Here is a 288,358-nt window from a genome sequence, read left to right on the forward strand (position 1 = left end):
CATCATAAAAACCACCTATTTTTGAAAATAGTGATTAGCTTTTGCACAGACAGTACGGCTAACAGCAGCACACAAACACTCCTGGAATTTTATAAGAGCAGAGAGCATTTTGGACTAATCTACCATAAAATACAGTAGTGTGATCCAAATCAAGAAGATTAAAGGTTTTGTCACACACCTTCATATCTCTAGTTCCTGATTATCTTATGATAATTGCATTTGGCTGTGATTTTACTTTATAATAACAAGTTGGTGTATTAATTTTTACATTCTATCCCTGTCACTTTAAAATCAAACAAAAGAACTCTCTCCGACCTCCAGCTACAAGATGACAGAGGTAATATGAACTGACTATGGTGAGGCACGCTCAGATATGGTCAATGTAATACTTGAAAACAGCTTCTTGACTATCTGAGAAGCAAGAAGGAGGGAAACGAGTCTGTTGATGCAGAAACATCTACCTGAAACTAGGACTGGCAAAATGTCTCTTGTAATCCTATTAGATCATCCTGGGTTGCAACTTGGGATAGCCCTGAGGAACACTTCACACATTAGGCTAGTCCATAGAAAAATATGGGCTCTCCAAAAACTAAGAGTGATTTAATAAAAATGACACTGTCAAGAGTTTAAAGCCCAACAATATATGGTCTTTAAGACACGTATTATTTTTCTTTATGTTTAAATCATACCTCATAAATGGAGGCCCATATCCTCCAAGTCAATGGGACTCCGTTGTAGTAGTCTTCTCTTACAGAGTCACTTGCAGGATCAGTGCCCTAAGTAGAATTTCAAACTGATCCTTCATGCCATGAGAGTGAAAACAAAATTAAACCCTCCACCCCAAAACAATCTGCTCTTCAATCATTAACAACAACCTATTTAAAGTGTTGTCACACTTTACATATATTACACACTTTACAATATATTACATATATTACAATATATGTATATTTTTAATATATATATAACAATATAAAATATAATTACAATTGTAATATTATAAAATGGTCCTTTCTCATTGCATCTCTCTCTTTTTGATCTGTTTGCTTCAGCGCTGACAGAAAAAAAGACTTTCATATGATTAGGCTTGCAAGCCAATAGGTGAGAACAAGCTGCATTCTATTCTCATCTTGGCATAATTAGCAAGGTGGTCTGTAAAAATTCCAGAATCTTTACTACTAGGATGACTATATTTCCCAAAGAGAAAACGGGACACTCCTGATGTCCCCTCACCCCCCCCCCCCCCGTGAGGCTGTTGCCTGTGGCTATAACTCTGCCCCCTCAGGAGGCTGTCAGCTGTTGCTGGAATTCTGCCCCCCCCCGCAATGCTGGAACACTGCCTCCCCCCTGCAGGGGGCTGGAATCTCCACTCCTCCGCCCCCCAGTCATCCACACTGCACCCCGCTTTTTTTTTTTTTTTACAAAAGTGGGCATTTGTCCCATTTGCTCTTGCCAATTGATCAAGTCAGCAAAAGCAAATGGGACAAATGCTTCCTTTTGAAATAAAGTCATGATGGTCGGGACAGGGCTTTAAAAAGGGACTGTCCCAGCCAAAACGGGACTCTATGTATTGGTGTTGAAGAGGCAAAAGGCAGGAAGAACCCAGCTTGATTTTCAGATCCCAGGATGAGTTTGCATGGCTGACAGTGGGAGAAAATAAAATAAACATGTTTTCACTTGTAAACTGAGAAAATGTGTTGTGGAATCCATTGGGAGAATATATAGTGGAGCCCACAATGTCATTTGTATAGTTACTTTTCAGACCACAAACACTCCTCAAGAACTCTAGTCAGAGCTTGAAGATCTAATAAAACATATACTCTGTAGGTTCATCATGCTATGGAATGAGCTACCACAATTAAAATGACCCCAAGACATTTCAAAATAAGATTTCTGAGACATATGGTGGAATCGCTTAAGAATGGAAGGCTGCTTTCCCCTCTGTAAGATGATGAGCTTCCTCCAGAGAAATGAAATAAGACCAAAGTGTGCCCTTATTTCAGAAAAGGATTAACAGAAGACACAGCGCTGGTTGAGATACCAGAAATCTATGGAACTTACAATGCAGAAGCTTTAAAAAATGTATTATTTTTGGGAGCTGTTTTTCTACTAAATGCTAATACCAAAATTTAAGGAAATAATTATACTGCCTGATTAATATTTATGAAGATGATAGACAATACGAAGTATTGTACTTTATACAAAGTATATATTTGGATTAATATATGCAGTTAGTTAATATGAGTTCTGCTGAGATGATGCAAATATTGCATCATTCATATATATATGAATGTATGAATGATGCACTATTTAATAAAGGTAATATATATTTATAAATGATGCAATATATACATTATATATACTGGGTATTGGTATAATATAGGCATATAGTGTATAATATATATAAACCCTGTATATTAAAGATAAAAATGCCATAGCTAAAATTTATTCTTTGATATTTTATCAGCTATTTATCTGGAAAGATAAAACAAATAATTGTAACAGTTACCCTTATTAATTGTATAATAAGTTATCCTTATTAAATATACAATATTATATATATAGCTTTTGGGAGCTGTGAAAAGTTAATGTAAAACAGTCTTCTCTAGCGAAATACATAGTGGAGCAGTAATAAATCAGTTTACTGAAACTCATTCCACTTACACTTTAGTCTTTCAGCAAGATAGCAGCACTCTTTGCACTTAATATGTTAATAAGGGAACAATGCTTTTAGTACAGTTGTGTTCCAAAAATGTGTGTGCAAAAGAATAGTTACCTAACACAGCCCATCCAAGTGACGTTGGGTTTGCATTCTAGTTCTAATGGCTGCAATCTCAGCTTTTCTACTTTTGTGCTGATATTATACCTATGGCCATTATGTTCAGACAGATGTACCACACTTGGAAGGAAACACAGAGGAAGAAAGAAAGGAAGAATGTGTATGTGTATGTATGTGTGCATGTGCGTGTGTGTGTGTCAGAGAGAAAGAGAGAGAGAGAGAGAGAATAGAGGGTATTGGAGTGAGAAAAATATATATCGGAGAGAGTAGACATTTCTCAAAATCCTGTTTAACAACATTCGTTTCATTGATCTTTAGCTATATTTAAATTCACTTTGTAGCCAGAAAATATGGGGTTCTTTTAATTTTCATGTCACTTTAATGATCATAAAAATGGCTGCCCTTCAAGCCCCTGGAGTGTGAAATGACATTGCTCCATAGAACATTTAGAGCAAGGCAAGGGAGCGCAGAATTCCCCATGCTGCCCCGTTAATGTGATTCAACATGGCCTTTGAAGACGTGGCCTTTATGGGAGACAATAGGTCATGTCAACCCTTGAGTGCTGAGACTGGCACCAAGAGCACCAAGAGCATTGGTAGTGGTAGTAGTGATTACTGTGAGGTAGTGTCCCTATTTACTGGGAAGGGAACTACAAAACTTGTTTCACATATGCTACCAAGTGGCCAACAGACAGTAACTGTTGGATCGTATTAAAGAATTTCTGTATTAAAATCACAAATGAGTTTGATTCCCCATAGTTTTAATTCCAGGGTATTACTAATTAAGAGGTTTCTTGGTTTTTGGTACTGTTTCTCTCCCTCTATGTGTGAAACTTGCAAGCTGTTAATTGCGTTAGTACATTCTAAAAAGAAAAGGAGTACCCGTGGCACCTTAGAGACTAACAAATTTATTAGAGCATAAGCTTTCGTGAGCTACAGCTCACTTCAAGACAGAGTCTGTTCTCAAAGCAATTCTTTGTAACAACAACTACTCACACAGAGAGAGACTCAAAGCAATACTCTGTAACAACAGAAACAGCACTGAGAGACTCCCTGCCCTTTTGTTGTATTCATCTCGCTTTGTTAACAATAGTGATTAAAATAGAGACAGAGGATGTATGTGGATGGATGCTTGATGTTGATAATAACTGAATGATCAGGGAGGTGCCAGCCTAAGAATCCAGTGTCCAGCGGCTGAAGAAGGCGTCAAGTGGAAATAACAAGAGGACCCCCAGAACGCAGACTGGAATCCACCCAACAGCCTCAAGAATGGGAGAACCAAAGAACAAGATAACATCTGGCAGCACAGAGCCATCAGGAATGTGCCATCTGCTGATTGATTCAGTAACAGCATGATGAAGCAATTCCCATAGACTGGCATAGGAAGAAATTCCTATAAAAATGGACTCTAGAAAGTGAGAACTTTGGGGTCTGATTCTGCAAACCAACTTCCAGGAGCGTCAGATGAGCATCTGACAAGGCCCTGCTCCCTCCTCATGTCCAGGCCACGTGGCCAGTGGCTTGGCATGAGCAACTCTAAGGCTGGTAACTATGATAACAACCTTGCAGAACCTGTGTGTGTGTGTGTATGAATGAATGTGTGAATAAATATGAAATTGAATGGAATGTTATAGCTATAACTAACTGCTTACTATGATTCTTTCTGTATTCACAATAAATGTGGCATTTTGCCTTTTCCCCTTTAATAAGATCCTGCTGGTTTTTATTTTATTGGTATAACATAACAACTTTTGACCCGGGCTGGATTTTAGGCCTATCATGTTCCATTATCTACTCCCAGAGGTACCCAATTCCTCTCCACTTTGCACAAATGTGGTATTTGAATTGTGGTATTTATGAGTGAATTTAGATTCAAACACACATTAATTATACAACAGAAAGAACCTGTTCTCATAGACTTATGGACCAGAAAGGCCAGAAAGGGCCATCATGATCAGCTAGTTTGACCTCCTGAACATTGCAAGCCACATAATCTCACCCATCCACTATTGTAGTAGGCTCATATCCTCTGATTTACTGAAGTCCTTAAATCTTGATTGAAAGACTTTAAGTTACAGAGAATGCACAATTTACTCTAGTTCAAACCAGTAAGTGACCCAGCCCCATGCTTCAGAGGAAGGCAAATCATGCCCCACAGGATCTCTGCCATTCTGATCTGGGGAAAAACTCCTTCCTGATTCCAAATATGATAATCAGTTAGACACTGGGCAGGTGGGTGAGACCCACCAGCCAGATACATGGGGAAGATCTCTGTGTAATAACTCAGAGCCCTTCCCATCTAATGTCCCATCTCCAGTCATTGGAAATATTTGCTAATAGCAGTTGCTGATGGGTCTTATGCTATTGCAGGCAATGTCATCATACCATCCTTGCCATAAATTTATCAAGTTACGTTTTTTGCTCCCACTCGTCCCCTTAGAAGACTGTACCAGAACTTCACTGTTCTGATGGTTAGAAACTTTCATCTAATTTAAAGCCTAAACTTATCGATGATCAGTTTATATCCATTTGTTCTTGTACCAACACTGGCTCTTGAATTCAATAACTCCTCTTCTTCCCTGGTGTTTATCTCTCTGATGTATTTATAGAGAGCGGTCATATCTCCCCTCAGCCTTCATTTTGTTAGGCTAAACAAGCATATCTCAATAAGTCTCCATTTGTAAGGTAGGTTCTCCATTCCTCTGATCATCCTAGTAGCCCTTCTCCGCACCTGTTCCAGTTTGAATTAATCTTTCTTAAACATGGAGATCAGAATTGCACACACTATTCAAGATAATGATAATAACACTTCCCTGTCTCTACTGGAAATACCCTGTCTCATGCATCCTAGGATTGCATTGATCTTTTTTGCTGCTGCATCACACTGGTAGTTCATAGTCATCTTGTGATCAATCAATAGTCTTTCTCCTTCTCTGTCACTTCAAACTGATACATCCTCAGCTTATTGCAAAAATTCTGGTTATTAGTCCCTAAGTGCTTGATCTTGCACTTTGCATTATTAAATTTCATCCCATTTTTATTACTCCAGTTTTCAAGTTGTCCAAATCTTCTTGAATGACATTCTGGTCCTCCTCTGTATTGGCAATACCTCCCAACTTTGTGTCATCTGCACATTTTATTAGCACACTCCCACTTTTTGTGCCAAGGTCAAATATTAAATAAGACTGGTCCAAAATCTGATTCTTGAGGAACTCCACTCTCCTTCTCTCCTCCTTATTGAAAAGGAGAAAGTTATGTCCTTACATCCATGTAATGTAAACTGCAGGGAGAATTATACTAGAGGACATGTACATCTTCGCAGTTCTTCTGCCTGTCTTTCTGTGGCACCTGCCATAGGTAGCCAGCAAATGTCCAAGAATACCCACAAGAATGTCCATCTGGCCTGAGGGTCCATCTGCCTTCACTGGAAATATATTACCTGACTATTATGGAGATCTGTTTTAGTCACTAATGACAACTATTATGGAGATGTCTTGCCAGCGCCATAATTTCACTTGTTATACTATTTGTGTTAGAGTAGCTCCTAGAGATGCCACCTGAGATTGGGGCCTCATTGTGCTAGGTACTGTACAAACATACAGTAAGTGATGCTCTCTGACCTGAAGATCTTATACTATAAGTAGACAAAACTGACAAAATGTGGGAAAAAGGAAAAGAAAGGATAATAATACTTTATCCCCAGTTTGCAGATGGCAAACCAAGGGACAGAGATTATGGCAGATCTGAGTATTGAATCTGGACCTTCTGAGTCCCAGACCAGCTCCTTAATAACCACAAAATCAAAACCATCATAAAACAACTTGTAAGGTACCTCTAATGGTTGTGGGAGGGAGGTAAATATACATTTTGAGAAGGGTTGAGCTCGTGAAACTCCGATTGTATTGTGAGGTAGGAGAAAGTCTATTCATTTTCATACAAATCTTCTTTTTCACCTCTATATAAACATTTTCCCCCTGTTTTCTTGTCTTCCCCTTTACATCTCAATCTTCCTTCATTGCAGAGTCTTCCGTTTTAACAATCTTAGGGTTTTCCAAACACAGTGGTGGTGAGAAAACATCTTTCTATGTCTTTTGTAATAAATATCACAGCAGTGTCCACTGACATTGCAATGACTTCAGGACCAGCAAAATTGCCAGTGCTTTGTTGATTGGAGTCACTCTTCTCTGCATTTATCCTGATTCTCAGGCCACTAAGGGCTTTATGTGTTTCTTTGGAAACATAAACAGGCCTTGCAATGGACAGAGAAAGCCCCTAGGAACAGCCTCTTGCAGGTCTTCCTCAGCTGCTGTATGTCCTGCTCCCTACCTCAAGTACAGGAAGTGGTTTGGAAGAGTGTACTAAACTACAACTATTACCTGCTTCCCAGGGCCCACCAGGAGCAGAGAAGTAAGTTAGAACAACCTTGATGGTACTCTAACAGTGGGGACTAGGCAGGCCTCACCTTATAGCTCCAGATCAGAATACAGTTCACAGGTCGCTTAATGCCACCTTCTGCCCCTGCCATCTTGTTCATGTCCCAAATCATAGCAACTGAGAATGAGACCCCAGGGTTCTACAGATGTGTGTCTGCCTCAGTACTCAAGACCCAGAAATGCTACATGGTGGCATGGTTCCTGACCTCACTGGTGCGCAAATGTACCCAAATGTATCTTAGAAGTTCTTTTCCTCTGTATTTTTATGAGATGCATCTACTGTCTCGATCACAGATAAACTAGTACAAATCAATGAAAAAGATTTTTATCTTAATTGCCTCTAATTCGTAATGCAATAATTACATGAACATACTGTACCCTGCAAAGCATCTATCCTTTGTTCTGCAATTTTTACTGTGCCGTGTTTAACTGATTCTGTTAGTAGCTTATAATGGACTCTAAGAACCCTCTTCATAAAATAATAATAACAAAAAAAAACCCCTTTCTGTAATGGAAGTAGAAAGAGACATGTTTTCAGTGCTTGGCAGGAGCAGAATTGTATAGTTTACCTGGTCTTATAAAGGAAACATCTCTCAAAATAATCCTTTTACCAGATTTTGGGTGGCAAAAACCAGCACAGAGAATTTTTTGGGAGGGATTTATTCGGATCTAAAAAGTGAGTCAAAATTAAAAAGTAAACAAAAGGAATATTGTTAGCAACAGTAAACAGAATAATACCACAGCACCAGATGCATGTACAGCTGTTAAAATCAAAGTTTAAGAGTCTGCCATGTAACCAGGTGCTGTTGTTACACAAGTACATCTGGAATAACTTGGTTCTGTGAGTGCTATATAGCTAGAAGGAAAAGAAAAAGAATGATAGTTTTGTGGTTAAGGCACTGGGCTATGACTTAGGACATCTGGGTGCTGAGTCCAGCTCTTCCATGGACTCTCTCAAAGATTTTGGTCAGGTCATTTAATTTCCCTGGTCCTGATTCAGCAAAGCCTGTGCTTATGTTGATCCTCATTCAGGAAAGCACTTGGTCTACAGGTTCACTTGGTCAATACAGGCATAAAAGAGGAATAGTAGTTACTAGAGGCACAATTTGCTGTCACTATCATTGTACAAATCATACAGTAGCCAGGTTTAAAAGCACAGAGGAGAGAACCAAGAGGATGAAGATGCTAAAATGCAGACATCAGTGGTTGCTTCCTGGAATGGTTTGTTGCTTCCTATCAAACCACACTTTGGACCCATAGTAGCACATGACTTTTTTGGCAGGTGAGGCACAAATCACAATATAGTTATTTCCACCCCTGTCCAATGTATAATTTAACAGCTTTAAAGCTTACCTTATTTATAGCAGTGGTTCTCAAATGGGGGTACATGTACCTTTGGGGGTACACAGAGATCAACTCATCTAGATATTTGCATAGTTTTACAATGTGCTACATAAAAAGGATTAGCGAAGTCAGTACATGCTAAAATTTCATACACACAATGACTTATTTATAATACTCTATATACTATACACCAGTGGTTTTCAAACTGTGGGTCACGACCGTGAGGCACTAGGTCATGGCGGTTCTGGTCAAGACCATCGACAGGCCATTAAAAGTCCCATCGGCAGTGTGGCCTGGCTAAGGCAGGCTAGTCCCTACCTCTTCTGATGCTGCGCTGCGCCCCGGAAGCAGCCAGCAGCAGGTCTGGCTCCTAGGTGGGGGGTGGGCATTGGGCTCTGCATGCTGCCCACGCCCCGAGCACCGGCTCTGCACTCCCCTTGGCTGGTTCCCAGCCAATGGGGGCTGGGAGGGGGCACTGCCTGGGAGCAAGAGCTGTGTGAAGCCGCTTGCACACCTTTGCCTAGAAGCCGGACCTGCTGTTGGCCGCTTCTGGGGCACAGCGTGGTCTGCGGTGGCAGGACAGGCAGGAAGCCTGCCTTGCACCTCTGCTGCACAGCTGACCGGGAGCCGCTTGATGTAAGCCCAAACCCCAGTCCCATACCCCAATCCCCTCCCCAGCCCTGGGCCCCTGCAAACCTGGAGCCCCTTCCTGCACCCCAACCTCTGGCCCCAGCCCTGAGCCACCCCAAACTCAGAGCCCCCTCCTGCACCCCAAATCCCTCATTCCCGCAGCCCTCACCCCCACACCCCAACCCTCTGCTTCAGCCCTGAGCCCTTCCCACACCCCAACCCCCTCATCCCCAGCTCCATTGTGTCATGGGCACCAACAATTTTCTTCAACTGGGTCGCCAGAAAAAAAGTTTGAAAACCACTGCTATACACTGAACTTAAGTACAATATTTTTATTCCACTTGATTCATTTTATAATGATATGGTAAAAATGAGAAAGTAAGCACTTTTTTGATAATAATATGCTTTGACACTTTTGCATTTTTATGCCTGATTGTGTAAGCAAGTAGTTTTAAAGTGAGGTGAAACTTGGGGGTACGCAAGACAAATCAGACAACTGAAAGGGGTAAGGAGTCTGGAAAGGTTGAGAGCCACTGATTTAAAGTGAAGAAGCAGCAGCTGGACCCAGAAACTGAAGCCCCCACTGCTGCTACGTCTACCCAGTTCGGTGCAGGGGGAGGAGCATGAGGCAGTTCCAGCCCTTGGCAGTGGCTCCTTGCACACACACACAGGGCCCATTTCATGGGATCGGGAGGCCACAGAGCAGAGGGAGCAGTCCCCATCACTGCCCTCTGCAAACCCCTGCAGCCAGGGCTTAACTGTTATAATCCTGCTGCAGCCTCACCAAGCAGTGGTTACCAGAGCAATGCCCTGATAAAGTGACTGGTGGATGTGGTAAATTGCCATGGTAATAAGGCAGCTTCTTGAGGCACTATTAGCTATACCAAGATTTGAGCCTCACACAGCACTTTGAACTTTCAGGCGTTGCATTTCACTTGTGGAGGCAGTGAGTTGTGACATTTAAATCAGATCACAATTTGTCCTAAAATCTGCAGACATGTGTCAGTTAAATATGAGAATATGCAAAACATATTTTCATAGCTTTGGGGAATTCTCGCTTAGGTTGGGCCTTATTTGCCTGTGCTGATGAACACCCCTACTCTGGACCTGCGCATTGTGTGGTCATTTACACATTCCGATTTGGTAGCTTTTTACACTCTGCACAGATGTAAATAACTGCAAAAGGTGCAAGACAATGGTGAGCTGGAATCTGTATATCCAGCTCTATGCTAAGACTGTTCACCATTCTTTTTCAATGTGCCTTTTACCTGGTCATATTCTGCTCACACGTCATTTGGCTGTAACAAGTCACGTTAGATTAATCATATAATGTGGCAGTGAGGCAGATGACAATTTGAGGGCTCTGGCTAAGAAGTCATAAAACAAGAAGGATTTAAGTATAGACCTGCTAGTAAAGAAGAACACAGAACACAAAAAGTGGTGTTTGCCACTCTCTCTGTTTGTGATTATTAGCAGATAAACCGGAGGGATAGTTCTGTACATGCACGAACTGGTTTTGCTGCACTTTTTCAACTCCCACCCCTTTCATCTCAGCCTGGCAATCTCATTAATTTTGAATGTATGACGCTTGAAATATGCTTTTCCCACACACATTTCTCTTGTAGATCTGTTCTCTAAGAATTTTGCAAACAGGATGTCAGGAGGGACAATGAAAGGGATTGTATTTGAGCAGAGCTCTGCAATATATGCATAGCCCTCCAAATGGCCACAAAAAGAGGAAACTGGCCTTGCCTACAAAACCATGTTCTCTTAGATATTTCAAATTAGCCTATCACCAACAGGCCCTGATTCAGCAAAGCACTTAAGCATATTCTTTATCACACTCGGAATCCCAATGAAGTCAATGGGATTCTTCATATGAATAAACTTCAGCATGTGAGTAAGTGGTCTGCTCAGTCAGGTGCAGTATATCCGTACTAACAGCAGCCAAACTTTAGCTAACCCAGCTTTAAATTTTCCTGATTTCCATAGAGCACCTTAAAGCCAAAAATAGTTCTTTCTTTTCTTACTATGTTTGTCTATTGTACATTTAAAAACATATTGATGGGCACTTCTTGGGAGTAAGTGTTTGGAATTATTATTGTATTTCTGTTTTCTTTTTCTCTTTGCTATTTTATTGTTTCTTCCCCTTTTGCAGATTTCTGTCTGTCATTCTCCTTCCTTGGGTTTATCCTAGACTTCTCCATTTTAAGTGTCCTGCTCCTTCTTGCATTTTTGCTTAGTTTAATTCTGCTCTTTTCCTTTGTACATTTTCAGCATATTAACTTTCTTCTTTTGCATTCTGATTTTCTTTCCTTTGTTTGTTGGTGTCAGTTTGCTTCTTATTATCTCCTAGCTAGCAGTTTTCTACTTTTTTGGCCTTCAGTCCTCCTTTTCCTTTTTGTTTCTCTCTCTAAACTCTCTTTCCATCTCTATTTCTCTCAAACCATTCTGCCATACAGCAACAGTGATAGTGAATGGACAAGCTTTGCCTATGATATTTCCTTTGCTCCAGACTACAAGAAGGAACTCTATTCCCATTGTATTTCTGACACAGTGTGCTTAGAATAGAGGATGCAAAAGTACAACATAGTTGAAGGATACAGTTCAGTGTCAGCCCTGTAAGCATCTGCCTGTGGAAAGGGGTAAAGATTTTGATTCCTTAGCAGAATCTTTGTCCATCAATAGCAAGCACAGATCATTTGCAAGTAGCATACTTATTTCCCAGGGGAGGCTTTGGGAGCATTTCAAAAACCATACCCATGGACCTGGCTCTCCACTACCTTTGAACTGCAACCACTGCATGTCTAAAGTATTACAGTAACAAATGATTCCAAAGGGACAGGCAAGGAACCATGTGATCATACTCTGAAGTTTCTGGCATGTCTTAATCAAGGTTCCAACAATTGAAGTTCTGTGTGGTAAGGACTTTGGGGAAGGCCCAGCGCAGTACTTGCAACTCAAGCAAACAAAGGGCTAAGGTGGCTTTAAGCTACTTTTGTGCCCAGGTTGCTTCCCTGGTATGACTTATACACCTCTGAGGGGCTGACAGCTCCTTGGGCTGCCTTATTGAACACCGCGCTACCCAGAATCTCTGCAGTGCTGCATACTATGCCCCCCCTTTGACACATCTCTCTCACCCCCAGCCTCAACCACTACAGACCACCTATACCAGGGCTTGTGAGGGGCCCTTGTAAGGCAGCTTTATGGCTATCCTCTACAGTACCTGTGCTGGCGGAATCCTTCAACCTTGCAGGGCCAGCCCACAACATTTTGGCACCTGAGGCGGGGAGCTCAAATGACGCCCCCATGCCTCCTCACTTGGGTCAAAACTTTGAAAGGTCTCAATTCCGCCTTCTTCCTGTTCTACTCCTCTCATGGTACTGCTCTGCTACCTACCCCAATAAAGGAGAACTAACAACTTAAAATGCCTTGTTCAAAAATTTTAAGTAACACTTAACTTTCAAACGCCTGAACACCAAATGTAACTTCTCTTGTCTGCATAGTAAACACTGGCATTTGTATCTGTTTGAATAATGAAAGGTGCTTTCCGTGCTTTCTTGGTTGCAAAGATTTGAATTGCTTCCTGAAGGTCCACAGTCTGGGCCAGCTCATGCTCTATTGAGATGATTGCAAGGCCGACCAGGCTCTCCTGTGTCATTGTGGAGCATAGATGTGTTTTTATTAACTTCAGTTTGGAGAAGCTGCGTTCTCTACTGGCAACTGTTACAGGAAGTGTTAGAAGTATGCGCAGAGCAACAAAAGCATTTGGAAAGAGGGTGGCCATCTTATTTGTGCACATATATTCCAGAACAAACTTTGGAGCTGATCCTGTGGAAATGTATCTTGAAACGGCTTTCAGTTCATCACCTAAATCGCTTGCATCAATATTGTGCAGTCATCATGTGTCAACACTGTCTCTAGTGCCCTGCATTGCTGCTGTAGGACTTCTTCAGGTATAGTGAGGAGTTTTGGAATATCATACAACATCCCAGATATACTGCTGTGTTGAGCTGCATGAAATGTTCTTCAACTGTCTGTATTGCACAATCTAGCACCTGGTTAATTAATTCAACTTTGAATTGTTGTTTGGGGTCTCTTATGGGACTATCCCATGCCTCATAATCAAAATGTCTTCTTCTTCGGGGACTCTTGTATTCTTGAATGGGTGGGAAAATAGCTTCGGTGTGAAGTTCCTCTGCCAACTTCTGTGCACTCTTCAGAACATTTTGAAATCCCTCATCTGACTGATAAGACTGTAGGTATGACTATGCTTTGTCCATTTGTTCCATTGCTCCAGATATATCAAGGTCAACACCTTGGAGTCTCTTACTTACAACATTTATTTCAAACAGTATGTCATGCCACAACACTAAGCCACATAGAAATTTGAAGTTATGTATGTTTCTGGTGATTCCATTTCCCTCTGCTACTGTTCTCCCATGAACAGTTCCTGTCATAGCATTATCCTCCATAATGACAACTATGGCATCATCTATCTTCCCAATTTGGTGTTTGATAGGCTTTATCGCCTCCACTTGACTTTTCCATTGTGTGGCACTCAGTGGATTCAGTGTCAGAGAGGATGATCCCAGATGTTGCTTCAAAATTTGCCATTGATGAGTTGATGCAGAGAAAAATACATAGATGCTTTGAATTACATTAAAAAATTCAGCAGCCTCACTAGAAGCTGATGCTGCATCACTGACCACGAAGTTCAATGAATGAGAACTGCATGGGACAAAAAAATCTCGAGGGTTTAACTCTTGGATCCGTGTCTGCACTCCTTTGTTCTTCCCTCTCATGTTGGCACCTTTATCGTAGCCCTGACGTCTCCTGTCAGCTATCGCAATTCCCGTATCTTCCGGCTTTTTAAAAAGCACATTTGTCATACCAGCTCCTGTAGTATCATCAATGTCAATAAATTCTAGAAAATGCTCTCTGACAGTCACCATTGCAGGGACATTTTCAATAGGTTCTGTTGTTGTTACAAAATGTACCATTAAAGTCATTTGTTCCGTATGGCTGATGTCAGGTGTGTAGTCCAGAATAGAGTAATATCTTGCTGACTTCAGATCTGCTGTTTGGCTTTTGTTGTCAGTAACTGTATGATCTCATTTTGAATTGTTTTCCCAAGGTATTGGTGTGTGTACATTTCTTAGGTGGTGACTCTTCTTAGGTGCTCCTGGAGGACATCATCAAACTCAGCCATCAGTTCCACAATTTTAAGGAAGTTTCCATTGTTTGGCACATACAGATGATCTGAAGTGCCACATGTGCTAGGTTTTGGGTAGCAAGCATTCTCACAATGGCAATGAGCCTTTTCAGAACCTTTTGCCAGTAAAGAGACTCTGATGCAATCTTCTCTTGATGCTGATCATCTATGGTGGCCTTTAACCTGAGTCTCATCTCAAGCTCTTTCCACCTATGGAGTGTTCTCTGGTGATTTGCTGCCTTCTCATGGCCTGCCAGATTTTTCCAGTCCTTTGTTCCTGAAGAACCCAATGTGACTGGAACATTAGACTGGAAGAGTTTGCTACAAAAACAGTATGCAGCATTCTGGGTTTTTGAGTACATAAGCCATGGCCTCTCCACTTTGTCACCATTGGGGATTTCATGGCAGTAATGTGTTGGATGGAAACTTCTATTTTCATTGTCTTTGGGGAACATGAAGTTTTTCACTTGCTGTGGCCCATGCTGTACAAAGAAGTCCCTCAGGCTACTGCTCAAGTGGGTCCACAGTCCTGGTCATCTAGACTTAAGGAACTAAACTCAGCAGTGGCTGTTTCTTGCACCTCTATCACAGTCTTCTCTGATCTACACTTTTCTTCAGGAAAGTGCTTTGTTACATCCATTTGAGATGGAGATATGGATGCTGCAGTAGCTGCCTGGTCACCTACACTCTGACCACCTAGAAGATCAGGCATCTCATCACCACTCACATCCTCACTGGGGCCGGAAGGCTCACCATGAACATTTGTGTCTATGTGTCTCAGGAGAGCTCCTTCCTGATTAGATAGAAAAGCTTCCTTTGCCTTTTTTCTTTTTCTGAATGCTGCCCCAGGGGACGTTTTCTTCTTTCACTCATGACTGCTGTTCTGTGCCAGCTATAGTGGCTCTCAACACTCAATTGAAGGGGACAAATAAGCAGGCTGGTAGCAGGGCCTGAGTGAGGGAAGATATCAACCTCTTAAGGGCCTAACTGGCTCCTTCTACTTTAGTTGACTGCCTGTTCTCAAGTGGGTTCAGGGAAGCAGCGGGAAACAGGAAGCTCCCCGAGAAGCTGGGGTTAATCAGTCCAAGCTCCTGGGGGTGCTAGAGAGGTCCATAAGAGGCTCCTCCTCCTCTATCTCCCTGCAGCTCCTGCTGCTTTCTGTTATCCCCTCTCACCTTTTCTCCTGCCTGCCTGTTATGTCCCTTGTGCCCTTCTTACTCCAGCACAGCACTCCATCCTCTCTGTGCATCGAGAGCAGAGAGAATCCATATGCACCTGCAGCAGACACAATTTTCTACACTCTGGGTCCTAGTGGCGCCTCCCCACAGTCTGGCACCTGAGGCGGCCGCCTCAGTTCGCCTCATGGTAAGGCCAGCCCTGCAACCTTGATTTCATTGACCTTCCAGACAATTTGCACTCTTGCTAAGTTTACAATAGGGAACATTTCAAAACCCCCCATCCCTCCCCAAATAAACCACTTCCTCCCTGTGAAATTCCTGTGAATTACACATGACAATGCAGATTTCAAAATACAGGAGAGCTGGATCCAAAGCATTCTCAGTTGAGGAGATATGACTGTGCAACAAACTTCCTGACATGACAGATGCCTGTGTTTTTGGAGAAGATCCCAAATTCTATCTCTGGTTCTGCAGATGTCCAGCTCAGCTGATGACTGTTGTTTTTGATCATGGATTCATTATGGATTGGTGCCCGGTGTGGAACCTATGTGTAACATGTGATAGTATCCAGGGTGTAGTTTTGCCCAGACTAATGCTGAACTAAGTCAGTATCTGGGGATAAACAAAGCATTATTCTGATAATGCCCCCCCAAACTGTGCATTTTTGTCACTGATTCCTCAGTGCAAACAAGGGACAGAGACAGGGGTGCTATGTTGTCTTTTCATTTCAAAAGGTATGCATTAGATTTGTCCGACAAATTTCTTGTCCTTTCACATCCATTCACTAATATAGCATTCTCTGCCAAACACTGCACATTTGTTTCTATGCTAATGTATCTGAATAATTTCTCTACCAAGGTTTAACTAGTATCCCATTGAAACTGGCAATTTCAGTGACTGGAAGACTCTTCCAAATGAATTCTCTTTTCAAGCCTCATACAACCAAACAAAATAATCAGCGTCAGAGATAAAGGCAATTGCTTTATCTAAAGCCACCCACTCTCTTTTGTTTTCCTACGAAGGCTTTGTGCTTTATATTTCACATCCTCCTCTTCAGATCTGCAGATGTGAAACTTTAAATGAATAGTATTACAAAAAATATAAATGAAAATTACAGATATTTGCAGTCAAGCACCATGAGTATATCTCCAATTTCACAAAATGAAGAAGAGAGAGATAATTTTACGTGTTGTTAGCTACAGATGTCCATGTGCCAAAGAGGAAAAGAACAACCATCACCATCCAAAAATAATGCAAAGATCAAAACCTATGTTTAATAGTAAATGCTAGAAAATGAAAACTGCATAAATTTTTGTACAGTAGGTATATCTTTAAACTGAAGCTCTGAAGGGGCACTACTAAGAATAAAGGAAGTGGAAAGCTTCTATCAGGACACATTTCCTAATAATTAAGGATACTGGACTGTAGACATGGTCAACAAAGAGGTAAAAGTACCATGCACCGCCACAGGCTAGGGACTGACTGGGTAAGCAGCAGTTCTGCAGAAAAGGACGCAAGGATTAGAGTGAATGAGAAGCTGGATATGAGTCAGCAGTATGCCCTTGTTGCCAAGAAGGCTAACAGCATATTGGGCTGTATTAGTAGGAGCATTGCCAGCAGATCGAGAAAAGTGATTATTCTCCTCTATTTCGCACTGGTGAGGTCACATCTGGAGTATTGTGTCCAGTTTTGGCCCCCCATTACAGAAAGGATGTGGACAAATTGGAGAGAGTCCAGCGGAGGCAACAAAAATGATCAGGGGGTTGGGGCACATGATTTACAAGGAGAGGCTGAGGGAACTGAGCTTGTTTAGTCTGCAGAAGAGAAGAGTGAGGGAGGATTTGATAGCAGCCTTCAACTACCTGATGGAGGGTTTCAAAGAGGATGGAGCTCAGCTGTTCTCAGTGGTGGTAGATGACAGAACAAGAAGCAATGGTCTCAAGTTGCAGTGGGGGAGGGCTAGGTTGGATATTAGGAAACACTGTTTCACTAGGAGGGTGGTGAAGCACTGGAATGGGTTACCTAGGGAGGTGGTGGACTCTGCATCCTTAGAGGTTCTTAAGGCCCGGCTTGACAAAGCTCTGGCTGGGATGATTTAGTTGGTGTTGGTCCTGCTTTGAGCAGGGGGTTGGACTAGATGACCTCCTGAGTTCTCTTGCAACCCTAATCTTCTATGATTCTATGATAAATACAATGAGAATGGACATTGTACTAGTAAATGTGCCAAAAGGAACAATGCAGAGGAATACACTATGACCTAAGAGCTGTTATCCATCTCTAAGTTTGCAATTAGCTTATCAGACATTTACTGTGTTACTTCCTTCTTTTTCTTAATTTAGTGATAGATTATGCGTGAAATCTTGGTCCAAAAAACAACAATGGTGAAACTGCTATTGACATCAATGGGCCTAGATTTCACCCTATGGGACAAAATTCCCAAACCTGAGCCATTCTTTTTAGGTGACAAATCTGAGAAACTGTCCCAGTTTGAGGTGTCACTAGAGGAGGTTTTGGAACAAATTGATAAACTAAACATTAATAAGTCACCAGGAGCAGATGGTATTTACCCAAGAGTTCTGAAGGAATTCAAATATGAAATTGCTGAACTACTAACTGTAGTTTGTAATCTATCATTTAAATCAGTTTCTGTACCAAATGACTGGAGGATAGCTAATGTGACCCCAATTTTTAAAAAGGGCTCCAGCGGTGATTCCAGCAATTACAGGCCAGTAAACCTGATTTCAGTACCAGGCAAACTGGTTGAAACTATAGCGAAGAACAAAATTGTCAGACACATAGATGAACATAATTGGTTGGGGAAAAGTCAACATGGTTTTTGTAAAGGGAAATCATGCCTCACCAATCTACTAGAATTCTTTGAGGGGGTCAACAAGCATGTGAACAAGGGGAATCCAGTGGATAAAGTGTACTTAGGTTTTCAGAAAGTCTTTGACAAAGTCCCTCACCAAAGACTCTTAAGCAAAGTAAGCTGTCATTGGATAAGAAGGAAGGTGCTCTCATGGACTGCTAACTGGTTAAAAGATAGGAAACAAAGGGTTGGAATAATTGGTCAGTTTTCAGAATGGTGAGAGGTAAATAATAGTGTCCCCCAAGGATATTCATAAATGATCTGGAAAAAGGAGTAAACAGTGAGGTGGCAAAATTTGCAGATGATAGAAAACTACTCAAGATAATTAAGTCCCAAGAAGATTGAGAAGAGCTACAAAAGGCTCTCACAAAACTGGGTGACAAAATGGCAGATGAAGTTCAATGTTGATAAGTGCAAAGTTATGCACATTGCAAAACATAATCTCAACTATACATACAAAATGATGGGGTCTAAATTAGGTGTTACCACTCAAAAAAGATTTTGGGGTCATTGTGGATAAGTTCTCTGAAAACATCCACTCAATGTGCAGCGGCAGTCAAAAAAGCAAACAGAATGTTGGGAATCATTAAGAAAAGGATAGATAATAGGACAGAAAATATCATATTGCCTCTATATAAATCCATGGTATGCCCACATCTTGAATACTGTGGACGGATGTGGTCGCCCCATCTGAAAAAAGATATAGTGGAATTGGAAAGGTTCAGAAAAGGGCAACAAAAATGATTAGGTGTATGGAACAGCTTCCAAATGAGGAGAGATTAATAAGACTGTGATTTTTCAGCTTGGGAAAGAGATGACTAAGGGGGGATATGATAGAGGTCTATAAAATCATGACTGGTGTGGAGAAAGTAAATAAGAAAATGTTATTTACTCCTTCTCATAACACAAGAACTAGGGGTTACCACATGAAATTAATAGGCAGCAAGTTTAAAACAAACAAAAGGAAGTATTTTTTCACACAATGCACAGTCAACCTGTGGAGCTCCTTGCCAGAGGATGTTATCTATAACAGGGTTAAAAAAAGAACTAAATAAGCTCATAGAGGCTAGGTCCATCAATGGCTATTATCCAGGATGGGCAGGGATGGTGTCCCTTAGCCTCTGTTTGCCAGAAGCTGGGAATGGGCAACCAGGGATGGATCACTTGATGATTACCTGTCTGTTCATTCCCTCTAGTGCACCTGGCATTGGCCACTGTCAGAAGACAGGATACAGAGCTAGATGGACCTTTGGTCTGACCCAGTATGGTTGTTCTTATGTTCTTAAAATGGTTCATGGTATAAATACAATTAAATCAATGGCATTACACCAGGATGTAATTGGCCCTATATCTATTATTTTTTTTAATGAAATGGTATTAGCTTCCACCATTATCAAGTTCCGGTTCAGTATGGTTTTGATAAATTATATTATTATTATTACTATTATTATTATTTATTTTACATTCACACCTAGAAGCCCCAGTTGAGATTGGATTCTAATGTGCTAGGCATTATTAACACATAGGAAGAGACTGCTCCTGTCCCAAGGAATATACAATATAATCAGACAAATATAGGAAGGGAAACAGAGGCACGCTGATTTGCCCAAGGCCACACAGCTGGTCAGTGACAGAACCAGGAATAGAATTCAGGCCTTTGTCCTGACTCAAAGTCAGTGTCCTACCCACTGGAACGTGCTGCCTCTTCACACACGTCTGCTTTACTTTGGTAGCTTGATTGTCACAGACATTAGGAATCAGAATACAGACTTGTTCTTTGAAAAATTCCTAAAATTTAAGCTCAACAGAACTGTTCATTTTTTACCTTTGCAGAGTAGCTGAAATAAACAGTAACTCTAAGTCTAATCTGCAAACCTCAGAAGGCTAGAAAAGCTACCAGTCCACAATTGGTAATACTGTAAAATATGTAAAATCAGATTTGCAAAAATGCTCAGCATCCAGGGCCAGATTTTCCGAAGTGCTTTGTGCCGAACAGATGACATTGTTCTCAGTGGGAACTGAGCCCTTTTGAGAGCCTGGCAAATTCACCTACATTTCTAAATAGGAACTGAGCTCTTCTGAAAATCTGATCACATATTTAGGTATCTAAGTGGAGCTGCTGAGTACTGAAAATCTGGCCTTTAGAACTCTCCGTGGTTGTTGTACACTCAACTCCCACTGGCTTGAATGAGGCTTATGTGTGCACAAGAATTATAGGATCAGATTAGTGAATTTTGGTCCAGTGATGATTTGCCATGCCCTATTGTTATCAATTAGTATCAATAATAATGCTTAGCACTTGTTGGGTCAGATGCCAATTGTGTCACAATGGTGTAAATTCAGAGTAACTTCAATGAAGTCAGAGGGGGTCAAAATCTGCATCTTCATCTTCAAAGTTTTTTACAAGCTTTAAATAATCTTCAAATCCCCCAGATGGGGCAACAGAGGCAGAATAATAGTAATAGAAATGACAAACGTGTCGACACCATGTCTATCAATTTTAGTTTCATTCACCTTGTTCTTGACTTGGGAGTAACCTAATTGGCAGTATGTGTTGGATCATTGGCCATACACAATCCATTACTGTGGCCCAGACAACATTTGATTCATTTTACTATGATTAGTTTTATTGCTTGGTCTACTTTCAGCATAGTCAGTGTAGCAGTTACAGGGATGATCTAACCAGATGCCCAGGCATTAGGAGTACAGACATCTTGAAATACCCTCCCCCCAACACACATACAAAATAATCCATCCCTGCTACAAGCAACAATTCAATTATCCAAAATGGGAGCGTGCAGTTGAACGGAAAGAGTGCTGAATACAATGAACAGGAGCCAGATTAAAAGCATTTGTTTTAAAAAGGTTAAACTGTTGATGAATAATTTATTCAAGATGCTCCATATAATTAGCAATACAGAAATTATTTGGCAATAACTGGAATATTACCATGCACTTTGCAAGTTAGCATAACATCCACTACACAGCAATCTTTAAGAATGGTATCAGTATCCAGTGGCAGCTTCTCAGATAACTGCTACTGGATATGCAGTCCCAGCACTTTTGAAACTATTTGGACTGGATTAGCAGCACTAGGTGTCTTAGATATGAATAATTTTTTAAGTGCTTGTCATATTTCCTTCATTCATTGTTATCAGTGTCATCCTCTCTCCTGAGGGTTTTTAAGCACAAAGCATGTTCTCCAAACCCTCCTTCACTGTTACCTTCTTGAAATGCAGCCAAAATAATACATCTCCTCTGCTGACTTATTCTCATTTTTCTCAATGCTTTAATCATTGAGATGGTCTTAGTACAATATATTCTTAATTTAAAGGCTCCTTCTGTCTCTGCCAGTCTAGACACCTGAGCTGTTACTTATTTGGCTCCTATATGGAAAATTGGTTCTAGGATCATGCTTACCACTTTCTCCACACGTCCCTGTAGCATTTGTGTGTGTGCGTGTGATTACGTGAACATAAACCTTTTATATATTTTGATGTGCCAATTTATGCCTTGAGGTGCATCTAGAAGATAGGTAGGTTGGATGGACAAAGGGGGAAGGTGCAGAACAAGGATTCTAAGTGACTTGGGTTCAAGTCCTCTGGTCACAAGCTTCCTTTGTGACCAGAGGCAAGATGCTTAATCTGCACTCTGCCTCAGTTCCCATCTCTCAATGAGGCTAAAAGTTCTTGCTGGGGTGTTTTAAATTCCATTAATGACTATGAGATGCTTAGCTACTATGGTCCTGGTACCTAGACAGATATACATAATTTATGAAAGAAACCCATAGGAAACACAAACTGGACCCAGGACCAAAACTAAAAGCCCTCCCTTAACCATTGCTAAGGCCCTAGTCCTACACCTTTAGTCCAGCATGGAGTTCCACTGAAGTCAAGTAGGCTCTGAACCAAAGTAAGGTTCTGTATCTGCAGGGAATGTCTTGCCACAGCTCACTCTTCTAGGTTCCAATCCTGCAAACATGTACACTGAGCATAGTCCCAATGAATTCAGTGTATAAAGTTACCTGTACTGTATAAAGAAAAGGAGTACTTGTGGCACCTAAGAGACTAACAAATTTATTAGAGCATAAGCTTTCGTGAGCTACAGCTCAGCATCCGATGAAGTGAGCTGTAGCTCACGAAAGCTTATGCTCTAATAAATTTGTTAGTCTCTAAGGTGCCACAAGTACTCCTTTTCTTTTTGCGAATACAGACTAACATGGCTGCTACTCTGAAACCTGTACTGTATAAGTATTCGCAGGATAAAGGCTTTATATACCTAGGGAGCTCCAGCTCAATCACCTCCATGGATCTAAGTGGCAGTTTGGCACCAGGATAGAGGAGGACTCAATGAGAGTTATGCATTAGTATACATGAAAGGAGAGTTGGATTTAGGGGTTTAAACCTGGGTAGTGGAGAAACTTCTGAGCCTAAGCTCCTGCCCAAGTCACAGTGTCAAAGCGTTGTCTATACAGGTATTTTTAGAGCATTGGCGCAAGCGACGTTAGCCAAAGTCTGTTGATCTGGGCTGGGAGGTTCACTCCAAAATGCTGTGTAGACATACCCTTAGGTGCTTTTGAAAATCCTACAGGGGCACTGGAAAAAGTTTTACAGTGGGGGTGCTGAAAGCCATTGAACAAAACTGCATATCAGAGAAGACATGCACTCAGAGACTATTATTACTTCAAGCCAAGGGGTGCTGCCACACCCCTAGTTCCAGTGCCTATCCTTTTTATACTTTAGAAGGGAATATGAGGGGCTAGTCATTCTTAGGGAGAATTTTAATGGAGGTATTGGACAGCACCATGCTCCTGTCACTCTCTTTAATGGCTTGATAAGGCTAGTTTATCATCTGAAATAGCGGTGCTTCTTGCTAACATTGCCTGCACATATTCATTATTTCATTCCTTATACTGTAGGGTTTTTGTCTTTCCTGGAGGGAACATATCTTATCTTTTCTTCCAGACCTTGTTCTGTGTCCAGCACATCTTATTCTTTCCTCTTCCCTTTTCCAGTCTTCAGAAAAGAGTGGTGACTGAGAGAGACCCGCGCTAAAAGTCTCCCAGAGAGCAAAGACGAGACGGGCCTGGGAACATTTAAAATGGCTGATGAAGGGTCATCAGTTCATTCCAATAGCTTGTTAACCCACCTGCAGGAGCCCGATTCCCCAGTGGAAAGGTTGTTCAATGTGTTGGTTAACACTGTGGAGATCAGAATGATCTGGTAAAGAGAGAGAAGTAGGGTAAAACTCCCTGTTAAAAAAAGAAAACTTTTGATAAAAGGGGAGCTTCAGATTGATCCCCACAACAGAACAAACTCCCCAGCATGAAGCTGACTGCTGCCTGAGGTTGTTAAAAGCAGGAACAGGATGTTTTCCTTAAGTGAGCGGCAGAACTGACCTAAAGGGCAACCATCCACTGAGCTCACTTGGAACTTTCCGAAGATGGCTTAGGCTAAAAAATAAAAATGACATACAATGATACAGAGATCTATAAGATGGTCTGTGGTTTGGGATCTATTGTGTGTGCTTGATATGTTTATTTGGTAGTGAGGGGCATGTGTAGAGATGGTTCACCTAATGCCCCTGTAAGAAGGAAAGTTGTGAAACTTAGTCACAAGCTGTGACACTTTATTTGGACCGTGACTAACACTGGACCGTGAAACTTTTCAGAATAGGAGATGCTCCAGCATGGTGCTATGAATTTGAGATAAGCACACTTTAGGAGACTTTAAAAAGCCAAGCAGCTCTCAAATTCTTAGTTTTAATGTAAAGTCAAGATTGTTCCCTGTAGGGTGTATTTTTCCCAGGGGGAGATGGCCCAATATGTGTAGAATAATAAATGAGTGGGATTCATCTGGCATACAAGCTAGAGAGGTGTATATAAGTGTTTTGACCTGGAAGCTGGTATGAGACAGAGAACCAGCACAGTCCTTAGGACTGCTAGACTCCAGGAACTCCTGAGGTTTAATCTTCATGTCACTGACAACTGCATGGCTTTGAGTGAGTCACCGTGTCCTAAATCTTCAAAAGTGCCCCCAAATTTGGGTGAGGCAGTTTTTGGATGCTCAACAGAGAAGCCATCGAACTGATCTTCTGAGCGGCTGAATACCTGCAGCTCCCATTGACTTCAGCGGGAGTAGGAAGCATCAGCATCTCATGGTATCTCAGCTGAACATCCAAACTCAAGGCACCAAAAATCAGTGAACATGTCTGAAAATATAGGGTGTACTCTCCCTGAATCCCTTTCCTTAGCTGTAAAATTGGGACAAGGATATTTATCTAGTTCAGAAGGGTGTACCATTATTTAAATTTGTACCATCCTTTGAAAATGAAAAGATCTGTAGAATTGCTGAGATCAAAGGTGCAGAAGGAAGGAGAAGGAGCCCAACTGGATGATGGGATGGATTGCACCCTCAGCAAATTTTTGGATGACACTAAGCTGGGGGGAGAGTTAGATATGCTGGAGGGTAGGGATAGGGTCCAGAGTGACCTAGACAAATTGGACGATTGGGCTAAAAGAAATCTGATGAGGTTCAACAAGGACAAGTGCAGAGTCCTGCACTTAGGATGGAAGAATCCCATGCACACCTACAGGCTGGGGACCGACTGGCTAAACGGCAGTTCTGCAGAAAAGGACCTGGGGATTACAGTGAATGAGAAGCTGGATAGGAATCAAGAAGGCTAATGGCATATTGGGCTGCATTAGTAGGAGCACTGCGAGCAGGTAGAGGGAAGTAATTATTGCCCTCTATTCAGCACTGGTGAGGCCACATCTGGAGTATTGCGTCCCACTTTTGTCCCCCCATCAAAGAAAGGATGTGAACAAATTGGAGACAGTCCAGCGGATGGTAACGAAAATGATTGGACAACTGGGGCGCATGACTTATGAGGAGAGGCTGAGGGAACTGGGCTTGTTTAGTCTGCAGAAAAAAAGAGTGAGGGGGGATTTGGTAGCAGCCTTCAATTACCTGAAGTGGGGTTCCAAAGAGGATGGAGCTCGGCTGTTCTCAGTGGTGGCAGATGACAGAACAAGGAGCAATGGTCTCAAGTTGCAGTGGGGAAGATCTAGGTTGGATATTAGGAAACACTATTTCACTCAGAGGGTGGTGAAGCACTGGAATGGGTTTCCTAGGGAGGTGGTGGAATCTCCATCCTGAGAGGTTTTTAAGGCCTGGCTTGACAAAGCCCTGGCTGGGATAATTTAGTTGGTGTTGGTCCTGCTTTGAGCAGGGGGTTGGACTAGACTTCCTGCGGTCTCTTCCAACCCTAATTTTCTATGAGTCTATGATTCTAACATCAGCCCAGCTCCCTCTTCAGTTACGTAGAGTAGCTTGATTTTTTTGTTGTAACCGTCAGCTGTGCATCTCAGACTATAATCTGACACCACAGAGCATATCTGATAACCAAATGCAATTAAGAATTCATATTGGAGTAATTCTGTCACCAGAAAACGTCCATTAACAATGTCCAAATTTTGCTCCACCGTACATAACAGATGCTCGACCTTGTTGCATTCTGGATCAATTTCTCTGTGAGTTTGAGTGCAGAGTAAGATTTATAGTATGTAAATGTTTGATTGATGCTGCTTTTTAGAAGAAATATGTGTGGAACCAATAAATGTGAATAAAAATGTCTTTCATAAGGCATGAATGGAAACTTCTGTTTACAATGCATTGTGTATAAAGGAGACACTGATAATGAGATAAAGATTTCCTTCAAAAAAAAAGTAAAATTTTCCACTACTATTTCCAGTATCAGTGAAAGGTGTTTTTCATTTTATAAACAGGAAATTCACCAAAGGGCTAAGTGATCTAAGCACCGGGTTTCAAAGGCTCAGGGCCTAATTCTCATTTAAACTCAAACCCTTTTACACACTCACAGTAGCATAATGAGAATTAGCAAAGATTGTAAATGAGTCCCACATACTCTCTGCAACTACATTTTCAAATTCCATCTGGATCAGCTTAGCCTTTAACCCTGCTGAAGTACATACATTAAGTATGAGGCAGTTTACAGGATGTGAGCGAGACCTTTAAAAACTGTGGTCCTGTCTGCTCTGCCTGGACACTAATGATCTCACGAATCCTTTCCTAAGAGATAGGGGTTTCACCATGAAAGGTTTTCCTCCTTTCCCCCCCCCTGCTGCTGGTGATGGCTTATCTTAAGTGATCACTCTCCTTACAGTGTGTATGATAAACCCATTGTTTCATGTTCTCTGTGTGTGTGTGTATATAAATCTCTCCTCTGTTTTTTCCACCAAATGCATCCGATGAAGTGAGCTGTAGCTCACGAAAGCTTATGCTCTAATAAATTTGTTAGTCTCTAAGGTGCCACAAGTACTCCTTTTCTTTTTGCGAATACAGACTAACACGGCTGCTACTCTGAAACCTGGGTTTGCCCTTGTGTCCTAAGCCCTCACCCACTCCGCAGTATGGAGATGATCCTGTAAGGTGCTAATCAGCCTGTCGAAGCTAGTGGGAGCTGAAGAGGATTCAGCATCTTACATGTTCAAACCTTAGCTGTGCACTGGTTGTTGCCATCCAGTTCAGAGGTTCATTTCAGAGGTACAGTATTTATATACCCACGTGGGCAGTTTGAGTGAATTTCTCCCTTCTCTGTTCATTAAAGTCATTCTTCTGATGATTCAAACATGTTGTTAATAAATGCAACAACAACTATAAGAACAGGCTGTGACAAGTTGTCACCATCTGTAGACAGTAATTAAAATATTAGTACGTGCTAATTTAGGAGTCCAGAAAGAAAAGGGTCAGATGGCAGAAGAACATGTCAAACTGTCTCAATATACCTCACAATTTTGGGGTGCTCTTAGAGGTTGCCTACATGGGGAAGTTGACCAGCACAGCTTTGTTGGTATAATTATCCCATGTGGACTTTTATTCCAGAATAAAAGTGATTTTTATAGACAAGCCTTCAGTTCAGTGAGACAATTTCTACCATATCTCTTTCTCCAGAAAGAAATCCAGGCATCTGTTCTCTTCTATTCTATGCTATCCATGCTATCTAAGGCATATTTGTTTCTATAGCCTTCAATTATATCAGAAGGTTATGGAGCCATAGTAAGAATGTTTTCCTTTTAATTAGCTGCACATGGTTATAGTAAACATTAATTTATGGATCAAAACTCAACAAAGGATACCCAAGTGTGACTTTGACAGCTAATTGTATGATATATAGAGTTTAAGATTCCAGATTTGAGCAGCAATAGATCATTCTCTAACAAGTATGACATTGTTCTCAGTATTACATTTTACACACAATTACAGAAACCCCCCCCACCACCTTTATCATGAGAGAGCATGTCACTCTTTGCTTATAACTTCCACTTGTACAGTTAGGTTTCCAACTGTTCAAATAAAAGCACTGTTTTGGCAACAGCTTGTTGAGAGAACTCCATGTTTTCCCAGTATGTACTTGAAGAAGATTAATGAGTCCAACTAACATGCCAAGTCAATCTGTTCCTTCCTGTCAATCAATCTCCATAGAAATAGAATCTCTGTCTCACTTGCTATGTTTTTAAGGAGATGCATAGCAAAAAGTTTAATTAAAACATTCCTTCAAATGACCATTAAATATATTCCAAAATCTCTGTAAGTAATATTATAGCAGGTAATGGGTAAGGCCATAGGTGGCGGATATAATAGGCCAGGGGAGACTCAGCCTCCCCTAGCGCTGCTGTGACCGGCGGACCCCCAGTTGTGGCATTTAGGAGAGAAAATACCCCATGCAGATTCCAGGGCAGCTGAGGAGATGGCATGTGTTATTCAGCTTCCCGGGTTCATCAGTACTGGACTCCAGGGAGATTATTGATGAACCCAGGAAGCTGAGTAGCAATTACCCCCTCCTCAGCTGCCCTGGAAGCTCCATGGGGCATATTAAAAGCTTTTGCTGGAGAAGAGTCTGAGATACACTTTTCTCTGGGCAAGTTGGGGCCTGGGGAGGGGAGGCATAGCCTGGCGTGGCCGCAGTTGGCCCTGGATTTCTCCAGGAAGGAGGAGGGGCGGGGAGCTCGGGGCTACAGCTGGCCTGGGGCTCCTCCAGCCCGGGTGTGTGTAAGTGTGTGTCTCGGGGCTCCTCTGGGTGAGGAGGGTCTGGGGTTCCACTGTAGTGTGAGAAAATGCTACATGTAGGAATTTACTACTTGTGGCAATTACTCATAGGTAAGGGATTGTAATAAACTGCTACCTGATGTAGCAAATTCCTACAGATAGCAGTTTTTCGCACTACATCTGCCATGGGGGGGGACGAGAGGGGGATGAAAGGGAGTCTTGGGGCTTCAGCCGCGGAGGAGGGGGGTTTATGTGTCTTGGGGCTCAGGGCTTCTCTGGATGATTGGGGGAAGGGGGTCTTGGGGCTCTGGCCGTGGGGGGGCGGGTAGGGGAGCGGACAGGGTGGACCCGGGGCTAGTGTGCCTCCCATTGGTAAGGCCTTCTTACTAAGATATTTTCCTTTTATGGGGCAGGAAAAATCATAGAATCGTAGGACTGGAAGGGACCTTGAGAGGTGTTCTAGTTCAGTCACCTGCACTCATGGCAGGACTAGGTGTTATCTAGTCCTTCCCTGACAGGTGTTTGTGTAACTTGCTTTTAAAAATCTCCAATGACGGATACTGTACTCCACAACCTTCCTAGGCAATTTATTCCAGTGCTTAATCACCCTGACAGTTAGGAAGTTTTTCCTAATGTCCAACCTAAACCTCCCTTGCTGCAATTTAAGCCCATTGCTTCTTGTCCTGTCCTCAGAGATTAACTAGAACAATTTACCTCCCTCCTCCATGTAATAACCTTTTATGTAGTTGAAAATTGTTAGCCTGTCCCCCCTCATTCTTCTCTTCTCCAGACTAAACAAACCCATTTTTTTCAATCTTCCCTCACAGGTCATGTTTTCTGACCTTTAATCATTTTTGTTGCTCTTCTCTGGGCTTTTTCCAGTTCGTCCACATCTTTCCTGAAATGTGGCGCCCAGAAGAAGGAAAGAAAGACTCCACAATATGAGGAATTTGGAGAGTGTACTATTTATGATCTAATTATGCTTCCAGGTAATATAAAAGTATTTTTAAGAATAATATGCACTTCCACCATTCTACTTGTCTATTGTCCTGGGGACAAGTAACTCTCTTCGAAATGGAGAACAGAATGACGAGTGTTTTCATCATCCCGGAAAGGGTGGAAAATGCATTTTGTGATTAGTAAATTTCGAGGACAATTTTGCAAGGCTGACTTTTACACAGCCCTTGGAATATCGGCCCGTTCTGTTATATCCATTTTCAGATGGAGAAACTGAGGCACAAAGGGCCTGAATTTTCCACTGCCTAGAATTTTGTAAAAAGAAAAGGAGTACCGGTGGCACCTTAGAGACTAACAAATTTATTAGAGCATAAGCTTTCGTGAGCTACAGCTCACTTCATCGGATGCCTCCGATGGCATCCGATGAAGTGAGCTGTAGCTCACGAAAGCTTATGCTCTAATAAATTTGTTAGTCTCTAAGGTGCCACCGGTACTCCTTTTCTTTTTGCGAATACAGACTAACACGGCTGCTACTCTGAAACCTAGAATTTTGTGTGGACTTTTATAATTTTGAGTGCAATATGGGTGTAAAGGGGTTTCACTAGTGTGAATGATGAAATGTGGTTTGTTAGTGCGGTCATGCCCACTTTGCATTAGACAGATACAGGGCTGTAGGCATAAGACCCAGAAAGTTTGAGGGCCATTTCTGCTTTCCATGTTGATTCAAAGTACCTTATTCTGCAAATAGTCCCACTGAAATCAATGGGACTGTTGGCTGAGGTCCTAAGTCTGAAAAGTGTCTTTATTCAGGACAGCACTTAATGGCAATGGATTTAAGCATGTGCCTAAGTGCTTTCCTGAATTGAGAATAGAGTAAAGTACTACGGTGATATGTACAGTTGTCAAATATGCCTTGAATACATTGTTAATAACTGTAGTTCCTTTCAGGCCTTAAACCAGGAAATCTCTCCATCTGTTCCCCTCTCAATGATGACCAAAGCCACAGGTAATCACCTCTGTGACTATTTCAAATTCTTGTCTAGCCTGAAATCAGAGATATGATTGCAGCACTGTAGGCATACCTGAGCAAGTTTAGGTCTAGACAGCTTGAATAACAATAGCAATGAAGCTGTGATAGCATGGGCAGTAGCTTGGACCCTGGGTATGTACTCGAGTGTCTTGCCCAGGCTGCCATGGCTTCACTGCTACTGTTCTTAGAGCTAGCTAGATCAAAGCTGCAGTCGCTGCAGTATGCTTGCTGCTGTCGCACCTTTGATTGCTGTGTAGGCATACCGTGAGGAAGCAGAAATTGGAGAGCCCATTGGCAAGTGGTCAATAGGAAAATAAGACGTTTGCCTCTTCCAGTGATCCCTGGAACATGGCAGAAAACATGAGGCCACCATGTGGAACTTGAGGGTTTTGCTGACTCCATCGAAGAAGGGGCAGAACCCTTAAAGTGCAATCAGAACCTTAGACCAGCCACATGGATAATCTCTCCCCTCCCTCAGGGTTACCAGGACTAAGAAGAAGTGATGAGACTTCATTTCTGAGGTTGTATTTCTCTTTGTTTCTATTTAATATATTTCTATTTAATAGAAAGTTGCGGTGTTGAGTCTGCACTCTTTCTAGTGAGATCTCAGGAACTACATTTCAGCATCTTACTATGTAATAGTTTATGCACAGTTCTCCTTTGAAAGTCCAAGTAGCTTGGCCTAAGAGAACCCTAATGCACTAACTTTAAACAATTGCTTTTGATGCTTTAAACTTGTCCCTTTCAAACCAAACACTAGAAATAAGAAAGACCACATTCATAACAGTCTTAAAACAATGCACAACTTTACTCCATGGAGAATGACTAGGAGTGTATTAAATGTATTAGAAATAGTGAAGAAATTAATAACTGATTATTGTAAATGTCCTAAGAAATCCTGATTTTATTGTTCTGTGGGATAACTGCTTGGTCCCAGTGCTGGTGTATGTAAATTCCTTGCAAAAATGCACATTGTTTTTAGTGCATGCCTAGACCATCTAGTTTCCAAACTTAATCTATGAGCCTTCATTACACGGTTGATTATATACATAGGTGATTCTTGGTGAATTAAAACTTTATGACGGTTTAAAAATAATGAAGTGTCCTGTGTTGAGAGGAATATTGTCCAAGATAAAAGTTGACCAGAGAAGAATCTAGCATTAAAATTAATAAGCTAATGCTTCCTGGACTCAAGAACATGTGTTATCCATATTAAATTTCATATAAATATTAGCTACAATATTTACCAGACTGGCCAATCTAATTTTTTAGATTTCAGCTTTACAATCTAACTGGCACCTCTGCCAATTCATACATTTTACCTTCATTCATACTTACACTACATAATGTAAGGGTGGTCTGATGTGGCCCAAGTTATTCAGCAAATCTTTGCAGACCAAAGAACAGAACCCAAAATTCTGACTCCCACTCCTGTGCTCTGACCCTAAGAAGACCCTTCCCTTATAGTAAAAGAGTACCGATTTCTTGATCTCTGAGGGTGGAACTTTTATTTTTTTCCCGCAAAGTACAAATCTCTAAGTTGGAAGTTAATGAAGACAGACTGCCATGGAGATTGTTAACAATTGTTTTTTCTTTAAGGAGGGAAGGGTAAGGGCTTGCAATTAAAATTCTTTTTTTCTTTTTTGCTTCTCTGTCTTATAACAGACAAGGTATAGGAAAGAGACTTATATTTACCTGTTTTACTAAAAAAAATAAAAAGCAAAAAATAAAAAACCAACAGCCACCAAACCAGATAGCTTCTTAATTACCATTTTGCACATAAACAAGATAAGCATTCAGATGCTGCATGTACAACTTTATCTTCCGCTTTTCTTCTACGTAATAGGAGACAAGACTTTAGAAAAGGCCACTCAATATGTGTCTGCCAAACTAATAGGTACAAGCTTATTGCTTAAAATAGCTTTGAATATCTACCCATACCCCATATCTACCACTTGGTTATAGTACATAGGAGTCTGTGCCACTCTGGCTCTAAAAGATCGTGACTGAATTGAAATGCTTCATGAACTGTAACTTGAATGATTCTAAGTCCAGAATCTCTTTTCTTTCTAATTTTTTTCTTAATATTTATTAAGTCAGACCCAATTCACATGCTCTAACAGAAAATGCTGCTGCTCAGAAATAAATTGCATGTCTGCTTAAGACTGTTCCTCAACAGTATTAGAATCTGTCCAGTAAAGTGATATGAACTGAATTTGCCATAATGCTAATTTACATTGCCATTAATGAGAATACAAGTTTTAAATCACAGACATAGAAGTGCTATTGTGCGTGCAGCTTATTTCTGTCCTACTCAGGTTGATAAGACATTCTCCAGACAATTGTAATTATGAGTAATTTGTAAAAGTAATAAGAGCTGCTTTTTATTACAGGCAATAAAAATCAATTCTTCATTCAATTATCTTTCCTGGCTATGATATGATAGCTGCCCCTGGGTGAATGCAACAGGGAAAAAGCCAAGATAATTTCTAAAGACAAAGTCCTTCTTAAAAAACAAAACAAGACAAAACAAACCAACAGGATACAGGAATAATTACTGAACTTCTTGTGCCCCCATTCTGCCCTTTTGGTGATCTTGTGTGAATTTATTGTCGTGAAGTTGGAAGGACTTATAACACTGGCTAGATACAGTTAGAATTCATTCATGGGGTTGGTCTACACTACAGTGGGGATTGATGCTCTGAGATCGATCCACCGGCAGTCGATTTAGCGGGTCTAGTAAAGACCCACCAAATCAACTGCAGATGGCTCTGCAGTCGCCCGTACTCTACCCCCAACGAGAAGATCAAGGTAAGTCGATAGGAGATTTTCTCCCATCAATCCCCACAGTGTAGACCCCACGGTAACTTGACCTAAGTTACGTCAACTCCAGCCACATTATTCACGTAGCTGGAGTTGCGTAGTGTAGGTTGACTTACTGAGGTAGTGTAGACATAACCATAGATTAATAGATTCCAAGGCCAGAATAGGCCATTATGATCACCTAATTTGACCTCCTGTATAATACAAGCTGTAGAACTTCCCCAAAATAATTCCTAGAGCAAATCTTTTGGAAAAACATCCAATTTGATTTAAAAATTGCCAGTGATGGAGACTCCACTACAACCTTGGGTAAATTGTTCCAATGGTTAATTACCCTCACATTTCTTAAATCAGGCAGGTGTTATATAACCTCCCCCTCCATCACAGTCCCTCAATCTTGAACTACAACATCCTTGTCATTGCACTCCTGAAACTCTCCTAAATAGAGAACTTGGTATTTGCAGAAATTCCCTGAGGATCTAGGAAGCAAATGTTCCAAGGCCCTCAGGGGCTGAGTGTGCATGGTGAAGTATATGAATAAACCTGTCAGTTTTTTACTCATTAGGAATGGTAGCTTTAGGCTTGATTTTAAATGGGTGCTAGTGTATCTCAGGGTTTTGCTCGAATTAGAGGATGGCTAGGATTAGTTTATATTATTTTTCTTGTTTGCCCAGGGTTAATAGGAGTGTTACCATGGACTGTGTGGGAGTTAATTATGTTAATAAGGAAGGATAGAATGGCAGAAGCCGTCTGTTGACAGTCATTTTTTCTCATCTTATTGCAAGTACTCTAGGTGGCATAAATCAGTCAGGACTCTGTTTAAATTTATAAAATGCCTAGCAACTGACTCATAAGATTATTTTTTCCTGTGAATTGAAGGCAAAACATACAGGTGTGTAAAAGCCAGCCCTTCAAATTATTAAGTTTAGATGTATATTACTGTCTGATACATGGGTGTAACTCTCATAAATGCTCATACTTACAACTCATGCCTGCAAGTCAGAGAAAAATATACCAACCACATTAGAATGTGTCTTAGGCACTCAATCTTTAGGGCTTTATTCAAAATGACTATGGGCAAAATAGTTTCCAAGTCCTGAAAAAAAGGATGGAAGGTCTGGTGGTGAAGGCTTTGGACTGGGTCTCAGGAGACATGGCTCTTCCACAGACTTTATGTGTGACTTGCAGTTCACCCATGCCAAGATTTTCAAAAGTGTCAACTAATTTTGGGCGCCCAGCTTGAAACACCTTTACCTTGATTGTCAGAGATGCTAAACATCTGTAGCTCCCAAAGATTGTGACTGAAGCTGGTGTGATCATTATCTCTGAAAATCAGGCCTTTGGTGGCTGATTTGCAGCTCCCAAAACCAAGGTACAAATACAGAACAAAAAGACAGTCCCTGCCCCAAACAACTTAAAATCTAATTACCTCAGAGTGGTGCTGTGTGGCTACATGCCTTAATGTTGTGAGTTACACAGACACTATGGTAACAAGCACGAGTGGAAAGTGAATACATTGATGAAGGAACCTGGTCTGGAAGAGAGGGGCATCATTCTTCTCTCTATATGCTGAGTTTTCATGCACCTAGATGAGTGTAAAGTGCACCAAAGATCTCACCCTAGCATATATGGGCAAGAACCATCCTTTTGTCTGTTGGGGCAGGAGGAGGAAGGCATTAGGAGGTACTGAAGGGTTTTCAGTAACTCCAACAAATAATTGAAGGGATGGTATGGAATAGTGAGGGTTGAGTCCTGAGCAGGTAAAGGAATCGAGAGGCATGTCACACCAATGCTCAGAGATGGACGTGCTTATGGGAGTATGATGGAAAATAGGTAGGGAGTGGAACTGGCAGCTAATGTGGAGGATTGAACACTGATTCTGAGACTGTGGGAAAAGACACTGGAGTATTAGCAGCCAAACAGGGATGCAGTCTCAGGGAAACAGCAAATGGGTGGGTGGGTAATTATGAGCCAGGAGTGAGTGGCAACAGAGAGTGGCACTGCTGAATCTGATGAGATGCCATCTTAGGAGGAATCGGAATAGTGACCCAGTCAAAGGTGAAGTTTGGAGGTTATAAATAGCCATACTCAGTAGAAGTTGAGTAGATCCAGGGAGTCCCACACTTGCCACCACCCTCATTTGACTTCCACAGATATCCTGGTGTGAGACCAAAGAAAGTCTCTGCTCCCAGTCAGTCTAAGAGAGAGTCAATTCTTCTAGTTCTGATCCAGCAGCAATCACCTTTCTTGTGTGGAGAGCAGCATTTTAATGAGCAGGTCAGGCAGATCTCCCTACTGGCCAGGGCCACTTCCACATATTTGCCCTGATAACAGATTCGTCTGCTAGGGATGAGATCCATAGGAAGCAGCATTACAGACAGTGGCCTCTATAGACTATTCACAGTTGCACTGCACAGCACTGCAGCTTATCTCTAGAAACGAAAGAGACGAGCTCATTAAAAAGGCTCCAAGGCACTAATCTAGCACAGGCATTTTGCCCTGTGGCATTTGTTCAGCAGAAAAAAAAATCTTTCCTTGCTAACATCACACCTTTGCTTAGATCAGATATTCTTCCCTCCCCCACTTATTTAAAACCCCATTTGTTTTAGAGATGCCTGAGCAGGAGCAATGGTCTTGCTTTGAACTATGTTTCAACCAATTCCCCTTACCTCACTGATAACACAGCAAACTGTGATATTTATTTATTTATTTTTAGTTACTCCGGGAAGTGGTACAAGTAGAACGGGTGGAAAAGCTAATAGTGGTGCCTCCAGTAGCATAAAGGAATGCTGAGATTGCCCGATCTGGGATATTTGGTTTTGGGGCACAAATAGAAGCAGCTGCACTGAGGATTTTCTACAGTTGGCTTTCATGCAGATTCTGGAAGCTGCCTATTAGGTCTATTACTTTCAATAGAGCTGTGGCTATTTTAATGGAAACGTAGCAAGTTGCTGCTGTGATTTTCCAGCTCTGCAATGACTGGAGACTTCTAGTTGCCTACTGGACTGTTAATTATGCTATGACATTTTGACCTCATTTACTCTTCTGCTATTACTATGCTTCCTGAAGTGAGTTTAAGCTAGGTGCAAACAGTCTAGTGGCCAAATCTGGCAGATTTTGACACCATGGGGTCTGATTCTCCAGTTTTACACATATGTGACTCAATGCGAGTGGGAAACCAGGCCCATATCTTGATTTTGGCCACTGCCTAGTTTTGTACAGGTCTTTTACAAACAAAAACGGATGGATATGTGGTCCCTCCAGCTTATCAGTCCTATTCCTTGCATTCACCCAAGAGAATCCATGGAGGCTGAGGCCTTGCCAACGCTAGAGAACTGAGGTGGTGAATCTGAACCAACTGAACACCACACTAACCACACAACTTATCCCTCATCCATGCTAGTACTGTCCTAAACCATTCAGCTATAATCCATCCTGGGCACCTATCCTTCAGTTACTGGTTCAGCTCCCAGAAGTAGAGCATTCTGGGAGATTTTGCAAGGCCAAGAAACACGTGGTGGGACATCAGTGAAAGGGCTAGTTGAACCATTTCAGCTAGTCTGTGCCCAGACTCACACTAAAACAAGAGGCACAAGTGATATTTAGTCCTCCTGAAGCTTCATTATGTTCCCGCAAATCATTTTAAGCACTATTAAGTGTGGACTCAAGGTGTTCTGAAATCATCTGAGCAGGGTCAATCCCTCTTGTGCAGATAAGGCCAGAGAGCCAAGACTTTAATGGCAAATATTTTAACCTCCTCCCACAAGAAAAGGGCTAAACACCGATGGGGAAATTTTCAGAAGTGCCTAAATGACTTAAGGGCCTAAATCACATATTCAAAAGTGACTTGGACACTTAGGAGTCCATGTTCTTAGTTGAATTTGACAGAGACTTAGGGCTTGTCTACACATTGAGTTAGTGTGCAGCAAGCCAGGGTGTGAGTCTGCAGAGCCCTAGCTGTGCACTAATTTGCCATGTGGGCCCTGCTACTGTGCACTAAAAGTACCATAGTGCACTTTGACATGCTCCTGTTTCAAACAGCAACATGTCAAAGTGCACTATGGAACTGTCAGCGTGTGGTAGCAGAGTCCACCCAGGTAGTTAGCACAAAGGTTAGGTGGTGTAGATTGTCACCCTGGCTTTCCATGCACCAACTCACCATGTAGACAAGCCCTCAAGATTCAAAATGCCCAAATCATTTTTGAAAATTTGACCTTCTGTGCCAGACTCCAAGTCTGCTGAAGTTAATGTAAAGGCTTTGACTAACATCAATGGGCTTTGTATCGTCCTCTGCCATTTAGTGCACCCTAGCATCAGATCCCTATGTAGCAGTGAAAATAGGCTAAGATGCCATATTCAGGTGCCTACATTTGGATTCAGTTATCTATAGGTTGACCAGATGTCCTGATTTTAAAAGGGACAGTCCGATTTTTGGGTCTTTTTCTTACATAGGCTCCTATTGCCCCCCACCCCCGTCCTGATTTTTCACATTTGCTGTCTGGTCACCCTAGTTACCTACATTTAAGCATACATTTTTGAAAATTTTGATCATCAATTTTTTAGACCCTTTCCCCCTCTCTCTTTTAACTGTAATTGATTTCCCTTTTGACACTTGATTAGCAGAATATTTTATTACATATCACAAAATTTGCAGGAACAGGAAATCCAGGAACACTGGATTTTTAACAACCAAACTGATAACTAAAATGTTGTCACAGCAGGATTGGGTGATTGATGGAAGAAATTTATACAGCTGTTTATTCTCTTTCAATTCACCAACTGCACAAACGAACCACAGAGTATATGATGCACGACTCACTTCACTGAGCAGTTTCCGCATGTTTCTTATGAGGGAAAAATATATTTTAAATGCAGTCATAGGTTGAAAACCTTCAAAGTATTGTTACTCAAGTGCATTGTTTTAACTTTTTTTCCCTCTCTGATTTCCAATTAATATATTTCTGGTCTTTAGACTGATGGTTGTGTCTAGTGTCCCTGGAATTAGCATTTCACATATGTTTCTTTAAGGCTACTTTGTTACCTGCAACAAAGGAACATGGCTGTGGGTAGCAGTGTGTTCTGCTGAATTTGACTGACAAGGTATGTAACAGCAAGGATAAGTTTTCTTTAAAAAAATATTTATCTTTATGGCAAGGACCTTGAAACCTCTTGGGGAGAACATTTTAAATGAAGAATCAAAACATTTCATGCTTCTCACCATAACTGTGAATTGAAAAATAAGCACTCACAGACCATGTTCAGTCACCTAGCTGAAAAGCGACTTTCTGCAGATTGTGTTTAATGACAAGATGTAACAAGTATTTGTACAATAGGTGACAGCATGAATTGCATGGAACTGAGCTACTACAACTAGTCATGGACAATCCAACTTGGAAAGGTTAAAAAACAACAACCCCACCTCACCGCACAGATACACAAAACTTTTCCTTCTGCAATTTCCAGACCTTTGTCCCCCTCTCACCTCCCCCAGGCCCCAGATTCTTCACTGCCCAACTTAGGAGATGTCGCAGACTATAGAGGAGGAGGAAATGTTGACACTAGTGGGCTTCCTTCCTTGGCCTGGAAAAGGCTGGTAGGCAGAGAAGAGCAGTTTAAAGCTTCCTCGTGTGCTATTTCTCTCTCCATGGAAGGGGAAAGAGTGAGACCTGGAAAAGGGGGTGTGTGTGTATATGTGTGTGTGTGTGGGGGGGGGAAGTTGGGGGTACAATAATTCTGGCTCCAAGGTGCACAAGGAGTCATGGAGTGCACTCCAAGATGCACAAGGAGTCATATGGAGTCATGCAATTTGTGCACTGTTACAGGAGCACTCAGTGTCTCTCTCTATGTAAATAGTTAATAGATAAGGTGCCATAGTAGATGGCCTGTCACATATTTCCTGAATTTTATAGGACCAATAAAATGTGGTGTTGTGTATTGCAAATGGCTTCCTCTCATGGCTCTTCACCTGGACCTCTCATCAGGAACAAATATGGAGCCTGATTTTACTCTGGCCACTGATGTGAGGCATTCTAATTTGCTGTGCCAGAGTATTCAAAAACAAAAATGTAGCATTACAGCTGCCCTATGGGTTGAAATACATTGTTCCTCCAGAGACCTTCAAGCAGTGCAGGTAGGAATGTTTGGCATGCTTCTCATTGGCAATAAAGATGTGTTTGCAGTGGTTAAATTTGTGGGGGTTTGTCTGGGGGGAGGACTGGTGTCAGGAACTAAGTTGGGGAATTTTTTTCTGCCATTACAGAACCTTCCAACCCCAACAAAAACAACAGCTGGCTTGCCTCAAACAACAGCACCTTTGCAGGTGCCAAGAAAGAGCATCCATGCCAAGATGGAGGATTCAGAATCCCACACTGCAGTCCATAGTGCTGTCACTAGACCACCCAGTTGCTTGCACCACACCTTTACCCCTGTCCAGAAGTGGGATGTAAACATGAGACCCAGCTTAAAAGAGCCACAGATCTCACACAGAGAAACCAAGCAGAGCCAGTAGCAGAAGCCATCCTTGGAAATGATTAGTAGGCAAGGTCTAACTACTTCTACGTGTAGTGTCTTGCATCAGAGAACAGATAGGACTCCATAAGGGAACTGTGCCAACTTGCGCTATTTTAGTATAAGCCTCATGATAGATGGTGCTTTTTTACTTGAAGACCCCACTCCTGGAGTCATGTGATTATGTGACAATTTTAAATTTCATTAAAAAACGTCTATAGCCATCATGTTTATAAAGAAAAGCTTGTAAACCCTAAAGACTCAGAAACCAAAAAACAAATAGTAAACCCCCAAATTTATTTTTTTTAAAAAATCTTACAATTTTAAAGTTTTTGGGGACTCATTCATGATTTTGGAATGCCTGGGGTTGGTGATACTGTTTCTCTTTTGAAACTGCTGGACACAGACAGTATCTATAGTTCTCTCTGGCTCATCAGCTCCCAGGCTGTTATTAAACACAGCTTGTGTTGTCACATAAGGTGTCCCTAAGTCCTAGCTCAGACCAAGCAGTCATGGAATGGACAGCTGACGATATTACATTGGCCACACAGTATGCATGACAAATGTGGTTCCCAACATTGAATGTAAAAGCATCTAAGTCAGTGGTGGGGAACCTGCGGCTCACATGCGGCCCGTCAGGATAATTGACTTGTGGGCCGCGAGACAGTTGGTTTACATTGACCGTCCACAGGCATGGCTGAACTACAGTTCCCATTGGCCGGGAACGGCAAACCACAGCCACTGGGAGCTCCAGGCAGCCGTGCCTGAGGACAGTCAATGTAAACAAACTGCTTTCGTGGCCCGCCAGTGGATTACCCTCACGGGCCACATGTGGCCCGCGGGCTGCAGGTTGCCCACCACTGATCTAAGTCTTGCAATTACTCAGTGAACTCATCAGCATCTGGTCCAGCAGTGCAGTAGATTATGCATTTATTTTCTTTGGGGCTGTGCAGAAGCCCCACATGTTATAAAGATATCAAATGTAAAAAGCTGTAAAGGAGCATTACAATGATCGGGCTACAGTCTCTGCTGACATAACTCAACATATTTCTGAGCAAGATTTTCCAGCATAGTTTGTCCAGAGTTAATTTTTTGTGTTCACTGTTTAATAGGCAACTTTCAGAGCAATGAAGATTTTTAGCTGCATGACTCCTATTAAAGTTAATAGAAGTCATGTCGTTAAAAATTCTCAAGTATTACATAAGATTATTAGAAATTGACATCTGATGCTGAAAGTGCTGTTTATTGTTTGGTCTTCCTAGCCAATCAGCTCTCTATCTGTTCATCTAGGGTCTTATGTCACAATAGTATCTTGGCCTGTAATGTCTGTTTCTTCCCAAATATGCTTTCAAACCAAAACTAAGAGGGCTACCCCTCCTAGTGGGATCATAATTACCTGTATGCCTTGTGCCTTTGGTTATATTTTATGTACGCTGTTGTCTTGTTTAGCTCCAGCTGTTGCTCAACTTGAGCGATCAGTTCAATGAATCTCTGTATTGTTTGTATCATGTTACGTTTGCCAAGTACTTTGGGATCAGTTTACACTGAAGGTGCAATACAAACAAGATCGTTGTTATACAGTTCACTTCAATTTATGTAATACTGAAATACTAGGGGGGTAAAATAGTATAAAATGTATCAGATGTTTTTACATTATATAAAACTGCAGAGGTGTACGTATACAGAGGTGTAATTTCAAAGGGGCTAGATCAGCAGCTCTCAAACTGTGGGTCGGGACCCCAAAGTGGATCACAACCCCATTTTAATGGGGTTGCCAGGGCTGGCGTTAGACTGGCTTGGGGCTGGGGCCAAAGCCAAAACCTGAGCCTCGCTGCCTGGGGCCAAAGCCCCGAGCCCCACAGACCGGCGTCAAAGCCAAAGCCTGAGGACTTCAGTCCTGCGCGGCGGGGCTCAGAGTTACGGGCTCCCTGCCTGGGCTGAAGCCTTTGGGCTTTGGCTTTGGCCCCCCACGCCTGGGGTGGCAGGGCTTGGGCAGGCTCAGGCTTCGGTCTCCATTCCTGGGCTCATGTAGTAATTTTTGTTGTCAGAAGGAGGTCGCGGTTCAATGAAGTTTGAGAACCCCTGGGCTAGATCACGCGATCCTGACTCACATGTAGTTCCATTGGAACTATTTGTGGGGCTGATCCTGCTCCCATTAAAGTCAGCAGCAAAATTCCCATTGAGTTCAATGGTATAGGATCAAGTTCCAGATGCATACATGTTAAACAGTGTGAAGTCTAACCTGAGGAGCACAGTTATAGGAATTACCTTTTAAAAACAAAACAACAAACCCACAACCTGTATGCTGATGTTAATACCAGAGCAAAATTCTGATTTGTTCCATATGCAGATTTGTACCAGCAGTCAATCTGGGGTTATTTAGCTTCAATTTGTTTGTGATGTATAAATACGAAGAGTGATCTGCAAAATATATGGATATCTATTTTAACTAGTTCCAGATTATTTTTAGCTTTCACTTTTCTCGGGGGCAATGGAACTATTTGCCATTTATGTATGAATGAAACAGAACACTGAATGAACATAAAGAGAGCAAGGATTCCAAATGAACTGAGAGAGTCCCACCCAAGTGGAAGAGGCAAGATTGTCTCCAGTGGAGATATCTTTTTCTCCCAAAGCTCACTCAGGCCACATGATGAACACCTGAGTTTGAAAAGAGAGTTTATTAAATGGCAAAGAGTTGAAATTAACATAAGAGTTTCTCGAACAGTGTCCTGGAAGGCTAGTAATGTGGAAAGACCAAGGATCTAGTTTGAGTATAGTAAAGCCCAGTAATGAAGTATACAGGCTTTGCAGCAACATGGGAAGAAAGTTAAACTCAGTTTCCTTCAAAAAGTAATCCCAGGATTGAAAATCAAATCCAGCAGGCACCAGTAGTCAAGTAATTTGGGACTGTGCCAGCAAGCCTATTTTGAAGTATATTTAAAGTAGTCTAAGAGATTGTCTTCCAGAAAGGTATTGAAGAGTAAAAGCAACAGAACACTGAATGAATATAAAACTGTTTCTAGAACAGAAGTTGTTGAAAACCTCATTAAGTCCTATTTTAGCATGGACATGTTAAAAAAAGCAGTGTTTCTGCAAACTAAATGTTGCATTTATTCAATCTGTCAAAGATTTTTTTTTAATTTTATTGAGTGACTTTAGTGCTCATGTCAAAAGTGCCAGATCTTCAAACTCTTTGTTAATCAATAGGACAGGTATGACAGTAGCATTACAAGCTTTCTCACCATTGTGTCTAGACCCTGAGCTAGAGAGATCACCTTTAGAACTAAGTTGGTTGTTCTTCCTCTATAACTATTCAACCTTTGGCCATTTTCCTACTATGCCGAGAAGAGTGCAAGTTAGTGCCTATTTTGGGGATAGTCTTACAATGTGAACCCTTGTCCTCTAGGAACTGGACTGAGATCACCACAATATTTCACAATAACCAATGAAGAAGCATCATCCACCTACGGTTCATCTATCATTCATCTTCTGGTTACTGCTAGAGCTGGTTGAAAACAATTTTGTAAAAGATTTTGAAATTTCAAACTTGTTTTCATTTTGTCCCATTCAAAATGGACCCATGTTACATAAGCTTTTCTGTCGTGTCTACCACCCACATTTTTATTCAAATAATTTTGGATTTTTTTCATTTTCCAAAGAAACAGGTTTCACTAAGGAAAATTAGTTTTTGTAAATGAAAAATTTCTATCACTAATTCAAAGATAATGTCAATAAAACTTTCTGTAAATAAAGTTGCAAAAAATGGAAAAAAAATAATATCAACAATGGGGCGAGGGAGACTTATTTTCGAAGAAGCCATTTTTTGAAGAAATTTTTTGGGCAAAATTTTTTGGACTAGCTCCAGCCAACTGCTGACCTGGGCTGGAATTGAACTGGCAATCCTGAAGGCAAAAGACTGTTTCACTTTAACAAACTTCAGAGGTAGGCGAAAGAGGTTGAATGCAGGGAGTTAGTTTTAAACTAACATAGACCAGCACTTTAATCTTTTTGCTTGATTTTCCTTTCAAACAGAATCATCTATTTACTTCCCTGCTGTCCTCATGAAGAATTTCCTTACGATGAAATCAGGGTTCACAGATTTAAAATGCAATGAGCAGAGCAGGTTCAAGCTGATAAAGGCTTCCTAGGTGAGTGAAGGATGTTTAATGTCAGGTGAAATACTCTTTTAATGTAGGGTTCTTGACCATTTATTACATAAAAATGGCAATCTGATAGGGTTTTTAATCTCCTAGTTATCAACAGTTGCTGCTTGGCATTAAAGGTGAGATAGAAGCAAGAGCTAAAGATGTGGATTTTAGGAGCGTTCACTCAGTTAACATGCTGGATACAACACCTACTTCCCCCTTTATCTGCTCTTGCAGAACAAGGAGAAGGAAAGGGCTTTATGGAATTGATAACATAGCAGCTCTATGGTCTGACGGTGTGGGGCAAGCAAGTACTGAAAGGACAGTGTGAGAGATGAGGACTGGATAGCAAACGCGACAGTAATTCACAAATTAACTCTATATGCCATTCCTGGTAGTTTCCCAAACACAAATATATTTTTATTCCTGCTCCCCAAACCTCCCCCAAAATTAACTCCTCTGTCCAAAACACAAAGTTACATAAACTCAGTTAGCAGTCTTGACAAAGAGAACTCAGTATGGAATGGGTTGAGAAGCAGGGGGTCATTTACTGGTGAGGACTAGAGCAAGGTAGGAAATAGTTTTTTGAGATTTCAAAATAATTCCCATTCCACAGTACGATGAACCCAAGACCTTTGGAAACTTCCCCCCCCCCCAAAACAAAGAGACCCATCCCAAAAGAGGGAACAACACGGGTTCAAGTCCCAGATCTTCCTAATTCAGAGCAGGGATTTGAGCCTGGCTTTCCCACATCGCAGGTGAGTGTGCCCTAACCACTGGGGTATTGGCTATTCTAATGTGGGTTTTTCCTCTCTGATTTTGACCAGAAATTCCATCCTGGACCTGAGAAACCTTTCCAATAAAAGTTTTGCCATAATAGACCCTTTACCATGAAAAATTTGTTTTGACAAATCCGCATTTTCTGATGAAAAACTACTGTATCAAAAAATTCTCACTCTGCTCTGGTCAGGACTCAGTAGCATGGGCAGATCTGTGTAGGGACTGCTACGGAGATTGGTATTGCCTGTCCCTTGCTAGCCAGTGCAATTAGTACTTTAGAAGACGTCTGAACACACACCTAACAGGCCCACAGCTGCTCACAGTTCATGGCCACATGGGCTCTTCAGGGAAACCACAGCTATAATGAACAAGCTCTCAAAGGCAAAGCAAGATAATGAAACATCAAGTGTATGTCACTTAGTCAAACATTCAGCTACTGACCCTCTAGCTTTATTTAGAATTGTGTGTGTTTACGAGGCACTTGACTGACAGAACAGAAAGCTTCTGAATTTCTTGTTCCCCCCCCAAAACAGAGACAAAATTGACAGAAGTAATGCAAGTTTCCCCAAAGTGCTCTGCCAATATATTACTACCCTGACTGTTTGAGTGAAGACAAAAGTCTTCTTGTTGCATTCAAACATTGGCCATTCCACTTAGACTGCCAATTTGTACCAATTGTGAAGGTGGTTTTGTGATGAGAACTTAACTCAGTGCACCAAATCATTTCACTTAGTCCCATGAAGAACCGTTCCACTGGTAACAACTGGTCACTGCTAACCTGAGCTGAACCTGCGATAGCAACCGAAAAGGTGAAAGGTCCTGTCAGATTCATTTTGTGTAGGAAAAAAACCAGCCATGGTACAAACTTCTGAGCACATACAGAGGATACACAGCCACAATTCCAAACGAAGTGGCAAATGTCAGGAAATGAACTTTTCTAGTTATGGTTTCTACCCAGCTCACACTCACCCCTCAGGCAAAAGTCTGAATCAATAGACAAGCCTTGCATTGTGCTCTAAATGACTGGAGGTGTCAGGCCAACAGAGGTACATTCTGTAGCTGAGGGCCTGCAGTCTCTCAGCATTCAGCAGGGCTCCTTAGTAGAAGGGACCCAGTTGATTCCTTTGGCAGGGCATAGGAAGAGAAGCACTCTAAGCACTCAAACCATTATATGGCTTTATGAATCAAAACTAGCACCTTGAATTACACCCAAAAACAAATTGGGAGCCAGTGCAGCCTGCAGAGAATAGGTTAGACATTCTCTACATGCTAGTTCAAGCAAGCAAGTGATTAATATATTTATTCCTTGGAATATGATTTTACTGTTGTGACAGTACTTCAACTTCTACCCAGTGAAGAAAAATGATTCCACTGAGTCTGAGCCCTATCGGCTTAGGAGTCTATACTCTTTTAAAATAACTGAATATCATAAAATCACAATATAGCGAATATTTGCAACCCACCAAAGCAAGGAAACTCCGAAGTGAACTGAAACGTAATGGCTCAGTGTGTTTTACTGAGGTGTTGCCAGGCTGTTTGGACAGTACATAAGCTTCAGCCTTAAGCAGCACTTGCTGCAATTCTTTACTTGCAGCCTGTGGAGTTCAAGTTGCAGTTTAAGTTCTAATACTGAGTTTCTTTTTTTGAGGGAATTCAAGTCAAAACCTTATCTTTTCAGTGGGGTTTTTTGGTACACTTTCAGCTACAGAATCCACTTCTATTTCTGCACTGCCAATACAAATTCTCACACACACACACACACACACACACACACACACACACAGAGCCTCTAGCTAGGCAGCATACAACTTACCTAAGTGATCTCTGTTAGCTAACTCCCTTTAGTCGGGGGAGGGGGGTGTCAGTCCATGAGAAACGGACATGTTCACACAGAGGCAGAAGTGAGATGGAATTAGGTTGACTAGCCAGGTAGCTACAACCAAGCGATTTGACCAGGGATACGTGGTGTCTGATCCATGCTAGTACAGTGAGCGGAGACAAGTGGAAGCAAGGGAAAGAGCCCCTTTAACGTGAAGCAACTGGAGGACTTAGAAAAATGATAGCAAAATGGAGTTTATTCCTGGGAGATTAATGATTAGGGTTGGAAGAGACTTCAGGAGCTCATCTAATCCAACCCCCTGCTCAAAGCAGGACCAACACCAACTAAATCATCCCAGCCAGGGATTTGTCAAACTGGGCCTTAAAAACCTCTAAGGATGCAGAGTCCACCACCTCCCTAGGTAATCCATTCCAGTGCTTCACCACCCTCCTACTGAAATAGTGTTTCCTAATACCCAACCTAGACCTCCCCAGCTGCAACTTGAGACCATTGCTCCTTGTTCTGTCATCTGCCACCACTGAGAACAGCTAACTCCATCCTCTTTGGAACTCCCCTTCGGGAGTTGAAGGCTGCTATCAAATCCCAGCTCACTTTTCTCTTCTGCAGACTAAATAACCCCAGTGCCTTCAGCCTCTCCTCGTAAGTCATGTACCCCAGCCCCCTAATCATTTTTGTTGCCCTCCAATGGACTCTCTCTAATTTGTCCACATCCCTTCTGTAGCGCGGTGCCCAAAACTGGATACAATTATCCAGATGTGGCCTCACCAGTGCCGAACAGAGGGGAATAATCACTTGCACACTGAGCAATGGTGCTGCCTTGGCTTTTGGAATTTCACTCGCCTTGAGGTGCGACTCCATCACTGGATCTCCTTCTCAACTGCTGCTATCTGCTCTCGGCCTTCCCCGCTCTGAAAAATCACCAATTTTAATACTTTAAGATACTCTAAAATCAACATAAGACAAGAAAGTACAAAAATCCACTGGCACTATCCCTCCTTAGCCTGAATTCCAGTCTCACAATGCATATGGATAAATGCAACTGAGTTACTCCAAAATTAATCTGGCATAATTGAAATCAGAATTTGGTCACTTATTTCTCCATTTCAGATGGTATTTAATACTTTTTGTAGATTGCTCTCTCTCTCTAACTTTCTATTAACCCAGGTTAATATTCAAAGAACCTCGCTAAAAATTCTGACTTGTTGGCTGGGGAATCCTCCTCCTCCTCTGAGTATGCTAGAAAGGGTGGCCAAATTTCTAAATACTATCCTCTTTTTGGCTCTTCTCTTGTTTATGTATCTGGTGTAGAAAGCTTTTCCACTGCAAGGCTAGTCCATATTTTACTATACCACAATTTTTTCAATCATGTGCAACAGAAAGTTGAGTTGCTAACAATAAAAAGGAAATTAATTGGTCATTCTGTTTAAAATAGAGATCCTTTACTGGATCAAGTAAGCAGGTCAGGGGATCTTTAGGAAGCCAGCATTTCATTCATTTGTGTCTCAAATAACAGACAACTCCTCCCTTTATGCTGTGCTTTTTATTATAAAACACACTGAGCCAAGGTTGCTGTTTTACAAGAAAGTTGATAAAATAACACCAGCAGTACCACTGTAATTTTGGGTGTTCCCACAGATTGAACCCAAGACCTCTATCCTCTGCAGCTAATAGCCTTAGCTTGGAGCAGACTCATCTCTTCTGTAGTTTAAGTATGGGCAACATGTAACACAGAATGATACGCCCTCATCCCCATAGATAGCATCTGAGCAACTCACAGCCATTAATGATTTTTACCTTTACAACAGCCCAATGCAATAGGGAAGAATTAGCCCCATTTTAGAGATGTGGAGCTGAAACACAAGATAGATTAAGTCAGTGGTGGGCAACCTGCGGCTTGCTGGCGGGTCGCCAGACAGTTTGTTTACATTTGCACAGCCGCCTGGAACTCCCAGTGGCAACAGTTCACCATTCCTGGCCAATGGGAGCTCCGGGATGTGGCGCAGGCTGCAGGGACGTGCAGGTTGCCATTTCCCACAGCTCCAATTTGCTGGGAACGGCAAACCATAGCCACTGGGAGTTGCGGGTGGCCGTGCAAATGTAAGCAAACTGTTTGGCGGCTCGCCAGCGGATTACCCTGATGGACTGCAGGTTGCCCACCATTGGATTAAGTGATTTACCCTGGTTCACACAGGAAGTCTGTATGTGAATCAGGAATTAAACTGAGGTCTCTGGAGTACCAGTACAGTGCCCTTTCCAGTAATGTTGACCATCCTTCCTACTCTACATAAGACTACATTGGCACCCCTGTAGAAGGGTCAGGCACAATTTTGGTGGAGAACTTTAGCACAATGCAGTGTTTGGTACAGTCAGTACTATTGTCACCCCAGGCAAGAGTGCAGCATGTTAATTTATACTGAATATATATTTCTGCATGCACAGCAGTTAGAATAATGACCACTCAGTCCAGTTTTAAAGTACTCGTGTATAAATCAGTGGGGTGCAAAATAAAAATAAAACGAAGAGAGAAAGCTGTTCTTGAAAGTTTTACTATTATGCAAACCCACAGTCCAAGGATTTTTCCAGGGAACTGTAGAGTTAACTAGCCACAGTTGTAAGTAGTAAATTCATAAATAAATATAAATATGTAGCTGTCATAATTGGCAGATGACACTTCCTGAAGGATAAGCATGTACTCCTCCCCAGCGAAGGCAATGTGCAAAAGCTGCGTCTCCTGAGACTTCTAATGTACAAATTCTTTGGCAATTCTTCCTAAGGCGGAATTGTTTTTAATTTAGAAGACAGCAACCTATTTGTGCTAGCGGGAGAAATGTCTCCATTAATTGCAAGATTGTTTATACTCTCTCAAAAGCTCTTTAGACTCAGAGCTTGATCCTGCAGACTTTCCTTAGACAAAATTCCCCTTATGAGATACTAGACTCTTTTTTTTTTTTGCAGGTGACCCCCTAAGTATGGATTGGCAGATGGGACAACTACTCCATATCCATTAGAGCCATGTCCTGGCACAGAGGTTACTGTCTCTTCTTGTCTCTCTCTGTTGTCTTCTTCTCAGTATGGGTTTTGCTCCCTCTTCTCAGTTTTTCCTTAATTCTCCCTATCTATATATTATTATTACATGGCACCCTTACTTTAATGTATTTATTTTTACAACTCTTCTGTGAGGCAGAGAAGTTTTGTGATCCCCATTTTACAGATAACTTGCCTAAGGTTACAGCGGAAATCTGTGGTGGAGCAGTGACTTGAACCCAAGTCTCTCAAGTCATAGGCGATAGCCCTGCCCTTCCTTTCTTTGACAAGCCTTCCCCTTCGCCTCCTACCCCTTTACCAGAAGACTATATGCTCCTGGAGATGGGAGGCATCCACAGGTGCCACCCAAGACCTATCCGAGTGCAAGGTAGGGAATAAAACCTTGGTCTAGCAAGCTAGATATGTTGTCTCAGCCTGCAGATGTCGCAGCACATTTCCAATTGTTCTTCCTCACCACACCCCAAATTTCGAAACATTACCCTAGATCAGCGTTTCTCAAACTGGGGTCCGCAGACCCCTGGGGCTCCACGAGGGTACTCCAGGGGGCCCGCCGGGCCAGCTGATCAACTTCTCCCCCTCCCTCCCTCAACACCTACCCCTCCCTCCCAGTGCCTTCTGCCCGCCAGGGAACAGCTGTTCAGCGGCATGCAGGAGGCACTGAGAGGGAAGGGGAGGAGTGGGAATGGGGTGCACTTGGGGGAGGGGGCAGAAAGAGGCAGGGAAGAGGAGGGACAGGGTGGAGCAGGAGGAGGAAGAGGTGGGATGGGGCTTTGGGGAAAGGGGTTGAGTGGGGGCAGGGCCTGGGGCTGAGCAGGGTGTTGGGGTCCATGAAAAAAATTAAATCAAAATGGGGGTCCTTAGATTGCTAAAGTTTGAGAACCGCTGCCCTAGATATTACAATGAATGGTGCTGTCTAAATAACTGATAGGGAAGAGCTCCATGTGGCTCGAAATTGGTCCAATAACAGATATTACCTTATCCACCTTGTCTCTCTATAGATAATGTAGAGATCAGACATACAACATCTACTGTAAGGTGGTGGCATAGTTTAAAAATATGATCAGAATTAATAACTTTAAACAAGGAGTTGTCTTGTACCTATGCCACCACTGTCAGTGTTTCTAAGTGAGAACCCTTTTCAGTTGTTGGTAAAATTCATTTATGAGTAAACATCAGCACAAGACTATGCAATCACTTGGGTCGTGCATAGGCATTGTGCTGTCTTTCTGAGTAGTGAAAAGAAAAGGAGTACTTGTGGCACCTTAGAGACTAACAAATTTATTTGAGCATAAGCTTTCGTGAGCTACAGTGGTGTTCATTCTCTTGTGCACTTGCTCTCCCACTTATTAAAGCCTTGCTGGTATTCATAGTTTCAGCACAAGCCATCAAAGCGGCATTAGCATCAGAGATACACCATCAAATTTCCACCAGAGCTAAAGTTTTCCAAAGTTTTTGGGTGTGGTCAGCATTTTGATTTAGACCCATCTCTCGTGAGTTTGCATCACACACCTTCCTAAAAACAGTTTAAGCAAGTAGAGTAAATGCTACATTTACTGTACCTTTTTCAGATAAACTACTGTAATTTTATTTCTGAATGTGCTTTCACTGAGATTGTGAAAAGTTTTCAGGACAGATACTGGGTCTTCGGTTGTCCCAGTATGTGGAATCAGTGGAATTACTCTAGATATATACTGTATAACTAATAGGGTGACCAGATCGCAAGAGTAAAATATCGTGGCACATCGGGGGTGGGCACACCGTCCTAGGAAGATGCGAGGGGAGCGCACGGCCCCGGCTCCAGCCTTTGCCACAAGCCGCAGGTCGGGGGTGCACAGCCCCGGCTGCAGTTCCGCCACAAGCCGCGGGTCGGGGATGCATGGCCCTGGCTTCAGGCCCCAGCAGAAGCCGCAGGGCAGGGGTGCATGGCCCCGGCTGCAGTCCTGCCGCAAGCCACAGGTCGGGGACATACGGCTCTGGCTCTGGCTCCAGGCTCTGCCGCATGTCACAGGACAGCGGTGCATAGCCCCAGCCTCTGCTGCAAGGGCGGGAGGGTCTCAGAGCTGGGGCAGGGGTTGGGGTGCAGGATGGAGGGTTCAGGGTGCTGACTCTGGGAGGGAGTTTGGGTGTGGGAGGGGGCTCAGGGCTGCAGCAGAGGGTTGGAGTGCAGGAGGGGGGTCTGGGGTGTGGGCTCCAGATGACACTTCTCTCAGGCGGCTCCACAGAAGTGGTGACATCTCCCTCCAGCAGAGGCATAGGTAGGTGGCTCCGCATGCTGCCTTGCCCACAGGCATTGCCCCTGCAACTCCCATTGGCTGCAGTTCCCAGCAGATGTGGCAGTTCCCACATCAGTTCCAAGCCAACGGGAGCTGTGGAGATGGTGCTCATGGTGGGGGCAGCTTGCAGAGCCTCCCTGGTTGTCCTTACACCTAGGACCCAAAGGGCGATGTCGCCACTTTCGGGGAGCTGTGCAGAGCCGGCCAGGTAGGGACCCTGGTTTGTCAAATGGTGTCCTGATCTTACATCAGTCGGGGCACGGGACAGAGAGTTAAATATCAGGACAGTTCTGATTTTATCAGGACATCTGGTCACTCTAATAACTAAGATCAGAATCTGACCTTTCATGTACTATAGTTAAGGAAGTTGTGTATAAATAGTTTAATGTTTTTAGGACTCATGTTAATGTTATAGCAAGTAGCTTATTACAAATAAAAGGCTTGGTCTTAGAACTCTGTTCTTCTTGCTTATATTGTAACCTCTTTTGGCCTGAGCAGCTAGTCAAATTTTGGGGCCCTGAGGATGTTCCAGCTGGAAGTAGAGATTGAGGGAGTCTGGTATTTTCTCTGCTGCAGTTTTGTTTGTTTACAAAGACCGTGCAAAATCCTGGGTCCAAATTCCACCCAGGGTCAGGCACCAGGCTTGCCTCTGATCCTTTAGACTATCTCTGTCTCTCAGTTTTTCTGTTCTGCCTTCCCACAAACACCACACAGAACACCACTCAGTCAAAAGCTCCTGGCTGGGTTCACACACTCTTTTTATCTTAGGTGGTGGGTTTAACTCAACCCATAACAAGGTTCCACCTAGCTCAGACTATACCGTGACCTCTTTGAAGTAGGAGCTGTCTGTATTTTGCATTTTGAACAGCACTGAGCACGTTACCAGGATGTAACTAGTACTAATAAAGGCTTCCATGCATGAAGCTACTGTTAACTACAATGAGCATTTCACACTCCCAGTAGTTGCAGGATTGAGTCCTGAGCATAGAAGCCTTGATCCTGCAACAATGAAATCAGTGGGAATGTTTCTGTTGACTAAATGTAGGCTCAAGCTCAGAGGGTAGTGTAGTCTAGTGGATACATCACTAAACTGGAGAGCTGCCACTGACTTACTGTGTGAATTAGGAAATTCCTTTCGTCTCTCCATGTTTCTGTTTTCCCTCCCATCTTCTGTCTCTTTTGACTATTTAGATAAGGGATTGGCAACCTTTGGCAGGAGGCCCAACAGAGAAATCCGCTGGTGGCCCAGGACAGTTTGTTTACCTGCAGCGTCTGCAGGTTCAGCCAATCGCAGCTCCCACTGGCCGCAATTTGCTGTTCCAGGCCAATGGGGGCTGCGGGAAGCGACGGCCAGCAAATCCCTCGGCCCACGGCACGCAGTGATTGGCCGAACCTGTGGAGGCTGCAGGTAAATAAACCAGCCTGGCCCGCCAGCAGATTTCTCTGTTGGGCCTCCTGCCAAAGGTTGCCGATCCCTGATTTAGATTGTAAACTCATTGAGGCAAGGGTTGTTTCTGATTATAATCTGTATAGCACCCAATTCTCTGCATCCTAATCTCAACTGGAGACTACACATCATCATAATACAAACAATAAACAACCACCACCACAGAATACAATTGGCTGAGAAAATGGTATATAGAAAAAGTGTGGAAACAATTTAATTTTGGATATTTTAGATTCAGAAAATTTGACAACTCAATCAAAGTAAACATATTAAACAAATTACACTCCAGGGATATATAAAAGCCCTTTTTTTCTTTTTTAAATGAGAAATCCATTTTAATTAAATTTCCTTACTAAACAACATGTGCTTACAACAGTTGAAAATGACAGATGTCTTTCAAAAAATTAGTCAAATCATGGTAATTCTCCCCATCCCACTACACATTGTGTGTTTGAGGAATTATGGACATTTTTTTTCTGATGTGTTAGAAAGCTATCTAATTTTTTTTAAAATCAATAGTCTGATAAAAGAGTTCTTCCACACAAACTGTTAAATAAAGTTGGAAACTCTTTGGTACAACAGACAGATTTTCTCAATGCAACTTTCTTCTGTGGGACTGTTAGTGTTCATGGAATACTGCATAATTTTAAAGGCTTATGCTTATAAAGGCCAATCATGTATTAATTCATTTGGTATTCATTGTGAGATCTTTAATCATGATGGATTAATTTGTTATAAATGTGGATATAATATGTTATTTCTCCACTGTCATTTAGTAATTAAAGAGCCTGTTATTATTTCAATCACTGCCCAGATGTGTATCAAGTTACAATGTTTTGCTCCATGGTGAATTATGTTACACTGTGTATAGGACAATGACATTTCCTTCATTTTTTGAAGAGTAAACCTTTGGGGTAGCAGGAATATATAACATAATAATACTTTGCTCTGATGTTGTCCTTTGAAATTGTCTTTTTGAGATTATTCATTTCAAATATTAAGAGACAGACAGATGGTTGCTTTAAATCACGTCCCTCATTGTGGGCCCGGAAAGGCTCCAGAGATCTCGCCCTGTGTCACAGATACTAGGGCAAATGAATGTGGTGTCAGTGTTTAGCTAGAAGCAGGTACAGAGGGGCTACACTTTGAATAGGGGCATATACAATGACGTGGCAGCTTTGTTATGTTTTAAATGCATGCAGTACACACTGACCAGCGGAGAGGCGGGTAGGGGCATGGAATCACTCTACTCCTGCCAGTTTTTGGGACACTACTGCCTCTTGCAGTGCTTTTGTTCCCCACTGAGATGGATCAAGAGGCTGGGGGAGGGATGGGACGGGAAAAGTTCATTTTGCCCTCATCCCTGTATCTTGTCCACAGCTGGGCACAAATCACACCCTGGTTTATGACTCTCCAAGCTCCTGTAAACTGGGTAAAGTAAGTGAGCCAGATTGTCTCCTGATTCAACTCTGTTGAAGGATCTGGGGTCTGAGCATTGTAGTAACCTCAAGAGAGTTACCCCAGCAAAGAATATAGCCCTGTAATACCATCCCCATATTACAGATGGACAAAGTCAAGTATGTCAAAGGCAAGATGTCTTGCCCATGTTCCCACAGCAAGTCAGTAGGAAGACTAGGAATATGATTCATGAAAGCTGAGCCCCCAGTTCCTCACCTTGGGTCTAATCACTGGACATCACTCCTTCCGTAAATATACCGTGCAACAGTTGGGTTGATATTAGATTAGCACATCACCATGCAGTTTGCCTTAGAGGCTGAAAGTTGCATTTCATATGTGGGAAAGGTGGTAAAATTACCAAGTCTGTATCTCAAACTGGACACTTGAGAACAAATTGGTCTGTTACTTTGAGCTCATTTTTTAGACTCCCCCTATTGACATTTAAGTAACTGATTCTTCTCCATCATTGTTAGTCGTCTCTTTTTCTTTCCTGTCTGTCAACAGCTTGCTAAATTAAGATTAACAGCCCAGGATAGTTTTCATATGAAGCTGAAAGCAATCAATATGTTTACTTAGATAAATGGTTATTTTACAAGATAGCATAAAATGCATAATTTTCAGTGCTATATAGAGCCATGAAGCACAATTTATCATAAGTCACTCATTTAATCTCTGACACATCAGCAGATTTCTTCTTCAAAGAGAAACCTGGAATAAGCGATCCACACTATATGGGATTCTGAAGAAGTCTGTACTGAGAGAAGCTGAAGAGGTCACTATCAAAATGCTACAAATTTATACTTGTACTTGATCACAGAAGATGAAGATGGAAAATTCCTGTTAGATACTATAAAGTATTACCCGGCCAATGCAAGATTGTCCCATGATGAGTGTTTCTACTGCTTTTTCAGCTCTAGTTTGGCTTGAGTGCCAAGTCAAGTTGATTGGGAATTTTTTGATAGAACAATTTTTTCCATCAGGAAATGCCAATTCATTGAAACTGAAAATTGTCATGAGAAAGGTTTCAGAGTAGCAGCCGTGTTAGTCTGTATTCGCAAAAAAGAAAAGGAGTACTTGTGGCACCTTAGAGACTAACAAATTTATTTGAGCATAAGCTTTCGTGAGCTACAGCTTATGCTCAAATAAATTTGTTAGTCTCTAAGGTGCCACAAGTACTCCTTTTCTTTTTTGTCATGAGAAAGGCTCAGTTTTGACAACATTGTCTTAGGGAAAGTTTCTCGGGGGAAAGAGGAGAGAGGAGAGGCAGTCAGACAGACAGTGAGCCATCCACTTCAGAAAAGCCATTAATATTGTGATTAGGGGCACTCACCTTGTGAGGGGGAGACCCAGGTTTAATTCCCTGTTTTACCTGATTCAGATGAGTGCCTGAGCAGCACGCTACATGATGTTCTTGGGTGGGTCTCTCCTGTTGAAGTTGTTCCACTTTCTATAAATAATTATGTGTTAATTGGGCCAGAGAGTCTGACTCTATAGTCCACTGATTAGAACACTTACCAGGGATGTGGGAGACTTGGGCTCAAGTCCTTTCTCTAAATCAGATAGAGCAGTGATTTGAAGCTGCGTGTCCCACATCCCAGGTGAAGACCCTAAGCACCAGTCTGTCAGTTATCTGGGGGTGGGGAGTTCTCTCTTTTTCATGAATTTTTTTGGTAAATCTTGGTTTCATCACAATGTGGAACAGAAAACTTTTTGAAATCTCAAACATTTTCACAAGAAAAAGGGGAAACCATTTCCCACACAGCTCTCGTGATAAGGCTATCCTCCATAGGAGATGAAGAGTGTTTTACAGTCTAACAGATGCACTGGAACCAACACTGAATGATTTTAAACTGCATGAGGCCTGGTATAGAATCATAGAGGCAAATTCTCTACAGGTGTAAATGGGATCCACTCCATTGACTTCAATGGAGTTTTACCCATTTACACTAGGAGCACATTTGTCCCTTAGGAGGGAAAAAAGTAAAGGGTACAGCTGGCAGAAGGGACTTTCAAGAAAGAATCTGTCTGGAGAACAGTGCTGAGAGGAAACATCAACTTCGAAAGAGCAAAGAAGGAAGAGCCAAAAGGGGATATGGAGGAAGTTACTGAGGGCCCAATGTTTTCATCAATGCATCACTTATTGGTAAGTCTGCAATGTTCATTTGCTAAAATAATGTGGGAACATGAACTGCCATATCTGCTCAGAAAAACAAAAAATAAAGCAGCATTATTAGCCAATGTGCATTCATGATTCTGACTACTGCATTGCCAGAAATAACTTTCCCCTAAATTGGACCTCCTGCATATGCAATGAGACCTGAGCCACTATTACTTCAGATAAGTAGATCTATTGACTAGTTAATCAGTTTTGAGGGATTCTGAAAATATGAAGACTCACAATGTTTTTTAAAAAAAAGGCTGAATCAAGCTGTCAAGATGGCAGATCCAACAGTTTTTAAAGTAAACTGGGCTGAGTTTTCAAAAGTCATACGTTCATATTTTTTGCGTAAGCACAGACTGATGAATGCGTTCCAAACCCAAATTGCTCATGCATATGAGGATTTACTTGAAAAAAGCATGGGTTCATGCACATATATTGGAGTTTCTGTTCGTTTAGGTCAGGCATGAACAAATTGGGACATTCACGTTTGAAAATTTAATCCACTATCTTTGCTCTCATAAATTTCTAACTATGTCCCCTGTCCTCTTTTAAACTTCCAAGTGTACTAGGACTGGCAAGGGATGAAAGTAATGGCTAAGAGCTCACATAAGAACTTCAGCAGGCTTATTTCAAACTCTCTTTAGAGTTAAACAACAGTGAAGGCCCCAATCCCACATGCTGTTCTGTGTGGGAGTAGCCAGGCACCCATGTGAAACCCACTGGGGTTTGTCAACACAGAAAAGCTTGCAGGATAATGGACACAATAACTGCCCACAGCTATTAGAAGAATGCAACCATCGAGGTTGATTAATAATTGCTTATGATGGCATATTAACAATACTTTGTGGGTACACCATGTTTTTCATCTTCAAAACCCTTTACAAACATTAATTAGAATTCGGATCCTGGACTTTGACTCCATCAGGGAACTGATGGGTAGGATCCCCGGGAGGCTAATATGAGGGGGAAAGGAGTCCAGGAGAGCTGGCTGTATTGTAAAGAAGCCTTATCGAGAGCGCAGGAATAAACTGTCCCAATGTGCAGAAAGAACAGCAAATATGGCAGGCAACCAGCTTGGCTTGACAGAGAACTATTTGGTGAGTTTAAACACAAAAAGGAAGCTTACAAGAAGTGGAAACTTGGACAGAAGACTAGGGAGGAGTATAAAAATATTGCTTGAGCATGCAGGGGTGTGATCAGGAAGGCCAAAGCACAACTGGAGTTGCAGCTAGCAAGGGATGTGAAGGGTAACAAGAAGGGTTTCTACGGGTATGTTAGCAACAAGAAGGTGGTCAGGGAAAGTGTGGGCCCCTTACTGAATGGGGGGAGGCAACCTAGTGACAGAGGATGTGGAAAAAGCTGAAGTACTCAGTGCTTTTTTTATTTTTTTTGCCTCTGTCTTCACAGACAAGGTCAGCTCCCAGACTGCTGCACTGGGCAGCGCAGTGTGGGGAGGAGGTGAGCAGCTCTCAGTGGTGGAAGAACAGGGTAAGGACTATTTGGAAAAGCTGAACATGCACAAGTCCCTGGGGCCGGATGCGCTGCACCTAAAGGTGCTGAGGAAGTTGGCGGATGTGATTGCAGAGCCATTGGCCATTATCTTTGAAAACTTGTGGTGACTGGGGGATGTCCCGGATGATTGGAAAAAGGCAAATATAGCACCCATCTTTAAGAAAGGGAAGAAGGAGAATCCAGGGAATTACAGCCACACCTCAGTCCCTGGAAAAATCATGGAGCAGGTTATCAAAGAATCCATTTTGAAGCACTTGGAGCAGAGGAAGGTGATCAGGAACAATCAACATGGATTCACCAAGGGCAAGTCATGCGTGACTAACCTGATTGCCTTCTATGATGAGATAATTGGCTCTGTGGATATGGGGAATGCAGTGGACATGATATATCTTGACTTTAGCAAAGCTTTTGATATGGTTTCCCACAGTATTCTTGCCAGCAAGTTAAAGAAGTGTGGATTGGATGAATGGATTATAAGGTGGACAGAAACCTGGCTAGATCTTTGGGCTCAATGGATAGTGATCAATGGCTCAATGTCTAGATGGCAGCTGCTATCAATCGGAGTGCCCCAAGGGTAGGTCGGGGCTGGTTTTGTTCAACATCTTTATTAATGATCTGGATGATGGGATGGATTGCACCCTTAGCAAGTTTTCAGATGTTACTAAACTCAGGGCAGAGGTAGATATGCTGGAGAGTAGGGATAGAGTCCAGAGTGACCTAGACAAATTGGAGGATCGGGCCAAAAGACATCTGATGAGGTTCAACAAGGACAAGTGCAGAGTCCTGCACTTAGAATGGAAGAATCCCATGCACTGCTACAGGCTGGGGACCAACTGGCTAAGTGGCAGTTCTGCAGAAAAGGACCTGGGGATTACAGTGGAAGAGAAGCTGGATATGAGTCAACAGTGTGCCCTTCTTGCCAAGAAGGCTAACGGCGTATTGGGCTCCATTAGTAGGAGTGTTGACAGCAGATCGAGGGAAGTGATTATTCCCCTCTATTCGGCACTGGTGAGGCCACATCTGGAGTACTGCATCCAGTTTTGGGCCCTCCCACTACAGAAAGGATGTGGACAAATTGGAGAGAGTCCAGCAGAGGTCAATGAAAATGATTAGGGGGCTGGGATACATGACTTACGAGGAGAGGCTGAAGTAACTGGGCTTGTTTAGTCTGCAGAAGAAAAGAGTGAGGAGGGATTTGATAGCAGCCTTCAACTACCTGAAGGGGGAGTCCACAGAGGATGGAGCTAGGCTGCTCTCAGCAGTGGCAGATGACAGAACAAGGAGAAAAACACTATTTCACTAGGAGGGTAGTGAAGCACTGGAATGGGTTACCTAGGGTGGTGGTGGAATCTCCTTCCTTAGAGGTTTTTAAGGTCAGGCTTGACAAAACCCTGACTGGGATGAATTAGTTGGGGATTGGTCCTGCTTTGAGCAGGGTTTGGCGCAGATGACCTCCTGAGGTCTCTTCCGAGCCTAATCTTCTATGATTCTATGATTATTTCTCATGTCCCTGGGAGGTAGATAAGTAGGCATTCTCATTCACATTTTAGAGAGGAGAAAACTGACGTAGAAAGGGTAAGTGTGTTATCCAAATACACAGAAGGACTCAGTGTGAGAGCCTGGATCCTAGCTCCCAGCCTTCTGCTCAAGAGACCATGCTTGACTATAAATTAGAAGTCAGTGAATCAATCATTTTTTTAAAATTCTGATGAGCTCCCAGGCTTGAGTCCCACAGATTAAATATGAATTGTGTGAAAATTATTTGCTTTAATCAATTTTAAATTTGCTGACTTTCAATGCCATTGAATGTCCCCCATTCTTGTATTATGAGAAACACATGTATAAATGCAAACATAGACCAAATAAGCCATTAGTAGCCATTACCAGGGTTGTTACAGTATGGATGGATGATGGGCTACAGTAGCTAACCTCAGAGATTTTTTTCCATCTCTACTTTCTACGATTCTGTGAAACCAGAAGTGTTGAGAGAGACTTATAAGAGGTTTTTAGTACTTTGCGGTTTGAACCTGGTTGGATGTACAGTGAGAATAGCTTCTGTATTTTCACTGTTATGCCCAGACAAACTCAGGAAGTACAGAACAAAAGCATGTTATCCCACCATTAAAAAAATGAGAAAATTTGGTTCAAGTTTGGGATAGTGTTCAGGTGATCTTTATGTATGAGAGAGCTCTATTGCCTTACCTCGTCCATCACCTTGCCAATGAAAGATATGAGCAGTACTGAATATTTGCCTGAATAAACGTCTCAAGCAACGGGGCTTCTATGACTTCCTAAGGGAAGACATTTTATGGGTTAATACACCAGAAGCCTGCAGAAATTATGATATTATCCAAAGAAAGGGGGAGTTAGTAATGTTAAAATATTTCCTACTTTCTAGGAAACCGATTTATTAGGGCCACTTGCCTGCAAAGTTGTGATTTTCTGATATAGAGACAATGTCCGGATCACTCTGGGTCACTAATTAGATCTGAGAGAATCACTAAAATACCATCAATCTGAGATATTTGTCCAGCCCTGATTCTGATCTCTCACTCACATTTTCTAGTGCCTCACTCCACAAGACTACTTGTGGAATAAGGTGCCACTTTATGTGAGTAAAGGATGTGGTGGACTCTCCATCATTTGAAGTCTTTAAATGAAGACTGGATGTCTTTCTAAAATATATGTTTTAGCTCGGCCATAAGTTATGGGCTGCATGCAGGAATTACTGGGTGAAATTCTATGGTGTGTGTTATGCAGAAAGTCAGACTAAATTATCATAATAGTCCCTTAAAATCTATTAATCTGGCCCTCAATGAATACTATTCAGCCAAGTCTAATATTAACCAGCCATTCAAATATAAAACCTAGTCCAGATTCTCAGCTGATGATCACTGAGCTCAATAAAGCAATGCTGATTTACAGCAGCTGAAGATCTGGCCACTCCTAGGGCCTGAGTCCAACCCACAGTGAAGTGGGGTTGGGCCCTTAGGTAAGGCTCCCATTGATTTGAATGAGACTTGGATCATGCCCCCATGTAACCAAGATGGAATGCAGACTAATAATACATACTTACCATTTGACTAATTGTTATTGGACATGGGGTAATAATTTATTTTTAGACAAATTTACTGCTTGGTTTAATACATTGTGCATCTGTGTTTTTATTCACTTGCTAATAGAGATCTCCACTGATCCTTTAAACACCAGCCTATGTTTGCAGCTCAGTGCCCTGGCCCTAGCTCTGAAGGATATAACTTCACTGGAGTCACATGAATGATGACTATGGGCACAATAGGCCAAATTCTTCCAGGTGCTGCACATAAGTGCCTGTCAGAAAAATTGTAACCAGCTGGAGGAGTGTAAGGTGGAACTTAGCCACCTCTATTTTGGCTCCCCGCAAAAATTCATGGAAAGGCCATTTCACAGGTCCTCTATTGTAGGAGCTGCAGAAGGGAATTCTGGAACTGGATGTGGGGCTTGGGGACATTATAGGTTGCCTATTTATGAGCTACATTCTCTGATCCAGCTATAGGCATAATGCACAGGTCTAATGCACCTCATACACACTCCTGGCAGGAATAAACCTCACGGTGAGCAACACATTCAGCTGCTGTTGGCCAGAATAGGAATTAGTGCTACTGTTGCAGAGTATGAGCATATCAGCTTTGGGGGCAGTTCTAGGATTTGGCCTTATGCTGGACATCATTACTATCATGCACCTACTCTGAACAAAGTCTGCACTGAAAAGATTACACACTCACAAACACCAGTATTTTCAATTTGGCCCTCATACTTCTGACAGCATGAAAATTGGGGAAACAACAGGTGCAGTGTGATGGGAACAGAAAAACCTCCAAATCATCACAAGGGTAAGTTTCAAGAAAGCAGGATAGTTCAGAAGATCACAGCCCAATTCAGCAAGGCACGTAAGCACATGCTTCACTTTAAGCAAATTTTCTAATTAAGGATGCATTGTGTGTTTTGCTGACTAGGGCTGCAATTACGTACTTTTGATTACAAATGGAAATATTTTCCTATTTGCATTGGGATCATTATATTGATTTTTTTAAAAATCAGATTCCAACCAGAAGTGGGACTGATCAGAGAAGTGTAGCACCAGATCCTAACTTCACCAGAATTTATGGGGGTGGTGGAATCCTTGGATGTTTTTGGCCCCAGTCTAGGAAAGTACATGCTTAATTTTACATATGTGAGTAATTCTCCTGATGTCAAAGTTAAAGTTTTAAGCATGGATATGAGCGTTTTGCTGAAATTGGGGCTTACAGAATTATGTCAGCCACAAAACCTGGACATAAGTCCAAACTTCACCAAAATTTATGGCTGCTCAGGGCTTATGTTTGGGCCATCTCTGGATTCCACCAGTTATTTTGCTTAACAGAGGATATGGAATGAGAAGCTATGGATCCAGCAAAACACTTACGTGCTTGTTTAACTTTAAGCATGTGTGTACTCCCATTCATGCCAATGGGACTATACACGTGCTATAATGTTAAGCATATGACTACCCTGCCATCTAGTTCTGCTTTGCTGGATCACAGCCTGTGCAATTATTGCTGCTTTTTACTAGAATGACCATTGAAATCAGCTGAATGGCTCCTATTGATCTGAATCAAGCCCTAAGTCAGGACTTAAATCAGAGGGAGGAAAAGTTATGTCGTCACTGTGTCTAAGCTTTAATAGCTTGATTAGGTTCCTGAACTTTGAACAGTTGGTCCAATCCTAATACCACTGAAGCCAATAGAGTTTTGTCAATGACTTCAATGGAAGCAGCACCCAGCAGAATCCAGTACAATTTGTGGCATAAAAATAAAACAGTAGAATAGAACATTTATTGCATAAGTATACATCTATAGAATAGCCTACATTTGAAAGTTGTGCGTTGCATGCAGCATGTGGAATAATATATGTATTTCTTTAGAATGCCATGCATGATTTTTTTTTAAATCTGCAGACTAGCAAATGTCCCTAAATGCTTCACATTTGTCTCACCTGCAGTTAGAACAAGGCTATGCACAATAGCGTTAACATCTGGCATCTGATCTGGAATGGCCATTCTTCTGGGGTGAGAAGAGGCAGAATATGTTCATTGTTCATTCATTCGTGAGCACTAGTTAAGTAAGGCTGTCAGCTGTGTCCAATTACGGGTAAGAATTTTATAGAACACTCTTCCCTCTAAAGCTAAGCCGATACAACCAAACCCCATTTTGCAGGCATTCTTAAATTCTTCTTAGCCGTATGTAAAATCCCTGAGCTAAGAGATGGCAGGCGCAATGTATTTTCACAGCTACATTAACAAATACAATTTTGTGGCAACGTGAATCTGCCCACGAAGTAGTGCATGTTTGTAATCTCTATGGTTAAAAAATGCCATGCAGGACTTTGCTGTGAATGTGTGATGCCAGTTAGTACAGTAGTGTGATGGAAGAGATAACATTAAAATAGACTTATTGGAAAAGTCAGCAGATTTTAAAGTCTGGGATGTTTTTCTCTGCATATGCCGTACAGTGGAGGGTGCTGAAGAAAAACCTTGAGACAGAAATAAACACTTGCTTGTTTCACACAAGCCATGACTCTTTTGAAGTGACTGCAAAGAATTTAGGTGAGAATCAGTAGTTTGGTTTACACAAAAACATCACCACTGGACTTACCCTGCCATCTGTTTCTGGTGTAAGACATGTAAGGGTAAAGTCCTTTGGAAAACTTTTGTTCCTTTACATTTTTTTCCAATCACAGTTTACTTAAAAATTCAGTGAGTGGGACTGGTTCCCACTCATCCACTGCACATGGAGGGGATCTCAATGTATGAACTCTTCCTCTGAGTATGCAAAATATCTGGTCTACACTTCAAGGTTATACTTTTCAGAGTGGTAGCAGTGTTAGTCTGTATCAGCAAAAACAACGAGGAGTCCTTGTGGCACCTTAGAGACTAACAAATTTATTTGGGCATAAGCTTTTGTGAGCTAGAACACACGTCATCAGATGCATGGAGTGGAAAATTCAGTAGCACTTATATATATACATAGTACATTAAAAGATGGGAGTTGCCTTACCAAGTGGGGGCTCAGTCTAACAAGACAATTCAATTAATAATAGAATACCAAGGGAGGAAAAATCACTTTTGTAGTGGTAATGAGAGTGCCCCAGTTCAAACAGTTGACAAGAAAGTGTGAGTAACAGTAGGGGGAAATTAATTTTTGTAATGACCCACCCACTCTCAGTCTTTATTCAGGCCTAATTTGATGGTGTCCAGTTTGCAAATTAATTCCAGTTCTGCAATTTCACTTTGTTTTTGAAGATTTTTGGTGAAGAATTGCCACTTTTAAGTCTGTTATTGAGTAACCAGGGAGATTGAAGTGTTCTCCTACTGGTTTTTGAATGTTATAATTCCTGATGTCAGGTTATACTGCTATAGCTATATTGGGTAGGGGTGTGAATTTTTTTACCGACATAGCTATGCCAGCAAAATCATCATAGAATCATAGAATCATAGAATATCAGGGTTGGAAGGGACCCCAGAAGGTCATCTAGTCCAACCCCCTGCTCAAAGCAGGACCAAGTCCCAGTTAAATCATCCTAGCCAGGGCTTTGTCAAGCCTGACCTTAAAAACCTCTAAGGAAGGAGATTCTACCACCTCCCTAGGTAACGCATTCCAGTGTTTCACCACCCTCTTAGTGAAAAAGTTTTTCCTAATATCCAATCTAAACCTCCCCCATTGCAACTTGAGACCATTACTCCTCGTTCTGTCATCTGCTACCATTGAGAACAGTCTAGAGCCATCCTCTTTGAAACCCCCTTTCAGGTAGTTGAAAGCAGCTATCAAATCCCCCCTCATTCTTCTCTTCTGCAGACTAAACAATCCCAGCTCCCTCAGCCTCTCCTCATAAGTCATGTGCTCTAGACCCCTAATCATTTTTGTTGCCCTTCGCTGTACTCTTTCCAATTTATCCACATCCTTCTTGTAGTGTGGGGCCCAAAACTGGACACAGTACTCCAGATGAGGCCTCACCAGTGTCGAATAGAGGGGAACGATCACGTCCCTCGATCTGCTCGCTATGCCCCTACTTATACATCCCAAAATGCCATTGGCCTTCTTGGCAACAAGGGCACACTGCTGACTCATATCCAGCTTCTCGTCCACTGTCACCCCTAGGTCCTTTTCCGCAGAACTGCTGCCGAGCCATTCGGTCCCTAGTCTGTAGCGGTGCATTGGATTCTTCCATCCTAAGTGCAGGACCCTGCACTTATCCTTATTGAACCTCATTAGATTTCTTTTGGCCCAATCCTCCAATTTGTCTAGGTCCTTCTGTATCCTATCCCTCCCCTCCAGCGTATCTACCACTCCTCCCAGTTTAGTATCATCCGCAAATTTGCTGAGAGTGCAATCCACACCATCCTCCAGATCATTTATGAAGATATTGAACAAAACGGGCCCCAGGACCGACCCCTGGGGCACTCCACTTGACACCGGCTGCCAACTAGACATGGAGCCATTGATCACTACTCGTTGAGCCCGACAATCTAGCCAGCTTTCTACCCACCTTAAAAGCCCTAGTGTGGACAAGTAAACTGTACTTATACCAGCAGAGCTTATGCTGGTTCCCTGAACCAGCATAAGTACAGTTTTAGTGATATACCTGCATCTAGACCAGGAGATTTCTGCTGGTTTACCAACACCACTATGCCTATACTGGGTCAACTCTCCTAATATGAACAAGGCCTGATGCTGGCCCCTTGAGTGAATTGTCAGCAGCAGGAATTACATCTGGATGAGCTTCTACTGCCTGAGCTAAAAGACCTAGCTCCATTAGCCAAGGCTGCAGGAGGCTCATGAACCTCTCTATATGGCTCAGCTACTGCTAGACAGGGACTGAGAGACAAGAGGTTGTAGGTTACCTACCGAGCTCTGTGGTGCTTCCCCCTACCAAAGAATGCTCCACAGTCCATGGTCTGAATAGGTGGAGAAATTGTGACTTGGAAGGCCATGGGGAAGAATGGGTGGGCAGGACACACTGTGTTCTCCACCTTCTAGTTCTGTGAAGACCTAGGGTCTTACTTAGAGGCCCCTCTTGAGTTTTTGGGGGCAACTACCACTAGGGACAGGGGAAGAGAAGGCATGGCAAAAATGGGACCAGAAGCAATATAGAGGCTCTAAATTCCCACAAATCCATAGGCATCCAGCAGGTTGGGGGCAGGTCTTCAATACTTCCAAGCCGAAGCACACAAGGATTATGAGCCAGGTCCCCAAAAAGTAATCAGAATGGAACAAAACTCATGGCTACCAGCAGGCCAGCAATGCTAGAGATACTGGCATGATTCCAAACCAGCAAGCACTTAAGCCCATACACAGATTTAAATGCTTTGCCAGATCAGATCCCAAGTGAAGTCATGGTCATATATACGGAGAGCTGCAAAACTGAGCAGGCAATCCTACATCAATTTAATTCATGGTGAATTTGGGATTTGGCTACAGCAGGCCTGATTCTAAATTTCTTGAGAACCTCTAACTTCCATTGATTTCACTGGGAGTTGGAGGTGTGGGAAGAGTGCAGGATTAAGCTTGTTTTTTCCTGCAAGCTAATTGATAATTAGCTTGTTTGATAACATCACTGTGAGCTGTCCTTTATATTTTATTAATGAGGGGAAAGTATAATACTTCCTGGGATCTAAATGAGCAGGATTATGGACTGATTACTGGTATGGATGACCAGGCTCTATAGTGAAACCTATAAATTTACAATTTTAAAACTTTTATTAAAGCTCTAATGATAACAGTTCTTCACATAGAACAGCAATGTTTCTCTTCTACAATCTTAAAAATTGTCGCCTCACAGATTGCTTTTTCATAGCCTGGTGTTTTCTTATTTCAATGGTATTGATAGGAAGGACTATGGCTTATGTTAGGCAAGAGGTCAAACTAGACTATCGAAAAGGTCCTTTAACACCTAGGAATCTGTGAAATTTTTTTTTATAGAGATCAGTTTTAATTCAACTAGATATTTCCTAAAGCTGTATGAGTTTGTATAGGGAAGTATTAAAATAATTTGCAGCATTATACAATTTGTTTTATTTAGATGAGCACATTTAAAGAGAAAGTTCATGTTTTCATCAAGAGCTTTTTTTAAAAAAGTACAGTGATCTGGATCACTTTTAGAAATTATGGCCCAAACTCTGCCATGCTCTGTTCCTGTGTTGGACAAGGAAGGAGATAGTGTAGACCCTTGATAGTTCCATGCCACCAGGAGAATCCATCTATAACAGGGGTATGTTATGAAGATCGTTTAATCGCCTTTACACCACTGAAATAGTGTAAAGGAACTATTTTATCAGACAGAATCGGGGCCTATAACTGTATTGTGTAATGTCAACAGACTACAATTTACTCATATTATATCATATAAGCTTCTAACTGGAAGTTTATATTCAGTGAACACAAATTTATTTTCATAGCAAGAATATTGAATTCAATACTTTTCTCCTCTAATGGACGGGAAGTTAGGATTACAGGGGACAAAGTGAGACTTTTGGGGCCCTTGCGGACCTTAGCACTTTGGGGACAGGGCTATTGGATGCAGAAATAAGACACAGGAGTGACAGCGATCTAATTTCATACAAAATAGCACAATTCTCCACACTAGTAGTGTAAATTTTCTACAGCAAAATATTCTAAAGGAAGAAAGTTTTAAAGTGTGATTGAAATAGACACAGTAACAAAGTGTCTGTCGTAGAATTGCTAACACCAACCAATGCACCTTAACCTATCACCTGCACAAGTAAAATTCCTTAGACCACAAAGTAATGTAAATTAGCATATGGCACAGCCACCATCACCTCCTCTCCTCCTCTACCCAGGTTTTCTAAAGAGACTTCGTGCTTAACGTCTCTGATCACTGCTTAGCCTCACTTGGTCTCCAGATACTTTGGTTATAATGCAGACTTGGCAAAGTAGATTAAAAACTGGGGAGCTCTGATGTATCACTATGGAGCTGATTAATTTCAAAGCAAATAATGGATGGCTCCAATACTTTATTGATTAAGGATGTGGTTTTCAAAGGAGCCCAATAGAGTTAGGGGCTTAAATCTCATTGAAGTTCAATGGGATTTGGGAGCCTAACTCCCTTTTACTCCTCTGAAATTCTCAGCCTATGTAAACATAAGACAGCATTCTTCCAGGTGGCCAACCTCAATTCTTTAAATATTTAGTCACGTGAGTAATTCTGACTCATTCAGTGAGCCCCATTGACTTCAGTGTGGTTACTCACGTGAATAAGAGTTGGCAGTATCAGGTCCTAAAGGCATAAACAGCTAATATATATCATTATTAATAATATTAATTTGAAAATGAAACAACCATTTGATCAAGTTTAGGCGTGTGTAGGCCACTTTGTGGGGGAGGGGCAGTTTGCTCATCATCCCCTGTTTGAGATGGTACTGAAACCGAATAGTGATGCAACTGGTTGCACTGGTTTGCAGCTCCACTCAGGTTTGGCCCACCCGCACCTCAGTCATGACAAAATTTGAGTGAGTGGCATTGTGACCATAAACCTGAGTGTTGCCGTGACCCCATGCACCAGGTCACAATGCCTGGAACGGGGAACTGGGCCCAGGCCCAGCCCCAGGGTTAAGAGCTGTCCCTGTGGGGCAAGTGCTGTGCGGGCTCATTCTCCAATCCCACCCTGGGCCTCCCTCATGGTAGTTTTTTTGGAAGGGGGCCTTAGTTTCAGATTTTGTACTGCCTCCCCCTGCCCCCACCAAAAAACCTCTGTGAGGCAGTGTTAAACAGCCTTCTGTAAGACAATCCACAAGCTCAGCTTCCTTATTGACTTTAGTAGGGGTTGCAGGTACTCAGAACTTGGCAGAATCAGGCTCTGAAAGTCATACAAAAATGTGATATGACAAGCAATTGATCTTTTTTTTTTAATGCTTCTTATGTTCACTGATTGATGAGGTCGGAAAGACATTAGAAAGCAGGATGACAGGTTTAGTGAGCTGTAGCTCACGAAAGCTTATGCTCAAATAAATTTGTTAGTCTCTAAGGTGCCACAAGTACTCCTTTTCTTTTTGTTAGAAAGCAGGAGTATTTGAAGGTGCACAATACAAATCTAATAATTGTCATTGACACATTCTGCAACTCTTGACAGAATCAAACTCATTCTTTAACAAAGGCAACCTAGGCATTCTGTGTAAAAGTTTTTAGCTTCACTAATATCAGCTACTGCTAAGAAATGACAGCTGAGCTTTCCTCCTCCCCTCACATAACAGATGAGCAACCTAATGCCTAGAAAGAACTTTCCATAGCACTTAACAGCCTACTCCATATATTCTGACCCCAATAAAACCAAGCTGAAGAATATATATATATTTAGAAAGTTTCACTGTGGCACTTCATGTCTGCCTAGTAAACAGCAGAACAGCCAGACTGATACCCAAGCCTTATCAGACTCCCCCTTAATATCAATGCTTCAGGCAATTAAAAAACCCCAAACAAATCAAGTATTCTTTCTGACAGGAGTGTGGAATGGTAACCAAAAAACAATCTAGTCCCCATTATCATAGTGCGACAGTCACAGCACTGCTTCTGTGAATTGACTATTTGCCCAGCAGAGAAAGCTTCATGAGGACAGGCACGAATACGGTTATTACCCATTTTAAGTAATATGATAAGGTCAGATATCAAACAATTACACCTTTTCATTACATTCTAACTCCCCACAGCAGGGGAGCCTCACTTATGACTGCATTAGATATACAAAAGCTTTCAGCTCCAAAAAAGGAAAAGACAAGACAGGGAAAGGGAAAAAAATTAAATTTGTCTCACCAGCACGTTGCAGTACCAACTCGCTTGAAGGAATGTTGCCTTTACAGGTTTCTCTTTTAATTATCCTGGAAGCAGAAAGGAGGAAAAAAATAGAAGAAGCAGGGTTGTTAAATTATCATGTGCTAGAATCTTTTCAGTTTGTCGCAGAGTAGAAAAAATAATAATAAAAAAAACCAAAGGAGAAAAAAACAGAAGGCTCAGTAATTTAAATTTGCTGTCAGTTCAGGCTGCATCATTCTGTCCCGCCCCTCTTCCCACTGGGTTCTACTACCTGCAGGGCTGCAACTGACAGCTAATGTGCAAACAAAAAAAAAAGGCAAAAAGCATGCTGGGACCATGCTGTCTGCTGTCTGAGTCTCTCTCCGTCCTGATGACTAAAAATCAGGAGTTGAAAAGGTTGTTTGTTGTTGTTTTTTGCTGGTGGAGGGAGGGTTGAATATGGTTTTTTGCATGACATTTAGTTTCATTTTAACTGATACAACACAGCACACTACAGAAACTGCTGTTCAATCAGTTGATTTTTCCCCATCAATTTAAAAATGTATCAGACCTGATTTATTTTAATAGCATATTCTGTGAAGAAGCACAAATGCATACACATAATATAAGTGTGTGGGTGTGTACACAGACACACACACACGTGTGTGTATGTATTTTCTATCTTTCACAGACAGTCGTTTGGATGCAAAGTAGACAAGAATAATTAATGTATATAAAACTTTCAACATAACAGTGAGAACTCCTCTTTGGCACAAAGAAATGTTCCCTATTTTGTTTGTTGTCTGTTTTCTAATCATTTTAAATGTTTTTAAAATCCTCATGTGTGACAATGAAAAATAACAGAAATTGGAAGCATAACAAGAAAATGGCAAAATGCATATGTACAATGGACAAATGTAACAATGTATGTGGATAAAAAGCTAATATTTATTTAACTGGCTGTATAAAATCCACTTACCAAGGTCTCTATGTTAGTAAGTATTAGAAAACATGCACAAAATCATACTACCAGAACACACACCCACCCACCCCGCACAAAGTGTATATCACTGAAATCTGGTTCCTACCTAATTATAAAGTAAAATTAAAAGAGTGAAATGATACTTTTCCTTAATACTTTAATACTAATTCCTTGGATCATGCTGCAGTAAATATGTCAAATTTGTATTCAATGATTACCCTACTTATATGTGTAACCATATAATAAAAAGCTAAAATGTAACTTAATTAAAGTAATCTCCACTTACATTCCAAGTTTGCTATTTAGACAAGAACGGACACAGACATACTGAATGGAACATAAGCAATTTGGTTCTAAATAGATTTTCAGAAGCACTGCAGTAACAATATGGATTATATAATTTCTTTGTACTGTATGCGGACCTAATGCTGCAGCATGCAGCCCTTACACATCAGAGAAGTTCAATTGGTTTCAATGGGACTACTTACATGAGTAAAGGTTGCAGGGTTGGGTCCAATATTTTGTGTGAATTATTGACTTTTTGCATTAGAATAGCCTGTAGATTTACGTTTGCTTTGCTTTGTAGCCACATTTTGGAGGATACTAAAATAATGCAGTATACATTTGTAATGATGCTGGTTCTGGCGGGACCCAACTGAGAGTGCCAATTCAGGACACATTGCTTAAAGCAGGGCAGTTACAGCCCAAGACTGGGGTTTCTATGCACACCAAGACAAACCAAACCAGCCAAACAGAGAAGACTTTGGTTTTACCCCACTGGCTAACCACAAGTCACACAAGCAATTCCCTTAGACACTCCAGTTTCCCAATATCACCACCAGTGCCACTCGTTATATGGACAAATGGTTATGAAAACCAATACCCCAGTAAAAGAAAAAAGGTTCTCTCGATCCCAAAGGACCAAGCCCTAGACCCTGGTCAATATACAAATCAGATCTTACCCACAAATCACGCTGTTGCCAATCCTTTAGAATCTAAAATCTAAAGATTTATTCATAAAAGGAAAAAGATATAGATGAGAGCTAGAATTGGTTAAATTGAATCAATTACATACAGTAATGGAAAAGTTCTTGGTTCAGGCTTGCAGCAGCGATAGAATAAACTGCAGGTTCAAATCAAGTCTCTGAAAAACATCCACAGCTGGGATGGGTCTTTCAGTCCTCCAGAGGTAAGAAGCAGGATTGAAGACAAGATGGAGGAGCTGCACCAGCTTTTTATATTCTCTTGTCATGTGGTCTTTCTTTCTTTGTTCCAAAGACAAGCTGTCCATCACATGGCATGGAAACACCTCAGAGTTCTGTCCATAGGCATGTCCCTGCATACCTTGCTGAATCCCAAGGCATGTCTGCCTTCTCTCAATGGGTCAATTATATAGCTGATGGTCCTTAATGGGCTATCAAGCAGGTTAGGCAGAGCTGACACCAAGTTATCTGGGGTGTCACCCAGAAGCATAGCACAAGTTTGAACTACAGACAGTATAGAGCCAATATTCATAACTTCAACTAAAAAAATGATACACATATAGACAGCATAATCATAATCAGCAAACCATAACCTTGTCTTAGACACCTTATTTGACCGCTTTTATATAAGATTTGGTGCCACTACTGGAGTTTGGTTGCAACAATGATCTATACGGTCCCAGATTATGTCAATAACGTCACAACATTGTTCTCTAACTTTACATCACCTGACTTCCAATCCTCTCTCTTATCCACAAGACCTTGCTTCCTCGCTGCTCATCATTTAGGTGAGGCATGTAAAATGTAAAAACTGTTATTCTTGATGACCTGGCAGAATAAGATACATGTTTGCTTGATACCTGTATTATACACACACACACACACACACACACACACACACACACACACACACACAGAGATGAAATATACATATTTTAAGGATCATATAGTGAAATTAGTTGATTTTAAAGGGATTTTAAAATTATATATATTATATATATTATAAATATAATAAAATCATATTTCTCTATATGACCCTTGAAAATATTTAAAATTTTAAGTTTATTAAACACAGGTCACCCTTGACAAGGCATTCAGACTTTCTAAAGAGAAATAATTGAATGATGTCCTCTCTAAAAATAAAAAAACATAGCACACGAAATAGCAAACACTTAAAGAAACCTGACTTAGTAACCAGATATAGTCAAGAAGAGCTATTAGATCTACAATTATTTGACTAAAATGGACAAGCCCTAGGAAAATCAGACACCAGGAGGAAACATTTTACTCATGATATTCAATACAGGTAAAGTCCTAAATGTAAATACAAAAAGGCTACTAATGTTCTAGAGTTAAGAGAGAATATATCAATTATTTCTCTATATTATCCAATACTGTAAAATATCAGAATGTAAGGCCAAATGCTGTTCTTATATTGATGCACATCATTATTAGTATCTCAGAGTCTCTGTGGTATCTAAGCCTGATTAAGGGTCATAGAATTTGGCCTATAGGTATTAGATAAGTCAGGTACTAAAGAAAAGGCAGGTTTCAGAGTAGCAGCCATGTTAGTCTGTATCCGCAAAAAGAAAAGGAGTACTTGTGGCACCTTAGAGACTAACAAATTTATGTGAGCATAAGTTTTCATGAGCTACAGCTCACTTCATCGGATGCAAGTAGTGGAAAATACAGTGGGGGAGATTTTACATAAACAGAGAACATGAAACAATGGGTGTTACCATACACGCTGTAACAAGAGTGATCAAGTAAGGTGAGCTATTACCAGCAGGAGAGGGAAAAAAAACCTTTTGTAGTGATAATCAAGGTGGGCCATTTCCAGCAGTTGACAAGAATATGTGAGGAACAGCGGGGGGGGGGGGGAGGGGGAATAAACATGCGGAAATAGTTTTACTTTGTGTAATGACACATCCACTCCAGTCTTTATTCAAGCCTAAGTTAATGGTGTCCAGTTTGCAAATTAATGCCAATTCAGCAGTCTCTTGTTGGAGTCTGTTTTTGAAGTTTTTTTGTTGAAGAATTGCCACTTTTAAGTCAGTAATCAAGTGATCAGAGAGATTGAAGTGTTCTCCGACTGGTTTTTGAATGTTATAATTCTTTACGTCTGATTTGTGTCCATTTATTCTTTTACGTAGAGACTGTCCAATTTGGCCAATGTATTTTTCCCCTCTCCTGCTGGTAATAGCTCACCTTACCTGATCACTCTCGTTACAGTGTGTATGCAATTTTGGGGGGCTGTCTGTTAGTAAAGACTGGCCTGTCTCCCAAGACCTGTGAGAGTGATGGGTCGTCCTTCAGGATAGGTTGTAGATCCTTGATGATGCGTTGGAGAGGTTTTAGGTGGGTGCTGAAGGTGATGGCTAGTGGCGTTCTGTTATTTTCTTTGTTGGGCCTCTCCTGTAGTAGGTAACTTCTGGGTACTCTTCTGGCTCTGTCAGTCTGGTTCTTCACTTCAGCAGGTGGATATTGTAGTTGTAAGAATGCTTGATAGAGATCTTGTAGGTGTTTGTCTCTGTCTGAGGGGTTGGAGCAAATGCGGTTGTATCGTAGAGCTTGGCTGTAGACAATGGATCAAGTGGTGTGGTCTGGATGAAAGCTGAAGGCATGTAGGTAAGTATAGCGGTCAGTAGGTTTCCAGTGTAGGATGGTGTTTATGTGACCATCGCTTATTAGCACCGTAGTGTCCAAGAAGTGGATCTCTTGTGTGGACTGGTCCAGGCTGAGGTTGATGGTGGGATGGAAATTGTTGAAATCATGGTGGAATCCCTCAAGGACTTCTTTTCCATGGGTCCAGATGATGAAGAGGTCATCAATGTAGCGCAAGTAGAGTAGGGACATTAGGGGACAAGAGCTGAGGAAGCATTGTTCTAAATCAGCCATAAAAATGTTGGCATACTGTGGGGCCATGCAGGTACCCACAGCAGTGCCACTGATTTGAAGGTATACATTGTCCCCAAATGTGAAATAGTTATGGGTGAGGACAAAGTCACAAAGTTCAGTCACCAGGTTTGCCGTGAAATTATCAGGGATACTGCTCCTGACGGCTTGTAGTTCATCTTTGTGTGGAATGTTGGTGTAGAGGGTTTCTACATAAAAATTGCATACACACTGTAACGAGAGTGATCAGGTAAGGTGAGCTATTACCAGCAGGAGAGGGGAAAAAATACATCGGCTAAATTGGACAGTCTCTACGTAAAAGAATAAATGGACACAAATCAGATGTAAAGAATTATAACATTCAAAAACCAGTCGGAGAACACTTCAATCTCTCTGGTCACTTGATTACTGACTTAAAAGTAGCAATTCTTCAACAAAAAAACTTCAAAAACAGACTCCAACGGGAGACTGCTGAATGGAATTAATTTGCAAACTGGACACCATTAACTTAGGCTTGAATAAAGACTGGGAGTGGATGTGTCATTACACAAAGTAAAACTATTTCCCCATGTTTATTTCCCCCCTCCCCCTACTATTCCTCACAGATTCTTGTCAACTGCTAGAAATGGTCCACCTTGATTATCAAAAGGGGTTTGTTTTTTGTTTTTTTCCCCTCTCCTGCTGGAAATAGCTCACCTTACCTGATCACTCTTGTTACAGTGTGTATGGTAGCACCCACTGTTTCATGTTCTCTGAGTATATAAAATCTCCCCACTGTATTTTCCACTGCATGCATCTGATGAAGTGAGCTGTAGCTCACGAAAGCTTATGCTCAAATAACTTTGTTAGTCTCTAAGGTGCCACAAATACTCTTTTTTTTTAAAGAAAAGACATTACCTTCTTTGTAGTTATACCATCAGCTTTAATGTAAAAGTGATAAATTATTATATAAATATTATTAGTGGAGGTTGCTCCATCATAAAATACAATAAAAAGTGTCTCAGAAAAAGATGCACACAGGTTAATTAATTATCCTTGGTTGATGCTAGCATGTGCTGGCCCCATTGAAGTCAATGGGAGTTTTGCTGTGAGGAATAAGCATCTTCTAGCATCTGGCCCTGATTGGAAGGAAAGAGGATTTCATTTTATCTGTTTTCTGCTGATGCAGATGCCCCACTCTTAACATGTACATGCTACTGGGAGGAGAAGTCAAGGCATTTCTGAAACATCTAAAAGGCATGTCAAAATCTATTTCTGTGCCACATCTAAGGCAACTCTTGTACTGTTTGGGAGTGGGGGGAAGAATGGGGTCCCTTTTAATATTGACTCAATGTTTGTAAATTCAGCATATACTGCAACACCACCAAAAATCTGTGCCTGATTTTCATTTTCACAAAGGCCACTTTATACCACTCTTGCATGTAACTTAAACCTACTCTAATTCCCTGTTCAGCTAAAGAAGGGTGAGGGGCCTTAGTAGAAATTACAATCAGCCTCTTTGCTGTTAAGGCACTCAGGAATAAATACAGGCTATACAACTTGTTATGACTTTCAACTTTCAGCAGCCACATATTTTGAGATTTACAATCTACTTTAACTAGGTCTGAGTAGTATACAGTCTCCAGAAACTCCATATACCGTATATCTTTGTTTAGAAGCCACAGATTCTATTACTCTTAATTGCTTCCTCCTGCAGCTCTACATTGAGGGAGGCTTTCTCATACATTTAATTGCTTCCCTCTGGAGCTCACATGGTAAAGGTAATTGAGGGTGGCTTCTAAACAATGATATACAATAATTAAAAGCTCTTTTAAGGGGAGCTTTTTGTGTGGCACCTGCACTAAACTGAATACTTTTTATGCAGCTCTGCAGAGCTGCAAAAAACCATGCATTATTTCACAAGTGTTACATTGTCACAGAAATTCTGCATCAGAAGAGCCAACCTATATATCTCTAGCCATTCTATGGGGAAGGTGGGGGAAGAACCCACAGATCTTATGGAAATGGTTTGATGGTGTGAAAGATAAGCTGGTAAATTTCTAATGGTAGCTCTATTTTTAATGACTATCTGCATTTATTTCTCAGTAGAAAAAGCAGCTAATTACAACTGCTTTTAAAGGCCTATGCTTTTCTACTGTATAGCTTTACTTAGCTACCTCTCTTATTGAGGAAGAAAATATCCCTGTCGATTGAACGGTTCAATAACTGACCGTTACACATTTTTGTCTTTCTCCATTGCCTGGTCTGTGGTTGAATTCATTTTTCATACATATGTAACTGTCCCCTAGATACATCTTGCTCTTTTTTACAGTCAAAGGATCTGGCACAAAAGTTCTCTACATGATTTGGCGCTTTGATAAATTAATCCATATTTGCATATTAGCCTTTCAAATACTCCCATCTTAAGGTTTACTTGAACTCCACAAACTACTCATAAAGAGAAGAAAGGCACATGATGCTGGCAACCTCCCTGTCTACGCAGTTGGAAAACAAAGTGAAAGTAAAAGGAGGCAACTTCAGTTTATCACACAATATTTTTCAAGGTTTGGGCTAGTGCAGCTAATGTTCAATAAAATGCTTGCTGGTGGTCTGCAGAGAACTGGCTGATCACATGGTTATGGCTCTTCTCTTTATTTCCAGCTGCTAAATCACATCCAAAGACAGCTTAAAAATGCACTCAGCAATTCCCTAATGTGGCAGCAATAGTGTGTGCTCACAGATGAAAGGGTAGGTTGTCCATGCCATCGCGAATGGGAGGGGGACGTGGTGCCACAGGAATCTCTCTATTAAGGTGCGGTCAACTCTATGACACAAGTGAGAACCTCTCACCTAATGGTTAGAGCACAGGACTAGCACTCAAGAGCCTGGCATGCTATTGCTACCTCTGCTGCAGTCTCACTGCATTATCTCGAGCCTCAGTTTCCCCATGTGTTACATGGAGACATTATTTCTCTAACTCACATAGATGTTTTGAGGCTGACTTTTTTATTACTTATAAAGTGCTTGGATGAAGTGATGGACAGGGTACAGAGGTGCTATTTATTGTCTTAAATTGAAAGAAAATAAATACAACTTCTAATATGATCATCATGAGATAACTATTACCACAGTAATAAGAAACAACAATAGTGGTCCCCACTTACAAGTTGATATTTACTGTGGGTTTTCCTATTTTAAATATAGGAAATACCATGGTAAATTGAGCACCTGTTGACTATATATTTCAATGGTAACTACTGTATGTGTGCTCTATTTTCTGTGATATAGCTCCTCCCTAGTACATCCAGCCAACCATCAGTTCACTGCATAGCTTACAAATACATTCAAATATATGTTCACACTACACCTTCATATATAATTCATCCTTGCATTAGCACTGATTTCATCTGCTATCTAACTGATGGACCGAGAATCCCTAAAATGGTACTCCATGGCAAAAGTTAAGTGGCTAATTACCTTGTGTTAAAATAATGATGCCTCTGTAACTTCTGACAGGCAAAAAGCCAGTCAGTTTGCCAAAGCACACCTTGCCTAAATGACTTGACTGTACTCATGAAGTTCAAGTGCCTAGTTAGTGAAGCAACTGCTTTAACACACCTTCCTAGCCAGCGATATCTGAGCCACGAACCCTTTAGGATTATGAAGCTTATCCCCAGGCAGGCATCACTTCATTCTCTCAATCTAATTTAATGCCCAAGAATGTGATCACTTTGATGGGACCAGCTGTTTCTTCTTCTGCCAACTGCACTCCAAATTCTTTGGCAGCCTCCCTGAATGTGCCCGATACATCCTGACACATATGACAGGACCCACAGACAAAATGGCCTCCTGGCAACGCAGCACTGATCTTGAAACTTGATTTTCGCAATAGCTTGTGGTAACCCCAGGACAAACAGCTACAAAAGGGGGGTAGTAATTTGTCCCAGGGGATTAAAAGGCCTCTCCCTATCCACTGAGGAAAGAGAACCATGGGGCAATAAGGTTCAGCTGGAAAAGGGGTTGCTGGGAACCAATTAGGTTAGGCTGACTCCAACTACTTGAGACCTTTTTAAACCCTCCCCTGCATGGAAGGAGGGGGAGAGTGAGGGAGTGAGAGGAGCAGGGAAGCTGCCAGTAGGCTGTTTGCAGCAAGACACCAGACCTTCCCAGTAGGGAAGCTGTACTTGCTCTCCAGAAGGGAAGGAAAACAAGCACAAGGGTTGACTGAGGAGAGGAGTAGCAGGACCCTGTGCCACCTATAAGGATTCACCTTGCCCCAAACCTGAGTCTCCAAGGCTAAAAAGGACTGAGCCTACTGAGGCGAACAAGGTATTTTGCCACACTTGGTGTGAGCAGTGGGATGTGATGAGTGAGTAAGGCTCTGTGGCAAGCCATCTCAGGGCAGGGTAAATCCCCCCCAAAAATGGAGGATGTAGTGAAGGTGTTGGTACAGGCCACTGTGGCCCAACAAGAGGCTACCAGGGTGCAGATGGTTGCCCAGCAAGAGTCAGTACGCGTCCAACAGGAGACAAACCAATTACTGATGAACCAGGTGGCCCAAGATCAAGCCACCCTGAATGAAGTAGTGAACCAGTTAAAAGCCCTGACCACGCTGACATATGGGCCCCAGGGGACCCGGCCACTCTGGGCAAGCAACTATTTACAGAAGATGACGACGGATGATGATATAGAGGCATATCTCCTCGCCTTCGAGAGGACGGCACTGCGGGAGGCCTGGCCCAAGACCAGTGGACAGGTATCCTGGCTCCATTTCTGTGTGGGGAGCCCCAGAAGGCCTATTTCAACATGACCACAGAGACAGCTGTGGATTACCCCCAGCTGAAGGTGGAAATCCTGGCAAGATCAGGTGTGACATCAGCCATATGGGCCCAGCACTTCCATGAGTGGAAATACCAGGACAGCAAACCACCGAGGTCCCAGCTATTTGATTTAATCCACCTCGCTCGGAAGTGGCTCCACCCCAAGACCCATGGGTTGGAGAAGATAGTGGAAATCCTCGTGTTGGACAGGTACATGAGGGGGTTGCTGCAGGACATACGGTGGGTCTGCCAAAATTATCCCTCCTCCTATGATGAACTAGTTGCTCTCGTAGAGAAACACCTAGCAGCCCAAGAACTTTCGTGGACCACCGGGGAAGGAAGGTGCCAGAATCGGAGATAAGTCTCTGTGCCAAGGCCCCGGTTAGCCCTAGCATCAGGCCAGATTATGGAGACGAGGAAGGACTATGGAGGAGGCTGAAGAGCAGCCAGAGGTCCCAGAGAGACTTGAGGACTGGGGGAGAAAGGCTCAGGAGATAAAGCCCAGTAGCCCGAAAAATCCGGGGCTGCCCCGAGCAGAGTACCGATGTTATGCATGTGGCGAATTGGGGCATATCACAATGCCGAAATCTAGAAGAGCCCATGCAATGTGAACTGAGAGATATAAGGGGACCATGTGATCTAATAAGTCTATTAGGGGTTGCAATGGTCCCTCATAGATACACTGGACCTGTTAAAATGAATGGTATAGAGACCACCGCGTTAGTAGACTCGGGAAGTGCAATCACTCTGGTCTCGGGAAAGCTGATCGGGCAGGACCAACTATCCAGGGCCAAATGCTCAGAAATATCCTATGTGCATGGGGATGTCAGTTACTACCCGACCAACCCCATAAAAATAGAAGTTCTCGGAAACTCCACTAAGGTGACGGTGGGAGTAGTTCCAAAACTCCCCTACCCAGTCCTTATTGGACGAGACTTCCCAGGATTTGATAGCCTACTCCCTGGGGAGAAGGTGGAAGAAAATAATGAACCTGGGGCCCAAGGGGTGGCTCAGATAGATAACCCCCTGTCCCGGCCTTCCACAAATTTGGCCAGGATTTGTTCTCCCCGCCGGGAAAGCCCCGGAAGACGCAGGGGGAACCGAGGATGGATAAAAGGAGGAGAACGAGGATCTTGACCCAGTACCAGAAATCTACGCTTGTAGGGGAAAGAGGTGACTCAACGGACAGCGGGGCAGGGCAGGAGATCAACGACCCAATAGCCGGACCTTGTTCCCTGGGGGTTTTCCCCAAGGGGGAGACAGAGGTAGATCCCCCCGAGTTTGCACAAATGGGGACCTCACTCAGGAATTTTAGTCAGGATCAGGCCAATGATCCAATATACACAATATTCATAAAGAAGTAGTCGAGGTAAATGGGGTCCCCGTGGAGGGGAGAGTCAAGGGCCCAGGGCCATATTATGTGATTAAGGGTGATCTGCTATACAGAGTAGTCCAGGTCCAAGAGCAAGTCATAGAACAACTCTTGGTACCACAGATGCATCAGATGGGCATGATGGATCTGGCCCACAGCCATCTGTTTGGGGGGCCATCTAGGGGTAGATAAGACCATTGATCGGATTCAGCAGTGGTTTTTTTGGCCCAGCATTTATGTGGCTGTCCAGCGATATTGAACCTCCTGTCCAGAATGTCAGTTACATGCGCCCCGACCATATGTTAGGGCCCCTTTGGTACCTCTACCAATTACTGAAATCCCATTCGAGCAAATAGCTATGGATCTAGTAGGGCCACTGGAGAAGTCAGCCTGGGGTCATCAGTACATTCTGGTAGTACTAGATTATGCCACCCGATATCCCGAGGCCGTACCCCTATGGAACACCATGTCCAAGACCATAGCCAAAGAATTAGTCCGGATTTTTTCCAGAGTAGGGATACCTAAAGAGATCCTGATGGACCAAGGGACCCCCTTTGTGTCTAACTTAATGAAGGACCTATGTATAATGCTCTATATATGGACCCTCAGAACATCAGTCTATCATCCCCAGACTGATGGTCTTGTCGAACGCTTCAGTAGAACATTGAAGAACATGCTACGGAAAGTGGTTAGTCGCGACGGGAAAGACTGGGACACCCTGCTGCCTTACTTGCTCTTTGCTGTATGGGAGGTTCCCCAGGCTTCCACTATATTCTCCCCATTCGAGCTGTTATATGGTCGCCACCCCAGGGGCATATTGGACATGTCCAAAGAGGGCTGGGAAGAACAGCCAAAAACCAGGAGAAACATCGTTGAACATGTATTGCAAATGAAAGACAGGATAGCCCAAGTCGCCCCCCTTGTGCACGAACATCTGGAGAAGGCCCAAGGGGCCCAACAGACATATTACAATCGTCAAGCAACGACCTGGAAGTTCCAGGTGGGAGACCGGGTAATGGTGCTCATACTTACGGCAGAGAGCAAGCTCCTGGCCAGGTGGCAAGGGCCATATGAGATAATAGAAGCCATAGGAGAAGTCGACTATAAGGTCTGACAGCCAGGTCACCGGAAGCTGGAGCAGATCTACCATATAAACCAGCTGAAACCATAGTAGGATAGAGAAGCGCATGTGGTTGCGCTAGGGGCACCATCTCCTAAAAGCAACCAGCCCGACCAAGTGGGAATATCCCCGGAGTTGACTCCAGAGCAACCATCTGAAGTGATCCGCCTGATTAAACGCAACCAGGATGTGTTCTCAGAAAAGCCAGGCAGGACTACTGAGGTTCACCATCATATCCTCACAGAGCCTGGAGTGAAGGTGAACGTCAAGCCATACCAGATCCCGGAGGCCAAAAGAGAGGAGATCAGGACAGAGGTCAGGAAAATGCTGGCCTTAGGAATCACTGAAGAATCTCATAGCCAATGGTCAAGTCCAGTGGTTTTAGTGCCTAAGCCGGATGGCAGCGTGAGGTTCTGCAACGACTTCCGAAAGCCGAATGAGGTGTCCCAGTTTGATGTGTACCCTATACCCCAGACAGATAAGCTAATTGACAGATTGGGAAAAGCACGGTTTATGTCTACCGTTGACCTGACCAAGAGCTATTGGCAGATCCCCCTGGCCAAGGCTAATAAAGAGAAGACGGCCTTTGCAACTCCAGAGGGACTATATCAGTACACCGTCCTCGCCTTTGGGTTGCATGGGGTGCCCGCTAGTTTCCAAAGGCTCATGGACAAACTGTTGCGACCACATGGCAAGTACGCGGCAGCCTATCATATATAGCCCCGACTGGGAGACACACTTGGAGAAGGTGGAGGCAGTGCTGGATACCCTGAGGAAGGCAGGACTGACGGCAAACCCCTCCAAGTGTTCACTCGAGCTAGCTGAAGCCAAATACCTCGGGTATATAGTGGGGAGGGGCGTGGGGAGGCCCCAACTCAACAATTTAGAAGCTATACAGACGTGGCCCCGACCACTCTGAAAAAAACAGGTCAGGGCATTCCTGGGAATAGTGGGGGACTATAGACGGTTCATTCCTCACTTTGCCACCAGGGCATGCCCATTAATGAACCTAACGAAAGCTCGGGGTCCAGACATAGTAAGACAGACGACCGCGGCTGAAGATGCTTTTTCAGATCTACGGACGGCCCTCTGCACTGACCCCATACTCATGGCCCCAGACTGGGGGAAGGAGTTTATCCTACAAACCGACGCCTCTGATGTAGGGTTGGGGGCAGTATTTTCACAAATGGTGGGGGATGACGAACACCCCATCCTCTTCCTCAGTAGGAAGCTCCTGCCTAGGGAACGGAAATATGCTGTTGTCGAAAAAGAATGCCTGGTGGTAAAATGGGCCGTAGAAAGCCTCCTCTACTATCTACTGGGATGGAGGTTTACCCTTGTCACGGACCATGCCCCTCTGCAGCGGATGCACCAAATAAAGACAAAAATGCCAGAGTGATGAGATGGTTCCTGTTGCTTCAATCCTTCCACTTCAGAGTACAACATAGGTCTGGAATCCAACATGGCAATGCGGATGGCCTGTCGAGAGTGCACAGTTTCCCGACCCAAGTAACCCAACCCCATAGTGTTGAGTGGTGGGGGAGGGGAGAGGATATATGGTAAACCCAGGACAAACATTTACAAAGGGGGGGTAGTAATTAGTCCCAGGGATTAAAAGGCCCCTCCCATCCACTGAGGAGAGAGAAGCATGGGGCAATAAGGTTCAGCTGGAAAAGGGGTTGCTAGGGAACCAATTAGGTTCAGCTGACTCCAACTACTTGAGACCTTTTTAAACCTTCCCCTGCATGGAGGAGGGGGAGAGTGAGGGAGTGAGAGGAGCAGGGAAGCTGCCAGTAAGCTGTTTGCAGCAAGACACCAGACCTTCCCAGTAGGGAGGCTGCACTTGCTCTCCAGAAGGGAAGGAAAACAAGCACAAGGGACTGACTGAGGAGAGGAGTAGCAGGACCCTGGGCCACCTATAAGGATTTGCCTTGCTCCAAACTTGAGTCTCCAAGGCTAAAAAGGACTGAGCCTACTGAGGCGAACAAGGTATTTTGCCACAAGTTCCTTATTGTGACACATCCTGGAGGGAACAAACAGGAATCCAAAAGGCACAGATTGTAGACAGGACCTGAACAAAAATAAATGTTGCCCTCAAACTTTAAACATAGCAGAGAAGGAATAGCTGGGTGTAGAGACAAGTTGATGATTCAGTATTTAATGAGCCCTCCTATATGCCTGCATTTTCTTTTGGAATCTTTATCGGAGGATCAAAGAATAATATCAAACCTATAGAAATACTTATATAAAAACAGAAAGCATTGTAAGGTCTCTGGTGTGGGACTGTCTTTTTATTATGTAATTGTCCAGCACCTAGCACGATGGGGGTCCCGGTCTATGATTGGGGCTCCTGGGCGCTATTGTAATACAAATCCATAAATAATAATAACGAAAGGAATTAAAGTAACTGGGTGAATCCAGTTCAGCTGTAGAATTAGCCACTGTGCCTATCAATAACTCATTCATTGGTCTCTGTGTGTGCTTCCCTTCCCAGAGTGCGGAATATCCTCAAGTGGTTAGAACATCCAATTTGCTGAACTGTGTATGATCATGTAATTTTTCACACAACCTCCAGTACTGACTGAAGCATGTGCTGCCATGTTGCTCTAGCCTACAGAGACCATCAGTTCAGTACTACCGAACTAGGGTTAATTAGTCTGCAGAAGAGAAGAGTGAGGGGGGATTTGATAGCAGCCTTCAGCTACCTGAAGGGGGGTTCCAAAGAGGATGGAGCTCGGCTGTTCTCAGTGGTGGCAGATGACAGAACAAGGAGCAATGGTCTCACGTCGCAGTGGGGGAGGTCTAGGTTGGATATTAGGAAACACTATTTCACTAGGATGGTGGTGAAGCACTGGAATGGGTTACCTAGGGAGGTGGTGTAATCTCCATCCTTAGAGGTTTTTAAAGCCCGGCTTGACAAAGCCCTGGCAGGGATGATTTAGTTGGTGTTGGTCCTGCTTTGAGCAGGGGGTTGGACTAGATGACCTCCTGAGGTCTCTTCCAACGCTAATCTTCTATGATTTTATGAACAGACATTAAGGACTTGTGGGTTATTCCAGATTCTGGGGCCTGCTTTACACCTAAACCTTAGGTCAACCTTGCTACATAGCTCAAGGATTTGAATAGTTGCATGCCCTGTGCAACAGAGTTAAGCTGTCCTAAGCCCCATGGTAGACAAAGCTAGACTGATGGGGGACAGGGGGGAATCTTCTGTTGACTTTGCTACTGCCTCTTAGAGAAGTGAATTAAAACCAATAGTAAAAGGTTCTATAGCCATATAAATAAGAAGAAAACTAAAAAGGAAGAAGTGGGGCCTCTTAACACTGAGGATGGAGTGGAGGTTAAAGATAATCTAGGCATGGCCCAATATCTAAACAACTTTGCCTCAGTCTTTAATAAGGCTAAAGAGGATCTTGGGGATAATGGTAGCATGACAAATGGGAAGGAGGATATAGAGGTAGATATTACCATATCAGAGGTAGAAGCGAAACTGAAACAGCTTAATGGGACTAAATCAGGGGGCCCAGATAATCTTCATCCAAGAATATTAAAGGAATTGGCACCTGAAATTGCAAGCCCATTAGCAAGAATTTTTAATGAATCTGTAAACTCAGGAATAGTACCGAATGATTGGAGAATTGCTAATATAGTTCCTATTTTTAAGAAAGGAAAAAAAAGTGATCCGGGTAACTACAGGCCAGTTAGTTTGACATCTGTAGTATGCAAGGTCCTGGAAAAAATTTTGAAGGAGAAATTAGTTAAGGACATTGAAGTCAATGGTAAATGGGACAAAATACAACATGGTTTTAAAAAGGTAGATCGTGCCAAACCACCTAATCTCCTTTTTTGAAAAAGTAACAGATTTTTTAGATAAAGGAAATGCAGTGGATCTAATTTACCTAGATTTCAGTAAGGCATTTGATACCGTGCCACATGGGGAATTATTAGTTAAATTGGAGAAGATGGGGATCAATATGAACATCAAAAGGTGGATAAGGAATTGGTTAAAGGGGAGACTGCACCGGGTCCTACTGAAAGGCGAACTGTCAGGTTGGAGGGAGGTTACCAGTGGAGTTCCTCAGGGATCGGTTTTGGGACCAATCTTATTTAATCTTTTTATTACTGACCTTGGCACAAAAAGTGGGAGTGTGCTAATAAAGTTTGCAGATGATACAAAGCTGGGAGGTATTGCCAATTCGGAGAAGTATCGGGATATTATACAGGAGGATCTGGATGACCTTGTAAACTGGAGTAATAGTAATAGGATGAAATTTAATAGTGAGAAGTGTAAGGTTATGCATTTAGGGATTAATAACAAGAATTTTAGCTATAAGTTCGGGACGCATCAATTAGAAGTAACGGAAGAGGAGAAGGACCTTGGAGTATTGGTTGATCATAGGATGACTATGAGCTGCCAATGTGATATGGCTGTGAAAAAAGCTAATGCGGTTTTGGGATGCATCAGGAGAGGCATTTCCAGTAGGGATAAGGAGGTTTTAGTACCGTTATACAAGGCACTGGTGAGACCTCACCTAGAATACTGTGTGCAGTTCTGGTCTCCCATGTTTAAAAAGGATGAATTCAAACTGGAGCAGGTACAGAGAAGGGCTACTAGGATGATCTGAGGAATGGAAAACTTGTCTTATGAAAGGAGACTTAAGGAGCTTGGCTTGTTTAGCCTAACTAAAAGAAGGTTGAGGGGAGATATGATTGCTCTCTATAAATATATCAGAGGGATAAATACAGGAGAGGGAGAGGAATTATTTCAGCTCAGCACCAATGTGGACACAAGAACAAATGGGTATAAACTGGCCACCAGGAAGTTTAGACTTGAAATCAGACGAAGGTTTTTAACCATCAGAGGAGTGAAGTTTTGGAATAGCCTTCCAAGGGAAGCAGTGGGGGCAAAAGATCTATCTGGCTTTAAGATTCTACTCGATAAGTTTATGGAGGAGATGGTATGATGGGATAATGGGATTTGGTAAGTAATTGATCTTTAAATATTCAGGGTAAATAGGCCAAATCCCCTGAGATGGGATATTAGATGGATGGGATCTGAGTTACTATAGAAAATTCTTTCCTGGGTATCTGGCTGGTGAATCTTGCCCATATGCTCAGGGTTTAGCTGATTGCCATATTTGGGGTCAGGAAGGAATTTTCCTCCAGGGCAGATTGGAGAGGCCCTGGAGGTTTTTCGCCTTCCTCTGTAGCATGGGGCATGGTTGACTTGAGGGAGGCTTCTCTGCTCCTTGAAGTCTTTGAACCATGATTTAAGGACTTCAATAGCTCAGACATGGGTGAGGTTTTTCATAGGAGTGGGTGGGTGAGATTCTGTGGCCTGCGCTGTGCAGGAGGTCGGACTAGATGATCAGAATGGTCCCTTCTGACCTTAGTATCTATGAATCTATGAATCTAAGTGGATTACCTACATCAACTGGAAAAAATCCCTTCTGTCATTGTAGCTGATATAGTGTAGACATACACCAGGATTCACTAGGGGCCATAGCAGTCCCTGGTATAAATTAGAGCAGCTCCCAGCTGCTCTAAATTATGGCAGTGCTTCCTGGTCTATCTATGGGCTGCAGTGCAGCCCAGAATCTCCACATTGATATGCACTACAAGCACACACACCCTATGTCAGGGCTTGCAAGGGGGTCACTGTATGGCTGCTTATGGAGGTGCTATGCTATGCATGCACTGGGGGAATTCTCCTGTAGCCCTTTACAGTACCTTTAAAGCCTCAGTATGCTGCTAGACATACTGGGGCCAGAACATGGGATAGAGTCTGTCTGCTATATCTAGCTTCCTGTGCCTTTCTTGATCCTTCTAAAATTTCAGCTGAACTCCCACAAAAATTGTATTCCCACTTTATTAGACAGCAAAACATCCTGAAGAAAGGTATGTCAAACCGCGTGCTGTCAACACTCATATTTACAGTTGCAACTTTTAAATCACCCATAGTGACCCTTTCCTTTGTTGTTAGAAAAAGACTTCTGGATTTGATTTAAGATTAGAAAACCACTTACCATGAGGTAAAAAAAGCAACAGTCTTAAGAGCGTGCATCCTCAGCTAGAGAGGAACTGTAGATCTACAATAATTCATTTGAGTTTTGGTATAAACTAATTACATATTGTATATTGCTCATATCATATTTAATGAACTAGGAAGTGATTTTTTCACTATATTCCTTCAATTCAATTGATTTTAGACAATTCACTTTAGACAATGATTGGTTATTACAGCACGTAGGGTAGATTTAATTAAAGTTTTGGTCTTAACAATGAAAGTCATTAATCATTGTAAAGTATTGTACATAAAAAAGAAAACCACTCTCCATGAAATGATAGGTGCTAAATATGCCAGCTGTAAAAAGACATGTAATTTATGCCTAAACTTTGATCCATCTACTGAATATCTTCTGGATTATAAAATATTGAATTAAAGATAAAATCTATCAGTCCATGACTAAGAGCTTTTGGAAACAAAAGAATCAATAATTTAGTGGGACTGGCAACAGTTGGGACTGCTTTGCTGCAATGAAAAATGCATCAGGAGATGGAGGCTGCATAGCATGCACGGAGCCAGATGCAAAGTTTGAGCCAAGAAATATAGCACACTTTCTTTTGCTTTCCAACTTGTGTATCTTCAGGAACATAGTGATCCAAGAAGCTGAGATACTATGTGGATGCACTAAACTGGGTAGACTAGACTCTCATGAAGAATGGTAGTGGAACAAGGAGGTGCAGAAATCAGTAAGAAATAAGAGAAAAGCCAGAAAGATGATGGAAAAACTCTGGAAGAAATGGTTGTGGCCTACCCTCCAAGTGAGCAGCCAAAGCCAGCAGTCAGAAAGGTAAGAAACCTAACTATAGATGAGCTGTATAATGATTTGAACAATTGCTCTCAACTTGCCCCCCAAAAATATGGAATTACGTCAACAAGAGGCAAAAAGGAAGGAAGATAGAGTGAACATGACATTCATAAAGGAAGCAGGGGACAGACTGGTTTTAACAGGACACATTGTACATAACCAATGGTGAGAATACTATGAGGGGCTACTTAGTGAGGAGAACCCTTTGTATCCCATACTACCCTCAGGTGAACTGGTAATCATGGATGTAGATGAGCTGTCAGAGGCAGACATTAAGGCTGCACAGCTGAAGATGGCCCCTGGAAAAGCAGCAGATTCAGATGAAGTCACGGTGGAAATGACAAAAGCCTTGAGAGAAGTTGGTGTATGCTGGCTCATGGAAATCCTGCACACAGTTCAAAAAGAGAAGACTATCCCAAAAGACTGGAGGAAGGCCATACTGGTACTGATATACACGCACAAATTGAACATACAAGACTGTTCAAAGTTCCTGAGGAACTGTCCTACTGCATAAAACTGTGAGAGAATCAAAGTCACATTTGTCGAATAGTGGAGCCCATTTTAGGAAAGGAGTGGTTTGGTTTTAGAAAAGGAACGACGGATAGCATGTTCATCATTAGAATAAGTGGAAAGGAAGCTGGAGGAGAACGCTGAGCACAGATGGCTTTCCTTGATTTGGAAAAAGCATTCAGCAGAGGACCTCTCTGACTGCTGGTGCCTGTGTTACAATTCTTTGGGGTACCAGAGGACTTGTCCAGAGGATGGTGGGGTTTGCACGATGGTTCCATTACAAAGGTGTGGATGGTGTGACAGCTGGGCTTCACTGGAGATCAGCACTTAGTCCATTACTATTCGTAATTGTGATGGTCTTCATAAGTAAGCAAATCTAAATCAAAGATGGTACGATCCTGATCTGTGCAAATGATATTGCACTAATGCCACCTGAGAAGACTTGAAACCATTGAAATGAAAGTGTTTGAAGGAAGCAAGGGGATGACATTGCTGGACTATGTATGGAATGATGTCATCAGGAGTGACACCAAGATCTGGGCTATCAGAGAAAAGCTGCAAGAGAGGAGGCTGAGGTGGTATGGGCACATATGAAGGAGATCCTATTAGGAAGGCATTTGAGATTAGAGTTAATGGGCCGACAACAAAAGGATGACCAAGAAAACAGGTGACAGACTATGTATGGGAGGATGGAGAGGATATGGTGCAAACTTTGGACCAGCAAGCCTGGAAAAGACCTCAACTAGCTGGGGAAAAGGGGAAGTAGTAGGTTAGTGGGACTGCCAGAAAATGCAGTAAATACCCCTGATACTACAAAGCATGTATAGATGGAGCTTTTTAAGAAGGAGTGCATTGTTATTTCCATTTAATTAATATGAAAGCAAGGTACAGAAGATATTAAATGCCTTGCCCAGGATCACACAGCAGGTCAGTGATTAGGCCAGGAATAGAACCTAGATCACCTGACTGGTATTGGATCAAACTGGTACCAACATAATCCTATAGCTCTCAATGCAGTAGCAGTTAACTAAAAAATATCAAGCCCAATCTCCAGCTCATACTTAGTCAATCCCCTATTTATTGGACTAGACTGATGCTAGTGGGGGGCTGACCTGGGGAAGAAATGCACAATATAAACACGCTTACCAGAGCTTTGGAATTACTTTTTAGCTATAGTGGTAAAAGCTAATGCTCCAGGTCAGACTAGATGATTGTAACGGTCCTTTCTGACCTTAAAATTTATGAATCTTAATAAGGCTGTTGCACAAGCAATGAAAATTCAACTTCTTCAAGTGCCCGTGACCCAGTTTGAAATACTCAATCCTGCAAATATTTTACCAAACCAAAAGGATAAAGTCAGTATGGAATTGCAGAAAATACAAACAGGGAAGACCTATTAGGTCACCTAGTCCGTTCCTAAAGGTCATTATTGTAAACTTTCTAGAGTTTTGTCCAGTCTATTTTTAAATATCTTAAGGAATGAGGCTTCCTACCCCCATCTTGGGTAACTATTTTATAGACTATTAGATCTTAATTTTGCTCCTTTTAATTTCACTCCTTACTACTTGTACCACCCCCAGACAATCCTGTCTTGGCAGCATATTGCAAATATGTATAGATCGATATATCCACACATCTCCCACCCACAGAACAAATGTAGCTTTTTAACTTTGTCCTCATAAGTCAAACTCTCCAGGAACAATGTGCTACTCTTCTCTTCATTCCTGGTAGCTTGTCAATATCTTTCTAGTAATGAGATGTCTAGATTTAGACATAATATGCCAGGTGTGGTTGCACAGGGAGAAGTTGCTACCTCTCTTGTCCTGTGTCCTGATGCATCTGCATTTTGTGAGCATCCCCAAACTGACAATCTTTTTTGCTGATACTTCACTCTGTACACTCATGTCTAATCTGCTGTTTACTTTTACCCCAGTATAACTGCGTTTCAAATTTCTGCCTCCTACTGAGTACTAATTATTTTTCTCTAGCTGGATTATCTTGTAATTTTCCAAGTTGAATATAATTGTTTTACGTTCATGATCCTTTTCTGCCCAGGTCTTCTTGAATTATTTCATTGGTGATCATAACCTTTTCCAATTTAGTACCATCTGTGAATGTCATTAGTGTCCTATTTACTCCTTTCCTTTAGGCCAAAATGAAGATATTAAACAAGACCTGACCTGACACATATCCCTGTGATACTTGCTAGACACCTCCCAGTAACTCTCTACTTTGAAGTTTATATTACCCTTTGTTTAGGGTCCTTTAGAGAAAGTTTTCAAAGAAGGTGACAATGGAAAGATTTATTTCTAATCTCTATAGTAGGTGTCACAAACAATAGAAAGTAGAATCCCACAAGCCTATTTTTTTTTAAAAAAGTCAATGATAGTTTTTTTAGCATGCCACATTATCAAACCTAATTTTCTAATTGGAAAATCAATATAACCCAACTTCTGATCAAATTCTGAAAACAGTCTCCTTTAAAGACACCATTTGGCAAAAGTGTCAAGTTCTTATTTATTGATAAAGCCAGTAAATGTAGCTTTTTTTACAGCAATCTGGTAAATTCATGCTTTCCATATGTTTAATAGCTATTAGCCATTTACACTTTCCTGTTACAGAACTTCAGCTATGGAAGCACTTGGCATTTCTGCAACCATCAGGTAATTCATTTAGGGCTTGATCCTACTCTCATTTGATTCAATAGAAAAAACCTCACATCCACCTCAGTGGTGCAGTGTCAAGACCATACAGCACAATCCAAAGCCAAATGAGAGGACTCTTATTGACTTCAAAGGGCTTTGGATCAGGGCTATAAAGGAAACAACATTGGCTTATGGTGAAGACATGGCACTGCAAATCAAGAGATGATGTTCCATTCTATTCCAAATCCTGATACCAATTTAAAGTGCAACCTTCAGCAAGTCACTTAATCTCTCTCTGCCTCAGTTTCCTGAACTCCAAAATGGAGATCAGGATACTTACTAACTCAGGCATATTAATTCTGATTTGAAAATGTTTTGAGATCCTTGGGTGAAAGATGCTATAAAAGCATTACTCTTTCTTTGTCCTTACTGCTATTTATTTCTTTTTAAACAACTCAGATTTCTGAGAGAGATTACCTAGGTGAAGATGGTTTTTACTGTACTGTATGTTAACAGCAAGAGTCTGCTTAACATATGATACAGTAAAATGAGGGCTGCACTCAAGAGGTCTCATCATCCTCCCTATTTATCCTGTTTTTAAGTAAGTGAAAACACTTGCAACATTTTCCATTTTTAGATGCCTGATTTGCAAACACTTTTTGCCCTATTTCTAGAGCTGTGAATAACACTTCCTACTGAAGAGTTAAAGCATCTGAAGAGAAAACTTATCTAACATCATACAGGGCTAAATCCTAACTTCCCATCACAACTTAAAGTAGGTGGGCTTGGTGCATAGGTGTGGGGTATTGGGATGATGAGGAAGGAAATTTTCCCTTTCCTTTCTTCCCACACTTGAGCTCCATACGGGACAAAGGCTGATATAACTGTGTACGCCTATGGTCTCTACCCTTGGCTTTGTTGCTTCCTCCCTGCTAACCAAATCTAGCTGTACAAAATACATGGGGAACACCTGTATTGTTGCTATAACATACTGGAGGTATGTGCCCGATCCTGTGTATGGGCTTCCTTTACCCTACCAAACCCTTGCATATTGGAACCCCAGCAGTTCTGCTTCACTGGTGGTTCTCCCTGGACATAGGGGTGGAGTGTGGAGGAGGAGTTGCCCTACAGAGTATTGTATCATCTAGCACACCAAGGCGGGGAAGGCTTAATAGTCACCTTACATTTCCCTCTTTTTGCTTTTAAAAATTGAATTCATAGTGAATACATCAGATATTAGGATTTATACATCATCCAATAACTTTTTAAATGATTCTATTGTAGTTTATAGCATGTTGTGCATTTTTAGTGCAATACTGTACATAACATTGGGGCCAAATTCATTCCTGGTGGAATTCCAGTGTAGTCAGTGGCATTTCCTCAGAGATGGAATAGGCCACTGTATCAACAGAGCACTCTAGAGAGAAAGTACCATATCTTTTCTATCTTGTCTCCTCTTTGCCTTGTTGAAATGCTAAGCTAATTGCTTCTACAGTATTATGCAAAACCTTGTTTGTCAATCTATTCAAAAAATCAGGAAACATTCCAGAAACCCAGGAGGAAGTTCATACCAGCTTTAGGTAATCTGCAGAAAATCCAGCCTACATGAGTCTCCTGTCACTGCTGCTCCTTTCATCTATTCTTTATAAGGAATCCATTGAACTTTAATTAATATGAAAAATTCAGGTTTTCATCTGATTTAAATGTGACTGACATCATGCTGCTACTAAAAATGGAACAAAAGTGTGTTGAAAACAATGCTGGATTTGAGAGGGATTCTGAGAGCCCACAGAAAGCATAATCTTCCAGGTCAGTAATACTGCATAACAAATAAGCAGGGGAGTGCCAGGAGCTCATTGATATAGATGTCTGATGAGGATAAGGGTGACACATGCGCAGCATCTACACATTTCTTCAGACTGGATGGCTCTTAGGTTGGGAAAGAGACGTTCACTTTATATCAGCTGGTTCAAATCCAGCCCAGGCAGGAAGAGTGAAAGTTGCTGCTAGATAGTGGCCGACTCAGAGCTTGAGCCTGACACCATCACTGTAGTATCTAAGAACCTTCCATGTCATGTCAATAGAATAGCAAAATCCCTAGTGGATTTTATGTAGGATTAAATCCATACAGAGCTGGTGGTCTGCATCCAAGGGTATGGAAAATAATTTAATAGAAAGTAACTTTTCTACAGGATTTCTGAACTATCCTATTGAATTTAAAAGCATTATGGACAAAAACCCATTGAAGTCAGTGGAAAGACTCCTGTGGGCTTGAGTGGAATTAGGATGAGGCCTCTACACCTAAAGAATTCTGCTTTGAAGCTCAACACAAAAAAAAACAAACAAAAAAAAACCTGGTAAAAATGTAAAAAAAAAAGAAACCCTATAGAATTTAAAAGTAAAAGTTATTTCTGTAGACAACTATTGGTTTCATTCCTATGAAATGATATGGGTCTTTTCCTTAAGGGCAAATGCTGTGATTGCAGGAGTCTAAAGTTAGTAGATTAAATCTATATTTAGGCTCCTAAATAATTGTCTGACTTTCAGACTTTTTGAACATTTGCCAGTTTCCATCAGCTGATAATTTAGCCCAGAATAAAGTAGAAATCTGCTCTCAACACATAAGCATCAATAGCAAGTCTGTGTTCTAATAAGAGGTCACCTCACTCTACTACATTCAAATGGTCCACTTTACAGTTGCCTTAATTCTTTACTCACAAACGTAAAGACATTTTAGCAGTCTTTATACTAGCATATTTAAAGCTCTTCTAATAAAGAGAGCTAAACCATGATCTAAATCTTAAGACTGGCTATTAATATTTTCTAGGCAAATCTCATTATTTCACTATGATCTCAGAATATTCTGAAGTAATTTATGACATATATAGAGTGCTTACCTACAGCCATAGTGTTTCAGACCTGGCTAGAGCCCCCTCCCAGAGCTCCAAAAATGTAAAGATAGGGGAAAATGTACTAACACTTACTGACCTCTCATTCTTCACACTTTTTTTATTTCAGTTTTAGCACTAAAGCTGACAGGAAGCCTTTTATAATAAGTGAGAACAGCCAATGTCAGAACAGAAAATGATAAAACCAAACATTCTACTAACACACCACACTATGAGAACTTGAAGAACTCTGATGTACCCTGGAATTGAATCTGTACTGCACATTTATGGGAAATTTTCAAAAGTGCTGTTGTATTAATTTAAATGGAATATATTAGCCAAAGGTGTTAACATAACCCAGTCACTATCCCACATTAGAGACCTGAAAACAAGGTTTGGGGTTTGGGAGAGAGACACCTCAGCCTCTGTAGTACCATGGCAAACACATCATTAAGAATCCTTTTAACCTTTTATTAAAGAAGGGGAAATAGTTAAAACACTTGAAATGTAGAGTATTAAGTAAGGCTTTCATTTTAATACTATTTCTTGTTCCTCTTTCCTTTAGCTAGAGAGAGCGCTTCAGAAGGAGAAACCCCATTGCATGATAGTCTCACTTAGATGGTATTAAAGATGGTAATAACTGTCCTTTTGGGGGGGGGATAGGCTGGAGCTGTTGCTGCTGGTGTCAAAATCTGATCCCATTTCATTATTGGTGGTGTGTGGGATACATCTGGTAGGGGTGGCAATGTCCTCTGGATCCCCTTCTCTGGCCTGATCTGGTCAGGCCAGCTAGATTTGGCTGAAGAAGGTCTGGGACCCAGGAGACAGTTGTGGCGAGAGGGTGAGTTGTCAGCCATGATGGTGACACTTGCTCCAGTAGACTGTGTCTGTTCTTCCATATTTTTCCCCCTAAGTCTCTTTCTTTAAGGCCCCCAAAAGGGAGTGAGGGGTCAAATAGCCCATCCCTTTTCTATTTTGTCCACCAATTAGGTTAATTGATTTCCACATCCACATTTTCCTGTTTACCAGGCATGATCTTAACATAGTCCTTGAGTTATATTAGTAGGCCTTTTTCTTTAGACTAATTCAGTTTCTGTCTTATTCATACTTTGTCCCATCAACAGTTGTTATTCCAGGTTACTGTGACATCTTATGAACTTTCACTTTGTTGAGCCCCCAGGTAGAGTAAATCAGTAGGCGTGATTATCACAACAGTGCTCCGTGTTACCCTAACGGCTCCCACTCAAATGTATGGTAAAGCAGCCACTCACTTCAGGGGGAATAGAGTTAGACTAATGCTTTTGAAAATCCCACTCCTAATAAGCAGAATATAAAAACAGTATTCATCCAGAAACATATTCCCATTACAGGACACAAAGAAAGGGCAAATTCAAGTCTTGATCCTTCAATGAGCAATGTATGGGCACATGTTCAGATCCCAAAATGTGTGGGCGGAGGGGCAGGGGGCAGCTTCCATGCCTTACCCTGTGCCACATGGCTCAGCCCATCAGTTGTGGCAGCCTGGAATCAGTAGCAGATCAATTAACATTTATATTGTATATGTTACATGTCAGCAGGAGTGTTTGTTGCAAGCAAGACACAAAAAGTAATTCTTCAACTCTACTCAGCATTGATAAGGCTTCTACAGTACTGTGTGTCCAGTTCTGGGTATCACACTTCAGGAAAGATGTGGACAATTTGGAGAAAGTCCAGAGGAGAACAAAAAGAAATCATTAAAGTTCTAGAAACCATGACCTATGATGAAAGATTTAAAATAATCTTAGTCTGGAGAAGAGAAGACTGCAGGGGGACATGATAGCAGTCTTCAAGTATGTAAAAGCTTGTTATAAAGAGAAGAGTGATAAACTGTTCTCCTTAACCACTGAGGATAGGACAAGTAGTAATGTGTTTAAATTGCAGCAAGGGAGAGTTAGGTAAGACTTTAGGGAAAAAACTTTTTAACTGTAAGGTAGTTAAGCACTGGAACACATTACCTAGGGAGGCTGTGGAATCTCTGTCAGTGAAGGCTTTTAAGAACAGGTTAGACAAACCTGTCAGGGATGATCTAGATAATACTTAATCCTCCTAAATGTAGGGGACTGAACTAGATAACCTATTAAGGTCCCTTCCAGTCCTACATTTCTATGATTTTGTGTGGCATTTTACATACAATTTATGTATGTAGACCTCATTGACTTCTGTAGTTTTCCCACTAAACCCCCTAACCATGCCCCCAAAGTCCGTTCCCCCCCCTCAAAAAAACAGTAAGACGTCCTATTCTCTCCAACAAAAACAAACGTGAAGATAGGCAGTCATATGTACATAAATAAATAAGGAATACAGCAGACTGGAGTTTTTCCACAGAAATTTTTTCCCTGCCAAGAAATTGGCAATTTAAAAATGGAAATCAAGTAAAACTTTTCACTGAAAAGTGCATGTCCCTAGCCTCTGTTTGGCAGAAGCTGGGAATGGGCGACAGGGGATGGATCACGTGAAGATTACCTGTTCTGTTCATTCCCTTTGGGGCACCTGACACTGGCCACTGTCAGAAGACAGGATACTAGGCTAGATGAACCTTTGGTCTGACCCACTATGGCCATTCTTATGAAATTTAGTTTTTAATATTTTTTAATGGGAAATTTTTTGTTTTAGGAACCAAAATGAAAGTTTGATTAAAATTAAATGAAAAAAATTTGAATCAAGACAAATTTTGCAAAATTTTTAAAAAATTTTTCTACAAGAGATTTTTTCCAAGTCAACTCTAGTTACAAGTATTCTGGAAAAGTGAATCAGATAACATAGTTTTAAAAAGTACACGCACACACACTAAGGCCAAATTTTACTTTCAGCTACACTGTTGCAAATGCAAATTAATTCTCAAAGTAAATGGAGCTCCTCTGGATTTATTCTGGAATCAATTAGGTCAGATTGTGACTCCAAAACTTACTTTCCTCAGTTTCATTCCTAAACTTCCCATAAATCCTCCCCAAAAATAAGATGTGGCATATGAAATTTTAGTGAGACCAATTTGTTTTTTGGGGAAGTTAAGGTCCATAATAAATATTCACTGCTGCTGGCTATTACAGAGGCAAGTCCTGTAACTTATGTCTCAAATATTAGAATTTTATTATTAAGAATTACATTTGCAAATAAGTTGGAATAAGATATGAAATAATTTTACATATTATGTCTGACTGAATGTCCATTGAATCAATGAGTCTTTCCATTGATTTCAAATAGGTCCTATTTTTAAAAAAACTGGCTTCCCATTTTGGAACCATAAACTACTGAGGCCTCAATTATTCAAGTTTAATTGCAGGTGGAGATTTAGAACTAATTCACTTGCAGCTATTAGGTAATTGGACATCTAGTTGCAATACATTGTACCTTCTATAATTTACAGGTTAGAAATGAGACCCCTGTTTTCAAAATCAGTTTAATGTAACTCTTCAGCTTTCAGGGCATTATTTAAATTATGTCTGAGGGACAGGAGATGTGTACCTGAGTCCTTAGAGCATCATACACATTGAAAATAGCCAGTCAGGCTTCATTCATTTCCCTACTTCCCCTGAACCACCTCTTACGTCCTTGGTCCATGAGTGTCTAGAGAAGTATGGTAGAGAAGAGGTTATAGAGGCTGCAAATCTTCACAGAGAAGTGTATGGAGTGTTTGCCATAGCCTGTGGGGAGGGATAATAGGCAGGAGTCAAATGTGTCTGAGTTAGGGTCAGTGGACAAAGGGAGGCCACTTATAGATGGAGACTAACCTGGGTAGAAGCCCCTGAAAATTTTAGAGCCAGTCCTGTATGGCCTAGCAATCAAACACACAGCGGGCAGTCCAATAGCTCCTCCAGATATTTTATCCAGAAAAAGGAACAACGGAAACAATATAAAATATTTGGCATTAAAGATCATTGTTATTTTTATCACATTAGCTCTTACAGGCTCCATTTTACTAGACACAGTGGTAACAGAATTTTAATCTATATAGATAAGACAGAGTGGAAAAGGGAAAACAGGCACAGAGGTCACCCAGCAGGACAGAGGCAGAGGTAGGATTCGCAAAAAGAAAAGGAGTACTTGTGGCACCTTAGAGACTAACAAATTTATTAGAGCATAGAGGTAGGATTAAAATCCATATGTACTAGTTTCCAGCCCACTGTCCTATCCACTAGGACTTGTTACTTCCCCTAAGTAGGGGTGGGCAACCTGAGCCTGAGAAGGAGCCAGAATTTATCAATGTACATTGCCAAAGAGCCACAGTAATACATCAGCAGCCCCCCATCAGCTCCCCGCCCCACGCGCCTCCCACCTGCTGGCAGCCCACAACAATCAGCGCCTACTCCCCGCTCCCACTGCAATCAGCTGTTTCACTTGCGCAAGAGTCTATGGTGGGGGAGGAGGAGCGAGGGCATGGCAGGCTCAGGGGAAGGAGCAGAAGCCTTGGCGGAAGGGGTGGAGTGAGGGCAGGGCTTGGGGCAGAGCAGGGGGTTGAGCAGTGAGCACCCCGCAGTACACTGGAAAGTTGGCATCTATAGCTCCAGCCCCGGAATCCGTGACTAGGTAAGGATCCGCATATTAACCTCCTAAGAGCCGCATGCGGCTCCGAAGCCACGGGTTGACCACCTCTGCCCTAAGGTTTTAGAAATGTGTATCTAGACCAGCATAGGACTAGAATATAGTCTACCCTACAGAGCTCTTTGATTGTTTCTCTTGTCTGATAACCATGCCAACATAATTCTCAAGCAATGATGGATGCACATGCATAAAGTGTTTTGTGGCTTTATTTAACTACTCTTACCATGATTCCTGAAAACATATTAGGGTTACAGCAAAAAGAAAAGATTGTGGTCTTTGACAAGGGGACTAAAGAAGTGGGGAGGGGGGGAAGCAAGCTTTGAGGGCATAAAACTGAACAAAATCAACTGAAGCAGGTGGTTGCAGCTAAGTGGAACCCTTTGTACTGCATAAACTCAAGCATTTGATGGAACAGTAGAAAGCTTTACAGTACTGTAGCACTAAGGCATGCTTCAGAGAAAAAGCAAACATGATACTGACTAGGTCACATCTAAAATCTGGGAGCCAGGTTATCCTTCTATGCCTATGTTTGAGTTGGGCACTCTGTCAGAGCCTTTTCTCATGGCATTTCAGGCTTTCTAGAACTGGGGTGGGCAAACTATGGCCCAAGGGCCAGATCCAGTCCACCAGCCCTTTTAAGCTGGTCCTCGAGCTCCTGCTTGGGAGTGGGGTTTGGGGCTTGCCCTGCTCTGGCACTCCATCCGGGGAGCAGGGTTGGGGGCTGCTCCATGCCGCTCCTGGAAGCAGCCACATGCCCCTACTACAGCTCCTATGTGCTCCAATGGCCCCATTCCAATGGCTCCCTCCAGCTCTCCAATCGGAGCTGCAGGGACGGTGCCTGTGGACGGATAGCATGTAGAGCCGCCTTGCTGAGCCTCCACGTAGGAGCTGGAGAAGGGTCATGCCGCTGCTTCTGGGAGCCACTTGAGGTAAGTGCCGCTCGGACCCTGCACCCCTGAGCTTCTCCCCTTGCTCCAACCCCCTGTCCTGGCCCTGATCCCCCTCCTGCCCTCCGAATCCCTCGATTCCAACCTGGAGCACCCTCCTGCACCCCAAACCCCTCATCCCCAGCCCCACCCCAGAGCCCACATCCCCAGCTGGAGCCCTCTCCCCCCCACACCCCTGCCCCAGCCCAGAGCCCCCTCCCGCACCCTGAACTCCTCATTTCTGGCAGGATCCTGGAGCCCGCACCCCCAACCAGCACCCTCACCCCCTCCCACACCCCAACCCCAATTTTGTGAGCATTCTATTCCCAGATGTGGCTCTTGGGCCAAAAGGTTTGCCTACCCCTGGTCTAGAAGCTAGGACTACAAGCTCTCTCCCCCTCCATTCCATAATTATAACCACTTATGGTCTACTTAAGCTTCTGTTGCTCTGCTAGTGAATCCAGACTCTCCTCATTCACTGTAGTACCTGAAGAGTTAAAATGTTTGCCTGCTCTCAGGCCACTCCAACAACAGAGATGCTTTGTTACTGGTTGCGATTTTTGCCTCTTATCATAGTCTTTAATTCTGAGCTTTGTGATACAGGCTAAAAGATGTTTGCTGCCATTCAGCTATACAGACATACTGTACATGACTATCTGCAGCAATGTACTATTGCACTCCATCAAGCTGTGTGTAGAGCAACATTTCTATTCATTTTGATTCAGCATGTGCTGAGACACCGAATGGCACATTTACACTTAAAAGGACACATTAATAAATAATCATTTTACAGACTCATTTATTGTAACTTGTTTAATGTGGATTTCAAAGCACCTGCCAGGATTTTCAAGAGTAATGGTGATTGTTTTATGGGTGTCTCAATTGTTGTATGTCCAACTCGAGACACCTTTAAAAGGGCCTGATTTATAGAGAGATTGCTGAGCATCCATTCTCTGTAAACTTCTTGTCAGTATCACAAGTTGAGCACCCAACAACTGAGGCTCAGTTTATATTTGAAATCTCTTTTCACCTATCCTAAGCTCTAGGTGCCCTTGACAATTACTTAAAAATACAACCAAGCAAAGACAACTAGTGGCAGCCTTACCCATATCCTGCAACAACTAACTGAACCCTAGACAATGACAGTAAAGAGGAAAAATACCCCAGCATATTACATCTTACTGCTCTAACAACCTTCCCTAACCGGAAAACCCCCATATAAAGATGAGCCTGGCAACATGCCTTGAAATTTAACAAATTCAGGCTATTCCGATCAAAGGAGCGTCTCAGAGATGAGTTGTCTCTGGGAAAATACCCTGCCAGTCACTTGCTCTCACTCCTAGTGAAGGAAATCCAGTTTGAGCACTCTTCTGATCTCTCATGTGGCAGTGTAGCACCTGGGACTAGACATTACAAATCAAGTCCAGCATCACACATTAAGTCCAGATTCTTTCAGCCAATCCCTGAAACAAAAGCCTGTATAAGTAAATAGGACTTGAGTGTGACCTAGAACAGTGCTACTCAAAGTGGTGGTCCATGGACTGGTGCCGGTTCACTAGCCATCAGCTGCCGGTCTGCACGCACATTGGAAAAAAAATTGCCAGTCCCCAACATCAGATAGCTTAAGAAGCACTGCCCTGAAGGCCAGTTCTTCAGTTAGTGTAAGTGTACCTAGCTGCATTCACTTCAGTAGAGCTATGCCAGCTTGCATCTGATGAGGATCTGTCCCCAAAAGTCAACAAACTTGAGGTCCGTTGGACCAGAAAAGGGAAGGCATTCGAGATTAAAGGGATACTCACTGAAAATGCCCTACCATCAATCCTGTCCCATTTAAATCTAGAGAATCTTAGCTCAAGCACGCAACCTGATCTCAGGTTAAAACCCAACAAAAGAGGAAGCATAGAGCAGGTAGCCAGAACCCAAACCAGGAAATGACTTGTCCTGACAGGGAAAACTAACAACTTGAATTGTACCCAGAAATGAACTGGAAGCCACTGCAAACTCTAGAGCAGGGAGTACAATATGATTCCTGCATGGAAAACTAAAGGGAGCAACCAGCAGCACTCTGCAGTAGCTGGAGGTATGCAAGGCAATCCAATATTACAGTGATTAGTGGACTTGGAGCCAGAGGGCCCATGTTCCCTGGAGGGACTCTTATTGAGGGGACATCAGAAAAAACAGGGAAGGGAATTAGTTAGGCTGGAAGCAACTCAGCCACATGGACCAAGTAGTGCACAGGGTTTAGCTGTATTCAGCTTTGCTCTTTGCTAATGAAACATGATGGTAGCAGCAGGGCTGTGAGTTCTCTAAAGTGCAGCTGGCGGGCGTGAGACATGGAACTCAGTCTGAAGCTCCTGGAACCCTGGATCTTGCAGACACAAACTTAGCCCAGCGATAGACCCGGTGGAAGGAGAAGTTTGAACTGTACAGAGACCTGATCATGCAGGAGGACAGCCACAACAGCAGGAAAGTAAAACTGTTATTTGACCTTAGTGGGGAACAAGGCAGAGGGGCCTCAACTCACCATTGCCTGAAACTTTAGAGCAGTCCAAGGAGACCTGTTGCTCCCCAAAGCAGAACAAAACTGTGGAGCAAAATCGGTTTTTCACTGGCGACAAAGCTGAAGGTGAGGGAATGGCCATCTATGTTACTGCCTAATGCACACTTGCTGCTACATGCAATTTGGCGACTTGACAGACTCCCTAATTTGGGATAAGATTGTCCCTAGAGTGTGAGATCAACACCTGCAGGAGGAGCTGCTCTGGGAAGGCAATCTCATTTTAGCAGATGATTAGAGACGAGAAGTGCAACAGCAGGCTCAAGAGACAGGATGAGAGTGTAGGAGGCACAAGAACCCTGAAGTTCATGCAGTGAGACAACAGCAGAGGCAAGCAGATAGCCAGGGGTCTATACCCACAGTGAGATGAATTTTCCCTGTGAGACAGCATAAGCAGGTAAAGGAGAAGTTCCATGCACTAGGACAACATTGTTAGGGATGTGGCAAGATAAACTATTTTAGCAGTGTGTGCAAGAGCAGAAGAAGGTCTCAAAGATTTAAGCAGACTGTACCAAAGGGGATGGCATATCAGACAGCAGTAATGACATTGTGACACTTTTGAGTCACAGAGCATATCAGGTTCAGGTTGTTGGGACAGGAAAGCAACAAGGAGCAATACCAACCCAACAATGTTATTAGGGAAACGCCCTGTGCAGTGTCAGCTGAATAGTGGATCTCCTGCAATGTGCTTCCTTGGATTGAGCTGGACTCAATGGTATCAACTGAAGTTTGTGGTGGTGATGGTAAACACACACACACCCCTTGGTGAACACAGCCACACAAGCTATGGATCGGATGAGGGTGTAGCATCAAAATTTCATAACTGCAGTGCAAGAAGCAAAAAGGGAAATCCTATGAACAATGGAGACAATTTTAAAAGTAAGGAGATATTTTCAAAGGTGTCTCAAAGGAAAGCTGTGACTGGAAGTAGACCCTACAATGGAAACAGCTTATTACAGAGGAAGATTCCTGTGGTACTACATAGTCCAGTAAGAAAGGAGCTCGAAAGTCTACACAACACTGGTATCAGAGTGCCCGTAGAGGCCAGTACAATCTGTCAAAATCAACATGGTGGTAAGAAAACCATCAAGCAAATTACACATCCGCATAGACTCAAAGCCACTAAAACAGGCACTGAAAAGATGCCACTATCCACTGCCCACAATTGATGACATCTTGCCGGAACTTTCCAAAGTCAGAATCTTTATGGTCTGATGTGAGGAATGGGTTTTGGCACTTAAACCTGGATTAAATTGTCCAGCATATGATGATCTGTGCAACACCATTTGGGTGCTACAGATGTGTGTGTGCCAATGTGCATAAGCCCAGCACCAGAGGGTTCTAATGAAGACTCATCCCAACACTGGACTATCTGCCTGAGGAGAACTGTTTTACTCTCCCACCATGATTGAAATAATCATCTACCTTTTGCCCTCCCCTTGTCCTCCATTATCATCCAATCTCCATTTATCTCTCAGCTCACAGGTATTCTCATTGATGGTGAAGTGAACAGTCATACAGAAGCTGAACAAGATGACAAGCTACAAGCTTTTCTACACCAACACAAGAACATAAAAACCTAGAAAAACTGTAACTCAAACAATGTGAGATAACACACATTGGACTGCGGTTCACAGCAGAAGGACTGAAAGCAGATTCCAACAAGATCAAGTCAGTCAGACACGCCAGCTCCAGTGACTTTGAAAGGGGTACTTCATAGGAATGATAAATTTTCTGTCCAAGTTCTGTCCATACCTTGCTGAAGTAGCATACATCCTCATACATCCATTCACAAGGCAAGATGCTGAGTAGGACTGGGCAGGTCCCCAACAGCAAGCATTTGACACGCTGAAACAAATTAGATGCCGCTGCCCTGAAGCACTACCACCCAGAAGAGCCACTGACACTCCAGTATGATGCATCAGAGAAATAATTAGGCATCACTTTTTTACGGGAGCAGCCAGTTGCTTATGCCAGCAGACATCTGTCAAACTGAACCAGAGTACATCGATATGGAAAGGGAGTTTCTGGCCATGGTATTTGGAGTGGTGCGATTCCATCAGTACACTTATGGCCAATCAGTAATAGTGCAATCAGATCACAAGCCCCTGAAGACAATGGCAAAGCCCCTTCTTAGTGCTCCAAAGAGATTGCAGTACATGTTGATGCACCACCAGGTAGAGATCAGCTACTGTCCAGGGCGACTATTGATACTAGCTGACATCCTGAGCAGGACATATATACCCAGCATCCGCAAGTTAGAGAAGGGAATCAGGATGCTGAATCTATTAACATGCTACACTATCTCCCAGTTTCAATAGTGAAGTTGATGGAAATCAAAGAGGGTATGGAAAAGACCATCCAACTACAGGCAGTCAAGAGAGTGATACTAGGAGGTTGGCCAGAAGACTAAAGCCAATTACAGTAGAAGCAGAAACATTTTCAAATGAAAGATGAGCTGAGAGTGCAGGATGGAATCATATTTCGAGGCCACAGGGCTGTGGCCCCTACCTCATACTGTATGGAAGCTGTGCAAAAATATATATGCCTCTTACCTGGGGTTTGACACCTGTCTTAGATGGGTTCAAGAGTGTTTAACTGGTCATGAATGAGTACATAACTCTGTTCCTTGATAGAGGATTTGACACATGCTGGTCATGTGATAACAGCCAGCAGAAAGAGACTTACCACATGAGCTGCCCACCCAACTATGAGAAAAGATGGGAGTGGACATATTTACCTTTTAAGGAAAAGCAATACTTGATCACAGAGGACTACTATTCAAACTTTTGGGAGGTCAAAGCTCTACCTGATACAAGAAGCAAGTCAGTGATTGGAAAACTAAAGATCCACCTTGGAAGAGATGGCATTCTGGACTCTGTAGTCACCAAAAACAGTCCCTAAATGGTGTGACAGGGCAAGGCCAGATGGCTATGGAAGAGTAGTGGGACATAGATATATTAGCTCCAGGCTAAACAAATCCCTGGTACCAGGATAAGTGAAATGGCAGCTGCTCCAGGTCAATTAAGACACCTGGGGCCAATTAAGAACTTTCCAGAAGGCAGGGAGAAGGCTAGGTTAATTGGGACACCTGAAGCCTATCAGGGGCTGGCTGAAACTAGTTAGTCCCAGTTAGTCAGGTGGGGGTGCATGTCAGGAGCTGTGGGAAGAAGTTGCGTGGTTGGAGAGGCTGAGTAGTACACACCATATCAGGCACAAGGAAGGAGGCCCCGAGTAAGGGTGAAGTGGAGCTTGAGGAAGTGAGGGCTGCTGTGGGGGAAGTAGCCCAGGGAATTGTACATGTCATGTTTCTAAAAGGTCAGCTACCATAGCTGATACTATTAGAGTCCCTGGGCTGGAGCCCGGAGTAGAGGGTAGGCCCGGGCTCCCCCCCACACACCTTTGCTCCCTGCTTAATCACTGAGACTGGGAGACAACAGAGACTGTGCAAGGAAGGATAACTTCTCTTCACCTCCCTCACTGGCTTATGATGAAAATGGCTCAGTAGACTGTGACTCTTGTCTCTAGAGAAAGAAGGGTTATGTGGAGGGTCACAGTGAGCCTCTGAGGCTAGCGAAATCCGCCAGGAAACGTGGGACCCACAGAGGCAAAGACAGAGCTTTGTCACAGTGGTTATCATTTTTGGTAGACAAGAATACTCATCACTGGGTGCCATAGCAGTCCAGCACAGGCACTTATGGGATGAAGGACCAAAGCCCTCCTACCAATGAGGGATACCTGTTGCAGCCAGAAGGCCAGAGACACTGCTGAGAGGAGATTAGTGACTGCCAACCAGAGAAAGCAGAATGCGACAAGTTGGCTGGGGACCCACTGGCCCTGGAGACAGGCACTCTTGTGAGGATGCTGCCATTAGAGAGACACCTGAAGGCATGGACTAAAGGAGTAGTGAGGGGTGCAATGGCACATTGGTTGTATGAGGTGGCCATGCAAGAGGGACAAGTGATTTGAAGGAACAGGAGACACTTATGAGCCAGCAGACACAACACCCAGATACCACCTTCAGAGATTATCACAGAATGGAGAGACAAAGAACCATGCAGAGACCAATCCTCGCCCTCCTCCCCAGGAAGGGAGAAGATTCCTTAGAGATATAGTTTGCTAGACTTGGAACAGGTGACAGGGAGACAGAGAGATCATTCCCAATGTGGCCACCTGTTAAGGAGACTGAACAATTCAGGCTATTTAAGCAACTGAGTCTGATAAAGACAAGACCCCAACTTAGCTATGTACTAGCAACCTCTGGTCAAAGACACATGGGATAGGATCTGGGCATCAACTGTTTTTAATGTTAAAGTGTTTGTAAAATATGGAGGATGTAGAATGATCCATGGAGCTGAGTCAGTGGGCCCATGTTCCCTGAAAGACTTATTTAGGGGACACCAGAAAAAATGGGGACTGTATGGAGGTAGGTTGGAAGCAACTTGGCCAAATGGACAGACCAGTGCACAGGGTGTAAAGTTCCCCTTTGCTAATGAAACCATCAGTACCATATAAATACCAAAGGTAACTATATATGGATGTTCAGATGAGGCAAAAGTAGAGCACATTTTAGTAACCCAGAATGAAGTGACCAACGACATGTAAAAGAGTAAAAAAGTCCAAACCCAAGAGGAAAGATCAATGTCCCTCACTACTGCTACAATGATCATCATGGAAAAGTCAGTGCTTGCCAAGAGTAACCTCAATGTGATATCTGAGATTACCACAATTCTTCCTTTACTTAGAATAGGAGATACCTATGACAAATATGGGGCCAGATCTTTGTACATTAGCATAACTTCAATTACTTTGATGAAGTTCCACCAAGTTACTTCAGAGTATCTTGATCATTGACTGTGGGCCTCTACTGTACTTCATGTTCTCAGAGCAGTGGAGGATTCAAGAAGCCCCCCAGACTGTTGAAAGTTGGACAGGCTCCATCTACCAAGGGGGTAGATTTAAACACCTTCTCCTTTTGGATGTTTTCACTAGCCAATCAGTATCATTTATGAGAAAAGTTATGGAATCATGTAATTAAAGACAGAGCTAAACTCTGTTTGTGTAAGTTGGTGCTGCTTCATTAGTCTCAGAGCTATGCCACTATACACCCACAGAAAATGTGTCCTGGAATCACAATGCATACACTCTGTAACAGAGGCTCATTGGTGGTTCACCACTCTGTCTCGGCAGCTCTGGTCAGACCTGACATACATCACATAATGATTTGCGAGACCAATCTGTTACCGGTTTGTATATGATAGTTCACATGACACATTTTTAGATACAGATGATGACCAGTGTATTAGTGTAGTGAGTAGCTATGGTAAGCCCACAATGGACTTTATAGATATGTGCTGCAAATACATTCTTAAAAAGTGTATTTGGCAAGCAGTGCTTAAGCCATACCTGTTTCAGACAGAGCAATGTGAATGGGTCTCCAGTGTAAGTTAGGCAAGATGTGACCAAAGCACAAAGCAAAGCACATTTACATGAAAGGTAAACAAAACCATCAGGAGAGCAGTGGGGAAAGATGAACACTTAATCTCGACAGGGGAGGGGGAGAATGCACCCCCAGGAAACCTTACTGCCTCTGGAAGGATCAATGAACTTTGGGAAGACCTCATAGCATCTAAAGTCCAGCGGAAGACAAGCATTGGCTGGGCTTCCTTTTCAAAGAATACATTTCTAAGGTTTACTGGGCTGCAAAAAGAAAGGGGAGCAAACCCCATAGTTATTCATTACTGGACAGATACAAGAGGCCAAAGCTCTTGTACATCTGAGAGAACTGGATCCTACAACCAACAGGGTCGAAGTCTCTGGGAATGGAGTATAGGTGAGAAACCTACTTAGGCAAAGATTGTAACTTTCTGAAATTAAGTTTTAGTCTTAGTGTATCTTCACTTTTGTTTGCTTCTGTCACTTGACCAGGATGAGGGCGCTCTAGCCTAGTGGTCAGAGTGGGCATCAGACCTACTGATTGGAGGAGGCATCGAGAATCAAGGCCTACAGTCAGAGTCGGTAGTCAGAAGCCAAAGCCACGGGTCAAGCCGGAGGTCAGGAACTGGAGCAAGCAGGGAAGCAGGCAAGGAAGGGTTCAAGGCAAGGGTGGGTACAAGGTAAGGGCAGCAGGAACAAGGTAACACAGGAGCAGTCACACTAGTGGGCATCTGACTGAGAAGCCAACAAGAGGCTTCTGCTGCAGTCTTAAGAGCTGGCCTACTGGCCATTATACAGGATGATATATAGAGGAAAAGATGATCTGTGCCCATGGGGCCTGGCATCTAAATAGTGATGTTATTTAATCTATCACTTAAAGTAACAAAACATGATACTGATCTTCTGGTCAATAATTTGTGCAAATCCATGTAATATAAGGAGTTACATAATAGGCATTTTCAAAGAAAATGCCAAGTTCAATTGAATGTGACCTTTTAGTGATACCAAGATGTACTTGTGCAGTATGTACATTTTACTTTGATCTTTACTGAGGAGTTGGCTAACTTAAAGGCATCTTTATTAGATGGCCTGAAAATGCAATAGTTTCACTTCACAATTTGCCAACCTAGCTAAATTCCAGCCTTAGCACTGAAATGAGTAAAGGCAAATTAATCTAGAGAGAAGCCTGTATGTGATTCGGCTCTGTATTTTTTTCTCTCTTAAGCTATTTCAGGGACAACCGCCAAACTCATAAGGAAATACTCAGGGTGCCATATTACAAAATATGTCAGCTTTATAATTGAACAATGTAAAATGTATTAATCATGTCTGTGTACCTGGAGACACCTAGCAAAAGCATCTGCTGCTTAGGTGCCTAACAGAAATACATTTTTTAAACAAAGATTGGCATTAAAACTTAATATCATCTTTTGTTGTGCCAAATCTGCATTGTGTACTGTTGGACCCTGCAGCTATAAAGATGTAAGCTGGAGCCAGAATTGTGTTCAATCGCTCTAGCTGATGGTGTTCTGCCAGGAATACTACAGTTCAAGGACCAAGATGTGCATTATGAAATTTTCTTTTGTCATTTTAATAAATGACATTCATGTTCAGCTTTGAAGAGATGTTCCTATCAGTGACCTCTGCCCATTAAAAAGTTAACTTCTTTAAAATAAATTTGAAAAAAAGAAGCACTACCCAGAGTACTCACCAACAGTAAGGTCTGATTCACCTCTAATTAAAACACTAGAAGTCTTTCCACCGATTTCGATCAAGGTTGGATCAGGCCTCACATCTCACGATCTCTCACTGTTATAATTTGTCTTGCTCATATTCATCCAAACCTTCCTTTGTTTATTGGCATACCTTGCTGGATAAGTCTAATTTAGGGCCAAGTTTTGCAAAGTGCTGAGCACCCTCAATGCCAACTTATTTTGTAAAAATTTTCAGATGCAAAAAACAAGCCTGTGTTCGAGTCTGGATGATTTTTTTAAAATCTCAGATTAAAGAAAACAAAAGAAAGACAGGGGTGACTGGGTGACATTTAATGGCCTACAAGATACAGTAGGTCAGACCAAGGGATCTAATGGGCCTTTCTAGCAATCAACGATGAATCTGTGAACAAACATGTTTCCACGACAGTATGATGTGCCCCTGAAAACCCTCAATGTGGCCAACTCATGAGTTTTCTGAGTGCCCATCTGGTGACAGGAGAAGCTCCAGCCTGCTAGTGAATTTCAGCCCTGCCTCTGATTGGAAGGCTGCTCTTTTCCAAGAGGTAGGGCAGTAGGGCAGGCAACCCATCAGAGCCACTGAAGGAAGCAGGTAGAGCTCTCTTTCCACTTCATTTCAGTCGACAGTTCTCACAGGAGGGAAAGGAAGACAGAGCAGAAAAAGCCCAGCAGCTCTGCTCCCTCCTCTCCTCTTGCGAACAGCTCCTCTCTGCCTTCTGCTGCCTTTCCTGTCGTACCCAACCTGGGAAGGAGCAGAGAGGGTCAAAAAGCCCCCAGAGCTGCCCCCCCAGCCTGGAAAAAGACACAGCTGCATCTTGCATAGGCCTGGGGAGGGAGAGTGGGTGAAGAACCCCAGGAGCAGCAGAGTTGAGTCTGGTGGTGCAGAACGGATGCAGGGGCTGGGGAAACTGGATTGCTTTGGAGTCTTGGGAAGAGGGGCAGAACTAATTGCTGGGCAGGGGAGAGGCAGATGTAGGAATGAGAGCTCCTGCAGTGGGACCAAAAATCACTCACCCACTAAATGAGAGAGTGGGCGACACTCATTGCGACAACACACACAGGATGGGCAGGGAGAATTAAAAAAAAAAACAAAAAACAAAAAAACCAACCCAGACCAAACCGCACAATCGCATCTTCCTTTTAAAAATTTCAGATTTATTTTTTTTACAGTCTGACTCATGATTTTCGAACCTGGGGTTTGACACTACTCCATCTCAGTCTGTAGCAGCCTGCTTGAACCACCTTAGCACTGCCTGTTGAGGGTAGACTCTTTAGAATTAAAGTGCAGTATGCACACACTTCCCTTAGATATACATAGCTACATACATGACAGATTTCAAGGGCGGTAGAAGGTGTTGAGTACCTTGAAATGCCAAGCTTCTAGTGTAAAGCTCCTCAGGGTAGGAACATCTCATGCTTGTCTATACAGCAATAGGCACACAGATGGTTATAAGATAATGATAAAATCTCTTCTGTGTCTTAAATCTATAGAAAATAGTGGTAAGGAAATCCATGAGTCTAGCTGCAAAACATCACAGGTATAAATTAATTCCACCTGTTACATGTCCCTCCATAATACATAGACACTATCACGGACTGTTTTCTTACCCCAGATATGCCTAGCACTTCCAATGACAAAGATGGAATCCTTGCCCTGAAGAGTTCACAGTCGAAGTGCCTTGTTCTTAAAACCCTATTTCACCCCTAAATCAATGAGAATTGTGGGTTCTCAGTGCCTGCTGAAAAAACACACCAAAATAAGTGGCCTAAATGCAGGTCCTTATTCCTAATACTGGACCTACATTTGAAAATGTTGGAGATAGCCTTTTTGTCTGTTTAACCACCTATTTAATACTGGATGCTCCTAGGTCAAAGAAGTGTTGAGCCTTAATTAATTTTTAAAGCTCTTTGAGCTCTTCATGTATGAGGTACTATGCTATATAAGTGCAAGTATTTTATTATTGAAGAGACATCACAGGAAAGGTTAAGGTCAATTAACATTTTCTTGCCATTTATGCGTACATTTTGAGATCACAAAAAGAAAACCGATAGTTTAATTTCATTTGTATCCATTTTCAAATGACTTATTTATAATTGATTTAAGTTGAAGTCTTGCAGCTCATCAAAATGGCAATAATTTATACCCCTTTTACAAGCTTCTAACACCCTATGGTTTTAGGCTGCTTTGTTTTTAATTGAAGTGTAAGCATTTCAATTACATGTTATAATTAAAAAGTTCCTGGATCAAGTTATCAATCTTTTTAAAGACTTAGGAAGAGTACAAAAAAAAATCTCCATGAGTTCTTGAAAATGCCTGTGTAGATAATGATAAGCTATCCTTGTTTTTGAACATCAAATCTACAATTGAACTGAAGTAGCAAGAAAAGGTGTTTTGAACACGACAGCTATTTTGCTAGGTACCACTAAAAATAAGTTTCCTAATGGATATCTAAAAATAATCATGTTTGCCAAAAATCACCTCTAGCTATTTTAAGTAAACAGATATATTAATAGACAATGTGCAGACCTAAATGAACAGAGGCTACCCAAAGCACCCAAAGATTTAGTCCCCATATCTCTCAGAATTTTAATGGGAATTTGGTATTTTGGAAAATCCCAGCCACAAGGTTCAAGTTAAAAGATACTTACATTGAGATAACCACACTGTAAGTCACTCCAACTACACTGGCATATTATCCCTTCTCTCATTAAAACAATCATACCATGACACCATGTTTTAATTAAATTCTTGTTTTACGTTCTGTTAGAATTGTTTGAATTAAAAAAAAAGAGGTTGAGAATATTTTCACAAACCAACACATGGTCCATATTGTTGATGTTTTGAGTATTCAGCTCACATGTTGGTTTACAAAAATGCTTGCGCACCATGAAAATGTCAAGAGTGAGTATCTGAATATGTACTTGCTATTCATTGTTATTTGCTGTTTGTTATTCTCCTTTTCAAAAAAAGTTTCAGGAAACTTTGCCATACTAATTAGGTGGCCAATCACACCTCTGGATCTTCACCTAGTGATTCTATTTTCTAATTGCCAGATCTTAGTCCCAATGGGTGTAAATGTTAGTTTTTCCATTGATTAAATGGGAGAAGGTGCTAATGTGGTACTTAGATTTGATAAATAGCAGAGCACCTCCCACTGATTTAACCCTGATGTGTACAGCCCTTAGGTCGTAACTTGGGTTGCTCAGGGGATTGGCTTTTTCACACCCCAGAGCAACGTAAGGTACATTGACTTAAACTGTAGTGTAGACAAGCCCTTAGAGGAAAAAGTCATTTTAGGGTTGTGTCCTGTAAAGTGCTGAGCTCCCTGTACTTTCATTAACTCCAGTGGCAACCGCAAGAGCTTGGCATCTCACAGGACTGGGCCTCTAATTTAGAAGACAAATTGTAGATGCTCTAGAATCATCAAAAGGCTACTTAGCCTTATGCCAAACTACCTGCTATTTTCTCCCTGTGAAAGTACTTAAATACTGTAATCAAGTCATTTCTCAGTCTTCTTTTAGACTGAGTCTTATTCTCACTCCGAGGCATTTTTTCTAGCCCTTCAATCATTTTTGTGGCTCTTTTCTGAACCTTCTTCAATGTTTCAACATCCCCTTTAAAAATGTGGCGATCAGAACAGGATGTAGTAACCAAGAATTGGTCTTAGCAATGCCAGATACAGAAGTTTAAAAAAAAATCCTCTGCTCCTAGTCACTAGTTTATACATCCAAGCATCACGTTAGCCTTTTCATCCAAAGCATCACTTAAGTTCAGTTGCTTGTCCACGATAACCCTCTAATCCTCTTCAGAGAGCTTTTCAAAACACAATCCCCAACTCTGTAGGCATGCCCTGTGTTCCTTGTCCCTAGATGTATAACTTTGCATTTGGTGGTATTAAAATACAATTTGTTTGAATGGGTCTAGCTTACTGAATGATCTAAATCACTCTGTTTGACTACCCAGGCCTCAGTTACTTACTATTCCATAGTCACAAACACTGTGTTCACAAACACTATGAGCAGTAATTTTATATTACTTCCAGATCATCGATGAACATATTGAATAGCATTAAGCCTGCAGAACCATAGTAGAAATATACCCTTTTGATGACTATTCCCCATCGAACTATACTTAGAGGTCAGTTAGCCAGTTAATGACAAGTGCCTCTGATATTGTATAAAAATTATCATTAATCTGAATGCGATGTGGTGCTATTTTGTCAAGAAGAAGTCATGCCAAACCAACCCGACTTACTACTTTGACAGTGTTACTGGCATAGTGAATGGTGGTCCGGAGGTGTGTGTGTATGAGGCTGTAGAAATGCTATTGTGATTTTAGAAAAAGAAAAGGAGTACTTGTGGCACCTTAGAGACTAACAAATTTATTTGAGCATAAGCTTTCGTGAGCTACAGCTCACTTCATCGGATGCATTTGGTGGAAAATACAGTGGGGAAATAACTGCTGGAAATAGCCTACCTTGCTTGTCACCATGAAAGGTTTTCCTCCTTTCCCCCCCGGCTGCTGGTGATGGCTCATCTTAAGTGATCATTCTCCTTACAGTGTGCATGATAAAACCCATTGTTTCATGTTCTCTGTGTGTGTATATAAATCTCCCCACTGTATTTTCCACCAAATGCATCCGATGAAGTGAGCTGTAGCTCATGAAAACTTATGCTCAAATAAATTTGTTAGTCTCTAAGATGACACAAGTACTCCTTTTCTTTTTGCGAATACAGACTAACACGGCTGCTACTCTGAAACCTATTGTGATTTTAGTAAGGCTTTTGACACAATCTTACATGACATTCTCATGAGCAAACTAGGGAAATGTGATCTGCATGGATTTACTATAACAGGGGTGGTCAAACTTACTGACCTTCTGAGCTGCATATGATAATCTTCAGAAATTTGAGAGCTGAGTGTGCCTACCAGGGCTCAGGGCTTCAGCCCTGCGTGGAGGGTGGGTCTCGGGGCTGTAGCCTCCATGGGGGAGTCCTGCCAGGGCTCAGGGCTTCAGCCCCAAGGAGAGGGAGTTCTCTGGGCTTCACTCCCTGTGGGGCATGCCAACTGGGGCTTGGGGTTTCAGCCCCACAGGGAGGGGGATCTCAGTGCTTCAGCGCTGGCAGAGTTGCCTGCCAGTGCTGAAGCCCCGAGCCCTGGTAGCAGGGCTGTCCCTAAGGGGGTGCGGGGCCCAGAACAAATCAGCCTCCCTGCTAGTCTCCTCGCCGTCCATCCACCCACCTGCCTCCTCACCCCTTTCCCGCCTGCCCCTCGCCTCCCCATTCGCCTTCTCACACCACTCGCCCGCCCGCCTCCTCCCCTGAATATCAGGACAAATGATGTCCCGATCGTACATCAAAGTGGCGGGGGGGGAGGCAAAGTGCAAGGCCCGAGCGATTGCCCCTATTTGCCCTACCCAAGAGATAGCTCTACCTGGCAGGCATGCCCCACAGTTCTGAAGCTCCCCCCATCTACCACTGGGCACAAGCTCTGAGCTCCCCCCCTTCCCCTGTCTGGTCGGTGTCGAATGGGGGGAGAAGTGTGGGGGGCTCTGTAAGCTGCATTTTAACTGTAAAAGAGCTGCATGCAGCTCATGAGCTGTGGACTGGCCACCCCGTACTATAAGGTCGATGGCACAACTGCTTGGAAAAACCATAATCAAAGAATAGTTATTAATGATTCTCTGTGAGAGGAAGTATCTACTGTGTCCCACGGGGTCCCCTGGTTCTAGAATTATTCACTGTTTTCATTAATGACTTGGATAATGGAATGAAGTTTATGTTTATAAATTTGAGGATGCACTTAAATGGATGGACTCACAAGTACTTTGGAGGCAAGATTTAGAGTTCAAAATAAACTTGAAAATTAGAGAATTGGTCTAAAACTCAACAAGATAAAATGCAACACAGACAAGTGCCAAGTACCGTACTTAAGAAGAAAAATGAAATGCAACACTGCAAAATGGGCCATAAGTGGCTAGGCAATAGACTGCTGGAAAGGATCCAGGGGTTATGGTGGATTACAAATTGAATATGAACTAACTATGTGATACAGTTGCAAAAAAAAGTAATATAATTCTGGGGTGCATTAACAGGAGTGTCATATAAAAGACACAGGAGGTAACTGTCCTGCTCTATTCAGCATTGGTAAGGCCTCGGCTGAAGTAGTGTATCCACTTCTGGGTGCTACACTATAAAAAAGATGTGCATAAATTGGAGAGAGTCCAGAGTAGAGCAACAAAAATGATAAAGAAGTTTTAAAAAACTTGATCTATGAGGAAACATTACAGGGGCATGTTTAGTCAGGGGCGTGGGGGAAGGGGCGGTGAAGAGGAGCTGATAGCCTTCAAATATGTTAAGTCCTGTTATAAAAAGGAGGATGACTGACTTTTCTCCATGTCCACTGAAGATAGGACAAGTAATTGGTGTAATCCTCAGCTAGAAAGAGTTAGAAAGCTCTTCCTACTATCTAACATAACTATAAGCTCTGGAAAAGGCTTTGAAGGAAATCTATGGAATCTCCATCATTGAATGCTTTTAAGAACAAGTTAGACAAACACCCATCAGGGATTGTTTAGGTATATTCGGTCCTGCCTCAGTGTTGAGGGCTAGACTAGATGACCTCTTGAAGTCCCTTCCAGATCTACATTTCTGCATATACTTGATCTTGTTCTTTGAGTTTATTTGACAAGACCTATTTTCCATAAAACCATGGCATTAATTATGTTTCTATTCTTTAATTCTTATCAACTGAATCCCACATCAGCTTTTCCATTATTTTGCCCAAGATTAATATAAGGCTAATTGGCCTATTGTTATTTGGCTCATCCAGATTATCTTTTTGAGCATTTGCACAACATTAGCATTCTTCCAGTCTTCTGGAATTTTTCCAGTATTCCAAGATTTATTAAAATCTAACACCAGCAGGCTAGACATCTCCTCAGGCAACTCTTTTAGAAACCTGGGCGCAAGTTATCTGGGTCTGGTGATATAAACATGTACATTTTTAGCAGATCTTTAAAATCTTCCTTAGTTTCTAATGGGCTAGAATGTGCTTCATCATCCTTATAAGGGTATGGTATCCTGCTTCTTTCTAAATACGGAACAGAGAGCCATTTATTGAGCACTTCTGCTTTTTTCCTGTATTAACAATTGTACCATTTCCCCCCAGTAATGGGGCTAGACCATTGATAGAATTTCTTTTGTTCCTAATATACTTTAAAACTCTTTTTTGTCCATAGCTCTACCATCCAAGGATTTTTCCTTATGTCTTTAGCTTCCCTTATCAGGTTTATACAATTCTAAACTATTGTGTAGTTTCTCATTAATTTCACTCTGAATTTGAGAGCCTGAGAACTTTATTTGTAGGAGAGGGGATGGCTGAAGGGGGTGGGGGGAGAAAGCATTTCCCACCTTTCAAGTTGTCTTTAAGAAACAAAGATCTGAGATCACGATACCTCTTGGAATCATTCTGTGCTTCACAGAAATGACTTTACTTTAAAAGAAAACATACATTATATCAGGACTAGAAAGCATTAAGTGGGATTGTAACAACAAGAAACAAAACTGGTAAGATTACATCCTTAGTAATACCATTTTGCACTACATTTCCAAGTCAAGTCATATTACACTGCATTGAACTTTTCAGATCATTGATTTTCTGTACATTCTTGTTAGGAGAGTAGTATGGGCTCAAAATAGAAAAAACTAAAGCAACAGAAAGTAACTTTAAAAATTTGTAGTAATTAAAGCAGCCAGTCCCATGAGTTGCTGCACATCCTCATCAATGCTCAGTTACTCCTCTGATCAGATCATTGCTCGGAGAATGGTACAAACTGTAGCTGAGTTTCTTGGAAAGGTAACGTGGGCAGAATTTTGCATACAAAGATGATGGTGAATCAACTATCGCAATATTCAAGTCATAATTCTTTACATAACTGGACAAATGGGAATCAGGTGTCCCATTTCCTTTTATTGGGGCACCTAACTCCCATTCATACCTTTCAAAATTTCCTCCTAAATAGATATTTAATAGTAATGAAATGTGTCCTATGACCAAGCCATTTTGTATACAGTCCCACTTGAGTTTTTTGATGTGATGTCAACGCAAATGGCATTCTGCAGTTGCGGAGAGATTAGCTGGATGATTTCATATCTGTTCCAATTCTAGCTTCTATGATACACAGACAAGGTTGTTGAATGTGAATCTGGTACTTTAAACAGACAATTCCCTCCTTCAATCTGCCCTGTTTTACAAATGTATAGTTTAGAAAGGACACAAAATAAGCCATCTGGCAGGACTTGCAGTGATATTGAAGAAAAGATCTAGAACAGGAAAACTACGATCAGTTAACCAGCCATCTAGGGTAGACTTTAGAAAAATAAAATACAAGGTGTACTAGGTGCGTAACATTTAAGGCACATTGTGACACTGGCAGACCATGTGCCAGCTCATGCCAAAGCCCCAGGCCAAGCAAAGTGAGTGTTAAACGTATAAGAGTATATTTGGTGTTTAAACTTCATTAAAACTAATGGAATGTTCCTTTCATTGTTGTCACTTATCTGTATCCCGTTATAATGTGGTAGCTAACATTTACATTGTGAATACCTCTGAAACTAAATAACCCATCAAAGGAGAAAGAAGCCTTATAGAATGCAACAGAAAAGAGCTAATTTCAAAGCAAGTTGTCATTGTGTGTGATGATCGGAGGTCAAAGACTCAAAATGCATTCCTCACTTTCTGTCATCAAAGGAAAAGGCCACATGGGTAGTGACCCTGTCAGCTTGTTTTCTGCGAGAAGAAGCTGTAGGTATGATTAAAGGAAAGTTCCTGCATCTCTGGACTGTTTGGATTCTTACAGGGAAGTGTACCAAATGCAAAGCAGTGAGCCCCAGAGACAACCTGAGTACCCTGGAAGGACTTCTGGGAAACTGACATTACTACATCACTGCCACCATTTGGAATTACAACTGTGACTCACCTGTACATATATTGTGACTGCTTTAATCTCTCAATAACTCTCACTTCCTCTTCTTAGCTAATAAACCAGAATTGGCTGCCAGTATCATCTTTGGTATAAAATCTAGGTTACCAATTGATATGCGGTAAGTGACTGATCTCTTTGGACTGGAAGCAACCTAAATGTGATGTAATTTTTGGTTTAAGTGACCTTTTATCACAAAGTCCAGTTTGTCTGGGTTAGGGTTGCCAGGTGTCCAGTTTTCAACCAGAATGCCCGGTTGAAAAGGGACTCTGGCAGCTCCACTCTGCACCGCTGATCGGGCCATTAAAAGTCTGGTTGGCATGGGGCTGGCAGGCTCCCCACCTGGCTCCGCGAAGTGGTGACATGTCCCTAGGCTCCTATATGGAGGGACAGCCAGAGGGGCTCTGCGCACTGCCACTGCCCCGAGCACCAGCTCCACAGCTCCCATTGGCCAGGAACCATAGCCAATGGGAGCTGCGGGGGCAGTGTTTGTGGGTGGAGGCAGCACACACTGTGCAGAGCCGCCTGGCTGCTCTTCTGCCTAGGAGACAAGGGACATGTTGCCACTTCTGGGAGCCACCTGAGGTAAGCGCCACCCGGGACCAGTACTCTGCATGTCCTCCCACACTCTGAACTCCTCAGCCCCAGCCTGGAGCCACCTCCTGCACCCCAAACCCCTCATCCACACCCTCACCACAGAGCCTGCACCCACAGCCAGAGCCCTTACCCATGCCCTGCCCCAGAGTGGAGCCCTCTCCTACACCCTGAACCCCTCATTTCTGGCCCCACCCTGGAATTGCTAGCCCAGAGCCCATACTCTTTTTCACACCCCAATCTTTTACCTCAGCCCAGGGGCCTTCTCCCACACTCCGAACCCCTCAGTCCCACCCCCCTACCCAGAGTCCCCTCCTGCACCCCAAATCCCTCATCCCCGGCTCCTCCCCAGAGCCGCGCCCCCAGCTGGAGCCCTCATCCCCTCCCCAATCCCCTGTCCCAGCCCAGAACCCTCGCCTGCACCCAAACTCCCTCCTGGAGCCTGCACCCTGAACCTCCTCCTACACCTGAATCCCCTTCCCCCGCCCAGTGAAAATGAGCAAAGTGAGGGTGGGGGAGAGCGAGCGGGGATGGAGTGAGTGGATCCTCAGAGAAGGGGCGGGTGGGGGAGAGGTCAACTTCTGCCTAGCCCCTCAGTCCCTAGTCTGTAGTGGTGCATGGGATTCTTCCGTCCTAAGTGCAGGACTCTGCACTTGTCCTTGTTGAACTTCGTCACATTTTTTTTGGCCCAATCCTCTAATTTGTCTAGGTCCCTCTGTATCCCTCCAGCGTATCTACCTCTCCTCCCAGTTTAGTGTTATCTGCAAACTTGCTGAGGGTGCAATCCACACCATCCTCCAGATCATTACAGCTTTGGCTATAACATAAACAGCAAATATTGGAGCTCGCAATACCGGGATGCTGAAGTGCCAGGTAAATGAGTCAGGGAGTGGACATACAAAAAGGTGGAAGAAGCTGGGAAAGTGAAAGGAAGTATTAATGGAGCTGACCTAGCTTGGCAGGAGCCAAGGCTGTGCACTTGTATAGCAGGGGAGTGGGTCAGAAATTTCTCTGCTGTGTAGCAATTAATTGCTAGCCTTGTACTCTGGGCTTCCTCTTTCCAGCCTCTTTTCTCTGCCTCATTCTAAACAAATAGGGATGCTACTGGCTGTGGAAACAACCCCTAGCAATTTAGAGATACCTCTATTTAAGAGGTACCAAATGGCAAAGACCAGAGCTTTTGATAAACAACAACTTGGAGCAGTGCTCCCATTTTCTGGTCAATGAGCATCTAGCTCCTGGTTCGTGGGCCTGAAAACAGGGAGGGTCCACAGTGGGAGAGGAAGTAAAATTAACTGCAACAGGCATCTAAACAAGTGGACTGGTTTCCAAAAGTGCACCATCAGCCATAGGTTTTCTAGGTGTGCAGCTCTGCTAAATCCATAGGTAGGCATCTAAACATGAGTCAACATTGTGATGCATTTGAAAAAAAAAAGGCTAATGACATCCTGTATTAACAGGAGAGTTGTAAGTCAGAGAACGCAATCATCCTGTTCCACTCAGCACTGGTGAGGCCTCAGTTGGAGTATTGTGTTCAATTCTGGGGCTACACTCTAGGAAAGACATGAATAAATTGGGGACAGTCCAAGAGGGGAGCAAGAAAAATGATGAAAAAAAAGTTGAGAACCTGACTTATGAGGAAACGTTAAAAAATGGGCATGTTTAGTCTTAACAAAAGAAGACCGAGGGGGGACCTGATACGTCTTCAATAATGTGAAAGGCTGTCATAAAGAGGATGGTGATGGATTTTTTTCCATGTCCACTAAAAATGGGAGAAGAAGGAATCAGCTTAGTCTGCAACAAGAGAGATTCAGGTTAGATATTAGGGGGAAAAATAACTATAAAGATAATTAGCATTGGAATAGGCTTTCAAGGGAGCTGTGGAATCCCTGTCACTGGAGGTTTTTTAAGAACAGGTTGACCAAAACCTGCCAATAATTACTGAGAGATGTTAGGTGCTTAGAACTTTTGAAAAATCAGGTCATTTATTTATATGCCTACCAATAGGTTTAAGGGTCTAATTTTAGGAATCTATTTTTTTAAAATCTTGACTAACATATTTAAACCTTTTAAAAAAATAGACAAATGTGTTTATTTTGCTGCCCAGGAGCCTCCTGCATTTGAAAAAGAGGGTAGAGAACCAATTTTCATATGTCCTACTAATCCTTTTGTACTGACTAAAAACCCAGTGGAGTGTAGAAACTAGCTTGAATTCAGCGAAAAGCCAGCAGCAAGAACAAAACAAGAGATCAAGTTGCAAAAGGTCTAAAGTCCAGAACACCAGGGAATAAACCGTTAGACCCAGCATTCTATTTTAAAAGGAGGAAAAATGTTAACAAAAATCTCCTAAAAGCCAATTTGAAATCAGTAAGTATGTTAGGCAAAGGAACCAAAGATGTTATGGTGTTTCATATATTAAATGAAAACAACAAAAATATCCCACTCTTAATCCTTTTAACAGACAGTATAGAAATCAATTTTTTTTAAAGACGAAAACACAGATAGCACCAGCTGTTTCTTGGTCATGAAAACGATGGGAGGTCTTACTCTGTAGTACAGTAAATGGCCAACTTCCCATGGTAGGTTAAGTCCCCTGCAGCCTGCGATGTCAGCACAGTTGGTCATTTATGAACCAGTGGGGTTTTGTTACAAGTTTGTTTATCTTTCAATGGAACCACCTGCCTTGCTGTTGAATTGTCTGGGCTATAAATAGAGGAATAGTGCATCAAATTATTTCAGCATCAACCAAGAGGGTGTTGGAGGAGAGGGAGGGAGAATGGGGGAAGAGGCAGGCCTCCATTTGTTGCTTTATCAAAAACAGTTGATGAAGCAGGCGTCAATATTTTCCTGCCTTATGTTCTGCAAAGGAAAGATATTGCTCTTTATGAACAAACATCCACCTCCACCCTCCATGTAAAACAGTCTGGTATTTACCATTGGTGGTCAAAATAGCAACACAGGAATTGACATACTTGATGAAACCTATGGTCCATATCCTCTGACAGAGGTCAGTACCAGATGTTCAGAGGAAAGTTCAAGAAACCCCATATTGAACAATTATATGCCCTAAGGGAATTATCTTCGTTACCCTTATTTATGGGTTGGCTTAGGCTATCAAGTATGAATGTTTACAGCCCGTCTGTAAATATTTATCCCAGATAATTGTGTATATTGTCATTATGTATAAAAAAATCCCTCCCTATCTTAAATTCTATTAATCTGTTGGTTTTAAAAAACAAGGGAATGAATTCCACTGTACAGCTATCTTCTGTGGGGTTTGTTTTTGTTTTGTTTCTAAACCCAGACATTTCTTTCCATCAGTTTTAAATGTGTTGCCTTTCACAGAGTGCTTCCTACTTGCGTTTGCAAAGTTGCCACTGCAGAGCACTGCCCTCAACTACTCTGCCATTTAAAGTCCAAAGGAATGCACACAGACCTTGTACATTTTTTCTCTAGCAGCATATCCTGGCAGATGTTAGTTACCATAGCAACAATTAAAGACTAGCTTATTCCTTTTTTATAATAAGAACAATCAGCAGCAGCTAAAACATTTTCAAATAAACTTTTCACACTTAAATTATGCAGGGTAAGATCTTCCTTACGACGTGTGCGCTCTAATATACAAAATGATATGAAATCGGGAATGATGATTTATATAATATAATTCATCTGTACTTTCTCATTTTCTCTCAGAGGGCTAGGCTCTGAAGCCTGATCCGGACTCTATTGATGTTAATGGGACGGTTGCCATTGTCCTTAATAGGAGAGGCTCAGTTCAATATACAAAAATAAGAGTGTCATGCCATTTTCAGTAACATGCAGTATCAACATGTTAAACTGAAAGTGAAGAGGCATTTTTTGTTTGGAAACATGGGGACTATAAGTGTGTATGAAAGAGTCAGGTACAGAAAAGTAATAGACAGCGTTACTGAAAACTACATCTGTACCCCCATGGCACATGAAATAAATCCTATTTCTATAAAACCATTTGGCCCCATTATGCTGATATTTACATGGATGTAAATCTGGAGTCACTGGATTTACACTGGTAAAAGTGGGAGAAGAATTAAGATCATCTTAACAGGAATAGCAATCCTGAAGAGAGACTTAATTTTAAACAACAATTAAAGAAATCAGGAAGATAAGAGCTCAATCAGTAATGCAAATGGGCAAACAGGGCTGAATTCCTCACCATTACACCAGGTGTAAAGAAAGAAACTCCACTCAAGTCAGAGCACTGAGCCAAGTGTAGAGCTCATTTTAATTTCTTCAATATGCTACTTTTTATATAGAACAGAGGATAGCAACTGGTTGAATCTGTTCTGTCTTGTTCCACAACTCCTGAGAAAAATTACATGATAATTGTATATAAGTAATCCTGAGTGGGCATGCAGTAATGACAATGTGAATCTGTAGAGGGATTGTGATAATAGAATATCAGGGTTGAAAGGGACCTCAGGAGGTCATCTAGTCCAACCCTCTGCTCAAAGCAGGATCAATCCCCAAGTGAAGTGTAGTCCCCCTAGTGTAATCCCCCTAGTGAAGTGTAGTCATTAATCAGGTGCCACAGTTCCCCAGCACCAGGGAGAACAACCCATTAATGAATATGAAGTGGTACCAGTATTATGTGGTTAACATTGTGGGGGTGAAGTATTGTGCTTGTACTCAACTAATGGCCTTCAAAAGAGAAAACCTCCTCTTTTTTAACCTTTCCAAAACACACATACAAACATACTCCAATACCTCGAAGTATATAAGATCTTCTGCAACACCAGCCGTTACGTTTCAAACAGTTGTGGCTACTTACAGCAGTTAAGGAATCCTCTAGTAGTTAATATTTTACTTACCAAGCACCAGTGCATTCCAGTTGCACCTTTGACACTTATCACTTCAGAATATTATTTGATTATGGTTAAGGCTACAATTTAGTCATGGATATTTTTAGTAATAGTCATGGACAGGTCACGTGCAATAAACAAAACTTCACGGCCCGTGACCTATCCATTATTTGTACTATAAACACCCCAGATAAAATCTTAGCTGGGGGGGAGGGGTGCTGCTTGGCTGGGGTGGGAGACAGCGGCACCAGCTGCCAGGGGCCGCCGAGCAGCAGCTGATCCAGCCGCACCTGGGGCTGCCTACCCACCGCTGCTTTGGCAGCCCCTGGGACCACTGCCAGGGGCTACCCACCTGCCACTGCTGCGACCACCCCCAGGACTGCTGCCTGGGTGGTCTCCGGAGCCAGCCGCACTAACCACTGCAGGAGTCAGGGAGATCGTGGCAAGGCTCAGAATCCGTGACCTCTGTGACAGACACGGATCCCTAATTCGGGTCAGTGTGGCAAGACCTGCTTGCTCCTGCCTCTGCTCAAGCCCACAGACAGCTCAGAGACCTTTTTTGCTGGTAGAACACCTCCGTGCAGTTTATTTACAATATTAGTTTCCACCACCCTTATACGCTATCTAGCAGGGGTGGCCAAACTCACTGACCCTCCGAACCACATCTGACAATCTTCAGAAGTTGGAGAGCCCAGGCATACCTGCGGAGCTTGGGAGTTCAGCCCCGCGGGAGTCGCATGCTGCGGCTCGGGTCTTCAGCTGCTTTTTCTGCTGCCTCTCCCCAAGGAGCTAAAGCAGAGACTCCCACCCCAACCCTGCAGCTCCCAGCTGTTTGCTACTGCCTCTCCAGGCAGAGCTAACACCTGGGTGCTGAAGTGAGAGGCTGCTGAGGGAAACAGGGAGGAGTGTGCTTGGTTGTATGTGATTCAAGCTGTTGGGAGGGACAAACCTTTAAGTTGTGTGTGTGTCCCCCCGACCCTTACAGGCAATAGTCATCTCTGGCAGGAGCCCCTAGCCCTACCATCCGGCTGCAGAGCAGAAGCCCTGATCTCTGCCCCCAGTCCTGTAGGCGGAGAATGGTGGGTGTGGAGGGCTCCGGGAGCCGAGAAGAGGAGGAGCAGAGGGAGAGCCACGGAGGGGGGTGGGGCTCCTACATGTGTATATTTTGAACAACTGCAAAAGAGCCGCAGATAGCTCAAAAGCTACAGTTTGGCCACCCCTGCTATATAGCCTCACCCCTACTGTCCTAGGCAGCCCGCAGCGAAGCTGACCATCCGTCCCTAATTGGGCGGGACAGTCCTGAAATGTACATTTCAAGTCCCAGTCCCGGGCTGAATGACTCCAGGACAGCATTTGTCCCAGATTCCCTGCAGCGCCGCTCCACACCTGCCTGAGGCTCGGGGCGGCACCAGCCGCTTCCCGATTTGGGGATGGCTGAGGTAGGCCTTAGCTCCACCTCGCCAGAAGGCTCTGCCCCCCTACTCCTCTTCTTACCCCCAAGGCCCCACCCCGGCCAGGCCAGAGGCTGGAGCCGGACAGTGGTTAAGAGCTGCCCAAGGAGCCCAGGCTGCTCTGGGGAGCCCCGGACCCTCCTCCTGGTCCTTGTGGCACATCCCAGGGGGGCAGAGACGTGGGCCAGGGGCAGCTCTTGGGCACCTCAGCCTCAAGAGCCCAGGACAGATGCAGGGTCCAGGGCTCCCCACAGCAGCCTGTGCTCCCTGGGCAGCTTTTACTACTGCCCAGTTTTGGCTTCCAGCCTGACCAAGGGGCAGGGCCTCAGGGGGAAGAGGAGGAGCGGGGGTGGAGCCACAGAGGGAGATGGGGCTCCTGCATGGGTCCTGTTTTTACATTTTGAACACCCTACCCTCAGCTCCTGAGGCAAGCAGGGAAGAGTAATCTCTCTCTTCCTTTTTTTCTCACTTCCTTCCTGTGCCTTTTGTATCATCTGCCTAATGGCCTAATTAGCCTCTTAGTTCTTCTCAGATCAGTTAGGCACAGCTCTTCTTAAGGACGTCTGCTCTGGTATAATTAATTAGAGTTGCAGTGACCTGAGTGCTAGCTCAGCTGCTGTTGCCCAGCACTCTGTCACAGTCAGCTATTTAGTATAGGTTTTTAAAGGAATCTTACTTGACTTTAGGTACAGCCCCGGGCAGAGGCAGGCACCTATCACCACCTTGCTTCACAGACCCACATCCTGCTGGGCTTCCCCTTCCTATTTGCACCAAGAGTAGGGGATAATAATTTGTTGTGAGACTGACAGTTGTAAATCACTACCCCACTCATTGGCTCAGATGCAGAGATGATTTGTGCCTGCCAATAGCAGGGGGGATAGAGTGAGGACAGACAGCTTCAGCAGTGCTACTGAGTGTGCTCACTCTGTGTGAGCATTCTCAGCACAAGCCAAGCAGAAAATTTGGGGGGGGGTTAACCCCCATGCCCTCCATGTGTTACTTCTGCTCAGCTGTGCTGGTCAGTGAGGGAGCGGAGCCATGTCTCTGTCCATTTTCCATCCCTTCTTCAACTCCCTGCTCCAGTGGAGTTGGGGTAAGCAGACAAACAGCCCCACTTGTTGCAGCATATCTAGATGCAACATCTCAGTAGCCCGCAGAAGAGTAAAGCAGAGTAGGTTCTTACTCCACATAAGACTTACACATGTACAGTCCAAGTCACAATTCAGGCCCTTAACTCATAAGAATTGTAACTTTTAGGCTATTTAGATTTCTAGAATCTCAGGGCAGGGACATTTGTTTTCCCATATGTTTGAACACCCACAGTGGAATGACCATTTATTTAATTTAATTGATGACTGTAAGGGTGGGATCCACAAAGGTACCTAGGGGCCTAAATCTCTCAGTTTGTGCTCTACTGTGAATCCCAAAACTCCAACTGAACCCTGCACACACCTACATTTTTGCCTGTAAAAGTTTTGTAGGTGCCTGCGTTCCTTCCTCTGGGCACATGCACTGCTACCTCACTTCTAGGCCCATAGACACCTATCTCCCAGATAAGCCCCAGAGCAACTCACGTATCAGGAAAAGACATGTGTTGGCTGCCTAAATCATGCGTGGGGCCCAATCCAGTAGGTGTGCTCAGAGGACACCTACTGAATTAGGCCCCATTCAAAACCCAACTAGAAGAGGTGGGTGTCATGCTGCCCACCTTATAATTTTTAGCCCAATGGTCACAGCATTCTCCTGATATGGGAGACCCAGGTTCAACTCTCCCCATTCATTGTATAAGGAGCCAAGGTGCCTATCTTTCCATATTCATTGTATATGTAAGCGGGGGAATAGTCCCGCTCTTGTGGGGAACTTTCCTGGCTTCTGCACGTACCCCAGTGAAGTGGGCTAGCGAAAGAATCTGAGTCCTCGCTCCCACTTCCTTTACCCAGTGGCCTCCCTGCCCTTGAGGACTCCCCTTCCACTCTCCTCTCTGGCAGAGTCCTCGTAACCCCAACAAGGCTGGGTCCAGGATTTCTGGGGGGCTCGACTCCCAACCCTGCTGTAGTCACCTAGGACAGGGGCTAGGGTGTCCCCACTCCAGGGTACTCTCTCTGCACTGGGCACTTCTCTGACCCACTGACCATTATATACACAAGTTAAAGCAAATGCAAGTTATTTAATCAACAATTAATTTTAAAAAGAATAAGGAAAAATGGGAAAGGTTAAAGGAAACACATCAACCCGCTCTGTGGCAGGGAACATCACAAACAGTGTCTCTGCAATGTCAGGGCAGTTCACAGTCTGTTCCTTGTAAGTCCCAGGCCTTCTTCTCAGGCCCTGGCTGTGCTGCAGGGATGCTGTGGGTTGGACACTTGTTCTGGTGGTGGCTTCACACTCTCAGGCTCTAAGTGGTAGGACCCTTCTTCCCAGTGTCTCCCCCGCCCTGTCGGGGTTACGATCCAAGCCTGGCCTGCAGAGGCTCTTGGCTGAGGCGTCTCCCTGTACTGGGCCTGCTATCCAGGGTCCCCCTTGGTCTTCCCAGCTGCTCACTGCATCCAGCTCCAGACTGCTCCGGCCCCAGCTCCACCACTCGGTCTCAGCACTGCTGCTGCTGCTCTGCCTCCAGCTCCCTGGGCTGCTTCTCTGGCCCCTCTGGCTCTAGTTGCTACAGCTCTGCTCCCAGGACAGGTCTGCTCTGCAGGCTGCTTCTGTGACTCTGCTCCCAGCACTGACCTGCTTCCTGGGCTGTTTTTCTAGCCCCTCTGGCTCTGGTTGCTGCAGCTCTGCTCCCAGGGCAAGTCTGCTTTCTCTGGGCAGTGCCTCTAGCTTTGGGACTGCAGCTCTGCTACCAGGACAGGGTCTGCGCTCTCTGGGCTGCTTTTCTGGTCCCTCTGGAGCTGGCACAGCTCTGCTCCCCAGCTCAGCTTGGGCCCCTACTTTCTCCTTAGCTCAGCACCACTCTGTCTGACCCAGGCAAGTCCAGCTCACGGGGGGGATGGGACCTCCCTGGCCTCTTAACTCTCCAATTTGCCTGCTCGCCCTGTCATTCAGGCTGACTTGGAGCATTGGCCTCTCCCCATTGTTCCTTGGGACTATCAGTCTCAGGGTCCTGGTTTCCCATAAACCCTTCCCCTTTTACTACTGGGAGCTAGCCAACCAAAATACCCACACTGAATGTTAACAAGGGGGCTACAGTCCCCTTATATATAGGGAGCCAAGGTGCCTAACTCAGCTTTGTGGATCCCAGTGTTATTCCTGGGATTTTCTTGTGCCTGGAAGTTAAGCGAGGCTATGCCTACGTCCCTTTGTGGATACCACCGAAGAGGCCCTAACCTTCAATACTACAGCATGACCCCAGCAGCATCAAAATATCAGTCAAACAGGAACATTGCCTGCCAGGCAGTAACTTACAAAAAATGCTTTGGGCTGGTCCCTGCCTTTAAGGCTGTCTAAGTTATAACCAATACCTTAAACCCAAAGACCAATAGACAGCTGATGCAAATCCAAGCACTAGTGTCATAAGCTCCCAGTGTCATGCCCTGCTCAGTAAGTGAGCTGCTCCATTTCTGCACCAACTGCAGTAGAAACAGTTCCTAATACCTATTATCTAGGAGGGGCTGTATGAGGCGTTGGGCACCCAGCTCCCTTTCATGCTTCTGAAAATACCAGCTCAACTCGTCATTGCTGTGCCCATCCCTGAGGTATCTGAGTGCTTTCCAGATCACCCAGCTCTTTGTGGATATACATTGGTTCCTGCCAGCAATTCTGTAGCATGGAAAGGGAGGAAAGTCAATGCTGACTCAGTGCCTGGGATATTCAACCCACGCCATTATGGATCGCTGGCCCTACCTCCACCAAGGTCAGTCCCCCCCGCCCCACACACACACTCTCTCTCTCTCTTTCTCTCTCCATCTTAGCCTGTTAGTGACAGCTCAAGCTTTTAATATCAAGACTCGGCTCAGATTGTCCTACTGACCTGCTTTGGGCCACTCATGTTTAACAGTAAGCAAATATGTAGCAGGGTGCTGCAGGGCCTAGATTATAAAAAAGGAAGATAAGCACTGAATAACAGGATAAAGAAATATTAAATATATATTGGAAAGGCGAGGGTGCAAATGAAATAAAGTGAATTTCCAAAACGGGTGTTGTCTATATTACAGCTTTTCAAGGAAAGGTCACTGGAAATCCTACCAATATAAAAAGTAAGGGGTGAAGTGGGGGTTGTGCATTTCTTTCTCCATGTGTGCCAGGAGGACTGAAAGAATAAAAGGAAGGAGCCAGACCAGGGCTATGCTGATTTCTGTCTAAGGTACTTTTCTGACCCCCTTCACCATAGCAATTCACAATCTGTAATGTGTTTATCACAACACACACACACCCACCCTGGGAGTTTGGGAAGCACTATCTCCATTTCACAGATGGAGAACTGGGGCACAGATAGTAGAGGAGATCCTCAGCTGGTGTAAATTGCTGTAGCTCTACTGACTTCAGTGGTCCTATGATCATTTACTTGAGTTTAGGATATGCCCTGAAGTAACTTTTGCAGGATCACACAGACAGCCTGTAGCAGAGCAAGGGACTCAGACTTTAAGGCCAGAAGGGATCATTGTGATCATCTAGGCTCATCTTCTGCACATCGCAGGCCACAGAAACTCAGCCACCCATTCCTGCAGTAGATCTATAACCGCTGGCTAAATTACCGAAGTCCTCAAATCATGATTTAAAGATTTCAAGTTACAGAGACTGCACCATTTACTTTAGTTTAAACCAGCAAGTGACCTGTGCCACATGCTGCAGAGGAAGGCAAAACCCTACCAGGGTCTCTGCCAATCTGACCTGGAGGAAAATTCCTTCCTGATCTGAAATATGGCAATCGGTTGGAATCAGTGGCATTGGAACAATTTTTATAGTGGGGGGTGCTGAAAGCCACTGAACAAAACTGTAAACCCTGTACATGATGGAAACTATTTTAAGTCAGGTTTCAGAGTAGCAGCCGTGTTAGACTGTATTCGCAAAAAGAAAAGGAGTACTTTGTCTCTAAAGTACCACAAGTACTCCTTTTATTTTAAGTCTGGGGACGCTGCTGCACCCCATCACCCCTAGTTCCAGCTCTACTGGTTGGATCCTGAGCCTTGTGGCAAGGCCAACCAGACAGACACCTGGGAAAGAATTCTCTGTAGCAATTCAGAACTCTCCCCATCTAGTGTTCCATCTCTGGCTGCTGGGGATATTTGCTACTAGTTACTACTGGTTACAGATGGGCCACGTGCCACTGTAGGCAAACTTACCAAGCTCAGTCTCAAAGCCAGTTTCTCTTCCCCCCAGCCCCACTGCTGCCCTTGGTAGGCTGTTCCAAAACTTCCAGAATTGAACCAGGGCTTCAAAGTTCCAGACTACTGCACTAAGCAGTACACCATTCTTCTGCCATTTATACTATCTGAGGATCTGGCCCTCACATTTGCATTCTTTGGCCCAAATCCCACTGGCCTTATTCACATGAGGAATGTCAGTGAAAACTACATAGCATGGTTATATTATTTTGGGAGGCACAGATTCTGCATTACAAAAAGACCATCAACATATTATGTATCCAATGTTAGAGAATTAAAAGAAAGAACCCTACATAGAGCTGTCAAGCTACAGTCAGTGTGGGACAGAAACTATAAGGAGCACAAAGAAATCCACATGCACACACAGATTCTGATGTGAAAATTAAGATGTGTTCTCAGAAGTTTCAACAATAACATGCAAGTTATTTACTTTCCAAGCAAATCAGCAAGACATGGGAAATGAGCGGAGAAAAGGTTGTAAGCTGTGTTTCTTTCAGTACAGGTGTCTCAGCCCTAATGAGTCTCCAGGATTCTAGCTGGCATCATGAATACCACCAGGGGTGATTATAGCTCATAAGAGCAGACCAGAAAAAGACATGCCTATGGGCGTTTTGAGCTGTAATTAAAGCCATACGCCAACAGATAGCGAAGAGGCCAGCTGCAGCTTTCAAACCTTTCCATTAAAAATAGATTGTGGCACAATAATTTTAAAATAAGGGTTTACCCAGAAATAATCCCAATAAAAAAATTCACATTTGATTACAATAATTGATTTCCTTTATAGATATGAATAAATGACCCAGGCTAAATGCCAGTTCCTTGCAAAGAATTTCATTTAAGCTTCAGTGAACTGAAAGACTCAACCAGACTCAACATTTCCAACTTCCTAGCAAGTAGCAGAAAATCTACCTGACAGTTACCATGGAAACACGAACAGGAAGAGCTAACCACCAGCCTATAAATCCACAGAGAAACCTTTCTTAATTGGAAGGCCTTTAACCCACACATTTTTCTCATAGCTGCAGAGCTTATTTCTAAAGAGATTATTAAATTCCTCAATTGACTTATGAAGGATGCTTCCCACTATATTACTGTGCTCTGGGTGGCTCATTCTTTATATCTGTTTCCAAAATTACAAAGCAGAGCAAGGATGATAAAAGCTAACATAGATGTTTCAATGAAAAATCCATATGATCTGAAAATAACTTCAGTGGCAATGCTGTACTTAAAAAAAAAAAAAAAAAGACCCCAGTACAAGTCCTGAAATGTCATTAAAGAGATCAGATACAAATGTTGGAGTATCTAAGGATACTATGAAACTTTGTTTTAAAAAAAAAAACCTAACACTGGGGACAAAACAAAAAACAAGTATTCACTGAAAATATCTACATCTGTGTGTACTGTATATGTAGGCTTGGCAGAATTCAATTTTATTTTTTATAATTTTGATGGATAATATTGGTGTTTATTTTAAGCTTTTCCGATTTTTAATCAATTTCAGTGTTCACAGTTTGGGGAAATTGGAGGCGTCAGACAATAATTATTTAATGACGGTAGCCACTGAGATTCAAAGAGTTAAAGCTCGATAACTACTAAAATACACATTGTCAGTGTCACATGTCAAAATACACAAAGTAAATAGCCTTACCTCAAACTCTAATAAGTTCTCAAACAGCATTTTTCTAACTTCAGCTACCTGTAAATGTTGATTATTATCTATGGAAGTATATTTATGTCAGCGTGTGCATGCTGAAATCAATGTTTATCTACTCCTTCCAAGCCTAGATAGATACAGAAAATGAATAAACCTCTGGGGTATGTTGATGTTTGTATTTACTTTGACAGCATACAATTATGATGACAATGTAAGCAAAGAGGCCAGCTGATTAAAGGAAATACTTCTTCACACTAAGCTATAGGCCTTGGCTCATACTTCAGCGTAGCTCTGTTTCCCCTCTCACGTTTGTCATTTTGGATTTCAAGCACTTGGGGCTAGGGCTGGGACTGTCTCTCAATAGGTTTGTACAGCACCTAGTATAATGGGGACCCAATCTTAGCTAAGGCCTCAAGGTGCTGCTATAATATAAACAAACATTAAACCAATAGGTCTCTACAGAAATGACTCTAAAAGCCGCCTGCTGTTGGTTCTCTCTTCTGGGCACTCACCCTCCTCCGTCCCCTCACTCCGTCTTCTGTGGTCGCTGCAAAGAAGTGGGAAAGGGGATTCTGGGAGCGTACACAGCACCTCCTGCCGGGGAAGCGGAAGTGCTGCAGTCTTAATGCGGTACATGCATCCTCCGCTCCTGCCGGCAACGTGAAGGAATTGGGAGATGCAGGCCGAGTAGGGAGAAGGTTAGGGCTAAAAGAAGTGTTTATTTTGGGAGGGGGCATTCCCATCTACCTTGGGCAAATGGGCAAGCTCCTTCTGCCTGTGCCTGGAATACGCTGCACCTCGGCTACCTAAAAAACAATTCCAACTCCTCCTCAAAATACAAGGTGAGTGGCTGAAAGCTGAATGTGGGGGCCTAATTTTCCTACTGCAGTCCATTGACTCACAATGAGCCAGATTCTGGATATCCCCTGCATGGATGCACAAGGGAAGAGGGAAGGTCAGGAGGAGCATCTCTGTCCGGGGCTGTCTGGAATTTCGATAGGATTTGTAGTCCTTGTGCCCTCCTTGAAAGGGGGTGGGAGAGCAAGGACAGGCCTGCACTATTGCACTATCCTTCCTTCCAGAGAGTTGGCCAGGCATGGAGGGGGGAAATTTGGTGGATGGGGTAGCTACCACACTGATATGCCTAGCCTGAGAACATGTAGCAAGGTCTTATCCAAGTACTGCTACCTTGGTTTTCCCACTTCTGCAGCCAAACATAATCACCACAACTGGTGCACTGTAGCTAGTCCCTAGAGGAGGGAAGTAGTTTATTTGTATTAAACAATTCAACTTAAAACTAGCCTCTCCTGGCCTTCTTCTCCAGACTCACCAGTTCATTATGCTCCTCCTGGGCTCAGCAGTCCAGCATGTCCCTCTTGGGCTGCAGGTGACCTCAGGTAGGTCTCTCCCTTTGACTGGTAGGGAGAGCTTCTTCCCCAACTCTTCTGACCCTGGTTTCACATCCCCGATGTCTCTGGCAGTTCTGCTCCTGTGGATCCCCTGCAGGATTCTAACTGAACTCAGGCTGCCCTTTGTATCTTCCCAGCCCACATGGTTTCAGTCACATGTTCCCATTATGTGACAACCCTCATCTTTCCCACCCCCATTCCCTGCACTTGTGGAGGCAGGCTACCCCGTCAGAGGTGCAGCTGAGTTCCAGCCTTCTTAGAGGGCCAGCTCACTCTGTGACATATCCCTAGGCAGAATTCTGGCTGAGTTAATCAAAAATCCTCTTGGGAAAGTGAGGTAGCGCATGGCACCTCTATACCCTCTTGAATGCTCCTAGCTGCCCATAGAGCAGATTATAGCCCAGTGAAAGTAAGAACACAGATGCACAAGCACTCATCAACCATAGGGCAAACCACCACCATGCAAGCATCTCCACCCATCTCTGTCAAAGTGTAACCCACACACCTCCTGGGTGTGGTCCTCTGCCCCATCTAGTGGCACCGAGACCACTTAGAGAGAGAGATTAATGAGTCTGCTCTGCAGCCTTAGCTAATAGCTATATGGCTTTTAACTGATGCAGTAGAGGCTCACACACTAAGCTCCAAAGGCCCCATATTCAATCCCGCCCTCTGACAACCTGGCTCTGTCGGCATTACAAAAGCACCTCACTGTTAACTTGCCTCATCATCCTACCCCTTGCTATTTCCAACCCGGGATCACTCTTGAACATAACCTGCCAACCATCACGAATTGCGTAAGATTGTTCCAGTGGGTTTGTGAAGTACATAAATACATAAATAACCACGAGGGACCAAAGGATGAAACGACAACACTCATTTTCACTTGTGAATCTGAGCTAGGTTCTGAACCTAGCTATCAAGCAGCATAGGGTGAAAGCACCAGCCCATCTCTCTGCCTGCCCCTATATGGGAGAAATTCTAAACCCTATAATGGTTTAGCACATGAGTTAGGGCTAGCTGGAAATGCAGCCTGACCAGTGGAATTTTGCCTGCTAATGCCAAACAATACTGTAAATTCTTGGGATTGGTTTAGCAATGAATGCTATATTCCACGGCCCAAATAATTGTTGTCCCCCCTCCCTGTACCAGGGTTATTATTAGACTTAACTGACTGCAAGAGAACCTCTCGAGGGAACAAGTTCACTTTATTTAACAAATGCATCTCCTAGTTCATCCAGCTGGCAACTGCAAACCTAAGATTAGTTTAATATAAGCTAAAGGACAACGATAAAGTGAGTGGAAAGTATTAAGGCGCCGAGAAACAAAAATATCGTCGGTTAGCTATGACTCATCCATGACAGCTAGAAAGCATCCATTTCCTGCAGAATCCTCAAGCGGTTACAAAGTCTGCAGAATCCCACGGTCAAAATCTTTGACAAGGTATTGTCCACGTCTTTAGGGACTTGCAATATTCTGGGGGATTTCTAAGGGAACCGCAGGATTTACTTTGTGAGTTTATTTTCCTCCCATTGTCTTTATATCTAACAGTTGCCTTCTCCTGCACAACTCCAAAGCAACGGGCATATTCTGCAGATTATTATTATTTGTACAGTCCCATTAGCATGCACGGGACTTTACAGACATTAAGGAAGACAAGGTCATTGTCCCAAACATGTTACAGTTTAAGAGCCAAATCCTTGTGTTATTCATACCTACAGGAGTGGAAACTCCATGAGGTTCAGCTAGGGAGTTTCCTGGCAATTTTCCCCAGCCTCTTAAACCCTATAGCTCTCTATTCTCCAGGAGCAACTGAACACAAGGGATTTCCATGCACAGATCCCTTGTCTACCAGTTGCTGCATGGCTTCCATTGGCCCCTACAGGAACCATCCTATTAAAGGCTTCCCCAACTATGATTGTCCCAGAACTCCCTCTAGGGGGAAGGTTTGAGTCAGCAGTATAGGTTGCTGCAGCAACCTCTGCTGGCTTTCCCCATGAGGGGTAGGGAAAATCAGGGTCCTGCACTTGCTTCCTCAAAATCCAAGGAACTGGGACCTTGTTTTCGGGCATGAAGGTGAGTAGGGTAGATGTGTCAGGGGCAGCACCCCCTCGCCCCCGCCACACACACACACACACACACACACACACTCTCTCTTCCTGTCTTAATTTGCTGGCAGAAACTCACTTGGTGCAGGGGAACTAAGGAGACAGAGTTCAACAAGAAGGCTACATTTACAAACGCAGAAGACTAAAGTGATTCCTCCATCTTAGATGTTTCTGTAAGGCCTCTTCCCAGAGTATTTAAGAGCCGCATCTCTCTGATTTCTCAGGATCGGACAATTCTTGTTTAGGTACATGACTTTAGGCAAACACTTTGGAAAACATTGACCTTAAGTTCCTTCGCAAAGGCTGAGGAGGAGAGTAGAGAAGTGTGTACTGATTCAGATGTAGGGCTGGATTTTCAAGCCTGTGCAAGCTCTGCTCAGGAACAGGGTAAGTGGGAGGGATGCAAGGAGCTGGTTCCGACTCTGATCTATCACTAGCCAGCCCTGCTTGCAGTTAGAGCAGCTCAGAGCCTGCTCTAACTTACACCACAAGTTTAAATCCTTAAGAGACCTTACACCACTGCAGTATTGGTAGAGTGTGGATCTACTCTGATATGCCTCCTCTTCTTCCTCCACCCTCTCCCATACCTCCTCTTTGTTGAGAAAGAGGGACAACTTGTGGCAGCCTGACACCAACGGAGAATTGCCCTATTAAAGGGGAACTCTCCACTGACCATTTCCAGCCAGAATAGTTCTACTCAGTGATATTTCAGCAGCACAAAGGGGATGTGATAGACCAGAAAATCTGGTCCACAAACCTGTGAAAAAGATTTCAAAGATGAAACTAGTGAAATAAATGATGGCTTTGAAAGGTAGCGGGAGTCAGCAGATGGAACTGCCATGGTGACATACAAAGAGCCAGTGATATCCAATACCCTGCTCTTTGATTGCCCACTACTTACCTGAATGTTTGGGTGGATCTCCCTCAGTTGTTCCATGGAAAGACAGAGAGAGTTATTCACAGGCACTAACTATAATTTCTCCAAGTTTTTTTCTCTACTGTCTGAGATACAGCCACTGCTATTCTCATTCGTCACCTGACTGTTAAACAGAAATTCAATGTCAGACTTCTTTCTCTCCTCCTCCATGGCAATACAGGTTGTGTGATATTAGGTGGGTGCAGGTAATCGCCCTTCTGTAAGTGTTAGTTAACTGTACAAAAAGCTTTTTGTCTTTGTCCTTTAAACAACCCCCTGCCCCCAGGGAAGTTAGAGATGAGGTACATGGAAAAGAGGGTGATCAGAAGTTATGGGTAATTATATTTTTAGGTTCTTAATGGGATAATTTAAAAGACATGCTAGTGTGCAGAAACATTAAATTTAATGGGAAAATAGACACATTTGAAAAAAGGTAGATGGGCCTATGGAGATAGAGTTATTGAAGATTAGCAGTCACTGTGTGTTACTTAAAATAGTTGGATTTTTTTAGGTCAAAGTTCGATAAAATAATGATTGCAACAACATCAGCCCATAAAAAAAGACACAAGAAACGTGGAATTTCTTCTCTTTTAAAGAAACAAAAAAACGCTTCTGAGGAAAGCTCCATCTCATGACTACGTGACTCGGAGGGGTTCCTCATGGTGCCCCAGTTTCAATCCACATACCATTCCTCCATTTTACTTTCCTAGGTTGCAGAATGCTTTTAAATGATCTAAGAAAATCAATGTATATTGACAAGCTCTGTAATTACATTTACAAGCCAACACTCCTAACCCTCTGCCACTTATTTAAGTGATTACATGCCTTCTAACCTGTTTTGCTAATGATCACCAATGTGTGGATCTAAACAAAAAAACAAACAAAAAACCGCCCTCCAATCATGTTTGCTAAACACTTGTTTGCATAGCTGCAAAGAGACGAGTCCTTCTAGTACTGATACATAGTGATACCTGGAAGGAAAACCTCATGAGTTTTAGGGCAAGATTTTCAATGGTGCAAATGGGAATTAGGTGCCTAATTCCTATTGATGTCCAGTGGGAGATGGGCTTCCCTCCCCTTGTATGCCTTTGAAAATCATCCATCTAGACTAATTAACCATTGTGATTGTTCATCTACTGCTATGATATGGGCCAGATTCTGCTCTCAATTACACCACTATACATCCGGAGTATCTGCTCCAATGTACCTAAAGTCTCTATTTTTCTGTCTTTCTAATGTACTCAGTATAACTCAGGATCAGATAGGAGAAATTGATGAGGACAAAGAAGGCAGAGAAAAACAAAAGGAAAATCCAAGACAGATCAAGTCCAGTTTTGCCCCAGGGACAATTTTAGTGCTACCCTGAATTTGGATACTTGAGGCTTGGATACCATAGTGACGAGAGCATTGGGAATACCCATAGGCAGACAGAGAAAGCCACTGATGGGTAAATTAGTTTAGATAAAATAAGAACCTGCTTCTTCCTTTCTGTCTTTGAATGTTGACCCATTTTTAGCATGAAACTAAAAATCTCTCTCTCTCTCTCTTTTTATTTTAGGTTCATAACTGTTTCAAAGTCTACCGCCATCCCCAGTTTCCATTTTCCAGCTGTGATTAGAACTGGAAATGCTTAAAAGGAACAAAGGAGATGTTTTTTTCTGTTGAATTTCTAGACATAAGTGATGGGTGGAAATGCTGGAAATCTCACAAGACAGCTTTTTCTCATGAGATTTCCAGCTCACTTTTACAGGCTCAAGAGGTCTGTGTAGTTTGGATAAACACCCAAATCTTTGGCTGCTATTTGTACTTTTCAGTGGCATTAAATCCACATACTAACACCACACAGGGTTAATGCTCATTTATTAGCAAAGCTCCAACAATGTGCTCCACAGCTTCTGAACTGTACCAAGTTCCAGTAGGCCAGGGTTCTCTGATTACTATTAAGTAACCTTAAAAGGACACATCACTGCCCCTTTCTGAGCTGAGCTCAAACTCCAAACCTTATGAGTTTCTCCTATAACAGAAATGCACTTAGGGCCTTTTCTGACACGTTGCTGAGTGCTTGCAACTTGCAGTGAGTGGAAGGATTGGGACCTTACAACAACTGATCAAAGCAGCACAAATGTACTTATAGCTAGTAACATCAGCTACCTAGTAACAACTTCTGTACTACCTAGCAACACTTTCAAGCACACTTATTACCTCCTGAATCCTACCACCTAACAACATCTATTTAGTTCACACACTGCCTATTTAACATACTACAAGTGAAGCTGTTATCCTGGAAGAAAAACAAATGATTATATGCATCTGTGATTGCTAGGTTTTTCTTGGCTTTTTGGATTTATGAGTTGCACATTTTAAAAGGAGGGGGGAAACAGATTTTTTATGCTTGTTGGTTACATCCATACAGGATTCCACATAACTTTGAGGGTTTGTGGGGGGGCTCCCGAAAGCATTCATGAAGAAATAATTATAAAAGGTTAATAATTATGGCTCAAAGTTTCCCCAGTGCAATCGGGTTGCATTGGCAGTAGCCCACAAGTGAACGCATTATATGAGCAGGTGAAAGAAACAAAATGTGAAGTGTTTTGTGTTTCTGAGTTCCGCAAGCATGATTCTGTGTATCTTTATATATGTAGCACTAGTCATTTCAGGGATATTCCAGCAGGGAGAGGAAACCACCCCTGCAGTAAAAATCCATAAAGGAAAAGGTTATAAAAAGGTAAGGATTTTGCAGTTGAGCTCCCACTGTCTCAAAAATAAGTGATTTCTCCATAGCCAAGTTCAAATAGCTGGATGGGACAAGGGGAACATTGGAGATACAGATGGCCCTGATGTTTCAATGCATGGAAGATAGGTCCATCAATGGCTATTAGCCAGGATGGGCAGAAATGGTGTCCCTAGCCTCTGTTTGCCAGAAGCTGGGATTGGGTGACAGGGCACGGATCACTTTATGATAACCTGTCTGTTTATTCCCTTTGGGGCACCTGCGATTGGCCACTGTCAGAGGACAGGATTCTGGGCTTCATGGACCTTTGGTCTGACCCAGTATGGCCGTTCTTATATTCTTATGCATTACAGTCAAGAACAACTGGGAATGATGAGGAGAGACAAGAAAAGACTCAGTTCAGAGAATTTTGCCATTCACTTCAATGGAAGCAGGATTTAACCCCAAATATATTGGGCCAATTACAGCCCTCCACTAAAGTAATTCACCAGGTGTGAATTTTGTCCATTGCTTTTAAGTACTATAGTATTGCCCTGGGCCAAATCTATCCTTCTTCTGCTTTTCTTGTTTTTCTCTGCTTCACAGTATGCCCCTCCCACCCCCCCACCCCCCCCAAATGAGGGCTTGCTGAAAAACAAGAATTCTGATTCATGGGAAATTGAGATTTTGAAATTTGTTTTCATTCTGCATTGGGATGAAATCAACAGCTTTCAAAGTTTTTGAGACCAAGGCTCCCCAAAACAGCCAATATCCCAGTAATCAATCCCTGGGTTCAACTCCTGCCTGAATCTGCATTTTCACATCCCTGATGAGTGCCCTAACCACTGGGCTGGTGGCTGTTCTGGGAGGCTCTCTGTCAACATATTTTCATAAGAAGTTTTTGTATCAACAAATCAACATTTTCTGACAAAAAAATTGTTTTGCCAAAAAAATTCCCAATCAGATTCCAACCTGCCTCGGTCTCTCAGTCAGGCTGAAGATGTGACTGATAGTTGACTTAACTGGCCAGTCTTCCAGAAGGACTTTTTTTCCTCCAGGTAGGGAGCTGGAAGACACAGAATACCAGATCCTCCATTGTCCTACACTGTTGATAGCAGTGCAAAGTTGGGTTGATTTATATTTTTTAGTTTTTTAAAAAAACCCAAATTCTATTTGGTGGGAGAAATCCCACCTCAGAAATGTAAGTGAAAATGTTCATTTAAGTATTTTTGTCCAGTTTCTGACCAGCTCTAGAACTGGCTGATTTTTGTTAATTAAAAAAAAATCAACAATTTGAAAAAGCCAATTAAAAAAATCAATAACAAATTCTCAAAATGTTACTTGCAAAGTAAGTTCAAAATTGGGTGTCAGAGTTAGTCTTTAAGGTGCCACCAGACTCCTTGTTGTTTTTGTGGATACAGACTAACACGGCTACCCCCTGATACTTAACAGTAGCATAGAATCATAGAACTGGAAGGGACCTCGAGAGGCCATCTAGTCTAGTACCCTGCACTCATGGCAGGACTAAATATTATCTAGACCATCCCTGACAGGTGTTTGTCTAACCTGTTCTTAAAAATCTCCAATAATGGCATTTTAGACCTACTTTGTACTGATATAGACGATTGCATAGAGTGCAGGACAGCAGTGAGTCACGGCTAAAGTCTTCACCTCTATGATCTTCCTTGGGTGGGGTATAGGGTGACCAGACGTCCCAATAAAATCGGGACTGTCCCGATATTTAGTTGTTTGTCCCACATCCTGACCGATGTACGGTTGTGATGCCATTTGTCCCAATATTTTGCTTCGGCGGCACTCCAGCTTTTTTTTATTTTTTGATTCAGTGGTAAAAAACCTAGGGCCGTCCCTGGTGGGGGGTGAGCCTGTGGCTGCCCCCCCATGTGTCCCGATATTTTGTTTTTGTCATCTGGTCACCCTACTGGGGTGATGGGATAGGAGTCTTCTCCAGTACAATCTTGAGGCCTGGAGGGATCTACTAGCTACTTTCCAAGGTAGAAAGCACTCATCCTCCTCTGGTCCCTCTGCTGCACCGTCTTGCTGGATCCCTGCTTGGGAGCAGATGACTTGGAGGTTGGGGGGGGGGGAATATGGTGTAGCAGGCCTTACAATGTAGAGTTTTCTGAGACATTATCACATCCCATCAGTCTGAACTGTACCACTATCCTATCCTCTGAGACTCTGCACTGGGTCTTCCCCCACATCCCACCATCCATCTGAGCTCTATTGCCTATCCCCCTAGACTCTATCCTCACACCTATCACGTCCTGCTGGCTGAGTCTCCATCCTACTGTACCCCACCACCACCCTTCTGTTTGAGCTCCCTTCAAGTCTCTTCTTCCTCTGAATGTAATCTGTATGTGTGTGCCCACACATGGAAAACATTGCTTCAGGGTGTGTGTGTTTGGGGGGTGAGGTATCTACCCACTTTCATTGTCTGCAGCATGCATTGCCCACCCATTTCCGAATCACTTTGGCTCATTCAGCCCCTTATTTGCATAGATTAAAGGAGGGACTGAGCTGAAATATTGGATATTCCCTGTATTTTGGGAAAGTTCTGATACAGATCTGAACATATTTTATTTTTCCCTGTCTATAGAGGGGATATTTGGAGGTAATTCTGGATCCAAACACCCCAGTCAGGGTTCCCGTCTATTAAAGGGAACCAGTCATGTCATAATGCACTAGCACAAACCTGGAATAACATAGTGGTGAATCAGGCCCATCGCTTGCTAAGAACAATTGATTTCCCAAACTGGATTCCCCATTTTGTTATATCTTATATTGTGCCTATCACAAAAGGGTACCTGTGCACTTAACCAACCTATTGGACCCAGGGAAAAAATGGCATGGCTTTTATTAAACTTCAAAGTCAGATCAGCAAAGAACTTCCTTTTTCACAGACAGTAAATATTCTTGCCTCCTTTGGTATGGAAATCATCTTCACAAACTATGCCATCAATATTCATTGCATATCACACCAATTAACAATCTGTGAATAATCAGGAACTAAACATGAATGCATGAAGGACCACAAGCATCTAGGTAGCTGTTAATAAGGATATGTTTGAAGTAATCACACACAAGTTTAATTTTAAATGTGCTTTCCTTCCAGAGAGGTATCTCAATGCTAACTAAACAATTTAATACATATTAGATTTATTTTTTTAAAAGCTGAAATTGTTTTAAAACTTGTCTTTCAATAATTGCGCTCATGACTTAAGTTATCAGTAAGAGCTGGCTTGATTTTATTAGCATTATGCTCTCCATTTAAAATAATGCTTTAAGCACCCATGAAAACACTCTATTTAATAAAATTAAAAAATGATGCTTTTGATATTAAAGAGTTTCTCTTTTGCTTAGATAGCATTGTGAAAGGCAAAAAGCATTAGAATTTCTAAACAAATCTTAAATCCTTCCAAAAATTGCTTACCTGTGCTATTTCTTTGTATTTTCATTTCACAATAGAATATTCTTTGGCATTCGAAAGTAAAAGCACTGAAATAGCATGGAAAGCAATTTATTGCAGTGTCTCTTCAGATCCTTAAGGAAAGTTCTGATCTAGGCTGGAGACCTTTAAGAATTATCATTTTTTGTTATGAGAAGGTCAGCCAGCCTAAATTGAGGTCACAATATTCCAGAGTCCTAACTGATCGCCACCAATGTTCACATTTTTACCGGTGCCAAAGCTGGATGTGCTGCCGTTTCTCTTCAATTCTTTCATGTAGCATTGCCTTCCAAGAAGGAGATCTTATATAATGTGACCTTCAGTACACAAACATGTATATGTAGCAATGCTTTACCACAGAGATTAAGCTAATAAGTAAAGTAAGTCATACTTAATTTAATTCACATTTAAGAAAAAATATGGGCCTGATTCTGACTTTGTTTACACTGCCAGTGTTTTCAACACGTGTGGTCTTTGACTTTTTTTGTAAAGGGCCAGCTCCTTGAATCAAGGGATTGCGTGATAGTTTCAGCTTTTTTTTTTTTTTTTTAAGAAAAAGACCATTTCAAGTTGTCACGAGGAAAAGAAAACTTGAAAACATGGAGCAAGTTCACCTAAAGCCACAGAAACCAGAAGGCATCCCCCACCCCAAAAACCCCCAAACCTCTTAAAAAAACAACCCCCCAACCAACCCCCCACACCTTTAAAGGAAAAGATTTTGAAGCCAATCAGGTGTTTTTGGGGGGATCTGACTCATGATTTCTGAATGCTTAGGCTTAGCCATATTGCTGACTGGTTTGCACCATTGACTTCACTGATGTCTGATTTGTGTCCATTCATTCTTTTACGTAGAGACTGTCTGGTTTGGTCAATGTACATGGCAGAGGGGCATTGCTGGCACATGATGGCATATATCACATTAGTAGATGTGCAGGTGAATGAGCCCTTGATGGTGTGGCTGATGTGGTTGGGTCTATGATCGTGTTGCTTGAGTAGATACGGGGACAGAGGAGGCAACAGGGTTTGTATCTGGCCATGGCACTCTTAACTGAAGGAATAATGGGACTCATGGAAACCATCCTCAAACCAATCACCACACAAAGGTCCAGCTTCCTCCAGGACACAACCAACTTCCTCCACAAACTCCACAACATTAACAACCTCCCTCAAAACACCGTGGATGTTACCTCCCCATATACTAACATCCCTCACAATGATGGCATAGCTGCCTGCCTCAAATATTTACAGGATAATGGACAACTCTCAGATATCTACCCCAAACATATAGCCAAACTCATCCATTTCATCCTCACATATAACAATTTTACATTCATCAACACTTTGTCCAAACTATCGGAACAGCCATGGGTACTAGGATGGCTCTCCAAGGCACTAGCCTCTTCATGGGCTACCTTGAAGAAGAATTTATGGCAAATACATCATGAAATCAATGATATACCTGAGATCCATCAATGATATTTTCATAAACTGGAAGAGGATCCTAATTCCCTCATAGATTTCCACCACAACATCAGCCAACACACTCATTCATTAAACTCTCCCTGGAACACTCCCACACCAGCATCAGCCTCCTGGACACCACGATCAGTTTTAACAATGGACCCCTGCAGACAACCATATACAGGAAACCCACAGATCACCGCACCTACCTTTACAGATACAGTAACAAAGACCAAACACACCAAGAAATCTGTTACCTACAACCAGGCACTAAAGTACCACAGAGTATGCTCGGTGGAGAAAGTACAGGATATACACCTTTGCACGCACAAAACCGCCTTCAGCAAACAAAGACACTCTACCAGAGAAGAAGATTGCATCATGGAATGGCCATTCAAATACCCCGAGAGAGCCTGCTTCAATACAGAAATAAAATCCCCGCTGACTGCACAACCCTAGCTAGTTGCCACCTACTACCCCACACTGGAACCCATACATAGTATCATCAAACCATTACAACCCATATTCAGTGGGGACCCCATCCTGAAATAAATTTTCCTGAACCCCCTCTTCTGGCCTTCAAACACCTCCCAACCTCCCCAAGCTCACCATCAGAAGCAAGCTCCTCACAGACCAGAACACATCAACCCAAAGTGGCACCAGAACCTGCTAGAACAACAGATGCAAAACCTGAAGACATATCTCCACTGCTACAATGATCAACACCCCCACAATATACCTTTCAAGATCTATGGGTCCTACACATGGCTATCACAACATGTGGTGTACCTCATCCGGCGCGTAAGTGCCCCAATAGCTATTATGTGGGTGAACCAGGATAATCACTATGCTCTCAAATGAACACACACAGGAAAATGATAAAAGACAAACTCCACATCACTTCTCACAAAGTGATCGCTCCATATCTGATCTCTCATTCCCCATCCTCAAAGGAAACCTGCACAATACTTTCCAAAGACAGCCTGGGAGCTTAAATTCATAACTTTGCTAGACTCCAAAAAATCTTGGACATTGGATTTAAGACTTATTACAGTACAACAATCCTATTAACAGCCCATTAACAACCTCTCCCAGCTGCTCCCCCCCGCCCTCCCCCCCATTCCTTTCTGTCCTATGATGGAGGGATGTTAATATTTCACTTCACCTAGAATGGTCTCTTGAAATGTGTGTTAACTACTTATTCTAAACAATCTGTTCAACATTGTATTTAGTAGTGACACCTTGAGTTAGTTTCCCTGAAAAAAGCTCTGTGTAAGCTTGAAAGCTTGTCTCTGTCACCAACAGAAGTTGGTCCAGTAAAAGATATTACCTCACTCACCTTATCTCTCTAATATCCTGGGACCAACATGGCTACAACAACGCTGTACATTATAGGTCTCTTCTAGAAAGTCTGGCTCTTTAGCTCAAGTTATATGGATTCAGGTTTTTAACTCTGGAGGTTCCTCATGTTGACCAAGATGGTGGCCATCATTCTAATGCCTTTGCAAAATGGTAATAGTCTTTGTGGGCTATGCTGACTGGATACTGCACCTAGTATCCTAGAGGAAGTCCAACAAGCACAGTATCAAGTATGTATTTGAGTCTCTATGGCTGTCCCCAAAACAAACACGACATGCCCAACGTATACAATTCAAACACACTGAAGGTATGCATATAAAGGCTGATGGATAAAACCCCTGTGCCTGAGCCTTCCCCCTGAGCCATCTTCCTGTCCACTCACCAAGGGATAAGGGTTGGAATGAAGGCCATTCCCCAAGGCATCATTCCACCCATCAGATCCACAGGAATAGGGCAGATCCACCTGTTCAGGCTTCTTTCACATAGAGAAGTAGAGAGGGGATAATCAGATCCCTAATCCAGAAAAATAGCTCCTTCATATAACTATGAATCCATGATACAGCTACAGTATCAGCACACAAAAAGAACACAGACAGCACTTGGCCATCATGGCTGTGTGATATGATGAAGGACTAGCTCAGATGCAGGCAGAGAAAACCACCAAGCGTTTATTTTCATTATTTTCATTCTTTTTGTCCTCTTCTGGAGCCTATCCCCCCCTGCAGGCTAAATGCATCATTGTTATGTAGCGGAGATTAACTACGTGCAAACCATCCACTCCCCTTTCCTGCCACAAATTTGACCTCTGCAGAGGATTGGATTAAAGCAAACCTACATCCAAACCACAGCTGGGTTTGAGCTTGCAAAAGAAACCCACAAAGGATGAGGTTTTGCCAGACCAAAAGCACCCTAGTTTCACCATCTCTATCCTAGCCTACACATTAACTTTAACCCATTCTTCCTTGTTTCTCCTCTGCATTCCACCCCAACTCCCATCCCTTCTAAGAAAATTTAATAAAAGGGTAGTGGAGCACATCATTTCTGGAGCAGATGGCAGAAATATCATGGGGAGGGGACCCTGCCAATTCCTGTTTCACCCACTCCCATCCCACCCACTCCTATGTCTCTCTCCCAGCTTGTCAGAATTGCAGCAGGAAAAAAAAAACACCCGTACACATATACACACACACACAAAAGGATTTCTCCATCCTTCACAACTCCTTCCCTGTCATCCTTGCAAGAAGGGATTATTAGAGCAAGAAGTCATGCAAACAAAAATCTGCAAAATAAAGCTATAAAAAGACAACACTAAACAAAGCAAAAAAGGAAAAAGAAGCGAAAAAAAAAGGCTAAATAACCCATTATCCAAAAGAGAAAAGAAAATGGATAAAATCACAACACAGGCAAAGAATAAAATCCTCGGGCAGGGAGGTGGTTACAATCTAAGACAATAGTCTATAAATACATATATAATTTCACCATTTACTCTTAGCTCTTTTCTCTTTCAAATTGTTCTTGTGATTCTGTACAAGATAGAACCATACTGAGTCTCTCTGGCAGGTGCTAATACCTTAAAAAATCTGTTGGTTTTTTTGTGTGTGGCAACTTAGGAATTATTTAAACTTTGTTTAAATTTCCACAAACACCATGGCTGCACCTTGCATTAAGAAAATGCATTTCCTCTTGCTGAGATACCACAGTGAGTGTGGTATAAATGCCTAGATAGATCAGACAGACCACAATTTGTTTTTCACAAGGTGAGCATGCAGTGTGGCCTAGTAGATGGCACATGGGAGAGGGACTTCTGGGTTCTGCTCCTGACTGTGTCTGTGACTTTAGGCAACTGGCTTTAACTTTCTCAGGATTTTAGTTGCCTCGTCTGTAAAATTGGGATAATGATTCTTATCTCCTTTGTAAAGTGATTTGAGAGCTATGGATTAAAAGTGCTAGGAATTATTATTTGACTCTGCTAGTTCTAGTTATCATAGGGCATGTCTACACTGCCCTGCAGTTGAGAGTAAGAGGGTGTTAACAGCATGCACCAAAGTGCTGTGCTGTAACTCACTCGTTTGGATGGTACGGATGCAAACTTAAAGGTCCCCTGTTCACACTATGCTTAAGTATAGGAAGGATGGCCCAGTGGGCAGGACACTAGCCAGGAACTTAGGGCGCCTGTGTTCAATTCCTGGTTAGCCATTGCTCTTGCTCTTCTTGTTTGCTCCTACAATCCATGCTGTGCCTCAGTTTCCCTAAAACAAGGCTAATACTTCCATCCCTCATAGGGTTGTTGTGAAGTTATAATTCATTAATAATTGTGTGCTACTCAGATACTACAGTGATGAGGGCCTAATTATCTGGATAGAAAGCCATTTTATAATTTCCATGCTTAGAGTGTCACTAAAGTGGCAGCATGACATACATAGACACACCTACAAAAAAGAATTTGAAGTTTGAAAAATGTATGTGAGATCCTGGTTGTTGGTTGGTATATTTTTTTTTTTGTGGGAGGAGGGGAGCTTGGAATGGTGTGGATAGCTTTTGACTGTAGGCCTCAGGCAAGATGTTACCTGCCTAATTACCAGAGAAGGTGAAACAGTTGCTGTTAGAACCTCAAAATTATGGCGTGGGGAAGGGAGGGAAGCAAATGGTGAACTGGGGAGAAGTTAAGTGATTTGCCTGAGGTCACAGTGGGAAGATGACCCAGGATTAAAAATCACAAGCTTCTCTCACATGGTCTTGTGCTCAAAACACTACATCATACCATATGGACAAGTTTAGACATACCCAAATATTTATTCATAATTTTCTTCCATCTATAATAAACTCTTAACCCCTTACTGTTTCACCTCGTCTCCAGGCAGTTGCTGTTCCATTTAGATATAATTTGTTACAGATTTAGTCTTTCAGAAGAATAATTTAGGTGTGACGTGGTGTCAGACCAACTGGAAATATCAGTTATTTTCTGACTGTAAGTAAAAGGTTTTTTTCCTCTCTCTCTCTCATATATCACTAAGACTGAGGATATTTATGGATATTATATAACCAGTCTGACGTGACCAAGCAACAGGCAAGGGACAATCCAACAAACTCTATTCAGTAGCCTACAAGTGTGTTTTGAAAAAAGAGGAAAAAATCCCCACTGCAGTCTAGTGATTTAGAACTGAATGGCTAGAAGTAATCCTGCTAATCCAACACAAAACAGAACCAAAGTTATGAACTGGAGGTTGCATTCTCTAGCTGCTGCTCACGTACTGTAGTATGGTATCAGATCCCCATCAGTCATGGGGATTATCAGATCCCCAATAAGCCTGGTATTACAAAGCAAACAGAGAAGACGTGACTACTAGTGATGGGAAAACCACCTCAAAAGTGTTTGAAAGTTCCTAGGAACATTGTCAGCATATTCTCTTCAATCCTCAGATTTACCTTTTCAGAATGTCCCCCTGTGGGAACCTACATGAAGTCCAGTGGGAGGAAACTGATTTCTTAGTATCTGGCAAAATTCTTTTCGCCAGCAGATGGAAATCTAACACATTGTACACGCCCAGCAGCTGAGTGTTACCACAAATGCAGAACACAGCAGCATTACACATTAACAAAAACATATGATAGTTCCATATGCATTATATAGAGGACTAGGAAAGACATGGCAGTTCTATGCCTCCTTCTTCTTATTCATTGCTACTTCCCTATTTGGGGTTGGCAACTTTTATAGCCTTCTTCCAAAACTCATGATTGTATAGCTGAATGTTGTGCAAACTGGTCTCTCTAAGGTCTGCTGATATCTGGTCCATGCACCAAGTCTTTGGCCTCCCCCTTGTTCATCTTCCATCCACAGTCATTGCAAGAGCCATGCTACCAATATAACTACCGTGTCTCCATTGGAGATGTCCACACCAGTATAGCCTATCCTTCCTCAACTTGTCTTCAACTGGGCAACCCGCATTAGGCCCCTCACAACCCCTCACAAGCTCAGAGCTCCGGTACGAAACTGTGGAAAAACCTGAGTGTCTCTGGATTAAGTTTAGAAGTGTGTGCAACAAGAGTGATGTCATGGTGGGAGTCTGCTATAGACCACCGGACCAGGGGGATGAGGTGGATGAGGCTTTCTTCCGGCAACTCACGGAAGCTACTAGATCGCATGCCCTGATTCTCATGGGTGACTTTAATTTTCCTGATATCTGCTGGGAGAGCAATACAGCGGTGCATAGACAATCCAGGCAGTTTTTGGAAAGCGTAGGGGACAATTTCCTGGTGCAAGTGCTAGGGGAGCCAACTAGGGGGAGCGCTTTTCTTGACCTGCTGCTCACAAACCGGGTAGAATTAGTGGGGGAAGCAAAAGTGGATGGGAATCTGGGAGGCAGTGACCATGAGTTGGTTGAGTTCAGGATCCTGACGCAGGGAAGAAAGGTAAGCAGCAGGATACGGACCCTGGACTTCAGGAAAGCAGACTTTGACTCCCTCAGGGAACAGATGGCCAGGATCCCCTGGGGGACTAACATGAAAGGGAAGGGAGTCCAGGAGAGCTGGCTGTATTTCAAGGAATCCCTGTTGAGGTTACAGGGACAAACCATCCCGATGAGTCGAAAGAATAGTAAATATGGCAGGCGACCAGCTTGGCTTAATGGTGAAATCCTAGCGGATCTTAAACATAAAAAAGAAGCTTACAAGAAGTGGAAGGTTGGACATATGACCAGGGAAGAGTATAAAAATATTGCTCGGGCATGTAGGAAAGATATCAGGAGGGCCAAATCGCACCTGGAGCTGCAGCTAGCAAGAGATGTCAAGAGTAACAAGAAGGGTTTCTTCAGGTATGTTGGCAACAAGAAGAAAGCCAAGGAAAGTGTGGGCCCCTTACTGAATGAGGGAGGCAAGCTAGTGACAGAGGATGTGGAAAAAGCTAATGTACTCAATGCTTTTTTTGCCTCTGTTTTCACTAACAAGGTCAGCTCCCAGACTGCTGTGCTGGGCAACACAAAATGGGGAAGAGATGGCCAGCCCTCTGTAGAGATAGAGGTGGTTAGGGACTATTTAGAAAAGCTGGACGTGCACAAGTCCATGGGGCCGGACGAATTGCATCCGAGAGTGCTGAAGGAATTGGCGGCTGTGATTGCAGAGCCCTTGGCCATTATCTTTGAAAACTCGTGGCGAACGGGGGAAGTCCCGGATGACTGGAAAAAGGCTAATGTAGTGCCCATCTTTAAAAAAGGGAAGAAGGAGGATCCTGGGAACTACAGGCCGGTCAGCCTCACCTCAGTCCCTGGAAAAATCATGGAGCAGGTCCTCAAAGAATCAATCCTGAAGCACTTAGAGGAGAGGAAAGTGATCAGGAACAGTCAGCATGGATTCACCAAGGGAAGGTCATGCCTGACTAATCTAATCGCCTTTTATGATGAGATTACTGGTTCTGTGGATGAAGGGAAAGCAGTGGATGTATTGTTTCTTGACTTTAGCAAAGCTTTTGACACGGTCTCCCACAGCATTCTTGTCAGCAAGTTAAGGAAGTATGGGCTGGATGAATGCACTATAAGGTGGGTAGAAAGCTGGCTAGATTGTCGGGCTCAACGGGTAGTGATCAATGGCTCCATGTCTAGTTGGCAGCCGGTGTCAAGTGGAGTGCCCCAGGGGTCGGTCCTGGGGCCCGTTTTGTTCAATATCTTCATAAATGATCTGGAGGATGGTGTGGATTGCACTCTCAGCAAATTTGCGGATGATACCAAACTGGGAGGAGTGGTAGATACGCTGGAGGGGAGGGATAGGATACAGAAGGACCTAGACAAATTGGAGGATTGGGCCAAAAGAAATCTAATGAGGTTCAATAAGGATAAATGCAGGGTCCTGCACTTAGGATGGAAGAATCCAATGCACCGCTACAGACTAGGGACCGAATGGCTCGGCAGCAGTTCTGCGGAAAAGGACCTAGGGGTGACAGTGGACGAGAAGCTGGATATGAGTCAGCAGTGTGCCCTTGTTGCCAAGAAGGCCAATGGCATTTTGGGTTGTATAAGTAGGGGCATAGCGAGCAGATCGAGGGACGTGATCGTTCCCCTCTATTCGACACTGGTGAGGCCTCATCTGGAGTACTGTGTCCAGTTTTGGGCCCCACACTACAGGAAGGATGTGGATAAATTGGAAAGAGTACAACGAAGGGCAACGAAAATGATTAGGGGTCTAGAGCACATGACTTATGAGGAGAGGCTGAGGGAGCTGGGATTGTTTAGTCTGCAGAAGAGAAGAATGAGGGGGGATTTGATAGCTGCTTTCAACTACCTGAAAGGGGGTTTCAAAGAGGATGGCTCTAGACTGTTCTCAATGGTAGCAGATGACAGAACGAGGAGTAATGGTCTCAAGTTGCAATGGGGGAGGTTTAGATTGGATATTAGGAAAAACTTTTTCACTAAGAGGGTGGTGAAACACTGGAATGCGTTACCTAGGGAGGTGGTAGAATCTCCTTCCTTAGAGGTTTTTAAGGTCAGGCTTGACAAAGCCCTAGCTGGGATGATTTAACTGGGACTTGGTCCTGCTTTGAGCAGGGGGTTGGACTAGATGACCTTCTGGGGTCCCTTCCAACCCTGATATTCTATGATTCTATGATTCTATGATTTTGTTTCCCCACCATGCTGTGTTCAACTATTTGACCTTCTCAACATTTCATTTCTGTAAAAAGGAGCATACTGGTTTATTTTCCTGTGGCTGTCTCTGTTCTGTACATTAGGGTGGGCTGAATTACTATTTTAATACAGGTTTCAGAGTAGCAGCCGTGTTAGTCTGTATTCGCAAAAAGAAAAGGAGTACTTGTGGCACCTTAGAGACTAACAAATTTATTAGAGCATAAGCTTTCGTGAGCTACAGCTCACTTCATCGGATGCATTTGGTGGAAAAAACAGAGGAGCAAACAGGAGCTCCTCTGTTTTTTCCACCAAATGCATCCGATGAAGTGAGCTGTAGCTCACGAAAGCTTATGCTCTAATAAATTTGTTAGTCTCTAAGGTGCCACAAGTACTCCTTTTCTTTTTGCGAATACAGACTAACACGGCTGCTACTCTGAAACCTGTGATTATGCAAGGCACTGAATTTAGCCGTATAGAGTGGAAATCTGTCAACTTCATGAAAAAACTCGCACAGATACAGACAGACATCATCTTCCTCTCCAAATGCAAACAGATGGACATCATACCGAAAGGACTGAAGGTAAAAAATCCATTAGCTCCTCTGTTTTTTCCACCAAATGCATCCGATGAAGTGAGCTGTAGCTCACGAAAGCTTATGCTCTAATAAATTTGTTAGTCTCTAAGGTGCCACAAGTACTCCTTTTCTTTTTATTTTAATACAGTCTACCTTTTTTGAGGGGGAGGAGGGAGGTCAGCTCCAGCCATTTGCAGCAACCAGCTTTGATACAATGCTGGTTCCATATGGTGTCCTTTTATTGATGTCTACAGGACAGTAGCTCACAACAACAGAGAAGCTACTGGTGATGGGCCAGAAGTGGTTGCAATGATAGCAACACAACAACAGATACAAGGAGGATTATAGGGAAGGGTTCAACTGGGGAAATCAGAGATAGTGTTAAGGTAGCGTACATATACTTCTCTATGTTTTAAATTGACGGCTGCTGTCTATTCACTTGGCTAGCTTGGTGCAGTGCCAAACACCCACCCACACTCACACATGGAAGTAGTCAAGACCTAATAGGCCCAAGTCACGAAATAATCCCAATTCAGGAAAGTACTGAAGCACATACTTGAAGTCAAACATATGCTCGAGTGCTTTCCAAAATTGCAGCCATGTGGTACAATCCTCTATTCACTGTGTCCAGTGGAAGGCTTTCCAATGACTTCAATATGCTTTGGATTGGTCCCATACTGTATGTATGCTGGAGTCACCTCCAGAAGTGACACTGGGAAAATGAGTCAAATAGTTTCCTCTCTCTCCTGACCACATGTAATAAGCTCACCCAATCAGGGAACCAGAAACAATACCACATGACTTCACATGATTAATCCCAATGAACCAAAGCAGCTGGAAATTTAGAAAAGCAATGTTATCAATTTATAAGAATTTTTTCAGCCATCCTACAATATGAAAATTTTCATTTGGTCAAAACATTTTATGAAATTGCTCCTATTGTTCAAACATTTGCAACCTCAAAAACAGCCACATTCTCATGGTACAAAACTTTGTTTTGCCCAGCTCTGTTTAAAATGTTTGGATTTGCATTGCACCTGCCCTGAGCAGTCAAAATACTTGTAATGCTGTTTAGATCTTCAGTGAAAGAATTCATATGCAGCTGGATACAACAGATGACTACTGATAGGTAGTTTATCTAGTTCTTGCTGTGCTTTTTTTATGCTGTATACCACAGCAGTAATACCATTGGACACTTACAAAGTGTCTTCGTGCTAAAACACTTTGAAAATATCACTGAACTGCAGCTGCCATTTGGAGTGGTGAGAGAAAAAGTTTGCCATAACATTGGGATAAAGCTCTAATCTTAGTGCCATGGGTATTTTAATTCTTTAATGATCATACAGAGCTCTTAGGACCCTCTGTTTTTAAGGAAGCACTTGAAAGATAAGCCCCTCCCTCTCCAATCCAAATAAGTGCAATTTATCTCATAGTATCTGCTTCAGAAATACAAAGAGCTGAGTTGATGCAGCCTGGATTTCATTTGAACCTGTGGCTGCAGAATGTATACAGCCAGTTTAATGTAAAGTTTCATCTTTCTCTCCAGATAAAGTTTACCCATCCTGTTGTCTACCAATGTGTACTGATACATTTTAAATGGACAGAGCCCAATTTTTGTTAGGAAGGAACATCGTATATAAACTCATGAGGCAAACACTGGTTCCCATCCCCTGCCCCAGTAGCTTTCTGTTATATTTAGTGAGTGATTATCTGAGTTCCCATTTGCTAAAAGATTCAAACAGACTGGATTCACAGCACATCAGAATTGACACATTTTCATTAATATACATTTCAAGACTGGAAACTCTTTTCAAACATACTGGAAGGCACTATCCCTGTTCCACAGTATTTAGCACAAATATGTACAAATAATAGTTAAAATACACATGTAATACAGAGAAAATACTATACACCGTGAATCTGAATGTCGATTAGTTGCATTTCAGTAGTGTCTAGAGGCCTCAATTGAGATAGGGGTCCCATTGTGCTAAGCATTCTACATACATGGGGTAGAGACAGTCCTTGCCCCAAAGGCCTAAGAACTAAGGCACCAGTCCTGCAAGTACACATGTGCTTAACTTTCAATGGAGCAACTCAGATTTGTAAAGTAAAACATGAGTATAACAAGTGTTTGCAGCATCATGGTAAAAATAGGCAAGACAGACAGAAGGTGGGATAAAAGAAGTAAACATAGTTCAGATCGACAGGGATATCCATAACTCATCTACTGATAAAAGAATTACATGATGAAGGGGAAAAAAACCCAGATATCCTACTGAATGAAAAGCATCATCATTTGCATTAGATAACACATTACTAAAACAGGTACATCCCTCCTTAAATCAGATATCATCAACAACTGAAACACAGTCTATAATACACTAAATGACATTTATCACCTTCTGATTGAAACACATCACTTGGCAAAACAACAATCAATCTGCGCATATGAAATGTATCACCTCTCTTTATAAATTAAATGCAGAGTGTGCTAAAGCTGATGCAGCATTTGCTGAATTATGCACAATGGGGACAGAACGCATTTTAAAAGCGACTGAATCTGAAACGTGAACTACTGAAACAGACATAGTCCACCAGATACATCAGTGTTCTGGGAAACGCCAATCATAGCAGTAGGGTGAAGCCGCTGTCAGGAAATGTTTAGGTCAAGAACAGTTACACAGTAACTGCCGTTTGCTGAAGCTGATGACAAAGGTTCTGGCTGCCAAGACCTCAAACATCTACAGTTTGATATTCATCAGTAACAGTGTATGTGTGTGTGAATCGGGGGGAGGGGTATTGGAGGATCAATTTAAACATTCTTCAGCTTACAGGAGCGGGGTAAAGGAGCCTGCCATTTTTTAGCCCTCTGCACAGTAAAAGTGGGGTGAAAAACTGGAGGATTTTACTTTTCTCAAAATAGAGTCATCTTGTTTTTTCTTAATGTAATAACTGTTTCCTATAGGCCTCTTGTAACACATTCACATACATTCACAAAGGCCCTGCCTCTGTCCATGAGCGATGACTGCATCTTTGGCAATGGACACAAATATCTTTTTAATAGGGTTTTAACAAGCTGGAAAAAATCTATTCAGTTATGCCTTGCCCAAATATGGAAAATTCTGACTTTTCACTCCATTATGTTCAGTGCAAAACAGCTTTCTGCTCTGGCAAGCAAAGAAGCCGTCAACTGTGTAACCATTTCCAAGTGGGAAGGCACATCCCTATCCTCACCAGCAGTAATGACCGCTAGCTAGGTCAGCCTCCTTCTGTGCAATATGCAGCTAAGAGACAGAAAAAGAATACTGGGGCCAAATTCATACCTGATGTAACTTGATTATTTTTATAGCACCATTGATTTACATAGTACTTTACAGACATGTGGGTCATTGTCAAGAATATACTCTGGTTGCTTTGAACCACTCCAGCCTCAAGCCATGCTTCACTGGCCAGTTAAGCATTGTTGCTCGAATCTATCAGGAAATCTATGTCCTGTAAAGCCAGTATCTGTTTAATTGACCAGTTCAACTGCATTGTCGGCATATACCAGTGACACTGTGCTGTGCAAGACAAGTTCCTGGCCCCAAATAATTTACAATGGAAGTGGAGAAAGGTCCAACACAAGGGCCAAGAGATCATGCCAGACACTTTGGTAAAGGTCTGTTTATTCCAAGACTTTAATTTAATGTGGATATTGCACCTTTCTGCCAGAGTAAATCAGAAATAATTCCAATGAAGTGAAGGGTGATGAGGTGAGGGATGCTAGTGAAGTCAGATAATCAATGTCTGAAAGCTGGCAATGAATGAATAATTGAGATTTAGGAAGGACCTGAAGGAGGAAAACAAAGTTGATTGGTTCAGTTGAGGATGGAGGGCAGGCTTTAGAGCATTGGTTTGAAAAGCACTCAGACATCTTGCTCTCTACCCTGACACCTGGACCTCTCTGGTCTGCACATCTCAGGAATACAGGCTTTCTTGTGATATTTTCTCTGAAGTACAGAAATATGGTGAAAATTAAAAACAATGTGGGTGGGGGATAAGTTATACAAATATTTCCCAAGTACAAAGATGGTTCCCTTTGGGTTCCCAGTCTGAGGTCTAGCTAATGGTGCAGTTCATCCACCTTCCCACAATGTCAACTTCCAATGTGGGAATTCAAAGGAAGGAAAATATATTTTCTTAATGTAAAACAGAATATAATATTGGGCCAAATCTTCAGAGGTATTCAGCACTCTCAAGCACTTGGCAAATAAGAAATAAGGTCTCTTCTCTTCCTGGATCATTGCTCTTCTTTGCAGGAGAATTTCTTCTTTTGCCCGTCAGGGGACCAAGTCCTGCCAAGCAATGGCAGGTGTGGGTTGCTTTCAACTCTTAGGAACCATTTGAGGCTTTGCCACAGGCTCTGTCACTAGGGCTGCACATTGTTGCCCTGCCCCAGCAACAGCCTGGGAAGCAGACTGTGATTTTTGAGAGTCCCAATCTGCTTCCTGTTCCCCAGTTTACTCAAGGGAGAGGTACCTTGCAGCATGCATCCTGGTGTAGCATGCTTCCTTCTATATCCTGGCTCAGCTGTGCATCTCAGTGCAGGGGGTGGGAAGGATGAAGCCTTGCCTTTGCATACTCCTTGCCCACCTAGATGTTTTCATAGAATCATAGAATCATAGAATATCAGGGTTGGAAGGGACCCCAGAAGGTCATCTAGTCCAACCCCCTGCTCAAAGCAGGACCAAGTCCCAGTTAAATCATCCCAGCCAGGGCTTTGTCAAGCCTGACCTTAAAAACCTCTAAGGAAGGAGATTCTACCACCTCCCTAGGTAACGCATTCCAGTGTTTCACCACCCTCTTAGTGAAAAAGTTTTTCCTAATATCCAATCTAAACCTCCCCCATTGCAACTTGAGACCATTACTCCTCGTTCTGTCATCTGCTACCATTGAGAACAGTCTAGAGCCATCCTCTTTGAAACCCCCTTTCAGGTAGTTGAAAGCAGCTATCAAATCCCCCCTCATTCTTCTCTTCTGCAGACTAAACAATCCCAGCTCCCTCAGCCTCTCCTCATAAGTCATGTGCTCTAGACCCCTAATCATTTTTGTTGCCCTTCGCTGTACTCTTTCCAATTTATCCACATCCTTCCTGTAGTGTGGGGCCCAAAACTGGACACAGTACTCCAGATGAGGCCTCACCAGTGTCGAATAGAGGGGAACGATCACGTCCCTCGATTTGCTCGCTATGCCCCTACTTATACATCCCAAAATGCCATTGGCCTTCTTGGCAACAAGGGCACACTGCTGACTCATATCCAGCTTCTCGTCCACTGTCACCCCTAGGTCCTTTTCCGCAGAACTGCTGCCGAGCCATTCGGTCCCTAGTCTGTAGCGGTGCATTGGATTCTTCCATCCTAAGTGCAGGACCCTGCATTTATCCTTATTGAACCTCATTAGATTTCTTTTGGCCCAATCCTCCAATTTGTCTAGGTCCTTCTGTATCCTATCCCTCCCCTCCAGCGTATCTACCACTCCTCCCAGTTTAGTATCATCCGCAAATTTGCTGAGAGTGCAATCCACACCATCCTCCAGGTCATTTATGAAGATATTGAACAAAGTTTTGTGGAAGCTGCTTCTCTCTCTTCCCTTTGACATGTCCCAGGAGTTGGGAGGCACCTCACCACCACCTGCCCTTAACGTGAGGATGTTTTGTCAGTGCTTGCTGTGGATCAGCTCCCTGAAACCACCAGTCTCTGGCAACACAAGCATTGCTTTCAGGGCTTCACAAGCCTCTCTCTGTACCAATAGCAATAGGAAGACACCAACCTCTGAGTCCTAGGAGCATTCCCTGTCATGTCCAGCTCCTTATCTAATGAACACTTACAGAATTATCAGGCCTGCTGTTCCCAAAGGATCATTACACACCAACTTGTAAGAATCAATTCAGGATCATCATTTGCTTAATACCATAGCACTAAGATATATTTATAATGAAAACAAGAATAAGGCTTTGTCTACACTCCTGCTTTTGTCGGTAAAACTTTTGTTGGTCAGGGGTCTGAAAAAAACACACACCCCTGACCGACAAAAGTTTCATCAACAAAAGTGCCAGCGTTGACAGTGCTATGTTGGTGGGAGAGCACCTCCAGTGACATAGCTACCACCACTCATTAGGGGTGGTTTAATTATGCCAGAAGGAGAGCCTCTCCCACCAGCATAGAGTGGCTACATGGAAGACCTTACAACGGTACAGCTTGTGGTGGAAAATTAACTATGCGTTGTGTTTGGTTCAGAACAAGCCTGAGGCCAGCTTTATTCAAGCATGCGCATACAGGGAGAGTCAGCCGGAGCTGCTCTGGCATAAACAGAGATACAGGAGCTTATATAGCTGAAAACCACAATTTGTCAAGCCCACTTCCCTCAACAGCATTTTCCTTATTTGGCATATAATTCAAGCTTCAACAGTAGCTTTGTCTTACTTGGAGTTTAGCATAACAAGCTTTACCTGTTATTGACAGGTGTTTCCTTTGCGGTTAATGTCTTTTCTAACTTCTAGTGGTTCTTAAGCTGTGCTGTTGCAATTGCCCTTCAATGGAATTTTCCTCACTCTCTTCTTATGCTTCACATACACAGTTAGCTTGACCAAAGTTTTAGGCCTATTAGTTTAGGCCTACTAGATTTTTCCTTCACATTCCTCACTTTGGTGCCTTTTTGGCACCACTAATTGGGCCTAAACTTATATAGCCATGAGCCTGTTAATTTTCTCCTTTTTGTCCTCCTGTTCTTCTGCCCAAACTGTGTCACACATTTCATTTACAATCATTAAATGTCACCTGTGTCACCTGCTTCCTTGCACCGAGGTTGGCAGGTCTAGGGCTGGATAGGCAATGATATATACATTTCTTACAGCAACAATAACATAACCCTATGCTAAACAGCAGTAAAAGCAACAGCATTCCCGTGGAGATAATATGACGTAGTTGGGATTGTTGAATAGTTTTATTCACAAAACACAATACATCAGTTTTGGTACCTAAAGTAGATATTCCATAGGCAGTATAAAAGGCACTCTTTTTGGCTTGGTATATATTTTGGAGCATGTGAATTTGTCCCTGTAATTCGGAAGTTTTTTGAACCTTCAATAGGAGTGAAAACAAATTTTGGAATCGTTCAGGTACTAAAGCAGTCCAGTTAAAGAGTATCTGGAACCTAAGGGCTAATTGTAGAGTTTTATCCACAGGCCAATAAATGATATGATTGCCTGTGGTGTGGTGAGATTAAAATGTACGTCATTCGAGATGGTTGTCTCAACATGCACACAGCTATTATTAGCTTGTAAAAGTAGGTGTCCTGTCAGGGTAGCCCCATGTCCCATACCCTCCCAACAAATGTTGTCATGAACAGTGACAACCTCTCCTGGTTTTAGTTTATGTACACACTGAAATTGAGGGGGTTCTAACGGCCAGAGTGTCCATTGACTTCCAATCCATACCCAAGTGTCGGGCATTACTCTAGGAGCACTGACTACGAATCAGTTGGGCATACCAGGTGGTTTAAGTTCCCAAATGTCTTGGTGAATTATCCAATCCCACATGCATCCTCCCCACAGACCTGGCAGGATTCAGTAGGTGGGAGTCCATACCCCTCCAACCGGCCCGTATGCTTGGAAGGAGCACTGTGAACATCTGCATCTCCATTCAGAAAATCTCCAAGTATGTCTCCAAGGCCACAAATTAGATGGAACTCCTGAGGTATTTGTAAGGGCAGTAGGCCATGCCTGATGTTCAAGATCCCTCAGAATGGCCGTGAGCTGGTCATTCAGAAAATCCTGAACCTCCGAACAAGCCTGATCCCACTGCAATGTCTTTGCAGCATTGGTGTTACCTTGTACCATCTCTGTTAACAGCTTTTGGATCATTGAACTAAGGGCGGAGATAACATAATTCATCAACACCAGCCTGAACCTGGGCTAGCTGTGCTCCAGTAATAAGGCCCAGGGCTTTTTCCAACTGTCCCAATTTTTCCTCATGCTGTTGACCTTTATGGATATTCCAGATTGCAGCCACGCTATTTGCACCATCCAATAGGTGTCCAGCCAAGTCCCTTTTTTTTCTATTGGAAACCCAGCTCTGTTGCTGTGCCAACCGAATGGCAGCTCCTTTTGAACAATTAGGATATATGGAGATAATCTGAAAACTAGATAAGGGAGGTGTAAATTTTATAGTCCCTAAGGTAGCATTAATTACAGTCCATTGAAACTCCAACCCATCTTTCTCTGATGAAGTATTGTACCACATTTGATGGCTAACACCCTTATATACTCTTGAGAGGCCTCAGCATCGATAGCATGAGATGGGATGTACTGCAATATGGTACAGTTGAAATTATTAGTTATTGGGACATTTTCAATACAGGTAATTTTTTCAGCAGCGGAACAAACTTTTGGGGCATTTATTTGATTATTTACTAGTTGGGTGACCAAATAACAATAAGGGCCTTTTTTATTTATCATTCTACAAACTCCAGGAATAGCCATCATATCTGTCCCGCTATGGCCTCCATCAATTTTATTCTCTGACTTTTGAGGCTCGGTTGCAGGGATGTGATATATATTTCTATTTCCACCAACCCATCAGTTCTCCACTCAATCATTCACTCATATGAACAGTCCTGAACCTTAAAAAATAATTTCGCCAAGCAAAATTTCCATAAATCTCTTAAATGTGAAGGTTTTGGCCATTGGGCTTCATTTGAATATACTGTATCATCTACATTTGGGTAGGTTGTGGGGATGGAGGTGAGGTTAATGGAGGAAGGGATGTTGGGGGATGGTTGTGATAGCAAGGTGTTTTTGATATTCATTGTCTGGAAGCCAATTAGGGAGGACAGTGCATGGTGCCACTTTCCAAAAACACAGGGTGCAGCCTGTGGAATAAACCCCAATACCCAAATAATGCCACATTCCCAAGAATAGGATCCACAAGTTCCTCCCTGCCAATGTACAATGTTCCATCTTCTGTACCAGGGCAAATTCTTAATGTCTTTGGTAGTCGGGAATTCTTGTGCCTTGGCTTGAGCAGAGTGGATGTTCGTCTTCTTATCTTGGAATGTCCATGGTTTAGCATCATATAAGGGAGAGGTAACAGGAACTTTATTCAGTCCTTCGGAGGGGTTATTTATTAATAAATGGTTGGTGGTTTTGTGCACCCAAAAGAACATAACCGTATCATGAAAATTCAGCAATAGTAGCAAGAACATAGTTACACATACGAACCGAATGGAAGGCATCAGCCATTTTCACACCATGGCTGACTCCTTTATTCTGACCGCTGGGTCAGTCATGGCAGTCGGGTACCAGCAGGCACTAGGCTCTCCACTGGACTTTTATAGGCTTTATTCTGGCCTTTGATCTCTGGTATCCCCTTTACCAGCAGGCCTGAAGCCTTAGCTTGCTATAAAGGCGAATCACTGGAGGTATCACTGTCTGTTCCTGAGGTTGTACCTAGGTTCTCTTTCGGGGCCTGAAGCGGCATTTTCATCACGACCACTCTGGTTGCTTTCGGGAACTGGATCTTCTGGTTGAAAATCCCCAGCATCTGGGTCGAAGGGTGGCGTTGTTTTCTTGCAGTGGGAGGCGTGGATCCAGCTGACGAGTCCCTTGCACTTGACCGCTGTATGGGTGGTCAGTAGGACCTGGTAGGGACCTTTCCAGTGAGGTTCCAAAGAAGTCTTCCTCTGATATACCTTAATATAAACCCAGTCTCCAGGCTGAAGTGGGTGGCATGGTGTGTCAGCTGGTTCCATCCGGGCACTTTGGACCTGTGAGTGGATAGACCTAATGCAATGAATTAGCATCTGACAGTATGTTATAACGGTATCATCGTTTAGTTGCAGGTCCAATTGGCAAGGGAGTCGGGGAGGGAATGCTGACATATGCATGGGTCTGGCCACAAGAATTTCATATGGGGCAGGCCATGTTTGTGTGTAGGTGTGCTCCCCATATACATGAGAGCAAGGGGTAAGACATCAGGCCATTTAAGGTTGGTTTCAGCATAGGTCTTAGAGATTTTGTTCTTTAGTTCCCCATTTTTGTGCTCAACTGCCCCTGCACTTTGAGGGTGATGGGCACAATACAAGTGTTGGGTGATGTTAAAAGCCTTGCAAATTTGTTGCATGATTTGGCCTATGAAATGGGTGCCACAGTCACTGTTAATAGAGAGAGGTAGACCAAACCGAGGAATAAAATCCCTTAACATTCTTTTTGCAGTAGTGAGAGAATCGGCCTTGGCACAAGGGTAGGCCTCTACCCACCCAGAATAGATACAAACACAAACAAGAACATATTCATAAGAACAACACTTCAGCATATTGATAAAATCAATTTGGATATTTACAAAAGGTCCCCACGGGGTGAGATGCACGGCTGGTTTTGTCCGAACTGGTCTGCCATTATTGTGGGCTAGGCAGATCGGGCAAGAATTGCAGTACTGCTGTGCCATAATGGAGAAATTTGGGGCATACCAATGAGGCAGTATTGAGGCGATCATCCCCCCTTTGCTTACATGTGCCAATTCATGGGACGCACGAGTGAGATAGGGGAGCACAGCCTTGGGCACCACCAAGCGGCCATCTGGGGAGTGCCACAAGGCATCTGGATGCAAAGTACATCCATCCTGCCTCCATCTGTCCTTCTCTGGTTCTGGGGACGAATCTTGCATAAGAGCTAAATTGTGAAGAGAGGTATGCATGAAGGAGAACTGTGAACTGAAGAAAATAAAATCAAATGGAGCCGGAGACATGGAAATGGCCGCCTGTCTGGCAGTAGCATCTGTCAGTGCATTTCCTCTGGTAACATCATCATAAGGTTTCTGGTGAGCAGTACATTTTACAATGGCAATGGCAGAAGGGAGTTGAAGGGCAGAGAGAAGAGCATCAATAAAGGGCCCATTACTTATCTTTGCCCCACCCCGAAGTAAGAAATCCTCTGTGCTTCCATAGTTGCTCATAATCATGAACCTTCCCGAAGGCATATCGAGAGTCTGTGTAGATGGTAACAGACTTGTCCTTGGCTAAAGTACAAGCACAGGTAAGGGCAACAAGTTCTGCGACTTGGGCTGAATGTGCTCCTGGGAGGGAGTGGGCCTCCACAGGCTCGTGTTGGGAACAAACAGCATAGCCAGCCACAAGCAGGCCCGCAGGATTTCTGAGGCAGGACCCATCTACATAGAATAGTAGATCAGGATTATGAAGTGGGGTATCCTTTAGATCAATTCTAGGAGTGGAGAGTTCTGTAGTCTCAGCTAAACAGTCATGGAGTTCTCCCTCAGTTGCCGGGGGAAGTAGGGAAGTGGGGTTAAGGACAAGGCAGCAAGTAAGGGTTACATTTGAAGCATTTAAAAGCAGCATTTCATACTTAGTTAGTCTAGTGTTAGAGAGATGCTGAGTTTTGCTTTTCAGAAGCAGGGTAGTCACAGCATGCGGGACGGCAACACATAAGGGGGAACTGAAAATGAGGGGAGCAGAAGACTCCACAAGGGAAGCAGCTGCAGCTACTGCCCGAAGGCAAGGAGGGAGTCCAGCTACTACAGGGTCTAAAGGTGAGCATAATATAATATGCTACGAGACATCGTTTGTCACCATGAGTTTGAGTAAGGACCCCCAAGGCTATTCCCTCCTTCTCATGGCAGTAGAGGCTGAAGGGCTTCTGGTAGTCAGGTAAGCCCAATGCAGGGGACTTGGTAAGAGCCTCCTTAATCTTAGTAAATGCTTCCTCAGTTTTTGGGGTCCATGGAAGGGGTTCAGGAACCCTGTCAAGGGTTAATTCTTGCAGGGGCCTAACAATAGCTGTATACCCAAGGATCCACTGTCGGCAATACCCGGCCCTACCTAGGAAGCTGCTCATTTGTTTCTTAGTGGTTGGTTTAGGGACCTGGAGGATGGCTTGTATTCGTGCAGAGGACAAGCGTCTCTCTTCAGCTGAAATATCATGTCCCAAATAATGGACCTTGGGGAGACAGAGCTGCAGTTTAGACTTGGAGGCTTTATGATCCTTCTCGGCTAGAGCTTGCAATAGTGTAAGGGAATCAGTTTTAGATGCCTCTAAAGACGGCGATGCCAACAACAGGTCGTCTACGTACTGGACTAGAGTGGACCCCATTTTGAATTAATTGTCATCCAGATCCCTTTTGAGGATCTGTGAGAACAAGGTGAACGATTCGGTGTAACCCTGGGGTAACCTGGTCCAAGTGTATTGACACCCTTGGTAGATAAAAGCAAACAGATATTGACTATTTCTGTGGATAGGGATAGAGAAGAAAGCTGAGCAGAGGTCAACAATCGTGAAATAAATGGCAGAGGAAGGAATATAGGAGAGAATAATAGCAGGGTTCGGGACAACTGGGTAGGTAGGGAGAACAGCGGCATTGACAGCACGGAGATCTTGGACAAAGCGCCAAGTCTGCTTGCCAGGTTTCCTTACAGGTAAAATGGGGGTGTTACATTTACTGACTGTAGGAATAAATAACTCCTTGTCGAATTAGAGAGGTGATCACTTGGCAGATTCCCTCCTTGGCCTCCCTTGAGAGAGGGTATTGCTGAATTCTAGGAAGGGGCTTTGTCTGATCTAGGTGAATTTGAACTGGTCAGGCAGTCCTGATGCACCCTACCTGGTTGGCATGCTCAGTCCACAAACAGGGAGGAATCTTGGCCAGCAATCCCTGTTGCGACAAGGAAGGGCTGGGGTCGGTCTCTGAAGCGCCCAATTGCAGGACTGCCAGGTCTTCATTGTGACTGGGATCAGGGACATCCAAATACACACCTTCTGGGGTGCAATAAATTGTACAATTTAATTTGCACAGCAAGTCTCTTCCCAAAACTTTAACAGATGGGAAAGGGGCTAAGGAGGAAAGCATGGTGCTTAGACAGCAGACCGATGGAAATGGTCAGAGGTGAGGAAACGAGATGGGGAATAGTAGTGTTGCTCACTCCTGCTGCATTTACTACTTCTGAGGTGACCGGGAGAGAAGGGAAGTAGCCCACACGGAGGGTAGACCGTGAGGCACCGGTACCTAGCAGGCAAGAGGTAGGAGTGCCATTATTTATATAGTTTACATATGGTCCCATCTGGTTCAAAGGGACAAGCGAGGTGATGATGTTACCTGTCTCCTGGCTATCCTAATGGCTTTGAGGGCACAAGGCAACAGGGGAAGAATATTATGATGCAAGGGCAGAGTCGATTGACCGGTCTGGGTGATTGGGACAATTTTTTTCCAATGGCCCATCTGTAGGGACCTCTGTTGGGTCTCCCGCCTCTTCCCTTTAATGGGTGGTTGCTGTGGGGTTTCTGTATATTCTGAATCTGGAGGGTCATTAATTTAGTTTTGATGTCATCCTTTTTCTTTTCTAACTGATAGTAGTAATGTTGGGCGGCTGCTAGAATTTTGTCTGGGTTTTTTCCTTCCCAATCCACGATACCAATTTTTAATTGGACTCCTAATCGTGGGTTGATTCCTTGGACAAAGGCAAACACCACGGCCTGTTTAGCATCTCGCTCTGCATTATCTATGCCAGAATATCTCTCAAAAACCTGCTTAAGGTGCTGCATATAATAAGCAGGGTTTTCTCCTTTAATTTGTCTACAAGCACTAATTTTAGTTCAATCTGCCTTTCTTGGGCAGATTTTAAGAACCGCGTCCAACAGTTTGTTCCTATTTGAGTTTAAGTCCCGATTACGGCCTCGGTCATCATCAGGCCAATTCGCCTCATGTAAGAGGCGATTTAATGTTTTCCTGGGCAGGACTCCTCTCAGGAGTTGATTAAATCTGCCCAGTTAGGGTTGTAACAGCATATGACTGGCCTTAATTCTTCTTGGAATTTAACAGGGTCTTCCCTTATTTTAGGGAATTTTTCAACCAAGTTATACAATTCCATGGGAGATCATGGTGCAAGTATAGTCACCAGGGTCGCCTGGCCTGACTCATCTAAACCTGGGCCTGGAAGTTGGCACAAGGGGAATGCTACCTCATGATTGGGAAACCAGGGCCGAGGATTGGGCACAGGCAGTTCCCGGGATCGTAAGGCTCTTTGTAGTCTAGTATGCCATGCCAGTGGTTCGGGTGAATTCTCTGTCAGTCCGTCTAGTTGGCCAAATAGGTATCGAGGAGCAGTGATTGGGTTTTCTGTGGGATCCGAGGGTGACTCAAGGGAAGGGGTTAAGTAGGTGCTGGTATTGGTGTTCCCGCTTGGAGTGGGGTCCCTGGATAGTGGACTCAGCTTCAAGGTCGTAGGCTGGTGGAGGTGTGGGGGGGGTCTACTGACCTCTCTATTTGTTCTGCCCTGGGCGGATGGTCATGCACCAGACTGTCTAGGTGATGTAGGGGCAGGCGGCTGTCTACATTCTATGTATAAATCTATAAGATCTGCAGATGGGTCTGAGGGTTTTTTTTGAAGAGGCCTTGAAGGGTAAAGGGGATTTGCTGGGGTTTGGGGAAGAGTTAATTTCTCCTTTGCCTCTTTTAATAGTGTTTTACGTTTTTCCTGGGAGTCCTTGAGACTCCTCATTTGAGATTCACGGCGCCGTTTTTCTGATTCCCCATACCAATCAAAATGTGCATCAAACTGACTTTGCCCTACCGCCTTGGCCTGAAGTGCGCCTCTGAGGTGCCCAATCTTGTCAAGGTCGAAGCTTCCTCTAAGTGAAACTGTAATTTCGGATCATCCCTGGTATACCAATTCCATTTCTTTAAAAACTTGCAAGCAAAAGGACTATAATTTGCGTACATGTAATATGCCGGTGTGCCTTTTGGTGGGACGGTGATCCTTTTTGACTCACCGGCCCCCATCTTTTGCTGGCGAGTGCGGGAATCCCTTTTGGACCCCCTGGCTCCCAGAATCCCTATAGATCTTTCACTCATCACACTCACACAGGGGAGGTTTTGTTTAGGGCCTCCACGACTGTCTTACAGCCTCCCTTCAGCAAAGAGCATTGTCTGGCACTGCCTACTCTGTCACTTCAGGTGAAGTGATCTGACCAGTCAGTGGCTCATCATAACCACCTTCAGGTGGGAACCAGAGATAGGGGAGGAAAGAGGGTACAAAAACAGACCGTCCGAGGACGGAAGGGTTGGGATCACACATTCCTAGACCCAGACAGGCCCCTCGCCGGTCATGCCATACAGAGGGAAACTGCTGAGGTCAGGGCATTTATCGCGATGCCCACTAGATGGAGTCACAGGGCTTGCATTAGAGGCACCTCTGGTCATGGGCCCACGGCTTCGCAGGGCGCTCTGGGCATCTTCCTGTGACTCACACTCACACCGGTCTACCAACCGTCACTTTCACACTTTCACACTTTCCGTTCCTGGCACACGGAACTAGGTCTATCCACGACCTGCCCAGGTCTATCCATGACCTGCCCAGCCACACTCAGTGGCTCTTTCCGGGGAAGATGGGGAAGACTGATGAGACTCTAACCCACGCCAAGGGCATCAGGCATGTCTGGCAGCAGAAGTCCGGATAGAGCGTACAACTCACCCAAGCCCAGAGCCTACGGGCGGTCCCCCACCAGAAACTCAATATAGAGATTTCAAAAAGTCTCTTACCTTTCTTATGGGCCCGGGGTCTGGTGAGGAGCAGCTCGTGGTCCTCTGGCTCTCGGGGGTTGCCATCTATCCGAGTCATGGCACCAAGATTGTGGTGGAAAATTAACCACGTGTTGTGTTTGGTTCAGAACAAGCCTAAGGCCAGCTTTATTCAAGCATGCGCATACAGGGAGAGTCAGCTGGAGCTGCACTGGCGTAAACAGAAATACAGGAGCTTATATAGCTGAAAACCACAATTTGTCAATCACACTTCCTTCAACAGCATTTTCCTTATTTGGCATACAATTGCAAGCTTCAACAGTAGCTTTGCCTTACTTGGAGTTTAGCAAAACAAGCTTTACCCGTTATTGACAGGTGTTTCCTTTGCAGTTAATGGTCTAACTTCTAGCAGTTATGGTTACATTTCTGAAGCTGTGCTGTTCCAATTGCCCCTCAATGGAATTTTCCTCACTCTTTTCTTATGCTTCATATACACAGTTAGATTGACCAAAGTTTTAGACCTATTAGTTTAGGCCTACTAGATTTTTCCTTCACAAGCTGCAGCGGTACAGTTATGCCGCTATAAGGTCTGTAGTATAGACAAAGCCTCAGTTTATTATCAAAGAACAGCGATTCAAGGGAAAGTGAGTAAGAGTACTGGAAACAAATGGTTACATGCAAAACAAAACCATAACAAGCTTTCTAGAGACTAAGCTTAACTAATTAGTTACCCTCCTGTCTCATGAAGCTTATTTAACCCAAAGTTATCTCCAATGCTTTCAGCCAAGCTTGGTTGAGACCTCTTTTTCATTAAGCAAATACACTGTCCATTTATTTCCTTAGTGAAGGATGGCAGGCTGTCTTCTTTATCCCCCAAAATATACTAGAGCAAATCTTTGATGTGCACCTCTCTCTCATTCCTCTCTCTTTGAAGAAGTTTTCACAATCCTTCATTAGCATTTGGTTCAGACTGGTGAGATGAGACTCATTGTGATCCACACAATCCTTAATTTACATGCAAACAGCCAGATAGAAAACTTGTTTCTCACCTTTGCTGGGGTCCGGTCCCTTAGACACAGACATTAAGAACATAATTTTCAGTGTATATACATAACTCCTTATAAAACATCTGTACAAGTGGTTCACAATGATATTGATGACTGCTGTGACACTGGCTTGTATTTAAGACCGCACATGACAATCTTTGGTGATCTGGAATGTACACACTACACCCAGGAGATCCCTGTAATCCTTATGCACCCCTTCTATGCTCCTGGCCAGTTGGCACTAAGAGGTTCCTGGGTCACATTCTCCCACTGCTAGTATCCACAATGTTGGTAGTCACTACAGGGGAGCAAGTGGGCATCTCAGACTTTTATTCCCCTTCACAGGCTTGCAGAATGGGTTGGGATCTGGTCCTCTGTATAGTCAATGGTAGCTGAGGAGCACTCAATGCCTTACAGGACTGTGCCTGAAGGGATCATCATTAGCTCAAACAAGGCAAACATAGGAATGGGATTACACATTTCAATTTAACTGACAGCTCAGCAACACAACAAGGATTTACAGCTTTTAACGAGCACTCTATTGAAATAAAATGACTTCAGACACAGCATTAAAGCTTTCCTCTGAAAAGCTCAAATGTACATTTTATACAGAACACACTGCTGTACTTGCACTTGTTATCTGCATTTGTTAAAAATGGAACTTAACAAGCATTGCCCACTTCTGTGGAAAAGGGAACAGGATTAAGTATAATGGAACAGTTGGTTCAAACCCAGACTCATTCAAGAAGTCTCTCAAATTTTCTGCCATCGTCTAAAGGTTCATGCCTTGAAAGTATTTGCCCCATAAAAACCACTTAGTATTAGTGCTTGTTTGGAAAACTTTGACAAAACCATTTTTCATTGAAAAATGCAGTTCTGTTGAAGTCAAAACATGTCATGAAATCTTGTGGATTTTGCCAAAATTTAATTTTGGGGGAAAAGAGTTCCAATAATATAGATATAGCCCATTCCAACATTTTCAGAACTAAAAGTTTATATTTTTCATTTTGAAACTACGGTGTTGATTTTTTGTATTATATTATAATATTCGTGTCTTAAAAGTCTAAATCAAAACATTTCAATTTTGCTGAAACTGAGTGATCTGAAATTATGTTCTAAAAGCCTTGAAGTTAAGGTAAGTCACCCAGAGGTGATGTACCTTAAGATGGGAGAATACCAGACAGGAGGTAGGACATACTTATCTCCCTGGCTGACCATTGTGGACGGTGTGTCTTGCCATGGAAGTCTATTTGCATACTGAGTCAAAAGCTAATGAAGAGATTGTGGCTGGATGCACTGCTCTTGAGGGTGCTAAAGGAGTTGGCGGATGTGATTGCAGAGCCATTGGCCATTATTTTTGAAAACTCATGGCGATCGGGCGAGGTCCCGGATGACTGGAAAAAGGCTAATGTAGTGCCCATCTTTAAAAAGGGGAAGGAGGATGATCCGGGGAACTACAGGTCTCACCTTAGTCCCTGGAAAAATCATGGAGCAGGTCCTTAAGGAATCAATTCTGAAGCACTTAAGGAGAGGAAAGTGATCAGGAACAGCCAGCATGGATTAACCAAGGGCAAGTCATGCCTGACAAATCTAATTGCCTTCTATGATGAGATAACTGGCTCTGTGGATGAGGGGAAAGCAGTAGATGTGTTATTCCTTGACTTTAGCAAAGCTTTTGATACGGTCTCCGACAGTATTCTTGCCAGCAAGTTAAAGACATATGGGCTGGATGAATGGACTATAAGCTGGATAGAAAGCTGGCTTGATTGTCGGGCTCAACAGGTAGTGATCAATGGCTCCATGTCTAGTTGGCAGCTGGTATCAAGTGGAGTGCCCCAAGGGTCGGTCCTGGGGCCGGTTTTGTTCAATATCTCTATTAATGATCTGGAGGCTGTCATAGATTGCACCCTCAGCAAGTCTGCAGATGACACTAAACTGGGAGGAGGGTAGATATTCTGGAGGGTAGGGATAGGATACAGAGGGACATAGACAAATTAGAGGATTGGGCCAAAAGAAATCTGATGAGGTTCAACAAGGACAAGTGCAGAGTCCTGCACTTAGGAAGGAAGAATCCCATGCACTGCTACAGACTAGGGACTGAGTGACTAGGCAGCAGTTCTGCAGAAAAGGACCTAGAAGTAACAGTGGAGGAGAAGCTGGATATGAATCAACAGTGTGCCATTGTTGCCATGAAGGCTAACGGCATTTTGGGCTGTATAAGTAGGAGCATTGCCAGCAGATCGAGGGACGTGATCATTTCCCTCTATTCGGCATTAGTGAGGCCTCATCTGGAGTACTGTGACCGGTTTTGGGCCCCACACTACAAGAAGGATGTGGAAAAACTGGAAACAGTCCAGTGGAGGGCAACAAAAATGATTAGGGGACAGGAGCACATGATTTATGAGGAGAGGCTGAGAGAACTGGGATTATTTAGTCTGCAGAAGAGAAGAATGGGGGGGAGGGATTTGATAGCTCCTTTCAAGTACCTGAAAGGGGGTTCCAAAGAGGATGAATCTAGACTGTTGTCAGTGGTACCAGATGATAGAACAAGGAGTAATGGTCTCAAGTTGTAGTGGGGGAAATTTAGGTTGTATATTAGAAAAAAATTTTCACTAGGAGGGTGAAAGCACTGGAATGGGTTATCTAGGAAGGTGGTGGAATCTCCTTCCTTAGAATTTTTTAAGGTCAGGCTTGACAAACCCCTGTCTGGGATGATTTATTTTGGGATTAGGTCCTGCCTTGAGCAGGAGGTTGGACCAGATGACCTCCTGAGGTCCCTTCCAACCCTGATATTCTATGATTCTTTGAAATCTTAAAAGAGCAACATCTGATGCAGAAACTACAGAACCTGAACCACCAAAAAAGAAAATCAACATTCTGCAGTTAGCATGTGACTCATATGATGAAAATGAACATGCATTGGTCTGCACTGCGTCAAAATGGACGCATGTCCTCTGGAATGGTGGTTGAAGCATGAAGAGACATATGAATCTTTAGTGCATCTGACACGTAAATATTTGCAACGCTGACTACAACAGTGCCAGGTGAATGACTGTTCTCATTTTCAGGTGACATTGTAAACAAGAAGTGGGAAGCATTATCTCCTGCAAATTGTAACCAAACTTGTTTGTCTGAGTGATTGGCTGCTCAAGAAGTAGGACTGAGTGGACTTGGAGGCTCTAAAGTTTTACATTTTTATTTTTAATACAGGTTTTTTGTACATAATTCTACATTTGTAAGTTCAACTTTCATGGTAAAGAGATTGCACTACAGTACTTGTATTAGGTGAATTGAAAAATACTATTTCTTTTGCTTTTTACAGTGCAAATATTTGTAATAAAATAAATATAAAGTAAGTGACACAGTAATCCTTTTCTTTTTATGTTGTAATTGAAATCAATATATTTGAAAATGTAGAAAACATCCAAAACTATTTAAATAAATTGTATTATATTATTGTTTAATATCATGATTAATCGCAATAAATTTTTTTAATCGATTGACAGCCCTACTATAAACAAATCTAGGTGCTCTGTGTTAAGTGGACCTGAGGTCCACAGTGGAGATGGTAACCTGAGATGTAGTGTTACTTTGGGATAAAAGGACCTTGGAACTCTGTGATTGTCTGGTGGATCAGGGGCTGGGCACTCTATGGGGATACCTGGAGACTTTGGATTGGAGTTTATCTATCACAAACCTGCAAAAGGGTGGCTGAACATATGTAGGCCAAGAGGGGAGCACTTGTGTTGCCTATGGCCAGTGGAGTTGGGGAGCTGACCCCTGGTAGGCATAAAAATGATTTCCTCAAGCAAAGGGCAGGTGGTGTTGAGGTGCCTCAGAGCTCTGGGTAGCCCATGGCAGTGTCACACCATGGTTTAGGTTTCACATGTTTAAAAAAATATAATAGTCATTTTGTACTGAGACTAGATTTCACTATTGTGCCACCCATTTCTCTAAAATGTGAATTTTATTCTTTGATATATCAAATCAAGATCCGGTATAGAGTCACATTTTATGCCCAGAAAGGGCCATTTTGATCACTTACTCTGACCTGCTACACAGCACAGAATTTTTTGGTTGACCTAGAGCATATTTATCAGAAAGATAACTAGTTTTGATTTAAAGTCCTCAAATGATGGGGAATCCACTCTGGGTAAATTGTTCCCATGGTTAATTGTCCTCACTATTAAAAGTTTGAACCTTATTTCTAGTTGGATTTGTCTAGCTTCAGCTTCCAACTCTTGAATTTTGTTAGGCCTTTGAGTGTTAAATTAAAAACCCCATACTATTAGAAATCCCTCCCACTCAGGTAGTCAATGCTCTAAAACTTTTGGCAGTTATGACTTAAGCAAAATTGCCTTGCCACTTTTGTCTCAACTCTGCTGCTGCAACCAAGACTCTTACCTACATAGCTGATAATAGCAAGCCTAGAAAAATGGGGTGTTTGGTTGAAAGACAGGTAGTCTCTGAAAAGGGACCTAATCCACACTACACAGATGGCAGTCTCAAACCCAGGTGGCCCAGCAGGAAGAGCAAGTGCATGCAAATAAACTAAATTCAGGGTTGAGAATTTGAAATGTGATATATCATAATAGGGGAAAAAGCAAAATTATTATGAGTGACTAAAAATAATCTTAAATAATGCCCTGGAGGTGCACCAACACAGCATGTAGCACTTGGGTATTAAGTAAATTTCCTCTTCTCTGGCCAACCAAAAGCAAGATTTGGAAAAATATGGTGGGCTTGGAGGATTAACTCCAAGAAAGTCAATGGGCTACATTCTACTAATTTGGTCTGGTAGAAATACAGAATTTGATCCACTATAAATCAACTGAGATACTTTGGATTTATACTGGAGTAAATGAAAATAGAATTTGGTTCACTTGAGTAACACCAATGTAAAGGGGGCTTAGGTTGAAGCCCAGTGTGCTTAGCACTTGATCCAAATCCCAGTGATGTCAAAGAACAGACTCCCATTGACTTCAATGGACTTTGGATCAACCCGTTAATATCTAATGATATGGAGAACGTGAACCATAATTCCTCAAGAACCTCTTATCTGAAGAATTCCATACATACTCTGAGAGCATCTGGAGGTCACTATAATGGTCTGATATTGATCGGTATAAACCTATTGCTTCATACATAAACACTGGGTGCTAGCTGGGCCATGCACTAGTGACAACAAGGTCTAAGAGTATCTTCAGCTCCAAAGTGGCCACTTCACTGGAAGTGAAGGAGAACTTCAGTTAATTATAGTAATCATAATCATAAGTAAGGATATCGTTTCAGGCCTCCAGCCACTAGATACAACCACAAGTACACAATCAGTTCTTGTGGTGAAGGCATTGTACTGAGACTTAAGAGTTATGGCTTTAATTTCCAGTTCTGTCACTGACCGCTCTAACTTTGGCAAGCAATTTAATTACTCTGTGCCTCAGTTCTCCATCTGTGAAATAAGACTAATAATTTCCTTCCACATGTGGTTGTTGGATGGATATATTTGGTGATGTTTATATTACAGTGACAGTGGCCAAGTACCTAGTAAAACAGACAGATTTGGTGCCATTTAGCAGAATTCAATCTGTCAAAATGTAAGATTATTTAATGCAAATTTGGCTTTGTTCTGAGTCATATGTAAATAGATGCATATAATTTATACAGCAGTAATGTCTAGAGACTTAATCAGATCAAAGTTCCAGTGGTCTCTCATCATATACTAACCCTGCAAGTTTTTTTGGGACAGGGACTCTACTTTAGACATTGTACACACTCCCCAAAAGCTTGCAATCTAAGTACATGGTGAGAGACAACAGGTGGATAGAGACAGAAAGATGGGGGAATACAAGGCAACAGTGAGATAATTAGGATTAGCTTGTTAAACGGTTGCCAGCTGCCTCATCATTGTCAAGAGTTCAGTTGGCATCTTGCCTACAAAGTTTTAACTCAGCTTTCCCCCCCACCCTAAAAGTGAATAGTTTCGTTTTTGTGGGAAGAAACCTTTCTAATAGAAGTGTCCCTTGATGCTCCAAAAGTGTATTAATAGTCCCTTCTGCACCAGATTTATGGTTCATTATGAAAGGAAGGCTACCACATGAAAAACAAACATACATACACAAGAGGGTTAATCATATCCAAACTGAGAACAAGGCTGAACATATCAAGCTACTAGGAAGCAAAAATTGCTGTACAGTGTCTTATGGGGAAGAAATGTAAATTCCAATTATGATTTTCTTCCAGGTGAAAAAATGTTGCTTGAATTATTTCCCTTTATTACTTGTCTGAAACCATAGCAAGTCATAATAAAATGGCAAAGCAATGCTAATAACAAGTAAGACTTCCTTTCCTGTGATTTTTCAAGTGTACTCTGTTTTACATTTATTTGAGTTATAGAACCAGATGGCATCCAACTGAAATGCATAAGACACAATGCAATAAGATTAAAGGATCTTTCCTATCAAATAGAGTTTTCAGGAGCCTTTCAGCCACTGCTTGTGTTACACTTACTCTATAATACACCTTCTCCTGTTATCACTTACTGCATATTCTCCTTGACCTTCATGTACTATCACTGCTTTCTGTGGCAAACCTTTAATGCAGTTTTGATGAATAAACCTAAAGAATTTACACAGTCTGAAAGAGTGAGAGTGGGATGACAAACTACTGAGTAATTGAGATAGGTGTATTAAGGACTGGTAATATGTGGTGCTTTGGGCTTCAGAAATGAGGGTTCACCAAGACACTGAAGAGACACCCATAAATGGAAAGTGTGGCCCGCTAATCTGCTTGAATAGCTATGGAAGCATGATGTAAAAAGGTATCTTTCTAAAAGATATGCTTTAGCTCAATCAGAAGTTATGGGATTGATGCAGGAATCACTAGGTGAAATTCTACAGAATGCATTGTACAGATCAGCTTCAGAATAGTCCCTTCTGGCTTTAATCTATGAACCATGGGTATCCTTATGGGAAAAAAGAAGCCTATGGAACTGAATAGAGAATGCTAACCTTTCTATAGAATTTTAAAAATAATTTACTAACTTAAAACTGCAACTTATATAGCAGAAATATTATTCTCTGTTAAATTCTGTTGACTAAATTGGCCTAACTCTATTGACTTCAGCGGCTCTATAGGTTTTTAGGTTCCTGTAGAGCGCTCCCAGTTTCATAGCTGGTGCATTCTGTAGAATTCATCCATAAGGATAGGTAAAACGGAACAGCCCAAATAAGAATCAGCCTATAGTTTCACTTATTTCCAAATCTTTGCTCAGGTCCAGATTTATTTGGATAAGTTCATCTCTCCTATCTTCAGCTACACCCACAAAAAGAAGATAGAAATATTAGGGGAAGAGATGATGATATGTAAACTGTTTCTTTTAATGTGTGGCAGGAAAGCAGCTTGGGCAGGTAGACGATCAGAGTGGAGTGGAGCAGAGAACTAATTTAGCTTTAGGGAAAAAGACTATTTCCTTTATTCTAATAAAGACCCTTGTTTTGGTGTTTGTAGACAATAACTTGCTACTGTCCTTCACCATTGCTACATGACAGAAGTTAATGAATTTATGGAGATGGTAGAACCTGCTGGATGAGGTCCTCAAAAGGTTTGAAGACATAGATAAGGTTTGAAATCTCTAAATGTTTGTATGCTCACCTGTACAGAACTGAGCAGCTTTTGAATGCCTTCATTAACAGGGATGTACAAGACTGTAATTAAATGGGTATATTGATAATATTCTGTATGATTATTTGGGAAATTGGGATTTGAATAATGTTTTAGGGATTATACTGCCAAAATCACCATACGATCTGAGCACCTTCCACATAAAAAAAATCAATAGCAATAGTGCAATCCCCAGTGGATTTCATAAAATCTCTTTCCTCTGGAATGGGCAGGCCTGAGACTCAATTCCCATGGCTAAGGGAATGTCTCATTATTCTTATTTATTAAGCACTATCAATGTGAGCAGCAGATGTGTCCTTGCTGTAAAGCCCTTAAAAACTAAGGGCCCAAGTCCTGCAAGGTTTTGAACATGCACAGTGGAAACTGAGGGCACACTGCTCTGCACAGAATTTATCTGACCCCTATGACTGTAATATCTGGGCATTTTGCAGTCTTTAATGTATTTACCTTGACAACACCCCTGTGAGGTAGGGAAGTAATATTATCTAGGGCTGGGAGGAAAATAGGTTTCCTCTCCCACAAAGATTTTTTAGAAGCATTTCCATCCCGAATCGGGCCAAAAAAGTCAAAAATAAAAGTTTGTTCAGATCAATCAAAACTTTGTGTTTTGATAATTTCAAAACGTTCCATTTTGATTTTGCTCTTTCACCTTTTGTTGTACAAATTTATTAAAGATTTCAAAATGAAAAGTTGTTTTGACTCAAAAAAAAGAAACTTTTAAAAATGTTGAAAGAGGATGTTTTGACAATTTCAAAACTTTATTTTCCAAACCATATTTTGAGTCAGGAGATTCGTTGGAATGGACTCGGTTTCTCAATGTTTTAGTTTTGATAAATTGGCATTTTTGGTGAAAAAAATGTTTAGTAAAAAAAAAAATCCCAACCAGTTCTGTTACCCCATTTTACTGGGCACAGAAAGACTAAGGGTTAGACTCACATCGGGAACTTAACCTGTGATAGTTGCAACACCTAGCTCAACCTGCCACCTAATGGAATTCAAACCCCTGAGTGATGCTCCTAATTCACAGAAGTGGAGAGCTACCCATGCTAGCCAATAGGAAATGCTGAAGAGAGAGGCTGGAAAGGACTTAGGCTCCTAACGCTGCTCAGTATTTACAGCCATAAACCCACTCGTGAAGTTAAGTGCCCCGACCAGGTCAGTCTTTCTTTGGGGGGCAAGGAGGGGAAGGAGGGAACTAACCAAACAACGCCCCCCCCATCCCCCAGCCTGGTTTAGAGCAGGGACTTAAATCCAGCTCTCATCTCCGAGGTGAGTGCCCCAACCACAGCGCTATTGGGTACAAGGCGGGCACCATATTTTGTGGGGGGCACACATACTGGATTGGGTCGCACAGGTGAGATAGGGAGGAACACCTATTTGAGAATCCCACTGGGACTTAGGTCTAAACTAGGCGCCAAGCAGCTTGGCAATGGCAGCATCAGAATGTAAGTGGCTTTGTGCACGCCCACGGGCAGAAACGCTGGTGCCTGGGGAATGTAGGTGCCTACAGGGTTAGGCAGTAGCTAACCCCAACCTGGAGTCCCCTCCCACACCCAAACTCCCTCCCGGACCCGCCCTAACAATGGGACCCAGCCCAGAGCCCCCTCCTGCACTCCAAACCCCTCATCCCGGCCCCACCCCAGAGTCCATACTCCCAGCCAGAGCCCGCCCTGCACCCCAAGCCCCTGCCACAGCCATGAGCCTTCTCCCACGCCCCAAACTTCTCATCCCATTAGATATTAACGGGTTGATCCGAAGTCCATTGAAGTCAATGGGAGTCAATATCAGTCAAGCCAGTGCGGCTTTTGTCCCTCATTTAAGAGAAACAGGATTGGGTCCTGAGTTTGTTTATACTTGTAACCTCTGGTCTATTTGGAGGGGGGAGAGGCAGACTGATTGACAGGTCAACATGGGCTCTACTACCTTCTCCACCTATCTCTAAACAAGTTAGCTCTTACTTACTAATTCCACAAATATTTCTTCTTATTTAAAAAGTTGCTAAGGGGCAGTAATGTAGATATACATAAAAGTGTAGAGTCAGATAGGTATAACTCAGGGTGAGTAAGGGTTACCCCTCAGCGGGCCCCATTGTTTTTAGTCATATCGAATCTGGCTGAAAACCAAAAACCAACCAACCAACAAAACTGTAGACTAAAGTATCAACACATCCGCCAGCTGACTTGGTAACAACAGTTACTGTACTTGAGAAAGCGCCTGCTACAGTCAGACAGATGGAACTCCTAAGGGGTGTCAGTTTTCCTTCTAAAGCTAGCTGGATTCTCCTATGTTCATCGTTTTGGCAAGTGAGCAGGAAAATGATGAAGAAACTAGACACACTTACTAAAATATTTAAGGTGGGGCAGAGAGGCAGAGGAGGGAAAAGAACAAACTTGAATTTATCTTCACAGCAACCTGAATCCTTTAAAACAGATGGAATGCAACCAAGAGAAGGGAAACACATTAGCATCTTTGGGGCTCTGACAGTTATGCAGATAGGGCAATGCTGGCAGCACCTCACGGTAAAGAGAAAAACCACACACCAGTGCTTCTACTGTTTTGATTCTCTCTCACACACACACACCCTAACAGCTCTCAAACTGCAGTCCCGGTCCTGCAAAGGGAACTACTCGGGCAGACCCCTATACCTACGCTGAGGCCCCTTAAAATCAATGAGGTGCATGGTCCAGCTGCATGGCTCCCTCTCAATGATCAAGTTCTGTGTTTGTAGGAATCAAGATGAACAGTGGGTCTTTTCGAGAAGAGAGAAAGAAAGTCAAAGAGAAAGAGGGACTGACAGGCAAGTGCAATATGGAATAAAAATACCAAGGGAAATGGTGGATTCTCCATCTCCTGAAATCTTCAAATCAAGGCTGGATTCTTTCTGGAAAAAAATATACTTTCCTCAAACACAAGTTACTGGGTTCAATACAGGGGTAACTGGGTGAAATTTAATGTGGACTTTGATATACTTGAGATCAGTCTAGACTCTAGATCTGTGGTGGGCAATCTGCGGCCCATACGCAGCCTGTCAGGCTAATCCGCTGGTGAGCAGCGAGACAGCCTGTGTCACTTCCCGCAGCTGCCGTTGGCCGGGAACAGTGAACCGCGGCCACTGGGAGCTGCAGGCAGCCATGCCTGCGGATGGTCAATGTAAATAAACTGTCTCGCGGCCCGCCAGCGGATTACCCTGACGGACCATGTGTGGCCTGCGGGCTGTAGGTTGCCCACCACTGATCTAGATGATCTAATGGCCCTTTCTGGCCTTAAACTCTATTAAAAGGGATACGTTTAATCAACTGTATCAAATACTCCATGAAAATGAATGATTCCCAAAGAAAGTATTGTGATATTGTCATGACAGGCCTCACCCTCCAAAGAATCCTCTTGTGGTAAAATCCCATTATTATAGGCATTCCACCTCACTCTTCTCCTTGGAGTTTCTCTGGTGTGGTGACAAAGTCTACAGCCAGGTTACACTGAAATCATGAGTCTGGACTTTGGGTACCCCTGGAGGTGCAAAACACAGAGGACCATCAGTTCTTCCACCCTTCCTGGGCTCAACCCTTGATAGTCTCTCCGCCCCCTTCCTGGTCTCTGAAGAGTTTTTCCCCACTCTTATACATTGGAAAACATAATCCCAACTATACATATAAAATGATGGGGTCTACATTAGCTGTTACCACTCAAGAAAGAGATCTTGGAATCATTCTGGATAGTTCTATGAAAACATCCACTCAATATGCAGCTGCAGTCAAAAAAGTGAACAGAATGTTGGGGATTATTAAGAAAGAGACAGATAATAAGACAGAAAATATCTTATTGCCTCTATATAAATCCATGATACGCCCACATCTTGAATACTGCTTGCAGATGTGGTCACCCCATCTCAAAAAATATATATTGGAATTGGGAAAGGTTCAGAAAAGGGCAACAAAAATGATGAGGGTTATGGAACGGCTTCTGTATGAAGAGAGATTAATAAGATTGGGACGTTTCATCTTGAAAAAGAGATGACTAAGGGGAGATATGATTGAGGTCTATAAAATCATGACTGGTATGGAGGAAGTAAATATGGAAATGTTATTTACTCCTTCTCATAACAGAAGAACTAGGGGTCACCAAATGAAATCAATAGGCAGCAGGTTTAAAACAAACAAAAGGAAGTATTTCTTCTCACAACACACAGTCAACCTGTGGAGCTCTTTGACAGAGGATGTTGTGAAGGCCAAGACTATAAAAGGGTTCAAAAAAAGAACTAGATAAATTCATGGAGGATAAATTCATGACCATCAATGGCTATTAGCCAGCATGGGCAGGGATGGTGTCCCTAGCCTCAGTTTGCCAGAAGCTGGGAATGGGCAATAGGACATGGATCACTTGATTATTACCTGTTCTGTTCTGTTCATTCCCTCTGGGGCACCGACATTGCCACTGTCGGAAGACAGGATACTGGGCTAGATGGACCTTTGTTCTGACTCAGTATGGTCGTTCTTGTGTAGATCACTGCCTTTCAGGACATTTCTTCCTGGCAGCCCAGCTCTTTCCAATCCATAGACCCTCTGGGATTCTTTCCTGGAATCCTTCTTCTCCCATGCATACTTTAGGAGCGTCCTTCACCTCTGCTACCTTCTCCCTTCGGTGCCAGCTCCTTCCTACTTACTAGCTGTGGTTCCTTTCCCCACAGAGAAGAAACTCAAAACTACTTTTTCCCTGGGTCTCCTTCCCAGCCCTTTAAGGAAAACATAACTCCTTTCCCAGCTGAACCTGATAGCTGAATTATCTCCAGGTCCCCTGAGGGGCATTAATTGTATTCTTAGGCTCTTGTTAACCCTTTTCTGCCTGTGTGGGGTTTATACACCTTAACAATTATCAGTAAACTGTTTGCTAGTGTTATTCCTTTTTGACCTCAGCAGCTAGTCAAAGTTTGTGGCCTTATAGGTTGTTTCTGTTGGTATTTTAATGTGATGTAGTTTTGTTTATTTACAAGGAACGTACAAAGTCCTACTTCTCTGAACAAAGAATCATCCAAAAATAAAAGGAGCAGTTTCTTAACTTACTGCCTAAGCCTCTTTAGCTAGCACCAGACAGCAGACGTCTCTCTAGCTTTTCCCAGGGTGACACCCCATACTCCCAGACTGCTCCTTGGCTGTCTTGCTTTTTGCCTCTGGTTTGTATTTCCCCTTCCCTCACACACACACACACACACACACACACACCTTACCCATAACAATATGCTGCAAAAGCCTTCTGCCCATTTAGTCCAAAACTCCTATGTGGGTTCACAACCCCTTTTATCTTAGCTAGGGGCTTGTGATTAACCTGTCCTGCCAGTTATGTTCATTTAAGGGTATGTTCACACTCATTCTCAAAGAGGTTTGATAGTCATGCAGGATCAGTACCTCTCAGGCATAAGGTTATTATTCAATTCAATAATTATTAGAACTGGTTGAAAACTTTTTAATGAAAACGATGCCAATGAAAAATGGCTTTTTTTAGCTAAATAAAAATTTGTGGGAGGATTTCTTTTTCTGTTAAAATTTTCTGTTAAAAATGAAATTATTTTGTTTCCCCCTTTCTCAGAGGCAAAAATGAAAAAAGGAAAGGGCTACATGAAAGGAAAGAGAAAGAAGGGGAAAAATACCCACCCAAATTTCAGATTTTAGTTAAAAACTGGAGGGAGGGGGAAACAGCATAAAATTGTTAAATAATTTAGAAAAAATCATGCAAAATACTTAATTGTGTTTCAACCAGATCTATTAATTATTATTCCTAGATTTACTTGTACAGCACCTCTGGAATTTTGGCAGCTGTCTCTTCCTATTAAAACTATGGTAGAGAGTATCATTTTATGTTTAATGTTAATAGGGCACGGTATAAGTCCTCAGTTTGTTCAGTTTGTGACCAGATCTTCAGCTGATATAAATCAGCCAAGCTTCATCAATGCAGATAGGCCAATTTGCACACAGCTGAGTATTTCGCCCAATGTTATATATATAAAAAATATCAACAGTATTTCCTTGATTTAAACTTTATACAGAAATTTGGGGTTTGATTTCCCTTACCCCCCAAAATAAAACAACCCTCAGTGAACATGGCAGAATATCAATTACCTCAATGTTGTGGTGGGGACATTGAATAAATTGCAACTCAGCATGATCAAGGGAATTTGCAGTGTAATTAATAGACATAGAGGACATGGCCTGTTTCGGATCAGAGGGACTTGCAGATAACAAGAGATTCAGATAAATGAGGTTGAACATTATTGCTTCTAAATAAAGCAAACATTAAGCATTTTTAATACAATATCATAAGAACATAAGAACGGCCATACTGGATCAGACCATCTAGCCCAGTATCCTGTCTTCCGACAGTGGCCAATGCCAGGTGCCCCAGAGGAAATGAACAGAATAGGTAAACGGAGGCTAGGGACACCATCCCCACACATGGTTTTCTTAATTGTATTTTGCTGGTTGTGTAGAGACAGGGCATGTCGGTATCAATGCATCAAATTTTCAGAAGTGCATAGATCCAATTGTGTCACTCTCAGCCAGATTTCCAGAGATCTCAGCACACAGTATGTGGAGTTGTTTTGAAAATATGGCCCCTATGGGAGCTGCGGAGTTAAAATTTCTGGCCATGTCATCCAAAACAGGGAAGTAAATGCCAGTATCCTACAACTGGATCCACACGGGTGGGTTTTTGACCAGGCCAGCTGCAGTAAGGGGACCTTTGTCAGAAGACTACTGCTACATGCTTTTTGTCAGTAGAAGTAATTCATCACTGCATGAATCAATTAACTGTTTCCCAACCTTCCCCTCCCAGTCACTTATTTATCACAATCATGAACAGAAAACATTTACCTCTGTCCCTGAAAAATCACATTGCATTAAAAATGTTAAGAGTAAGATATTCATAGAGACATTTGTTCACTGGAAAAAAAAGGTGCATTTATACTTAGGGCCTGTCCCTGCATCTCTAATTTGTAAGTAATCCTTACTCCCTGGAGTTAGAGGATCCAGGGTTATAATAGGTGTGCTTTAAACAGTGAATCAGGATAAAAAAAATAAAAACTATGGCTTGTGGGCGATAAAAATTACTGAAACACAAAGGGCATGTTCCAAAGCACATTAAAGTCAATGGGAGACTTTCCACTGACTTTGGGAAGGCCTTAATAATCTAATGCATAGGTATACAAATTATTATCATTTATATTCAACAATTAAGAAAGAATGTAAAAAATCATTTAATGCACTATAAATTTCAAATGGAGGACAATTTTTCAAGATTTTAGTTATCGTAAAGGTAATTTTATCTGAGGGATAGCTCAGTGGTTTGAGCATTGGCCTGTTAAACCCAGGGTTGTGAGTTCAATCCTTGTGGGGGCCATTTAGGGATCTGGGGCAAAAATTGGGGATTGGTCCTGCTTTGAGCAGGGGGTTGGACTAGATGAGCTCCTGAGGTCCCTTCCAACCCTGATATTCTATGATTCTATGACATAATTCCCCCAAGAGAAGCTAAACATTTCCACATCCATATATTTTTAACTACAATTGAATTAGTTCCTCCACCCCAACACACACAGAAATTGGCAATTTGCAACAATGCATTTCAAATGCAAGCTTTGTGGCTGTACAAATTGAGAATTCCACTGTCAAAATCGAGAGAGTTAGCAAACAAAATAGAAAAGGAGTACTTGTGGCACCTTAGAGACTAACAAATTCATTAGAGCTGAAACAAAATAGATAAATTTTAAAACAAAACACACAAACACACACACACTTGAGCCCTATGATTGGCTACTAGTTAACCAACGTGGTTTTATATACACATCCATGTTCCACATGGCAGTTTGTTAATCCTAGATGATAGCCATACATAAGAATAGAGGCAGAGAAACAACTTTAGACCACTCCAGGAAGTGAAATACAACACATTCTAAAGTGTAAAATACAACAGTGAAGACCTAAGACAGAATGGAACATTCACATCCATTCATATTTGCATGCTAACAATCACAGAAGAGTGGTAGATTAGTTATGTATTAGAAAAAAAACCACAGTCACTTTCAGCAATAGACACAGCAAGAACATCTTGAACTTTACAAAACAGGCTGACTGATCTAAGAGCCACCTAAACTATATTACTGTGGCCTCACACAACCCCCCTCAAAAAGAATATGGTACTTAGGTCTTACCTCTTAAAATTAGGTGTTTTGCAAACAGTGATTTACTGTATCAGAAGAGCTTAAAGCTCTGTTCTGCCCAGTTTTCTATCTGCAGTCTGAGAAGCTACCTTCCTAAGAGTTTATTCACTATTTTTTAATATAGTGGAAGTTGCATGTCAGTTTGAGTCAGTCACACATCAGGTGCACAACAGGGAGGAAACTTGTGTGGCTGCAGAAACACTAGGGACCATGTCTTGCTAAATGCTTAGTGCACTGCATTCCCACTGAGCCAGAGAGGAAAGGGTCCTCTGTGCCTTGAAAGAGGTGCTCAGCATGATGCAGGATTGGGCTCTAGCCCAATGCAGAGAATTTGAGTACTGATAAAAAATTAGGTGTTTGACTGACTCATTTTGGCAGCACTGTGACAAAGAGATACAGGCAAGGGAGATACATTACTAGATTAAAAAAATACAAAAAAAACTTTTTCAACTCTTTCATTTAGAAAACTTTATTACAGTAATGGGCTAAAAATAAACCCATAGTTGAGTCTTTAGGCATTTAACACACATGGATCAAATCTGGGCTGCTTCTGGGGAGACTGCTCCACCAAAAAGATAGCGTTTCAGGAATCAAGGTCACTTGCACGTTAAGCATCAAGCCTTAACTGCAAGGGGTTGTTAAGCAAGCATGGCCAGTAGGAGGTCTAGCCATTTTCATGTTGCAAGTTCCACACTATCTCTGTTCTGCTGATGCTGGAAGGCTGCTCCCCGCACAGCAGTAAACCCAATTCATATTTTAGCAGGGAAAGGGCAGAAAGAAATGAAAAGGCAGTGGTGGCACAGCACATTTTCATACCGCCAGGCATCCTGGCACGTAAGAAAGGGTTTGTGCTATGCTGAGGATCAGCCAGTTATCTCTGGGAAGGAGGGACAACGATCTGCTGCAAGTGAATAGATTTTAAAAAAATGTGACCTTATATAGTTTCATCTTTGGAACACCCTCTGCATATCAGACTGTCTGAATTCAGCGAGGCTGTTTTCATGATCAGGAAGAATAAAATGCAACTAGCTTGTACCAACGAAAAACATATGGGCTAGCAGAGGATTTTTCCCCTCCATGTCCTTCCCCTCTTCTCTTGATGTAGTATAGATTATCAGAATATATATGGGTCTAGGAGTTGGGAACTACTGGCTTCTATACCAAGCTCTGCCACTGACCAATTCTGTGGCCTTGTGCAAGTAACTTAACATCTCCAGAAGGGGAGTATACTTAACCAATTGCATAAAACTACTGAAAAGTAGAATTAGCTAATACTTGTTAGGTGCTTTGATGGAGCACTAAGCATTCACTTCTCCATCTACCCCATTTTATTCTTGTATTTCACGACTCATGTCCTACAAATAGCATATTTCACTGAAGAGTGGTAGGATCATGACATGAGGAGTAAATATCTGCTTCCTCAGGGGTAGCAGGGAGGGGATGGGGGAATCCAATCATGTACAGAGACAAACTAGAAGAAATATCAGAATGTAAAATAAAACCTTAAGTTTTTTTTTAATTTGAGAAAGAAATCCTTTAAAATAAATGAAAACAGAGGGAAAAAAACACAAAAAGAGTATTGGTGATTAACAATACAAAAAAATGGAGAAAATAAAATACTGCCATGAGACGAAACATAATGGGCCAGATCCTCAGCTCATGTAGCCTTTCATAGATTTTTTCCAGTTTACACTTGAGGATCTGACCTGTTCATCTGCACTGAACAGTGATGTGAATGACTGAAAAACAACAACACAAAGTTAAAAATCTAAGGTTCCCAATCAACAACAGAACAAATGCATAATCCGAAGTTACAATTGCATTTTAAAACCAAGTATTGGAAAATCATTCCCTTCTTTACTTACCTTACAGGACCTGATACAGTTTATGACATTGCTAGCCCCTAATTATTATAAATGGAACCAGTTCTGGATGCTCTTAAGATTTTAGTGTCAAAGCAGCAGAAACACAGAGTCTGATTTGACTTGAATGTTATTCCAATCAAATTGTTTTGGATCTGCTAAAAATGCCCCAGAATACATCACTCTGATATGTCAGAGAGACCTGGTCAGTTGTAGTGTTGACCAGTCCATAGAGGCTCAGGCAAGATGAGATATATTTTCCTGTCTTTGATGTGTGTTTCAGGCTTCCCTTTTTTATTATTGCATGCCCAGGATACAAACAGAAGCCCATTGACACTTGCTAACTGTTCTGACCGACCACCATGGCTGAACACTTCGTGCCAGGACATCCCATAGTGTTATGTTTCTCCGGACATAAAGAACAAACAGTTTGAATAGGATTTAGGCTCCTATGTCACATTGATAAAATATTTTATAAAGCAACAAAGGCCAGGATTCCACAGGTCACGTGAGGGGGGAGAGATGTGGGGTCACATGCCTCCCTCCTCCCCAGATTTGCTGCTTGGCATGCTACATGGACTGAGCATGCTCAGAAACACTGCTGAAGCTGACTGCCCTCACTCTGTCCCCCCCACTGTCGGCAGGCACAGATTGTCTCAGCCGGATTCACAAAGGGAAGAGATAGGCACGTAAGAATGTGATCCACAAAAGGCCATGTGCTAGCTTGGGGAGCCACCTAAGCTAGTCAAAAAAGGGAACAGAATGTTGGGAATTATTAAAAAGGGGATAGATAATAAGACAGAAAATATTATATTACATCTATATAAATCCATAGAACCTCCATGTCTTGAATACTGCATGCAAATGTGATCGCCCCATCTCAAAAAAAGATATATTAGAATTGGAAAAGGTTCAGAAAAGGGCAACAAAAATGATTAGGGGTATGGAATGGCTTCCGTATGAGGAGAGATTAATAAGACTGGGTCTTTTCAGCTTGGAAAAGAAACAACTAACAGGAGATATGATTGAGGTCTATAAAATCTTGACTGGTGTGGAGAAAGTAAATAAGGAAGTGTTGTTTACTCCTTCTCATAACACAAGGACTAGGGTTCACCGAATGAAATTAATAGGCAGCAGGTTTAAAACAAACAAAAGGAAGTATTTCTTCACACAACGCACAGTCAACCTATGGAACTCTTTGCCAGGGGATGTTGTGAAGGCAAGTGTAACACAGGGTTAAAAAAAAAACTAGATAAATTCATGGAGGATAGGTCCATTAATAGCTACTATCCATGATGGGCAGGGATGGTATCCCTAGCCTCTGTTTGCCAGAAGCTGGGAATGGGCGACAGGGGATAGATCACTTGATGATAACCTGTTCTGTTCATTCCCTCTGTGGCACCTATCATTGGCCACTGTCGGAAGACAGGATACTGGGCTAGATGGACCTTTGGTCTGACCCAATATGGCCATTCTTATGTAGTCAAAGGGAGAGGCCATTGAGAGGGGTGTGTTATAACCCGCACCTCTTGGATGGAAATAGCTGTCTAAATTTGTTCTAAGAAAAGGAGTACTTGTGGCACCTTAGAGACTAACAAATTTATTAGAGCATAAGCTTTCGTGAGCTACAGCTCACTTCATCGAAAGCTTATGCTCTAATAAATTTGTTAGTCTCTAAGGTGCCACAAGTACTCCTTTTCTTTTTGCGAATACAGACTAACACGGCTGCTACTCTGAAACCTGTAAATTTGTTCTGCAACTCTACTAATGATCCACAGCCAGGAACCCCTCCCTCTGGAATCAGGGAACTTTTTTTCATCTAAGTTTTTTTTTTTTTTTTGGTGAGAATGAGTTAGGTGTGCCTGCCTCACTCCACACAAACATCCGATGAAGTGAGCTGTAGCTCACGAAAGCTTATGCTCTAATAAATTTGTTAGTCTCTAAGGTGCCACAAGTACTCCTTTTCTTTTTGCGAATACAGACTAACACGGCTGCTACTCTGATAGCTGAAAGGGGAGGAAGATGTGATGGTGGTGAAGCTGCCCACCTTACAACTTTAGACCACTGGTTAGAGCATTGACCTAGGCTGTGGGAAGACGAGGTTCAATTCCCCCCTTCACTTGAGGGGAAGAAAGGACTTGAATAGGGGGCCTCCCACCTTTCAGGAGTATACTCTAACGATGGAGATATGGGATATGCTGATATGGGACTCCCTCCGTCTCTCCTGTTGAAGCTACTCCACTGTATATTAAATAATTAAACAGGCAGAAGGCCAGTGAGAAGGAAAGAGAGAGAATGCCTCTGTAGCCTGGTGACTTGGGGATCCAATGTGGAAGGTGGCAGACCCCAGGTTCCTGTCCCTCTGTATCAGGGCCAAGTCATGGGTGGCTGGCCAAGTTGTGGGCAGCCAGCCTAGTGGTTGGAGCCAGGGCCAGAAGTCAGGAATCTGAGTCATTTGTTGATCTGGGGTCAGGAACCAGAACTCAGAAGTGGGAACAAAGGTGTATTCAAAAATGGGGTATTGGAGCCAGGAGACAAACACCAGGTCAGGAACCAGAAGTCAGAAGCAGAGGATGAGGCCCACTCAGAAGGTGGGTTTCAGAGCCAGGAGGTAAAGCCAAGGTCAGGATTAGGGGCACCACCAGAAAGCAGGGGCGGTAGCAGCAGCTAGCTGGGTCTCTGCTTGGTTACACAAACTTCCTGGGTCCTCCCCAGGTTTAAACAGGATATACAGTCCAACTGGGAATGTCCTGTCAACCAGGCCCCGCCATGGGTAGCACATCCTGTGAGCTGTGTGGACCCCTAGGACTCATGACTTACCGAGCATTTCTGCTGCTAAACCTGTTTGGTGGTGGCATGGAGGTGGTTGTTATTCAGCCACAAACTTATGAGGGGGGTGGCCAGTGATGAGCTGCCAGAAGCTGAAAAACTGGTTCCTTCAGTTGCTCTGGGTCTTCGGCGGCACTGAAGGACCCGCCGCTGAAGGCTCGGAGTGCCACTGGGTGAGTAAAAATTCACAGAGGAGCCTCCCCAGCTGAGAGCTCAGGCAGGACGGACAGGATGTTTGCCCACCCCTTTAACAACCGGTTCTAAACCAGCTTAAAAATTTAACAACCGGTTCATGCGAACCAGTGCGAACTGGCTCCAGTTCACCACTGGGGGTGGCACATTGAAGTTTTGCCTAGGGAAAGAGAATGGCTGGAGCAACCTCTCTCTTTCTCTGCTATTAATAGATTTCTGTTTCTCATGTAGGTACCTATATACTGAATCGGCCCTTAACATTCTCTTTGATGCGCTAAATAGATTGCACTCCTTGAGTCTTTCATTATCCCAGTTTTGAGCACTAAAAGAATAAATGCTGGAGCTCACTGTGACTTTTCACTCCGTATTATTTATTAAAAATATGCTTATGATATGAATATGACATAACTGAGATATGCTTTATGCAAGATGGCTCATGTAAGGTATCTTTGGAAAGGTTATGATTTACTGAATGTGATTATCCAATTTGTATGAATGTATCATTTCTGTATCTGAAGTTAGGAATATTAACTATGTATCTGTATTTCAAATGTGTTACTTTGGATGTCACCCAACCAGCCCTTCAGGTACAACAATGGAAAAATCAGACAGGGCCATTAGCAGAGACTGTGAAAGAGCTTAGTCTTCCCCTGGAGGCTCCAGACAGGCTATGAGTAATGGTTGCCACAGCCCTGCAAAGACATGGGTCGGAGTCACATGGTACTGGACCCATCCCTTGGAATGCCAGTGCTCTTCCACTGGGAGACAAAGGGTTCCCACCATACAAAAGAGCTATATAAGCAGGGGAGTGACATCATCATAGTTCTCCTCTGCCTCCCCAACCAAAGAGACACTGAAAAACACCTGGAAGCAAGAACTAAACTGAGGGGAGAAGGGTTGAACCCAGACTGTGAGGGCGTCCAGTCTGTGAGTGGAAATACCTGAAATCTCCAGCTGCAGGCCAGGATAGCTGCCTTTCAAGACTTTCTGTAATCTACGTGTGACAATATTTAGGGTGAGAAATTACATTTTGTAACCTGTTTCTTAAGTATATTGAGCTTAGCTTGCATATTTTATTTTATTTGCTCGGTAATCTGCTTTGTTCTGTTGTCTCTTATATTCACTTAAAATTCATTTTTTGCAGTTAATAAACTTATTTCTTGTTTATAATATAACCCCAGTTGTACAATTCACAACTGGAGCATAAAAGGTTGTGCATACCTTTCTCCACATTGAGGGTGGAGGTAGATTTCGTAATATATCTTTGGGTCTGCATCCCAAGGGGGGGGACATCTGAGTACTGGGGCAAGTCCCTTAAGCAGAACCTTCACAAAACTGATCTCAGTGTCTGTTTCGTTTTGCAGTTTGGTGTGGCCCTGCCTGTGTGTGTGCTGGAGGAGGCTAAATAGAATTGCTTGGCTCAGCAGGACAGGTTACAAAGGATACCCAGGCTGGCATAATAGAGAGGGTCAGTGGTATCTCAGCACATCAGGTGGCATCCTAAGGGGGGCAACCCATCACACTCATGATTTCAACAACAAGAACAATAGTAACCACCACATTCTTCATTGTCTACACAAATATATCCCAAATATGATTATATCGGTTTTCTACATATCTGCCTCTTCAGGTATCTGTTTCTGCAATTTCATGTCATCTGCTGAATGATGTCTTGCAACCTACTTCTTCATAAGTGGAGCAGGGTTGAAAGAATGCATAGGAGGTCCAAGCAAGCTAATGGACATGGACAGTGCAAGCCAAGATACTCTGAGATTGTTGTGTAAGGGGATGCAGACACTGTTCATTGTGCTGAAGCCTCTTTCTAAATCAGCTGACATCACAAGAATTTTTTCTATAGCAAAGACTATAGGTTTGAGATCCTCAGGTGCTTCTTTGCCTTCATGGTCAATATAGTCATGAAAGCTTTCCTTAATTGGTTCAAAACTCAGATGTGACTTTTCACATAATTTCTTCAGCTTCCTCTCTCTCTTGTATCAAGAACACACTGTATCTATTGGCCACTTACTTCAATCTAAGACCTGTATCTGACAGATCAACTCATTGAAGTCAGAGACATTCTGTTGATTATGCCTGCCAAGAAAGACAAAGCAATATGAGGCTACAGTGGTAAATAAAACAAGATCTAAGGTTGTCCGTTAAGCTTTGGAGAAACTGTTGCTGGTTGATTGCTGACTGTTTGTTGACAGACACACTTTTCAGCAGAAGTACTGCTTTAAAAACTATGTCAGCAGCAGCTTACTATGTTTCTGATATATGTAGCTTTCTATTTCAACTTCTCAATTTCTCCAAATAGTTCTACTGATCTCTCAGTACATTCAAGCTAAGGTGACATCATCGTGTTGTAGATGTCCTGACACTTTAGTTACCTTCATCAAAAATTTCAAATTTAAAACAAATATTTCAGAAGCCAATGGCTTAAGAAATCCCTGGAAAGTCTGTTCGGTCATGGCATCTCATGACTGATCTTCAGATGCAAATATGAAATGCATGTGAAGAACTGCATAATTTTTCCACATGACCTTTCATCTCAATCCTACAAACTGTCACTGAGAAAAAGCTGTTAACAATAAAGTTCTTTCTCTCTCTCTCTCTCTCTCTCTCTCTCTCTCACACACACACACACACAAATAAAATAACTTGTCCAAAATCAAAAGATGATTTCTTCCAAGATTGCCTGGAAAGAATCTAAAAATATCAATATTTATTTTGCATCCCTGTGGACTTTTATCACTCATAAGATCTTCTTCACCAACAGAAACAAAACATCAATTGCTCACACATGCTTGGAGATAGGGGATGGTGGCTGGCTGTGTTTCTGATTAAAGAAATTAGTCAGTGTGTGTGAGGGGGTAGTGGATGGATATGTTAATGGTGATTGTGAATGGATAAGGACATATTCAGGGATTATGGTAGGTGGGTTGCATTGTACATATAATGGTGATGGGAGACTTTGTTTGGGATGGGCATGTGGGTGAAGCAGATATGGTAGGTATGTGATGCAGTGTATAAGAAAGCTGACCATTTGTATCACTGTTGCTACCACTGTTATACAATTGCAACAAATTTTGTACAAAGTATGTCATGTAAGTATCAATGGAAAAGTTACGATTGGTTAAGTATGATTCTCCTGTTTATATGCATGTATCATGTTTGTATCTGAAGTTATGAACATTGGCTATGTTCTTGTATCTTAAACATGTGCTGTATTCCTAGGCGACACTCCCTGAGACAGAATTTACATTAAGGCTAGACAGCTATGTGTTGATGGCCTATGAAGGACACTCCTCTCTCACAATGGGCCATTGAAGAAACTCATCCTATCCAGATAGCTTTCCTGCACAAAGCAAAAAAAATATAGAAACCCCCTGAGACACCTCCATTTTGCCTCTTTCCAGCTCTAATTCTCTGGACTGTGGATTTACAGAAAAAAGGAGCATTTTAAACTTTGGACTGAGGACCTTCCAGTCTTCTGAGAGACTTTACAAGCTAGCCGTCTATTCCCTCACTGCTACAAACCAAATACTAAGACTTTGTAGTCACATATATATATGTATATAAATCATTTATAACTCTTTTTTAATTATTAAATCTTCAGTTAGTTATTAAAGATTGGCTGAAAGCTTGATATTTGGGTAAAATCTGAGATTCATATTCACTTGGGGATATGTGTCTGATCCTTTGGGATCAGAAAGAACCTCACAGATGGTGAAATGGGTTTTCAATAACCTTTCGCTCTATTACATTGGGTTCCCTGGCTAAGAGCCAAAAGCTGCAATGCTTTAAGGGGACTGGGTTTGGCTTCTGGATAACCAGTGTGGTACTGCAGTTCTTTTGTTACTGGTTTGGTGAAACTAATTATAGAGTAAACCACTAGTTTTTGGGGATTGTCTGCCCTATTTGTCGCAGTCTGCCCTGAGTGTGGCATTCTCACTGTGGCCCATCGCAGGCACCCAGTCACAAGGTATGTGGCTGGAAGAAGGAGATATTGGGGTATCTGTTAGGGGGATATAGAAGGTGTTTGTCTAAAGAGGGGATATTGGAGAGTCTCTCACTAAATGTTAGTATTCTTTTGCATATAAAGGAAATGTGAAAATATACCAGAAATTTCTATGTTTCCAGATTTCTTCATTTAGGTCATGCAACATACTATAAAGATTAAAAAGACAGGAAGAAATTGATTCTGTTAACACTTTAAATTTATGCATCACTACAAGTAAACACATGTTTCTCTTTCTCCCTTTTTCTGCACAGTAACAAATTTTTAGGTAATAAAATGTGTTGCCTGAAGATAAGAGGTATTATCTGAAACATAGTTCTGTCAATTGAATTGTCTCCGATTACTTCCATTGAAGCTCTAGCAGACTTTTTGATTTCACTGATTTTTAAGGATACTGAAGAACACAAGATACTGAAATTGGAATATACACTGCTAATTTATAATGTTTAACCGTGATGGAGGCAGAACATAATAGGGAGGAAGTGACTTTTTATTATAAATGAGTTCTTAGCATTTAATTTGTGCTTCTTTCTAATGCTATATCTGCTCCTGAACATTCCATCTTAACTTGCAATACTGGTTGTGTGTTTATTTAGTGTCTTGTCCCAGTAATTAAACAGTAAAACTTGCAATGAAATGAGACTGGAGAACTATCCTCCTGTATATTCAGACTGCTTTTATTTAAATGAACTCATTCAGGTAAAACTGAATCAGATAGTTGAATGCCAACGGAATAAGGGAAATTGTGGTTTGACACTATCACTAACTAGAACAAAGTTTTTTCCATTTAAAATCCACGCTGTGTTGAATAAACACCCCTATAAATATTTAGCCCTTACCAGGTATTTACCATAAGCCAAACTACTCTAGATTCACAATAAAAGAATGCCATTAATTATATAGAATCATTTATAGACAGTTCAAGCAACACAAAGACATTTCACTTCCAGAGTCAAGTCCTGCTCTCACGTCTTGAACTGCTGAGGGTTTTCACTAATGTAAGAGTAAAACTGGTCATCAGTCTCTGGTTCATTTGGTGCTATTTTGTGAACCATCTAAACCGGCTCCATGCTTAAGTTGGAAGACGCCAAAACATGAAGCAGCCCAGAAGTGTGTAATAGGTTAGAATTCTAGAGCGCTGATCCTCTGAAGTCACTAGAACTACTCGCAGTGTGACAAATTATGTATGGGCAGGGCTCTGCAGGATGGAGGGTGCATGTAGCACAAGTTAAGTGGTAGTGTAGACATGATCTATGTCGGCAAGACTTGTGTCACTCACACACACCCTGAGCGACAGAGTTTTGCCACCATAGAGCCTCTCCTGCTGACACAGCTACTGCCACTCATTGAGGTGGTTTTATTATGTCGACAGGAGAGCTCTGTGTCAGCATACAGCAGCTACCTGAGAGATCTTACAGCAGGGCAGCTGCATTAGTACAGCTCTGCTGCTGTCAGCTCACTAGTGTGGACATGGTCTTAGTCACTAGGGGGCTGCTCACACTGACCCAAAATACAACACAAATTCCAATGGTGCTGGGAGGCGGGGTGAGAGGCTGGAAGGACACTGAAGTCCCTTTTGTGTCCTGGATCTGACCACCATAGAGAATGGGGAGGCCAAGCTGAGGAATGGCCAGTGGGGTTGTGAACTGCGCAGACTTACTGTGAGACCCCTGTGCTGCAGCTACTACTGTAGCCCAAGTGTTATAACAAGCAGTGGGTGGGCGTTCTGTCTCTGGGGTGGCACAGTGTGGGGATTTTGTTCTTGTGCAAGCACTGATAGGAGTTTGCTTAAGGTAACCTATTTGACAGAGAGTCGGAATTTCACTAAATGCACAGAAGTGTTAAAAACAAGACTTAAAAGGCAAGTGGCCATAAATTCACCTGTTATCCTATGATAATGGTGCTGGTGTTTGTTACATGGACACATATCCCCTAACAGTGAATCTCTTGGCTAGTTTCTTTCCCCTTTTAAAAAGTGGAAAAAATGAAAAGGGTAATACTTCCATTTTCTAATTCAAACTTTCATGGTAGACACACCCAGAGCATCAGATAGAAGATTAAATTCCTTTTGGAATCTTCTTAATTATCTTTTACTAATAAATCCAAACTAAGATATGGAAGAGACAGATTTTGGACATAACTTTTTAAAAGGGATTAGTGATTTTGTGTCCCTCAATTCTTGGGTACCTGAACTGAGGCACCTTAAATAAGCCTGATTTTCAAAAAGCACTGACCACCCATTCTCTGAACGTCAGGCCTCTTAAAGCATTTTAATGTGAATCCCCCAAAATTGAGTCACCCCAAAGCACTGCCAAAATTTTGCAGAAAGTATAGAATAATCATTAGTATTAGAATTTTGCAGCCAGATTCTCAGCTTGTGGAAAACCAACATTGTTCTATTGGTTATTTGCTGATTTTCACTAGCTAAGAAATTGACCATTTATCTGTGTGTTATCCCACAACTTGAAGGTCTGGGCATATACTTGGTTGGCATCTTACAACAGCATCCTCACAGAAACATGTAGAAATTAAAGGTAAACTTTGTTTAAACAAATTAATACATTAAAGCAACCTTCTTAGATTGTAGATAATTTTAAAAAAAAAATCATTGTTCAAGAGAAGTTACCAAAACAATGTTTTTTCAAAAGTTATTATAATGGTCCTCACTTGGGTTTGGGTTGGGGAGCGTGGCTACAAGTCTGGCAACCACGGCTGCTTAAAGCTGTCCTCCCTGGGCCTCTTCTTCTTGTCCCCTCCAGGGGTCAGCTCATTCTAAGGTCTTCCCCTGGTGGGGAAATCCAAACCAAAAGAAGTAAGGGGGAGTTACCAGTGTCCAAGGTCACAGGATACTTCCCACTATGGTTGTCTCCAGGCTGCAGGTCTACTCACTTCCAGCTGTGCCACCCAAATGAGCCGATTTAATTCCTCCAGGAGCTGGAGCATTTGCTGCAGGTGTAGCAGGGCAGGGCTGTCTGACCCCAAAATAATCCTTTAACCTCCATCCAGTTTCAAGATTTTCTTAAGGCTACCTCAAGACATAAAATGGAAAGAAAAAAATAGAACTTTTTTTTTTTTGCACCCAGCGTATGTTATATAACAGATTCCATCAAATGTTATTTAGGTTCCAGAAGTTCACACAGACTCGTCCTTATGCGCTGCACCAGTGGGGCTGAGAGATAATTAGAGCCAAAGCATTCACAGCAGTCCTATCTACTTCTTCCTCACTCCCAGCTTTTTTTTTTAATATATCCTCAAGCAATTTGGCTGCTGAGGCACAGTCCCAAAAGATAAAAGTCTTTCTGTCATGGATGACTCCTAGCTGAAAATAGTGTAACGCACTTCATTCTTTCCTCTGCAAAGACTTCTTTTTTAAAGGCAGCTGCGGCTCTTGGGTAGCTGGATGGCTCAGAGGGTCGTAATAGGTGATGCATGGTAGTGACTAAGCTGTTGCCTTCTCATGGGTTTCCAGTGGCCTAAGGAAAATGAATTTGGTCTTAGTTCATACCCTCACTACTGGCATTAGTTGGAAGTCGTAGCAGAGAGAGGCCAAGGGTTGTATGATGGTGGAGAATAGATTACTAATGTACCTTCTCACATCCCTAGACATGGTCCCACCAGACAAGCATTGAGGCACTCTGGTAGGCACAGTGAGGAATCTTGAACTGCTGTTATACCTGTTGTGTGGATAAATAGAGGGAACATCAGTCTCAAGGGTTTGAGGTTGGAACCTTTCACAAGCACTATATTCACATATAAAGAATGTGTGTGTGTGTGTGTGTGTGAGAGAGAGAGAGAGAGAGAGATCACACATGCATGTTAAGTAAATGTCAGGACACCGGTTCTTTTCTCCCTGCAGTGTTGATTTTTGGGGGGAGGGGAAGGATGGAGTGGGAGAGAAATAGAATAATCCCAGTTATCCTGCCAGGTTCCATTTCTTTCTGGTTTCCACTCACATGAACTGTACACATGCTTTCAACATCTATTTTCTTTCCCATCTGTGCACAGGATATGTGAGACAAAGTTCTCAATAGAGGCAGTCAAAGAAACCTCATCTTTAATGTGCTGTCATGCAATTTTTAACACAGATCTTAGGTTACTAAATCAGAGATGCAGGGGAGGGCTATATGATATTGGGCCTCGAAAGAGGAGCGGAAGCTCTAACTAGATATATAGGGCAATGCAGAGTCAAAGAAGAGATTTTAAGAAAGGGAGTGACAAGCTTGAAAAGATAGTTGAGGAAGATGGGTTTCATAGTAGCAGCCGTGCTGTTTTTTCCACCAAATGCATCCGATGAAGTGAGCTGTAGCTCACGAAAGCTTATGCTCTAATAAATTTGTTAGTCTCTAAGGTGCCACAAGTACTCCTTTTCTTTTTGAGGAAGATGGTTATTGTAGTTACATTTGGGAAGAAGAGAGGGGAGACTGGGGTGTTTCTTGTCGGGTCCTACAAGGAGCAGTTCTTGGCCATATGCTATTTAACATTTTTATTAATGGCCTGGAAGAAAACATAAAATCACCACCGATAAACTTTGCAGATGACAAAAATTGGCAGTAATAAATAATGAAGAGGACAGGTCATTGATACCGAGTGAGCTGGGTCACTTGGAAAACTGGGTGTAAGAAAACAATATGCATTTTAATACAGCTAAATATAAATTTATACATCCAGGAACAAAGAATGTAGGCCATGTGTACAAGATGGGGGATGCTATCCTGGGAAGCAGTGAGTCTGGAAAAGGACATGGTGGATAATCAACTGAACATGACCTCCCAGTGGATGCTGTGGCCAAAAGAGATAATGAGATCCTGGGATGCATAAATAGGGGAATGCCAAATAGAAGTAAAGAGGTTCTCTTACCTCCATATTTGACACTGATGCGACCACTGCTGGAATACAGTGTCCAGTTCTGGTGCCCACAATTCCAGAAGGATGTTGATAAAATGGACAGTGTTCAAAGAAGAGCCACAAGAATGATTAAAGGATTTCAAAACCTGCCTTATAGTGGTGGTCAGAAGGAAGTCAGTCTAATTAGCTGAACAAACAGAAGGTTAAGGGGTGACAATTAGGGTCTGTAAGTACTTACATGAGGAATAAATATTTAATAATGGGGTCTTCGATCTAGCAGAGAAAGTTATAACATGATCCAATGGCCAGAAGTAGAAGCTAGACACATTTTGGACTGGAAATAAAGTGTATATTTTTAGTAGTGAGAGTAATTAACTATTGGAACAATTTACTATGGGCCTTAGTGGATTCTACATCATTAACAATTTTTAAATAATTGGATTTGGACGTTTTTTCTAAAAGATCTGTTCTAGGAATTATTTGGGGGAAGTTTTCTGGCCTGTGTTATACAGGGTGTCAGATTAGATGACAACAGCCCCTTTTGGCCTTGGAATCTACAAAATATCCAAACTCCCTGAGAGTGGACAGTATTCAAGGCAGCCTCATAGAAGATTAGGGTTGGAAGAGAACTCAGGAGGTCATCTAGTCCAATCCCCTGCTTAAAGCAGGACCAACACCAACTATATCATCCCAGCCAGGGCTTTGTCAAGCTGGGTCTTAAAAACCTCTAAGGATGGAGATTCCACCACCTCCCTAGGAAACCCATTCCAGTGCTTCACCACCCTCCTAGTGAAATAGTGTTTCCTAATATCCAATTTAGACCTCCCCAGCTGCAACTTGAGACCTTTTCTCCTTGTTCTGTCATCTGCCACTGCTGAGAGCAGCCTAGCTCCATCCTCTGTGGACTCCCCCTTCAGGTAGTAGGAGGCTGCTATCAAATCCCTTCTCATTCTTTTCTTCTGCAGACTAAACAAGCCCAGTTTCCTCAGCCTCTCCTCATAAGTCATGTGTCCCAGTTGCCTAATCATTTTCGTTGCCCTCCACTGGACTCTCTCCAATTTGTCCTCATCCTTTCTGTAGTGGGGGGACCAAAACTGAATGCAGTACTCCAGATGTGGCCTCACCAGTGCCGAATAGAGGGGAATAATCACTTGCTTCAATCTGCTGGCAATGCTCCTACTAATACAGCCCAATATGCCATTGGCCTTCTTGGCAACTAGGACACACTGCTGACTCATATCCAGCTTCTCATCCACTATAATCCCAAAGTCCTTTTCTGCAGAACTGCTGCTTAGCCAGTCGGTCCCCAGCCTGTAGCAGTGCATGGGATTCTTCCTTCCTAAGTGCAGCACTCTGCACTTGTCTTTGTTGAACCTCATCAGATTTCTTTTGGCCCAATCCCCCAATTTGTCTAGGTCACCCTATTCCTACCTTCCATCGTATCTACCTCTCCCCGCAGCTTAATGTCATCTGCGAACTTGCTGAGGGTGCAATTAATCCCATCATCCAGATAATTAATAAAGATGTTGAACAAAACCAGCCCCAAGATTAATCCCTAGGGCACTCTGATATCGGCTGACAACTAGATATTGAGCTGTTGATCACTACCCATTGAGTCCGACAATCTAGCCAGCTTTCTATCCACTTTATAGCCCATTCATCCAATCCATACTTTTTTAACTTGCTGGCAAGAATACTGTGGGAGACCATATCAAAAGCTTTGCTAAAGTCAAGATAAAGTCAAGGCAGGAGATGTTTAGAGTATGGACAAGTGATTTAGTTGTCTGATAGGAAGGGGAAGACTTTTTGTGTGTGTTTGTAGAGCAGGAAGCAAGAGGTTCCGTGTGGGTAACAGGATGACAATGTGATCAACAGCAACAGGGAGTGGTGACAGTGGAGAGGAACAGGGAGGGTCCTATTAAATGAAACACTAAAATATATGCTGTGATGGTCGGTGCTCATTGTAAGCAGCACCTAGTAGTTAGGGGGTTTGGGCCTTCCTTAATGCAGAGGAGAGCTGGTAGGGGAGCCCAGGCCATCCCACTCCACAAGGCTCTGACCCAAGGCTATGTAAGGGTTAGCAAATGTCCAGCACCCACAAATGCCTTAAAGCTGCCCTCACTAGGCTACTTTCTACCTCCCACTCTATAGTCCAAGTTATGCAGTCTGTTATAAACAGGTAATAGTAAAAAGGTCCTAACTGCACCTTCAGTCCATCTGAGCCCTGCAGGTAGGCTCCTCTTCTCTAAAGGAAGGCACCTACAACATTCCTGCTCAGGAGTTCTCAAGGCAGGCTCTTCTCCCTTCTCTGTCTGGCTTCCTTTTAAGCTCCCTCCTCCATCTGGGGCATGCTCTGCAGATGCGGCTGGGCGGGGTCATTTGGGCCCAGTGTTGGTCTTTCACTCTTTCAGTTCTAGTGCAGGGTTTATACAGCCCCTCACAGTGAGATTCTGGTACCCTAGATTGGAGTATCTATCAAATGACTAGCTGAGACAGGAAAGATGTTCAATGGAGGGGAGCTGGAACAGGGCTTTGAATTATTTAAGACTCACATAAAAGGAGGGATTCTAATTGTTTTGCTTGGATTTGGTTCAGCAAGGTCACTTTAAACAGTTTAGTAACCTGCATTTATCTAGAAATTATGGAACCACTGTTCAAAATGAAAGACTATATTGAGCTTTGCGTACAAAAGGTTCATAATAAACTGGTCAAGTGGCTAATCCTGTCTCTCTAGGATTGGACTCTATGGCTTCTAGAGATGCCTGATTCTATTTTAATTTAAATCAATGGGAAAACTCCAGTAGACTTCACTGGGAGCAGATCCTAGTGAGGAATAATTAGACCTGTAAGGTGATGAATCACACCTGTGCTAGGCCCCAGCCAATCCACAAGCCGGGCACTGGTCTTCTGACTCCCAGACCAGTTATAAAAGCCTCACAGGAGGACTCTTATGTTCTTATGTTAATCACAACTCAGTTTGCCCTGGGTCACTCCAAGGCTTGGAACTTGATCCTCCCTGTCAGTGGCAACAGATGCCCCAAGCCTGGTTCCTGCTCCAGCCTTGCTCTTGCTCCTGCCCTGGACTCCTGATTCTTGCTCCAACCACTAGGCATGACTTTTCCAGTTCCAACCACTAGGCATCCCCATCCCCATCACAATTTCTGACAAGAACTACATAGACCTGTACAGGTTTCAGTCAAGCCCAGGGTTCTCAAGCTGTTCTCAGAGGTACAGTGTTACAATAATGGTCACTAAGGTTGAGTCCACATTTAGGCTCCTAGATACATAATATCTGAGATTCTGAGTACCCACAGATCCCACTAGGTACAATAGGACTTAGGCCCATGTATTTAGGTCTGAAATGGGATAGATATATGTATATACCACAAGTGCAGAAGACTACAGTTAATATATGCACGTTCATTTGCATGCACCTCATTCATCATGGAAATCATAGAAATGTGGGATTGGAAGGGACCTTAATAAGTCATCTAGTCCATTCCCCTGCACTGGGGCAGAACTAAGTATTAGCTAGACGATCCCTGACAGATGTTGATCTAACCTGTTGCAGTCATCGAGACTGGAACAAAGCAGCTGTGAGACAACACATGGGAGCTGCTGTACACAAGAGTTTTTAGATCTGGAAGTGTGTGGGAATCCAGTTTGCAATTCATTAACTTTTGTATGAAATGGATGATTTCATATATCAACACGTATAACTAGAGTGGGAAGAAGGTCTTATGGTTTAAGTGCTGGCTTGGGGCTGAGGAAATCTCAGGGTTCAGATATCCCTTTAGTGCTCATGTGAAGTAATTTCCTGTAATGACAAGTCACTTCAATCTTAATTTTTCAGAGATGAAGAGCACCTGCCACTCATGCAACATGAGCAGTCAGAGTCCAGCAAAAATGAAAGTAGGACACAATATTAATGTGATCCTAAATATAACAGCATGATGTACCCAAATCAATGGGGGAATTCCAGGAGTGTGTAGTCCTTTACCAAAATCATAGAGATTAGGTCTCAAGAAGTGGTACAATAACAAAATTGTTATGGTAGAGAAATCTGCAAAAAAACTTCCTAACCATGCAATATAATTATTTGATCAAAAACCATAATGACAAGTCATTCCTCAGTAACTGGGAGAGTTATGAAAGTTAACAGTATACTGAAGCTCTACCTGCCAGTATCAGACACCCAGAGGACTAGGAGAAAATGGTTTTATTTGCATTTTTTCTGCTGAACCAAGATGAAACCCGCTGCCCTCTGAAAAATAAAGTGGAAATATGACTTCTGATGAGTTGGGTCCTCTTGAACATAAGGGGTAGCCTTAGCCAGTCAGGGATAAAGAAGAAGTAGATTGTGAATTCCACCATTTATATTGTCCCATTTCCGCTTGAAATAGGTAGTCTGCTCAAGTTCTTGTATATCTAGAGAAAGCAATGGAGTTCACACACTAAGCTTCTATGAACAGTTCTTGGGTCTGAATCGAGCAGAGAACTCATGCACAAGCTGGTTTTAAGTATTTGTGTATTCCATTTGCTCAGCTCCACTCCTGACTAATAGATTTAGTTCATTTTCCATACAATTCATCTGACAAATGTAGCCTCTTTTTGTGCTTGTGAATTCTCTACAAACTAGTTTATGATTTCTCTTAAAATGTAAGAGCAAATAATTTCTATGAATAATGCTTGGTAGATTATTCATGAGCCATTCGTTCTGTGTATATGATTTTCAAAATTTGAGCTGTATCACTTGGTTTGTACAGTAAATCTGATTCTAAGATTTATGCTCTTCCAATCAAAGAAAAGAAAAAAATACCATATGACCAGTCAAAACTATCTACCAATTCAACATTTACTTTCTATGAATATTTAATATTTGCTTAAATTCAGAATTTCTGAGAATACTTCTGCCAGAACACTTGTTCACTAGTATATCTTGGAAAAATAACATAAAAGTGGCAAAAAATAATAACACAGCAGAAGAGAATTCAATTTCGTATTTAAGCATATGTTCTCAGAACAATTTTTCCATTATTTTCCTGGGTCTACTAGAGATAGAGATGTTAACACCAGGTCAGACTTCTCGTGTAATTCAAGATCAGGACACCTTATTACATTTTCTGTAATTTTAAGTTTTCTTACCTGTAAGGAATGCCTTAGGCAAACCTGAAGTAATAGGGCCAGATTCTCAGGAACTATGATTTGGTGTAGCTCCAATAAATATGTTGATTTACAGCTTCTGAGAATCTGTACAATGGATTCTAAGTTAATTTCTTTAATTTTTTATACTTTTTCTCTTCATGCATCGTTATATGCAGTATCTGTGAGTTATTGTTCAGAAAAGATAAGAAGATGGCAATGACATCTTGTGGTCATTAAAAATCTCATTGCATTTTTTAAAAGAACAGTGATGTTAACTTCAGTGTCTTCACCAAATTCTGGAGCACTGATGTGTTCTCATCAGCTTGATTTACCCTAATGACAGACCTCCGTGGTGCACTGAATCAGAAGGAAAGTCCATGAGGCCTTCACTGTCAAACCATAGATGTAACCCATTGCAGTCTAGCTTTGAGATGTTCATAGGCCACATCAAAATGGTCCATTTCTGAAAGGAAAAGGCACAGACTTCTGGTTAGTTAAAGAGGAGACAAGTTATTTCTGGCTATTTACTGCTATTTGGGTGTTTTAAAACAGCAATTGGTGACAAAGCCTAAGGAAGAGTTGTCCAGTGAGATCCTGACATAGTGCTTCACCTTGACAATTAGATGCACTCCGCTGAGGGTCAGATCATAGCTCTAGCCAGTTCCTCATAAGGCTTTCCTTCCCATCCAGCATCACCTGCCTTGTCCAAGTTGAATGTGAGCCCACTGCTTTTCAGCTATTTCTTTTAGGCACTAGAGACCAACTTTTTTCATTGTTTTACTTTCCTTCTGACTTTATTGATTTATTACTATTTTTAATTTTTACTGATGTAATAAAAACAGAAAAGAAAAGTGTCTCTGGCTGATTAGATAGAGCTTGGTACCCTAGGGGACATCACACACCATACCAATGCATCCTATTGGTTTTATAGGTTATTTTAAAATCAGGCTTACAGCTCCTTTGGAGCCGTAATATTTTAATAAGTGTAGCCATGTAATTACAACATTACTTATTTAAATGTTACAGATGGGTAATCTTGAATATATTTGTAAAAACAAAACAAAAGAACCCAAAAACCTAGTCAGGCCCTGATGAAACAAAGCATCCCTGTTCAGTAAAGCATTTAAGAACATGCTTTAGGTGTTAAGTCTCACTAAATACATTAAGATGTTGAGCTGGTCCCATACTATGATAATAGGTGAGCCATACAAGTACTTTAGATGAGTAGCGAGTGAATAACTTAAAATCAATGAAAAAGCATGGACTTTAATGGACTCACTTTTTTTTCCTGAGGATGTTTCGGAAAAATGCCCCAAACAATTAATTCATACTGGGTTGATTGAAAATAAAAAATGTCAAGGTCCCCTTCTATTCACAAGTGACTCGCTACAAAAACTTGTGCTATTACTTCTGAATCTTAAGTGAAAATGATTAAGAAAGGATGGCGAGAAGAAATCATCTCTTTCCTTTCTTCTCTACCAAATTGGCATCTGCACTGTGCCCAAGACTCATCAAGAAGAGAATGGATCATTTCCAAAGGCAGAGAGCAGCTTCATGCTCTGAGAGACATTGCTCTAAGGTGCTTTTACTACATTGTTGTGACTTTCTGGATTGTCTTAGTCAGCAAATATCCCAGACCAACATCATCAGAACCAAACAGCTGAGATTTTCAAAGGCTTAACGGGTGCCTGGACCCTACTGAAAGTCAATGAAAGTTGGATGGCTAAGGCCCTTGTGCCTTCAAAAATCTCTCCCACAAACAACAGCTATGTATTGAAGTGTAAGTTGGCATAAACTGGGAGAGGCGGGGATAATGATCTTGACTTTCCTCTGCAAAACACTTTGCGATCTATGGCTATAGAAGCTTTTCATCCATAAAACTCTCAGAGCACTGTAGAGACACTATAGGGCTTCAGAGTTCTCAGTCCACTTGATTGCACTATCCAGACAGTTTCTTTTACAGATAGTTTTTTTTTAAAGATCCCCAGTGTAAGAGGTAATGAGTTTGTAATCAAGTCACCACTCAATCTTTTTGATAATATAAACAGGTTGAGCTCTTTGAGGCTCTCACTATGAGGCATTGTCTCCAGCCCTCAAATAATTTTTTGTGCATCTCCGTGGACCTTCTCCAATTTTTCAACATCCATTTAAAAATTGTGGGCATCAGAACCTTATACAGTTATTCTAGTATCAGTCTCACCAATGCTTTGTACAGAGTTAAAATCATCTCCCTAGTTCCTATTCCAACTCTCTACTTCCCCACTCACATACATCCAAGGGCAGAGTGGGGAAGAGGGGAAAAATGAATTTTGCCACATTCACTTTTAAAAATATCTACATTAGGGAGGACAATTTATATTTATTTATTTAATCTTATGTTACGGAAGGACTGGCAGACACCGTTAAGAGAAACTGAGAGCCACTGTGGAAGGATCCCAAATATAGCCCAAGATAAGCAAGTCCTTTTAAACGCAGTTTATGGTTGTGATATGTCTGAACACCGAAATATCCAGTGAGGTTCCATCTGGGTAGTTTTCTTCCCTGTGAGTTTGTAGCACTTGGGACCATATACAAATTCTGCTTCCACTAAGACTTCACATTGCATTCTTCTTTATGTGCAACATAAGAGCTGTTTTTAGCAGCATTAGTCAGTATGTGCACTTGTCAAATTAATGTCAAAAAAACACTTCTAATTGGCTAAAGAAAATATTTTCTTCCAACAGCAAACTCTAGTTAGAGCACACATGCTCTGAACTAGTCACACGTGCCTTCTGACTAGCAATTGCCAGGGCTTCGGGTGTTCTGCTTGGATGATGCACAATTCACTGCTATTTATCAACTTGGCATCAGAGCTGGCAGCTGCTGTTCCCTTTTAGCAAAGCCATCCCGGTACATTTGCAAACATGCCTCCACAGTGGAAGCAAAATCAACCAGCAACAGATCTTGAGGTTTAGACACTGATACTAATATTTCCACTTGCAATTACCATAGGTGGGTAGTTAGAAAGCAATAACTTTTCATGAGAATAAAAAGGAAAATTAAAGCATATGTATTCTTTTCAGAGGTGAACAGGAACATGGATGAAAGTGGATTTCATTTGATAAAACTGGCAGCACTTACATATTCCAGGATACTATAGAATAGTATAAAAGGTAAGTTTCTAAACAGGAGCAAAATATTCAAAGGAAACCAGTGTGCATATTGACTTCAGGGATGAATTTGGCTCAAGGCACTTACACAGGGATAACTCTGCCCCTATGAAACTAGAAAGGCAAGTGTGGTTTATTGCTAAACAACCATTGCTTCTTAACCTTTCCGCATTCAGGGATCCCTCCAATCTATCCAGGATCCTTCTCCAGCAATATGGTGGTGGGGGTTGGGTGCAACCCCCAGGTTAAAAACCCATGGTTTAGAACATAGTACTATGAACCAAGACTTATGGGTTCCAGCTCCAGCTCCTCCACTCATTCATTACCTGATTGTGGGCAAGTCAATTAACCTGGCTTGTTTGTAAAAAAATAAAAAGAGGGAAGGGGAACTATTTCCTCATCTTACTGGCTTGATAAAGTAATGTATGAGCAAGTGTTTCAATATCATGGGGTATATGGTGTGCACTCTTTGCTCTACAAGTACTCTAAGGAGGTACAGAGAATTGTCTCTCTCAGATGCTTGACTGGTGGGTCATGCTCACACACTCTGAGTCAAATTGATTGTCATTTGGGGGGAGTCAGGATGGAATTTTTCCTCAAGCCAGATTGTCAGGTACTTTAGGGGTTTTTTTGCATCTCCCTCTGCAGCACAGGGCACATGTCACTTGCTAGGTTCATCTGGGTATTTCTCACCAAGTCAATTTTCTGCTATTTGCCAGGACCTTCAGCACTGGTGCAGTTTGGGTCTCTCCTATTGTCTGCCTGTGGCACAAAATAGTTTAGCCTCCTGAGGGCTGCAATATTTTAGCCTAATCCAGGTTATTGGTCTCAACATTTTTAGCTCAAACTATTTTTTTTCAGATTCAAAAATGGCCTCTTCTGAAAAAAAGTGTTTTTTTTTATTTACAAAACAATTTTTCCTCTGACAAAATGATTTGCTTTTCAGTGCCACTTCCCCGCTTGTCAAAAAATCTGAAAAATTCACTAGAGTTAAAAAAACAAAATATGTCATTCCTTTTCAAACCTTGTGCAATGAAAACTAAGAATCTCCCACAAAAAATAGCAGCATTCTTCAAGCTGTGTAATGACCTACATAATGGCTAAGAGGTGGTACTATCCTGTTGTAAAAGCACTGTAGCTGGGTGTTGATAAATTGGCAAAGATCAGATGCTTTCAGTTCTAGCATTCTGACTAGCTATGTATTGGTTAACCACAGCTGGTAATCACTAGTTGCTCAGCAAAACCCGGGAAACCCCTCTAACATCAAATAAATAAATAAATGAAAACTATTGGCTTCTCTCTCACTAATCTGAACTCTGTATGAAAGGATGAGAAAAACAAAGTAGCACAAAAGAAAAAATCAGTTCCTCTTATGTCCCCAACATAAAGCTGTATTTCAAAGTACTTTTCAAGCTGTTTGGATACACACTGACTTTTGGGGGGAACAGGAAAGAAAAAAGAGAAGGAAAGAAACTCACCTGCTTTAAGTCCTGAGCACTAATGAATTATTTTTCCCTGTGTTGCTTTACAAGCCTGCTCTCTCTTTTCTACACACTTTTCTTAACATGGCAAAGTATTAACTCAGCAGTAAGCTAACAGCCTCATGGAGATATGGGAGGATGCATTTGACTCTTCTGCTGAAAAACCATATTCTTTATGAGGCAACAGATAATGCAGTGGAAATCATAATGATTCTTGGAAGACGCAATGTATCAGGAGTGTGGGTTGTGCAATAGGGCCTTTCAACTCTTTTACCATCACTTGAAATGGAGTGTAGGTTAGTAGTCACCTGAAACTCCTATCCCAGCTTGACTATCTGGTGCTAACATCCTCCCCTGGTAAACAGGGGCTTCCCCCATCTGGCAGCTTTGGAAGTTGTAAAGGGGGCACAGTAGATGGGCTTCTGCCCCGGATTCAGGGATGATGAGAGGCACTTCTGAAAATGCCATCTGGGCTCCTATGCTGCTGACCCCAGCTCCCTTATAGTATATATATATTAAGCTGCGGGTCATAGAAGACCCTCTTGATCCCTAGAAGAGACCCCATCTCTTGTGCCTGAGTTTCCCCATCAGGATAATAAACATTCACCTACCTACTGGGGGGTTGCAAGGCTTAATGTTTGCTAAGATGGATCATGGCGGGAGGTCGGCTGATGGCATCAAAAGATGAAGGGAAGCCATTCCTTACAACTACAAGTGCAGAGACATCTCTGGCATCAGTGGAAGTGAGACTGTGTGAAAGAGACAGAAAGGAGGCTGATGCTAAATGTGTGGAGGGAGAGGCCTGGGAATAGAGACCCAATGGACTTTGATTCCCTATTGCAGTCATCACACTCACCGAGAGTAAATGCAAACTGGTTAGAAAATGCCAAGCAATTGTGATGGTTGCAATTGGCACAGATGTGAATGCGAAAGGGAGAATCAGGTCCAAGATCTGTGATGATAGATGGAAAAAGTCAAAAAAGGAGACTTTAGAACTGAGGACAATTTTGAAAGGGACCCAGAAGTGAATGTGGAGCCAGTGGCACTATTTGTATATGGGGTGGTGGTGTACCTGCACTGTTTTAGATACAACGTAATTGGTTCACAGTGTAAAGTACATCTCATTCCCTTCTAGTGGCTAGTCCACACAGGTGATAATAGCTTACTAGTAATGCTAGTTAATGAGGTATAGCTCTGGTGGTCGAGCTGTAGCACTGGGGTTGAAGTTCCTGAGTTCAAACAGTCTGCTTCATGTCCTTAGCATTTCACAAACCTTCCAGTGATTTGGGAGGCTTACTTGCTACATGAATGTAAATCTTCAGGGTGACAGGCACATAGAGGTTCATTTTGTGATGATTCGGGGAGAGTCACAATAATATATTTCCCCTAATCTTTGCTGAACACTCAGCCTACTCTCCAGTGTCTTCCTCAAGGCTTCCGAACCACCACAACAACATTTATGCTTACAGAATTTCCTTTCATCCCCTGCACTTCTTTCTCCAGCCTTGTTATAATTTCATTTATTTATACAAAAGCTGGCTGGCAGCAGTAGCAAATGCATTTGAAAGAAGGTTGTTGAAATGGGGAGGGAGAGGAGCTGAATGGATTTAATACTATTCTGGCATCTCGTGACACCTTTCACTGTGACACCTCTCAGGAAAGGCCATGCTTTAGCCTGTGGCAGAATGTCTCCTTAACACCCAGGCTGTGTCCTCTGTTTGAAAAACAGCTGGAGAGCGGGATGAGAAAGCAGTTGAAAGCAGGCACAGCAGAGGTGGCAGCAAGCAGATTCAATTTTTCCAAGAGTGCTCAGATACCTAGTTATTATAGAGCTAAATATTATCTGTTGTAGTGTCCTGATGTGTATATTGACTTGTTTTCCTTTGTGTCAAGAACTTTCATGTTGTCTTTGTCAGCAGCACTTCCAGAACAGGGCAACACATTTTTGCAACTCCACCTGCAGTCTATGAGTTTATCAGGTAACCACTACCGGAGGGCAATATTAATTGTACAGTATTGTTATTCATTCATCAAACAACACTGGTGTATTGGACATTATACAAGGTACACAGACACCACATTTATTTATGGTGATCAGGAATCTGGGGGAGGGATAGCTCAGTGGTTTGAGCATTGGCCTGCTTAAACCCAGCATTGTGAGTTCAATCCTTGAGGGGGCCATTTAAGGATCTGGGGCAAAAATTGGGGATTGATCCTGCTTTGAACAGGGGGTTGGACTAGATGACCTCTTGAGGTCCCTTCCAACCCTGATATTCTATGATTAATTGTATTATTGTAGGGTCATGGCCCAGGACTGTGCAAGGCACTGTACAAACACAGAACAAAAAAGACAGTCCCTGCCCCAAGGAACTCACAAACTAAGACAAGCCAACAGATGAATACAGGAAGACCAAACAGGGAAGTACAAGGAAATAATATGGTCTGCATGATCTCAGCACACCAGCAGCTTAGCCATTGTTAATGTTTTTGTAGGCCTCACAGCCAAGAAGAGTTTAAGGAAGGTTTTGAAGGATAATGAGTTCATTTTGCAGACAGTGATGGGGCAAGATAGAAGAATCTGATGGAAGATATCTGGCGCGATTCTCCCTTTTTTTCTTATTATTCTATTGCGGTAGAATGCAGGAGCTCCAGTCCTAGCCCGGGCGCCACAGTGCTAGATGCAGTACAAACATGGAACAAAAAGATGGTCCCTTTCCCTAAAGAGCGCACAATCTGATTTACAGCCATTTTACACTGACACAACTCCATGGGGGTTCTGTGGAATTACTCCCCATTTACACTGCTGTAAGGGAGAGGAGAGTTGGGTCCAACATCAAAGACACAGGTTAAAACTGTCAAAAGCACCAAAGTCATTTAGGTTTCTATGTGATGTAGGTGCTTTTGTAAATGGGACTTTGATTTCTAAGTAATCCATTGAGGGTATATCTATACTTAGAGTCTGGGGTGTGATTCCCAGCTTGAGAGGACGTACTCCTGCTAGCTCTCATCAAGCTATCATGCTAAAAATAGTAGCGTAGCCTTGGTGTTATGGGCTTGACATCTTGAGTATGTACACACATGATCTGAAAGGGTTTGTAGCCCATGCCACTACTGTGGATGCTCTATTTTTTAATCATGCTAGCTTGATAAGAGCTAGCATAAGTGTGTCTACTCGAGTTGGGAATCACACCCCTCACTCCAAGTGTAGATGTCGCCTGAAAGTCATTGGGATTTGGGTTTCTAAATCACTTCTGTGCTTTACCCACCATCCACGCCTGGAGGCCCTTTTGATTCAAGGCCCAACACTACAATGAGCTCTGCTTTGGTAGATGCCAACACTCCTATACAGCCCCAGTGGTTGCAATTTCAACTGAATTTATAAGCTCTCCTTGTCCAGAGCTGTAATCAGGTGCTGTCAAAATGCTCAGTGTATTCCTGAACTGAGTGAAGTTTCCTACAGGAGGCCCAATCCTGCAACCCTTAGGCCATAGACAGGCCTGTAACTAGAGCTGATCCAGAGAATAGAAGGGTGTGCTGTCTTCCAGGTGCTAAAATATGGGATGTAGACCTGAGGTTGAAAAGGATCCTAAAGGGAGCGGGAAAGAATTCCCTAATTATCCTTCATGTGGGAACAAATGATACGGCTAGATTCTCGCTGGAAAGTATTAAGGGAGACTATGCTAGGCTGGGGAAGACGCTTAAGGAAATTGAGGCTCAGGTGATCTTTAGCGGGATCCTTCCTGTTCCTAGAGAAGGGCAACAAAGGTGTGACAAGATTATGACTGTCAACAGATGGCTTAGGCAGTGGTGCTATAAGGAGGGCTTTGGGATGTATGGCCACTGGGAGGCATTCACAGATAGAGGACAGTTCTCTCGGGATGGACTTCATCTGAATAGGGAAGGAAATAGACTTCTAGGATCAAGGCTGACACAACTGATAAAGAGAGCTTTAAACTAGGAATTAGGGGGAGATGGTTGGGAGATGTCCAGGAAATCTCCATACCAGATTTTAGCATTGAGAGGGAAGAAGACGAAGTAAGAAAGGATATAGCCGTGGGTAGGAGAATGTATATAAGGAGCGAGGGCGGTGTGGATACTACTCTAATAGGTTATACTGGCTGTAGAATGACTGTGCCTATTAGGGTACAAAATGTGAGCGAGGCCAAACAGCAAAAATTAAGATGTTTATACACCAATGCGAGGAGCCTAGGTAACAAAATGGAGGAACTAGAGCTACTGGTGCAGGAAGTGAAACCAGATATTATAGGGATAACAGAAACATGGTGGAATAGTAGTCATGACTGGACTACAAGTATTGAAAGGTATGTGCTGTTTAGGAAAGACAGAAACAAAGGTAAAGGTGGTGGAGTAGCATTGTATATCAATGATGAGTTAGAATGTAAAGAAATAAGAAGCGATGCAATGGATAAGACAGAGTCCGTCTGGGCAAAAATTACATTGGGGAAGAAAACTAGTAAAGCCTCTCCTACGATAGTGCTTGGGGTGTGCTATAGACTTCCAGGATCTAATTTGGATATGGATAGAGCCCTTTTTAATGTTTTTAATAAAGTAAATACTAATGGAAACTGCATGATCATGGGAGACTTTAACTTCCCAGATATAGACTGGAGGACCAGTGCTAGTAATAATAATAGGGCTCAGATTTTCCTAGATGCGATAGCTGATGGATTCCTTCATCAAGTAGTTGCTGAACCGACTAGAGGGGATGCCATTTTAGATTTAATTTTGGTGAGTACCGAGGACCTCATAGAAGAAATGGTTGTAGGGGACAATCTTGGTTCAAGTGATCATGAGTTAATTCAGTTCAAACTAAATGGAAGGATTAACAAAAATAAATCTGCAACTAGGGTTTTTGATTTCAAAAAGGCTGACTTTCAAAAATTAAGGTAATTAGTTAGGGAAGTGGATTGGACTGAAGAACTTATGGATCTAAAGGTAGAGGAGGACTGGGATTACTTTAAATCAAAGCTGCAGAAGCTATCGGAAGCCTGTATCCCAAGAAAGGGGAAAAAATTCATAGGAAGGAGTTGTAGACCAAGCTGGATGAGCAAGCATCTTAGAGAGGTGATTAAGAAGAAGCAGAAAGCATACAGGGAGTGGAAGATTGGAGGGATCAGCAAGGAAAGCTACCTAATTGAGGTCAGAACATGTAGGGATAAAGTGAGACAGGCTAAAAGTCAAGTAGAGTTGGACCTTGCAAAGGGAATTAAAACCAATAGTAAAAGGTTCTATAGCAATATAAATAAGAAGAAAACTAAGAAAGAAGAAGTGGGGCCGCTTAACACTGAGGATGGAGTGGAGGTTAAAGATAATCTAGGCATGGCCCAATATCTAAACAAATACTTTGCCTCAGTCTTTAATAAGGCTAAAGAGGATCTTAGGGATAATGGTAGCATGACAAATGGGAATGAGGATATGGAGGTAGATATTACCATATCTGAGGTAGAAGCAAAACTCAAACAGCTTAATGGGACTAAATCGGGGGGCCCAGATAATCTTCATCCAAGAATATTAAAGGAATTGGCACCTGAAATTGCAAGCCCATTAGCAAGAATTTTTAATGAATCAGTAAACTCAGGAGTAGTACCGAATGATTGGAGAATTGCTAATATAGTTCCTATTTTTAAGAAAGGAAAAAAAAGTGATCCAGGTAACTACAGGCCAGTTAGTTTGACATCTGTAGTATGCAAGGTCCTGGAAAAAATTTTGAAGGAGAAATTAGTTAAGGACATTGAAGTCAATGGTAAATGAGACAAAATACAACATGGTTTTACAAAAGGTAGATCATGCCAAACCAACCTAATCTCCTTTTTTGAAAAAGTAACAGATTTTTTAGATAAAGGAAATGCAGTGGATCTAATTTACCTAGATTTCAGTAAGGCATTTGATACCGTGCCACATGGGGAATTATTAGTTAAATTGGAGAAGATGGGGATCAATATGAACATCAAAAGGTGGATAAGGAATTGGTTAAAGGGGAGACTGCAATGGGTCCTACTGAAAGGAGAACTGTCAGGTTGGAGGGAGGTTACCAGTGGAGTTCCTCAGGGATCGGTTTTGGGACCAATCTTATTTAGTCTTTTTATTACTGATCTTGGCACAAAAAGTGGGAGTGTGCTAATAAAGTTTGCAGATGATACAAAGCTGGGAGGTATTGACAATTCGGAGAAGGATCGGGATATTATACAGGAGGATCTGGATGACCTTGTAAACTGGAGTAATAGTAATAGGATGAAATTTAATAGTGAGATCATAGGATGACTATGAGCTGCCAATGTGATATGACTGTGAAAAAAGCTAATGCGGTTTTGGGATGCATCAGGAGAGGCATTTCCAGTAGGGATAAGGAGATTTTAGTATCATTATACAAGGCACTGGTGAGACCTCACCTAGAATACTGTGTGCAGTTCTGGTTTCCCATGTTTAAAAAGGATGAATTCAAACTGGAGCAGGTACAGAGAAGGGCTACTAGGATGATCCGAGGAATGGAAAACTTGTCTTATGAAAGGAGACTTAAGGAGCTTGGCTTGTTTAGCCTAACTAAAAGAAGGTTGAGGGGAGATATGATTGCTCTCTATAAATATATCAGAGGGATAAATACAGGAGAGGGAGAGGAATTATTTCAGCTCAGCACCAATGTGGACATAAGAACAAATGGGTATAAACTGGCCACCAGGAAGTTTAGACTTGAAATCAGATGAAGGTTTTTAACCATCAGAGGAGTGAAGTTTTGGAATAGCCTTCCAAGGGAAGCAGTGGGGGCAAAAGATCTATCTGGTTTTAAGATTCTACTTGATAAGTTTATGGAGGAGATGGTATGATGGGATAATGGGATTTTGGTAAGTAATTGATCTTTAAATATTCAGGGTAAATAGGACTAATCCCCTGAGATGGGATATTAGATGGATGGGATCTGAGTTACCCAGGAAAGAATTTTCTGTAGTATCTGGGTGGTGAATCTTGCCCATATGCTCAGGGTTTAGCTGATTGCCATATTTGGGGTCGGGAAGGAATTTTCCTCCAGGGCAGATTGGAGAGGCCCTGGAGGTTTTTTGCCTTCCTTTGTAACATGGGGCATGGGTGACTTGAGGGAGGCTTCTCTGCTCCTTGAAGTCTTTAAACCATGATTTAAGGACTTCAATAGCTCAGACATAGGCGAAGTTTTTCATAGGAGTGGGTGGGTGAGATTCTGTGGCCTGCGCTGTGCAGGAGGTCAGACTAGATGATCAGAATGGTCCCTTCTGACCTTAGTATCTATGAATCTATGAATATTGAGCCCACAAAGCCTACGACAGCACAGTTCTGTTAGAATAGCCGTCCCCAATGCAGACACTGCATATGCTGACAGGAGACGTTCCTGTGCCAGTATAGCAACACCATCTCCCTGAACATCATTAGTTAAGCTGACAGAAGCACTTTTCCTGTTGGTTTAGTGGCATCTACACTGCCACCATAGCTAGCTGCTTTGGAGGTGTGGATTTTTCATAGCTTACATTGCTACAGAACTTTGTAGCGTAGACCAGGTTTTATTCATGTGAGTAATCGTTATTTGTGTAACTGCTATTGCTCATGTGAGCCAGGCACCAGTGTCACCTTTGGGTGGGCTAGAGTTTCCTTCACTGGCCTTCTCCTAGTTCCTAAAAACCACTCCCATAGAAAAGCAGAGGGAGATCCAGAATTCAGTCATGGAGGGTTTTCAGCAAGGATTGCATAGGATCAACCTCCCCACAATCAAGTCCAAAAAGAACAAAAGACATTAAGTTAATTCTTAAGTACCAACTTTACAAAATCTTATGATAAAGAAACATATGCTCATCAACATCACATGACTACTTTATAAGCCACATACATTATCTTCACAGGTGTACATAACACAAATAAAGAAAACAAATTACATCTAAACATGTCAGTTCCCACAGAAACATAGTAAAAGAAGAAACTCAGAGTTCCCAAAAGCTTACGCTGAGTTCGCCAGAGGCTCAGTAATAGTTTGATCACTAGATTCTATAAAGGCTGCTGAGTCAAAAGCACTGTAAGAAAATTTTCCCTCTACTTGCTTTTAGAAATCTGCATCGAGAATCCATGCAGACTCTCCCTTCTCCTCTGCTGCAATCACTCACTTATAGCTAGTCAGCTAAGCAATTCACCAACCACTCGGTTGAGTACAGAGATTTAAAAACACCCCATTGCAAGAAAAATACAAAACTGAGAACAGCAAAATATAAATGGCTCTTTCCTCATCCCCACATTTAAATAAGAGAAGAGTTGGAGAACGATAGTGGTTGAGACAATTTAACTAGAACCGTTTGGCTAAAATCAAACAACATTCCAAGTATACAATTAAAATAAAAGAAATTATTTTCCCTCCCAATGTCTCCTTTCTATAATTAACACTGCCAGGGCTTCCCTGTTGGAGGGTTAACAATATCACAAAACTGCTGCAAAATGCCTCAGAGTTAGGGGAAAAGAAGCCTACTCTCTGGGCTTGGGGCTCAACTTCTCCCAAGGGACACAGGGCACATGGCCTTTGTAAAGCAGATGCCCTGATTACTTGTCCTCATGGAGTGTGAATCCAGCTGTAGGGAACCTATTGAGCATTCCCAAAACAGCCACACCCAACTCTAGAAACTTCTGAGTGTGGTAAATTAATTGTGCATCTGCCTGACACACCTCCTTCCTTCCTACCCCCTCCCCAGAGATCTCTTAAAGAGATATCTCCCTATTAGGCATGTGGCTACACAAGCTCAGGTTCTTTGGCTTGTCGGCCAGTCTGCTATATTTGTAAAGCATCCTGTGATAGAAAAGGCCCTAGATAACTATAAGTAATTACCATAATGAAAGAAATCCGGGTTCTTGATGAATGGTCCACGAAGGGTTAAATCAATTTTAAAATTAAATTTCTTCTGTGGTATCTATGTATTACCAGAAGGAGCTGACGGGTTTGGGGCTTTCTAGGTTTGGGACAGGAAGTGGTCCTTTCACAGTGACTCATGCTCCTCAAGCATGGAAACCAACATCAATAATGTCTTATTGTTTCCTTGTACTCCCCCCATCTGACTGTATTCATCAGTTGTCTCTTATACTGCTCCTTGGGGCAAGGACCGTCCTTCTGCTCTGTGTTTGCTCAGCACCAACCACAATGGAGTCCTGAAACAGAACTAGGGGGCCTAGGCACTATGATAATGCAAATAATAAAACAACAACAGCAGCAGCAAAGATGGTCACTGTCTTCCATGGAGTCTTGGATTTTAAGCCCAGAACAGACTACAATGGCCATCTAGTCTGATTTCCTGCTTAACGCAAGCCACAGAATTAAAGCTAATAATTCTGCAGATTGAACAATGATAACTTGGCTCTTTCAGAAAGTTGTAATTTTATTCTTTCCTAAAAAAGGACGAGACTATGTCGTTTTCCCAGCATTTGAGATTTCCCCCCCACCACCTGTCATTGTTAAATCTTATCTGCCCTTCTTTGTCTCCTCCATTCTTTTTAAAGAATCATAATTGGTACGATTATCTTTGCTATGAGAATAATTAGCCATAGCTTTTTGACATGTTCAATGGGGAACACTGCATTTTAAGCGACAGGCGCTGAACCGCTAAACAATACCGCTTTGAATAGGAGCACATAGGTGAAAAAACAACTGCTAATTTTAGCAACTTGAACTTTATATCTTTATAGAAAGAAAAATAATACCACAATAGTTTTTGGCTGAGAAACAGAAGTAGCCCATTGGTCTAATTTTAAAATAGGCCTTTCAATATTCTCAGGGAGGCAAGATGGTTGCACAATGATTCACACATCAGCGCCTCCAGCTGATCCTTGAGCTTACCTCAAAGCAATATGTTTTCCACCTTCCTTCTATGACTGGGGAAAACTAGCATCCTGAGCAACAAATATTTTAATAGAGCAATAGGTATTGCTTGAATGGCAAATATCATAGCAGAGAATTGGGAGGAGGTTATGTTTTTAAATGGAAAGGTCATGCAGTTCAAGTGCTCTTGTATTGCAAAGGGTGCCCCATGCTTAGCAAAATCAATTGCAGGGAGCAGGTACCTGCAAAATATTCTCGATATCTGAGAGAAGCCATGTCAGACTTGCTAGCTGCAGAAAGAGACTACTCCCACTGAACTGTGCGGGAATGTTGCAGATGACTTTGACAAGACTAAGCCCTAAAAGTGACAGGTGGTAATTCAGCTTTCTGTCTTTAAAACCTCACAAAAATGCATCTGTAACAATTGCCATCATGGATCATCAGGGGGGACTGAACCCCAGCCTTCCGATGCTATACGCATGAGTTTCTGCCACCTGAAGAAGCAAGCAGAAACTGTGGGCAGTGTACTCAACCCTTTCTAAAAATGGGGGTGTGGGAGTGAAAAATTGTTCTCCAGTGAGCCCACAGGCAGAAGCATGACTCTCTAGAGGGAGTTGCCCATCTAACTCCTCACTGTTTCTTTAAAAGAAGTTAGAAGGAAGTGACAATAAGAAATAGGGAACAGTGGTCTTATGTTTAAGACATTGGACTGGGACTCAGGAACTACGTGTTCAATTCCTGGCATTACCACAGTGTGTGTGAACTTGGGCAAGCTATTCTGTGCCTCAGTTTTCCTTCTGTAAAATGGGAATAATATTTCATTTTGCCTACCCTTTGTTTGTTGTGCCTGTGTAGATTGTAAACTCTTTGGTGAAGGGACTAACTCTCACTGTGTATTTGTGCCTTTTACAATGAACTCTGATCTCAGCTGCTATCACAATCAAATAATCAAATCCTCAGTGTTCTGGATCTCCCAGGAAAGAATAGTAAATCAGCAAGAACTCTTGATTGCCGAATCTACTTTAGGATGTATTCTGCTAGAATATTTGATACTTTCATATAGAGATCAATAACAATAAGAATACCAGATTTTGAATATTGCAAGATATTGTCCAGGAAATAAGCTACTTCCATTTTGCTTAAATTAGATAGTTAGTCATAAACATTTTGTATGATACCTGCTTATTTTGTGCATTAAGAAATGTTTAGGTTATGCAAGATTGTGTGCAAAACTAACTGTCTTTTAAAATTAGACATCATGGAATCAGTGCCATATCTTTAAGAAGACATAATTTTAAAACAGGTCTGAAACCTTGCTTTGTTTTTTTTCTTCTCCAAAGTGTGTGTTTAGGGTCCTCTCTTGTTGAAGCTGCTTCTCACCTTCTGTCAGTATTTTGACATTTTGATACATCACCTAGGAATGCTGAAATGGTTGGTCTGACACTGGTATCACAGCGTTCCATCTTTACATGAAAGCATCTATTACAATACTTCAACAGCTGATGTAGACACTCATGACAGAGTATAATAGGTGTGCTAGCCCAAGCGAAGAGGAGAGAATTTTTTTTTCCCCCTCAGCTCACTGGCAGATCATCTTAACTCAAGGCTAACACAATCATGACACAGGCGCTGATACTTATGGTTTGCATAGAGTCTCTTGGAACTGGATGGCAGGGCCACCAGCATGGTAGCAAGACTGAAACTGATGGATAGTTTGCAGGAAGTAAACAAAGGCTGTAAGAAATGTTTTTTAAGAGAGATGGGGCTCACCCACTGGCTCTGGATCCCCAGTGTGTCCAAATTTGTCATGATGAAAAGGAGCAATCAGGGATACTAAGATTCATATCTGAGCTCTCTCTCTCTCTCTCTCTCTCTCTTTCTGTTTGGGGGGGATGTAATTCAAATGTGGGGGTTTACCTCATGCCCCATCACTAATAAAACTAGATAGTACCAATTACAACATTAACGAGACACGAGCTACACCTCACCCATGTGCAGCTCCCATTGCTTTCAATGTGGTTAACCAAGGGCAGAATTTGACTATGGAGTTTGCACTGAGAACAAGACTGTCTCTTGCCTATACGCCCGTGAAGTGGAGCAAGGCCATGTATGACATCCCCTGCATGGCTGGTTGCTGTACAGAGGAGGGGAGGGAAACCTCTACAGAGCTGCCACTCCCCATTATGTGCAGATGCATGGAAAGGAATGGGCAAATGGGTGGAACCTTGGGTTCACTTCCAACCCCTACCCCAAAAGCACCAGCTGAGCTGAGCTGATATGTAAGGGGAAAAATCTGCTACTGAACTGTATTCCTCCTGGGGCAAGGTGGGAACATGGAACAGTTATGATGCTGATGTGTCTGCTCTTAAGGTAGCACAGCTATATGACACGCCTTACTCAGGGCAGGTTATGTCACAATCTAACCCTGGCAGTGGGTGGATTTCATAGAACCATTTCAATGTGTAATACAGCCATATGTGAACATACTACCATGCACACATTTGGTGCAATGTCCTGAGTTTTGCAGTGTTCACTTAAATCACTCCCCAAAATTATAAGACATATTGGCAATACAATACAGTATCCTACAAAGTACCCCTTTACAACTCCTAAGAATTCACTTAGGCCCTGTATAAACTTAGAAAATATGTGATGCTTTGAAACGGCAGGATGATTTAGTTGGGGATTGGTCCTGCTTTGAGCGGGGGTTGGACTAGATGACCTCCTGAGGTCCCTTCTAACCCTGATATTCTATGATTCTATGAAACATGTTAATTGATGTGTGTTAACTAATGTTTTTAAACCCCACTTAGCACCAAATATAAACCGGGTTGAATACCTTAAGAATTGCTTAGCTAGTTGAGGGAGCAGTTTTAGTCATCATTTTGTCTATACTAGGTGCTAAGTAATGTTTAAAATATGTTCATTAGCACGTTAGCTAACACATTTTAAGATGCTATTAGTGTTCCCAGTCTAGACTAGCCCCAAAGGCTGCCTATAACATTTAAGCACTCTTCCAAATAGGACATTGGCTATGTCTACATTACAGAGCCTATGCGGGTATATCCTCCAGTGTAGACGCAGTGTATGCTGATAGGAGTTTTCCTACTGGTGGAGGAACACCACCTCCCTGAACTACATTACCTATGCCAACAGGAGCTCTCTTGTGCTGGCATAGCTGTGTCTACACTGAGGGTTTTGTGGCCATAGCTATGTTGCTGGGACTGGGTTTTTTTTCACATTCCTAGCTGATGTAGCTATGCCAGTATATGTTTTAAATGTGGATCGGACCACTGAGGCAAGAATATCAAAAGAAATCAGAGGAAAGGTGTTAGTATCTGAGAAGCAAAGCTGTAGCCAGACCAGGGCTGCTCATTCAGCTCCAACAGAGCCTGAAATTACTTGGCCCTCAGGCATAGTGCAGCAGCCCATCCCAGGGCTGGGCCCTGGTCAGATGACCCCAAAGCAAAGGTATTTCACTGGCTCTGCCTGAGCTGTAACTTAGTGTGTGCAGTAGCACTACTTGGCCAGGAACCGTCCTACTGCTGTGTGGTATTACAGACTTCCTTGGCTTCCAGCCTGTCCTTGATCCACTTCTGATTCCTGCCCCAGCCTCATGTGAGTCTAGTTCCAACCTGCTGCCACCTTGCCCATGTCCTACTCCAATCTTGCTCCAAACCTGCATCCGCCTACTGACCCTCCCAAACCCTCAGATTGACTCCAACTTGGCTTCAATCTGTATCCGGGCCCCAACAATAATTCTGATTTGGCTTGTTTATGAGCTCTGACCTGAGTTCTGACCTGTGGCCTGTCCCCAGAACCTGGTTTTAGTGCTGCCTTTGGCCCGCTCCTGACCCTACCACTGGCTCCAACCACCATGCTTGACTGTCTAGAACCCAGAGCCTGACAGTGAGTGATGGGCAATAAAATGGCAGATGAAATTCAATGTTGATAAATGCAAAGTAATGCACACCGAAAAACATAATCCCAACTACACGTATAAAATGATGGGGTCTAAATTACCTGTTACCACTCAAGAAAGACATCTTGGAGTCATTATGGATAGTTCTCTCAAAATAGCCAGTCAATGTGTAGCAGCAGTCAAAAAAGCCAACAGAATGTTGGGAATCATTAATAAAGACAGAAAATATCATATTGCTTCTATATAAATTCATCGTACGCCCACATCTTGAATACTGCCTGCAGATGTGGTCGCCCCATCTTTAAAAAGATTTATTGGAAGTGGAAAAGGTTCAGAAAAGGGCAACAAAAATGATTAGGGATATGGAACAGCTTCCATATGTGGAGAGATTAATAAGACTGGGACTTTTTAGCTTGGAAAAGAGACGGGGAGAAATTGATAGAGGTCTATAAAATTGACTGGTGTGGAGAAAGTAAATAAGGGAGTGTTATTTACTCCTTCTCATAACACAAGAACAAGGGTTCACCAAATGAAATTAATAGGCAGCAGGTGAAAAAAACAAACAATATGAAGTATTTTTTCACACAATGCACAGTCAACCAATGGAACTCCTTGCCAGAGGATGTTGTGAAGGCCAAGACTATAACAAGTTTCAAAAAAGAATTAGATAAATTCAGAGGATAGGTCAATCAATGACCACAAACTATTTCCCCATGTTTATTTCCCCCCTACTGTTCCTCACAGGTTCTTGTCAACTGCTGGAAATGGCCCACCTTGATTATCACTACAAAAGGTTTTTTTTCTCTCCTGATGGTACTAGCTCACCTTACCTGATCACTCTTGTTACAATATGTATGGTGACACCCATTGTTTCATGTTCTCTATGTATGTAAAATCTCCCCACTGTATTTTCCACTGCATGCATCTGATGAAGTGAGCTGTAGCTCATGAAAGCTTATGCTCAGATAAATTTGCTAGTCTCTAAGGTGCCACAAGTACTCCTTTTCTTTTTGTTAGAAGACAGGATACTGGGCTAGATGGACCTTTGTTCTGACCCAGTATGTCCATTTTTATGTGTCTTTCCCACACCCCACCACTCACAGGATAATCAGTGTTTGGAATTTTCAGCACCAGGTGGTATTGATAGAATCCATAGTGAGGGGATTCAAGTGAAAAAATGGAGGGTTATTTAGCCATCTCTTCAACTTCAGTGTATAAATACTGTGTATACTTAACTACAGTGAGCCTTGCTCCAATGAACAGGATTGCAGTTATTGCCACTTTTTGGACTGAGAAATCATTTCCCCCATGTTATGATGGCAGGGCTCTTGGGACTTCTCTTGGTGCATCAGTTAGGATCCTGAAACCTGATCAGTTTCCTGACACTTCAGAGACAGGGCATTGGTCCCTTTCATCTCCTAATTCCACATTTTTTGATGAATAGTGCCTAATTATAAAGGAAGAAATCAGTTGTGCCCTTTCAGTTGTATTATGGTATGTTGTTTAAAACAAATTTATTTGAGCATAAGCTTTCGTGAGCTACAGCTCACTGCATCTGATGAAGTGAGCTGTAGCTCACGAAAGCTTATGCTCAAATAAATTTGTTAGTCTCTAAGATGCCACAAGTACTCCTTTTCTTTTTGCGAATACAGACTAACACAGCTGCTACTCTGAAACTTGTTTAAAACAGTGGTCAGTATTAAACAGAAATGGTTAATTCATTTCTTGCTGTGTATTTCAATAGCTACTAGCCATTAAAATCCTCCTGGTAAAAATTTCCTTTGACATATTGGCTAAACCATTTGTCAGACTGACAGATATGCGTATAATGTATAGATTTCCAAGGAAGCAAACAAGGAACATACATAAATATAGATCACCACAGGAAGAGGAAGTACATGACCCAATGCGTGGATACACTTTGATGTACTCCTGCAAGGTTCCAATGTCGTCTTTGCCACATTTATTTGACAAAGGTTTTTAGCTTTTATAACTAATGTTTTTCATTTGCTATGAAAACCAACAGCAGCTTGGAAAAGGCACAGAAAGTGATAAACAGCATCTGTTTTACTGAGCAGGCTGATGGAGACAAACTTTTTCAAAAATGTAGAAGAATGAACTAAAAATGTACCCATTTAAAAAAAGAGTGCAAAGATGATTAATCACAGAAGTCTGTTCCACTAGCACCCGTACTCCGCTGGGGAAAGATTTCATATTGACTTTTGACAAGGTTAATTATAGTAACTGATAATTGATGGATCCACTTTTCTAGTCTAATCTGGTGTCTGACTCTCCTGAGCTCATCTAGCTTAACAAAATATGTTTGCTTGGTTTTGCCTGAAAACTCACTGACACACAATAAAGATATTTGCACTAATTAAGTGTTTGGGTGGGGTTTTTTTTTTGAAGTCTGATGCTCACCATGTCCTTTCGCTGTGTATAAAAATGCAAAAGGATCTGAGATGAGCAATTCTCTCAGGGTTCAGATAAGCATCCTGAAACTCGGCAGATGATCGAAAACACTTGTGTTCTAAATCAGCTGGAAGGCTCATGAGGAAGCTTTGCTGCATTTAAGACACAGTGTGGCCTAGTAGATAGTGCAACAGAGCAGGACTTTAGAGACTTGGGTTTTGTTCTCAGCTCTACCACTTATCTGCTGTGAGGACTTAGGTGTGTCACTTTACCTCTCTGTTTCAACTGCAAGTACTCTGGGGTCAAGGACTGTTTCTTACTATGCCTGTGTCATAATGGAGTCCTGATCTCACTTTGGGCATTAGTGTGATACAAACACAAACCAGCCACTGCTGGAAGATGTCCAGATCCACAGGACTATACCAGGCTGTGATGAGAACACCTATAAAATATGGATGTTAATATTATGAATAATAATGGCTTATAAATCTGAACCCACATAAATAACAGAAGGTGTTTGCTATGCTGCACAGTCGAGAAGTTCTCATGTTTAAGAAACAGTCATCCTACTAACCTCAAACTGGAGCTGTTAGAAAACACAGTTGTTTCCCCACAGAAAAAAGTGTGTGGGAAAAAAACACTTTTCAAATATTTTTACCGGAAAATGCTGGGGTTTCCACAGAAATTTTAATTTAGAAATTAAAATAGTTTTTATATTAACTCAAAATGACATTTCTAAAATGAAAAGCATTGTTTTGTTGTGACTTAAAATATTGTTTAATTTTAGTTATTGGAAACTGAATAATTTCCATCCCCCTCCTCCTCCTCTTTTTTTAAAAATATATTATTTAACCCTCGAAAAAAGTGTGTTTATTGGGGTGGAAGTGGGATAACACTTTTCACACTTTCTTCCCACAAAGTTAATTTTTCTTTATTTTTACAATTCTTTTTTTACTGCTTTATAACTTTTTCCCATAGGGAAAAGTGGGGAGGAACCCAAAATTAAAAAAATGAAAATGGAAAACTTCAATTTTTCAGATTTTAAAATCTGTAACTTAATGATATTTTTAAGTCTAAATGAAATTTAAATTTAATTTTGAAATGATTTTTTAAAAAAATGTCCAACTGGGAAATAGATTTTTTTTTAATGAAACCACATTTTCTGATAGAATTTTTTTGGAACATGCAATTTGTGTTATAAATAGCCCTACCTCAAACAGATGGTAGATTTGTGAAAGAAGAAGAATTTATTATTTTCCTTTGTGTAATCTGGTTTATGGTGAAATATAAAATGATGCTTTGAAGTTATCAGTTTATTTTATTATTGCTAAGAGACTGAGGAAATTAATGAAAACCTTTTTATAGGAAATAAGATATAAAGAAAATGATTGATTAAATTTGAGAAACTACATAGAAAAGAAACCTCTTGAATGGCGAGTGTGATTTTACAAGCAAGTTCTGTTGCTAGGAGACCATTACCAAATAGTGTCATTGTAATATGGGTTCTCATTTTAAATTAAAAAAAAGTTAATTAGGGAGCATGTTTAACAGATAAAGAACACAGGTCTCTGAGTTTATACCAAACTTAATATATACGTTGAAAAGCCAGTGTGAAGTTAGAGTCTTTAAGGTAAAGTCCACACAGTGTGTCCTAAGAAATGTGCTGTCATTTGATTAAAATGTACTTTTGTGATTCCAGCATGTAAGTCAAATATGAATAAATAACAGCTCTAGATACAGACTCTAAAGCATACTTAGAGAACGTGGCTGAGACAGCTGGAGAAGAGATATCTAAACTGAGTTATATTGCTGTATAATGGGCTGATTTTCAATACAGGTTTATGTACTGTGTTCTCATCCTAGCATCAGCAAAGAGCATAAAGACTTCAGACCAGATCCTCACGTGGTGGACCTTGGCATAGCTTTGGCTTCTGGGGAGCACATCCCAGGATTCTTAGCACCCTTGGTAGGTTGGTTCATGGTGTATTGTGGAAGGACTTTTCTGTGCATCCTGTTGCACTTGACTGGAAGGGGTCTGAGCCTGACAACACATCCAGCCTAGCCATTTTGGTGTCTGCATGCTCCCTGCAACTGGAGACAGCAACAAGAATCCAGCACCAACAGTCCTGCTTCTGCTCATGCTTTCAGTCCTATTTTGGGAATCAGGCAAAGCATCTGTGAGACACTGGTGGATATTTCGGTGGTAGTATTTTTTAGGCAGGTTGATTTAAATCAAGCCAATTTAAATCAAGATTTAAGTCACCAGGTAGAAAATTCTCAATTTAAATAATCAAGTTCAATAAACTTTTCTATTGTACTTCAGTTATTTCCTAAAGAAAGGTGCATTCTGATTGGTTGATATAACTGTTAAAACATGTTGATTTACAACTAAATAGAGCCTTTACACTAGATTTGGCACATCTTTTTGCTACCTAGGAGAGTATACTATAACTATAAATATTTATTAAAAATACATATATAGCTTATTTTCATATTCTTATCAATTGTCCTTTTCTAATATGTTAGAAAATTATGAATGAAATATAGCTTATTTACTAGATAATTAACTTTTTGCTCATGATTTGTGTCAAGCTTCATTAGGATAGTAACTGAAATTTAATCAAACACACAAAACAGCACATTTTTAAAACATTATTTTTATTAAGCACAAACACAAAACATTATTTTTATTAAGCAAAACAACCTTAGTATTTTGGATACATAAGCTTCTCTCATCAAAATCATGTTCAACTTTTTCAACTAAATGATTTATTAAAAGAATAAAGGGAGTAACAGTTGGTGAATTAAAATGATTATTTCAGGTCAGCCTGGGAAATGTTCCAAATATTCCAAAGTGAAAGTGTTTGGAGCTTAAGGTCCTAGTTACCTAAGTCTCTTGAAAATGAGACAATAGTCTCCTAAGTTACTTAGGCAGTCCTTCAAACTTTTCAAACTAGTAGATATCATCCCCTCCCTCCTCATTTAAGTCACAGACTAGGAGAAAAGTTTTCTTGCTTTTTCAACTCCCAGTTAGACTCATAATTTCTTAGTTTTCAATTAATTCGTTTAAATGAAGAAAATATTCCTTTCTTTGCCTGATGAAGAAACTACTGCTGTTAAAAGCTGGTTTAGCACTTCAACAAACTCTGGTTCCAGGTGCTTAACTAATGACTTCAACCAGTTCAGTTCTGTGACTTTCTTTAAAACCCCACTAGCAAACATGTCCTGCCTGAATGGTTTACCTCCACTCCTGAAGTTTATTATGGTTGGCATGATGGATGGATGATTATTACATGCTCATGTCATAGCAGCATCTTCTTCATCAGTTAGGCATCTATCCTGATGCTTTGTGTTGAGAATATTGGCAAGAAAATGAGATGGAGTAAGTGCTTGATCCATCTGCTTCTTTACTGCTTGCAATTTAACTTTGTTGTTGGGTATTACTTTCTTCAACATCTCTTGAAATTATTTCCAAATTTCAACTGCATCAGCAATACAGCAGCAGTCTTTCTGCACTTTGGCCTCGGCTATGGAAATAGGTGTCAGCATATCTTCTTCTACATTTCTCTTTAGTCTTATGTTGACTTTTGGCTGTGATAGTTCCACCTATTTTGGCATGATTTCCTTCACAAATGGTCACCAGAATAGGCCATCTCTTAAAAAACAGTTCAGAACAGTCAACCATTGAAATCCATCATACTCTCTTCAGTGAAGTTGAAGTAAAGTAGCTGTTATGGAAGAACTTTTGCAATTTCAAAAACATTTCCTTTATACCTGGAGTTGTACTTAAGTCTTTGGCTAAAAGGTGAATCACATGAGCATTGTACCTGTATGCTATAAGTTTCAGGTTCCCTTCATTATCTTCTTCAAGATGTCTTCTCATCTTTGCTACATTTGCAACATTGTGTGAGACAAAGCTATGTACTTGACACTTGAATTTTTGTTCAGTTTGTATTAACTTTTACTGTTACCTCTTTTAAGTATTCTGCTGTATGGGCATTTCCCGATGTATCAGTTGTTTCTGTAAAATAGACAACCCCATCTTCTGTTGTGTCACAAGGACATATTAGTGGATCAATGTGTACATAGCTCCACTCATCAAGACTCAGATTAACAAATTTCCCATCAATCTTTTAAGCACACTGTTCAATCTCCTTCTCATATACTGAATCCAACAACCTTCCAGAAATATCTGCTCTGCTGTGTAGCCTTGTCATAACACTGAACCATGTCAATGAAATGTTTGCTCTGAACAGGATGAAAGGGAGAATTTGTTGCACAAATTAACTGAGCCATCTTGTCATCTGTGGCAGGGGTGGCTAAACTTACTGACCCACCGAGCCACATACGACAATCTTCAGAAGTTTGACAGACGAGGCATGCTTGCTGGGATTCGAGGCTTCAGCCATGCGGGAGGCGCCTGCTGGGATTCAGGGCTTCAGCTCCACTCCTGATGAAGCCCCAAGCCTTGGCAGGTGTGCCCCGGGGGCTGAAGCCCCGAGATCTCCCTCCCCATGGGGCAGAAGCCCCTAGCCCCACCACCCCACCACAAGGCCGAAGTCCTGAGCTCCCCTCACCCTAGCCTGGTAGGTGGAGAATGGAGGGTGGGTTGGGCTTGAGGGCTCTGTGAGCCACACTTTAACTGTAAAAGCACCATATGTGGCTCACAAGCCGGGGTTTGGGCACACCTGATCTATAGTATCTTACTGGAAATTTGCTGGCCCTGATTACAAACTCAGCCATGGTTTTACTGGATAATGAAGTTAGGTTGTTTTTCTGTTTGTTTGTTTTTAATATAGGTGATTTGCTGTCTGATGTATGTTTGGTTGTAGCATTGCTGGTGGTGCTAGCAGATGACTCTGAAACTGAGGACACTGCAAAGTATTGCTGTTCATAACCCCTCATTCTACACTGGCACTGAAACAAAATGATAAAAAATGTCAGTCACTGAGTATTAAAAAAATGATATTGTAAATAAAAGATTCCTCCAACTGCAGTTGTTTGTACCACTGTTTAAATTATTCAACTTATTGAAAACACAGTATTATAGGGAAAATCATTACTAAATTATAAAGATTATTTAAATCAATTTAACCCCCTCTCTTTAGCAACACACCAAACAGCTTGAGGGGGGGAAAAATTCATAAATGCCAATAGAACTTTTCTTTTAAACAGGAAAACTTCACTGAGAATGTATGATTATACTGAGCAATACAAAAAAAATCATTTCAAAGTCCAGCATTGAGAGTAAAACTGTAATTGATTTAAACACAAACATTTTGAATTCATAAGTAAGTAATTCAACCCAAACATGAATTTATGACAATAATCAAAGGTATCATTTACTGACATGGTGAGACGCCCATAAGAACGGATGTTTACTAACTAGTTGATCCAGATTGTTCAGACATATCCACATCATCATCTTCAACATCATCCTCTGAGGAGCATCTTTCATAATGTTGTTTCATTCTGACAACCAGGCCTTACATCTTTTTCCTGAGTTGTTTATGTTTGGCACTTGTTCCTTTTTTACAACCTGCAGCCATGGCAGGTCCCCCACACCACCCCCAGGCGTTGAAATCAATCTGAAGGATGTTGTCCTTTCTTCCCTCAGTGTCCTGCTTTGCTTTGACCCCAGTGATGCTCTTTTCTGGTTGGAGGTTCTGCTCCTTTTCCCCTGTTACATAACTCTGCCATCCTACCCCCAGAGAAACAAAAGAACTAATAACAATTCAAGACTTCTACTCATGTATCCCACATGCCTTTTGCACTGCAGTATTTTATTTGTTTAGAGACAGAGAGGGACACTGTTTAGAAATTAATGGATTTCTGTTTGTTTGTATTTCTGTCTGTGTACATATGCGAGGAGACTGAGCAAGGCCATTAATGTGAAGTGTCCAGATCCATTCAGAAGCAAGGGTTGGTAGTTATTGGGCAGACTGGTGTTTTTCCATGAGCTGGAGAGTAAGTTTCCATAGTGGGTAGAGTCATAAATGTTCATAATTTGAGAACTGAGCCACTCAGCGCTCGGGTAGGGAGAAGCTATAAAAGGGGACCTGAGACCACCCAGATGAGCTCAGTTGATGATCGTGATGAGCTCCTTGATGGTTTCTTCTGGAATCAGAGGCTGGGGCCCAACTCCTGTGATGACTTTGCCAGTCTCTTGCACCCAGTTGCACAGCCCCCTAGTCCCCCACAGGATCAATCCTGTAATATAGTATATAACCATTTGTGCCATATTTACAAAGCTTGACCTCAAAAGTTAAAAGTTTCCCCCCTGATTTATTCTTTATATAGAAGAGCAACCTTTAACTCAAAGTTTGCTAGAGGATCTGTCATGGATTCAGCATATTTATTTTTATTTAAATGTTTAAGGAGATTATAATAAATATTTTATATTAAATTCAGCTTTCATTCTAAACAGGTTTTATTTTTAAAAAGAAAATGTAGTATAATTTACATAACAAAATAGAAAAAATCCATTTTTTTTTAAAAAAAGATCATCAAGTCTTATCCCCCTAGTTTTTTTCCTGTTGACAACATCAGAGGGGAGAAGAGACATGGCATTCAGAACCAAGCTGATGTTGCTCATGCCTGTTGCCATAACTACAAATTCCCCATATGTAGACCAGTGCTTCTGGACCATCGTCAGGAGCACAGACTGGTGTGATCAAATAATCGTGACGACCTGGGATGACCAGCTGTGGCTCCAGAACTTCCACTTGAAGACTCAAACATTCCTGATGCTGTGTGAAGAGCTTGCCCCATCCTCCAGCATCAGGACACACACAACTGCCAGCCCAGAAGCAAGTTGCTATAGCCATCTGGAAGCTGGCTATTCCAGATTGCTACGGGCCCCTGGCTGACCAGCTTAGTGTTAACAAGTCAGTTGTGGGGGTGGAGGTTTATGAGGCAATCAGGACTGTAGTTTACCCAAAAGTGATTAGCATAAAAAATGTCCCTGAAATACTTGCTGGCTTTCAGAGGGCTCCTCAAACTGTGTTGGAGGCTATCGATGGGATTCATGTATTCCTAATTTGCCCTTGGATTAGAGCACATGGAGTCATACTCTTTGATGTTTATATTCTCACCACTATGCAGGACCATGGTTGATCACAGAGGTAGGTTCATGGAACCCCCCCGCCCACAATGTGGGATGTAATGGCAAGATGTGCAATGCCAGTGTTTTCCAGATATCAGGACTTTACCTTCATAGATAAGCTGAGTTGTTATTCCCCCCAAATGACATATTTTTTATAAACGAAGTCTGTCCCCACTGTTATTCTAGGGGACCTTGCATACCACCCCCCTCTGCCAGGGATGATGAAACTATATCCTGATCTTGGAGGGCCTGGCAAAAGAAGCTTCAACTACACACTCAGCAGCTGTGGGATGGTTTTGGAATGTGTGTTTGGCAGATTGAGATCCTGATGGCATGGCCTTCAGAACTGTTGGGATGCCAATGCCATTAGTGCAGTCCACATTACTGTGGCCTGCTGTGCACTGCACAATGTCTGCAATGCCAAAGGTAAGCCATTTTGCCAGGAGTGGACTCAAGGCACTGCTGGATTGCTGGATCAGGACATGCAACTAGAAAGTGCACCTATCATTACTGGGGCAGGAGCCACATGTGCAACAGATAGCAGGGATATTTTTCAGAGTAGCAGCCGTGTTAGTCTGTATTCGCAAAAAGAAAAGGAGTACTTGTGGCACCTTAGAGACTAACAAATGCTCAGATAAATTTGTTAGTCTCTAAGGTGCCACAAGTACTCCTTTTCCTTTTTCAGGGATATTTTGTATGTCCACATAATGGGTTTGCATGGTGACATGGATGCGTGGAAATGACAAAGCAAATTAGCCCACGATTACATTGTGCCATACTCATCCCACAGTTTCTGGGGCCTGAGTACCCCAGGAAGATTATTTTAAAAGAAATTTTGTTATGCATTTTATAAAAAACTGCTCATGGACCTCAAACCCACATTCTATGGATTACTGTGATGAAGTTCCATTTTATATATGTACTAAAACCCACTTGTGAAATTTGCACATTGAACACTTTATTTTCAGCATGCATGTAAACAAAGTAAAAATCTGATCGATAGGCCAGCTGTCATCAAGCCATAAAAAACAGTAAACAAAAACTGTGTCTATTCAGAAATCAAACCAACAAAAGTGCAAAAATAGTCAAACGATATACATTTCCACTATAGCATCTTCACTCTTTCTGGAACTCTGTCCCCCTGGTCCTCCTTGGGCTTTCTGATTTGTTTTAGCACGCATGGGCCATGGTTGAATGGACATTAAGGAATGACCAGGGTACATTAGATTGTTCTATGTAGTGTTCATTGCTTGAATCATGAACAAACTAACCCCAGAATAGTCCAAAGGCTGCATAGGCTGCAGGACATAGTAGTATGGAGGGGACTCAGTACATAGAGCTGGAGCTGGGTCTAGGTGTGCATGTGGAGCTGGGGCTGGAGGTGGGAGCTGCAGCCTGGTGACCATCAGAGGGAGCAACCTCTTCAAAAGCTCGTTCTGCTGCACTTTGTCTTCTTCCATCAACCTCTGGTCATGCTCCAGGGGCTGTGCTGCCAATCTCTCCTTGCATAGGGCATTCACTCTCTCTTTTTCTAGCCCCCTGTTTTCTTTCTCTCTCTGATAACCAAGCTATTCATCGGCTCTGGGCAATTTGTCTAGCATGGTTTCAACCCTCTCTCTCTTCCTTCTTGTATGTTGCTTGAAAGTTCACTCTCCCAGGCTCCTGGTTCTCTGTCTCTTCCCAGCAGAGGTGGAAAGGCCTGCCTTAGAAAAATGAAAGAACACATTATTGTCTGACCAAGAAAAAAAATGCTATCATTTTTCAGGGGCTGTGTCACTTTAAGGTCAAAGGATGATTCTTTTTATCATTTGGTTTTATTTTATTCATACAAAGATCAGTACCCTGTTCAGAAGCTTCTGCAAGCTACACTTCAAGCCAATATACATCATGGTGAGATGCACGTACCAAGAATCCATTACAAACATTAATAAATCCCCCCAACTTTTCCCCAGGGAGGGGAAGTCCTATGAAGGACTCTGTTACTAGCTATAGTTTTATAATCTTTTCAGGCAGGGCAATCTCTGGATGAAGTTGTTTTGCTGGTGTCTGAGTAGAAGCGTGAACTTCTATTCCAGGCCAGAGTGGGAGAGCCATCCATCAACTGGAGATTTTTCAGCATTTGATTACTGAGCAACATCTACAAATGGAGGGGCTCGTGATCTACAAAGGTGGCCCTGTCCCAGCTTTTGACTGACTGTCTGGAGTTCCTACTCTGTTAGAAGTTTGCATGCATCACCACCCAGTGAAACAGGTGAAAAAATTGTGGCATAAATCAAGATAATGATTTAGGAGAGAGCGACTAATTACAGCTTCCTTACGAGCACCCTGCATTCCTACACAGACGCAACTGGCAGCTGAGGACTACATACAGCCTCTGCTACTATTTGGAATCATAATACAGACAGCCCTGGAACTAAATACATCCTCTGTTACAGGCCACCTGGAACATTTCAGCTATGCCAGGAGGTTGGACCAGCCTGTCTTGTTTATAACTGAGCTGTACTTGCAGAAAAGGGAATGTAAGTTTCATAAGCCTGATATCCCAACCTATTTTTCTAACAATATACATGTATCTAGTAAAAATTTCATGCTAACTCCTTACCACTGCCCAATTTCTTGGTATCCATTTTGAATCCCATATAGTGCTGTGGGGAGGGAAGGGAGGGCTAAGGAAATGTCATGGTTTCTGCCCACATCAGAGGCACACTACAACCTACTGCTTGCAAAAAAATAAATTTGACATAACTCGGAAATCCCTCCCATTCTTCCTATTAATAACAAAAAACCACAGCAGCCAAAACATACCGGGCTCCAGTGCGGGTGAAGTTTCTGCCATTGGCTGCTCTACTGGGCTGTCCCCAAACAGGTCCTCCAAATATGGACTCAGGATGTGCTGTAGCTGCTCCAGCAGCCAAACCTGATCCAGGACCAGCATCAGCACCAGAGTTACTTCCAGTAACCAGCTGCTGGCTTTCCTCTGGTGGTTCTTCTGATTACAGGGTTATAAGCATGCCAGGCCTATTCAACAGATTGCCACAACAGTTCACAGGGGTGTGACAGAAACTTTTGCAAAGATCACATAGCCACAGAAGTCAAAATGGGCAACCCCATGAAAAAGTTGGGAGTAGGTATTCATTAGTTGCTTATATCACTGAAATTTTAGTAGTGCAATTGGGCTGCTCCAATACATTTGTACATGAACATTTAAGGAACTGTGGTTCTGGGAACAAAACAAAATGGAATGCAGTAACAAATGTGAAACCACAAGGGACAATCAAAAACACCCACAGAGGATGAGAGAGGGAGTGTCATATCAACTAGCGAGACACAATGGATTCCTCCCGTTAGTAACAAATAGGCTTATTCCCTGATTTTATCTGTAATTCCTTATTTAATATTAAATCATTAATGAAAATATTTAAACATAATACTTCTGATGTGGAAGAATTCTCAACTCTGTATTGGTGGCTGCACAAGCAAGAATTCATGAGAAACTTGGTATGGGTAATTGATTAAACTTACCTTGTGGTTTTTTAATACCTTATCTGTTTATGGTCTCATGGTGATAGGTAATGGGAGAGAGGATGGGGGAAGAGAAAGGGAACCCAACTGTCTAAATCCAGAGACATACACTAAATTACCAAAATTACCACTGCACTCTTTCAAGAATGATGTGCTCAGGGTGTGCTCAGGAACCTCATTGCTATAAGGCAATGTGCTGAACCTGATCCAGCATATCACTTGAGCATACTATCACTTTAAGCATCTGCATAATCCCACTGAAGTCAATGAGACTACACACTTACTTAAAGTTAAACATATGCTTATGTGATTTGCTGGATCAGGTCCATAGTCCTAACCACTTTTAGGATTGAGCTGAAAATGAGGTCAATAATGGTGGAACAGGGGACAATGTCAGGATGCCATTGGAGTCATTACGGCATGATCTCTGAGTTAGATGTTTGTGTCACAATTCGAAGTTTTTGATTTCTAATGGCTGCATTGTCCATCCTTGGTCCCCCCTGGAGAGAAGTATTAGTGATCGACAATGCTGAAGTCAAGATGAAAAGTTTGCCATGACACAGAACTTCTTCACATTTTGTAATGCTGGCCAATTTTTTTATTTTTTTCAAATGTCAATGACGTTTCAAAATTTGAAAAATTATTGTGAAAGGAATTTCACAAAATACATTCCCTGTTTTTGGCCAACTACAGAGGAGATAGAAATGTTTCAAATTTGACAAAATTTTGAGTAAAAAAAAATAGGAAAAACTTGCAGACCCCACCATTCTCCACACTTATTTCATCAGCTGTAATAAATTGTAATTGAATTTATCTATCCAGAAGGGAATGAATGTGGGCTGCAACCCTATGGACCATAGGGATGGATCCTCAGGTGGTGCAGATTGGCATAGCACATTGAAGTCATTTGAGTTTTGCTGATTTACACCAGCTGAGAATCTGGTTAGTAGTTCTTCAGAAGACCTTTAGGTGCACACAGGTAGAGAATGGGCTGATGTTAATAGTGTCCCCATTGGTCCTTTGAAAGGACACAATGGCTTGATTCCAAGTTCAATGCTGAACTTAAAATGGGACAGAGAAATCTTAGGTGTAATGAATCAGCCTCTCCCAGCTAAGTAAGGACATCTTGTACTCTGAGCCTTGACTTTCCTTGCCAGATGCCTCTTTCCCTGAGTTATCTCCTGAAGTACAATCCCAGTGTGGTCAGATGTAGCTCTCCCTATTACTTTCCTCATCCCCATCCCCCCAGGGACTCTCTCCGGGAACACTGGAATGATTGTTTATTATTTGTGCTGAAGTATAACCTAGAAGTCCAAACTGAGGCCAAGGCCCACTTTTGTCCTCAAATCTTAAAGTGTGCCTGCTTCTTGCAAGTCCACATCACAGGAGCCTCATCAGATTGCAAGTCACTTCTGTAAGCCCATGTGGCAGCAATGGTCTGTGATGGGGTGCAACACTCACTGCTGGTCTGGCGCCTCCTCCTGATCACTCTGAGGATTAGCTCTTGCGGTCGATGCCCCCTGTCTGTGCTTTGCACACATCGCTCTGTCTCTCTCACAGGTCCACAGCTCCTCTGTTTTCCCAGAAACTGCAGCATCCTCTTCATGACTCAGCCCTCCAGTTGGGTCACTCAATGTTGCCCCTTTCCAGGGGAGCAAAGTCCCTTCTCCCTAACAGTTCTAGGCAGTCTTCCCTTCCACTGCCTTGGTGCCACTACCTCAGTTGCTGCTAAGGGAACCCAAGCCTGCCCTGTTTTCTGGGTTCTGGTCCAAGGAGCTCTGATCAGCAGTTCTGGGCTTTCCTCTCTTAGCCCTCACTGCTCCTTCCCTAGACTGCTTCCTGCCATACCTGGTTCCCCTTTGCACTCTGGGTGTACCAGCTCCCTCTTCCCAGGAAGTGATTGCTGCCTGCCTTCCTGCAACCTTTCCCAGCAGCCACCATCTGTTGTAAACTACTTGGCTTTATACTGGCCCTGCCTGTTCCTTCACAGCTGAACCTCCTTTCAGTTAGTTCCCGGGCTAAATATGCCACGGTCATCTGGAAACAAACTAGCACTGCGTGCAGCTGTGTTATGATACACAAGTGCTTTGAGAGTTACACTGTCGACTGACAGGTTTCCGGGTCGAATTCAAGGTATTGGTTTTAATCCATGAAGTCCACACTCAAAAATCACATCCTATAAAGCTATGCAAGGTGAAGAGGGCTAGAGGACTCTTTAAGGTAGCAGACAAAGACCTAACAGATGCCAGTGGCTGGAAGATGAAATCAGGCAATTTCAACTAAAATAAGATGCACATTTTTATTAATAAGGAAGGTAACTAACCACTGGAACAGATTACAATGGGATGTGGTGGCTTCTCCATCACTTGGAGCTTTTAAATTGAGACCTAATGTCTTTTGAAAAGATGTGCTGTAGCTCAGCAACGGAGTATTGTGTTCAGTGCAGGAACAATTGGGTGAAATTCTACTACCTGTGCTACTCAGGATAAGAGAATAGATGGCCACAACAATTCCTTAAAATCCATAAATCACCTTCTGAAATGAACGATGAGAACCAAAGAATAATGGGACATTAATCATGTAGGCGTGCCCATTTTCCATTAGGGTAGACTTCATTGTTGCGCATGGGGCCATTCACTCTGAAATTGAGGCCTTAAGTGATGCATAGACCTCAAGCTCATGGATGAATTACACTATATTCTGCCATTTTATTTTCAGCCCATTTCAATATTTCCATGTTTACACACTTGTTTCAGTGACAAAAATGTGAATTGCAATTTGTAAATGTCTTCAGATAAAATTACTTTGCACTTCATTCCTGATGTCAACCCCCACCTCCTTCTGAATATAAAATAAACTGTTCTTGGCAGGCAAATCTCGACAGGAATCAAGGAGTTTTTGTAAAAGAATTCCCAAATGTATAACATGGAAAACCACCATTTGTCTTTTTTAAATTAAAAAGCCTTTTATCAAAGAGAGCTCAGTCCTAGTACAAAATCCAAGCATGCTGTAGGACTTTGGAGAAAGCTTTCCTACTCTTTAAAATCTGCATAAAAATTAATCTTGCAAACTAATGGAAGTTTGCAATATTTGTAACAAAGATTTCTGTCAAAAAAACACAGTTGGAAATAACATGCTATTTGCTGTGTAATTGTTACTATTCACTAAAGCAGAAAAAGCAAATGCAGAGAGCTAAAGAACTGACAGCCTAGTCATTTAAAACTACAGGCTGTCTCCTGTATGACAATAGTTTTCGAAGTACAGCTCAACCCATGCCGAGAAGTTGCATGCTGGAGGTACAGGATAATATTTTAACACTTTAGTTGAACAAACCTTTCTCTCTCTCTCTTTTTTTTTTTTTTCAGTAAGCACATAAGGAAATATTATTTAGAAAATCTGTGCATAAATTGTGTGCAATAAATGATTTGGATTAGGTTAGTTTATGCACAGATAGCTGAATTCTGGTCTAACAAAGGAGGTTTATTTTAAATGTTCATGTTGAAGAATGAAGAATTGCAATTATGCTACAGGAATTTTAAGCTAGATTCTTGAATTTATAATGTAGAGAGTAAAAGGTGTTTTATAAAATAGATGTGCACACACACAGGTGAATAAAAAAGTGCAAGATACAAATATTTGCAAAGTGTAATGAAGAGGAAATGTAATCTAGAAATAAAGGCATTGGGCAGGAATTTAGGAGACTTGGTTTTAATTCCTGACTTTGCCACTTTCTCTATAACTTGGGTATGTCACTTAATATTTCTGGGCCTCAGTCTCCCAACTGTAAAATGGAGATAATTTTCTGAACTATCTCCTTGTTACTTTCGGGGCAGGGAATGTCTCTTACTATGTCTTTGAACAGCACCTAGCACAATGGGGCCTCAATCACAACTGGGACCTTTAGGTGTTTCTTTAATATGAATAAAAAACATGCATGTACTTCATCTAAATGTAACCTGTCTCTATTTTCCATTTCCTAATTCTAAAAGTAACAGTACTTTGTAAAACAAAATGCTCTCTACTGAAACTTTTGATTTCCTCTAGCTTTTTCCTGGCACAAATAGGATCTAATTCTTCAGTTGCCAGCAAATCTTCTCATCTGATTCGGGACCACATGACCTAAAATCATCTGGCACTTGACCTAGTTGGTCAGTACAGATGGAGTCAAAAAAACTTGTTGTGATTACCGAAAATAAAGAAAATACAGGGAGAAAGCATCTGTGAAGCAGCGCAAAGAGACAATCTAAAGGGTTTAATAATACCTATATACAGTAGAGTGGGGCTTTAAACTTAAAGGAAATTTTGTCTCGTGGGTTATAATGAAGAAACACTTGATTGAATAGGGGATTTTTCTTGTTTTATATTAAAGTACATGGTCCAAAATATTGTAGCCCTGGATATTCTTTTTTCAAGCCTCTTTAACATACACTGCTTTCACGATGCTCACAAGAACAGAGTCGATAGTTATTCTTTTTAAGAGCATTTCGTACTGAATCAAGATGAGCACATGTTTACAGATTCATAGATTCTAAGGCCAGAAGGGAACATTGTGATCATCTAGTCTGACCTCCTCTATAGCAGAAGCCATAGAACTTCCCCAAAATTGTCTGTGATGGAGAATCCACTGCGACCATTGTTAAATTGTCGTTTTTTTTTAGTTTAAGGTTAATTACTATTACAGTTAAAAATGGTTTCATAGTTGCAGCCATATTAGTCTGTATCTGCAAAAAGAAAAGGAGTACTTGTGGCACCTTAGAGACTAACAGATTTATTTGAGCATAAGCTTTCGTGAGTTACAGCTCACTTCATGTACACCTTCTTTCCAGTCTGAATTTGTCTAGCTTCAATTTCCAGCATTGGATCATGTTATACCTTTCTCTGCTAGATTGAAGAGCCCATTATTAAATATTTGTTCCCCATGTTGATACTTACAGTCTGTAATTAAATCACCCTTTAACCGTCTCTTTGTTAAGCTAAATAGACTCAAAGAGCTCAATCTATCACTATAAGGCATGTTTTTTAATCCTTTAATCATTCTCCTGGCTCTTCTCTGAACCCTTTCCAATTTATCAACATCCTTCTTTGAATTATGAACACCAGAACTGCACCAAGTATTCCAGCAGCAGTCACACCAGTGTCAAGTACAGAAGTAAAATAACCTCTCTACTTCGACTTGATAGTCCCCTGTTTATGCACTGCAGGACCACATTAGCTGTTTCTGCCACAGCATCTCACTGGGAGCTCATATTTAGCTGATTATCCAACATGACCCCCAAATCTTTTTCAGAGTCACTGTTCCCCGGGATAGAGTCCCCCATCCTGTAGGTATGGGCTATGTTCTTTGTTCCTAGGTGTATACATTTACATTTAACCATATTAAAACACACATTGTTTGCTTGCACCCAGGTTACCAAGTGATCCAGAATACTCTGTATTGGTGACCTGTTAATTTCATTATTTATCACTCCCCCAATTTTTGTGGCATCTGCAAACTTGACCAGTGATGATTTATGTTTTCTTCAAGGTCATTGATAAAGGTGTTAAACAGCATAGGGCCAAGAACTGATCCCTGAGGGAATCCACTGGAAACAGATCTGTTTGAAGTAGCTGTGTAATCTTCTGGTTGAGTCCATGTTTCTTCGATTCTCCCCCATGCCCCACTTATTATATTAATGTAACCCTTCAGCCTATTTGAATTGGCAGCAATAAGGGCCGGGTTCAATATCTAGGGGTTCCTCTTCTACAATACAACACAAAAATGGCTTGAGCCCCCACCAAGTAACCTGGGACAATTGCATACCCCACCTCCTGGACGCCTCTAAGAGGCAATATTTCCCCATCTGCAAGCACAGAGTCTGAGTGTAGAAAAGACACTTTTAATAAAAGGAAGGAAGTCACCCGACATTAATTTGGGAAAACACCACAAACAGGATTCATAAACATAAAACCATGAGCAAAAGCGCCACCCCAGAGTACATTGGGCAGTGTCCTTTTGCCTCAGATTCTTCAGTCCAGCAACCAAAAGTTATTTTATTTTGCCCCTCCCTTCTCCACAGCCCACTCAGTTGTTGTCCTTGGTCAGTATAGGCCCAGAGTTCAGAGGTGTATCTGCAGAGTTCACCTCCCACCCTGGGGTGGAGGGGGGATAAGAAAACACCTTTCTCGCTCCACTATCCAGGCACTTGCTAGCTGCTCCTCTCCACCGGCCGCCCTCTCCTCTCCGCCGGCCACCCTGTTGACCGCTTCTCTCCACTGGGATATCTTCACGTTGCACCACTTAGCAAAGTTCTCAGTGATTTCAACTGACAGTGGGGGAGCCTCACTGATAGTGCACACTGGGCAGCATCAGAGACACTGTCCCAAAGCAGGTCTAATGCTTAGACCTAGTTATCAGTGATTTCAGCTACAAGATGTATAACAAGACTCTCAATTGAGTCTTAATCAGCTCTGTTAATACACAGTGGAGAGAGAAAGAATTAAATAGTGTCTGGGGCCCTTAGGCAGGGCCCATCCACCTCACCAGGTATAAATGCTTGTCTCCATCATAGAATCATAGAATATCAGTGTTGGAAGGGACCTTAGGAGGTCATCTAGTCCAATCCCCTGCTCAAAGCAGGACCTAATCCTCAACTAAATCATCCCAGCCAGGGCTTGATCAAGCCTGACCTTAAAAACCTCAAAGGAAGGAGATTCCACCACCTCCCTAAGTAACGCATTCCAGTGATTCACCACTCTCCTAGTGAAAAAGTTTTTCCTAATATCCAACCTAAATTTCCCCCACTGCAACTTGAGAACATTACTCCTTGTTCTGTCATCTGGTACCACTGAGAACAGTCTAGATCCATCTTCTTTGGAACCCTCTAGTTGAAAGCAGCTATCACATCCCCCCTCATTCTTCTCTTCTGCAGACTAAATAATCCCAGTTCCCTCAGCCTCTCCTCATAAATCATGTGCTCCAGCCCCCTAATCATTTTTGTTGCCCTCCGCAGGACTCTCTCAACTCGCTAGGCTTTGGAACCCATGTCCCCTGCCTAGTGAATGCAGTTGAATTGAAGGGAGTCCCTCAATCAGGGTATGCCAAGCCAGTTCTGCTGCCCTTGATTCACACAACAAGGATAACAACCCTTTATTACTCCTAGCCCAATAACAAGGAGACTGGGGATCCAATACCAGCCAAAAGTGATTGTTTGGGCAAGAAATCTCATCATGTGAGCACCTAGGCAGGGTGGGTGTGCTTATGCAAATGAGATCAGCTCCTGAAATCCTCTTCCACAGCTCATCACTAGATGTCAGGGGTAACTGCTGCTTACATCAGAAAACTAGATCATAAATTCTTCTTGATGTGGCCATATCTCACTGAATTGTATGGCAAGTATCTGATCCTGGATCATTGAAACCAATAAAAGCTTTAGCATTGACATCAGTGACAACAGGATTGAATTCTACAGCACCTACTACACTTTTGGTGACTATAAAATTAAGTAATTAATTGTAATAATGTAGTGTAATAGTTTTCCCATAATAAGCCTTATATATCATGTGAGATATTTCAAAAATTACACAGGTGGAATCCTGTACCCCATTACAATCAATGAGAATTTTGCTATTGACTTTAAGGGGTACTAGGATTTCACACCATGTTTATTTTTTCATACATTTACTATGTGCATGCAAGTGTTACACATAGATGTGAATTCAGATTAGGGTTTGGGCATGTGCCCACCAGGCATGTACAAAGGGGTATTAGTGCTTTTGCAAATCTGGTGTTACGCATAGATACAAATATGATGCTAATGACAGTAATTATTATAACATGGTGCTACAAGGATAATGCAAACTGGGCTCTGTTTGCAACTAAACTCTCAATGCAGAAATATTTCTGTTTCAAAAGGATTTTTATGGACCGGTAGTGACACACATGATCTCATTATGACCAGACAATCACTGTATAACATTTTTTTTCTGTGAAGCATCAGCTTTTAAATCAAAATCAAAGTGACTGACATGGTTTCACTTATTGCTAGTGATCATACTTCTAGGCAATTAATTTGGAAACTAAGGTTTGTATCTGTTATTAAAGAAAAGACATTTGTTCCATGCTTTATTTTATATATTTCTTGCCTTCAGCTAATAATCCTTCTTTGAAATACCATGGAAACATGCAAATATGCCTCATTAAACTTTTCTTGTGGGGAAGAAAAAAAAATCCAGAGAATTTTTAAATCGTAGAGTAGGAAGGAATAAAATAGAAAGAGTGATTAGATTGCCCTTGTTAATTCTTCTAGGTAAAGTAGGGTAATTTACTGGAAATAAAATCTTGTCTTCTCATTTCCTTCTCTTCAGTTAGACTGTATTTTTAAGCTAAATACTATATATCTGTCTAAGTTCTATAACAATGCTCATCACTGTGGTATGAAAGTCACAACTTACTTTAAGCAGTCCTTGAAAATATCTAAAATAACTTGTTTCAGTGAGATTATGATTTTCTAAGAGTTCAGTATTTGTTTAGATTTCTCATAAATATTGCATTTAATAACACCAGCCTGGTATCAATTCACATTTATACACAGAACTTTATACACACGTTTTTTATGGATGCTTCGTTGCTATAGGTAAAATAATCATGGGCCAGAACCTAAATTGGTGTAAATTGGCAAAGCTTCATTGACTTCTGTGGAGATTTACACCAGCTAAGGATGTAAATCGTGAAAACGTATCCAGGTAACATTTGTAACTAATCTCTTCATTAAAGCTCTTTAAGATGGCTTTTTAGTTCAAAGCAATTTCCGCTTTTGGTAATGCTTCCAGCTATGCCTGATCTTAATAAGTTGGTTGTTGAAGATTCATACATCACAGTTAGTTAGAAACCTTTTTCTATATTTGCATCCTTAACTAAAGCAAAATATGTAAGGGACATGTCTGGAAACTGAACTCCAATCTTTTGACCAGATGCATAATCTTAAAGACAAACTCTGCAGTGAAAGGGAATATTGATTTGATTGAGTTAGTGTTTTGTACCCTGAAATACACTTTCACAAATAGAAGGATCAATAAATGCCTTTCTTAAATCACTCTGTGTTGTAATTCATTGCTCTAGCACTGCCAGGGAAAAGCTTCTCAAAGCTTTGTTATGAGGAGATATCCCTGAACCAAGGAGAGAAAATATCCCAGGCATCCTTGGGGTACGGGAAGCTCCCAGAGAAGCAAAATCTACACAAGGATAGCAACCACAACAGATGAGTGTTCACTTCCTCAGAAAAAAGTGGGTAAGTCAGAGGGAACAACAGATTCTGTCTACCACTACTTGAACCCCTGAGCCTGGACTGTTTATAATTACATGGCTGGGGAGCAAAGGCAGTGCACATGGCTGGTGCCACCAATGTCACTACCCGCCTCAGAAGTGCAGAGAAGGGTGATCAGACCTGATTGGGCTTAGTGGCGCGTGCATACTTTGTCTATGGCTTCTCTTACATCAGGATATTAATATTAATAACTCAATAGGACCATAAACTGGAAATCCCTCCCACACACATATCAATAAAAACAAACATAGTGGCAGAAACTTACCAGGGTGCTGGTTCTGTTGTCAGATCTGCAGTGGTTTGCTCCCCATGGATGGCCCTTAAAAGGTCCTCTGAGTACATGAGACATGAGTTCAAGCCAAAATCTAGACCCAAGTTATACCAACCGCAGTACTAATCTGATCTAATTCTTAATGGAGTATAGAGGGAAAAGATGGAGTGAAAAAAAAGCAGGCTCAGCTTATCCTAAAGAAAAAAGATTTTTTTTAGAAATAGGATACTTAATAACATAGAGCTACTAGCACAACCAAGTGCCAAAAATAGTGATCACTCATAAGCACAAGAAATATGTAAAAAAAAAATCATACCTTGAAAATCATTCTATGTTCCACGGGTTTGACTGTGTATCACCAATGAAGCTAAACTATTAATGGGGTAAAGGTAAAAGATAATAATTGTCCAATATCTGCAGTTAGGCCATAGCTGTTCTGCAGCCAGAAAATCAGGGATGGCAGTCTCCTGTAGCAGACTGCCTACAATCAGATCCTCAGCTGGTGTAGACCAGTATAGCTCTGTTGATTTCAGTGGAGCCGATCCTATTTACAATCATTAAATATTTGGCCCAGATAGAGTATCTTAACTCAAAGATTATCCAATTGCTACAATTATATTCATATAGAGGAAAACATACAAAACTCTGGCTACAATCCAGCTTTGTCCCTAGAGATCAGGTCACCAAAATCTTATTCTTGTCCTTGTGTTCTCTATAAGGTGAAAGTGTTAATCATAGATTTTAAAACTAGAAGATACTATTGTGATCAAGTCTGACTTCCTTCATACCATGGGCCATAAAATTTCATACAGTAATTCCTGCATCAAGCCCAAAAATCTTGTGGCTGAACTACAGCTTATCTTTTGGACGGACATCCATCTTGATGTAAATATTTCAAGTGATAGAGAATACACCACATCTTTGTAATCTGTTCTAATGATTGTTATGCATGTGTCCACTTGATTAAAGAAGTTTCTATTATCAGAAGTCATCACCCTGATTAGGTATTTCTAGATTATGCTCAAGTCACCTCATAACCATCCCTTCAATAAGCCAAAGGATATTTCAGCAAATACATACTCCGTATTTTCCTTTAACATACAAATTGAGCCCTTAATCCAGATAATTTGTAGGGCTGCTGCTATGCTGGCCACTATAAAAGTTGCAATCTGTACTGATTCTGAATATTTAGGGCACATTTTTCATCTTCCCATGACAGCTTGTGAAATGAATTTCATAAAAGAAAAATCCAACAAGTCATGCTAAATTTATATTAGCCGCAGATAGTAAAACCATGATCTGATAGACTAATGGCCGGTAAAAAACTTAGATGTCCCTAAAAATTTCTGTTGTAGGAAAAGGACAAAATTTAGTTGGTACTGTCAAAATAAGGATTCTTTTCTCCCGCAAAGGAATATGTTGGGAATTTTACATGGCTACATATAATAATCCAAAATCAATTGTCCAATATTAAGAGAGAGACCAATATAATTGTACAATGAGATGATAAGACTAGCTGTGATGTCATCAACATTTATAAAAGAATCTAAAACTGGGGCAAATTAATTCACTACTTTGGTACTTCAGCTATACTGTGCTGTAGGTCTGTTAAAGTCAATGGAGAGATAAAACTGGAGTAATTCAGTGATGAATCAAGCCCAGTAGATGTAAGGCAAAGAAAAGACCCAGAAGGAAAAAAGGACAATCACAGTCAATAGGGACTTTTCCTCCATGTTTTATCTTCATAACAGGAAAGTAAATTATCTGATATCATCAGAAAGTAAACAGAGAAACCTCCCCAGATTGAGATGCAACCCCAGCCTTTAATGATGATTCTATAGATTCTTCTGTGATTCCCCCATGCAATAAAACAGGAATTCTGAAATGGAGTTAACCTGTTGTTCATCTTGGATTAAGTAGGACTCTTACCCCTGGGGTTAAAGAACAACCAAATTAGAGCTGGTCAACAAAAAAGGGTAGAATTTAAAGGTTTTTATTATTATTGTTACTACCTGGTTTATGAGGGGTTTTTTATTTCAAAATTTCATCAACATTATTGATTTCAGTTCTCATCAAAGTAGCGTGCTGAAAAAGCCTGAAATTTATTGATACAATTTACCTTATTTTTCCCCCTTGGAATATCAAAATTTTAATGAAGAATTGCATCAGACACTTGAAATTTGGAAGATTTTGACCAATGAACTTTTTCAGGATACTATGCTAAAAATAACTCTTGTGGAATAGCCAGTTGAATGTATCATTTTTTCTGTCTCCTCTATTAGCTTACTATGACTTTTCTTTCCACCTCCTCTTTTCTTATCATACTCCCATTATTTCAGTTGCTGTTTTGGTAAGAAGTCTTATCCTGTTATTCAAAGATGCTGAGCAGCCACATGTCCTGCTGAGAACATCTCCAAAAATCAGGCCAGTTATGTGCTAATAATATTGAAGTAAGGAGCCAGTGTATTGCAAGCAACAATTAAATATTTTTTTTTTACTACAGAATCAATGGAAAGACCCTGTGTAAACAGGATATCATTGTGGAGACATCACCAAGGTACCATATCACCGATCATTGGAATTGCCATACTGGATCAGAGCAGAGCACCCTGGCTAGGTAATCTAGTATCCCATCTCCAACAGTGGACAGTACCAGCTGCTTCAGAGAAAGGTGCAAGAAACTGCAGTTATGGAATTGCCTGTCTATAGGGGAAAGCTTCTTCCTAATACCCATTAATTTGAGTCTGATGTATGTCCTAATGTACGAGGTTCTATTAGACCAAAGGGTTACCTATCAAGGCAAAGTTACATCACCTTTGTATGTCTATATATCCACTTCCCTCCTTTCCCTTTCTCTTTGTCTTTTTGCCTTGAACAATTCTTATTTAACCTTCAGGTACCCATTTAAGTAACCCACCAAGAGCAATAACGCACAGCAGTTTGACACATAATCACCTTGTCTATTGCGCTGTCAGCTGTCTTTTGGATTTGTGCCCGACATTCTTTATCCTTGCAGTTTATTAAGAGTGAATTTGTGTTTGTTTGATGTCATCTATTATTCTTGCACCTGTACTCAGTAATTTCTGAACAATGAAGGTGTTTTTTTAAAAAAAAAAACAAGTGCAAATAAATTATCTTTTCAAAACCAATAGAAATTCTAACAGAAGAATACAGCTGTGTGATCAATTATCAGAGTAGCGTCAAATTCGGAAGCCTGGGACTATGAGAAACTCACCTGATTTCAGATAACATTATAAACTCAGGTCTCAGTCTGGGTTACTGAAAGGGACAGAAGTTATTGGAGCAGAACTGGGCCATTTACAAGGGACACTGTATCTAGTTCCAAGTAAGGAGATAAGAATTTTTTTCTGTTTATGTCTCATAGCTGCTTATTTTATTATGAATGGGATTTTCAAAAGTGCTCTGTATTGGCCTAACTCTAGTTTTACTATAGACTTCAATAGGCAGAAAGCTAGGCCAACACTGAATGAAGTAGAGAATCCCACTTTATTTGTATTACAATCCCTTTAGGATCAAGCCAACACCAAACATAATTGTGTCAGTAGATACACACAATAAGAGTCAGCATCTTTCCTAAAGAGCTTGCAATCTGAGGGTGGATTTTCAAAAGTGCTCAGTGTCAGCCTGATTCTGCTCTCATTGCAATCAGTAGTAAAACTCCCAGTTAGACAAAGGGTACGAGGAAAGCGGTATTACAATCCTCATTTCATAGGTTGGGAATTGAGGTACAGAAAAATTAACAGACATGCCCCAAAGTCTCTTGCTGAACCAGGACTTGAACCCAGCTGTTTTGAAGCTTAATCCAGGGTCACAATCCAGTATCACAGCCACTACCCAGCACCAGTTCAATACTAAAAATGATAACACTTTCAGAAGAAGACTAGAATGGTACGTGCTTAAGATGTATAACTAGGAGTGTGGCTCTGCGGGATGCTTTCATACCTTGGGTGCATTTTGAGTTTAACAGGCTGAGGACCATCTCCTTAACATGACTCATAAAGGGATAACAGAATGGTACTTATTGACGTGAGTAGTCGCTTTAATAAAATATTGCAACTAATTCATGGTCAGTTTGGACTTCACTGTTGTCACTATGCTTCATACTAAGGTCACTCATAAGTTTATGCCAGCAGCAGCAGCAGGATGAAAGTCTCCTTTTAGATGTTAGCATGATAAAGCTCATATTCCATGCCTGAGCAGCTCCAATCCTACTCTGTAGAGGTTGTCAACAGACACACGCAGTGAATAGTCCACTACAGCATTGCAACAATTAGCTTATTATAGCCCAACAGCCTACAATATAAATAAATATATGTTCCCACTCTGTGCTTCATTTACAGGAGATATGAGTCTGCTGCAGTTCTCACTTAGGGGAATTAATCATTTAGCTCAAGATGGCTAGGCATTTGCTCTTAGCTCTGCAGGTCCTGGGTTCAATGGTTACAACCTAGAAAAGGGTCCTTACATTCAGAACAATGGGGCTTGGTCCCCACTGAGGCATCTGTTTGCTTCTGTAATACAAATAAATAGGAAACGTTCATCAGCTAAACCACATTCTCAGTCGCTTTGCTGGAACTGCACTGTGAGCAAATAGTTGGTGGGTATTTTTTGTTTGGATGAAATGAAAAACATCTACATGACAGTGGCACTATGAAGTTGCCACGATATATGGGGTTAACTCTTGCCTTTCCTTTCCCATCCACATCTGTACAAAAGAGAAAGGATAAGGGAATTATTACCTTCTGCCCCAGATTGCATGGAGAACATTCTCCATGGTCAAGTCTGGGAGAATGTGCAACATTCCTAAACTCTGTGGCAAACCTGTGAGAATCTTCTAAGGTACCTCTCTGTGCTTGGAAATCCCCCTTGGAATTTGTGCTGTAGGGGCAAAGGAGATTCCGGAGCTAGTGCTCGTGAGGATGGTGTGCTTTAGTCCAGTATCTATGGAAAGTCTCTCTGTAAGCAGGATATCATTGTGAAGAAATCACCAAAGTATCAAATCAATAAAACATAGGAATTGCTATACTGGATCAGAGCAATGCTTCCCAAATGCCTTACTGTCTATGCAGTTTGGGATCAAAACTATTCCTTGTTCCATGGGAAGCCTCCAGACTCCTCTCCTACAAATATTTCTACACAGGAGTGATCTGCGAATTTTTGTTTGGAACAAGTTAATTGCCAAAATGCTCCTTTCTCCAAATTAAAATTCTATACCTGGAGGGAGGTTTCAAACTTTTTTTTACTCAGTCAGATTTCTCTGACACAGATTTATCTTATGTCAGAAAGGCCTCTCTGCAATTGATTGAAGATTCAGAAAATTTAAACAATAGAAAAAAAGAAGTAGAGAAAAACATTTAAGCTATGAGGGCACGGGAAGATATATACAGTTAAAATTTTCTTTGATTTTCTTCGAAGGGGAAACACTCACTAACTTCCAGCCTGATTCTCTACTCACTTATACCAGCTTTTCATGGCGTAACTGAAAGGAGAATTTAGCCCTTGGGTATATGCATCTTTTTCTCTCTCTCTCTCAATTTTTTTTTTTTTGCATGTTAAGGTTGTTTTGTCTTAAGGCAGAAGAGACAGGAGACTCAGAAAAGATCCATTTTGCTATCGATCACACAATTTTTAATAATTTTTAAAAGAATTCATAAAAAGGTTACAAATTTTTTTTTCTAGACTCTGGTAAAATAGCCTGCGGACAAGCACAAAATATATCCCATCGGGGACCTTCAGAGACAGGGTAAGATTCCTTTAATTAAGATGGGGAGGAAAGAGGCAGAAGTGAATTTCCCAGATTGTCCCTTTCATAAACACTAGTTTATTAGATTTTTGGGGGTATATCCACTTAGTTATAAATACTATTAAAGTTATATGCATTACAAAAACCACTGCCTCTCCAAACAATTATACAATCACTGTGGTGTCAAGGCCCAGAGTCTTAGCATAGCCCCACTGGAATTCACACCCGCTGAGAATCTGCTCCATAATTTTTTAATCTCTAAGCAAAAAAAGAACATCTGCCAGAAATATAAATCCACATAGTAAAAGAGTAGGGACCAAGAGCCTGACTCTACCACCCTGAGTAATTCTTGCTCATGCATGTAGTCCCATTGAAGTCAATAGGTTACTTGAGTAAATGCTGGCTCCAGTAAGGGTCTGAAGGTTTGGGTCACAAGATTTTCAAAAACTGAATTAGATTTTAATAAAACTATAGATTTGTTTAAAAAGTCTTGCAATGTAGCTCTGAGATGAAAGATTACATTCTGCTCTCAGAACTCTACTGTGTCCTCTACATGAAGAGCTTATGTTCTGTAGCCTTATATATGATACTATTATTTGTATTTTGATAACTCCTAGAAGTCCCAGTCATGGACTCAGACCCCATTAGGTTAGGTGCTGTACAAACACAGAACAAAAGGATGATTCCCACAGTAGTGTCTGGTTGATAGGTCTCACCAACAAGCTCAGGGTCTACCTGATCACCATATTTAGGGTCAAGCAGGAATTTTCCTCCTGGTCAGATTGGCAGAGATCCTGGAGGATTTTCACCTTCCTCTGCAGGATGGGGCATGGGTCACTTGCTGGTTTGAACTAGAGTAAATGGTGGATTCTCTGTAACTTACTAGCTTTAAATCATGATTTGAGGACTTCAGTAACTCAGTAGGAGATTAGGGGTCTATTACAGGAGTGGGAAAGTGAGGTTCCATGGCCTGCGGCATGCAGGAGGTCAGGTTAGATAAGCACAATGGTCCTTTCTGGTTTTAAAGTCTATGAGTCTATGAGAGAATAGTCCCATGGGATCTAATAGTATGTCCTTGTGTGAGAAAAGACTGGTCATATGAGAAAGCCTTGCAGGACTGGAATTTAAATTCTTATACAATACCAAAGGAACATAGGAAATGCTATACTGGATCAGAACTTTGTTCCATTTATTCCAGTGACCACCTACAATGACATCCACTGATGCTTCAGAGCACAGCAGTTATTCATGTAAGCCTTTATGCCCCTGCTTCAACAAAGCACCCATATACAGGACATCATTTAAGCATATGCTTGATGTTAACCACATGCTTAAGTGCCTTTAAAGTCAATGGGATTCAACTTCTGCTTAAACTTGAGCATATGCTTATGTGCTTTCCTGGATAGGGATGAAATTAAGCATGTGCTTAAGTGTTTTCCTGAATTGTGGTCTGTGGGCCTGTCCCAAAGCCCACTAAAGTCAATGGAAAGATTCCCATTGGCTTCAGTGGGTCTTTAGATTAGGCTTTATGTGCTGAAAATAATTGTGCAAATATACTTTTAAGCATGTACAATGAAAGGCATCAGTGGATAAATACCTATGTACCAACTATCAGAAAAAAAATGTCGTGAACTGAAATACTGAAGCGGATGGGCTTCCACATACCATCACACCATCCCGCAGCTTAAATGCATCAGATGGACTAGCCTACCTGCGAGAGAATGTTGACAAGACATTCTTCTCATTTAATATTGTCTGGGGAAAGGAATGTGATCCTGGAGCCAAAGGAGAAGTGAACCCTTCTACATAACATTTTATGTCCAGTATTCGCAGGGCTCAATTTAATCCTTGTAATGAGACTATTTTTTGTCCTTAATACATGCTGCTTCATTCAAAAAAAACCTAGACAAAAGCTCTTAATCATAGCTTAATTTTAAACCCCACATGTTAATAAAAGCTAGTTCTTCATCTGTAGATCCCAAAGTGCTTTACAGGGAAGATCAATATTGTTCTTTCAGATGGAGAAACCACAAAATGATGTGACTCACCTGCGTTCCCTCAGCAGGCTGGTAGAAGAGCTGGGAATAGAAACTGGGTCTCCCAAGTCCCGCTCCAGTGCTGTAGTTAGTAGGCCATATGCCTCACCATTAAATGCAATGAAGTATTTGGAATAGACATTTATATAAACAAGAACATCTAGAACAACAACAAACTCTAACCTCCCACCCAAAAGGAATCCCAAGAGCTGTGGAAGGGATATAAACCCTCATGCTTCAGGACATAAGCCAACCTCTAATTAATGGGGTGGAGGGGCTAGGAAGAAACATTCCCGGGTGGAATTTATTCCATTACCACCTGCTGCGGGGTTTCTTGAACCATCCTCTGGAGCAGCTCTTATTGGCCACTGTCAGACATAATTTTGGACTAGAAACCACTGGTCTGATTCAGAAATGCAGTTCCTATGTCAAGGGACATCAAATTTCAATATCCCTAACTGTTCATACTGTTCATTTTCTAACCAAAATCTAGACATACAGAGAATTCATATCAGCTATTCTACTGACAGTCTTAACTCTGACCTCTTGTTTTTGTTTGTTTGTTTGTTTGTTTTGTTTTGTGTGGTTGCTTAGTAATTTTTCTAATAACTATGATAAAGTGTAGAAAGTTAGCTGTGGAAGGATGATTCATGATGCAGATAGTATTTTATTTTAGGTATAGTAGAAACTGCAATGAAAGAAGATATGTCTTAATTATATATAAATATGAGCAATGTTCTTTAAGTAATGCCTACATAATCTGATAATTAAAATGTATTAGAGGTGTATGTGCAATAGACCTTGAAGGGTATCATTTACATAGTATTCTGTAAGGCAATTTTAGTTACGCTTAATATAGACACAGTTAAAAGAAATGGTTTAAGTCTTTTAAGTGTCTTTTATAGCTAAAAATAGAATAATTCTGGGACTCAGAGTTAAGGTCGTTATAAGAACGTCTAATGTCAGTTTTCACACATTTAGAATTATTAAATAATGTAAGAAGGGTATTGATATCCCAATCTGTATATCTATTATCTTATCATTTCTAAATTTTCTGATCAGTTTACATTTTAGCAGTCCCTTAATATTTATGTTATTTCTGTAGAAACTTTCAGTTTCAGTTAAACAAAGTAGTTTGTGTCTGTGTATAAACCCACAAACATTTAATCACTGTACTCTCTTTAAAAGACCAGGAGAGTTTTTTAATGTACTATAATATAAAACGCTGGTTTGAACTATAGATTATAAAAACACTCAGGAACATAACAATCTTGAACTCCCTTCAGCAGTTTCCAATATCCACATCAATCCTATATCATAAAAATATGACTGAATCAATATTGTGATGATAAGATGGATTCAGCAGAAATCACAAGTGGTCTGAAGCAGTCTGGGAATATTGGAACCGGCTTCTGAAACCAGACAGGCTGTTCAAAAATAAACATAAAAACATCCCTTCTAGTCTCTTGCCATTAGCAGAATGGGTCTTCCTCTACTTAATTAAATCAATCCTACCCATTCTGTGTATTTAATTTTTGTAACCTGAGATACCACAGTTATCCTCTATACCTACAATAGGAAATAACAGTGGTTAGTGTGTAGTACCCGTTGGCAAATAATAACTTTTTAGTAGCAACAATTACCTGTACACAAGAGAGAGAAGCCAATTTCTGTGGCACAGTTGTGGTGCTTGAATGTGGACTAAGCTTTTTATGTGTTGAGGAAGTGATGCTCAAGTATACATTTATAGCAAGTTCATAACACAGGAACTGGAGGTCACTGAATGAAATTAATAGGCAGCAGGTTTAAAACAAACAAAAGGAAGCATTTCTTCACATAATGCACAGTCAGCCTGTGGAACTCCTTGCCAGTGGATGTTGTGAAGGCCAAGACTACAACAGGGTTCAAAAAAGAACTAGAAAAGTTTATGGAGGATAGGTCATTCAACGACTACTAGCCAAGATGGGCAGGGATGGTGTCCCTAGCCTTTGTTTTCCAGAAGGTGGGAGTGGGCAGTGGGGGATGGATCACTTGGTGATTGCCTGTTCTGTTCATTCCCGTTAGGGCACCTGGCGTTGTCTGCTGTCAGAAAACAGGATACTGGGCTAGATGGATCTTTGGTCTGATCCAGTATGGCCGTTCTTATGTTCTTATTTATGAGCATCATCCACAAAAACATAACTTCAGCTTTAATTATTAATTTATGACACCCACAAGATTGTTAGGTGTGACAGAGAAAAAACATAGAATTGTAGGACTGGAAGGGACCTTGAGAGATCATCTTGTCCAGTCCCCTGGACTCATGGCAGGACTAAGTATTATCTAGACCAGTGGTTCCCAAACTTATTCCACTGCTTGTGCAGGGAAAGCCCCTGGCGGGCTGGGCCGGTTTGTTTACCTGCCGCATCTGCAGGTTCAGCTGATCGTGGCTCCCAGTGGCCGTAATTCGCCACTCCAGGCCAATGGGAGCTGCTGGAAGAGGCAGCCAGTACATCCCTCAGCCCGTGCCACTTCCAGCAGCTCCCATTGGCCTGGAACAGCGAACTGCGGCCAGTGGGAGCCACGATCAGCCAAACCTGCGGACGCGGCAGGTAAACAAACCAGCCTGGCTTGCCAGGGGCTTTCCCTACACAAGCGGCAGAACAAGTTTGGGAACAACTGATCTAGACCATCCCTGACAGGTGTTTGTCCAACCTGCTCTTAAAAATCCCCAATGATGGAGATTCCACAAGCTGCTTAAGCAATTTATTCCAGTGCTTAAGCACCCTGACAGGAAGTTTTTCCTGATATCCAGCCTAAACCGCCATTGCTGCAATTTAAGCCCATTGCTTCTTGTTGTATACTCAGAGGTTAAGGAGAACAAATTGTCTGTCTCTTCTTTGTAAGAACTGTTTATGTACTTGAAAATTGCTATTGTATCCCCACTCAGTCTTCTCCTCTCCAGACTAAACAAAACCATTTTTTTGAATCTTCCCTCATAGGTCATGTTTTCTAGACCTTTAATAACTTTTGTTGCTCTTCTTTGGACTTTCTCCATTTGTCCACATCTTTCCTGAAATGTGGCACTCAGAACTGGACACAATACGCCAGCTGAGGCCTAATCAGCATGGAGTACAGTGGAAGAATTACTTCTCGTGTCTTGCTTACAACACTCCTGCTAATACATCCCAGAATTATATCTGATTTTTTAGCAACAGCGCTACACTGTTGACTCATATTTAGCTTGTGGTCCACTATGACCCCCAGATTGCTTTCCACAGTACTCCTTCCAAGGCAGTCATTTCCCATTTTGTATGCGTGCAACTGATGGAAAATAAGTTAATTCTCTGAGCAGTTTACAGTCTTAGGCCACAATCCAGCAAAGACTTACACACATGCTTACTTTCTGTACTAGGAGTTATTGCACTGAAGTTGTGTATATGTGAAGTCAATGGGACTACTCACACTGAATGAAGTTAAGCTCCTGACTAAATCTTCACTGGATTGGGGCTAAGAACCCAAATATTTAAACATTAATGTGTGTAACTTTTACTGATGTGACTAGTTCCATGGAGTTAGATGGGACTACTCATGGCAATAAAATTATGCATGTACATAAGTGTTCACAGGATTGGGCTGTAAATGACAGATTTGACAGACTAGTGACTGTATAACTTACAGTAGAAAGAGGGAGTGGTGAAAGAGGGCGCTGGTTATGGAAAAAATAATCATGCAGTGACTCATATAGGCATATGTACATCTAGGTAGTTCAAAAACATATTTAAATTGAATATGCAAATGCTCTCTGTTGTTGAGGATGCTACAGAAGAGAGGGTTTGCACATTAACTCCAGCCTAGGAAAGAGTAGCTGAATACCATGTGGCTTATTCTCTCCTCCCTTCTCGCCCCCTCCCTGCCGAATGGTTAATGAAATATTTCTTACAAAATGGATGGTCAGTACAGTAAGAGTATGTGGAAAATTGTTTCGACTCCAAAGAGCATAAGAAGGAGAACAAAAGTTTATTTTAAAAAGAAATACAGGCAGATGATTCTGCAAGGGAATTCAAATGTGTATATAATGTATAACTGCACACGCACAAAAGTAGCTGTCATACATTATATATGGTATGCATAAAAGCCCCAACAAGTTGCACAGTATGAGAAATAGCTACTTCTGGATCAGTGCACAGTCATTTAGTGGGCCTATCAAGCTGACAGTGAACATACCAGGCCCGATACACATGACTGCCCAAGAAGAGTGTCTCTGGATGTCAGCCTTATGTTCGTCAATGAAACAAGAGTACAGCAGAATCAGAACAAGTTAACAAACCAGCAGTGAACTTGTTTCTGCTGCAATAATAGAACCATAGGCTAACGGAGGCTTTCTTTTTGAAACTTGTAAGGCTATGCCGATGACCTCAGAACCAGCGACCCATGACTACTGTCTATCGTGAGCATAAAAGGGTTTTTTGAATGTCTAGGGATCTTGCATTCCATTTGAGAGAGACTGAGACACTGGTTATTGTTCTCACATGGAAAGCCACAATAAGTCCTCCTTTATTTCCTTGTTTTGGTTAAACAGCACTCAAAGTCTGCTCTAATGAGCATCACGTGATAGCCATTTGTGATCATTTTAAATATCTGTTTGAAATTTTGAAAGGCAGAGATATTTTTTTTAAATCTTCTCATCTGCCAGTGATACCCTAATGGTTTAATACATGTGAAATACTATAAGCATGAACAGAAATCTTCAGTTCTGATGTGAAGATGATTTACTAGAGTCCAACATTCTGTTTACAGAGTTTAATAAACAAATCCTTGAGTAAAATGAACTTAAGTACTTAAAGTTTGACAGCTATTTGGAAGTGTGGAAGTCCTTTTGAGAAACAGCTATTTCTAAAGTTAAAGTTATATTATTGTGCAGTGAAGAAAATATTGATATTAAAAATACTATCTGTCTAACTACTAGATTCTGAACAGAGCTGTTCAGAGAATCTTTGATGAAACCATATTCCATTGGAACATGTGGTTCTGTCAAAAATTGAAACTCTTTATAAAATTGGATCAATTTACTCAGAATTTCATTTAGAAAAAAAAAAAGAAAAAGTTCCAAATGTTGAAATATTCCATTTTTATATATTCCTAATGAAAAGTTTCTTCCTCCACATAGCTCTAACTTTGAACTCTCGGGCAGGAACTGGCTTTGCATTGTTTGTTTCTACAATGGGGCCCTAAAGCATTACATCGGTAGAAATAATAATAATGAACATTCTAAGCCATATATAGATGGCTATTGGCTTTATAGTGTTATGATCATCTCAGCACTGATTACTTGTGCAGGGGTGGGCTCATTAAAATATCAACAAACACCACACACCATACAATGCCAAATTCAGGCTCCAGTTCTGCAACCTTCACTGATAATGAATAGTAATTATATAAGCAGACACACTGAGGTCAAGGGGACTACTTATTTAGATAAATCCAGTGTGTTCATGGGTTGCAAAACTGTACCCATTGGGTGCATCTGTGCATGAGACACCATAGAATTTCAGCTAGAACAGCAGCACATAATTCAACTACACATCAGTTTTTCTCACTCAGGACATATCCTTTCTCTTTATCTTGTTATATAGTGCCCCCACTCCTTCCAAAGACATGTATGTCTTCATAGTAAAAGCAAAATTTTCCAAATCAGGTGACTGCTTTTGGTGGCCTAGAACACCTTAAAGTGTCTTAAACTGTGTGCCCCAATGTGACAGATATTATAATCCCATCTGACATCTTTGGGGATGATATTGTATTAAGTGTATGTATTTCTGTGGGCCAGGGACTGTATGCAACTCCCGGCAGGAAGTCCTCCAGGAGCCAAAAACAGTGGGATGGTTAAGATGAATCACTTCGGTTAGAAACATCTCTGGAGAGATACTACCCAATGGGAGGCTTGTTTCAAACTGGGAGTTCCAGAGACCAACAGACAAAGAAAGGGCTTTTGAGGCAAAAAGGTTGGGTTTAAACTGACACAGGGACTTCTTTCACATTCAGCAACTGGACAGGAACTTCTGTCCAAGGGGAAGGGGGGTGGGGTGAGGTGTGGGGGGGCAGAGTGAGGGGAGAAGGCAGCATCACCCTTGCAGAAGAGTTGGAAAGACTTTGGCTTACTAGGGCCCTATAAAGCTGATGAGTGACTCCTGATGTGTTTAGCATGTGCTTAAATCTATTTATTGTTTTTATGGTGTTTTCTCTGTAGTGCTTTTACCCTAAGAATAAACATCTTTGCTTAGAAAGAGCTGTGTGGTAACTTGTAACTGCTGGCAATACACTGTTCATAGCTCTCAGAGAGAGAAAGCAAAGCACAGGTGCTGGCTTTTAGACAGACTGACTTGCTGGGGATATAACAGTATAAGGCAGGGGGATGAGTAGTCTTAAAGTTCCCCAGTCAGAAGGGAGTGGGACAAGTGTCCCAGCCCAGAGACAAGTGTTGGCTGAAGACCTGAGACCTGACTGAGAACTCCGTGTGTGTGTGTGTGTGTGTGTGATACAGCTGCAGTTAACCTGAAACTGTGACACACATAACTGAGGGACCCAAAATTAGAGAGCAATTCTGAAAATTTGTTCCCTCGGACCCGATTAGCACAACAAGAGACAGAACTCCCAATCTCCTACGTGAATCACTGTATTGTATACCTCGATTTTCCCAGAGTTCTCAATCTCTAAACATTGAGGCCATTAAAGGAAGCCCTAGTTGCATGAACAGCGGTGTCTTCATACTACACCATAACCTGATTTTAGTATAATTGCAGAGAGGACAAACTCAGTAAAATGATATGCATAATTTACATAGAATTTGAATTCTCATTGCACAGAAGAAATGTTCAGGTCACCTTAATCATGTGGAAAACACTTGGTTTTAAAAGATCTGGTTGAGTACATAAGACAAAAAGTAAATTTGTAAATTCAGGGTGATACAGAGAGACACAAATACATTTCCACATCTGCTGTATCCTCACAATTGAATTGAGGAACATTTTTCCCCAATGAGTTTAATTAACTTTAAGAACAAACTAAATTAGTTTAAAATGAAATTAAAATGCAAGCCTATGAATTGTAATTAAAACTGCATGCTGTTTTAAGATATTTTTTAAATATTTTAAGAGGGTGCATTTCAAAAAGAGAAAAATGTTTTGTGGTATGTGATTAATACACTTCAGACAAATGTTAATAGCTCTTCCTACATGAAGATGTGTCTTTACCGAATAATTACAAAAAATGATTGGTCAGAAATGAAAATTTCACCACCTTCTGCCATCACCATACTGAAGAATTAAGAGATTTTGTTTCCTAGATGCCTTTTCATGCTAACAAGTGCTTTGTCTTTGTCTTATGATGAGGCTGTTTGTACCTTTTCATTGATTAATAGAGAAAATGCAGCAAATTGACTGGGAACCATTGTATAGAGTTACCTCATCCTCCTACCGGATTAGCATAGCCACACAGTAAATACTGTCAGTTTCCCTCTTCTGAATGTTACTTTTTCCTGAATTGCTCTGCCTTTCCCCCTCCATCAACAGGAAAGCCTGCAGAGGCAATCTTTTAGTTAATTTTCCCACAACTGTATGGATAACCCAATCAAATATTTTGGGGCATATTTTCCTGCCTCCATTCTGCTCCCTTTAAGTTACTCAGATAATGCAAATGAAGCCCAGATCTGAGCCACTCACTGGATTGTATTGTCACCTGATCAGCCTCAGCTGGAAGGTAGCTGATCAATTACAGGTGAGGCTGGGCCCAACTCCCCTTAAAGGGCCAGCCCCCTGAGACATTGCCACATTCCTGCCTGTATCTTTGATCTGAGTCTGGCAGAGAGCACAGCTGCATCTCTTCAGATGCTCCCTCCACCATGAGCAAAGAGGTGGCTTTCAACCTTGGCTTCGCAAGTGGAGTTGAGTTGACACAAGGGGGCAAATAAGCTGCAGTCTCTTCAGGGCTGCAGTAATTTATTTTCTCCCAGGAACAAGGAAAAATTCTTCATCTCAGAGAGTCATGATTCCTTTCCAGGACTCTCCAGGGCAGAGCAGATAATGTGCTTACTTTGGGACTGATCCCAGGAAGTGCTGGTGCCTAAATACCTCTGAGGATCAGGGCATCAGCATCTTTTAGGAATCGGCCCAACACTGGACATTACACAAACACTTGCTTTTAGGTTGGAATGTTCCTTTCTGCAGCTCTTGGCAGCTAAATCAAATCATGTTTCTCACTGATATTTAAAAAGACCCTTGATAGTCACTCTAACTCATTTTTTTTAATATAACACAGCAATACAGAAATGACAGTGTTTAGAAATCCTGGTTTTAATTCCAAGAATTAATGTTAAGAATTGATGGTTGTGTTGGGTTTTTTCTAATCTGTGAAAATCCACCAATATTAAAACTAGAGCAAACTACTGAAATAAAAAAGTAAAGCTATCTGTAATTATAACTGGACATATTAAGCCAACCAATTATGATACTGAAATGTGATTTTATTGAAAGCCAGAAATTGGCACTCTTAAAAAATAATCAAAGCTCTCAATTTTTACAGCTTCCAAATTGATTGAAGTTCTTGAAAGAGTAGGAGTTTTAAAGAAAGATTTGAAGTAAAGTTAAAATCTGTCATTTGTTATCTTTCAAAAAGATGGAAAGACAAATATAAGGGATAAGATAACAGCACAAAAGGCTTTGTAACTGCCAGTGAAACAAACTGCATATTTCTTTGCTACATTTTTAAATAAAACTAGATAGAAAATGAGCGATTCACTCTTCCTCTGTTCAAATTGGCAGATTTGAAGAGGTTAGCCTTGTTTCTAGACTCAGAAGAAGCTTTCTTGTTGGTGTTATATGATCAAAAAAGAGAAAAGTACTCATGTGGAAACACCACTATTGGATATATTATGAATAGATGAATTTCAAGATAGGCCATATTTATAGGAAGGACACTAGACACTTAAGAATTTGAACAAATCAAACAGTTGATTTCCAAGTGAAACTATTTTCAAAGTAAAAAGAATTCCACGAGAATATATTTCAAATAAATTAGAGACTTGTCAATAATTAAGTGTTTGGGCTCTGATCTGAATTTGTCCAAAATCTGGGGAACTCTTTGGACCCGGAATTTTGGTCAAGGCCCATCTCTAAAGTAAACTCATCAGTAAGGAATGTACATATGTTACTTCATCAGCAGTATCAGAAAGAATTCTCATGCTGGTATTAGCTCATTGAGAAAGGAGAGAATGTATAAACGAACTTGCTGAGCCGAAAGCTCGTTTTCTCTTGTTGCTGATAAAATCACTTACCAAAAACCCCTGAAAATTTTGTTTCCTCTTTGATGATCTCCTCCCTGCTAAAGCCAAAAAATATTGGGTCATAGGCCAAAGGAGGCCTTTAGAATGAAAAGAGCGTCAGCAGAGTTTAGTTTTTAGGCAGATAAAAGAAATAATAAAAGAAGCTTGATACTGTTGTGACTAAATAATGTTATTTGCACCATGATAAAAGGAATCAGGTCTCTTGCTTTGGGGATGCTAGCTGGTGACTACAGGGTCTGGACGGTATCCCTACTCCCTATATTTGTTAATGTAGAAAGAGGTATGTTTGGCTAGCGGCACTATTAGGATGGCAATTGCCATCCTCTGAAGCGCTGGATATTGATTACTGTCAGGGACAGGATACCAGAATGGTGGACTAATGGTTTGATCCAGTATGCCATTGAGCCTGCATTCCTACTTATGTGCCTTTCTGGACAATCTCCTATAATAATTTCACTCTAGAGGATTCATCATAGTATCAAGAAATTGATTTACTTCACCATTATTTCCTGTATTTTGGGGTGACCATTTCCTCCTTTTTATGCTGGGCAGTTTTTTGCATGTCAGATTTTGTTTTTCTTGCATTTTGACTAAATGTGTGGTTTTGCTTTCAAAGCAAGGGGCAAGAATGGCACTAGGTGAAAACAGGACCTTACCAATGACAAAAAAACAAGTCGTGATTTTTAAAGGAAAATAGAGTCATTTCCTACCCATCACAAAAATTGTTAATTTTTAGTAGTTTCAGTCTTTAGTCTCTCCAAATATTACAAACCTTTGACACTAAGGCCCGCATCCTCAGAAGGTATTTAGGCACCCAGCTGTATTGATTTAAATGGGAATTGGGGAACTGTAATACCTTTGAGGATCTGGGTCTAAAATTCTTTGGTGCCCAATCATATCTTTACAGATATGTTATCTCTACAGATCTACTCCTGGAAGTCCTGAGGATGTTGAGTAAGAAATGAAGGATCAGGCCTATTATGGTGACTATCTTCAGAAGGTCAAAAACATCAAAAGCTCTAAACTGGTCACCTATGCCTATGAGAATCTCTTTGCTTATTAACGGGATTTATTTTTAATAGAAATGTCTTCATAATGATCTGATGGGTGTGAAAATAAAAATATTCCCTTGAGCCTCATTGGGCAGCATGAAAGTCTTTTTAGTAATGAAAGACATTCCCACCAAAATGACCTGAGGGCATTTTATCCATTTATAATTGAGAGAACACTTTTATATAATCAGCACCTTATTTAAGGAACTCATTGTCTATTGCTAGCCTTTGATAATAGGGTCCTGGGTTTCTAGATTCCATTTTGAATTTTAAAGGATAATGCAAATTAACTAAGAGCTCTCAGTAGCCATTTAGTTGGACTTCTCTTATACAACCACTCCTTCCAATCCATGCCCAATGAGACCAGAACAGTGCTAGGTTAGTGTTCATCCGAAGAACTGAATGTATTTTTTTAAGAATGGCATTAGGGCCTGATCCAAAGCTCACTGAAGTTAACAGAAAGACTCTCATTGACTCTCAAAGACACCAGCAGGCTTCAGGATCAGGCCCTTACTCCCTGATATTGCAAACATATGTGAACTGTATATGATGAGTAGATTCATGAGGATGAAAGATACCCTGAGTCACCACTGCTTTTGTGCAGAAAGTTAACCAGGCCCGACACTGAAAGTTAAGTGCAGGGGGTGCTGCTTCTCTCACATATGTTTAAATTACCACTAGAATTGGTCAAAACTCAGATTTATACAAAGTTTTTCTGTGAAAAGATTTGTTAAAAAAAATTAGCAACCCATTTGTGCTATTTTTCAGCCAGCGTATAGGGTGGTTGACATTTTTCAAAAGTTAAAAATTTTTCAACTAATTGCACTTAGCATCAAATATAGAGGCCTTCAGTGCATTTCTGAGCACAGACTTTGACCATTGTGGGAAATATAAAGGCAGTTCAAAGTTTCTCAGTTGCTTATTTTATTTCTCATTTGAGTAACTGTTTTTGATTTTGTCCTTTGTTTGCATTTTAATCACCGCGATCAAAGGGGCTAGATACCACAGTTACAGGCACTGCAGAAATCAGTACAATAATTACATTCCCTGTTGCTTTATGGTTAACCTAAGCAACCCTCTCACCCTATTAATGGGGAGACAACATTTGATGGATAGTGCACAGAACAAATGTTGGGGGTCAATGAACAAAACTAATCTCTGGTATAATTCCATAAATTACGCTATAGATTATTTTAGTCCACTGAGTCTGCAAGTCTGGTTTCAACTGAGATTACATATATGTTAACTAAGGGCAAAATATGGCCAAGAGGATTAATTGACTCTATGTACAACCCAAGCAAAAGCCAGAAGAAACATACAAAACAAAACTGATAATACATGAGACATTACTGAAAACTAGCTAAAAAGTCTCAGCAATGCAAGCAAAAGCTTGGCTACAGATACTCCTTCAAACTTACAGCCCATTGTCTCTTAGATCAGATCTTTGAGACTCAGGCAGACTTGGCACCTGCAAGTGAAGAGAGAGGGAGCAATCAAGCACATACTTTTCCCTATATAAAACCTTTTGGTTTGTTTCCACACCTTTGAAGTAGCTGGTGCCTGCCTCTCCCTCAAGATGCCCCATTGGTGAGTTTGAAAACTACCTGCACAGCATGCACTTCCCCTTATGTGCAGCTATATTTTTTAATTTGCTTCCCCCTAGCTGCTCAAATTCAGATAGTCCCCTTTGTGGACTGCAATCTTAACAGCTCTTGGAAAATGATCATCTCTCATTCTAATTGACCAAAAGTATATTGTTGATAGGCAATGTGCTGAGTCTTCTGATGCAGAGAAAACACAGGAAGAGCGACAAGAGGCCCATATGGCTGCACAAAGAGTTTTTAGCTATCTAAAACTCCAAAGGGATACATACAGGAAACGGAAGAAGGGGCATGTCACCAAGGAGAGATGCTCTAGCTCAAACAGAAATTATGAGCTTGATGCTGAAATTATTTGGATGAGGTCCTTTGGCCTGCGTTATGTAGGAAGTAAGGCTAGATGACTGTAATGGTCCCTCCTAGTCTTAAAATGTACGAATCTATGAGTTAATGATGTCCTCGTGTACAGTAGGAGAAACAGAATTTTGTTGACATGAAGTCCCAGATCAATGGATCAACTGAAATCAATGAAAGTTTGGAGCCTAAATACCTCTGAGGAACTGTGCCAAAGTGAGGTACTGGCAATTCTTATAAAAGATACAATAATCCTCTACAGCAATCACAGCAAACATGCATTAGAACTATTTAAATCTGTATTATTTTGGGTCTTTATTTTAGACCATTTCTGTAAAACATTTTAATAATGGAGATAAGTATAGGGAGATTTGAATATTTAAAAAATTATAATGTGTCTGTATAATTAAATCTATACCTGTATTCTACTAAAGATTTGGGCTCTTATCTTGTAATTACGTTTTTAACTTTTCAGCTCACATATAAAAGGGATCAGGTCAGATCTACCACATCAAATCAGCCAATGCGGAATGACATTTGCATGAATGATTTATTTAAAAAACACGAAACTGGCAGACAAAGAATCATCGGTGCATTCAGGGCTGATTTTGCTGCTGATAATGGTGGTCACAACCCTTTCAAAATACATACCACTGAAAGTTTTGTGATGCCTAATACAAACATTTTGTCGTGCTGAATTCTCTCTGACTACATTGTTTAAAGAGCAAGCAGGTAGAGCAATGTCACTGAGTTCGAGAGGGAGTTAACATTCAAACTGCAGATGAGAAAGGATGCTCTTGTGGTTAAGACTCGAAGTGGGACTTAGGGGAACTGACTTTAGTTCCTGGCTCTGTCAGAGACTTGCTGGACCCAGATTGTCACAGATATTTAGGTTCCTGACTCCCACAGAAATCAATGGAAGTACGTTAGGAACCCAAATATCTTTGAGGATCTGGAGCTTACCCTCCTAGCCTGTTCGGCACTCAGGAGCCCTATACTATGAATGTGGAGAGACAGGCACCTTAGAATGTGATCCGCAAAAGCCAACATTTTAGGCAGCTCCCTGCCTAAGCTAGCCAATGGGGGGATGCTTGCCGGAAGGATGGGTGCTAAGCCACAGCTCTCTTTCAGTTTGGCTCCTACCTCTGGTAGTGATCTATGAAACAGGGGAAAACTGGCATTCAACCCCCTAAGTCATATGTGGGTCCCAATCCAGCAGGTGTGCTCAGAGGCTGCCTAACTCCACAAAGCAACTTGGGAAGGAGGGAGAGGATGAGCAGGATCTCCCTCATAACTTTTAGCCCACTAACTAAAGTACTTAGCCAGGATATGAGAGGAGCTAGGTGCTCGGGCGTCTAGAGTGAGGCAACAGTATGCATGCCCAGAGGCAGGAATGTAGGCACCTAGGGTACTTTTACTACAAAAACTTAGGTGCTGAGTGAGTTTAGGTGCCTACAGGGTTAGACTGAACAGGAATTTTGTGGATCACAATGGTGCCTGAAAATGAGACTTAGGTGCATAAATACCTTTCTGGATCTCACCCTCTGTGCCTCAATGCCCCATCTGTAAATTAGGGGTAACAATACTTCATTTGCCTCTCATCTATCTAGGTTGTAAACTCTTTGGGTGGTCTCTGACTAATTTTTTGTATAGTACTTATCCCAGTTGGGCCCTCAAATCAGTTGGCTGTAATATAAATAAAGGTCTACATGTTCAAAAGTGACTAGTAATTTTGGGTGCCTAATTTGATACTCTGTAAGAGAACCTGGTTTTCAGAGGACAGGTGCTAAACACCAGGACTGGTCCTAGACTAAATGGCTATTCAGGGGAGGAGCATCTTCGTTGTCCCCCCTCCATTTGTTAAATTTTTGAATACCTTATTTTAAATGCATTGTAGCCCATTTCATTCCTTCGATGCAGAATTTGTATGCATGATTTATCCCTATCATGTAGGTGATAAATTTGCTTGCTAGGATCTGTAAATCTGTATTTATTCAAGCCATATATAAACAAATAAAAAAATTCATTTCCTCTAAGCTTACAGAAACTTTTTAATTTTAAGAATAACTGAAATGTACTATCAATAATTTGAACTGTGCACTGATATTGGGTGGAGCAGTATTAAATAGTGTTACAGTAGGTGACAGCCTTAGAATGTTAACCCTAGTCCTTTAGTTTGAAAGGTCACTTTTCTCGCCTTTGCCCACATGAACAGAAGCACAGCATCAGAGAGATACAAACACTAGCCAATGGCATTTTCAAGTGATAAAATAGCAAGTGATATCAGTATCTCAGCCACCATTGTCGATTGAAGTTATGTTTTAATGAGCCTGAGCTTTGAAAAGCTACACTTACCACTCGCAACTGTGACTGGCAGTGTGAGCAGAATCCTCAAAGCTATCCCCACATTATGAAAATTGTCCTTCAACTCTGCATCATGAATGAATTGGAGAACTTGGAGTGGAGAGTGCTTCCCATGTTGCAAAAATGTGACGGATATTGTCCAACTCAACATAGAGGTCTTTATCATTGACATCCAAACATTTCCCATGTGTCAGCGTCAGGTACAATTGTTCAAGAGTGTTTTCCTGTCTGCGGGCAGCTTAGTAAGGTCGTACAACCCTCCCCCCACAAGTCTTTTCATGGTGCTTCATTTGTCCAAATCTTTCTGTGATAGACAACTGAACAGTGTCAACAAACAAACAGAGCCAGGGACTGAGCAGTGAGCACCCCCCCGGAACATTGGAAAATTGGCACCTGTAGCCCCAGCCTCAGAGTCAGTGCCTATACAAGGAGCTGCACATTAACCTCTGAAGAACCGCATGTGACTCCGGAGCCACAGGTTGGCCACCCCTGATTTAGCGTAAGTAGTTAACACATTTCAAGGGACCCTTTAAGATGAAATGGCCTGTTAACACCTCTCCAGTCATACGGAGGAAAGAAAGGGGCGGGGGAAGCAGCTGAAGAGGTTTGTTAATGGGTTATATTTTTGTAATAAGATTTTTGTAATAAGCCATAAATCCAACATCTCTCTTCAGTCCATGATTTTGCGTGTCTAACAAAGTTCTGAATTTAAGCTTTCAGGCTCATCTGTTGAAAGTGTTGTGCAGGTTTCCTTTGAGGATGAGGACTGAGAGGTCAGTTAAAGAGTGTTCACTTTATGAAAAGTGTTCACCCCCAGGTGATGTGGTATTTTTGTTGTTTGTCATTTTCCTATGTGAATTTATGTGAGAGCATAGTGATTGTCTGGTTTCACCCATATAGTTGTCTTTGGGGCATTTATTGCACTGGATGATGTATATCACATGTTGTGATAGACATATGTAGAACCCATGGATCTTGGAAGGTGTGTTGTGGGGAGTGTTGATCATTGTATCCACGGAGATATGTCTGCAGACTTTGTATCTGTTATTCTGGCAGGGTCTGGTGCCACTTTGAGTTGATGTGTCTTGGTCTGTGGGAAGCCTGCTTCTGATGATGAGCTTGGAGAGGTTGGGGGTATTTGAAGGCCAGAAGAAGGGATTCAGGAAAGATTTATTTCAGGATAGAGACCCCAGCAAGTACGGGTTGTAGTTGTTTGATGATACCTTATATGGGTTTCAGTGTGGGGTGATAGCTGACAACTAAGGGTGTGCAGTCAAAGGCGGGTTTATATCTGTATTGAAGCAGGTTTTCTTGGAGTATTTGGATGGCCTGTTTCATGATACGATCTGCTCCTTGTTTGGTAAAGGCAGTTTTGAGTATATTTATGTGTATATCCTAGACTTTCTCCTTGGAGCATATTCTGTGGTACCTGAGTGCTTGACTGTAGATAACAAATTTCTTGCTGTGTTTGGGGTGGTTACTGGATTTATGAAGGTAGGTGTAGTGATCTGTGGGTTTCTTGTAGATAGTTGTCTATAGGGTTCCATTGTTGAATCTGATGGTGGTGTCCAGGAATTTGATGCTGGTATGGGAGTGTTCCACAGAGAGTTTAATGAACAGATGGTAGTTATTGAAGTTGTGGTGGAAATCTACGAGGGAATTTAAGTCATTGGTCTAGAGAATGAAAAGATAATCGATGTATCTCAGGTGTATGATTGATTTCATGGTGCATTTGTCCAGAAATTCTTCTTTTGGGGGGTGGAAGGAGGCTTGTTGTCCTCAATTTACACTATGCTTGTTAGGTGTATCTGCCTCTCACACTTTCTGTTGACTTCCTCACAGGACTCCTCTGTTCACTAGCTCCTCTGGTCTCTTAGCCCTGGTCTGCACTATGAGTTTAGGTAGAATTTAGCAGCATTAGGTCGATTTAACGCTGCACCTATCCACACGACCAAGCCTGTTTTGTCAACTTAAAGGGCACTTAAAATTGATTTCTGTACTCCTCCCCGGCAAGGGGTTTAGCGCTAAAATCGACCTCGCTGGGTTGAATTTGGGGTAGTGTGGATGCAATTCAACAGTATTGGCCTCCAGGAGCTATCCCAGAGTGCTCCATTGTGACTGCTGTGGACAGCACTCTCAACTCAGATGCATTGGCCAGGTAGATAGGAAAAGCCCTGGGAACTTTTGCATTTCATTTCCTGTTTGGCCAGCAGGGCAAGCTGATCAGCACAGGTGACCATGGAGTCCCAGAATTGCAAAAGAGCTCCAGCATGGACCAAATGGGAGGTACGGGATCTGGTCGCTGTATGGGGAGAAGAATCCGTGCAGGCAGAACTCCATTCCAAAAGACGAAATGCCAATGTATTTTGCCAAAATCTCCAAGGACATGATGGACAGAGCTTAGAACAGTGCAGCATGAAAGTTAAGGAGCTGAGGCAAGCCTACCAAAAAACAAAGAATGCAAACGGTCACTCCGTGTCAGAGCCCCATACATGCCGCTTCTATGATGAGCTACATGCTATTCTAGAGAGAGTCCCTACCACTTCCCCACCACTGTCCGTGGACACCTGCAAGGGGGGAGTCTCATGCAACAGGGATGAGAATTTTGTGGATGAGGAAGATGAGGAGGAGGAGGAGGATAGCGCACAGCAGGCAAGCGGAGAATACCTTCTCATCGGCAGCCAGGAACTGTTCATCACTCTGGAGCCAATACCCTCCCAACCCTCCCAAGGTAGGCTCCCGGCCCATGAAGCTGGAGAAGGCACTTCTGGTGAGTGTACCTTTGTAAATATAATTCAGGGTTTAAAAGCAAGCATGTTTAATGATTAATTTGCCCTGAAGACTTGGGATGCATTTGTGGCCAGTATAGCTACTAGAAAAGTCTGTTAACATGTCTGGGGATGGAGTGGAAATCCTCCAGGGACATCTCCATGAAGCTCTCCTGGAGGTACTCTAAAAGCCTTTGCAGAAGGCTTCTGGGGAGGGCAGCCTTATTCCGTCCTCCATGGTAGGACACTTTACCACACCAAGCCAGTAGCAAGTAGTCTGGAATCATTGCAGAACAAAGCATTGCAGAGAATGGGCCTAGGCTTTGGTGGCATTCAAGCAACATCTGTTCTTTATCTCTCTGTGTTAGCCTCAGGAGAGTGATATCATTCATGGTCACCTGGTTGAAATACGGGAAATTTGTTTAAGGGGCATTCAGAGGTGCCTGTTCCTGCTGGGCTGTTTGCCTTTGGCTGAAAAGAAATCATCCCCGCTGTTAGCCACACAGTGGGGGGAGGCCCGTTCATGCTGACCTGTTTGTGTTTGGCTGACAGGGATCTTCCCTGATATTAGCCATGCAGTGGGGAGCAGGAAACAATCATCCCAGAGAATTGGGGGGAGGTGGGTTGGATTGTGCTGCACATTCACCCTAAAACCGCAGCCCCTCCTTTTAAATGGCCAACCCAACGGGCTTTGCTTGGTATGGGAAAGGAGGGCGCTGCTGTTTGAAACTGTTCCCACATGTTATGAAGGTTGAAGAAGCCGAAACCCTTTGCCTTACCATGGCTGCCTGCAAGCTGAATTCTGTTGCCCAGCCAAGCGTGTGTGATGTCTCACACCAAACCAGCAGGCACTCAATATAAGAGGCAAAATGCAACCTTGTATCAAAAAACACATGTGCTATGTAATGTGAATAGCTTGATTCAGTGTGAAATAGTCTTCGCTTTGTTCTCTAAAATGTATCTTTTTAAATACTACTCTCCCTTTTTTTCCTCCTGCAGCTGCAAATGTTTCTACATTCCCCCATCATCTCCATCCCAGAGGCTAATGCAGATTAGAAGGCGAAAAAACCACACTCGCGATGACATGTTCTCAGAGCTCATGCAGTCCTCCTGCACTGAAAGAGCTCAGCAGAATGTGTGGAGGCAAACAATGGTAGAGTCCAGGAAAGCGTTAAATGAACATGATGAGAGGAGGGAGGAGCATGCTGAGAGGAGGCAGGATGCAATGCTGAGGCTAATGGGGGAGCAAACTGACATGCTCAGGCATCTGGTGGAGCTGCAGGAAAGGCAGCAGGAGCACAGACTGCTGCTGCAGCCCCTGTATAACCACCTGCCCTCCTCCCCAAGTTCCATATCCTCCTCACCCAGATGCCCAAGAATGCGGTGGGGGGAGGCGGGAGGAGGCTACCGGCACCCAACCACTTCACCCCAGAGTTATTGCCCAAGCAACAGAAGGCTGGCATTCAATAAGTTTTGAATTGTAGTGTGGCCTTGTCCTTCCCTCCTCCCCTCATCCACCACTCCACCTGGTGCTTCCCTCCTCACCCACCCCTCCCAGGCTACCTTGTGAGTTTCCCCCCTATTTGTGTGATGAATTAAAAAAGAATGCATGATTTTGAAACAATAATGACTTTATTGCCTCTGAAAGCAATAATCAAAGTGGGGAGGTCGCTTGGCTTACAGGGAAGTAGAGTCAACCAAGGGGGCAGGTTTTCATCAAGGAGAAATAAATAGAACTGTCACACCATAGCCTGGCCAGTCATGAAACTGGTTTTCAAAGCTTCTCTGATGCACAGGGCACCCAGCTGTGCTCTTCTAATCAACCTGGTGTCTGGCTGCGTGTAATCGGCCTCCAGGTGATTTGCCTCAACCTCCCACCCCAGCATAAACGTCTCCCCCTTACTCTCACAGATATTGTGGAGCACACAACAAGCAGCAATAACAATGGGAATATTGGTTTCGTTGATGTCTAACCTAATCAGTAAACTGCGCCAGCGAGCTTTTAAACATCCAAATGCACACTCTACCACCATTCTGCACTTGCTCAGCCTATAGTTGAACTGCTCCTTACTACTGTCCAGGCTGCCTGTGTATGGCTTCATAAGCCATGGCATTAAGGGGTAGGCTGGGTCCCCAAGGATAACTATAGGCATTTCAACATCCCCAACAGTTATTTTCTGGTCTGGGAAGTAAATCCCTTCCTGCAGCCCTTTCAACAGACCAGACTTCCTGAAGACGCGAGTGTCATGCATCTTTCCTGGCTATCCCACTTTGATGTCAGTGAAATGTCCCTTGTGATCCACCAGTGCTTGCAACACCATTGAAAAGTACCTCTTTTACGTACTGGCTGCCGAGGTGGTCCAGTCCCAAGATAGGGATATGCATTCTGTCTATCGCCCCACCACAGTTAGGGAACCCAATTGCAGCAAAGCTATCCACTATGACTTGCTCATTTCCCAGAGTCACTACCCTTGATAGCAGCAGCTCAGTGATTGCGTTGGCTGTTTGGATCACAGCAGTCCCCACAGTAGATTTACCCACTCCAAATTGATTCCCAACTGACTGGTAACAGTCAGGCGTTGCAAGCTTCCACAGGGCTATCGTCACTCACTTCTCAACTGTCAGGGCAGCTCTCATTTGGGTATTCCTGCACCTCAGGGTGGGGGAAAGCAACTCACAAAGTTCCATGAGAGTGCCCTTATGCCTGTGAAAGTTTCGCAGCCACTGGGAATCATCCCAAACCTGCAACACTATGTGGTCCCCCCAGTCTGTGCTTGTTTCCCGGGCCCAGAATTGGCATTCCATGGCATGAACCTGCCCTATTACCACCATGATATCCAAATTGCCAGGGCCTGTGCTTTGAGAGAAGTCTGTTTCCATGTCCTCATCACTATTGTGATCGAGCTGTCGTCGCCTCATCGCCTGTAGGATAATTTGCGAGGTGTTTACAATGCTCACAACAGCAGCGGTCAGCTGAGCAGGCTCCATGCTTGTTGTGGTATGGCATCTTCAGGAGAGCAGGAGAGCAGAGTTGCAGCAGAAGCGGTGGATGACGACGGATGCCACGAGAATAGATATTTATACAGAACGACGAGAGGACCTGCGAGGTGGATTCATGGCACCAGGAGAACAGGAGAGAAGAGTTGCAGCAGAAGCAGTGGATGATGATGGATAGCAATCCTACTGCACTGTCTGCTAACAGTAGTATGGCGTCTGCACAGAAAAAAGGCGTGAAACGATTGTCTGCCATTGCTTTCTCAGAGGGAGAGGCGACTGATGACGTACTCAAAACCACCCGCGACAATGTTTTTGCCCCATCAGGCATTAGGAGCTCAACCCAGAATTCCAATGGGCAGTGGAGACTGCGGGAACTGTGGGATAGCTACCCACAGTGCAATGCTCCGAAAGTCAACACTAGCCATGGTACTGTGAACGCACTCTGCCGACTTAATGTGTTTAGTGGGGACACGCACAATCGACTGTATAAAATCGCTTCCTAAAAATCGACTTCTATAAATTCGATCTACTTTCATAGTGTAGACATACCCTTAGGGTATGTCTAAAAACCTGTGGCTGGCCCATGTCATCTGACTTAGGCTCCCAGGGCCTGGGCTTAGGTGCTGTTTTATAGCAGTGTAGATGTTTGGGCTCAGGCTGGAGCCCAGGCTCTAGGACCCTGTGAGAAGGGAGGGTCTCAGAGCTTGGGCTGCACCCAAGTCCAAACATCTACACCTCAATTAATGAGCCCCGCAGCCCAAGCCCCATGAGCCTGAGTCAGCTGCATGGGCAGGCCTCAGGTTTTTAATTGCAGTGTGGACATACCCTTAGGAACTGGCTTTTTAAACCCTGCTCTCCCTGAGTTAGCCTTGCCCTCTTGTCAAGAGATCCTAAAGAGAGGAGTGATCAAAGTATGGCAGGTTAGAGCCTCGTTAGTAAGCTCTCAGCCTAGCCTAGCAGGCCTCTCGGCTCAGCACGCAGCCCCCAAAACAGACCACACTATAATCTTCAATCAAACAACACATGGCAAACAATCAAGAACACAAGAAACTAGAGGTGGTGCTAGCCCATTGGGGGCCCTAAACAGGAATATTTCCCCTGCACATACACAGTGCATACTAAAAAAGAAAAGGGGGCCCCCTTGAGCTGCTTGGGGCCCTAAGCAATTGTTTAGTCTGCTTATACCTAGCTCTGGCTCTGCAAGAAACAAACAAACAAACTCGTTCCAAGGATCACATAGTCAGCTATTCCTTCACCTGGAGAGCTCCCTTGCAATACTCCCGTTTGCTGCTCCTGTTTGCTCATGTTCGTTAAAGAACCTGAACTTAGCCTTTGTTGCATATGAAATGTTGTCCCCAGAAGTTGGCACCTGAAGCTTCCTGCAGGTAGAAATCCTAGCATTTGGGCAGTGAGTACCTGATGTGCTAAGACAGACAAATATTTAAATCTTTACCTGTTAGAATATGAACCTGCAATTTAGAGGCACATAACAGCATCCATAGCAATAAAAAAATTCCTCACCCATACTGTTCATCGACTCTGCTATTTGTAATACATTTGTGACACAGTTTTCACTTTCTGCTTAGATCACTGCCTGTCGTATTTCCAATATTATCTCATTGCTACCTTTTAGTCCCATAGTCTGACTGTATCCATCTATTGTCGTATGTTTAGATTGTAAGCCTCTTGGGGCAGAGACTGTCTTTTTGTTCTTTTTGTACAGTGCCTAGCACAAAGAGGTCCTGGCTCATGACTGGGGCTTCTAGACACTACTGAAAAACAAATAATAAATATATAGTCTTTGATTCTGCAATTGGGCCCATACAGGTGGACCCTTTTGCCCATACGAAACACCATGGTCTTCAGTAGGACCCATGTGAACTGAAGAGTTTGCCTGCGTGGATCATGTTTCAGGATGATGACCTTAGTAGACAGACAACAGATGCACTGTATGTGCAAGTGTTCATTTGGAGTTCAAACAGTCCGACTCTCTTGCTATGCTGCTTCGGATGGGAATGGGCAATTTGCCCTAAGTCATCGTAACATTTTGAAGCAGCTTATATAAAACACACACATCATGTGGGGTGGAAAAAAAAGAAAAAGAAAATATATAATGAGCATGTATTAAAATGGGATTTTAATCAGCTGAACAAGGCACAAATCGCAGGGAACATCAAGATATAATTACACACTTATAGAGAAGTCTACCATGAAAAGAAGAGCATTTTTTCCCACAGAATGAAAATGACAAGCTCAAATTATGAAGTATACTGTGCACAATTCAGTGTGAGGAAACATCAGCTCACGACTCATTAACATCCTCAGTTTCATGGACAGAGCATTATCAGCTCTGTGATTCTGAACAAAACAATTGTCAGCTGCCATTTTCTCTTAACGAGGCAATTAAAAAATTCACATTGTGCGAACTGAAAAAGTGAGGTCCAACCCAGGAATTATGGATAGGACCAACTTTTACTTCTGAAGTTCATGGCACCCGATAGGCAGTGCACTGTCTCTTCCAGATAGTGCCTAAAACAGTTAAGCAAAGCCTTTTCCACTTTCCTATTTGGGAGGGAGTGTAGCTAGCGATTAAAGCCTGGGAGGACTGGGTATCAGGACTCCTGGGTCCTTTTTCCACTGATACACTGTGTGGCCCTTGACAAGACAATGGCGGATAGATTCTACCTTGGTTGAGGGGGGAAAGGGACAGCACTGATGTAAATGTTTCTAAAGCAACCCTGCCAACCTGGGGAGGGTGAGCTATGGAAGGCTGGAGAGACAATGATGATGGAGCACATTATACTGCTGCTTTAAGGAGAACCAGTATGCTTGCCTGGATCACGTATACTGGTGACTTCAATGCATATACTGGTCAGCTGCGGGGCTGGACATGTTCTCCAGCTAGCAAACCACACTGCTTTCTGGATATGTCATATGGGTGCATTCACTTACAGTCACAGGGGCTGGCTCCATGGATGCTCCAAAAAAAAAAAAAGTGGGTGTTCAGCACCCACTGGCAGCCCTGCCAATCAGCTCCTCCTCCTTCCCTCCAGCACCTCCTGCCTAGCATAGATCAGCTGTTCAGAGGTGAGCAAGAGGTGCTGCGGGGGGAGGGAAAAGGTGGAGTAGAGGCAGGAAGAGGTGGGGCGGGGCAGAGTGGGGCTGGGGTCTGGCGTGGAGCAGGGGTCAAGCACAGCCCGGGAACTCAGAAAGTTGGGGCCTCTGCTTACAGTCCTAATCTCGTGTGCTCTCTTGTAGAGATCCTGCGCCACCGCTCTGGAGGAAAAAGGCTCTATCTATTTTCTTAATCTCCTACCACAGCAGAGCACAGCACCAAGCAGAATCTAGCCCTTCACCTCTCTGCACTCAAGTTTACCCATCTGTGAAATTAGTAGAACAGTATTTATCTACCTCGTAGGGATATTGAGAGACTTCCTGGTTCTAAAGTGACGCTTCAGGCAGCTTTTGAAACACTCTATTGTGAAAGAGCTTTGCTGGCCTTGAACAAAAGGCATGTGTTAACTCTGAGCGGCTGAGACAGCAGCATTCTGCATCTAGGTATGGTGAGGAAGGTTAGTGGTGGGGCTAAGCCAGTGTACCACTTCCAGACCTCAGGAAGTTTTATCTCAGTGCCAGAGTAAATCACACTCTTGATGCTACTACAGCCTGACTTCATGGCCCTTTCACTGGGGAGTTCACAGGGCTCTGCGTTTTTGTTCTCCTCTTGTGCAAAAAGCGAATGCTTTGAAGATATTTATCAAACAGGGTCATTAAGCCGGATGCTGGATAAAATAAGAAGCAGCAGCTGCCTTTATCTTTGGGACAACAAGCACATCCCCAGTGCTGAAGAAAGCAAACCAAATATCACCAGAGCGGAGAAATGTGAAGAAAAATACCCTCCATCCCATTTGTGACCTAAAATGTAGGAAAAAGCAACCTGTCACTTGGTAAAATGATATACTGTATGAATGAAATGTACTTTCCAATTGCATTTTTACATTCTCACTGTGATTAAATTAGAGTGTAACTCTTTGGAATGGGGACTGAGTCTTCTATATATTTGTACAGCACCTCGCACCATGGGTCCCTGCTTTTGGTACTTCAACGATAGAATGATAGTAATCACAGCAATTAAAAATATTGTGGTCACCACCGATCTGATTTTAGACCAGAAGATCCATTTTTTAAACCTCCTTGGCCTATCACTAGTGACCAAGACCTTTTGCTAATTTGTATTTTTACAAGAGGGAACCCTTCTGCATGTGGATTGCTATTCTACGGCGAGAGGGAGACCCTGGCCCATGTCTACATAGAGTACAGCAGGCTGCACCCATGCCAGAATCTCCCTAGCACCTGCCGGCAAACCCTGCAGCACTCTACCTCCCCATCATCCTTTAAACTGCACACAGCTGGCTCCCTCATACATTTCTTGCTTTACCCAATCTTCCCGGCCCCCACTCCAGCCTTCATTTTTCTTTCATCAGCTCTATTCAACCTCCCCTGCATCTGTAGTTGCCATTCTGGCCTCACCCAGCCCATCCACTCCTGGCTGCTTCTCCCCTCCTACCATCTTCCTTTTACTACCATCACAATTCAATCAGCAATAAGTTTCCATCTTCAGAGGAGATTCCATCAAATGAAAATTCAGGGATAAAGAGATTGATACTAAATGTTCACAAAAAGTACAGTGTGTAAATTCTCTAAGGCAGGTATTCTTTCTGTGTTTCGAGAATACCCAGAACAATGGGACTTCAGTCAGGACAGAGGTCTTTGGGTGCTACCATAATAAAAAAATATATGAATAATGGTAATAATATTAAACAAAGGGCTAGATCTTCAGCTGGTGTAAATTGGCGTGACTCCACTGACATCAGTAGAGCTATACCAATTGAACTAGCTGAAGATCTGATCCCAAAAGTCAAATATAGATATCTCAACTGGAAATAATTTATTAACAAAAAAGTAGTTCTGTCACCATTCATTTTTCCCATTTTACAAACAGCAGCAATTTTACAGTTCCACATTTTCACTCACAGTTGGTGATGCAAAATCAATACATTATTTACCATGTCTTAATTTGAGAATGCTCTACAGAGGCAAAAGAAAGGATAATGAACTTTTTCAGACATTTAAAGCGATGGATTTTTCTTGTTCTGTGCAGCTGAGCTTGTTTAAATTGTATCTCCACATCAAATGTACCTGTGTGTGTCTCTTCTGGCAAGTACAGATAAAAATTGACTTTTCTGGTTTTGCTTTTTTGTTTGAAAATTTTAGGCTGTGAATACAGACCTCGGTTTACTTTTTTTTTTGGTGGTGGTTGTTCTTGACATTTAAATGAAATTCAACTAGATGACCTTCCTGGTTCAATATAAACAAAAAAGACAAAAACAAAACTTATATACAAAGTGCTTATATACAAATGCACAAAGCCTTGGAAACAAGCAGGGAGAACTGGAGGTCCTGGTGATGTCAAGGAATTATGACGTGATTGGAATAACAGAGACTTGGTGGGATAACTCACATGACTGGAGTACAGTCATGGATGGTTATAAACTGTTCAGGAAGGACAGGCAGGGCAGAAAAGGTGGGGGAGTAGCACTGTATGTAAGGGAGCAGTATGACTGCTCAGAGCTCCGGTACGAAACTGTGGAAAAACCTGAGTGTCTCTGGATTAAGTTTAGAAGTGTGTGCAACAAGAGTGATGTCATGGTGGGAGTCTGCTATAGACCACCGGACCAGGGGGATGAGGTGGATGAGGCTTTCTTCCGGCAACTCATGGAAGCTACTAGATCGCATGCCCTGATTCTCATGGGTGACTTTAATTTTCCTGATATCTGCTGGGAGAGCAATACAGCGGTGCATAGACAATCCAGGAAGTTTTTGGAAAGCGTAGGGGACAATTTCCTGGTGCAAGTGCTAGGGGAGCCAACTAGGGGGAGCGCTTTTCTTGACCTGCTGCTCACAAACCGGGTAGAATTAGTGGGGGAAGCAAAAGTGGATGGGAATCTGGGAGGCAGTGACCATGAGTTGGTTGAGTTCAGGATCCTGACGCAGGGAAGAAAGGTAAGCAGCAGGATACGGACCCTGGACTTCAGGAAAGCAGACTTTGACTCCCTCAGGGAACAGATGGCCAGGATCCCCTGGGGGACTAACATGAAAGGGAAGGGAGTCCAGGAGAGCTGGCTGTATTTCAAGGAATCCCTGTTGAGGTTACAGGGACAAACCATCCCGATGAGTCGAAAGAATAGTAAATATGGCAGGCGACCAGCTTGGCTTAATGGTGAAATCCTAGCGGATCTTAAACATAAAAAAGAAGCTTACAAGAAGTGGAAGGTTGGACATATGACCAGGGAAGAGTATAAAAATATTGCTCGGGCATGTAGGAAAGATATCAGGAGGGCCAAATCGCACCTGGAGCTGCAGCTAGCAAGAGATGTCAAGAGTAACAAGAAGGGTTTCTTCAGGTATGTTGGCAACAAGAAGAAAGCCAAGGAAAGTGTGGGCCCCTTACTGAATGAGGGAGGCAAGCTAGTGACAGAGGATGTGGAAAAAGCTAATGTACTCAATGCTTTTTTTGCCTCTGTTTTCACTAACAAGGTCAGCTCCCAGACTGCTGTGCTGGGCATCACAAAATGGGGAAGAGATGGCCAGCCCTCTGTAGAGATAGAGGTGGTTAGGGACTATTTAGAAAAGCTGGATGTGCACAAGTCCATGGGGCCGGACGAATTGCATCCGAGAGTGCTGAGGGAATTGGCGGCTGTGATTGCAGAGCCCTTGGCCATTATCTTTGAAAACTCGTGGCGAACGGGGGAAGTCCCGGATGACTGGAAAAAGGCTAATGTAGTGCCCATCTTTAAAAAAGGGAAGAAGGAGGATCCTGGGAACTACAGGCCGGTCAGCCTCACCTCAGTCCCTGGAAAAATCATGGAGCAGGTCCTCAAAGAATCAATCCTGAAGCACTTAGAGGAGAGGAAAGTGATCAGGAACAGTCAGCATGGATTCACCAAGGGAAGGTCATGCCTGACTAATCTAATCGCCTTTTATGATGAGATTACTGGTTCTGTGGATGAAGGGAAAGCAGTGGATGTATTGTTTCTTGACTTTAGCAAAGCTTTTGACACGGTCTCCCACAGCATTCTTGTCAGCAAGTTAAGGAAGTATGGGCTGGATGAATGCACTATAAGGTGGGTAGAAAGCTGGCTAGATTGTCGGGCTCAACGGGTAGTGATCAATGGCTCCATGTCTAGTTGGCAGCCGGTGTCAAGTGGAGTGCCCCAGGGGTCGGTCCTGGGGCCCGTTTTGTTCAATATCTTCATAAATGATCTGGAGGATGGTGTGGATTGCACTCTCAGCAAATTTGTGGATGATACTAAACTGGGAGGAGTGGTAGATACGCTGGAGGGGAGGGATAGGATACAGAAGGACCTAGACAAATTGGAAGATTGGGCCAAAAGAAATCTAATGAGGTTCAATAAGGATAAGTGCAGGGTCCTGCACTTAGGATGGAAGAATCCAATGCACCGCTACAGACTAGGGACCGAATGGCTCGGCAGCAGTTCTGCGGAAAAGGACCTAGGGGTGACAGTGGACGAGAAGCTGGATATGAGTCAGCAGTGTGCCCTTGTTGCCAAGAAGGCCAATGGCATTTTGGGATGTATAAGTAGGGGCATAGCGAGCAGATCGAGGGACGTGATCGTTCCCCTCTATTCGACACTGGTGAGGCCTCATCTGGAGTACTGTGTCCAGTTTTGGGCCCCACACTACAAGAAGGATGTGGATAAATTGGAAAGAGTACAGCGAAGGGCAACAAAAATGATTAGGGGTCTAGAGCACATGACTTATGAGGAGAGGCTGAGGGAGCTGGGATTGTTTAGTCTGCAGAAGAGAAGAATGAGGGGGGATTTGATAGCTGCCCTCAACTACCTGAAAGGGGGTTTCAAAGAGGATGGCTCTAGACTGTTCTCAATGGTAGCAGATGACAGAACGAGGAGTAATGGTCTCAAGTTGCAATGGGGGAGGTTTAGATTGGATATTAGGAAAAACTTTTTCACTAAGAGGGTGGTGAAACACTGGAATGCGTTACCTAGGGAGGTGGTAGAATCTCCTTCCTTAGAGGTTTTTAAGGTCAGGCTTGACAAAGCCCTGGCTAGGATGATTTAACTGGGACTTGGTCCTGCTTTGAGCAGGGGGTTGGACTAGATGACCTTCTGGGGTCCCTTCCAACCCTGATATTCTATGATTCTATGATTCTATGAAAGCAAACCCCACCACTCCTTCTACAGAGCAAAAGAAACAAATGGTGGACCCTGACAACAACCCCAGTACATTTATTTTTCCTATTCACAGCTGTCAAAATGATGTAATAAAAACTAAACTACACCTTATGATAAATGCCTCAGGGCACATGTAGCTCACATATGCTGCCAAGGTTCCTTCTCCACTCTGAACTCTAGGGTACATACATGGGGACTTGCATGAAAGACCCCCTAAGCTTATTCTTACCAGCTCAGGTTAAAAACTTCCCCAAGGTACAAATTTTGCCTTGTCCTTGAACAGTATGCTGCCACCACCAAGCGTTTTAAACAAAGAACAGGGAAAGAGACCGTTTGGAGACATCTTCCCCCAAAATACTCCCCCACCCCGCAAGCCCTATACCCCCTTTCCTGGGGAAGGCTTGATAATAATCCTCACCGATTGGTACAGGTGAACACAGACCCAAACCCTTGGATCTTAAGAACAATGAAAAATCAATCAGGTCCTTAAAAGAAGAATTTTAATTAAAGAACAGGTAAAAGAATCACCTCGGTAAAATCAGGATGGTAAATACCCACAGGGTGATAAGATTCAAAACATACAGAATCCCTCTAGGCAAAATCTTAAATTACAAAAAGACACAGCTTATTTTACCAGCCATTAAACAAAAGGAAATCTAATGCATTTTCCTGATCTGTTTCCGGCAAAAGCATCCCACAGACAGACGGAACCCTTTGTTCCCACCCCCCTCCAGATTTTAAAGTATCTTGTCCCCTCATTGGTCATTTTGGGTCAGGTGCCAGCGAGATTACTTTAACTTCTTAACCCTTTACAGGTGAAAGGGTGTTGCCTCTGGCCAGGAGGGATTTTATAACACTGTAAACAGGAAAATGGTTACCCTTCCCTTTATATTTATGACATGCCCCCCAAATCACAGATAGGGTGAAACACTGGCTGTGATTTCTTCCTGGAACTCTAGGAGAAAACAGAGTTAATAAGACACATGCATCTCTAAATATACTATTAACTGTTTAAAGACTAACAATATTTTCCACATCTCAAGGACGATTTTAAACAGTTGATTCTGGGAAACTTTCACGGGAGAGTGCATCAGCCACTTTGTTAGAAGCTCCTGAAATGTGTTGTATGTCAAAATCAAAATCTTGGAGGGCTAAACTCCACCGAGTAAGTTTTTTATTATTTCCCTTGGTGGTATGAAGCCACTGTAGCACAGCATGGTCGGTTTGCAGGTGGAAACACCTTCTCCAAATGTATGGGCGTAGCTTTTCCAGAGAGTAGACAATGGCGTAACATTCCTTTTCACCAATTGACCAGTGACTTTCCCTCTCAGATAGCTTCTTGTTGCGAAACATGACAGGATGAAACTCTTGATTCGGTCCTTCCTGCATTAAGACTGTTCCCACACCATGCTCGGACACATCTGTGGTTACTAGGAACAGTTTGTCAAAGTCTGGGGCCCTTAGCACAGGGTCAGATATGAGTGTCGCTTTAAGCTGGTTAGAGGCCTTCTGACACTCTTCAGTCCACTAAACTGCATTTGGCTGTTTCTTTTTGGTTAGGTCGGTCAGTGGGGCGGCGATTTGGCTGTATTGTGGTACAAATTGCCTGTAATATCCAGCCAAACCTAAGAAGGATTCGACCTGTTTCTTTGACTTTGGGACAGGCCACTTTGGCCTGTAGGGGGTTGATAGTTCCTTTGCCCAGCTGGTGTCCAAGGTAAGTCACTCTGTTTAGGCCTATTTGACACTTCTTAACCTTAACAGTTAGTCCTGCCTCCCTTATGCACTCGAAGACTTTTTGTAGATGTTCCAGGTGTTCTGCCCAGGAATCCGAAAATATGGCCATATCATCAAAGTAGGGAACTGCATATTCTCCCAATCCCGCTAGGAGACCATCTACAAGTTTTTGGAAGTTGGCAGGTGCATTCCGCAGCCTTAAAGGGAGCACATTAAATTCATACAGCCCGACATGTGTGGTGAAGGCTGACCTTTCCTTGGCAGATTCATCTAGCGGTACCTGCCAGTACCCCTTGGTTAAGTCCAAGGTAGAGATGAACTGGGCCCATCCCAGTTTCTCCAATAGTTCATTTGTGCGTGGCATTGGATAGTTGTCTGGGAGAGTTACAGCATTTAGCTTACAGTAGTCCACGCAAAAATGTGTCTCTCCATCTGGTTTGGGAACTAGAACCACTGGAGATGCCCATGCACTGCCAGATGGGCGGATTACACCCATCTGTAGCATATCCTGGATCTCCCGTTCTATAGCAGTTTTAGCTTGAGGAGATACCCGGTAAGGTTGGGCTCTAATTGAGTGAGCATTATCTATGTCAATGGAGTGGTATGCCCGTTCAGTCAGTCCTGGGGTGGCTGAGAACATTGTCAGGTAGCTAGTGAACAGCTCCTTGATCTGCTGTCACTGCATACGCCCAAGGGTCACGGAGAGGTTCACCTCTTCCATGCCACCATCACTTTTCTCTTCATAGTAGACACCTTCAGGCCACTCAGCGTCCTCTCCTCCCTGTAAACTGACAAATCTTTAATTCTCTGGAATAAAAGCGCTTTAGAGAATTAATATCGTACAGCTTAGGCTTTCGGTTAGAGGTGGGGAATGCTATGAGATAATTAACAGCTCCCAGGCTCTCCTGGACCGTGAATGGCCCTTCCCCACGATGCCTCCATTTTATGAGCCTGGAGCGCCTTTAAGATCATGACCTGGTCCCCTACTTTGAAGGAACGCTTTCTGGCATGTTTATCATACCAGGCTTTTTGCTCTTTTTGAGCATCCTGTAGGTTTTCTTTAGCAAGGGCTAAAGAGGTTCGGAGGGTGTTTTGTAGTTTGGTTACAAAGTCCAGAATGTTAGTTCCTGGAGAAGGTGTAAACCCCTCCCATTGCTGCTTCACCAACTGTAATGGCCCCTTAACCTTGCGGCCATATACAAGTTCAAATGGTGAAAACCCTAAACTGAGATGTGGTACAGCTCTGTAGGCAAAGAGCAACTGCTGGAACACAAGGTCCCAATCATTGGAGTGCTCATTTACGAATTTACGTATCATGGCCCCCAAAGTCCCATTAAATTTCTCCACCAGGCCATTTGTTTGATGATGGTAAGGGGTGGCAACCTAGTGGTTCACCCCATGAGCTTTCCTAAAGGCTTTCCATAGTTCCTGCCAGGAAATTAGTTCCTGCATCAGTGAGGATGTCGGAGGGCCAACCTACCCTGGCAAAAATGTCTGCTAGTGCTTGGCACACACTTTTAGCCCTGGTGTTGCTTAGAGCTACTGCTTCCAGCCATTGGGTGGCAAAATCCATGAAAGTCAGTATGTACTGCTTTACTCTGGTATCTTTTTCAGAAAAAGAGCCAGAATATCCACATCTACTCGCTGAAATGGAACCTCAGTGATGGGGAGTGGCTGGAGAGGGGCTTTGACCTGGTCTTGGGGTTTTCCCACTCTTTGGCACACCTCACAAGACCGGACATAGGTAGAAACATCCTTGCCCATTCCCTCCCAGTGGAATGACCCCAAATGGTCTTTGGTCCTGTTCACCCTAGCATGGCCACTAGGATGACCATGGGCTAAGCTCAAGAGCTTTACCCAGTACTTAGTTGGAACTACCAACTGTCTCTGAGGATGCCAGTCTTCCTGGTGTCCACCAGAAAGAGTTTCCTTGTATAAAAGTCCTCGTTCTACAACAAACCTGGATCAATTCGAAGAGCTGAGAGATGGTGGGTTGCTCCGTGCCACCATACAAGCTCTCTGGAGGTGTTCACCTGCTTCCTGTTCGGTCTGGAACTGTTCCCTTGATACTGGAGACATCAGTTCCTCATTGGAGTGTGGACTTCAGCTTGGTCCCTCTGGAAGCGATATAGGGGATGGGGCTGTTTCCGTTGACTGTGATCCGCTCTCCGATGGTGCACTATGTTGGGTTTCAGGCTCCGGCTGAGCCTCTTGTGTAGGGTTATCGGCTGCTGCCAGTTCAGGTTGGATGGGGCCCTCTGGTGTTGGGGTTGCAAGTACTGGATTCAGTGTTGGCAATGGGTCTGGTGCTGTTTGTTCCACCCGTTCTGGTTCTGGGACTGGCTCTGTATGGTCTCTGTGACTGGATTCACTACTGCTGTTGCTGACGTTGGCATGGGGTCCAGTTCCATCACCTCTGACCAGGTCCTGGTAGAAATTTCTGGAATAGAGCTAGGTGTGACAGCTTGCTTAGCCTGGCTGTGTGTGACCATTCCCACCCTCTTGGCTAGCTTCACATGATTGGCCAAGTCTTCCCCCAACAGCATGGGGACAGGAGAATCATCATAGACTGCAAAAGTCCACGTTCCTGACCAGCCCTTGTACTGAACCAGCGACTTGGCTGTAGGCAAGTCAAAAGAGTTTGACTTGAACGTTTGAATCATCACTTGGACCTCTGGGTCAATTAAATTGGGGTCCACTAAGGAAGCATGGATAGCTGACACTTGTGCTCTGGTGTCCCTCCACACTGTGACCTTCTTCCCACCCACACTCACAGTTTCCCTCTGCTCTGAGGGTATCTGGAAGGCATCTGGGCCTGAGGATCTCTGGTGTAATTCTGGTGCAATTAACTGTAATCTGTTGGGGTTCTTGGGGCAGTTGGCCTTTACATGCCCCGGCTCATTACATTTAAAACATTGCCCAGCTGACTGGTCACTGGGGCAAGGTGGGTTGCTGGAGAACTGTGTGGTGGGATGATAAGGTGTCTGGAGTGTTCCTTGGGGTGTACTTGGGGCCTTGGGATGCCTCTCGATAGCAGAGTGTGGTCTGAGGTTGTCCCTTCTGATATCCATTCCAACTGTGACCAGGATTGTTCCTCTCTCCCCCCTTAGCCATTTTGTTCCAGTTTGCCTCGCCTTTCTGGCGGTCTGGGACTGCTCGTATTGATCAGCATAAGAAGCAAGAGTTTCTGCTGAGTCCATTTTCTTATCCCATTAACACTGTTTGATATCATCATTGGTCATATTCCGGAATTGTTCCTGAGTTATCAAATCATACACTCCTTCAGTGCTAGTTACACCCCTTCCTTTGACCCATTTATCTAACAGATCCTTCATCTGGTTTAGATAAGCCACATTACTTAGTCCAGGCCCTCTCTTAAGGACTCTAAATTTTACTCTGTAAGTTTCAGGTGTAACTTGAAATTGTTTTAAAACCAAATCCTTGAATTTATTATAGTCAGAAGCCTCCTCAATAGGCATCTTATTGCATATGTCCAGAGCTCTTCCAGTCAATTTTGCGACCAATGTGGTCATTTTGTGAGCTTCAGGAATTTGATGGAGTGTGCACAGTCTCTCAAAGGTGAGAAAATATTCAGCAATATCACTGGATTCATCATACTGTGTACATAGTCACTCCCATTTGTAGATTGTTGGG

The 288,358-nt window shown here is 42.3% G+C and overlaps 1 long non-coding RNA gene across 1 annotated transcript; it reads right to left on the bottom strand.

The window, feature by feature from the left end:
• Nucleotides 1-689: 689 nt before the first annotated feature.
• LOC122456891 lies at nucleotides 690-186,693 on the bottom strand. The gene is made up of 3 exons (XR_006276050.1): nucleotides 186,544-186,693; nucleotides 70,336-70,400; nucleotides 690-776 (listed from the first exon to the last, which is right to left on the bottom strand). It is a non-coding gene; the product is annotated as an uncharacterized LOC122456891 (long non-coding RNA).
• Nucleotides 186,694-288,358: the final 101,665 nt, after the last annotated feature.

The sequence above is a fragment of the Dermochelys coriacea genome, chromosome 1 (genome assembly GCF_009764565.3).
Source record: "Dermochelys coriacea isolate rDerCor1 chromosome 1, rDerCor1.pri.v4, whole genome shotgun sequence".
NCBI classification, from domain to species: domain Eukaryota; kingdom Metazoa; phylum Chordata; order Testudines; family Dermochelyidae; genus Dermochelys; species Dermochelys coriacea.